Source organism: Python bivittatus, unplaced genomic scaffold, assembly GCF_059951505.1.
Source record: "Python bivittatus isolate LINGU-HERP-01145 unplaced genomic scaffold, Pbiv_v1 ctg000330_np1212, whole genome shotgun sequence".
Lineage (NCBI taxonomy): Eukaryota > Metazoa > Chordata > Lepidosauria > Squamata > Pythonidae > Python > Python bivittatus.
This window is the reverse complement of record NW_028277058.1, coordinates 8,659,398-8,895,217: the sequence shown is the minus strand read 5'-3', so window position 1 is coordinate 8,895,217 and position 235,820 is coordinate 8,659,398. Positions and strand designations below refer to the sequence as shown.

General features: G+C 37.9%; 2 protein-coding genes across 3 annotated transcripts; one reads left to right on the top strand and one right to left on the bottom strand.

Annotated features, from left to right (window-relative positions):
• Nucleotides 1–70,750: 70,750 nt before the first annotated feature.
• On the top strand, nucleotides 70,751–181,893 carry PTPRZ1 (protein tyrosine phosphatase receptor type Z1). The gene is made up of 30 exons (XM_088141682.1): nucleotides 70,751–71,036; nucleotides 99,547–99,612; nucleotides 130,681–130,860; nucleotides 132,519–132,670; nucleotides 135,375–135,470; nucleotides 135,740–135,806; nucleotides 138,206–138,363; nucleotides 139,382–139,532; nucleotides 142,235–142,419; nucleotides 143,972–144,098; nucleotides 148,763–148,806; nucleotides 149,311–152,842; nucleotides 157,228–157,357; nucleotides 160,562–160,653; nucleotides 164,303–164,388; nucleotides 166,023–166,043; nucleotides 166,176–166,272; nucleotides 166,968–167,050; nucleotides 168,981–169,115; nucleotides 169,848–169,982; nucleotides 170,160–170,323; nucleotides 170,696–170,831; nucleotides 172,214–172,360; nucleotides 173,796–173,889; nucleotides 174,651–174,724; nucleotides 176,351–176,479; nucleotides 177,025–177,174; nucleotides 179,072–179,214; nucleotides 180,495–180,630; nucleotides 181,123–181,893. Exons 1-30 carry the CDS (start codon nucleotides 70,976–70,978, stop codon nucleotides 181,261–181,263), a joined length of 6,912 nt encoding a protein of 2,303 aa, XP_087997808.1. The 5' UTR covers nucleotides 70,751–70,975; the 3' UTR covers nucleotides 181,264–181,893.
• A 141-nt stretch (nucleotides 181,894–182,034) lies between these two features.
• On the bottom strand, nucleotides 182,035–235,514 carry AASS (aminoadipate-semialdehyde synthase). Of its 2 annotated transcripts, XM_088141683.1 has the most exons (25): nucleotides 235,179–235,514; nucleotides 229,760–229,982; nucleotides 228,812–228,988; nucleotides 226,904–226,988; nucleotides 226,133–226,200; nucleotides 225,883–226,029; nucleotides 224,462–224,540; nucleotides 224,252–224,379; nucleotides 223,512–223,660; nucleotides 220,597–220,719; nucleotides 219,961–220,072; nucleotides 216,518–216,577; nucleotides 216,341–216,408; nucleotides 212,971–213,092; nucleotides 211,911–211,940; nucleotides 211,131–211,257; nucleotides 209,231–209,341; nucleotides 207,897–208,005; nucleotides 203,769–203,909; nucleotides 201,611–201,778; nucleotides 200,632–200,727; nucleotides 190,790–190,905; nucleotides 189,539–189,627; nucleotides 186,933–187,109; nucleotides 182,035–186,371 (listed from the first exon to the last, which is right to left on the bottom strand). In XM_088141683.1, the coding sequence occupies exons 2-25, from the start codon at nucleotides 229,970–229,972 to the stop codon at nucleotides 186,253–186,255; spliced, it is 2,814 nt and encodes a 937-aa protein (XP_087997809.1). In that variant the 5' UTR covers nucleotides 229,973–229,982; nucleotides 235,179–235,514; the 3' UTR covers nucleotides 182,035–186,252. The 2 variants fall into 2 exon arrangements, with proteins under 2 accessions (XP_087997809.1, XP_087997810.1); XM_088141684.1 differs by lacking the exon at nucleotides 211,911–211,940 and having other exon boundaries at nucleotides 235,179–235,513.
• Between the last annotated feature and the right edge of the window lie 306 nt (nucleotides 235,515–235,820).

Here is a 235,820-nt window from a genome sequence, read left to right as displayed (position 1 = left end):
CTAGACATGACATTGGGAGGCCCTTTTTCTGAAGTTCCTATGGATATTTTTTTAAAAAAAAATCCTCATGACTCCCCCAATTACCACCTTGCTGTTTGAGTAACCCTCCCAAACAACTGTGTTCACCACCGGGAAATCTCTCAAATGTGTATATGATATCAATGTGCTTTCTTCTGGAGGGCAGATCATAGTTTCAGTAAAATAATTTGATCAGCAAAATGGTGCTGGGAGGGTTATAAAATAATTTTACTTTCTCAGCACCCACAAGCTCAATCTACCTTCACCCCACCCTTGACACACTTATTGCTGCTATTCATTCTCCATATTTTCCCGTGTTGCTTTTGGCAAGGGAGAAGGCTGTAAAATCTGACCGGCATCTATGTTAAAGGCAAAGGGGAAAGCAAGAAGAATGATGACCTGTATTACGTAATGCATTGGACTTAAGTCTACCTATCTCCAAATTAATGAAAGCTCAGGTTCCCCACTTCAGAAAAGCCACCCAGCCATCTTTCTAGTTTCAGAACAAAAATAGCAAAATACAGATGCACAAACTCATCAGCTTGTTGTTGCTCACTTCCCATTTCTCTGTGCGATGTAATGGAACTCTATTATATTTTCATGTATTTCCATCGTGGCATTGGAAAGGCTGAAATAGCTGAAATATCTTGGCAGTCACTTTCCACAGTGGCTTGAACAATACCAAGATTTATTTCCTCCCCTGTTTCATATGGTGTCAGAATAGGAATTGATTCACTGGCCATTTGATGATAGCACTCTTCAAAAAGCAGTATAAAAAAAGGAAAGAAGTGGATTTAAAAAGATCAAAGAGAAATGTAGTGCAGTAACTCTAAAGCAGTTCATCTTAGCAGCTGAAATTGGTGCTTCCATCTGCATGCCTAAAATTCCATGATTGGGACAAAATGTAAATAGTTTAGATTTTCTACTCTTGAAAAGGATTAAATTATACATCTCAAGACTTGGTTATCTATTACTGCAAAGCAGGAATGGACCATGCAAAGTTCTGTTGCGGAGCATCGGGTTATGTATTTTTTATATTCTTGGGCTTCTACTTCAGCCCCAGTGCTGCCGCCACCACTGAGGAGTGCAGGGCTGCCAAAAGGGCAGGGATGGGGGGAGGAGATGGGCAGGTGGGGGGAGTTGAAGCACCCTTGCAGTCATAAGGGCAGGCGGGCTGCCAAGTGTCCAAATTTTGATCACATGACTATGGGGGCACTGCAACAGCCATAACTTTGGGTACTGGGTGTGAGTACCATTCATTCAGTGCTGCCATAACTTTGAACAGTCAATAAATGAATGGTCATTAAGCGAGGACTATCTGTACCTCCATATTTTAAAAAATGACAGTGGCTAGTTTGGACTTGCAGAACAGAAATCAGTTTTAGAGATACAGTATATCACACATAAAAATATGGGCAGCTCCCCCACCTTGCTGTATTTTCATAAATGAGCTACAGGTTGTTTATGGAAATACAGCAAACCAAAAACCTTTCATCAGGCTTTTGGTCTGGGGGTTTTATGCTTGCTTTTCTTTGTGGTTATCTTTTGTTTTTGATACTCATTTGGATTCAAGTATTTATTCTTATGTGGTTGTTTTGTTTGATGTTGTACTGCATCCAGAGACCTTTGAGATTAGAATGGGTTATAAGTACTGTAAAATTAAATAAATACACACACACACACAAATACATAAATAAATGAATAAAGGATACAGCAGTATCATTAATTTATCAAAAATGCATCAGAGTTGGGCTTTTTTTTAATTGCGGCTAGTTTTCTGTCATTTTTCCAACTGCTGTTCTAATAACGTCAGTTCAAGGAAGGGAGTTCTCGGCAGAATTCTGTACTAGGGTTTGAATGTAACTCTCAAAAAGCTTTTATTAGTTATCTGTCTTACACAAGAACCTATCTACAGTATTTGTCATCAAGGAAATTATGATAACCATTCTTGGACTTCAAATGATATGAATGTATCCCTCGTACTCGATTGCCTTCTTTTTACTGAACCATGGACTAAACAGGGTCTGTCTGTTTGATCTGTGATCTGCGTTACTGCTGGACTAGGAATTCACCACAGATCTACTTCCATCTCTGTTTCTATCAATAATCGTCTGAAGCTAAATGTGCATATTTTGTTTTATACAAAAGCCCAAAAAATATACTGAACTTCCCTTTTTAGTAGTCCAGAGAAGGACCTTAACACTGATTACCCTCCTACAGTAAAGAAGTTAGAATTAAAAAGAAAACAACCTATCCATGACTGAGTCTAAGATTAATTGTGTGGTTTTAGAAATACCTGATGCAGGAAAAGATAGAAGACTTCCATAGAGCTTTTTATATTTCTCCTATCATCAAATGAACTGGTACTATCTTCCTCATATCAATAAATGAATATTCAGCAGTGGTCATGTATCCTGTTTTGCTACACACAAAGAATGATAGGTGGTTCTGTTCAGTGTATGCTCAATAAGAAAAATAGCTATAGAGATCTTAGAAGGTGCTAGCCCACAAATTTCTCCCCCTGAAAAACTAGACAAAAGTAAATGTAAAGAGGGGACTCAGTGGAAGAAAAGTGGTTTTAAAAGTTTGGAAAGATGTATGGAGCAGCATTAATCTATATGGGAACTGCCATAGTCTACGATTAGACCCTCCCTTCAGTTGTCAATTTTCTAAGAGAAGCTAATATGATTTTAGAAGTCTAGCTGTGTCTACAAGAATTAATCATGCAATTTTTCAAATGTCTCAGCTTGTCTTCTTAATTATATTAAGTGTGGTGGCTTTCTGAGGTAACCAAGCTATGAGATAAGCAATGGCACCAGGTGCCAGTCAGGGTTGGTGCAGCAAAAGACAATCAGGGCTAGATAGAGTAGAAGATCAGGGTACATGGGGTCAAGGAATTATAATAGGTAGAATCAAAGATGAATATGAAATCAATTCGTTCTGTTTATCTCCCATCTGGAAAGTTTCTAAGAACACTTAAGTAATGCATTATAATTACATGTTGTCTGTTTAAATTGAGAAAATGTATCTACTTACAGGCAGATACATCTACTTACAGTTTCTGCAAGCAGTCATTCTGGCCTGGATCTCTATCACTCTTTGAACAAGGACTTTGACTCAGGATTTTCAGAAGTATAGCCTGTCAAGCCTTTGAAACAAAACTTGCCAACAAAACAAGTTTTTTTCCTCCTACTTGCTTCCCCTTTTTTTTCCTTTTTATCATGTCTTTTTTTTTAATGTACACCTAAGGGCAAGTTCTGTTCCACCACTGATACTTTAAGCCTCTTTGAGTAAGCTTGCTTGAGTATAAAACAGAGTAAAAGTACTGAAAGAAATAATAAATCAAACAAAACTCAACCTTGGAAAGATTTTCCAACCATTGTCATTCAGAGCAGATCAGTGCTTTTAAAGGGAGAGGGGAAGAGAGGCCCACATCGCCACACAAAACAATAGTTCGTATTCACAGAAGCTGTCCTTTGAACATTAAAGACAGAGTTGGAAGTGAATCTAAGATAAAAAATCAATTTGTTGGACCTATTTTTTCTTACCCAATATCTGAGCAGCATAAATCCCAAGCTGTAGCAAAGCAAAGCAAAGAGGCAAGCAGTGGTAAGTTTCTGACTGCAAAATTGGAGGAGTCATCTCCGTATTATCAATTTCTTAGACCCACAATTTTTTCTAACTCACCAAGTGAGCAATACAAAACACACAGTAGAGAGAAGTAAATCAAGACAAGTAACATTTATGTCCTGAATGCAAAGTTGTTATCCCATTATTTCTAAAGGGCATGAAACAAGAAAGGTGACAGAGCAAACTAGTCAATACAGCTGCCACTATATTATACCACATAGTGAAAAAAAGAGCTGCTGGATTGGATCATGTAGGGCTTTTCTGTCTGGCATCTATTTTGTCTCAGCTTTGGAAGCCAACTGCTATACATTTAATGCAGTCTTACCTCACTGTCTGATTACCTTCAGAAAATCATTTCAAGCAAGCGTGTTCAAGGCACACGTTCAATAGATGCAACAGAGCAGAAGGCCTTCTGAACCAACTGTAATACTACCAGGTGGACAGTGGGCAGTCTCTCACCTTTCTGCTGGCCTCTGATTAACTTGTTGGAGGGATCAGGAGGATGCGTGGTCAACAACCCCACATTTAAAAATTGCCACTAAGGATCGATAATGGCAACAAATGCATACCAGAACTGACTGCACTGCACCTCATAAATTGGTTTCATTAAATTAGTTCCCTTAAATTCAGGTGCAGTGGATGAGGCAGCCCTATTACTAATCATACATAAAGTTCAACCTCCAGTCTAGTGAGGCTTTGTACATAGACTAAGTGTGTGAGGTGGGGAGAACACACTGAGCAATATTGCTCTCTGTGTTGGGGAGCAAAACATCTTGTGTTGCTGCTGAACTGCATTTCAAAGCGGTACAGTCCTGAGAGAGACAGAAACAAAGAATAGTCAGTTAATTGATCCAACTAGTCCAGTACTATAATACTGTTTGGCAGTAGCTCTCCAAAATTTCAGGAATTAATTTTTAAAACATATGGGAGATGGAAAGATCTTAACCTAGAGCCTTCTTCATGTAAACCATGTGCTGATCAACAAACTACAGTCTCTCTGAAATATCTACCAGGTACTTTGCTGAATACAAATAGCAACTCTTGAGATATTTACTTAAAGATGTTCTGGATTTGATCAATCAATATAACACTATCCTGAACAGAATAGTCATTTGCACTATAATTATTTCCTTCTACATTAGTTTAGCTGTCCAAATAAACAACATAGCAGACATTAAATGGCAATTTTATGTTGGAGGATATTTTCCATTTTCATCACTGCTTCTAAATGTCATGAAATGATTGTCCATATCCAGTTGTAGAAGAGAAAATAACATGCCAGTCCTATGGAATGATAGCAATTTTTGAAAAATAAAGTTATCTATGAGAATGCTGCCACTGATAGATGATAATTTTACCTATTTCTTTTAAGTTCTCTCATTGACTTATATCATGGTTGCGAATATTTCTGTGGGGCCAATGAACTTAAAAAATGAATGCGTAAATCACCAGCGTAAATATTTGGTATATTTAATCACTTCTCAAATGGCTTTGAATCACTTAAATTACTTCAGCAACATTTTACTTAAGATAATACAAGATTTTTATGAAAATGTAGTATTATGTAACTCAACACAAGCAAAAATTAGCATTCCCATCATTTAAAAATGGTCAGTGGTTTTAAATTGCCTCCTTTTAAAGAATCTTGTGTAAGTTCATTCAGACTCACTATTGGGAGAGATTTTATCCCAACAATCAAAAAGTCTAGGCTACTATAAAATTAATTGTATCCTCAGGAGAATTGTTTTAATCATGAGTTCTTGCATTAGATAGCCTGTTTATTAAGAAGCAAGAAAATCAAGATTTTGATGATATAAGAACATAAAGTCTAGGACCATCTTAGTCCAGCATTTTGTTTGTTAGAGGGACCAATCAGGTGTCTCTGGGATGCTCACATGTAGGAAATGGTGGTATACCCCATTACAATCATTATTTACAGTGACTAATATATGGAGGTATGCTACCCCTAGCCTGGAGGGATCATTGTCTTAAGGGTGATAACAATCTTATTTCAAAGTCATCCAAGTTAGTGGCCATCACCATGTCTTATTGAAATGAAATCTATTAATTATGCACTGTGTATTGAAATATTTTCTATGTTCTAAATGTACTTTCACTCATGTCCTCCATAATCAGCTGCTTTCCTTCCTAAGTTGAAGTATCACTCTAGTCTTTTCTCATGGAGAAGGTGGTCAAGCCTCCTGATCATTTTGGTTGTCCTCTTCTGCTCTTTTTCCACTCTATTATAACTTTTTTCAGATGAGGCAACCAGAACTGTCTACATTATTCCAGATCTGGATATACAATAGTTTTATACAAAGGTCTTGTTGGCAATACTTTTCCTAGAGATTCCTTAACCACAGAATTTGGTTTTTTCACAGTTCTTACATGCGAATCAGCATTTTCACTGAGCTGTCTACTGTAACTCCAAAACCTTTTTCTTGGTCAGTCACAGACAGGTTAGACTGAATCAGTGTATATGTGAAGTTTGTGAGGTGGGGTAGGGGGAAGTGCCCAGATGTGCATCATTTTATATTTATTTCAAATAAATTCTGTTTGTCATTTGACCATTCACCCAATTTAAAGAGATTCTTCTGGAGCTTTTTTATTTTTCACCACCCTGAAGCTCACTGTTTATTCTTAAATCAAGATTATTTATGAGCAAATTAAAAAGTACTGCTCCCAACACAGACCCTTGAGGAACTCTACTTCTTACATCCCTCCACCAAGAAAATTAGAGTAATCACTGATTACCAACAGAGCTATACTACCAACTCCCTTACAGCTATTGCAATTAAACAAAACCAGATAACCCTTCTCCATAGGTATCCATGGGGTGGGGAGGGCAAGTGATGAAATGTGGGTTGTGGGATTACAGTGCAAACTTTGCCCCATATATACTTGCATGTTATGTCACAATGCAAGTATGAAAGAGCAGAGCTTGTACTGTGACATTACAATACACATTTCATCATTTTGGCATTGTTGTGATTTGCTAGTGCTAGTGGAAAGATTGCATTCCTTTCATTCAACCTACCTGGACAGTCAAAAGCAGAGGTATTAATAAGTTGAGGAGCCAGGCTTGGTAGAATGGGCATCACAGGATGACTTGGAGGATCAATTCAATTTCCTGCTCTGGTCGGGGCTAATCTTGTAAGGTGATGTTGTATCTCCTTATAGTATGATAGAAGACAGAGCACTAAGTTTTGTCAGAGAAAATCTTCTTCTCTGCAGGTCAGAGAGAATATTTGTACAGTAATTAGCAGAGGTGAAGGGTCTTCTGAGAAGCCTCATTTATAATAATGAAAGGATGAATCAGTCTTCATATCCTTGTAAATTTTATTTTATTTCTTACTCTTTATTTGTTCAAATGTTTATTATCTTTACTCTCCATATTGTCACGTCCTTTGGAATGCATATTCTTTTGGCAGTGGTCTATTACCATAGACCATAAATAAAGCAATAATAATATCAACAACTCAATTTTTTTCTGAACATTAAGGTCAAGAATTCATCTAGTTTTAAATCTGCTTACTCAAAACCCAATGAAATTACCCCTCCCCCATTTTATCTTGCCTGAGTTAGTAAAAGTAAATGTTGATTGATGGTTTCTTTCTGTTTCTCATTCTATAGTTCCAATCTATAATGGATAGTCTGAGCTGACCAGCTTTTAGCCAATTAGCTTCCTAAGTATCATCAGTAAATTATACACAAGGAAATTAGTGGATTGACTGATCCAAAACAAAACGCTGGCAGAGGATAAAGTAGGGTTGAGGGCAGAACATTCTATATTTTACCACTGTTCAGTGCTGTGCCATCTGGCCAAAAAGGATTCCCCTCACCTCTGAGACATCCTTTATGCTGCCTGTATTGAGTTAAAGGTGGCTTTTGATTACATATCTAAAGAGAGAAACACTGGATAAAATTAGTGGCCTCCAGTAATGGATGCTGTTTACTTTGTTTAATTATGATAATACATGAGAACACTTGCATGCAATTTAGATGTGCCATTGTCAAAGGACATATGTCCCCAATTGCCATACAAAGGAGTCAGACAAGGTGTATTTCATCACTCCTTCTTTTCAACATTTGTATTAATTCCATAATTCAGGAATTATCTAAAAAGGAGTTCCATCCTCTAATGCTGACAAATCACCCTATCTCCATCCTTCTATATGGTGATGATATAGTTATCCTTTCTACTATCCAAGTAAGCTTAAGGTGATACCGTCAAGCCTTTGCTATTAACTGTAGCAGGAAAAGCCAATCAATAACTACTCTAAACCAAAAATAGTGTTTTGCCTACTCAATTTTTTGATTCATCATCTCCAATAGTTATAACTTATGTCCTGGTCACCCTAAATTTATTTAAATCTAAAGCATTTAGTCATTCACTCTACAGTTCACAGATCTGCTCTTATAAAGATTTAAGTCCTCCACAGGTGGTCTAATCCAAATTCATGAGAGCTATTTTTCATATTCCTCAATGTGTCACCAATACTCTGTTGCACATGGAATCTGAACTAAATTCTGTTGAGGCTGACTTGAGTCTTTGCCACCTAAACCTTTAGTTAAAATTGGACTTTAAGAGATCAGTCAAAGGAAGAATCCTTGGCCTTCTTAATTACTTGAGGACAATTACATATGTTTCTTAATATTTGAAGACAATTACATAGGGATGGATGCAGATCTTAATAGTTGTGGCCTCTCTGTCCATTATTTAATTCTTTTTTGTCTTTGATTTCACCAAATTTCATCAAATTTTCCCTCCTTCCCACATAAACAGCAATATGGTAATAATAATGCATAGAGTTGCATTAGTTGCTTCAACAATCCTTCAACATATCAAGCTTACAATCATTATTTTATATCCAAAGTATTTGCACCATACATCATTATATATCAAGTAAAGTCAAATAAAATTATTTATGCCTGAGGGTAAGTTGAACATTTGGCTCAGTGAATCAGTCCTGTAAATTGAGGTTCAACAAGAAGCAACATCATGCCAACTGCTAAGCTTCAGAAGTAAAATTATTCTGACAGATATTTTCATGCCAACACACTGATTCTATCTCAAAATGTCATCATGGTATAAAAAAAGAAATTGTGATTAAAGAAAAAGACAGCCATTTTACTCTTATCTTTCAGCAGAATAAATTTACTGTCTGACAGGCAGCTTCCTTTTAGCCCGATTGAGATCCTGTGGTTAGAGACTTTTAAATTATGGCCTACAGAGAAATATGATGAACTATGTGAGAAAGTTGGAGATCTCTCTTTAATATTTGTTATTGACATATACAGACACTTTTCAGGTGTCAGTAAAAGATTCATGACCAGCCAAATCCTTCCTGAAATGGATGATACTTTCCACCCAAAATCCATCTACAAAAACCAACTAGACTGCAGTTGGATCATATTTCAAAACTGACAATCTGACAGTGTGCCTGTAAGAAGCAGGTTAGTTTAGGCAATAGAGAATAGTTTTTATCACAACATGGCACCCATGTTCAACACATTTAACTTTTACCCACTCCTGGCATATGCTTCAAGAGGTTGTGTTTCACTCTGCCTAATGATAGGGCAGAAATGACAAGATCCATAAAAAAGTCCAGAGCTTTCCCTACAGATACAGAACCAATTAATTGCAAGAAAAATGCAGTGTATTCTAAGTATCGTATAATAAGCAAAGTTGTAGATTGTAGTCTAGTTAACCCAGTCAGAGTGGCCTGGAGTAGCAGACAGGTAGTCCCTTAAATAACCAGGCTGTATGCCATGAAAGGTTTTATAGGTGATCACCAGCATCTGAATTGCACCTGGAAGCCAACTGGTAAACAGTGCAGCTCATGGAGCAGTGTGGTCACACGAGCATAACAAGGCATGCCCATCTCTAGCCGTGCTGCTGCATTTTGGACTGTAGCTTCTGAGTAGTCTTCAAGGACAGCTCCATGTAGAGTGCATTACGCTAATCCATTCATGGGGTGACTAATGCGTGAATGGCTTTCTGAAGGGCTTCCTGATCCCTGAAGAGGTGCAGCTGACACACTAGATGTACCTGTACAAAGGTGTTCCCCAATACCCTGCTCTATAGATAACTACGACTGTCTGAATCTCCCCCAGGAATGCCAGCGATGAGGGATACTTGGAACTGTACTGCAGCAGCAAGGTCTGGAAAGCTGGCAAGGAATTATATTCTCAATACATCAGGATGACAAAAGGTTGGAGAAGGCCCTTTACCTTTGGCAGTAGATACAGGTGCAAAGAATTAATTAAATTTCTCTGTAGTCTGAACAGCAAGCCATTTTGGAACCTATAGTGCAATTTGGCCTCTCTTCTGAATTCTGGACAAGTTCGCCCAGTCCAAAGGCCAAATCTGCTGGAAAATTCTGCACTTTTCTTAATAGCACTTTTATTTATTCAAAAGCTACATATATGGTACAACAAACATTCCAAAAGCATCCATCTCATTTGCCGCTTCCTTTTCAGCACTTGACCTCAATACAAACTGTGTCTCATTCCCACTCCCATTTCCCGACTGATCTGAGGTGACTAAATGCAAAGGTTCCTCCCTTTCCAAGAGGCAGAAGAGAACACCCAAGATGTCACCCAAGCAACCTGTATGGTTTTAATTCGGTATTTCCCAAGAGTTTTTTTTCTCCCTACTTCAGGGAGCAAAACCTATTAGCACTTCCCTGTTTCACTACACCCAGTTTTGGTCTTGTGTTTGTTCTGTAGCAGAAAGTAGGCAATCAGCTATCCACGGTAGATAGCCTAGAATTAACGGAAAACCACATAAGAAAGAAATGGCTGATTATTTTGTTAGCATGTTTGTGGTGCAGTTACACATGGAAGCCAGCAGTCAGTTTCTACCCTCAAACTGGGGGGAAGGAGCCGTTTATCTTTATTGGGTGTGATAGGAAGCAGTCACAGAGTAGGGTGGCTATGAGTTAGCTCTGGACTTGGTCACTGCACATGGCATGGATACAGCTGAAGATTGTAGTGGCCTAGACTGATTCTGCTGTGAGTCACAGTGTCCAGTAGGGCAGTCATTGTCTCACTGCTGCTGGATAATCCTGACCTATGTAACAGTACATATCTTCCTTCTCCATTCAACAGCATTTTGGGGAAAAGTTCCTGGTCCACCACATATCCTACTGTTGGTAGATCCTGGATGATCCTACTTATAGAAGGCTTCTCCCAAGCACTTAATAATGTCCCTAAATTGAAAATGGTCTTCATGCACATATATTTATTATGACATTCCAAATAATCTTTAGAATTGTCCCTCCATGATAAGCATCCTTCATTAGCAAACCTTTGAGCTTTCCTAAGGCCATGTTTTGGATGGCCAAGGGCTCATTTAATCTTGGGCATGGGAGAGGCTGAAGACTGCAAAGGGTGAGGGACATCTTATATATGGGGAATGCAAGATTTGGCTTTTTCAGATGTTTTAAAACTGTGATCAGCCTATGTTACGGTTTACATACAGATTCACATGTTTCTCACTTCAAAGTAGCAGAAAACAGTGTTGTCAATTTTCAGCACTGCTGGTCAGAAGGGCCTGCAAGAGCTAGAGAAAGGGAGGGGGGCATTTTTGGCCCTACAGCTGCAAGAATTTTTTTTGTAGTATCATGTGGGTAGGCTAGTTCCTTGAATCATCTTGAATGCTTTTGGTATCTGCATGAGATAATAAAGACAAACTCTTTTTTGGTGTCCTTTTTATTTTTTCCATACCAACAGAACATTGGGAAGAAATTATTTTAAAGGGTTCAGAACTGTCTATCTCTGTGTGTATCTGTCAGCAGGATAACTCTGAAAACTTACAGAACAGGAGCCCATTTGGTATGGGGAAAGAATCCTGAAAAAGAAAGATCTGGTTTGAAAATGATTTGAAGAAAGATTCCAGAAAAAAAATCCCCAGTGCACCCTCATGGGAGGGGCAGTTGGCCAGTGATGTGGAATATTATTTTATGAAGTACTACTTTTAGAGTCACTTTATGCGAGATAGGCAGCTATATAAATACGATAAATAAATTAAATAAAAATAAATATTGCCAATTTTCCATTGTAAGCCTGGTCACAAGACCCAGAGCAGAGAATTTGCAGCTCACCCTGTACTTTCCAGTGCGTACAATCCTACAAACACACACAGACAGAACTCAAGGTGAGAATAGACACACACAGGCACACACATCCAGAGTAGCAAAATTTATATGTATATCATAGTCATAGGGAGAAATGTGTGTGTGTGGGTGTGGGTGTGTGTGTAGACACACACACACACACACAAACATCGAGGCCACAGATTATTTCCATACATAAAAGGAAATGCAGGTGCTTCAGCTCATAAAATATTTGGAAAGAATTCATAAAATCATCTTTCTTCTCTTTGTTACACAGAACAATCTCATGCATGGTTCAGATTTGGAAGTAAAATCCCACCATTTTTAGTGGAGCGTATTTTTAGGAAACTGTACATACAACTGCAGTGATAATTTTGGTTTATTAATATGATCATAGTCCATCCTACATATGATACATATTCATTTTGTATTATGGAGTTAATATGCTTTTTCTCTAAGTTTGAACCATATTCAAGAAGTGGTTGAACCAGAATTATCAGTATAAATGTTGATGCATTTAAATATACATTGAATGCTAGAGGATCCACTGGAATGTTGAATTTTCATTATATGGAAATCTGTTTGTCTGACTTGGAATTATCTGGTACCTGGAATGAAATAAGAGGAGTTTACACAGAGGCAAAGCGGTAAGATTAATATGGTCTTCTGAAATCCACCATAATTTTTCAATTTTCTTCTCCTGCAAAAGAGAGTTCTATTTTTCTACTTGTATGTAGAAAAGTATGTAAGAATTTAATTCAAATTTTTCTCAGTAATGTTTTTTTAGAAATACTTTATCACAGGAGGCAGAAATGGATAGTTCTAGAGCTGTTGTCTATAACTTAGCTTTCCATCATTTGACTTCCCCATAGCTGCTCACGTTTCCCAATCTGAAAAAAAACAAAAACAAAACAGATGATTTCCTTTATGAAATCTCCTCTTGGAATTTAATTGAAGCATAAGAAGCCAGGAAAGCTGCAGAGTCCTACAGAAATGATTGCACAATGAAAGAAAGAGTCACAAGTCTTCTGGACACACCACATTGATGAAAACATGATGAAACATGCATTGTGACATCACAATGCAATCCCCAGCCTTTTGTGTCCCAGCATTAAAAATCTAAGTCACATGCTTTTCATTGTGATGTTGTGATGCACGTTGCATCCTTTGCCTTCTCTTGGCTCCCCTGGATGCCTATTGAAAGCATTTTCACACATACCTTGACCATCCTAAAAGTAAAAAAATTCAGGAATACAATGTTCCATCCATAACATTTTCCCCCAAATTCTGTTTTTCTTTGAAAGGTCTTTTGAAAGCCAATTCTCTACTATCAGCTGGGATGAGAATTTAAGGAGAATTTTTTTGTATGGTACTAGTCAAGATGTTTTTTCTCCAAAGAGACTATACCAAAATGAAGAATAACTGAAAGGCATATGGTGTCTTTTAGCTTATTGTGATAGCTGTTTTCCCCCCGTAAGGAAATGAACACACTCAGAACTAATTAACATGTCAAGCTGCATTGAGGCAAACAGTGATTCAGAATGCGGCTGCTGTTGCCGCTCAGCTCCGAGAGATTATTATTTACCATTCTTTTTATTTACATCAAGACTTTGATGCTCTTGACACTGAAGGAAGAAAGACACAGTTATTCCCCACAGAGTTTAATATAAAGGTTCTTTAGAACTCAGCTCACGGTTGTGAACAACACACAGCTACAACCATTCAAGACTAATTCAGACCTGTAAAGTTCAAGGACTGACTGCTATATTGTTCACAATATATATTATTGACAGATTATTTGGGCCTGGTTCAGACTTTACAGAAAAATTGATTTTTTACAATGTTGGGGTGAACCCCTTTTTGAAGGGCTGTACTTTAAAAAATATAATAAGACTCTGAAAATTACAGATGATGCACTTACTGACCTGATGGGTCCTACCTATCAGGTAGATTTTGTAATGTTCTGTGATTATTTATGGGTTTATTGCTTGTTGGGCAGCCTTATAAATCCATTCAATAACTAAATAAATAAAATGTCACCAGGTGTGGTGGAGCTAAAAATTCAGTCGAGGTGACAGGAGGGGGTTAAGTAGACATGAAAATAGATATGTTAAGCCTACCAGAAGAGTAACCCAACTATTTTGAATTCCATTTGTTTAACAAAAAGAAGACACACAAAATCATCCTGCTAAAACTTGATGACTTGCTGCCAGTTGGGGCAGCAAAATTGTAGAGGGCTCCAGGAGCCACAAAAAAAAATTAGGCTGCTTCACGTGACTTGTAAGCCATGGCCTGCTCACCCCTGATATTCACAGAGCCTCCATATAACAGTTACCCATGGCAGATATTGTAATGTTCCCATAGCACATCATCTTTGTCTCTATGGCATGGAAGAGGTTAGCCCAGTGTTTTTCAAATTTAGCAACTTTAAGATACGTAGACTTCAACTCCCAGAATTCCCCAACATGCTGGCTGAGGAATTCTGGGAATTGAAGTCCACACCAAGTTTGAAAAACACTGGGTTAAACTGATAATGCCCAATCTTTTATACTGTGGATTTTATTTGACAGTGTGAACTGAAATCTTGCTTTCCTCTTGTAGCAGCAATACCTGGCCATTCAGATGACTTCTGTGTTGTTTTTCTTCTTGCAAACAAGGTTTTTTTTAATGTAATCTGCAATGTTGTTACCTAGTGTCAAGATCTTAGCAGAGATCGACAGTGAAAAATAAGCCTGATTCTTGTATATACTCTATTTGTGTGTGTGTGTGTGTGTGTGTGTTTCTTTTTGTATTGTACATGAACTGCCCTTTTGACCAGCACCCAAAACCTAGCTTAGTCAAGCTAGTTTCTTCCTTGTTTACTCCATGAAGCCACCAGTACTCTTTGCTTTGAGCAAGCTCAATGATAAGGAGCTTCCTGCTCTGATCTCAGTTAGATAATTATATCCCACTGTTGCTTTCACCAGGTGCCCAATCCTTGCTAGACACTTAACGTAGCTGATCCTCACTAACATGTAACTTTCCCTTGCTGATGTCTGAACAATGCAGCTATTTCCTGATTTATTTTCCCAAAAGCGACCCCTTGGGGTGAAGGGTGAAGGGAAGAGGTTGAAGGACTATAAAACTTGGCCTACAAAGGCAGCCCATTGTGGGTGGATTTGCCATGGCTGACCTCTCCCTCTGGTCCCCACACCCACCACAGCTGATTGGGGAAGGAACTCTCCTATGTAAGTATACAGCACTGATCAATACAGCTCTGCTAATTGAGTTCATTCTGGCTTCTGCCATCCATTCTTTTTGGAATCCAGACTGCAGCTGTCTCAACTGGCAACCGTTTTGTTTTGTGGTTTTCTTTGTCTGTTGGCTAGTGGAAATAATGAATTAAAATTGCATCGAAAGCACAGTTACCCATCACGTGTCTACAATATATGCCATAAGCTTTTGTCTTGATGGCCAACTATTTAAAGTTTTTGTCCAGTCTCTGTGTTCCAAATATGTTAATTTTGAAAGCTCTTCCAATTGTATATAGGTAGTCCTTACATACTGACTGCAATTGGGACCGGCAATTCTGTCACTAAGCAACACGGTCCTAAAGTGAAACATGACGTGACTGCACCCTACTTACATAATTTTTATTAAGGGTTTTTACATAGATAAAAGACAAATATAAAAAGAAAAAGAAAAAAGAGAAAGTACAGAAAGCAAAACAGTAAAAGAAAGAGAAACAAGAGAAACAAGAATCAGAAAAAATAAGTGATTTCTGACCTTCTTTTCAGCAATTCAGCAAACAAATTCATTGTCTCTCCTTCTCTTAAGTGTTACAAAAATCCCTTTAGCCCCTTATTTAATTATTTTTCAATCGTCAAATCCAAAAATCGTCATTTTACTTTTTTTCCATTTTCAGCAAAAAGTCCATAAATGACTTTTATGCAAGTACTTATTGTTTTATCCCTGACCAAACAGTTTAGTATTGCCATTTCTGCCAGTTCTGGATGCAGTCATTAAATGAATCATCTGCAGTCATTAAGTGTGACATATGACTGTGACTTGTGACTTCCTGCCATCTTTCCCGTTGATTTTGTTTGTCAGAAGCTGGCTGCAAAGGTCACAAATGGCAATCATGTGACTGCGGGAAGCTGCAACAGCCACAACTTCGAGGACTGATTGTAAACCTAGTTTTTCAGCAGCATTGTAACTTTGTATGGTTGCTGAATGAGCACTTGGTAAGTGAGGACTACCTGTATTCAGTTATTCTATGTTATCACAGAAATAAGCTAGATAAATATGTAGATTTTTTTCATACAGATAGAAAATCTTCCATAGATTGCTGAACTATAATTCCCAATATCCTTTGCCACTGTATCTGTTTAATTTTCACATTCAGGTGGCCACAAAGAGATACAGTATACTGTTATCTTCACATGACAGATTTATCTGAAAGCACTAGGAGATTTTATATTTACAGTATTATAAATATTATTTTACTTCACTATATAAATCTTAAGAAACTGCAGAAAAACAATGCTGGAAAGTAGGGAGTTGACTACAGTAGGGTTACCATATCTGGGCTACAAAAATCTGATCCAGACAACCACTAGATGGCAGCAGAGAGTTCCATGTCTCTCTGCTGCCATCAAGTGGAGATTGGGATTTGTGTGACCTTGAAATGGTAGCCTTAGCTAAAGATGGTTCTTTATTGTGAATTTGCTGAGAGATACAACCAGTTAGTAGTATACAAGTTAGTAGTATAGAAACCATGAAAGCAAAAGTCAGAGGAGTGGGTGATTTTGAACAAGACGAGAACACACAAAATGGGCAGAAGGAGGAGGAGGAAAAATAAAAATTGAAGTGTTTGGTTCAATTAGACTGATTTTTAAGACTCTGGGTTTTATTTTTACAGAAATGAATCAAAGGAGGACACAAAAGATGGGTCAGAATGCCAGAAAGATCAAAGAACATGGTTTTATCATCAAAGGATTAATTTAATCAAGTAATATTCTAAATATTCCTTTTTAGTTCACCAACAGAATGCCCACCTACTGATGATTTTCATGACCCAGAAGCCTTTCTGTACAATGTATTCTCCTTTATCCCTCCCATGCCATTTTCTTCAAGCTGTGCATTTTTTAAAAATATGCCAAGTTACAGGCTGTCAAGCCCTCCCCCCCCCCAATTCAGGAATTCAGTAGCAGTTGTTTTCTCATGAAATAATGTGATTTGGCTTCAGACCAAGTTTTATTACAAACAGAGCGGTGGCCAAGTCAGACAACAGACCAATCTTACATGATAGTGAGAACTTTTTAATATATACACCAATTTACCACATTTCCTGCATTTTCTTCCAGCCAGTCCAAATCTAGCTTTACATTTGTCCTCTGCCCTTTGGAGGTGGCAGGATCTCTTCATTCACCACATTCCCTTCAATGGAAGTAGAGAAAATCCTGGTTTCAACCTGAGAACCATCCTTTTCTCCTTGTGCCCTGACCCTACCCTTGTTACTCCATTAGAATCTTCACAAAGCTTCCATAGACCATGGAAGTGATTTCTTGTCATAGCCCCTCATTCTCTGCTCCGCTTCAGCATTCATTTCCATCTTAAATAGGGCAGATACAGCATCTACAATCAGTCAGGAATTTCTAGTGTCTGCTGTTTGTGTATCCAGTCTTCACAGCTTCTTTCGCTCTCCCTCCATGCACACAGACACTGCTCGGAGTACTTGTTGTTATGCAGGCGTATTTATTTATCTATTTTTTATTATTTTTCAAATTTATTTTTCAAATGCCGCCCATCTCCCCCAGTGGGTGACTCTGGGTGGCCCACAATAATAATAAAAAACACAGGACTCTCCAGCCATAGACATAATCTATAAATAGTTAAAAACATATATAAAAATGGCCTAAAACCTCCTATAATTTGGCCCTAAAAGACCTGTAAGATGCTGGGGGAGGGGGGGGACAACCCCTCACCCCACCAGCCATCTCCATAGGTGCGGGCCCCCCTCTGGCCCCCAAGCCTTCTAGCAGAGCCAGGATTTGATCTCTTTCCTGAAGGCCATGAGGGAGGGGGCACACTGCACCTCAGGCGGCAAGATGTTCCATAGGGCGGGTGCTACAGCAGAAAAGGCTCTCTGCCTAGACCCCACCAATCGAAATTCCTTGACGGGTGGGGTCTGCTATCTGCCCCTTCTGCTGGACCGAGTGGGGTGGGCTGAGATGACCGGGGCGAGGCGGTTCCTCAGATAACCTGGTCCCATGCCATGAAGGGCTTTAAAGGTGATGACCAACACCTTGAATTGGACCCGGAAACAAACTGGCAACCAATGCAGCTCATGCAGCAGGGGTGTTATACGTGCCCTCCTAGGGGCATTAAGAACTGTCCGCGCCGCTGCATTCTGTACCAGCTGTAGCTTCCAGATACTCTTCAAGGGTAGCCCCATGTAGAGCGCATTACAGTAGTCCAACCCGGAGGTGACCAGGGCATGAGTGACTGTTCAGAGGCCCTCCTGATCCAGGAAGGGGCGTAACTGTCGCACAACACGAAGTCGTGCAAAGGCCCTCCTAGCCACGACTGCCACCTGCTCTTTGAGCAGGAGTCGTGAGTCCAGGAGAACCCCCAGATTACGCACCGGATCTGTCTGGGGCAGTGCAACCCCATCAAGAACCAAAGATGACAAACTCCTAGATCCTGAGGCTCCCCGTATCCACAGCCACTCCGTCTTACCAGGGTTCAGCTGAAGCCTGTTGTCCCCCATCCAGGCCCCCACAGCCTCCAGGCACCACGAGAGGGCAGTCACAGCGTCACTTAAGGCACCTGGGATGGAGATATATATTTGGGTATCATCTGCATACTGATGATACCTCACCCCATGGTGCCGGATGATCTCACCCAGCGGTTTCATGTAGATATTAAATAGGAGCGGTGAAAGTACTGACCTGTGTGGCACCCCACAAAGTAGGGGCCGGGGGCCAGACCTCTCGCTCCCTATCAACACCGATTGGGTTCGGCCTTGGAGAAAGGAGCTGAACCAGCGCAACATTGTGCCACCCAACCCCAACTCCTGCAGCCGACCCAAAAGGATACCATGGTCGATGGTATCGAAAGCCGCCGAGAGGTCAAGAAGAGCAAGGATGGATGCACTACCCCCATCCCGCTCTTGCCAGAGATCATCTAAAAGTGCGACCAATGCTGTTTCTGTCCCATAACCGGGCCTGAATCCTGACTGATAGGGGTCCAGATAATCTGTTTCCTCCAGTATCCTCAGAAGCTGCCGCGCGACCACCTTTTCTACCACCTTTCCTAAAAAGGGAAGGTGGGAGACTGGACGAAAATTGTCCAGGAGGGTGGGGTCTAGCAATGGTTTCTTGAGGAGTGGGCGGACCAAAGCCTCTTTAAAAGGCTTCGGAAACACCCCCTCCTGCAAGGATGAATTAACCACCGCCAGAACCCACCCTAAAGTCACCTCCTTGGTAGCTTTAACTAACCAGGAGGGACAAGGATCTAAGCCACAGGTGGTCGCACTGACAGCCCCAAGGATGCTGTCCACTTCCTCAGGGGCAACAGGATCAAACCGTTCCCAGATAACTGGGCAAGAACGCTCCCCGGGCAACTCCACTGGACCTACTCCACGCTTGGCTTCCAACTGAGAACGGATCTGAGCGATTTTATCCATCAGGTGTTCAGCAAATTCCTCTGCACGACCCTGCAAGTGGTCCTCCGCCCCCCCTTTTCCCAGGAGGGCCCGGGTGACCCTAAACAGGGCTGCAGGGCAACACTCTGAGGATGCAATAAGCGCAGAGAAATGCTGACATTTTGCCGCCCTTACCGCCACTAGGTAGGCCTTAACAGCAGCTCTAACCCGTGTTCGGTCTGATTCGATGGTATCTTGATGCCATCACATTTGCAGCCTCTCCAAGGGGTGTCAGAATGGGGTTTGTGGAATTAGCACTGCTATACTTGGTTTGAGGATTATATCCTGGTTGCCCCATGTAGTTATGATAGAAATGGATAGAAACAACAATATATACATTGCCCATAATAGTTAGACTGTATATTAAATAACTACAGTTAGATTTCTGAGTACTCTGCATTTGTAATGCTTAGTGGAACAGCCTATTGCTTGATTAAGGGATGGCCATTCCAGTATTAGACTTTCTAATAATGCACTACCAGTTTTCCAGCTGAGTTCACATTTAAATTACAAAATAGCTACCTAGTGTTAAATAAAGTAGGCTGAATTCTCTTAGCTGCAGCTTGAGTGGACAATCCAATAAGCCTTTTCTTTGTATATTGTTAACAGACATGTAGCATACATCCATGTAGGTCAGTGTTGTCCAAACCTGGCCACTTTAAGATGAGTGGACTTCAACTCCCAGAGCATGGCTGGCTGGGGAATTCTGGAAGTTGAAGTCCACTCATCTTAAAGTGGCCAAGTTTGGACAACACTGATGTAGGTTTACTGGAAGGCAGTGCAGCTGTCTTCATGAATAAATGGAACCTTCACAGATTTCTTATTCGTGGTTCAAGTACATGCCATAACACATTTGAGTTGAATTCAGGTAGTGTATAATGAAGTTCTGGGACGGGGTATCAGAATCAGTCAGAAGCCTTGTGCCACAAGCCCCGCCTCTGCATTTGCATGCAACATCAGGGCAGATGCAAAAGGACATGCCTTGCATCACGATACCTTATCCACCGTGACTGATTTTGAAACCTACAACCCTGCTCCCCCAGACACTGCTGGTTTTATTTATATTCGGAGTGATATGTCAAGTATGAGTTACACAACAAACCATGGTTAAAAAGACTGTGGCTTAGCACAATCCTTGAATCCAGCCTGGGCCTCTTGATAAGCTTCTACTGCAGAGTCTCTCTCCAGAGCATGTATAAGCCGTAGGTTTGTATGTATTAGCCGTATGGCTAATATGCCTGCGGCTCGTGGTCGGCTATCATCTGTTTCATCCTGCCAAGGCCAGAGGTGACTCAACAACCCAACAACCTGAAATATGGTGCAAAATACATAGCAGATTGTATCTGAAAGCATCACCTGGGCTCACTGAAGCAATGTACCCATTTTAGAAAATCTGGGCTTGCAATTCAGACCCCTTCCTCATCCCTAAGTTGTAGCACGGCATGTCAGGTATGGTGGGTTTTCATTAACACAACGTCAATTATTTATTTCAGTCGTCTCCCGTTCCTGCCATGCATAATGCACGGTTCTCTGCATCTTTAATACACTGTATAATATTTCAAAAGGCTTGCACACATCCACCAGCTTGTTTATGGGACATCGTAGAAGGTCTTAGACGGGTCCTATGCATTAGTGATTTCTGCTTTTATCCATTTGTTTCTGTCACGTTTTTCAGACCTTGGTTACTTTTGAAATAGAGGGGGGTTTTGCCATAGTTGGTGGGTAGCATTGCAATGCACTGTTTTCACTGATCATTCATTGCAGATATATGGCAAAAATACAGCGCACAATAATTCATTGTGATTTCCCAGGGCAGTTTAGCATACCCCTCTCCCTCCCGACAAGCTGCTGTATTAAAAGTAGCACAGTACACTAAACGCTCCATGATTTCACCTGGATACTTTTTAGTTTTTTCTACTATCTCTTTCAAAATATATTTCTGATATAGAAATTCTAGCAGGTACAGGGCCACAGCTAACCAGGTTGCTAGCTATCCTGGAATAAAGTCACTTCAATGCGTAATTTCTAGCTGGCATGGCCAAAGGCTAAGATTTAACACATGTAAAGGGTATCAGAATGAAGAAGACTTAATATAATAATAATATATTAATATATTAATATATAATATATATATATATATAATTTTATTTTATTATATATTATATATTATATTATATATTAATATATATATATATATATATATATATATATATATATAATATGGACTTAAACAAAATGGCCTTTTTTCTATATGTTTAGCTCGTCAGACACGAATCCAATTCAATCTCTTTACTGGCCTTTCTATCAGCATACTATTATACTAGCTAGGTCAAAAAGCACATTTTTAGGAGTACAGAACCCACTTTCTTCAGAAGCGCTTGCACATTCAAGGAGTCATTGCACCAATGGAATGCTACAAGGATTCATTACATCACTTCTTCTTCCCCACTGACCAGTCAGGCAGCACTAGGCAGGACTTAGTCACAGCAGCCAGTCATATTGTGACAGATGGAAGCCTTAGAAGTGAATCACATCATTGATGGGCTTGCTTTTTCACTGTTCCTTTTATATGGATTTTGGACAATGACTAGTGATACAAAATAGATTCGTTTGGGTAACTGACTGGGTAGAGTTTATTTTGTCCATGTTGTCCCTGACTTCATCAATTTGGAACTAATCTAATCCCTTGAAAGTCAGCTCACTGAATTAATTAGCCTCTTTTTGCTTTTTGGTGTTTCTCTTTTTGATATTTCCACTATACACTCCACCCCCGCTTGAGACAGGTAATCATGTTGTGGGAATAGGGATAACTCCTAGGCACTGTCAACTGGTGCTAATAGCTTCTATCACACAACTAGCTATGATTCTCAGATTAAGTACATTTATATTCTTTGTTTTATTCTTCAAAGTCTGTTGTATAAAAGGAACATTCTTCTGAGGCTTTGTGAGCATCCGTTATATTGCTCATGCCTTCATGCAAAAAGAAGCATTTGTAGAGGTGCCAAGAGGCATCACATTGGTTCTGCACATACATAATGTTAAGCCAAATTTGTTTTAAATTAGTCTTGCGCACAAATATAGTAATTATAGCTTCTTTGGCCAATTCCTGGTTTATTTTTTCTACAATATTTCTGAAATCTTTGCTAAAAGGACCAGCTGGCCATGGGACTTTGTCTTTATCCCTTATCAAAAAAGTCAGGAGGGCAGCTATGATTATGTGGCTGTAGCTGCCATCTTTTCTGACACACCCACACATTCACACACACACACATTGCCCCCCCCCCGCTGTGTACTCCAGCAATAAACACATTATATGGAATCTTCTTTTCATATAACTTTTTTCCAGTGAAATACAATATATACCAAGAGAAATCCTGGCTGTTCAAACGTTAGAATCTGGCCTCGATCTTGATGCACATATATATGTAAAAGAGAAGATATCAATTCTTCTTTGGTTCAATCTAATATTGGTTCAATGTGATACAGATTTACTCTTCAGCCTATTTCTAGATTTCAGATGTTGTGGGTGGTACAACATAGTGAACAGTGTAGGGAAGGAGTGCTGTATTTGGTTTGGTCAACAGCGAGAAAGGAAAAGATAATTTGAATAGAAATCCGATATTTCCGATAACTGCAGCTCTTTCCCATGGCGGTCTTCTCGCTTCTTCTTATGGCTTTACATCTTTTCTGTGTCATAAATCAAGAACAGAAATTTGTTAGAACTCATACTTGTTATACTAATCTATAGACAGCCTTTATTGCAGAGCTAAAATATTTTTTGAAATAATCCTTTATTTCACTTGAAAGAATGTCCCTGTTTTACATAATATATGGTAAATGTAAAATTGGGGAATACAGGGCATGCTGAAGAAAAAGAAAAAAGAAGGCTGGGTTTAATTTAGTCATTCTGCAGATGAACCACTGGTGTTCTGGTTTTGCCCTTTCTTTTTTCTGCTCTCAGGCTCCTAGAAGGGCCTCCTTTCTCCGTGTTGCAGGATCACTATGTTCCAATAACATGCATGTTTCGGTGACAAAGCCACAGTGCTGATCCCATAACAAGTCCCTTGTAGACGATGTATGCCGTATAGCTTCACTGGAAAGTACGATAGCCATGCAGATTCCCACATGGTATGGGGAGCCATAGGTGACATTCCTTGAGCAGTGCAGAAGCACTATAACATTTCGGCATTGGGCAAAAAAGAGAAAGCTTTTCACTTAATTAAAACGATGCATTCTCTGGCTGTCTTGCACTGGGCTGTCTTGCACAAAATATGACTCAAACGTAAAGTGCTTTCCCAGTGCATGGAAATATAGGTCGTTCTCAAAGGAGAGCCAGGCTTAAACTGTTTCCATAACTAAAGCCTTTTTGTATGCATTTGTCCGTAGTAAGTCAGACAGACTATTCGTCCTATAGCTCCACGCATGATGGAATCAAAGCCAGCCTTGCTGGTTAGAAAGTAAATGGCTTCGATTTACTCTGTGCCCGGTTTATCTATCTTGCTAGCATTATTGTAAAAGTTCTTGAGTGCATTTCTTGCTGGGTCCTCCATTAAGCAGCACTTGCTGAAGAAGAGCTGCCTGAGTCAGCTGATTTTTATGCCGTGAAAGGACAAAACATTTCTAGTTATTTTATTAGGGCTCTGGTAAAGATGGCAGCAAAGTGATACAGAAAACTCTCCTAGCTGCCATCTGGTGGCTATCTTGATTTTTTTTTTTTCACCCCAGATATATTGTTGTTTTTGTTGTTATTTTATTGCCAGGCAGGAGAGAAGCTTTTAAAAAGTTTTGTATCTCAGGCGCCGAGATACTGTGCCATGCATCCTGAATCCAGAGTGGCATTTGCTGTTGCGCCTCAGCCAACAAAATATCTTGGTCTGGCCCTGCTTGAACTAAACCTTGTCATGTTTAGTCTCATTACTTTAAATCAAGTTACTTTGAATCAAGACAAAATTATGCTTAAGGCAAAGCTTGATATAACTAGTCTAGTATTTATCACTTAATTAGTTTAATGATGCCTTGTTGTTGTTGTTGTTTAGTCGTTAAGTCGTGTCCGACTCTCCGTGACCCCATGAACCATACTGCGCCAGGCCTTCCGGTCCTTCACTGCCTCCCTGAGTTTGCTCAGTTTCATGCTCATTGCTTCAGTGATGCTATCTAACCATCTCATCCTCTGCCGTCCTCTTCTCCTTTTGCCTTCAATCTTTCCCAGCATCAGGGTCTTCTCCAAAGAGATCTCTCTTCGCATTAGGTGACCAAAGTATCTGAGCTTGAGCTTCATTATCGATCCTTCCAATGAGCAATCAGGGTTGATTTCCTTTAAGATTGACTGGTTTGACCTCCTAGCAGTCCAGGGAACTCTCAAGAGTCTTCTCCAGCACCACAGTTCAAAGGCATCAATTCTTCGGCGCTCCGCCTTCTTTATGGTCCAGCTCTCACAGCCATACATTACTACTGGAAAAACCATAGCTCTGACTATGCGGATCTTTGTCGGCAAGGTGACGTCTCTGCTTTTTAATATGCTATCTAGGCTTGCCATGGCTTTCCTCCCAAGGAGCAAGCGTCTTTTAATTTCATGGCTGCAGTCTCCGTCTGCGGTGATCTTGGAGCCCAAATAAATGAAGTCTGTTACTGCTTCCATTTCTACCCCTTCTATTTGCCAGGAATTGATGGGTCCAGATGCCATGATCTTAGTTTTTTTAATGTTGAGTTTCAAACCAGCTTTCGCACTCTCCTCTTTCACCCTCATCAAGAGGCTCTTTAGTTCTTCTTCACTTTCTGCCATTAGGGTGGTATCGTCTGCATATCTGAGGTTGTTGATGATTCTCCCTGCAATCTTAATTCCGGCTTGTGATTCTTCCAGCCTGGTATTTCTCATGATGTACTCTGCATATAGGTTATATAAGCAGGGTGACAGTATACAGCCTTGTCGTACACCTTTCCCTATTTTGAACCAATCGGTTGTTCCGTGACTGGTTCTAACTGTTGCTTCTTGGCCTGCATACAGATTTCTCAGGAGGCAGGTAAGGTGGTCTGGTACTCCCATCTCTTTAAGAATTTGCCACAGTTTGTTGTGATCCACACAATCAAAGGCTTTTGCATAGTCAATGAAGCAGAAGTAGATATTTTTCTGGAACTCTCATGCTTTCTCCATGATCCAGCGAATGTTGGCGATTTGATCTCTAGTTCCTCTGCCTCTTCGAAACCCAGCTTGTACATCCGGTAGTTCTCGGTTCATGTATTGCTGAAGCCTAGCTTGTAGGATTTTGAGCATAACTTTGCTAGCATGTGAAATGAGTGCAATTGTGCGATAGTTTGAGCATTCTTTGGCATTGCCCTTCTTTGGAATTGGAACGTAAACTGACCTTTTCCAATCCCGTGGCCACTGTTGCGTTTTCCAAACTTGCTGGCATATTGAGTGCAGCACTTTAACACCATCGTCTTTTAGTATTTTAAATAACTCAGCTGGAATACTGTCATCTCCACTAGCTTTGTTGTTAGCAATGCTTCCTAAGGCCCACTTGACTTCACTCTCTAGGATGTCTGGCTCAAGGTCAGTGATCACACCAGCGTGGACATCAGGGACATTAAGATCTTTCTTGTATAGTTCTTCTGTGTATTCTTGCCACCTCTTCTTAATCTCTTCTGCTTCTGTTAGGTCCCTGCCTTTTTTGTCCTTTATCATGCACATCTTTGCACTAAACGTTCCTTTCATATCTCCAATTTTCTTGAAGAGATCTCTAGTCTTCCCCATTCTATTGTTTTCCTCAATTTCTTTGCATTGTTCATTTAAGAAGGCTTTCTTATCTCTCCTTGCTATTCTCTGGAAATCTGCATTCAGTTGCTTATATCTTTCCCTTTCACCCTTGCTTTTCGCATTCCTTCTTTCCACAGCTATTTGTAAAGCCTCATCAGACAGCCATTTTGCTTTCTTGCATTTCTTTTTCTTTGGGATGGTTTTAGTTGCTGCCTCCTGTACAATGTTACGGACCTCCGTCCATAGTTCTTCAGGCACTCTGTCTACCAAATCTAATCCTCTAAATCTATTCATCACCTTCACTGTGTACTCACAAGGAATATGATCTAAGTCATACCTGAGTGGTCTAGTGGTTTTCCCTACATTCTTCAATTTAAGCCTAAATTTTGCAGTAAGAAGCTCATGATCTGAGCCACAGTCAGCTCCTGGTCTTGTTTTTGCTGTCTGTATAGAGCTTCTCCATCTTTGGCTGCAAAGTATGTAATCAATCTGGTTTCGGTATTGACCATCTGGTGATGTCCATGTGTAGAGTCGTCTCTTGTGTTGTTGGAAAAGAGTGTTTGCTATGACTAGCTTGTTCTCTTGACAGAACTCTATTAGCCTTTGCCCTGCTTCATTTTGTACTCCAAGGCCAAATTTGCCTGTTATTCCGATTACTCCTTGACTTCCTACTTTAGCATTCCAATCCCCTATGATGAAAAGGACATCTTTTTTTGGTACTAGTTCTAGAAGATGTTGTAGGTCTTCATAGAAGCGGTCAACCTCAGCTTCTTCAGCATCAGTGGTTGGGGCATAGACTTGGATGACTGTGATATTGAATGGTTTGCCTTGGATACGCACTGAGATCATTCTGTCGTTTTTGAGGTTGTACCCCATTACTGCCTTTCCCACTCTCTTATTGACTATGAGTGCAACTCCATTTCTTCTAAGGGTTTCTTGCCCACAGTAGTAGATATAATGGTCACCCGAATTAAATTCACCCATTCCCGTCCATTTCAGTTCGCTGATTCCCAAGATGTCGATGTTCAGTCTTGTCATCTCATGTTTGACCACATCCAGCTTGCCTTGGTTCATAGATCTTACATTCCAGGTACCTATACAATATTGTTCTTTGCAGCATCGGACCTTCTTTTCGCTTCCAGATACATCCACAGCTGAACGTCCTTTCGGCTTTGGCCCAGCCGCTTCACTCTTTCTGGAGCTACTTGGAATTGCCCTCCGCTCTTCCCCAGTAGCATATTGGACACCTTCCGACCTGAGGGGCTCATCTTCCGGCGTCATATCTTTTAGCCTTTTAACATTGTCCATGGGGTTTTCTTGGCAAGGATACTGGAGTGGGTTGCCATTTCCTTCTCCAGTGGACCACATTTTGTCAGAACTCTCTGTCATGACCTGTCCGTCTTGGGTGGCCCTGCACGGTATAGCTCATGGCTTCACTGAGTTACGCAAGCCCCTTCACCACGACAAGGCAGTGATCCATGAAGGGGTTAACGATGCCTAGAGGTATATAATTGGGTGATATATAAATATCTAAATAAATGAATCTTGGGGAGGGAAAGGTCATAATGGACATATTGACAATATAATGTTGGTGGGGCATTTTTTTTCTTTGATTTAGGAGATATTTGGCCCTGCACACACACACACACCCAACTCATTCTTTTTCCTTTTATTGATACGTTTACTAGAAAATTCATTACCTCCTTGGACAGTGGAACTATTAAAATGTTAGGGACTTTTTCAAGTTAACCCCACTGAACAACCCTCTGGAATTCCCTCTGCCTTTGCTTAAAGTCAGCTTTACTTTTAGGAAATGTGTGCAAACATTTTTACATGCCAAGCATTAAAAAAAGGCTGATCCTTAAATATCATTCCATAAAAATGCACCTATTCCACCGGAAAATCTATGACTAATCTTTACGGTAATGCTGAAATATCCAGAACATTATATGGCTGATCTGTATTGTGATAACTGCATTGTCATCTTTTCCCAGACAAAATTCTACCTCATTGTTTCAAGTACAACAGCATTAGGTTAATGTCACAAATTACAGCTGCTTTTGATAGTAAGCAAAACTTCCAGACTAATTGCTTTTTTTGTTTTCTTCTCTGAAAGGCCAATCTGTTAGCCAGTTGGATCCTTTTCCCATGCAACTTCAGTTTGGTTGAGAGTAGCAAACGGTGAAGCTGATCAATATGTGAGGATTTCTAGCATCTCCTTAAGTGTGGCAGAAAAGGAGATAAATTCAGAAAGAGAATTTGAAGCACTCACATAAGATGGTGACATATATCATATTGGAAAAAGGAGCTTGGGAAATGTTTGCATTTTTACCCACATTTCCTATTCAACTTGCATTTTGGAATTGTCTGCCACAGGAAATTCCCACTTCCTAATCCAGAGACATCCTGAAGCATGTGATGAATGAAGTCTCATCAGTATGCTCGGTGTGATCTCTACCACCTTCCTGTGGTTTAGGAAGACCTCACTATTAACAAATAAATAGTTATGTCCAAGACTCAGTCAGGAGTTTTCTTGCAAACACTCCCTGCATGACAGTTCAGATGGGAGGCACTCTTGCTTTTAAGACTTCCAAGCAAAATAAACAGAAGTGAGGATAAAGGATAGCAAAATACCCCAAAATGGGTCTACAGATGGGATAACCCGCCAAAAATAAGCAATTGTATTCAGAAACATTGAAAGGATGCTGCTAATTTAACTGTTCTTATACATTTATTTTATTTTGCAACAATTATCCAATAATTCCATGGTTTGTTCATACAAATAACTCCCTTCATCATTCTGTGATTTTAACTTCCCTTATACATTATTCCATGAGCATGAAACTGAGCAAACTCAGGGAGGCAGTGAAGGACAGGAAGGCCTGGCGCAATATGGTTCATGGGGTCACGAAGAGTCGGACACGACTTAACGACTGAACAACAACAACAACAAATACATTATTCCAAATGTTTTAACATGTGTCCTCTGTGTTGCTGGAAAGTTATGTTCAACAAAGTACTCTCAGGCCATATTTTTATATGAAAGATAGTATAATACAGGTATTAGATAACCAATGATTAAATAATGAGATTGTCTGTATAATGTTCCTTAAAGCTGTAATTTCATCATATAGCTCTGAATAATACAATTTTTACACAACATGCAAATGGAAAACCTGTATGTAATTAAAAGGGTGAACCCTATGCTTATATATGCATGCCATAATTGCCCATTTAATTTTCTATTACAAACTTTAATGTGAGATCTTTTGATAACCCAACTATTTGCAATCAGAGAAAAGGTGTGGTATGCAATCCCACAAAATTTCACAATTGTTCTTAATTTGCTTTGTACAAGGCGAACAAAGGCATTAAAGTTTGCTTCATTATGGATTCTCCTTTTCAGTTTTCAGTGTGCATCCCACGGGAAATGCTAAATCTTCTTCTGTGCTACCAATAATATTACCGTCTTTTAAAATCAGTTGAAACTGAAGTGGTGTACAAGTGAAACCAAAAGCCATGACTCCACAGCAGTAGCCATTCCATCAGGCTGAGCAAAGGAAGAGGTTATTCCATCACCTTGGTCAACGGAGTTTGACTCCTCCATTCCTCTGGCTGTAGACCAGTAGGATGGAAAGCAGGTGGAGAAAGATGTGCATCTTTTCATCCATTTCTAACAAAACAATACAATAGCAACGCAACAGCTTCCAAGTCACTGTAGGAAATCCATTAAATTAAACGTAGGTCTGAATGCATCCTAAGTAAATAAAATTAAATTTCTTCCTTCAATATGCTGCCTGGTTTGCTGTTTGCAGCAGCATTTTGCCCAGTAGTTAAGCCAAATGTATAAGACTGTAGTTTAACCAAATCAGAAATGTCTTTATATTTCTTTTCATGTTTTCTGTTCTTCTATTTTCTCTTTCTTTTTTCATCTCCTTTTTTCTTTGTCTCTTTTTCCCCTTTCCCTTTCTTTTCTTTTTCACATTTACTATATCTTTTTAAAATGCATTTCTTATATATGTAAAATCTTTTAATAAAAACTATTTAAAAAAAAAAGAGAAAGAAATTTATCTGTGACCAGGCTTTCAAGGCTGTATTTTAATAATGCTTACCATTTCAAAGCACTCTGCATATATTATCATATTATCATCCTTACAATGGTAGTATTATTATCCTCATGATTTCTTGCAGAATTCAGAGACTTTCTGTCTCAGTTTAAACCAATGTTTTATTTTTTAAGCTTCACCACACAAATACACTTAATTTTATCCATTTGTTCCAAAGACAAGTTATTTAGTTCAGCATGTTCTCTTGGGTAAATGTTTATTTGAGCATTGAAGCTTAAATTACCTCATTTTAACATTTTAAGAAGCGATTAGGCCAAAACCAATCTTACCTTGTCAAAGACAGCAGCTGTTCTTATTGCCTATTCACAAAACAAATCCACATTATGTATTGTAAAATGTAAATCTTATTTATTTTTGTTACATTGCGTTCTTACTAAAAGCATGAGCTTCAACCTGAAAAGCTTTAGCTTTAGCTTTAGCTTTAGCTTTTCATCCTCTTTTCATTTGGACTGAGTCAGAGCTAAACAATACATTACGAAAAATAATTTTCTGCTTAGGAGATGTGCCTCAGCAGTCAAACGTGTTAACTTATCTCCATGATTTTTTTCAGATGACTAATTACATCTCTTTTTTAGAAATCCCTTTATGTATTCCTATGTTATATATCTGATAAATGGAGATAAGAGACAGAGACAGAGATATGGGTTATATGCATCTGGATAAATATGCATGCTTTGTTTGCTTTACTAGGGCACAATGGTGTTGCTTTTACTATTAAAACGAGGGAAGTAACAATGCATTCTTATGGAAGTAAGCTTTATTTATTTATTTTATTTTATTTATGCATCACATTTATATAGCCACCCACCTCACACAAGGCGACTCTTTATTGAAATATTGTGCCCGTGATATACTTTGATTTCAACTAAGCTTAACTACAAAAAGCACATGCTAAAGCAAAGTAACATTTATAAAATTTAATCAGTGAATTGATGGTTGTTTCATCTTGTTATTGTCTATTACAGTTTTTAGAGAGCCAGTTTGGTGCAGCGGTTAAGGCGCCGGGCTAGAAACTGGAAGACGGTGAGTTCTAGCCTGCCTTCCAGTTTCCAGCCAGTCTGGGTGACCTTGGGCCAGTCACCCTCTCTGGCAATGGCAAACCACTTCTGAAAAACCTTGCCAAGAAAACTGCAGGGACTTTTCCAGACGGTCACCAGGAGTCAACACATTTTTTAATTATTATTTTAACATTTACTTTTGTAAACTACCTTGGGCCTTTTTGGGTTGAATGGCATATCAGCTGCAATAAATAAATACATAAATAAATTAGGCGTATTTGTCAGGAACACACTGATCTGGCAATAAGTATATTCATCCAGAAACTTTGCTCGTTAGGTGTGGTTGCTTCCTTTATAGAAGCTACTCTGTGCTCTACTGGTATATATGCCAATAGGGCCTTGATAAATTCTGCTGGTGTCATTCTTGATTAGAACCTATCACATGGTTCAACAGATTAAAAAATAATTACTTGGTGAGCATAATCTGGGTTTGTCATTTCTCCTGTGACTCAGGACCAGGATTCTAATAGCATCACAACTTTCCCTCATTAGTTTTATGACATTCATCACAACCAACATCAATTATATGCAGTTGGTAAGAATTTTGTGTCGGCCAAAGCCAACAGCAAAATACCCATTCATTGCTCTGGAGCAGGAACACACAGCTGGAATTCCACTTCTATCTTTAAAATTCTGTTTTGTGTTCAGTATTTTGATTTGTATGCATTCAACTGCAAAAGGGAAGAGGACTGTACTTTCTATAGATAGACTAGCTAACATGATGTATTGATGCTATTGCTGTTGCATAGGCATAACAGTAGCTGTACATGCACCAATGACACTGGTCCTGCTAGACATTTCATCAAGTCTAATAGAAACTCCAATCAACTTCCAACAAACTCAGTAAAGTGGAAGGTCTTATAGGATCTCTAAAGATACCCGTGCTTTTGCATTATAAGTGCATCAGAAGAAGTATTCCATAATTCCAGAAAATTCACCAAGAAAGATTTGCTCTTAGTTAAATCAGATTTGATTTCTGATATTTACAGTACTTGAAGCCGAGCTTTTCAGTCTAAAAATTTAATTGACAAATCATCAGATCACACAAAAATCCCTGGCAGAAAGGAAAGAGGAAAGGGAGAAAGAAAAAGTAGGTGCCAGAATCAGACAGAGAAAGAGAGAAGGAAACACCACATCCACTTTTTGCCTGGTTCCTCCCAAGAAGCCTATCTCTGAGTTATGTCATGCCCAAGATCTACAGTTAAAATGATCCCTTTCAGTTGGGCCCAGAAGCAAATTAGCAGCCAGCGCATCATGGTAAGATTTGGTTAAATATGTTCCCACATTCACATGGAGTTGAGTAACTTCATTTGAAGTTGGAAAGCCACATGTTGGAGCACAGTTTCTAACAGGTTGCTTGGGAAACAACCCTCAGGATCCATAAGCCAGTTGCTTCAGATCTTTCTGCTTTCCTAGTTTAAGGATCTGCCTAACGCCACTGGCGAGCACTAAAGAATTTGCATTGCATACTAATGACTGCTTTGAACATTTTTAAGTAGATTAAGACTGCTTCATCCAAATTTAGAATCCTACTTTCCCACTGAACTGGAGGAAACACTCTGTTACCATCAGGGTGATCTGAATGCTATCATCCTCGGTGCTAATACTGTAACACAGGATTCTGGGCAGTGTAGTCCAAAGCTTCCAAGGTCATCAGGGTCCATGCTTCAGCTAGCCTGCTTTTACTCCATCCCTCTTTGAACTTTTAGACTTCCTCTTCTGGACCAGCTCCAATAGAAAGTATTGATGTTCCTTGATATACTTCAAGGAACTACAATCAAATAATGAACATAATTAATTTTCTCTGAGTAAGTATATAACAATCCAATGATAATCAAATTAGGCCTATGCAAATAATGTCTGATTCAGTTCTTAATACTAATTTGGGATTTCAAGATGGCATAATTTGATTCAAGTTTGCAGTTTGAAATTCTATGGCAAGTCAGTTGGTTTGCAAGCAACTTTGAAAAATAAAATCCATAGATTATAATGGGAAAACATCAAAATGCCTGGAGTTGCTTCAGTTTGGGGCAGAATTGGATGAAAACAGTAGGGATAGTACATCCTTTATAGAGCTTTACTGGCAAGTTTCAGTTGTATATCTTAAAGGGTTTTGCCAAAATAAATGTTTGAAATGTCTCCCCATCCTGTATCCCTCCTCCTTACATGGCAGAGATGATGATGATGATGACGACAACAATGATGATTTGCTTTGGCTTCACCCTCTCTAAAAGACTCTGGGGTGATGAAAGGACAGCATGGTGGCTTTCAAATTATTTAGCAGAATGCCCATAAACAAGTTGTTGAATCAGTACAGAAAGTGTCACATTCCTTTTTAGAATGCATGCTTTTAAAAAGGGTACAGGTAGTCCTCACTTAATGACCATTCGTTTAACAACAGTTCAAAGTTACAGCGGCCTTGGAAAGGGTGCTTTTTAGCCTGTAAAGCACTTCCAACTGTCGTAAAACATCACACTCCCCCCCACATTCATGTGGCTGCATTTTGGGTGCTTGGCAACTGGTTACCAAGCACCCTGTGATCATGTGATCACCATTTGCAAAGCCAGCAGGGAAGGTTGCAAGCAGAGGGGATGGAGAGGAGCTAAAATCCTTCATGGGGCTGCAGGAACAGAGCTGAAATCTTCAGGATTTGAGCTCCGTTCCTACAGCCCCATGAAGGATTTCCTCTCTGTGCATAGAGGGGAGGGGAAACCCTTCATGGAGCCACAGGAATGGAGCTCAAATCCTGAAGATTGTAGCTCTTTCACTCCATTCACTTAATGACCCAGAAGATCGCTTAACCGCAAGCGGGAGTGCCCAGACTGTGGTTGTTCAGCAAAACAGTCATGTGGGCGTCTTACTTAATGATCTCTTCGCTCAACAATAGAGATTCCAGTCCCAATTGTGGTTATTAAATGAGGACTACCTGTATTAAGAAATAAGGTCTTACAGTTCCAGTTACTTTGGTGGACTTACAACGAGTTGTGCTTTGCTATCTTTGATCATTGGACTTTCTGGGCTGCTAAACTGCCTGTCTAGTTTGGCCCCTCCTGTGAAGGTGCCTGTCAACACTGCCAGATGGGGCAGACAGCCAAAGTGGACACTTTTTGGGGCTGAACTTAAAAAAGTAAAGACTGACTTGCCCTCAGTCATTTTGTGAAAATGTATATAACAAGGGTTTATAAGTCTAACTATGCCAGTTGGCCCCCCCAGAAATTGCTTACCCCAATCTGCCGTGTCTACTCCCAACATGACTCTGAGACAAGGATAGACTACATCAGTCCTCAGAATTAATGAGAGATGATGCTGGAAAAGAATTACTCCCCTGGGTCAAGCAAACTGGAAAAGTCCACATCATATCCCTCCTCTGCCCTGTCAGAGCAAACCAATACTTATTTTCATCTGCAAGATTGTTCTTCTGGACTAAAAGATCTACAGATAAATATTATCTCCTTCTGATGTTATTAACAAGAGCCAGAACAAATTTGGAAGAAAAAAGTCAGAAGCAAATTCTAATCATTCAAATTAATTTACAAGGAGACACATTTATATTCTTCCTTTTGTTTTCAAGTATTTCCTCTTACACATGCAAGCACTTTGAAAAAAAGAAACTTACAAGTACCATCATTTGATATATTGATACTTGGGATTGTTGCCTTAAATCTACTCAGCACGACTGAAGATATAGCTCATTCAAAGGATATTAATATCCTAGGGCTCTGTATTTCATCTAATACCATATATGCTATGGAAAAGATTGGCACAGAGCTATACTTTAAGACTGAAAGTTCAGACCTGAACTCAGTCAAATTTACTTCTGGATACACACATTTATTTAGAAAATGTATGTGCTTAGCAGCTCTGGCAGCTTGTAAGAAACAACAAACACATACATAAGCACACACACACACACATCATACCTGTATATGTGTGTGTGTGTCTATCTGTCTGTCTATCTAAATTTCAAAAGCAGAATTTTTAAATACCTATAACATTAAAGCTGAAATTCCTGAAGTTCAAATTTAGGTGACATTTCATTACATCTTTTGTATTAACTGAAACAATTGCCTGAATAAAATCATATTTAGTATGCTCTATCAATTCATGCTACAGGCCTCCTGTTTCCTGAATATTTTAACCTTGTTTAATTATGCTCTATGAATTCTGATGCATTGTACAGTTGGGCAGCCCTGTTTGTTTTTTTAAGATTTAAACAAGGGCAGGAGAAACAGGGTATTTGGAAAGTTTAACATAAAGCCAGGCAGCTGTTAAGGCACGACTTAAAGGCAGAAGTTCAGGGCCCCATTCAGAAGAATGTAGCACGGATGGCTTAACTCATTTGTGTGTAAGAGAATGACATCAAAGGGAGGGCCCTCCATAAGATTCTTAAGTCTGGGGTCTCAAATTACTGAACTGCATGTTACTTACAGAGGTAAAGCCCTTTAAATAACTCTTAGTAGGTAAGGTACCATCACTGCCTACCTTGGCATGTTTGCTGTAGAACAGTACAATTTTGAGATTTTGATTTTGAGAGGGGGGTTTGAATTATTTTTCACAGCCTGGAATTCTTCTCCATTGCTTGCAGGCATCTGTCTGGCCTTTTCTGCTGTAGTTAGTTATGCATACTTCAGTGCACTTTCTTTAATTAGCTCACACTAGGGTAGACATCTCTTCACACCCTTGGGCTACATTTAAAAGGAGAATTCTGGTCATCTATCAAAGCAATGTCTACTGAAGCACTCTTACAAAGAGGAGAGTTTGGGGGACCAATTGCTTAATTCTTCTGTGCATAGCCCAACATGGCATGGGATTCTTCACTAACCTCTGTGTTCATTCCAGGAAGCTTTTGCACAATAAAATGGGAAAATACTCTTCTGAATAATGATACTCAACTTGAAGATATTGATTTAACAGGGAATTCTTTCACAGGTACTTCTGCAAAATGTATTAAAGTACACTATACAAGATTTCTCAGTTGATTTATATAACATTATCTCATGCTATAAGTTAAAAATAAAACAGCCATATACAAAAAGAAGTCCCAGGCACCACATTTTAATTAATTTTTTTAATTCATTCTCTCTCTCTCTCTCTCTCTCTCTCTCTCTCTCGCAGCTGGGATCAGGATAATTGGAGAAGACCCTGATGTTTGGAAAAATTGAAGGCAACTGGAAAAGAAGCTGACAAGAAGGCAAGATGGCCAGATTCTATTATAGATGACAGAAGCTTGAGCTTGTAAGAATTCAAAGAAGCCATTACTGACAAAGAATCCAGACAAAATAAAGGCCCTCAAGTCATCAAGCACCTGAAAACTGAACAACAAGAAAAGTCCACCCAATAGCTTAATACATTTTTTTTTTTTTAGTTTTCTACCAAGGACCAGAGGGAAAATGCACTGCTGATGTTTGATGATTTGCTCCAGAATTCTATCTTTTCCAGGCATTGCACATTAGAGGGGAGGGCAGCCTTCATGGGTCCAGGAAGGACACAGCTTTGTTAAAGTGTTCCTGACAAGTGCTACATGCATGTCTGCAGAGCCCTATTCTTGGAAACAAATGAATCTCAAGGGGCATCCCCATTTATACCTGACCCTGGAAGAAACATGCCTTGCAACCTGTTAAAATAGTATTTTCTGCCTTATTCCAACACCATCAAGGGCAACTTCAAGGTGTGTAACACTTTTTAAGCTTTGGCATCCCTTACTTCACAGTGGCTCAGATGAGACGGAACAGAGGCAGAATGAGGACTGGCAACGGAGACAGCAAATGTCATGCCAGTGTAGTATTCTGTCAGCTCAAAGATGGGTGGACAGCACCTTAATTTAGTAATGGGGAAATTCTCTCAGATGCTAATTACCTTGCATTACCTAATTACCTAATTATCTATACTATTTAGCTCTGTTTCATACTTGCAATGCTGTATCATTACTTCATCTTAATTAATTAGATTAATGATAATCTTATCATTAGTTTGCATTTATATTTCTTAAAAGTATTATAACTGCACCTTTTTATTTTAAGGAAGTGGGAGACAGACCATTCTTTCTCACCAACAGGAGTTTTATGACATTTGCCCACCAGCTTCTGTGGCTATCCACATTTCCTATTTATTATTTATTTTCAAAAGTGCATCTCCTGGAGAACAGTGCATTACAATCAAGAAAATAAAATCAGAGTTATTTTAAAAAAATAACAAACAGTGAACATTAAATTAAATCCTTTAAGAACATCTTATTAAAATGTATCTTTAAAGCCTTTTTGAATACCATCAAGTTGGTCAGATCTTTTAGTCCAACAGAGAGTAGAAGCCGGAGATCAGGGCTGGCTCTAGTGAAGATTCAATCCTGTGTCACCACAAAATGAAGTCACAGTATCTAAAAGCAAATCTCATCAGATGATGTCAGAGGATGGAGGATCATGTAGAAGAAGGTGATTTCTGAGATAATAGAGACTCAAATCATGTAGGGCTTTAGAGGTGATAACCAGCACTTCCTATTTTGCCTGGACATCAACTGGCAGCCAGTGTAACACTTTTAGCATTAAGTGCAGTGTGGCCTTTTTCAGTTCAGTCTGGCTGTTGAATTCTAACTTATGTATCTGGACCAGCTGTAAAGGCAGCCCAATGTACTGCTCACTAAAGTAGTCAAGCCTTCCAGTACGTGTGCCACCATTTTAAGATTATTTTCTTCCAAGAAAGGATGTATTTTGGCATTTCAGCCAAAGCTAACAAAAGGTACCCCTGATCCTTGGCAGAAGCACCTCAGGACTGCATACATACACTTTCGGGGGAATGTAATCTCATTCAGAATTCATTTCCCTGCAGTTATAGATTTTACAGCAAGCACCTCCACCAATCTGGAGTCAACTTCAATGTATTATTGAAGTTGGACTAGAAGACCCCCAAGGTCCCTTCCAACCTTCCACTTCTATGATTCTTCATCCAGCCTCTTAGCACCTGCAGGCAAGCATTCAAGAATGCCCCACCTGGCAATGCTGAGAGCAATAGATTTGATGTCATCAGAATACTGATAACACCCAGCTTCATATTTTCTGATGACCTGTGATTTTATGCAGTTTTTGAAATGTGTCAGATTGAGAGAACTGTCAATCTGAAACAGATTGGAGAACTATACTGCAGAATAATTATAACACTTAGTGGGGCAACTCCAAGCAGAAATCTCCAAGTGATCCAGAATGATACGACATTTGTTAATATCAAAAACTGCTGACAGGTCACCATTTCACCATTCACCAAGTCAACTTTAAATGGGTCAAGATCATCTACTAACTCTGGGACTGCTTGCAGCATGGACTTTGAGATTAGAGAGCCCACAAAGGAAATATACTGGGAGAAATGCTAGAGGTTTTACTAGGTGATTCTGTGGACATGCCAGAAAAGTAGCAGAAGCAGAGCTTTCTGTAGACCTCCTATAGGAACCTTATTATAAGTTACTTGTGATCTGTTTTATTTCCATATTCTGTAGCTACTGTGCAAGTTTCAAAGCAAGGTGGTAAAAACATTGAGCCCCAGGGTACTATCTAATGCCAAGAAGTAGTTAGAGATTTATACATTCACACCTGCAAAAAATTCTTCCTTCCTTGTACTCATGCATAATACTTGCATGTTCTTTTAGCAGCTTTGGGCAGATTGGTGATTTGTCAAATATATGAAAAAGATGGCAATGCAGGATGAAATCTGGGTGAAAAACATGGTGTGGGACATGAATTTTCTCCCCTTTTTTAAAAAGAAAAGGACTCTCAGTCTCTGAGAGATGAGAGCCTTGTAAGGTGCCACTCATAATCTTGCTTGGCTGTGCTAGGGGCCTCTTGACAATTTGCTGAATGCAAGCAAGTACCCCTTTGTAAATGCTCTGCTTTGCACAGTAGTGTAAGGACTTCTTTGTGATCTGTAAAAAGGAAATCATTTTAACGAACAGCCTCCTCTGTTGTGAGAGATTCATTTAGACCATTATTCACAGCTCAGTGTAAAAGAAATAAGGGTATTAACGTACTTCAAGTAGGCTATGTAGGTGTAGGTGAAGATACAGGTTAAAATATAGCATCTGAATTGGGAGTTAGGAGGTGTCCTGATTTGAAGGACAACAGAAAATTAAAATGTGTCAGCAGTCACCAAAGAAACAATCTCCAGATAATTTCCTGACATTTTGCCTCCAGTTAGGTTAGGAGGACACTGAAAAATAGGTAAAAATCTTCAGTAAGATATTTTGTTGTAAATTAAACACAATAATATAATAGTGTTAAATAATGAAATGGCTTGATAAATTAAAGAGTAGTCACACAGTGTTCAGTGATAAGTCATTTGAGGAGAAAAACTGCACAAGAAAGCTACTTTGATTTGAAAAGTTACTTTGGAGAAAACAGATGTTCTACCCCAATCAACTGGCCAAATGTGTCTTTGTTATCAAAGCTACATTTTTTCCCCAGCCATGTTCTGAATGAGAAGCTTTTCATTTCAATAAGCAGGAAAAGCACTGTGCTGCTTCTCTTTAAAAGTCAGTGTTTACCAAAGCTCTTCTCAGCAATTCATCCATGTACAAATAAAAATATACAAGTAACATTTCATTGCATGGTTGAAGTTACAGCAATTCTTCTTCCTGGTAGGTTCTTAGTCCATACAACACCTTAACATTCCCTCCTTGATGAGGCCAAGAGTGTTTCATGAGGGAGGACAGTTTTCATTCAGAAGAGGAAGAGGGGCCTTCTCATTTGGCCTTCTTTAAAGCCTGTTTATTCATTAACACTGGAAAGGGTTGGGCTTTTCCACTATGGCCCCAATCGTATGGAAGGAATTGCCAGGTGGGATTCATCAAGCCTCATCACAATAGGTTTCTAAGAAATCTCTAAATTCTTATTATTCATTCAAGCCATTTCCAGAATATGTTTCATGGCCCCCTTCTAGCATCTGTTTGCAATACAGTACTGTGTGATTTTAGATGTCTATGTTTTGTTTATGGACTTGTGGCTATTAGTTGTTGGTTGGTGTTCCTGATGTTTTACTATTATTTTTATAAAAACATATGCTAAGCTGTATGGGCAGGTGTTTGGCCTTTAAAGATGGCCTATAAACTAAAAGAAACTAAAATAACGAAATAGCAAAATGAAGTGTTTGATACTGTCTTCTTGAATGTTGGGTTCCCAAATCCAAATTGGACTCAGTTTTTAAGAACACATGAGAGATGTGATCACAACATGCCATTGTGTCAAGTTTAGAAAACACATTAGCCTATTCAGGGAGGGTAAAAAATGACAGGAATTCTAGGCAGATACAGAAATATTTGGAAATCTTAGTTTCACCATCCCTACTTTAAAACTATGGTTGTCTATCTGAAATGGAGGGGCTCTGGAGCAATAGTAATGATGATGATAAATAAAATATGAAACTATGTTTTATAACATTTAACATAAATATAAGGAATTATTTTTAAACATTTATAATGAAAAACATCAGGCTAAGAATGTTTTTGTAATCATTTAGTTATGCTTGAGGAGAAGGAAAGACATATCTTTACAATAACAATTAACTAAGTAGTTAATACAACAGTTCATTCCACACAGCCATCAATTAAAAACCTGAAAAAATGCTTGGTATACCACCTACAGAAAAGCCCCCCCCCCCCCGCCACCACCACCATGATGCTATACATATTGTAGAAAAAGTACTGATGCAAACAGTACTACATAAAACAATTATAGGCAGAATGAAAAAGAAAATTGCATTCAAATAACATAATTCTTTTAAAAACACTTTAAATACTTTAAATTCTGTTTTTTCTGTTTTTTTCCCTATTACAATAAATTCTGTGTTGTTTTTTAAAATCACAAAAAGACCAGCATGGACTTTATGTGTAGATTTAACTTCAAAATATAAGCCACAATTTTAGTTTGTTTGTTTTTTTAAGGCTTAACTATTTCTCTCTTGGCTTGAGACTTGCTATAACAGAAGGTCTGCTTACTTGTTTAAGGAAAAATCTTACAACTGGCACTGGACTTGGCCAACTGTTCATCTTCTTCTTACCACAAACATCAAATACTTCTGTTGGTCTAATGGTATCTGCTTCATCTGCACTACCTCTCCAAGATCTTAGGGTGATGATCTTTATCAACTTTGCTACCTGACATTATTATAATTCAGGTCTGGTCCAAGATATATAGTAGTTTGAGGTGACACAAGATGCTCCACCTTTCCATTCCATGTAGGAAAGTTGGTGGGACTAGCACTTGAGTCATCTTTTGGTATAGATAATAGGATAATATATTCCATTGCATCTGAAAGCTAGATTGGGGAACCAGAGTAGGCTACCTGGACACTCTTCCATTCCAAGGCTTTGCTGCTGCTTCCGAACATTTAGTGTCTTTCTTTGAATAATAATAGGCCCAGCCCTCTTCTAACTGGAGATTCTAGAATTTAAAACTTGGGACCTTTCATAGGCCAGGTATGTACTGTAGACTTCTAGATGAATTCAACATTCATTTCTTTAGGATATCTCTCTGACCACCAATCTCCCTTTTTGTCCATTCTCTTTGAAGACTGGCTGGAATCCAGGCTAACACATTCAAATAACTATTACGTGTGGGTTTGGTTCTTTCTCAACAACATGAAGAGGAAATACTGTAGAAGTATATATAGGAGTCTAAATTTTAAACAGGATTGAGATTGCTCCACTTGAACTCAGATTCTGAAAATACTGGCATAATGAAATCAGTTTCAGTACCCATGACAGCCAAAATGACCTAATTTCTCAGATCGTCACTAGCCACTCAAGTCTAAATTCTCTTTTATTATTCAAGTTAATCTCTAAGGTTATGCATAAAAAATGAAACTCTACCCATATAAAATCTATGAATAATTATAAGGCTGCTTAAGAAGAAAATTAGTGACTCCATGTTTATTTGGTAGGTGTAGCTGGGAGATATTCTATGTATTCCTTTGTATTCTACCTCCATGAAGCAGTACAATATATACACATTTCAGCTGTTATGAAATGTTTTTAAACCATCTATGAGATTTTCATGCATAGGCTTGTGCAGTGATGTGCTAATCAACTACCCGTATAAACGTTCACATGTATCTTGGTGTGCCATCTTCATCTGGCATAGAAAATTGCTGAAAGTTAGATTCATCACATTCAATGTGCCAACTTCTGGTTTGGAAATTCATTTGCAGTTAGCAGTAAATGTCCAGATACAGAGGTAGAGCCTTGCAGCCTGGTGCCCACTCCCAGTTCCGTGACACCCCATCTTTTAAATAAATAAATGAGATGTCTTGGGGAGGTGGGGGCAGGAGAGAACAACACTACATTAGGAGAAAGAGATGGGAGTGGGAATGAGAACCTAGGGAGATAGAGGAAGAACCATCAATAGAGATGGGACAAAAGATGTCTTGCCTAGGCCTACTTTAACCTGACAGAATCAGTGCACAAATTTTGTAGTCTAATTAGGTTCCATATAAATGTATTATGACAAAGGTTTCTGATCAAAATTGCAAGATACTCCAAAGCTACCTTACCATCTCTATTTTAACCTTTCCCCATTTTTAAAATCCAAGTCCCCTTTTATTCCCAAAATGTTGCTATAATCTGTGCTCATAAATATTTACTACTAATATTACAAGTGACTTTAAATGTTTTAATGTCCCACATAATTGTTCAAGAGCAACTAACAGCATAATAAAGAACTTGGTTGGGTCAAATGTTTAGTTGTACTTACAGTCAAATATATTCTTGTGTGACGCATAAATGAAAGAAATTCTATGATTTGCAAACAAGCCACAGCTCTTGTAACTAGAGCACGTGGGAACTATGGCATCTTCACAATGTTTACAACTTAGACATAAACCATTTTTTAAAAAATTGAAATTTAATTTTAATTTTAATGAGTCAACACTGTTTCTTTTTGCAGTCTCACATGGAATCCTGTGAAATGGTGCAGCTATTGCAAAGAGGTGTTAAGCTCATTTTCTCATGCATTCTAAAGAGTCTCCTGCCATTTTCAAAGCATGCACAGCCTATTCCATCTGACGATGAACAGAAGAATGAAAAGAAATCTACTGCCTTTCCAGAACTAAGCACTACAGTCCAACTGTTTTCAATGAGATTCTCTTTTGCTAAAGTCAAAGGGACATTAAAACACATAATTTGGCTCCTCACCAAATGTTCTTGTTCATCATTCATTAGGAATATACAGTATTTTTTCCCTAGCTTTATGAAAATAAGATGATATTTTGAAATATTAATTGGAATGCTTTACCAGAAGGATATGCATATTCCCATTTTAATAGCTATTTGTAATAGCATTCTATATTGTTTTCAGATGTACTTTCTACTCTTCTATGCAATTCATAAACCTACTTTCTTTTACTATATTGCTTCAGTCGTAGGCATTGATTTGCAAAAAAATGTAGGTCAGGCACCATCCTTGACTCCAAATGTATTTTCAAAATCACTTCCAAGTATTGCAGGCTAAGCTATTGTATGCTGTTAAGAATTATCCCTGACTAAATAATTGTTACCAGTGTTCAGCATCTCAGATTCCAGATTGTATACCACACAATAAAATAACCACTGGAATAAGTTATATTGTATCAATACATTATATTGTCATGCAGTAGAAACTACTTTTTACTTATAATAATGGATTGCAAGTCTTAATTCCTCTCAGGTGCGTCAGAAGCCACACTTCAGCATGTGGTTATTTGTTAGAGGCTCTTAATAAAATTATAGATTTCTCTCTTATGATTTCTTTTTACACAAAAGAAACAGAGCTTACCTTGAATCCTTGCCTCCCAGCATAGATTTTTTTTTTTTTGCCACTTTGCTTTTAAACATGTCAAGGAACAGAGGCAAGAATACCTAAGGCCCCTCCACATTCAGCATTTGCATCAATCAAGGATTGATATTATGCCTTTGTATTTTCATAACACTGGCATTCCTTCTGCAGCTGAACTGGCTAACTCTGGCTCACCTACAGAACAGGAAGAAACACTACAGATAATTGTGCTATAATTTTAAGGCTGGAACTGTGAGGAGGAAGCTTCGTTGTAGGAAGACTTTCCACCTTCTAGCACCTCTTGAACCTTCAGTTCACCCCATTCCCCTACAATCAGTTATCATGTTTTTTTTAAATTTAAGGTTTCTCATCTGATGCTCTACAAACAAACTCAATAACGAACTGACTGGATACTGAGTTTTGTTCATTTCAGCTGTTCACTGGAGGGAGGACTGATTAGTTCAGGGCTAGCAGTGAGTATTGTGAGGACACCAGAAGTGAGGACACTTGCAGGGCAGCACAAAAATTCTTGTGAAAGGGGGGAGGTTAAATTGGTAGCTATATTGAACCTCTTTTTAGAGAGATCAGATCTGGACTGCAAATCTGGATAACCACTACATGACTTCAAGGAGATTTAGAAAGCTCTGTTTCTTGGCATCTAGAGGTCATCTGGATTTTTATAGCCTGGATCTGGTAGCTCTACTTTCTCTCTACTTTTAGATTGAAACTGAAGGAACGTACCAAGAACTGCTGGAAGAAGAAACAAAACAATAAGCTTCTACAGCTAAAACCAACTATTGTTAAATTTGATATTAAAGCTGAAAATGCTATTCATTTTTGTCCTATTAGATATTTTTTTTAAAAAATACCTTGTACCTTCCTCCCAGAAAGGATCTCTTAGGGTGATGAATACCAAAATCAAACATTCAGATAATAAACACTCTAAACGCTAAATCTAAAACAATAATATTGGAAGGCAAGAAAATATATCAAAGTTTAGAAATGTAGATTTAAATTGAAAATGTATTTGTAATTTTTAAGTGCCTACGGAAAGAAAAACATTTTAATTGTCTGTGAAGGGAATTTCATGTGAAGTAATTTGGAAAACAGTGAGCCACCACAGGTAGTAAATCTTAACTGGGCTTACTTCAAAATAGTCATTTTGTGCTATTCATATTTCTTTTAAAATATTTCTTTAAAATCTTTCAAAGAATTAAAAAATGGTCATGGAATCCTTACTGATCTGTATCTATTCCAGGAGGAAATACCATCTTATGCTTATCTTGAAGTGTTATGCATGCTTTACTGGAATGTCTTTCAGTTTAAGGTGACATTAAATGAACTGAAAGATCCTTTGCTAATACGGTATTTATTTTCTGAACTTTTGCAGTCCCTGAGTCAAACAAACATACATCAATCCCCTAAGATTTTAATCCCCAGAACTAATTAATTTTTATTCACCCAACATAGTGTTCTCTACATTTCCTTTTCTTGCTTGGGATGATTTATTAGATCAGAGAAACAAAGCACAAAATTAAGTCCACGTCAATCACAATGAATCTGAAGGAGTAGCAACAGTGCCTTAATGAAGTTCAAAATCCGACATTGTTTCCCTAATGAAGGAATGGGCAGAGAATGGGGCAAAGCTATGTGATAGGGAAGTAGTACACAATCTTTATTTTGGTTGTCTGGAATTGAAATTTAAGACTGAGCTTTTCCAACCTCATCCAAGGATCAGCTGGAGGATGTTATTCATTAGTAGATCACTACTCAGGACTTCCATTTCTCAGGTTTTGAGAGACTCTTCTTACAGGAATAGGAGATCACTGTTACACTTCAGTAAATTCATAGATTGTTACTTATGGAAATGAATTATTCTGGAGGGACACAAGATTAGTACATTTGAAGGGATTTTTCCATTTTATTATAATAACTTATTAATTTTTTTAAAAAGGAACAGTAAAAGCTAAAAAAAACTAATATTAAGAGAAAGAATAAGAAAGAATAGAAAATTTGAGAAAAGAGAAAATAGTAAAGATCAAAAGTGCAGAAAAGAAAAAGAAACGACAGCAACAACGAAAGAATTGACTTCCGACCTTCCTTGCAATAGATGTAAGTAACAATATATACATCAAACTCTTACTCTAAATTTAAAACATAACTTCCATTATTTCTATTAACCTACATTATTTCTTTTAAACCATATTATTTCTATCTATTTTATTAAAGGATATCTACATTTCCTTTTTTTAAAAAAAACAAAACAAAATCAGAAGATGAAGATGAAAGGTAATTTCCTTCTTCAACCTAATCACCACCCACTAAATGTAACCCTGTTCAAAGGTAGCTATAGTTGACCGTGCAGATCTTACAATGGAAGTTCTGATAACTGGGGCACTCAAAGGCTTTTCACATCCATATTTGTGGGTGTTTCAGCTTAGCTTGAAATCTGAAAGGCTGTTTGAAGTGTAGCCCACTTTTATGGCCACACCATGAGCTTACTGAAGTATTCTTGTTGAACTAAATAGGCTTTGGAGCAGCTCTCCCTTGCCAACTGAATTTTTTTGTTATTTATTGTGAGCCCTCTAACACTTCATGCCTGAGGCCTCTGGCACTGTCAACACTGAGGGCACTCACCATTATTATGCTGGTTTCCTTTCTTTATAAAATTTTTGCTCTCTGTTTGCCAACCATTGGATTGTTCTGTATAATCCATGGGTTGGCCAGCTCCAACTGGCTGTCTCTGAGAAGATCCACCAATTTTCAGTCACTAAGAAGTTTTTAAAAGAGGCTATTTTATTCTTCAGCAGGGGAAAAGAAATCCAAAATGGAAATGTGACCTGGATTTGTCAGGCAATTTGAGTTACCATGGAGTTTAAAAGACTACAATTTTACTCTTGCTTTTCATGCATTTTTTCTTCCAACAAGGCTTCTGAATGTGTCCCCAAGCTTATTAGCCTAAAAAGCTGAAGACTGATGTATTGCACTTAAATTGGTTCTGCAATTGACAGGATATTTATAAGAAAATTATAACGTATCTATATCAGTTATAATTTCAAGTCAGCATTTTTATAGAATTGCACTGTAATCTAATGCATGCATATCTGTGAGATTTATTGCCATGAACGGGCACTTATACCACCTAAGAAAAATTTAAGATACTTATCTAAGCATATAAATAAATAAATAAATAAGCAAGCAAGCAAGCAGATGCTGCAGTCTCCATTTTGTGAGGTGGTCCGTGATTTCATCAGACAGATTTGCAGGATCAAATTCAGATCTATATAGCATAGCATTATATATATTTTCAACATGCCAAAACAGAGATGGATTGTTCTAAGGACTGTGCAGGATGAGGAATATATGTATATATTTAATTTTCAGAAAAGGAAAACAAAAGAACAAAAACCCTGACTGTAGCTTTCAAAATTCATTTTCCCTGATCAATGCAATCAAGTGGAGAGTTATGTTAATCATCAGGTGCTGATTTAAAAAGTCAACAAAAAATACAACTTTAATAGGGTTTTATTTCAGAAGCTATCAAAATAAGGTTTGCTTCAAAATACAGATTTTCAGTAAAGTCAAGCCCTAGGGCAGTGTTTCTCAACCTTGGCCACTTTAAGATGCATGGACTTCAGCATGGCTGGCTGGGGAATTCTGGGAGTTGAAGTCCACGCATCTTAAAGTGGCCAAGATTGAGAAACACTGCCCTAGGGTTACAAAGTCAATGCAATCAAGTGGAGAGTTATGTTAATCATCAGTTTTAGGGCTGGCAAGCAACCTTTTCTGATGGAATTAATAACATGTCATTTCTAGTATGGTTCGTGACCATGTGAATTTTGTTTACTTTGATGACGACACTGATAAGCACCTATTGCAAGCTAGTATATGCTATCACTACTTATGTGAAAGCACCTTTAATCTTGAAAACTGAAATGCCCCCCCCAAACATTAACATTAGTAGTAGTTCTGCATATAGTTTAGATTCCATTTAGTTTGTATTATATTCTGTTGAACTAATTCAGAACTCCCAATGCATTTACAACTATATTTGCTAGATAATATCCAAAATACGTTGGAGAGTATGTACTGTAATACATGCAAACTGAGGGTTTCCACAAGAAATGAATCCTTTTGGGTGGCTGGGAAACACTCTGCATTTATGAAGAGAACACGTTGCTCTCTAAGTACAGAGTTCAATTATCTCCAAACTATAGGATCCAATAACCAAAATGCATGAAATATTAATGTACTTTGCGGTTGTTTTAAAGTTCTCAAATCAAGTTCAAGGCAGGTTTGAAAGGCAATATTAATGACTGCTATTCATCACGCTAGACACATAGTCTGTCAAATTCTTTTCTTATAATCATCCCAAATTTCAGATCCACAGCTTTCCCTATTATTTTTATTAAAGAGAGCTGTAAGTGGAGAAGCACTTACTATATTATAGCATCTGTAGCACCTTCTATAGCATCCATAGGGGCAAGAGGGGCAATGATAACACATGCCTTGTGACCCAAGGGTTGGAATGTTGTTATCATTGCTGCTTGTTATGGGCACCACAGCCTCATAGTGTCCTACATAGTGGAGAGATCTGGGAATGGGTCTTCCTATAAAGTCACTTGCCATATATGACAGACTCATCTACATGCCCTAGATTTTAGGGAGAAGAAAAGAAAAAGGTCAGGCTGTATTCCATATTTTGTACGTATAGGGTATATGGATGTTAAGGTCAAGGGGATTCTCTAAGCAACTTGGGGTTTTCCTGGATCACAGATGAAAGGACAAGTGACTCATCTTTAACAACAACAATCCTAGTCACATTGTTTCACTGGTGTATGCTTAATGAAACGGCTTTCTTATTTGTTCACTTCATGATCAAGATTGTGCTGAACTGTGTACATAATGAAATATTACACTATTTCATGATATTAAAAATGAATTATGAAATCCTACTGCAACCACTGCTTCTTTCCCTAGAAAATCCAACATAATAAAATGCAGAGGAATGATAAATGGTTCCATTTAAGCTTGCAATCCCAGACACCCATACCTATGTTCCACTGAACATAATGGGGCTTATTTTTTAAGATGATACATATCAGAATGCAATATAAATGAATGTTAGGGAAAGCCATGGAGTTTGCAAAATGGATATCTATAAATCCCTTATATCAAGTAAATGATTTAACAGAGGCAACTATGAAACTGATGATTATCTGCTGCAGGATATTATGGGGCTATGGAAGTCTGTCAAATACAGGGTGAGAATTCTTTCAGCTCCAGTAACTATAATCCTGGGATGAAGCAGTCAAGCATCACTTCCTGCTTAAGACAAATATCATTAGTCCTTAAACAAAAGTGGGGGAAAGGTCCAATGGGCTCTTGGTCCTCAGAGGTATTCGTAGCTGCCCTTGTTACCAGCCCACAGAGCTGTGAATAAATCCGTGGCACAGACAGCTGAGAAAATAAAAGCACTGAATAAAAAGAGTTTTTTTTTTTTTTTAACAGTTCCTTATTACAGCTGGTGATTTCAGCACTCGATGATCTCACAGTCTGCTGTGTGGCTGCCAGAGAGCCTGCATACAAATAGATGCTTTTGTACCCATGAACCATAGAAACCTGCATCAAATTGGCCTGCTTTCCTTAACTGAGCTGCACAAACAAAGATGAGTTTGTTGCTGATCAAGAAACAAGAGCTTTGTTTTGTAAGACTCTCTGAATGTAGTGCACTTAGCCACGGGAGAAGGTCCACAGCGTAAAATGAAGCAGAGAGAGAATGAGGAGAAAGAGAAACGAGAGGAGAATAGTGAGCGGAAACCAGGCAACAAATCAAAGTGTAGACTCTTCTTGTGGATATCAGTGTTGAAAGTCTGCTGAAACTTCTTCTCCCCCACCCTTTCCTCTTTGTGAATACTAGTCACATTTCACAAGCTGAATAAAAATGAAAAGGAAAGGGCCTTTCATTAATGGAATGCCTTTTGATTTGTAGAGCAAAACTGCGAGAGCCGATGTAGTTGCAAAGAGGATTAGATTGTCCCTTTGCTGACACTCTGAATTTTTTTCTTCTCCCTTTTGGTAACACCCATTGAGAGGGGAGGAAATTCAGTACCACTAAAGAAACTGTTGTATTTGGTTACAATAGGCAAGCTCTCTAAAGCTGAGACGGAATATGTGAGAAGAGAGCTAATAGTCATTTAAATTTAAGGTTTCATTAAGAAGACCAGCAAAAGGAGAACCACATCTGAATTCCTTTGGGATATTAAAAGGAAACTTGCAACAATCCCTATTAAAGAGTTTCATCTGCGTAGAACACAGATAAAAAGACTTATCTGCCTAAATATTTTAATCTCTCTCTCCCTTTCCCTCTTCTCTTTTTCTCTCTCAACTTGTTTCCAGTTCCTCTGGTACATTTGCATGTATATCAGACTAACACTTTCCAACATTTGATGATGTTATGGTTACTTGACCGATCTATTGATGCTGTGATATCCAGCATATGAGAAGCAACCTTGAGTAGTACTATCAGGATCCCATTCCCTTACCCAATCCTCCTGAAATTGTCAGCCAACTCTAAAAAATTAGCGAGACTGATTTTACTTATGCAGAAGTTGTGAATATTCTTCATCAAGATTTGTCATTTGTCTTTAATCACAGTTGCTCTGTAATTTCCTGTTAGTCAGACTCTACAAAAAAGGAGTTTGTATCCTTACCAATTACCCTGCAACCAAATTATCCACATTGCCAAAAGAAAGAATCCCAATATCCCAACTGCATGGCAAGATCTTCATTAGAAGAAAATAAAACCATTCTCTTTTCTGAAACAAGTCAGGGTGCAAACTACTTCAGCAGTTTCCCCCAGGCTAAGATACAATTAGACCTTATCAGATGAGGAAAGTTCTGCACTGAAGGACTAAAATAAAGCATCAGCCAAAGCTCTGATTGCTGTGTACTGGTACAACTTAATACATCGGTGAACATATACTCTCTATTTGGAGTTGGTTCAAACACTGGATTAGATAATAAAGCACAAGGATAGGCAATCCTATTGAGCTTTGAGGCAGATATTGTATGAGTTTTTGAGACTGTATCATGAGTCTTTCCCAAAATAGATACAGAGGCAGAGAGGCAAAATGGCTGCCTGAGTGCACAATGAAATTTCTAGAAAAATAACATGCCTTAAGGCATTAAGTTACCCACAGATCTAGATTATTGTTAGTATATCTAAGTAGCACAATTACGTCGTCCTTAGTCTCAAATTGCATACAGTTTCAAATGCCACTAGCAGAATTACTGAAGGTACTGCAATAGTTATAAAAGCTACACTTATGAGTGCCATGGGAGGACAAGGGAGCAAATAGTGAAACACACTATGCACAAGTACATAATTATGTAATTTGTGCAATGACATCATGACAAAAACATGTTGACATCAATTTGGTTTGTACAGGCAACACTGGCCACAGTTATAAGTAGTTTTTCCTACAAAACCTCCTTTTAAGACTTACATCATATTTTACTACAAACCTACATTTATTAAGAAAGGTGGAATTTAAATCAAATAAATAAAACAGCTATGATTCATTAATAGGAACTAAAGACACCTTGCCTCATATCATGATGGCTGCTTTCAATCTGAGTGAGATCTTGTGTGAGAAACTAGCAGCTTCGTGTTTCAGCTCAGCAGAAAAAAACACAGAACTGAGCTTTAGTTCATTCACCGTTTTGCCAATATAAGAACCATCAGTCAAGTGCACAACTAAGAGAGCTTGGGAAAAGTCATCGAAACAAGCAAGAAGGATGGCAAGTGAGGCAGTTTTAAAAGTGAAAAGGATTAGTTCAGCAGGAAACAAAAGACATGTTTTTTGGGGAGGGGGATACAGGCATGTGATATTGGTCTCTTTTTCGCTCCCTCTCCCTACCTTCTAAGCTTCAGAAAAACCTACAGCAGAACATCCAGAAGGTTCTGATGGTATAAACAACTCTTTGCAATCTGGGAAGAATCAGTAAATCTTTTCCATCCAAAAGTACTGGGACTATAACTCTGAGAATTCCCAGCTCACATGCCACTGGTTGGAATAAATTTTAGTTATATTTGAAGTTAATGCCTAGAGGTTCTTCAGAAAAGTATCCATTAAAGGTGACCTCTTTTTGAAAGGCTGACTGTCCAAGGCTGTTCTGAATTTAAAATAAAGAACCATAAGAACCAGAGCCTTCAAATTGCCCATTAATAGATGGTAACACACCTTATCAGGTCACAGTTGACATAGTTGACACACATTTTATCAGGTTACAGTCTTTCCCAGTATGGTAAGATGCAGTATATTTCTAATAAAATTAGAATAACTATTTCTAAATGTGGCATATTTTATGGAAATTGTTGTTTTTGACTGTCTGGGATTCATTCCTCCGTTGCCCCTCTCCATTTGTTTTTGCAATGCATATGTGAGACATAACACTCAGAGATCATGACAAAAACATGTATTTCATTAGAGAAGTATTTCAGTAGCACACATATCACATTCCTTCTTGGATTTACTTTTTAATATCCTCTTGCAATTGGGCCCATATTTAATCTGGGAAATTTGTTCCCTGTGGCCCTAATTTGTCCTTCATTTCTTGAAATGGTATGACACATTCTCCAGAAACAAATAAGAATTGGTCTGGTTGGATATAATCTTGGGGCTGAGTGAAAATGCATCACATGGTAATTCCTTTGCAATATCAAATCTTCCCATTGCATCTTAATCTAATACTCTAAGGCAGTGTTTCTCAACCTTGGCAGCTTGAAGATGTGTGGACTTCAACTTAAGAAAAGCTGATATTAACCAGATCAAAGAGCAATAATTTCCATGCACTTCTTCATGCAGTCTAATCAGTCCCTTGAATCATATTCAGATTTAGAATTTACTCCAATGTCACAATACTTTTCATTTGTATCAGCTTGAAATGCATTGTTCCTTTGTGTCTTGAGAAGAAAATATCATAAAAGGCTGTTTCTAACATCACTGAGGCGCTGGGTATTTAGCTCCCTTCTGAGAAATTATGAATGTCACAAACAATCTCTTTATGAACATAATAAATGGAATGAAAAAGTAGAACTTTTCCTTATCGCAGTTTACAGAGTCTCATAACATTCTGCAGTTTGCTTTTGGTTTGAGAATATCTGTTGCTTGGCAACCGAGTAACCCTTATCTTCTAAAGGTGTCATTCGGGTAAATTGTATTTCTAAATACTAGCTGTTTCTTTCTTAATATGCTACCCAGTAAACAATACCAAAAAGCCATTAATATTGAGGAGTACCTAGAGAGACTTCAAAAGCTTTGTACCATTTATTATTCATGCAACAGCCTTGATGCTTCTGCTAATGACTCATATTTTGGGCTATGGAATACATGAAAAAATATAATTGGCATATCAGTTGCCATGGGAGAAACTTCATGGGTACTGTATGATCATCTTCCTCTTTCCTCCCCACCTCACCGTGCCCACCACTCACCTAGCAGAAACTAAAATATCCTGACGTTTATACTAATTGCAGGCTCCAAGATTATTTCCTAGAAAGCTTTACAATTAGCTCAGGAAGCTATGGTTTAATCCAAGGTTCTTGACTCATTTTATCTCTATAAAATAATCAGTGGCATTTCTATCAAAGAAACTTCCCCTGGAAACAAAGCCAGAGTGCCTATTTTTTCGGTGAACAGAAGGCTGTGGGTTACAAGCTGTGCTCATTTCAGATGTGGTCATCTGGAAGTAGGAAAATGTGCTATATCACAATTGCCGGAAAGATTTAATATTTATGTTTATAAATATGTATAAGATTCAATTTGCTGTATTACACATAAGGATTTTATACACATTACTTTTTCTATTTTATTATATACACATATACTAGATACAGAGAAAAGGACCTGTTTATATTGGCAGAAGATTTAGCATTTGTTTTCTTTTGGGCAAACAAGTACTTTCAATGAAAAATAATGGATGAAGCCACAATCTTCTACATAATTACTAAGGAGGCAGTCAAACTGAAAGCAGTGACTGATTTCTGGGTAAATATGTTTTGATCAAATGCCAGTGATACATGAGCAACCTTATTTTTGACTACATTTGGGATGAATATCAGATTTCATCCAATGCTGGATGTTGAATCACTTCAAATGTTTAGTTTGTTATTGAACTGTGTATGATGAACATCTTATTGTTAAAATGTATAAGCTTTTGCTGACATTTGAAACAGAAGATGAACGAGTTAAAGATTGTATGATAAAATGGGCTAAAAATTTTGGATATAATATACAAATGGAACAATGGGAAAATATATGGATGAAAGGGTTAAAGTTTACTCTGTGTTATAATTTGAAGGAGAATTTCTATAAAACAATGTATAAATGATATTTGTCACCAGAAAGATTATCAAAAATGTACAAAGGGGTTTCAAACATACGTTGGAAATGTGAACAACAAGAAGGGATCTTTTATCATCTTTGGTGGACATGTAATAAGGCTAAAAAATCTTGGACCCAAATACATATATTAATTCAGAAGATTTTGAAGGTTAATATACAATTAAAACCAGAGACTTTCCTTTTGGGACTGATGGATAAACAATTGGAAAAAGCCCATGGACCTTTGTTTTTATATATGATAACTGCAGCTAGACTTTTATATGCTCAAAGGTGGAAAGATGATGATCGATATTACCCGCAAAGGAAGAATGGATGGTGAAGATGATGGAGTTAGCTGAGATGGCAAAATTGACAGCTTTGCTTAGAGAAAAAACATTGACTAACTTTAATGCCAATTGGAAGTCCCTTTGGGCCTTTTTGCAGGAGACAGAAAAAAATCAAATTATGATATATGGATTTGATGATTAGTTAAATTAATAGGTTATACAAAATATGTATGTTGAGATGTAGTTTTAGAATAAGAGGTTATTATATGATTTATTTATATCTGCTGTATAAGAAGTTGGAACTCTGTCCTAGAAGAGAAGAGGTACAACCTCCTAGTGTCCCCATATTCACTGGTTATAGTGGAAACTAGAGTTTAATCTCCCTCAACTTTGCAGTTCTCTGGTTAGACTACACATTATGCTAATAACATAGCATACTCCTCTTCATTTCACTGGAGGAAGCGTGTGGAATCTTAATCCAACCTGGGATTACCTCTAGTCACTTTAATTCAGAATTCTTCTTCTTCTTCCCCAGATAGAAAATTTAAAGAAATAAATGAATATTCTTTTTCTAAATTTCAAAAGAAAATGAAAGGAATCTTGAATCAAGGTGACTGGAGATTGTTTAACCATTCCTCCATCAGAATACAGTAGCTCTAGTCTTGATTAGAATTATGAGTCTTGAAAGTGGTGGCTCCAATCTGGATCAGAGTTATCAGTGGATTATGATCAGCACAGATTGGTGTCTTCCTTGCCATGTTGTCCTTAATGGGAGGCTAAAGCATATGAAAATATGACTAGCTGCTGATTTTGTGATGAGGCAATCCTGTCTGGCCTTTTGGTCCTTCTCATATTTATGCCGGACTAAAATATACAAGTTTACTTGGAAGTAAGTAAGTAATGGAAAGTAATTTACTTCCAAGTAAACATGTATTGGATGGCAGCTATAGTTGCATTTTTCAGCAATTCCTATCTGGTCTTGAGATTTCCTCCCTTTCTATATTCTTGCTTCAGAAGTCACTTATATGTTGAATAAATGTGTTTGAAATTTTCTCTGTTCTCAGCCAAATTTAATTTAATAAATCTCTATAGAGCTTCACTGTCCTAAGGGCCAAAAACTCCTTGGAATATAATATTGATTTTTTTCTCTTTATCAATTCATGTATATTAATATTTTTCTTTATCAATTTATTCCTTATTAATGTATTTCTCAAGCCTGTGAGAAAGATAAACCCTAAATAGTGCTCCTGTGTTGCTATAAGATTACATTTGGTTATCTGGCTAATATTTAGGAGAGTTTTCAAATAATAAATATGTTTCTCTATCTATAGGTGAATACTATTTGCATGATGGAAGTCAAAGATAGAAAATCAATTCCTTTGTGGTTAGACATTTGCCTGTACTACTTCCATATAATTTTGAGAAAATTAAGCATGTACAGTACCTTGATTTGATTTCAACACTGTGCTTAAATCCCACTCTTTCCAATGACTCATAGTTAGCAAACTTTATCAGAATTGCGTTAAAAAACTAATATATCTAGTCTGTAATCCAAGAATGCTACATACTTTTGGATCCTGATGCAGTCAATGTAATTAATCTTACTAATTACCTTCCTAATCCAGTGCTCATAATTAAGCATAGCACCAATGATATGCTGTAATGGGCAGAAGGAATAAACTTGAGGAACAGGGGGAAGATATGGTCATATAAAAGAAATCTGAGTCCGGGGCAGAAATGTAATTTGAGAAAATGTTTCAGACATGAACCTCCCTAGTTCTTTGGAAGGTAAAGGGAGGGAGGGGAAGAGCACATTCAGACTTGCAAGATTCTGTTACTGTAACCTTATAATTATTAGCACCACAACTCTGGTTTACTAATCTGGTCTACCTTGAAGGGCTGACATATGTTCACCAATTAAAATACTCCAATGATTTTAATGCTCATTTGCAATAGACAAATTAATAGCCCAATTGTTTACTGCTGATGAGGAAAGAGTCTCTTTGGAAGCCTTTGGAAAAACCTTACCTTTTAAGTAAGAAGGTTGGTAGAATCTATGGAGATGACCCAGGATACAAGAAAAGCAATTATTTAAATCACTGAAACAAAAGAAAAGGCTCAGATAAGTAGTACTGAACCTGAAAAGAGCAGCACAGTGACAAAAGAGCAAATGGAACACAGGAAGTAGAAATGAATTCAAATGAAATATAATATAATGAAATTAATTTTCAATTGTATAAAATTGAATATATATTCAATATATTCAATTTTATAAAAATCTATATTCATGCAGCAGGCAAGCAGGTAGATGCATTTAAAAAATAATTAATATTTCAGTAATTTCAGATATACCCTCAGAGGAGCAGGCTGTACTCTTAACTTTACAGGAAATCTATGATATTCTTGATACAATGAAACTCAGAAATTAATCTATAAGATACCTATATATTATGTCATTTTGAAAGCTGGTAAGGATCCTCCATGGTGTACAAGCTATTGTCCAATACCCTTGTTAAATGTTGATGCTAAGATTTTAACAGCTGCATTGGCAAGAGGATGTCACAAGGTATTACTAACAAAAATTCATCCTGCATAGCCTAGTTTCATGAAGTGGTGCCATGTTTCAGGCAATATAAGTCTCCGTGTTGGTATAATAGCTTTATATGCTGATTCACATGAATCTACAGTGTGAGCTTCATTGGAAGTGGAAAAAAGCTTTTTATATGGTTCAAATCAAGTTTTTGGTTCATGTGTTGCAGAAATTTAGAATTCCTGTAGAATTTACTTCTTGGATTATAATGTCTTATTTAATCTTTTTGCTGTTAATGTAATGGATTGAATCTAATAGATTCACCAGTAATTAAAATGCAGCTTAAAACTGATCATGATTGTCATGATTGTAGTTGCAGTTATACACAAATGATATTTGGAGAGGGGGATTAATGATTATCAACAATCTTTACTTAAATTTACAGAAGTTGTACAGCTGTATGGTAAACATTCTGGGTATATAATTAATTAGAGTAAGTCATATATTATGCCAACTGGTAAGAAGGTTCCTATGAATGTTGGAAAAAAGATTTTGTTTGTTGTCCAGAAGTTATAATTGCCCAGGGACAAGATTCATGACAAGAGCCAGGTTCAAATGTTCTTACATAGGTGAAAGAGGATATTAAGAGTTGGATAAGAATGCCTTTAAATCTATGGGTAAGAATTAATGCTGTAAAAATGAGCCTTGCATCACAACTGACATACTTCTTGAAAGCAACGCCTATGCTGGCTCCAAAATAGACATTATCATTTATTATTTTTAAACAGATTGATAAGTTAACGGTTAAAATGTTATGGAAAGAGCCAACACCAAGGATTTCTTTCTTAGGATGGTGATGGTTTTAATTTTCCTGATTTTAAACAATATAATTGGGCATATTTGTCAATCTCAGTTATGCATTGGACTGGAAATAATATTGATTATGTACCATTGTAGGGTCAACTTGAGAGTTATTATTTAGTACCCATGCAATCTAGCAAGTCCTGTAAATATGGTAGTAATTTGATTATTTTTACAACACTGATAGCATTTAGACATCTGGGCCAAACTGGGTAGAAAAATTAAATTTGATTTTTGTTATCATGATAAAGTGGTATCTGCAGTAATTCTTATTTGAATATGGCTGGTAATATACTTTTCTGGAAAACATGGGATCATAATGAATTACCCTGAATCAGACATTAAGTAACAATAGTTTTAAAACTTTTGAAACTCTACAAAAGAATATAATTTATCCAGATAAGCTGAATGGCAATGCATATATTTAAAATAATGTCTACATTGTTTAGCCCTAAGGCCAGTGCAGTCTTAGAAACACCAGAAGTTTTAAAGTTGTTGAAAATGGCCTTTGTGGAAACTAAACCAATTTTTAAAAATTCGAAATAAATTTGGATAATATCCAAGCAATTTAGAATAATTAATTGGGGTATCCTAGACTACCCAATCAATGACTCCAGGTTTTAAAAAATAGTAGGTATTTTTTATGATTTAAAAACTTAGTTCAGCAAATAAATTCTGCCTAGGAGAATTTAAACATTTAAAAAAGGTTGGCTCTCATTGGTTTTATGGTGAAGATGGAATAAATTTGAAGGAACTTTGGTACATATGTTATGGGCTTATCCACTTAGAATTCTGTATTGTTGTTGTTCAGTCAGTAAGTCGGGTCCGACTCTTCGTGAATTCTATATTGGTTATATGTTATTGCTATGATGAACCCGACTCTTCAAAGACAGTTAAAGGCTAAAGGTGTCAATATTTTATTAAACTATATCCCAAGTATCTGGCAATTTTCAGTTTAGGAAGAACTTTGGATATATCATGTTTGGACAGTGGCAAAAAGGATGATTATGCACTTGTGGAAGAATGTCTGTATCCCCAACTCTTGGCTTAATGAAATTTGTCAATTTTTAGCCTTTGTGTTGATGGAGAGACAAGACCAGATAATATGATTCTGTATGGTCTAGCTTCAATTCATTGTTTAAAAATTGAATCACAACATGGAGAAAATGGAAGAAAGTAATGTAATCTTAATAGTTTCATAACAATCTAACTATCTGTCTATCTATCTCTTTAAATGGATCAGAGATGCTTATAAGAACTGAAAGAATAAAAAACCCATAAAACTACATGTTCAGTACCATGGAAATAAAAATCATATGATAATCTACTTGCTTTTTCTGACAGTAAAGATAAAACTATAGTGATTTATAGTTTATTATTAGGAAAAACAACAGGAGCAGTATTATCCATGGAGGTAGAAAAGAATGAAGTTAGCTCGGCTAAAAGATCACTACAAGTCAATCTAAAATATGCTTTTGTTATAGAGAAGTGATACTTTGCAGTCTTCCTGACTATAAAACATTTCAGGTAATGAAACAGAGTTGGATTCTTCTTGAAGAGGAACTGAAAGATTGCACACTACAGTTTTAATGTCTTAATAATGCAAAATCCAATGTACTTCTGTGCAATGCTTTCAATATGTTTATTGCAATTGTAGTATCATGTATTTCTGACATGTAATGTATACATTGTTCTTTTGTCTCTTTCACACATAAAAATTAATGGTTGTAGTACAATAATAACTGTAAAAATAAACCCAGGGGGAAAAATCTTGACAAAAAATGTTTACACTAGTTAAGTTTAAAACACTCAGTTTCAATGCAGTCTCTGTACCGGTGCTGTTAAACCTTGGCAACTTTAAGATATGTGGACCTAAATAGCTGGCTGCAGAATTCTGGGAATTGAAGTCCACACATCTTAAAGTTGCCAAGGTTGAGAAACACTGCTCTATATATTTCCCTAACTCCACTGAGTTTAATGAGATGCATTCCCAAGTAAATACATATAAGGAATAGAAACTTTAATTCATCTACATACAAGGTCAAATGATAAAGGGAACATTTTTACATTTGTGATAAACAGTGTTTTTTCTTTCTTTCCTTTGCTTCTTTCCTTTCTTTGTCTTTGTTTTCCTTCTCCTTCCTAGAAACCTCCCATTTTTCTCAACAGTGGTTGCTTTATGTCTAGGAACTCCCTTTGGCGTGCATGGAATATACCCCAACAGTTTTCTCCAAAGGGCTCGGTTGAGCCAGAGTTTTTGACTAAAAGACTTGTAGAACTAGAGGATGGTCTAGTCTGCAAATAATTTCAGTAGTGGCTGAGCATCTTTGCTAACCAATGTTCTAGATTAAACAAGAATGGTAATGCCTCATCAACATTTGTAGCTGTAAATTTTTTGAACGCAGCTCAACATGGAATTCTTGATTTTTTTAAAATCCTACCCAGATTTAGAAAGTGAGTAAAAAGAAATCACTTTTTTCCCAAGCAGTTAAAGTGACTGATGAATAATCACATCCCCATGGGCCTAAAAGCAGATTTTAAATCAGATGCTAAAATTCAAGTTGGCTGAGATTGCAAAGTTCTTTTCCCTGCTGCCAATTATCTGGGGGAGCTATTTGTGAATGAGCTAGACTGGATATACAAATCAGTTCGTTATTTATCTTTATTAAAGTAGAATGTTTCCTTTTTCTTCCTTGTTTTTAGATTTTGAACTTTAAACAGCAGTTGTGTCATCTACTTCACCATGTCCTACCTAAAGGCCAATACTAACCCATCTTCACACCCTGAAGTTACTATTTGATATGGGAATGAAATTGCCATTGATGCCAACGGCAACTTCTCCTGTGCCAAAAAGCAGCTTCGGGACAAGGAGTAGGGGGAGAAGGTGGCTTATTGGAGCTGCAGTGCAGGGGTGAAATTGTCTAATATAGTAAAGTTCCCATACAGTACTGATTCCATAGATAGATAAATAGAAAGACAGACAGACCAACATACTGTAGCTACTAAAACAAACCTATATTGCCAAACCTCAGATTTCATGCAACATGTAATATACTGGACACATTTAATTAATAATTAATTACACTTAATTTTTAAGAATTCACTTGCTAGTCTACTTCCTGGGATATGTACAATCAATTGGCACTGAAGGAAAGGGAGGAGGAGGAGGAGGAGGAGGAGGAATGGTATCTAAAACAGCATGACATGAAAGTACAATTTCCTTCTAGCCTGAGGATTCAATCTTATTTCAATCTTAGTTATAGGATAGTGTTTTAATTACAGGAGACAGGCTACATAGTGCATATAGTTTTATCGAATCACTGGCTATTTTTCATCTATTGTGATGCCTAAGGTAGGCATTCCCTGTGTTTAATGGAAGGATCCACTCTGTATAAACCTATTGATCCTCTCCCAAATTAGGTGTTCAGATATGGGATGTGAAACCCTCCATTTTATTTGTTGGAATTGGAGACTAGCTTACAAAAACAATTCAGTAAGAAACCCAGCCAGAGAACAACATGAGACAGAAATATACAATTAATTCTTTAAAAAAGAATCATCTCACATTCTGATTTCTCTTCAGATCATAATGTTAACTCCTAAATTCAAAGCATTAAAACTTAAATTCAAAGCATTTTCAAATATGGCTGAAGCTTTCTCTATGTTAAAGATTGAATCCAATATTTTTAATTAAACACTGAACAACCCAAACAGAACATTGGGTCCTACTGAAACTAGTTGTGGTTGACCAGAAATTAATCCTTTCTTTAAGGATTAATCAATCCATTCCAAGCAAGAAATTATAACTTCTCCTCAACATACCACAAAATCCTTCTAATAATATGTATAACAGGTTTACTCAGAATTAAGTCTCAGTGTTGTCAATGATAATGGTGATCTATCAAGTCTGCTTATAATTACAGAAATGCATGATGCATATTTATTCAGATATAAGCTTTACTGAGGCTTGTATGAAAGAGGATATGGTCCTTTTCCAAGTCGGGTGCACTGGATTGGAGCTTTTCAAGCTTTTCATTTATTTATTTGGAAATAAATCCTTGTATATTTTTAGACTCTTAGAGTGGGAAGGAATCATAAATCCATTGAGTCCACTTAGTACAGAAATCCAGCCCAAAACAACCCTGACAGATGACTACATAATCTTAGCTAGAATACATCCAAAGGCAGATGGCTTATTACCTTTCTGGTAAATTGGTTCCTCTGTTAATCCTTCTTACCATTAGAAAGTTTTTGTTGATATGCAACTGAAATATACCTTCCTGTAGCTTAAAGCTAGTAGTTCATTAAGACAGAAGATAACTAAATGTGTGTCTTTTGCTGTGTAATAGCTCTTCAGGTGATAGATCTCGCATTCAGTCTTCACCTCTGAAGACTAAGCTAACCCAGATTTCAGTCCCTAGGATAGTATTGTCATACCAATCCTCTGATCATATTTTCTCCCTTTATCTGAACCTGATTCAATTTACAGTATCTGAATTCTTAAAGAATGGTGATCAAACCAGAAAGAGAACTCCAGTGTGGTCCATTCAGTGCAAATTAGACCAGTTGTAGGAATTCCCATGATTTAGAAACTATGTCTCTAATGACACAACCCCCAAATCAATCGTTCAGTCAATCAGTCATTCAATTTCTATTTTTAATTTTTTACCACCATAGCATCCTGCTGACTCATATCCAGCCTGTGGCTAACTATAATTCCAAGATCCTTTTCAAATGCAGGTAAATGAACTTTATACCTGTGCATTAGATTTCACTTTCTTAAGTGAAAAACTTTGCACAAACATACAGCTGAATTCAGCTTGTATAGTTTACAGGTTTCTTTTGCATACGTGATTGCAAGCATCTAGGAATAAAAAAAGCTCACATATGGCATGTTAACATACTTGCCACACAGTATAAATAAAAGAGAATACAATCTGCTGTTTGCAACACACAGTTCACCTCGCTTGCATGTGTGTGAATTGTCCAGGAGTTTTCAAGTACAGTAATTAGTCTGTGTTGAAAAGTATTTGGAACAGAATTCTGTAGTCAACAAATCAAGGAAATACATATAAAAAGTGAAGCCAGAGCAACAAATTCAGCTTGTTTGTAGTCTGGTTCGTGTATTTTTTTTTACTTTATCATGACTCTCTGGATACTGTGAATCTTTTAGAAAAGCATGTCTCAGTTCCTTCCTCCCACATAACAAATGCTACCTGGGCTCTGTTGTACTCTATTTTAACACTGTGTAACCACTAATATGCAACCTACACAATGGCAGTCCTAATTAACATTTTGCAACAGATTGCATGGATATATTGTATGTTATAAATACATGTAAAATGATATGGGCCTGTTTTTGCTGCATCTGAGGGAAAATAGATGCTGCTGAAGTACCTATTCCTATTTAAACTCTGTTCCTAATAGCTTAAAATCAAATTGTTTTATATTAGTAGGGGCATTTCCTACTTGAATAATTATTTGTGCTTGATATAAAATATTCTGACAGAAGTAACTTTTTTGAGGAAGGGATTGTTAATGCTTTGTTGCACTTTTGGCTTTAAATCTGGATGTTCACCCCGTCTGCAAATCGTTCTATTGCATCTTGAACAACTCCTCTTTGTATATCTTTTAAAAATCACATTAGATGCCTGGGGAAATCTCTTAGCTTTATTGAGTGGCACTTCATATAAAGTTTTCTCGCCTCTCTGAATCTATGCAAGCTGCAGAACTGAAATAGTGCCTTCTCCACTAAATGTTGCCTGGTTACATTACCACTTTTCATACATCCCTGATATCACTGGTCATGAGATTTATTTGGAATCACAGTTTTACTATATAATCGGTATTTGTGATATTGCTTATTTCAGAAATCCTGCAGAACAATTAATTTATTTACTGAAAACATTTGATTCTCCCAATATTACCAACAAATTCATCCCAAGTCCTTCCATCCATCCAGGAAAGCATTCCTTGTACATACAACACTTCCTATATTTGATATTATAATTGTAGTTTTTTTTTAAAAAGAGCCATTTTCATTCAAGCCCATTTCTTCTGAAGAAGCCACCTTGAGTGGATACCATATGACAACTATCTATGAGAAATGCTGACAATGCAGTCCCAGTACAGAAGCAGTCAGTTGCTTGAGTGTGATTAAATTGCTAAATACAAGTGACAGTTTCCTGGATAACTCCTGTCCTTCTAAAACACCTCCAATATGTTTTCTATTAGAATAGCTCATACGTTTATCTAAATAAAATAGAGTTACTTTATTTAAATTGTTTTCATTCTATATTTCCATATCATAGCATACTTTAGGCAGCACACAGTAAAAGAACTGCAAAAGGTATTTACAGCCAGGAGAAGTAGAAGCTTTTTAAAACAGAATGGAGAGAGGGAGGAGGACAGTGGAATATTTTACCATTTTAATACAAATTATCAATAAAAAAACTAGCAGTTCAGTTATAAAGAACATAGGTTAGGAAGAAAGTTGACTATTCTGGAAGAAGATACCTATGAATTGCTTGCCTATCTCCTTCTAGGTATACTCCTTGATGGGGGAGACATTGATAATAATGCTAATTATGAAAACTAATGAAGTTTGGTGATTATTTTGCATGTCTGGACAAACTGATACTATATGTATTTTTGGCTATAAAATCAGTATAAAGCATCTGCTATTCTTGTCCTATCCACTTCCAATATTCAGTTCTGTAGGCAGACATGGTGAAAGATAGGTAAAACCAAGAGTCTTCACAAACTGTTTTCACCTTGTCAACCCATATTCTGTTATTGTTCATAAAATCTTCCTTTCATTTTCAACTCCAAGGTAGGAGGTATGAAAAACCTGTGTTGTTTCCTTGTGTTTAAGGACTTCTGAAGGATGTATCAGGCTTTATGGACTCACTGATCAATAAAAATCAATATGTGGGATTGTATACTTTTGTGTTATCCTCTAGGAATCACTTTGCTAGGGTGAGCAGTTTTACCCAAGAGCCTTTTTTGTAGGTGTAACATCACTGTGGGTATAACATGTACTTGCCTCTTGGGGGAGAGGCGGTACATGACATGAACACAATGTAGAACACACAATATGCCACATATCAATGTATGGAGTTGAAAGTGTAAGAAAAGCAGAAGCCATGAAAGGTTACTACCTATAGCTTTGTGGGCTCCAATTATCGTTGTTTCAGCTTTTGAACAAGTCAACTATTTGTAAGCATATCTCCACATCTATACAGGAATGCAGGTATAAGAATTATAGTTCTTTCTTTTAAAAAAAGTATTTTTTTTTTTTTTACTGCAAGTTTCTTCCTCCCAGCTTGGAGGAACTCTCCTTTGAGAAAATAATTCTTTGCTAGCTCAAAGGAATTTCTTTGCATTTCCTTTTATCCTGTTCTTTTATCACAGTGTCACTCTCTTCTAAGGCACTCAAAGGAGGTGCCGATGACCCACCCACTTGTAGAAAAACAAGTTCTGTCATGCTGCCCATCCTTGTAGCTACCTTGAAACCATTCCCACCAGTAAGAATTATAATGCTGAACGATGGAATGATATTTTTATTCAGTAGCTTAAAAAAAGAAAAGCTGCAATCATCCGAAAGAACCATCATAAAAGTAGCCTGGGGAAGAAAGAGAATATTAAGAGAAAATAATGTCACAAGTAGGATGCTATATACCTTGTCAATGAATAAGTATTCATGTAGATGAACATGACTGAACATTTTTAAGGATGATGAAGTTTGGAATGAGAATATTCAGAAATCATCTTCTCTAATTCATAAAATATAAGCCTGTTACAATTTAAACCAACAGTGGGCCTGCAGTAGGTCTAATCTAAGGCCAGCCCTCTTTAAACCTTTGCATTTTCTATTCCAATTTATCAGCAGCCGGCAATTTCCTGAAACTAAGGATCAAGGAAGCACAAGGCACATATACATGCCCCCCTAACTGAAGATTTATTTATTCATTTATTTGTTTATTTGTTTATTTATTTTTCAAATTTGTCACTGCCCATCTCACTGCAGAGTGACTCCGGGTGGTTACAGTAAAAAAGACTAAATATTAATTAAAATACATTACAAAAGGTTCCTATATGATTAATAAATATCTTCCAAGTTAATATTAACTAGGAGTTATAAGACTCAGGGAGCGTCTTGAAGGAGCCTGCCACCCACAGGGTTGGTTATATCCCTTCTCACCCCACGCGAGTCAGCAGAGCCAGGTCTTCACCCCTTTCCAGAAGACTGGGAGAGTGGTAGCCCACTTCACCCCTGGGGGAAGAATGTTCCATATGGCAGAGCAACGGCAGACAAGGTGTCTTGCTAACTATTCTTAAGGACAAAGCTGCATGACATTGTGTTCTTCTCATTCCCAACCCAGAACCCAGGCTAGGCAGCTTCAGATTTTTCTGATCTTACATGGAAATAGGGTTTTCTACCTTCTCCTGGCACAAATCTTGTTATTTGTATGATGTGTGGCACTTTGGCAGTGACTATAGCAATGACTTGGCAGGGGTTGGGATCTGCCCAGCTCTGACAGGTGGCTTTGAGTTGCTGTAGACAAATCCTCTCCTCTCCTATTGCTGTCAAGTTTCTTCACAGCCAATTTAATTGGTTCAGCTGGACTGACATGATCCCAGAGGAGGGTAGCACCAACATCACTTTAAAAAGCCACAGACCACAATCTTTTTTGCAGTGATTGTGGTGCTGCTATTGCTAGAGTAGATCAGTCATTTCTACAGTAAATGACACATTAGGACCTTAAGTTCTGGTCTACCACTTGAAAAATACTTGGTTGATATACCAGGAGATAAATCAGTAGAAGGTCCTGGTCTATCATTTTCTCTAGCAATCTCCAGGACCACTCAGAGCTCATTTCTTCCCCCAGCCCCATCACTACCCTACTTCAGCAGGAGCAACTGGTAGGTGCTTTTCCTGCCAGCAGGAATTTCCCTGCTCTGAACTGTTAGGACAGCACCATTTGCAAGTCAGTCTTTGTTACTGAGACACAGAAGAGACCAGTTATGTAAGCCAAGCATATTTCTCCTGACATATTTTACGCTACCTCACAGACTAGAAAACAGCATGTTAAACCAGCTGTCTAGATGTGTCCGTAATGTCCCAAGGCCCTTACCATCAGTGCAACCAGTTTACAAGAGCTATGGATTCTTGTGCCTTAGGTGCTACCAGTTTATAATCAGTATGTCAAGCTTCATGGAAATTATATCACAGATTGATCATTGTGACCAGAATGTTGCTGAAGTCATCCATGGCAAGAAAAGAAATTGAGGGCAATTTTGAAGTGAAGCAAAAGGTTAACATTCATCCCTGCTGCTGTTGCATTGAAAATTTTCCTGGAAAGATGACATTTTTCTTTTTAAAAAGGCATCTTTTGATGCATGTAATAAATTACATTTCTGTGTAACCTATTGTTAGATCCTCAGAAGTGAACACTGATTCAATTTATAAAGTAGGGATCAAAGATGCAAGGTTAATGTTGCAAGTACGCCTAAGTACAGGCAGTCTAGGAGACAAGTTGACAGTCTCTACTGATGTTTACTAACTGCTAGAGTGGAGATTCAAGTTACTAGTTACTGAAAGCCTGCAACTGAGAGAATGGAGAATTAGAGCATTAATCACTGTAAGATATAATGTGATTAGTTAACAACCTGTCAGGTTCTCTACAGCAAAACAAATCCACCCACACACGTGCATACTCAAATGTATTATACCAAAGGTGATTTAAAATTGGCTTCCAAACCATGCTCTAAATATCCCAGTAGATGAAATTGGATAATCTTTACGATCTTGCTTGAACTTGCATATAAAAATAAAGTTACAGATAGGAACAATTGTCACCTTAGGGTGAGTATTCTTCCAGTGCATTCTCAACTTTTGTCATAAGACCAATAATAATATCTTTAGAATATGTCAGGGTACGAAAATTGACAAGATATTATAGAACAGACAAGACACAAGAGTTTTGGTCTACTGTAGTTATTGTGACTTCCTGTTTGATTAGATTTATATCCCACTTTTTGCCCAAAAGCAAAAGGGATTATACGTCACCGGAAAAAAAGATAGTGTTATGTTATTAAAAACTAGCTAAGTGTGAGATTGAACACATGACACATGAGGACATATTAATTAAAGCAGTTGGCCTGTGAAGTGTCACAACTTTTTCTTTGTAAATGAATAAATATGCTACCCTTGGAAATTTTCCTTACATATAATACCCAACCTTTACCATGGTGATAGCAATAGGTGGAGTCTCATTTTACTGAAGTAAAATCACCTATACAGTTCTGAACTGTTGGGTACTGATTATTAGAAACACTCTCACAACATCTGTTTTGATTGTTTTTCATTTTTCTTTAGACTTTGTGTTGCTTACCTCTTGTGTCCATTGTGTAAAACTAGCCCAATCTATCCTGTATGTAAGTGTAAAAGTATGGCATTTCAGCATCTGACAATGTAGGTGCTGTAGCCCACAACAGTTCATTAGGGTGCATCGTAATGGCAGAATTTCATGTCACTGAGTGCTGTGGATGGTAAATAAGAGATTTCTCTAAGAAAAAAAATCATTAATTTCTCCTAGATAGTCTATACAGGTAGTTCTCATTTAATGACCATTTGTTTAGCGCCTGTTTGAAGTTACGATGGTGCTGAAAAAAGTGACTTACAACCAGTCCTCACGTTTATGACCATCACAGTGTCCCCACAGACACTGATCACAATTCGGGTGCTTGGCAACCATCACAGTCATGACAGTCACAGAATCCCACATTCACATGATTGCCATTTGCGATCTTCCCAGCAGGCTTCTGACAAGCAAAGTCAGTGGGGAAGCTGGCAGGAGGTTGTAAGTCATGGTCATGTGATGTCTCACTTAACGACCATGGATTTGCTTAATGACCACCACTGGGACTTCCAGAACTGCCATTGTTAAGCAGAGCAATCACATGGTGTTTCGCTTAATGACAGAGTTGCTTGTTCCAATTAGGGTCATTCATCAAAGATTACCTGTATTGCATGGATTGACAACAGTGAGTTCTGGAGACAAACATGGCCTTTGCTCATCATTAACAGAGATCAAGGTAAAAGCAGTCTCTCTCAGTTGTTGGTGACTTCATGGACATATTCATGCAGTTTTCTTGGCCACAGTATAGTTCTGCTGTTTCCTAATTCCAGGACTTTTTAAACTTCCCAGTCTAGCTTACAGCCCTGCTCGTCCTCCAGCCGACCACTATCTAGGTCAAGGCCTGCTTAATTCTACAAGATCTGCCAAGGCCAACTAGGTGTTGCCTGCTTTCATAGCTCTGAACTTTAGGGAAGGCACCCCTCACTAGCACTTTCAGCTCCTATATCCATGATTAAAGTCATACCTTTAGTTAAACCAGATCTGACAATGGGGTGCGAGTTTGGGACTTCTCCAGAATTCCTCATCAGACAAGACGGTAAACACACAAAACAAAGATAAAAGAGGGGAGGGATGAAGCAGTTGCTTGTTCAAATCACAAGCTCTGCATATTGTTACAGTCTTAAGATTAATTAGGTACTGTTGGGCATGGAGAGTCAGCATTTGTTTTTTGTTTTCTTGCTATAAAACCCTTGTACCATCTTGGAAACATGTCTTCATTGCCAACGGAGTAGTTTGGGGAAAGGCAGGTTAGAATTGTATTAAAAGGGGGTGAGGGAGAACATCTGCAATGGTTCACATTTACTCCATTGTGCTACCTTATCCTACTTCACAGTAAAGTTTGGATCAGCATACGGGGAAGGCGATGGACTCCAAGGGAGCGTGCCTGCGACTACTTCACATCTTCCTTCTGTATTTTGGTGGCAACAACGGGAATAGCAAGGTAATGGAATGACCCGGTGGCTTTGTGACAATTTTGTGTGGCCCTTGATGGAGGGAACCCAGACAGGGACCACCACCAGTTCCCTTTTTCTGCCGGGAGGACGGTGGAGAAAATGGACAATCCCCCCTCCTCCATCATTTCTTTACTCCCCTTCCCCACGCGCGCACACAGCCTTTGAACAATAATCTGTATGAAAGGCTTCCTCTTCAACCCCCGGAAAACTCCCCTCTTTTTCCTCCTTGGCCTTTATTTTTGGAGGGGGGAGGGAGAGAAAGCCTGAAAAGGACACCCCAGCCCACGAGCAGCGCGCCCAACCCAGCGCTAAGGATGCTTTGGCTGCAGGATTTAAGGCGCTCGCTCTCTTTCCTCTGACTCCTCCGCCATGGGCGCGCAACCTCCCCTCCTCTCCCCTCCCACCTACCCCATCTTCACACCCCCGACTCCCCCCTCCCGCCCCAGCCCACTCCACGCCGCTCCTCCCAGCTCGTCAGCGGCCTGAGCTAGGCTGAGGCGGCTGCTCCTGCCCACCGGGAGCGCGCGCCTTGTCACGCTCGTGCTCAGGCCCGAGCATTTCTCCTGCACGCGCCGACGAGCACAGAGCCGGCGCCCGCTCCGCTCTTCTCTCGCTGAGCGCCTTTGGGCTGCGAGGAGGCTGGGGGAAGTCGCTCCGAGATGCGCTTGGCAACTCAGCGCGAGCTGGATTCTCTCGCAGGTTCTTGCTAAAGGAATTATTCCCCCCTGTATCCTTTCAGCCCGGAGCCTTTCCCCCGGTGAGAGAAAACGCGACTTACCTGGGGAATAGAGAGCACCCCGCTAGAAGGAGACTGGTTGGAGGAGAGAGGCTAACCCTCAGGACGGGTTGGAAATGCGCCTCCTTCGGCATTTGTTGCTCGCCTCCGTCCAGCTCTTCTGCCTCTGCCGAATAGGTGAGTGAGGGCTGGGCTTGCATGGCGTCGGATTCCGGCAACTTTGCCTGAGCGCCACTGTCCCATTCTCTTGCGTTACTTGTATACCGCGTCGTCGTCAAGGCTGGGAATGGTCTCCCTCTCGTCTTCTTCCGTGTCCTCCATCGCCTCCCTTCCCCACCTCCTCCGAGGCGTCTGGAACAGAACTTAAGAAATAAGGCACGCGCTTCTGGGATGCGATGGCTGGAGTGAGGAACGGACCCTTCTGACCGGTGGGCGTGGGGCCAGGACGGCGGAAGGACGGCACCTGCTCTTTTTTTCCAGCGATTGTCTTGGCCTGATATTGGGGAGGGGGCGGCAGTGTCTTTAAAAGAAGGGACATTTCTTGAAATCTGGGGTAGCTTTCTCCGTGCTTGAGCTTACCAGAGTGTAGGAAGCGTGCCTTCCCCTTTACCCGCAGATACACAGATCTGAAGAAGCTCCATTCTTGCATTCTTCCCTCTTTGCCCCATTCAGTTCGGTTGAATTGCTATGAAGCCGGCAGCGAGAGAGAGAAAGAGGAAGAGAGCAGAGGAAGTGCGTTTCAGCCCTTCTCTCTGGCAGAACGAAACACTTAGGTGAACATCTGCAAATATCACCTAAAAAAGAGAGATGGGGAATAAGAAATTGCCTACAATCTAACCCGGGTGTTGACAACAGGCATCAACCTGTCTGTACAGTGTCCTGGGTGTTACATTGTACTACATGTTCAGGCAGTTAAACACTGGATATGAAAGCTCTTTCTTTCGAAATCAATGGCTCTTACCTCCAGTGTAGTTAGAAGTGGAATGCAAGGGGACACCTTAGATGAATTGTATTACATGGATATCTCACCATTGCAAAACAGTTTATTACTAATCTACGTGCTGCTATCACTTACTTATTCAAATACTGATTTTTTTTTATGGTGCAACTTGCATAATCAAATTCAGTTGAAAGTACTCAGACAGTGCCTGTTCCTCCTCCGTAATTAATACTAGTTTATAATAGGAATCATATTACATGGTTCATTTTACAAGCGTTACATGTTGACGTACAAACACTGGATGTTTGTTTGGCTATTGCATATTATTTTATTAATATCTGCCAGACAGAAAAAGTATACTTTTTGCACTGAAAGTAATGATTTGGTGCAATAGTTTATATTCAGGTCCAGATTTACAACAAATAAACATTAATGTATATTCTTTATCCACTGGGTGAACGTCCTTTTGGTATATTAAACCTTTGTACACTGTGACAATTAGTATCGTACTTCAACTAGGCAAAGAATTTCCTTATAATGTATTATTATTTCATATATTAAACTAATTTGATTCCTATTTCAAAGCCTTAATTTGTAACTAACTGAGTTTATTAAATAGAGGCTCCAGTAGAATAAAATGAGTAATGTAATAATATTCTTAATGCTTTGGTAGTCATTATTATCTTAACTGAAATTCTTTCAATTATGGTACTAGATATGAATAGGCTCAACAAGAAATAAATGTATGTCAAAATAGGCAGGCTGGCAGAAAAATTCCAATTAAAGTCAGTAGTTCAATGTGAATAGAACACAGTTTATATATTCAAATGAGTAACATTTCTGCAGTTGTTGGACATTGATTATTTTTGTTTACATAAACTTTATGTGATAGGGCACAACTTGGATTTATGGGACCATACAAGCATTTACCTTTTCAATATCAACTCCATAAAGACACAAGATGTCTTTCTACAGTCAGTGACTGTTTTTTTCCTAAAGATTTTCAACAAGCCTATCTTGTTGAAGTGGGGTGGGAAGTGCTAATTTGACTTGAGATACAAACCAGAATGATATTGAAAAGAACAAAACTTTTTATTTATACAGAGTGTGTAATGTTGGCCATTGTCTAGTTGATTCCCTATGGATGGCACATCATTGTTTTCAGATATGAGCTGAAGGAACCATAAAAGATGATAGGTTATAGGACAAGGGTCATTTACTGTGGATTTTGTTGAGCAGACATTTTGCTTGCTAAGTTAAGAAATTGTTACCAGATATGAATACATTGATCCAATTATTATACCAATTATTAGAATTCATTTGGAAGGTTGAGGTGATTGTTATCAACTGTCATTTCCAATGTAATATATACATTTTGTATAACTATTTTATTAAGCTTTAAGAGGTTTTAATAAAAAAGACCCAATTGCATTTACTGGGTTAGATCTGTAGTAATAATAGTAGTAGTAATCATATTTTTGTTTGGCATGTACTAACCCAAACCCTGGCAGTACCATAATTTAAACTAGTTATTGGGTATGGCAACCAAAAATCAGGGTTCTTACAGTGTCATAAAGGAGCTGAAAAAAGCAGCATTTAGGAGCCCCTGACAACTTCATGATTTGTGATTGTGTAATAGACTGAAGAACCAGCCTGGTCAGATAAGGTAAGTCCCCTAAGATCTATCTGCTGCTAGTGCATATTCTGTGCATGAACTGCGATCAGTTAGGAGTCATTGCTATATAGTCTTTTAGTCTTCCATCTCCTTTTCAGGTCCTTTCACTGGGAACTCATCTCTTTTGAGAGTATGATATTTGTACTGAATGGTCAGGTGAAGAAAGGAATCCCACTGGTGTATTGACCACTATGCTGCATAATGGAAAACCTGACTGAGCTGGCTTGGGTAATCTTGAATGCGATACCGGAGACCCTCAAAGCATGGGCAGACTACACTATTCATACTGAGGCTATCTTCCTTGAGAGGAACAGCTCAGGGTTTTATGGATTTCTTGGTTTCCTCATCTTTTACCTAGACCATTTCAGAGCATACCCATGAGGCATGTCTTACCCTTAATCTCATTTCTATCAGTGGAGAGTAATCTTTATATGGCAATTCCAGAGTAGTGCCAATGCCATGGATGGCTCATTGCCAGGTGAAGGCTGATTGTTAAACTAATCCCATTGTACAGGGCAGGGTATAGCTTTGGCTGGTCCATCTCTTAAGTATGATGGATCCAACTGGAGATATCTTCTTGAACCTGGCCGGCCACCCTGTTGTAACCTGGTGTGGACAGGGAAGAATTTTTTCCCCCAAGTACTTAATATGCTTGTCCCTGCCCCATGTTGGAATCTTTGGTGCTTAATAGTATTCAGAAAGATTGCAGGTAATGGAGCCTTAGTTGGACACAACTAAAGATGAATCTGATCAGTCACAGTAGAAGCAATATAGATACAGTTCAGCAAAGTAATTAGTGTCACGAAGATGATGAGATTCACTTCAGTGAAGTGACAAGTTTGCCTGATTCATTTCAACAAAGCAATTCAGATGACTTTGAACTACTTTGGTCCAGTGTTGAGGGAGTAGGTTCCTTTTAGCCTTCTCCTGCAGTACTGGCTGAAATGCTTTTAATCTGGATACTTAGAACTGCCCAGGAATGTGCCAGTCACCCAGCCTGGAAGACCTTCACTGAGCACCACAGGAGCTGACCACATCTAACATGCACCACAGGATTGTCTGCAGCATTTCCCAGAGCTTGTATTAGTTGTTGACCAGAGGATGTAGCCCTTGGTAGCCCTGGCCAGTACACTAATATAATCTGACTACATTATGAACGCCTTCAGCAGGTATGTGTATCTGTATAAAATTGCTCAGATATGTGCTAGGTTTGATGCCATACTGAGAAGTAATATTCCTGATGGGTCTAATGCACCATCTAATATGATTTACTAGGACTGTGCACTTCAGATTCAAATCACAAAAGATTCTTTGAAGTGCACAGGAGCACAAAAGTAGCACCTGTCTGCAATTCCTTAAAGCAGCTGTGACTTTTCCCAACATTGTGCAGCTGGCCTCTGCAGCTGCCATGCATTCCTAGAAGAAAATACAGCTGCTTTAAAGACCTGCTGACATGTGCTACGTTTATGCATCTTTCTGGAATTGAATCCAAAGTGCTGTATACACTTAATGTTTCCCTGGATAAGTTTCTTCCCTTTACTAGTTACCCACTTTCCTGTTATATTAATGTGCAACCAGATGGCTTCCTACAGCCTTCCAGAAGGTTAGGAGGCTGAGTTATGGCCCACAACTCAAAAGTTGTCCATCTCTGATACAGATCCAATCCAGGTTGAGTTAAACTTTAGATCCAGTTTTGGCATGGAGACAGCCTTGATCATCCTGATAAATGATCAGTGTTGCAAAAGGAAAGTTTGATGTTCCTGGATCTCTCATTGACCATGATATCCCAGGAAGTTGGGATTCCTTCGCAAGGTTCTATCTTAATCTCTCATGTAATTTAACTATATGAATCCACTGGGAAGGATCATTGTGGATTTGGAACTAATTACCATTAGTTTGCTGATGGTTCTCAGCTGCACTCTTTTGGACTCTCTTCTGCTCTGCATGACTTTAAGCTGTAAAGAGAAGAAGCTGAGTTGAATGGAGTTCAAGATTTGGCTTGATTTTGGGATTTGGAAGATATGTCTGATCAGGAATGTGTTGCATTTCTTTTCAGGGTTTAGATTCAACACCTGGAAAATCCTGGATCCAGTATTAATGTTGGACAACCACATTACAAAGGTGGCAAGAGAGGCCTTTGATTGATAAACCAGTAGTGTATTTCTAAAGGAGAAATACTCTGTATGCATTAATAACTTCATTAGTAAGAGCAGCATAGGTGGTGACTGCTGTTTTTAGGAGATGCCACATGACAGCTGTGTTGAACCAGCTGCACTGGTTACTGGCCTCAATTCAGGAGGCCTCCTATGATGCATAAAGCCTCACACAGCTTGGGGCCAAATTACTGGAGACTCACCCATATGATACAATCTGCCCAGCACTCCAAGCCCTTCAACTTGCATGTTCTGCAGGTCCCACCACCAAGGCATTTATTAATGTTTAACTCAGCTTTGAACTGTGGGGCCACAAATATGGAATAGCTTGTTGTTGGAAGGCTGTCTCTCCTTATAATTTAAGAGGGGGCTGAAAACATTTATACTTACCAGGTGCTTTAGAGGGTTTTTACAGATTAATACTGTAGTTTTAATCATTTGTTAGGACTGAATTTTATTATATATAATGTTTTTAAGCTGTATAGAGCCAAACATGGGAGAATGCTGCATTTAATTTTTTCAGTAAATAGTATATGTTGTGTTTATTTTGTTTTATTAGGAGTACTGCAAATGATATAATGAATCATGATAATTTATTTATTTAATTTATATGCTGCCCATCAAGCACAGATTAAGCCAGAGAGTCAACAAAAATTCAATAATGATATACATGGTGTGATAGTTTTGAGGTCAGATTCAAAGGTCTTATATCTACAGACATTTGTGTAGCATGATATATTCTCCAAACTGGGGCTGCAAATCTGGGCTGCAAAAATCTGGATGTTCACTAGATGGGAACAAAAAGATACAGAGAACTCTTAATTCTTTTCTGCCATCTCATAGTTGTCTAAATTTTTGCAGCCCCAATATGGTATCCCTTCTCCAAGGTTTTAGGAAGTTCTGGATTACTTAAACATTATTTAAAAGTGTGAAGGAAATAAAAGATAGATTAAAATGGTATGTACCCACTCTGTAGAGGGACAGAAGTAGTCTCATGTTAATATTCATCCTTTGGGAGCATTCCCATCAGACAATATTATGTTATTCAAAATTTATTCAAATTTATATAGCCCCCCCCCCCCCCAGCCAAAGCAAGTCTGGGCGGCGAACAAAATCCAGAAATGGAAAACACAATATAAATAACTAGTAAACCATACAGAACACAGTCCAGTAAAGATGCAGATTATTTGCATGTATTTGTAGCAATATATAGGCTATTTTAAAAAACAATGATGAATTGATATCAATTGATCAATTGATGCTCCCTCACTTCATTCTTCAAAGTAGTTGGATAGCTTACAACAATCAATACGTTGTGCCAAAGTGTTGGTTTTGAGCCTATTTAGACCCATACACTGCAACAGGATTGAGAATAGCTTAAATAGTATTTTGGCATCCCTACATTATCTTTCTGGGCAGTGTGTTCCACTGAGAACTGTGGGATTACTGTGAAGTAATTAATTTGAGTACTGTCATCTTAGCAACTCTTGTTTCCCTCCTTTCTTCTACTTGTCATTTAAATGGTCAGTTCCCACTGTGGCTGCCTGCTTTAATTAGGAACTTCAGGGTGAAATGGTTCAGCTCTTTTGCTGACAATTTCAATTCCTCTTGAAACAGTGTGATTCAAGTTTTTTTTTTTTTTCCTGCCCAGTCCCTGGAAGTCTGACTCGGTTCCTGATCCCCAATATCACATCAAAGAGCTTTATTTTTTAAAAACTTCTTACAGTTTTTAAACTTTTCCAATATGACTCATATTTTGGTTAATGAACTCATTATCCTTATCAGCTATTTTTCTCATTAAGGCGAGGGACTGTTGGAAGATATCAGAATTTTTTTTGCATAAGAAGGCAGAAGTAAATTGGGAAAAAGACAATAAGCTTAGATTAATAAAACTGAAACATGCTATTCATCACTGTAAGAGTAATCTGTTCAAGGAAACCACTACATTGTACAATACTTATGTCTCTTTTTTTTTTCTTTTTTGAAGGTGGACATAAATCATTTTCTGTTTTACATATATTATAGACAAAATATAGTGCTATTGAAAAAAATGTGGAAAAGAAGACAGATCATTTTCACAGAATAACTGAAATACAATAATAGGATTTTTCCAGAATAATGAGATTGAAAAAGTATCCTAAGCACTTATTTGGTTTCAAATATGGCATTTCTTTCTTTAATTAATCATGAAATATCGGAGTACCCTCTATCTGTAGTTGCAGAAGATCCTAAGGACATATTAGAAGAGATGTTTTTTTCCTTTATTTCTCCTCTACTTATTTCTTTAAGCAGTGTGTTTCCTTAATTATCTTCTAGTTCTATTTCTATCATTTTTATCAAGCATTTTAATTTCTAGTTATGTTGGTTAAGACTGTAATATTTTAAATCTATAAGATGCAGTCTGAACGCCCAGGGAAGCATACAAGAATAACCATGTAAATTCAAGTTAATTTGCTAGTACTGTTGTATGAATGCATTCTCAAATCAGGAGTAATCAAATTTGGTTAAGGACTTAAGATGTTATCAGTGGAATAAAACTAATTAATACCCATAAGGGGCAACTTATGTGTTACTTATCCTTTCAAGTGATGGCAGCAAAAATGTGTGGACTGTTTTACTCTGACAGCTCTTTTAATTATAACAATTTTGATAATTTTAATGATAATAAAATGATGTTCAAATTTTTAGGTGCTCAAAATTTTCAGATATATTATATCAATGATGTTTTGTTTAGTAGGCCAATATTATAAGCTGTTTATTAGAAATGGAAAATCTTACACTGGGACATTGTAGGTTCTCTAAGATCAGCGCATGGGTGATCTTAAATATAAACAGGATTAATTAAATATAAACAGAGTTCTTGCTGGTTCATAATTGATTCTCTTAACTACTATAATGCTCAAAGAGGTAGATCTCTGTCAGAGATTCCCTGCTCTTGACAGGTTGCTGTGGGAATTCACTGCTCCTGGGGATGAGTATGATCAGTATCATTCCCATTCAAAATATTACAGTAATTTGTGAAGCTACTATTGAAACTGGAACTTCACAAAATTATGTCTATGTTTTGTATAACTGATATTGATTTTAGTGGCATTTTCTTTTTCCTCAATGTGATGCTGCTTGTTATAATCTGAAATCTTACCATGAAATATTTTCCAAAAGTAACTGGATGATGGAGCTTAATCCAGGTAAGTTCGTATTGTAATTGGTTTGTTTGCTTATACATACATATAGTGGCTATTCCAATATTTCTGGATACCTTACAAGATTATATGAAATTCTAATGCCATTTATAACATGCTAAAACCTTGTGTGTATTTTAACCAATGTGGTACCCTTCAGTTGCGTTGGAAATTCTAGGAATTGTAATTCCAAAACATCAATTTTAGAAAAGGATGGTATTTACAATACAGTCTAAGACCCTCTCAGTTACTAATCTTTCACATATTGCCTTCATTTTTGTTGTTGTATCAACTTTTATTTAATTTAAGCTTACTGTTTTAAAAAATGCATAAACAAAGGTCAACATTGGCCAGTTTTCTACACAGCAATATATTTGAAGTCCAAAAGTTTTCTAGAATGAAAACACAATCGATTGCAGTGTATCATACTGGTTAAGAGGCAGTGAGACTTAGGTGTGGTATGACTGTTGCACAAATGTAATAATATAGCCTGTGGAATTGTGCCAGCTTTGAGCCCAATGTAAATTAAGTTGTGCAACGTAATTATTTGGCTCTATTCAGGTAAACATATTAGGGGTTTCTGTGGCAGCAAGATTGCTCAGATGGATAACACTGAGGATAGGTAAGCTTTGTTAATGTGTATATTCCAGGTACTGTTCTATATTGGTGTGCAGAATTCACAAGTAGCCAAGCCTGCTTGTTAGCTGCAATATTCAGCCAATGTATGAAGTGGATTTATATTCATATGTACTTAAAGGCATACTTTAGATATCATTGAGCCTTGCAATGACAGTAATGATCACTCTGTGAAAGTTTGATAGGGATAGGCATAGCTGACAAGGGTGGCCATATTTCCCTGTCAATAACTGAACAGCCATTTTCTGGTAAACAATTTCCTTCTGTGGCATTATTGTAACTACAGGACTGCTAAGTAAAGGATGCTCTAAAACTAATAGAGTGGGGGAGGTTATTGTAGTCGCATGGGAGTAAGGATGGGGATGACTAGTTGTGCTCTAAGGCATGGAATGGGGGGTGAAGGTGGGAGGGAGTTGGGGAGGGGAGAGGGAAGGCAGTTTCACCAAGGGAGATATGATGGGAAGCTGAGGGTGGGCAGGGTAGTGGCTCAGATCTGTCCTGCCCTCTAGTATTTATCCCTGTAGCCAGGTCATCAAATCCTTGATAACCCTGGGCTCCAGCTGCTCTTACTGAATTTCAGATCAGTATAAAATAAGACCATCTTCATCCATGATCTGATTGTGGTTGAGACTACCAAACTAGTACTATCACTGAGACCTGGGTATGCCCAGGGAAGGAAGTTGCCCTCTTGAAGATATGTTCACCTGATTTTCATGTTTGGCACCATTTGCAAGGCCAGGACACAATGGGGTGGGTGGGAATTGTTATGATTTTTAGAGGCTCTACTCTGCTCTCTGTATGAGACACCTTGGTTGAAGTTGGGTTCTAGGAAGCAGCTGAATTTGTCATTGCTACACAGTGACATCCCTGCCTAAGCTACTAAATTCCATTGCCTGGTTGGCAATCAAGTCTCTGAAGCTTATAATTCTTGGTACTTTAAACTTCTCCCAGGTGACATAGAGTCTGGGACAGCCCAGGAAGTCATGTCCACCTAGGCCACCATGGACCCGGTTGAAATCATCAAGAGCCTAACACATGCCAGGGGTTGCATTTTGCCTTGGGACAGCTGTGATGTGATTTGGCAGTGTAAAATATCACCATCAATCCTTTGCCAGAATCAGAGCTGATTCTGATTGCTGATGCTGCTCCTGACCCTGCAGGAAGGTAGGAACTATTAGATTGATCCACCCAGGTGACTAATGGCCTCAGGCAACTAATGATTTCAGAGGGAGCTTAGGGTTTTTCCCAAGGCCTTGGTGGTTGCCTGGGATGGACATGTGATGAGGGTGTTGGATCAGATTGCTCCTATGCAACTTCTTGTTGTGTGTCAATCCTGAGATGCTCCTTGGTTTTCTGAGGAACGTTAGGAGGTAAAATTCCAGAATACATGTCTAGAGTGTCATTGGAGGAAGATGTAGAATGAATTTGACCAAACCTGTATTAGGGATTGCATTGTGACAATAAGGATAGCAAAACGTAATTATTTTTCCACCTTTATCACATCTGCAGGTAGACATCCAGAGACCCTATTTAAAGTGACTTTATCTTTGCTGGGGGGGTGGGGGACAGGCCATAGGAATATTTGTATGACCACTCTGAGGAACATTCTAGGCCTCTGGTAGACAAAATCACTCAGATTTGCTTGGAGTTGAACTCCAACTGAGCAGGTCCTATTGAGGTGATAGAAGCAAGTATTTTTTTTATAGTTACTTGAGCCAGTAATTCTGATGAAGTGGACAGGGTCCTCAGGTCTGTTAACCCAGTAACTTGCTAATTAGATCCATGTCCCTCCTGGTTAGTGAAGGCTGTCTGGGGGAATGATATGTGGTTGAGTCCATGTGGTAGTGTTTACTTTGCTGAGAGAAGAGTGATAACACCAGCCTTGTATGGAAAATGGTATGCCTCCTCCTCGAGAAGCCTTCACTGGACTCAACAGTCTTGGAGAAAAATTGTCCAGTGTCTGAGCTTTCTTTGTTAGGGAAGGTTGTTGAGAATATAGTTGGGTTACAGCTTCAGAGGGCCCTGGAGGATATGGATTATCTAGACTTCTTTCACTCAGGTTGCAAACTGGGACATGGCACTGATACAGCATTGGTCATGCCTGCTGATGATATCTGCTGGAGCTGGGACAGGTGTAGTGCAACTAGTGGTTTTCAACACCATTGACATATAGGTATCTTTCTGGACCACCTATAGTGATTAGAGGTGGGAGTCATGGTATTCAGTGGTTCTCTTCCTTCCTCTGTGGTCAGATCCAGTTGGTGTTGATTAGGAGGAAGGAGAGATCAAACCAGAGTCCTCTGACATGTGGATTGTCTTGGGGCTCAGTGCTCTCACCTTTCCTGTGTCAAGTCAACTCAAGTTCTTTATTTCAGTCACTGATCAGCAAACAGCTCCTGTTTAATATCTACAAGAGGCTGCTGGATGAAGTCATCAGTTTGTTTGGGGCCAGGTATCACCTTCACACATCAGTCACTCATACTTTGGTCACCTTGTGTTTGGATTATTCCAATTCACTCTTCATGAATCTGCTCTTGAATACCACGGAAGCTGCAGCTGGCCCAGACACAGAAACACAGGCAGTGATAGACATGCCATGATATGTTTATGTAACACTCTTTCTGAGTGAGCTGCACTGGTTACTAGTAGGCTTCTAGGTGCAATTCATGGTGTAGGTTGTCATCCTGTAAAGCCATTCATGGCATAGGCCTGAGGGGCTGTTTGTCCCCCATAGTTTCTGGCCATCCTACACAATCTGGCAAAGTCAGCATGCTGTGGGTCCATAGATTAAGCAGTGTCATTTGATGGAACTCAGGAAGTGAGGCTTCTTTGTTAGTACCTTTTCTAAATAGAATCTGCCCACCCTATGCTGTCTAGCTATACTACTCCATGAGAGGTCGAAGGGTTGGAATCTTAAGGCTTACTTTCTCCACGGTAGATCCTTAACTGTGGCACTGCTTGTTCTCAGAGCTCACATTAACCCCTACTCTTTTACTCTTCAGGGAATTTGCAAGAACAAACGTCTTCTACAGAGCATTTGTCGACGAAGACTATTAGCTGGAAGGCAGCAACTGAAATTTGTATTTCATTATATGACATTTTAACATTTTAATATTACAAGTTGCCTTGAGTCTGTTGAGTAGGCTGCGTAGAGATTACTGTAATAAATAAATGCATAAGTACATTTGGGCTTTAATCTTCAACCTCTGCATTTCATTGCCTTCTCTTCCTCACATCAAAGAGATTCAGTGATTCTGCAGTCTATTCAATAATGAATCTTCCCTTTTTTCAAATGAAGAAAAGCGCTGCCGGCTAAATCATATAAATCATGAACTGTATTAATCACTTTCTGGATCAGACTTTATTTACTGGTCAAGCCTTCAGCAGTTATAGATGTTCTTATAACTGAATCCCCATTCCTTGGATGATTATTCCTTATTCTAGTATAATAAAACATGTCTGACACATGACAAGCTTACTATAATTTGCTACATTATAACACAAAGTCGTGAAGTCTCAAGCTACTCCACTTGAAGTCACCTTGGTACAAATATTTTATTTCTCCAAGACTATCAGACTGTTTCTATCACCAGTGCAAAGAGGGAGCCTGTTAGGCAGTGGGACGGCTGCTACATCAACTGAATCCCAGTTCTATTTGCAGTACTCATTGCTAACCACAGACATTCAAGGCTGACACAATATTGGAGACTGGAATTAAATAAGAGCAGAATCCTTAGTAAACTGGTTTTAATACTCCACATAGTTAACTCTTCAATGGAAATCTAAACTAACTTAAATCCAAATACATTAATTAAAGTCTGAAAAATTATTATAGCTAAGTAACATTTTGTTTTGTTTATAGAAAAATGAGATAAAAACTATAAAGTTCTTGGAAGGTACTTTAGTTTTTTGGCTGTATTGACATACCATTGTTTTTTCAAATGGAATGTATTATGTAGAAATAAATGGCTCCAGATGGAGCTTAATGAATAAAGACCTGTTTCTCTGCATGTACAACCGTAGCTTGTACATTTTCTTGGCAAACCATTAGAAGTTTCAAATTTGACTCCCTTTCTTTTGTTTTAAATTCTGTATCAGCTACTTTCAGCATTCCAAGAGTGACTTGAAAGTCTTAAATTGAACTTAATAGAAATGGTTTCCTTAAGTTTTAAAGAAGGCATTGTCTGGTATGAATTATCCAGGGAATTAATGGGACAATGTAAATCAAAAGTTTGAAAACTCATTTTGAGAATCACCATGATGAAATGCATCAGACCAACTTTCCTAGAAGAGATCAGACATTTGCTAGGATGGACAGTTTTGTGTCATTCTTCCCTGTTTTCTTTCCAAAATGCACTTCACTGGTTAGGGTGCTGTTGTCTGACCTTGTTAGACAGATATCTAACTCAGATTTGTAGTTATCAATTTATCTAAGCAGAGTTTTAGGCACCCTCATTTGGTGGTGTGGGCAATACCCCAAGATTGCTGAAATCTCAAAATATTTAGTGCTCACGTAAGATTTTGGCCACTTAGTTTTTATTTGTTTTAATGTATGTAGTGTGCATGTCAGGTAAGCTAGAGCTTCCATAAGAAAGCTAGGTTACTGATGCTTGGGCTAAAGCAAGTAATGATCCCTTCCGCATTCAAAGTTTTTTACATTTTCATGTAATATACATTGACACACACATACATGTGCAGACAGCTGACATGGTCAATTTATTGGAGGAAAGAGGATACTAAATCTTTGCTCTTGGCTATAAATCTGTCAGTTATGATGGTCAGCTAAACAATCTGTAATTTTTCTTCCTGTGCAAGCATTTCCTGGGTTGGTATGTAAGTTAAATAGTGTATGTCTAGTCCCTAATAGCTACATCATCATCATCATCATCATCATCGATTTATAGGCCACCAAATCCAAAGACATTGTCACTCTGTATGCATAACACACTAGATTAGGATATATGATGCTGGTTCAATGTGTTGTGGGAATCTTAGCTATCATTTAATGCATGCTATATTATTATTATTATTATTATTATTAGCAGCAGCAGTAGTAGTAGTAGTAGTAGTAGTAGAAGATTTTTATCCCACCTTTTAAAATATATTTTGGTCAACTCAACGTGGTGAATAGAGAGTGACTGGCCCAAAGTCATCCAGCCAGCTTTCATGGCTACGGGAGACCTAGAACTCACAGTCTCCTGGTTTCTGAGCCAACTCCTTAACTACTACACTAAACTGGCCCTCATATGTACCAGAAGATCATGTTAAGTAATGATAATATTTATTTATCTTAGCATATCATGTTATGTGAATACAGTATTTGTATTTCAGAGTAACCAGGGTTTTCAGGATCATTTCCCTTATATCAAGAATTTCATGTTAAAAGAGGAACATAGCAAGTTACCACATGAAAATGCATTTAGAGTCTCTTAAGAATCTTAAAGCTTATTTTTTTGATAAATATTTCGATGTATTTTGGTCTTACTTGGGATCGACAAACATAAATTTGTCCTCTGTAAACTGCCCAGAGTCACTTTTTAACGAGATGGGCGGTGACAAATTTTATATATAAATAAAAAATATAAAATATATTCTAAATGTGTAATTTGACCAGTATAGCGATGCAGTATAGCGATGCAAAAAAAAATTCATCTGTCAAATACCTGTCCTATCCTGCACAGATAATTTTTTCCCAGAAAAAGAGATAGGAGGAATACTAAGAGATAGCACAGTGTGAGAAGGATTTCTGTCTTTTTTAAGCTGTGTGCTTTTGTGAAAATAACCATAGGTATGAAAACCCAACACTCACATTTAAATTGATGGTTGAGAACCTTTGATCAAATGCCGTATACGCTGGAGAGTTGAAGGCAATAAATAATGGCCAAAGAAGGCAACTTTGTAATATTTCTTATGTTATCTAAGGAGAACGACCTTCACAAGCTGAGGATAAGCTAGAACAGTAAATTGTTTAATTGTCACCTTTCTTCTAATTCTGATTGTTTGATTGCAGTAGTAGCCAGCAATGGTGCTCAGTCAGTTGCAACAAGAAGGCCATGCATTTAAAAATGCAACATCCTTTCACAACCTATAGCTTTGAATAGCTGTATAAAATAAAGCATTTTGGCAACAGCAGTTTAACATACAGTATCACCTTGACAAATTAAGTAGATGCTCCAATATTACTTTCTCCCCACCCCCTACCAGTCACCAGTAAGTGGGAAACAAGAGTTTTAACTTTTCACTTACTTTTATGAGACACTGCATTGGCATTTTCTGTAATGATTAGATCTTTGGCACCAGTTGGTTAGGGCAAGAGAATAAGTACTAAGCTATGCAGACATCTGAATACAGATAAAGTCAGTAGCATTCACTTACTGTAAGTGTTCAAAAAATAAATGTAGTTTAGGAGTTATTCTCTTCCCCCATTCATAGCCAGTTGGCCTGTACAAGAAAATTTGGAAGTGCTACTATTCTCAGGGATTCTGAATCAGAGTTTCTCTTTCTCTTTTTATAATTGTATTATAGGTTGTAGGATTTGCATTGTATATATCTGCCCACTGAATCTATATAGCAGAGAAATGTTCTAATGTTTTACTATGAGCCAGTATTCATCATATTCTCTAAGGAAGCTCAATTTTTCTTTCTTCAGAACATGAACGTAGCTTCTAAGAGAACCATGGGGTACAAGAAGAACTAGCCAGCCAGTCCTGGGCCAAATAAATATAGGCTGTTGTCTCAAGGAAATGATCAGTAAGCAAAAGCTCACATATCTGCAGCTCAACTTTGGCAAGATTGACTGGTTGTGGGTTGTAGGGCCCCGCTGAACCTTATATTTTTCCATCTTTTGGTGTACTACCCCAAACAAAACCAGTTTGGAATCTGGAGGTCCTTCTGGACTCAGGGTTCCTAGGTGGTAGGTGGCAGTGGTGGCCAGGAGGGTTTTTCCACAACCTTGTTTTGTGTGACAGTTGTTCCTCTTCCTGGACTAGGTGGCACTGCTCATGGTCACTCATGCTTTAGTTACCTCCTGAATGGATTACTACAATGTGCTGAACCTGGATGATTAGAAGCTACAACTGGTCCAGAAAGCAGCGCTTTGGGCTGTTATGGGTATGCCACAGTGCACCCATGTTACATCTCTGCTCCATGAGCTACATTTGCTCCTAGTGTGCTTCTGAGTAGAATTCAAGATGTTGGTTGTCACCTATAAAGCCTTCATGGCAGACAGGGCCAGGTCCCCTCAATTAAAGAGTGTCATCTAATGGGGCCTAGGAAATGGGCCTTTTTTGTCCTCTGGAACAACATACCCCTGAGATTAGATTGGCCTCAACCCTGCTGGCCTTTTGTGCAGCATTGAAGGGCTGGTTGTACATAAGTGGTCAAAAGGTTAGATGAGATGCTGTTGTGTTGCTGAATGTTTTCTGGGTTTATTCTCAATGGCCACTGTAGGTTTTTTTTTTTTAATGTTCCACTGATACTGTTTTTTCTACTGTTTTTAATGTGTTGTTAGCTACCCAGAGTCACATCTGTGGGATAGGCAGCCATATAAATTAAACAAACAAACAAACAAATGTGAAGTGAGCAGATTAGGACTAAGTATAAATGGCAAGGTTGAGAGAAGTAGAAGGCAACAAATAGACCAACTCAATGGACAAGGTGGATGGATTAGTTGTGTGCTGAGGGTAAAAAAAGAACAAAGGGAGCTGCTCTTTGCTCTAATAAACTGAAAGCATAGCACCATGAAAATGCTTTAAAAAAGAGTCAGATAGTTTATATAGAATTATCTCAAGAAGAAAAACTATGTCAGACAAGAGAATAAAAAGCCCTGTAGATAAATTTTCTTGCATTCTCATTAATATCAAGTACTGCTCATAAAGCTAAGTTGACAGCCTTACAGAAGGTAGAAATTGACTTCAAATTCCTTATAAAATAATTTTGCTAGTCTAGCCTAAGTAAATGAGTACAGCATAGTACATTAACACTATGGTAATACTGATGTATTCTGCTGTTACCTTCAGGTTTTAATGAATAAAATATTACACATATATGTTACATATGTTCAGTCTATTCTATCTGAGTTCACATGCTGTCATTCAGGATACTTGAACTTGTTGAAATTTACAGCTTTCAGTAAAAGCTTCAAGCTGAAGAGTGGAGTATGTTCCTGTGTGTCAGCAATAGGACTAACCACCCATGGGAGGAAGCATATGGTGTCCTTATCAAAGCCTACCTTATGTAACAATGGCTTTAATTTATTGTATTTCACTAAATGCTACTTATAACTGGTATGTCTCAGCTGAACATCTAAGAAACATTGACTGTACAGAAACCCAGAACAATGCATCCAGTATTCACTCAGTACAGTAGTTGCAACACCATAAACAAGAGAAAATCTGCTCCTCTATACAGTATATCAAGTCACCTTCATTTGGTGGTGGAAATTGAACTCTTATTAGTGCTGTTTTTCTGTGCACAATTACAACCCAGGATAGACCCAAACATTTGATTGTTGCATTTAAAGGAAGGCATTTTTCAAGTACAAAGCCAATATGATATAGTGAAAGTGTGGGAATGGCACTATGGATCTTCCTAGTGAAAGTGTGGGAATGGCACTAGGAAGATCCAATCCATCTACAGAGCTCCGTGGCTGACAGTGGACTAAACCTCTGCTAGCTTTCATGAGTTCTCAAAGGAAAAGCAAGATATAGGTTTACTGGTAAATAAATAAATATAGCAGTAACTCAGACACATGGCAATGTACCTGTTTATCCTATAGCCTGTTTATATTTATCCTTGTCATTTGCTATCCTGCCAGTCTAGCAGTCTGGAAGGCAGTCTCTGATCTGTTGCAATACAATCCTAGACTTGAGAAGAATAGATATCAATGCTGCAGTTACATTACTAGTTTCAAAACAGAATCAGTATTAGCCTCTGACATGCAGGAGGCTTGCAGACTTATTTTTTCAAACATATGTTTGTTGCATTTATACAGTATGCATCTCCACTTTTTCATAATTTCATGCTACACAATTCTTTTGGGTCAAGACTTCATCTTAATTTCAGCTGTCTTGATAAGCACGGGAACTTCCTGCTACAGACTAGGTTGGACAACTGTCTTGTAGTTGGGGGCTGAACTTTTAAAAATTTAACTTCCAAAGGTCACGAGCATGATCAGTGATGGCATGCTAAAACTGGATATCACCAGCTTAAGAAGCTGATTCTGTCCTTTAACTCCCCCACCCCATAGGGAGAAGGCGGATTAAAGGGAATTTAACATGATGCTTTTATCCACTGTGGGAACCATAAAAAGGGTGCTCGGGGTATATATGGCCCATGTGCCACGGGTTTTCCACTCTTGCTCTACATTGGTATATTGTTCCAAACCAATGGAATACAGTGGGTGCTGTCACAAAATGGCATCCACAGGGGGCCTTTCTGTTCACAAAATGACAACCAGGATACGTGGTTAGTTAGTCTTGAATCTATTAGAAATTAAACAGGTGAAAATGCTCACTAATGGCCCTTGGTGAATATGATCCTTACTATCCTAATTTACCTTTCTCCTTTTTTCAATGCAGGTGGACACAGGTCCAAACAAACTGGCCAACTATCAATCCCCTTTCATTTTTAAGAATGCCTGTTCAAGCCTATATAGCACACAAAGACACTGCTGTAAATTCAGATCATGACAAAGTGAAGCTTTGTGCTGAAGCGTTTTCATTTGTTGTTTGTTATTATTTATTAATTAAAGTATGTTCACATTAAAAGCAAGGCTGGGTTAGGATTAGGGCTAGGGAGCCTGGGAAGTGCCATGAAAGTCAGATCTCTCTCTGTTAGTAATCTATAGTTTGTTTCCTTTAATTTGAGACCTAATTGGTGTGTTAGAAGTATAGCTTATAGAATTTGCAATGAGTTGGTCCAAGCAACATGTAGTTCTAACACAGCCATATATTCTCAATCTTCTTTCTATATTATCAGTATGCAATTAGATTAGATAATGATTTTACCTAAGCCTGTATCTGTCCCCAAAATAACATGATATTATAAGAACTTTGGTTTCAGAAAAGGCTTGGATTTCTTGTATTTTATTTATGTAAATCCATATTCAAAATGCAATAATTGCACACTAAATAAGTAACACTTTTCAAATAAATGGGAAAAATCATTTTTTTTAAAGTTAAAATTGACCACTACATATTTTCTCATAATGAAAGGAGGGAAAGAGAGATGAGAAATTTAACTGTTATAAGCATTTTCCAGAAATGTGCAAGCTATAATAATGTGTGTCTACATCCTCTACATCAATCCAAAAGTTTCTTTGCTGCTTCTAATTAATATTAACTGAAGCCTTGAGACAACTTTGGCAGTGCATCCACTTTACCTCCATGTGAGTTTTCAATACAGATTACCTTTGAGTTAAAAAGAATATTCAGAAATAAAATTTCATGGGCAGTGCTTACCCAAGGAAGGGACAGATATAACTAAAATGAAAAAAAGAAAAGGAGGCAGAGATTGGGCAATAATGTTTTCAGTACTCATGAAAGATGTGAATCATGAAAGGTTGATGAAAATCAGCCAGTCTATGTCTGGGAGGAACATGTGACACAGAGTTAAGATAGGGCTACCAGATTAGGGCTGCTGGCATCTGGATGACCACTAGAAAGCTGCAAGGAGACAGAAAAATATAACCCTTTGCTATCATTCTAGTGGTTCTCTGTGTTTTGCCACCTTGATTTGGTAGATATAAGATAGGAACTTTTCAAAACTCTATAGATATTTATCTATATTATTTTCTAAATATAGATTTTATCTATAATTATCTAGATATTTAAATATCCATTTTTATACAGTTAGGTTATTGTTGAGCATTGTGTTTTTATCTTATTATGGAACTTTTATTGTGTTTTCTTTTGTCATTGTAAGCTACTGTGAGTTTAGAAAATTCGGCGACATGCACATTTAATAAATAAATATGGACTGTGGCTGTAAATCATGTGCATATAATGTGGTGTAAGATCCAGCATTGCATTACAACTGGAAAGCCTCAGATTCAAATTCTCTTATTGTTATTGTTGTTATTATTTCTTATATTCCATCAAATCAGCTTACAAGAACATGACAACACAATAAATGTCCACAGTCAATAACATAGTAAATAATACAATTTCATACAAAAATAAAATAAAAAAATAGATACAAGACCTACTATTAAATAAACTGGCTAATGAAACCCAGTTCCAAGTAGTGTACAGTCATCACTCCGGAGGAGGAGGGTCTTTGCTATCTCCCAGAAGGTTATCACAAAGGGGCCAGCCGGGCTTCTAAATGAGGCAGTTTCAGAGTATAGGCAATGTTGCCTCATTCAGTGTTGCCTCGTTCAACCCCTCTCATTTCATATAATACTACTAGCAGCCAATGCATGTAAGTCAAAACTAGTCCTTTGAATTGCACCAATTACCCTATTGGTAATCAACGCACAGCTTGAAAGTTAGGTGTAATATGATCATAGCAACTGGCACTAACCAATATTCAGGCCACTGCATTTTGAACCAACTATATTTTTCAAGTGGTCTTCAAAGGCAGTGGTAGGAAAGTACATTGCAGAGATTTATGGGTTCATTCTGTCTCCCTATTTATTTTATTTTATTTTATTTTATTTTTTTTAGTCTGCCCTAGGTGAATGTCTAAAATTTGTGGAGAAGGATAGAGGCCAATTCTATTTTTTTTTTAGAAGGAATCGTAGTTACTGTATGCAGAGAGACTTTTTAAGTACAGAAATGTACAGATAGTGCAAAACTATCAAGTTAGAAGGGGACAACAAAGTGGAGGGCTCCATTTTCTGTGCACACATACAACCTGCGTGGGGAAAGGATGGGGACAAGGGACAGACAAGTAAGTGCTGGCCTAGGGTGCCAGAGCTGAGGGGGTACCAACGCTGCCCTTCCTTTTGAATCACTGCATTGTAAAAATGTAAAACTTTGCATCAGCAAGAAGTGGCACCATCAGTCACTGTGGCCTAAGAGTGCCATATACCCTTGAGTCTGCCCAGGATAAGCAGCACAGGATTCAAACTCAGTATGCTATTACATGAATGAAACTAGGAGAAAAAGACATCAGAAGATAAGTACCAACTCCCAACAGCCTGAAATGACTTTCAACATTTTTGCACAGAGTTATATTAGATTTTCTTCCTCATACATTTTAAATAGAGAATTACTTCTATAATCTTCCTCAAACAGTTTGTCAGTTTGGTTTGATATGCAAACATATTCAGTTAGAGAACGGCTTCTAAGTGCAGAAATTGTGCCAACTATTTCTGTTATCATAAATCTGGTCCCTTAATTAATTCTTAACAAAAGCAATCTAAGAATCATTTTGCCTGACAACTACTTTAACAAAGCTCATGGCATGTATTAAAAGCATTCCCTTTTCATCTGGAATAAACTTTTAGATCATATAAACCTAATTATGGAGTTGACATATCTGCCTTTGAGCCCAAGGCTGGAAATTTTTTAAGGTTTGAAGTTAATTATTACTTTCTGTCACAAGCTGTTTTTCTAACCTTTGTTAAGTCAAGAGCAGATGTAACAATTCCAATCATACAGGAACAGTTTCATTGCATTAAAAAAACACTGAAAAGTATAAAAAACTTAAATATTAAGTCAGCTCATCGTGTGTGGTTTAATCTTGACTTTAAAAAATTATACTTGAGACATTATAGATGTATCTATTTGTTATGATTTCCTATTTAGACAAGATTCATTTTAACAGTGGAAGAGTCTTCCACTTTCTTATGGAATGGATGAGATCCTGTAATTTAGTAATTATATTTACAACTCTGTGCACAGTTCAAGGAAGATTCACATCTGCTTTGGATCTTGCATGAGCACAGCATCTCTCTGTTATTCATTGAAGTTGCCCAAAATTTCTAGGCTTCTATGTCAGCCTAACAAAACAGTGCTGACACTTCAACAGTAAGATTAAGTCTAATGAGAGGGTTGCTTAAAGCAGCAGCATCTGTTCTCCCTGAAGCCTGAAAAGGTTGAAATATGCACAGCCCTAATATGCATAGCCATAGATATATACATTTGCACTATTTAAATGGGACTTCTATAAGGAAAGCTGTATTTTATTTATTTACAGTTATTTTTATACCACCCACTCACAGGATTTTGGGTGATGCATAAATGAAACTGTTCATAATCTGCATTGGCTGAATGCTTCCAGACTGCATATTGTGTGTGTGTGTATTCCCACCTTTATTATTTTTATAAATAACTCAAGATGGTGAACGTACCTAATACTCCTTCCTCTTCCGCACAACAACAACCCTGTGAGGTGAGTTGAGCTGAGAGAGTGTGACTGACACAGTGTTACCCAGCTGGCCTTCATGCCTACGGTAGGACTAGAACTCACAGTCTCCTGGCTTCTTGCCTAGGGCCTTAACCACTAGACCAAACTGGCTCTTTATATTACATATTTTTAATATTGAACCTTTCCTTATGCAATCATTTTTCTCCAATGCGGTACAATAATGAGAGATCATATAGCATTACCTTTCTCTCTATAGTTAGCTAATACAATATCTCTATGTACATTTATTTATTTATTTATTTATTTATTTATTTATTTATTTATTTTATTAGATTTCTCCGCCACCCATCTCACCCACAATAGGGGACTCTGGGCGACTTACAATATGTGTGTGGTCACCATGCAGCTTTTTGTTTAAAAGAGTTAATCCAATGAATATAAAATGACACCTCCGTAAGAGTCATTAATTCTGTTACATGTTTGCCTCAATGGCCAGAATTAGACGTTCCATGCTGCATGATACTAAAACACAAATAATTTAAAAGACTCCTATTTTGTTAAAAGTTGGATAGTTAATGCAGAAATACATAGTGCAGTATATGTCTGTAAGGATTATTTCAACAATTGTACCTGGAAGTGATTATTTGACTTTTGAGTGTATATTAAATAGGTCTCTAATTCTATATATTGTTTTCTTTATGGCGGCATATATTCCAGAGAAATCTTTTTAATGACATCCTTCTGAATGTATTAAGACATTGGATAGATCCATGTATTTTATGGTAGGATATTATTTAGATTCATAAAGGTTTATCCCAAATTCTGGATTTTATTGTTTAACTCTGTAAACAATAAAATGTAATTTGGTTTTAATCTTGCACATATTAACCTTCATGAGCACAGTAGCTGTAATAGACCTGCAAAATAAATTCAGTACTGGGCAATGTTTATTTTCCATCACCATTTCTGGGACTTAGAATATGATGTAGTTGTAGTCACCAAAACAAAGAACACCACCATGCAAAAAGTACAATATAAAATATGTCCAATACAAAAAATAAAAAACAGTACAGCATTACAGCAATACAAAGGACATAAAATAAAAAAGATGTCAACATCAAATTAAATCAGGGAAGGGGCTCTGAAGCAGCTCAGTAATGAAGAGGTTTCAAAAGACCAGAAAAGAGGGTCATCTCTACAGAGAAGAAGGGTGTTCCAGTTGGAAGGAAGGAAGGAAGGAAGGAAGGAAGGAAGGAAGGAAGGAAGGAAGGAAGGAAGGAAGGAAGGAAGGAAGGAAGGAAGGAAGGAAGGAAGGAAGGAAGGATTATCCTAAATGTAATGACAAAGCTTTGTACTTCTCAGAATCCTGTAGCTAGGTTTAACTTCATGCAGACTGGCATTCAGAGGAGGGATTGCTGATATGCAGTAATGCAAGGAAATGAGGGGTTCCCTTCTCAGTATTCCTTCCAGCCATCCACACACTTCAGTTTCCCATGCTGCAATAATCAGTCAGCATTCTATAGCTATATAGTCTTTCTTCACTTTTTAGCCTTCTCTCAATGAATGTTCTATTTTTGCAAAGCTTCAGATACTGAATATACTGAAGCAATATACTGAAGCAAAGGTTCAGATACCGAATATCTTCCCTTTTATACATGAGTGCTGCTGGTTTGGCTACATAAGCTGTAAAATTTATGCTTAAACATTGGAAATAGTGGAAATAATTACCACTTCCAAGGAGGGAGGGAGGGAGAGAAAGAGAGAGAGAGAGCTCTTCTTTTATTATAGATTGGAATAAGGTTTTGTTTGGTACAAAAGAGATGAACTTTAGCTCAATCTGGCTTTGAGTCTTAAATAATGATTGCTGTATAAATGAAAACATTGTGAATTTCCATAAATGTTTGGACTGTCTATTCTTTATTAGTGTTGCCCAGATATAAATAGCCGGGCCAAAATTATTCATGCCATAATATCTTCTAAAAGAGACTTCTGTGATGAATTGTATATGAAGCTCTTTTTAAGTACTTCTAAGAATGGAAACTAAAACACTAAACTGGGCTAAAATGCCAAATGCATCTTCTTAATGAAATGATGAGGGAGTTACATTGTCTGCCACTCCATTTCTGGACACACTTCAGTGTTGCCGATTTCCTTTTTATAGATAGTTAAATCCTGTTTCATGTCATGTTCTCCATCAGGGTTCCTTCCCAGTGTGAATGTAGGTGATGCTGGACATACATTTACCTTGTTACTGAGTATCATATATAGAATTTCTTGTGGAAAGAAGTTGGACTGGCTACTTAACCTATTTTCAGCATGGCTTTCCAATTCTTCAAATATGTTGTCAAGCTTGATTTCAGTGTTCTTCTTATCCTGCTTAATATTATTGGTTGCTGTGATTTCATTGTGAATTCTTATATTTCCTCTTTGAGGGTTCAGCTTGTCCTAGTTTAAACTGAAGGGTAATTTTATAAATCCATTGACTAAAATACATACGCTCATATTTATCACATTGTATAATGTGATACAATGTGTAGCTATGAGTTTAACTTGACAGCAATTTGAATATCTTCTGGAATGCATTGGAATAGACAAGTACATATTTCATGAAGAACAAAGCTCTCAGTGGTTAGTTATTATATTATTAATATCAGAGACTTCATGCTCCTCAATACTAGTTGCTAGGGAACACAAACAGGAGGCACTATTTGTGGGCCTCTTGTAAACATTGTGTTGCGTAGTCTCAAAACAAAATACAATAGACAAACCTTTGGTCTGATTCAGCATAAATAATCTAAGTTTTAAAATCATATCAAAACCAAGCTTTTCTTCATACCTTTCAGAAAGCTAATTCTGCCAAAGTATTGGACTAAGAAATAACACAATAACAATGCTATCCAGAACTGTTAAATTTATAAAATTCTTTTCTCACATAGTAAACATGTTTGTCTTCTTTAGCTGTGTAATATATTCAGTACTATATTTGTCAGTATAGTACTGTTTTGTTCATCAGTTTTGATTTATTTAAGATGACAAAGATATTAGGAAGAAATATGTTGTATTTTAAATGTTGGAATTAGCAGCATTTGACACTTATTAACTGATGATAAATATAGATGTGTGTGTGTGTGTGTGTGTGTGTGCACACAGAATATACACTTCTGGTTTATTGAACTGTCATTTTCTTTTTCGTTAAAATCTTTATGGAAGTTTTAAGCTAGAATTTCTAACGCGCAAATTTCATGTAGTTTTGCAATTAATACTTTAAAGGGTGCTTAATAATTAATAAAAGCTACAGATAAAGAAAATGCTGGAAGGAATCCAAGAAAAGAAAGTGATGGTAGACACTCTTAATATCACTAAATACTCAGTCTTATTTATCATATTTCTGCTGTTCTCCAGCAGGCACAGTATGTTTAATGACAGTTCGGTTTATACCTCTTCTGTTATTGCATTCATGCAGGAATATTAGACACTTTGCACATACTTCATAAACTATCAGTGGATATAATATTACTTGCTCTTTTGTTTGTTTTTTTAAAAAATCTTATCCTGGAGATATGAATTAATTAGATGAATGACTCAACCTTTTGCAATAGAATTATATTTGACAGGCATTTAGCAGCATTATTTTTCCTCACTTGCCAATCATAGTTACAGATATACCAGAAAATACTGCAGCTATCTACCTCTAGAATTATTAGAATTCTGTTCAAATCAAGTTTCAACTTAGTGTTGCAGAATAATTAAGAAGGAAATAAAAAAGACAATCCCAGAGAGTAATGGGAATAATTCTGTTTTGTTGTATTTACAAAAGAGACTGTATGGAAGAAATTCATAATAAGGACCAATAACTACTGGAATGGATTACCGAGAAAGACTGTTTTGTATAAAAAAAAGGAACATAAAGTTGGCTTATTTGACCAGGGTTAAAATGGGATATGTTGTTATTCTGGGTGGTTCTTTTTGGATTTACTGATATTTTGACTGGAAAAATGTGGTATACTGGATTTGACATTTGGTGTTTAATTTTTTTACTTTATAGCTATTTTCTGTATTCTGTTAAGTGTCTAAATGCTTAGTATCTAATTGTGTGAATTTTTTTTTTTTAAAGGAGAAACTAGCTCTTTCTGTTAGGTTAAATTTTAGTCTTTTTTGTATTAGGATGCTGGGATTTTATATTTGTGAATAGTTTAGAGTTCAGATATGGAATGTTTATTTAAATGGGATATGTTGCTATTTTGGTTATCTCTAGAATTGTTGGCATTTGGAATGGGTTGTATATTGGAGTTTGCTGTTTGTTTTTTAAAGGAGGAATGGTCTCCTTGTTATGTTAAACTTTAGGTTTGGTTTGTTTATACTAGGATATTGGGACCATTTTAGGACTTTTAAATGGGGCTTTGCTTACAGCTAAGAGTCAAGTCATGGAGAGCTGAGTTTTATATTTGTTAATTAATTTTAATATTTTAGAACTCTGGATTTTTTGCTGACAATTGGATAAGGAGAAGATGTTACTTATTTGATTTCTTTATTTCTAAGAGATGGGTTACGAAATGAAGAGTTTTATATTTGTTAATTAAGAGGGATGAAGAGATTATGAAATAGTTTATACAGTACTTGTGATGAGAGTGAGAAGTCACTTTCTTAAAAGGGGGGATTTTTGCATTCCCCCCCTTTTTTTCTTTTCTTTTCTTTTATTACTTTGTATTATCTTTTAGTGTTCTTTTGAAAAACCTTAATAAAAATTATTGGAAAAAAACAATTGTGATGATATCTTTACACCTTTTCAGATTTTATAGAAGGAATATGATTTATCTAGAAAGATTGAATGGAAATAAATAGAGTTAAACTAGTATTTGTCCCAAGTGCCCTTGTATCCTCTGATGCTCCAGAGGCATTGAGTCTGTTGGATAAGACCTTTATTGAAAGTAAATGATTTATTATTGCCAAAAGTTAAAATAAATGTGGACAATATACAATACATTTTGAATGGAGGATATATTACCTAAACTTCACATTTTAAGGAATGTTAGATGTGTCAGTTATAAAATTAAACTGATTTACTTCATTAAAAAAAAATTGTTAAAAGTCTATTGGACCCCTCAAAAATGTAATACATTTGAAGAAACTTTGGTACATATATCATGGATGTGTCCACCTGTAATTCCTTATATTATCACTATGGTGAATCAGGTTCTTTGAAGGCTGTTAAAGGTTAAAGATGTTAATGTTTTGTTAAACTATTTTCCAAAAAACTTGAATCGTCAATATATGAAACTTGCACTGTTGCAAAAAAAGGTGATTATGTACTCATGGGAGAATATTTGTGTCACAGACACTAAAAATAGGCTTAACAAATTTGGTCAGCTCTCAGATTTTGGTCTAGCTTTGTGCTGAAGGAGACGCAATATGTTCAACATGCCCTGAGTTTGATCCTTGTTCAAAAATTGAATCATAATGATGACACTGAATAAAATTACATCATTTGAAAAGTCAGATATATTTTACCTTTTATCCCTTTCTTTTAATGGTCTGTTCTCAATAATGTTTAGAATTAGATACAACTTAAGTGCAGGGGTTGGAGGTGGTGGTGAGCTTTTACTGTTGTTTAGTCTTTTGGGGATTAAGAGTGATTTTCATTTATTTGGGTTGGGTATTCTTTCATTTGATTTTCTGTTACATTTTTCCTGAGGCAGTTTAGTATACATTTACTTTTCTTTCTCTTTTTCTCATTATATACCTCTATTTATGTAATAGGCTAGACTTTTTTTTTTTTAAAGTATAGAATATTTTATACAACAGTAATATAATTATATACCTATACAACTATTACAACTAAGAAGGTTTTTAAGAAATGACAATGATAATGCTTTTAAAATTTAATAACATTAAATTTAAAACATTATTAACATGCTAAATATTTCTAAGAATTGTTCAACAATATTCAGACAAGTGAAAGACCTCCAAAATTCATGTTCTGACCTTAGCAGTGTTTACTTCACAAAAATTGTTTCCATATTATAACTTCATTCAGTTAACCAACCATGAAAACAGAATCTCACGCTGGGTTATTTTTCTGGCTCACTATCTGGAATTGAACCAGACCAAGAACTTTGCTATAATGCAAAGCAGGATCTTCACCCCAAGGCTAGCCTACAGTGGAATTATGGGACAAAGGAAGGAGATGAGGAAGGGCATGAAGACACAGGCATGGATTATGGAGCTTCAAATAATCATCCCTGATACTAATAAATAATTGCTATTGGTTGTTGCATTTCTTACATTTTTGAAAAATAAGTTATTTCCCAGTACACATCTGAAAGCTGCAGTGATTTAAGGAGTAGAGACTAGAACAGTAGAAACAAGAACTGAGTTAAAGGTTTGTTATAGAATAGCACAATTTAAGTACATATTGGATAGGATGCATTCGTTATTTTTAAGGTCAAAGTAAATTTCAATGTGACATTGACTCTTGGAGAATGTATGGTTGTGTGCATGTACTTTTCTTGGCCGCAAGACAGACATGACTTGCCATGGCCTTCTTCCTCCAAGGTGTTTTTTCCACTTCCCAGTGCAGCCTATGGAGACTGTAGAGGTACCCCCTTGAAGTCTTCCATCCATTACATTTTAGCCTCCAAGCCCTAAGTCAGCCAAGTGCTGCCACTGGCACATGCAATTACATTGGGTCAGTAAAATACAGAGCAAATGCACTGAAGTTGACAGTACTTAAAATATTTCTCCCTGCTATTTAATATTAACTTTTTTATTGTTGTTGGTTTATTTTTAGAACTGATTTTTGGCTACTTTAGACAACAGCGAAAATTTCTTGAAGAGATTGACTGGTCCTATTCTGGTAAGTACATTATCTGCTACTTCACCTGGGGTGTCCACAGGGTGTGGTCAAAAACATCAAGATGGCAGCTGCAGTGGTGCGATTGAAGCATTGCTTGTTTTTTACGTGCAGCACGTAAAAACAAGCAATGCTTTGATTGCAACATCTTAACATTTTGGATACTCCTGCATTTCACAGTGCTTCCTTATTATAAGTCAGCAAATTGTTTTTTCCTGGATAAAGCAAATTTTACCTGTTGGCTGTAGTATGATCAGTTATTAAAATGAACTGTGTGCCATTTCCATTGCATGAAATGAAGTGTCAAATTGGAGCGTGCTACTGCCTAATTAAAAATATTAGAAGGTCCTATGCTGATCACTTATTCATCTATTGCATACAGCCCCTGGACAACTTTCTTACAGCTCCCAAAGCTGCCATTGACTAAAGTTTTTGATAACTGATGTCATGATGTACCATTTCAAGCACAGAACAAAAAAAGTGTAATTCCTGAAATGAGCATAGTCTTAATTTGAGAAGCAAAAAACTTCCCACCCACCATCCAAATCCAGAAAAGAATTAAAAACCCTTCTAATCACCCCAACCATTGTGTCCTGGGTGCTAATAATATTGAAAGTGTGCGGTTGGCAATCAAAAAGATGCCTAACCTGAGTTATTGCAAAGAAATGTATTAATTTTTGAACTGCATTTGGCTAGATGTTTTTCCTTAAAGGTACACTGTGGTGCCTAATATAAACCTTGGTACTTTCAGGATATTTAGGGTAATTCTGCACTGCAACCTGATTTCCCATCCTGCTCCTAGATTTTCTTAAACCAATTTAGAAATATCAATTGGATTTCAGTGGATTAGCAGTGGGCTGGTGCTCTGCGTGGTCTACAGCCACTGCAAGAGGTTATTTCCTTCCCACTGGTCCCCATGCCTTTTCTTAGATACCTTCACCACCACCACCACTACTCAATTATCTCCTCGGAGACTAATCCAGACTTTTTTCTTTTTTTCTGTTACGGTTCCATCATTACGCTAATGCTACAATAATCAGAGCAATAGGGAACAGATTGTTCTTTCATTCCTATATTTCTCTGTAGTTCCATGGAAAGTTTGTAGCAAGGAAGAAGTAATTCAGCATCATAGAAGCAAGTAGTAATGCTACTACACTGCAACTTAAAGAGGTTTTCTGGAAAAAAAAGGAAAGGGAAGGGAAGCTTTGCAGTACTGTGGGCAAGGGATGGGAAAGCAATGGAAGCATGGAAAGTCCACTGGGAGACATGAGTTGAATGAAGCATGAGCTTCTACAATTAAGGATAGTTCATTGATATAATGGGTCATTATTGGATCAACCTCAACATTATGAAAAAATAACAGCTGCCAATCACAGAGAATGAGCCTGGGACAAAATGGCTGCCCACAGCAGTGACCAACCACTGAATGGAAAGGGGTATGTCAGGCACTATAGCCAGTTGGGACTGCTACTAGAATGAAATGAATTGCTGAAGACCATCTGCTTTGATGGGCTTAAGTCAGAAAACAGCAGTTTTGAATCAAAGCTAAAATGAAAACATGAGTATGGGGTGCATTTTCAGTGATCTGGGAGTGGAAGGAGGATGACATCATTCATTCCTACACTTAGGAACTAATGACCCATACTGCTGACAGGCCAAGCAGAAAGAATGAATTTTCTTTTAGAAGGCACTTGAGACTTCACAGTGTGGTCTTGATTCTTTGCCATTGGTTGAAATCAAAACAAATTTCAATACATGTGGGATAGGCCTCATAGGGCTGTGCAAAGTATTTGAAAGAGGTGCTTCACGTTGGAAGATCCACTTTTGTATGCATTGCTTCATTGCACTACGGATAATAGATATAGTTAGTGTAGGGATTTTCCTCTGTGACTTATTTACACTCCCTCTTTTGAGACTATCTAGTGTGTTTCTAATTGATTAGACTGATCTTTTCAGAGCTGTCATCACTTGCTCCTTACTATCTTTCTCTCTGGGTAATGGAATGGAATAAAGTGGTTGTGCCTGCAGAGACATGTGGAAACATCTGGGAACAGCTTCCAGAGCAGCCACACAAATCTTGCAAAAGGTGTGGCTGCTTTAATAATTCAAAAAGAGATGCTCAATCACACTCCCATGAGTTGGAAAGTACTACTTTCAAATCCTCTGCAAAGCCCTAGTTTCTCAAGTTGAACTTTCATTATCTTGGGTACCCTGATCTACCAAGAAATTCCTACAATTCCTATTAAGTATGAAACTGAGTTACAGAGAAAGTCAGCCTAGAATGTAGTTTCATGTTCTGTAGATGTTAATCATGACCATATGTCTGGTCATAATCTTTCCTTAGTAAAATAGTCTAGTGAGGAGGCAGAGTGGACTGGATTTATCATAGTAAAATTCTACAGTCTGCTCTCCAGATTAATACCCAGTCTTCAGATGTTCATAAATTGTCTAATTTATGTACATAATTGTGCTGTTTAAAAGCTCATTCAGCAGACATTCATACAAAGTAGTAATTTGAGATTAATCAAATTGCAGCATACTTTTTTATTATTTCCTTCTGCAGATTTTTAGAAAAATACTTTTGTTTCAGTTCTTCAGTTGAACGTGCTAGTTTAATATCAGTTAGGGTTTTCCATCTTTTCATTTCTTAAGAACATCAAATTGTTTAGTGATTAGGGATAAATATTAAATATACGAGATAGTGAAATTTACATCTTCCAAGCATAGTGGTAGTACTATCCTTAGCAAAAGAAAAGAACTAGATATATGTATTTTTACCATGAATATTTATTATGTGTAAGCAATAAAATATATAGACAACTCCTTTTTACTTTTCTTCATTGTACTCAGTTATATTTATTGCCGTGCCTCTAAGACAAACTTACATTTCCTTTTTTTATTCAAAATTATAGAATCATAGAATTCTTTAGAACAAGAAGTCTGCTCGGTGCAGAAATCCAAATTAAAGCATTCCCTACAGGTGCCCATCTCCCTTGCTTTTCCTGTCAGACTGCTATTAATATTTAACTAGAAATTGCTTTCCTGCGATTTAGTGACATTATTCTGTGTCTTCTACTCTGGGACAATAGAGAATGAATCTTGACCTTTTTCTGTGTGATACCCTTTAGGATGAAGGTGTCTTCTGAGGGTGCACATACATGTCCAAAGTCCTGTGGAGGGTTTTAAAGATGCCACATATAACAAGGCAAGCCACAAACTGCACCTGTAGATTTAGTAACTCTGCTTGATATTGTGAACAAGCCATCATGATTTTTATTTTTCCTTGGAATAGGTTTTCTCCCCAAGTTCTAAGAGCTAGGAGACAGAGGTTTGGGCAGTGACTGAATAAATTGGATTTTATGAAGTGCTGATAAATAGTCTAAATTGCATTATATTAGCTAAGATATTATAGCCCAATCAATACAAGTCATGGTATCTTTTTGATGAATAAATCACAGATGGCCAGTTCTCCTGACCTGACAGTCAGCAGAGGGAACAGGATATTGTGAGAGTGAGGTGTATTCAAAGATGGAGGAAGTCATTCTCTGAGGAAATGAAAAATTTCTTTATATTAATGTGGCATATTTAATTACAAAACCTACTCAGCTGATGGTTTGCTGTTGCTTGTTTTCAGATTTAGTCCTTAAACTGAAAATAGTTCAGGGCTGTTGGATCAGCACTGTGCCAAAGTTAATACGTATAAGAATCCTAAACACCAAGTAGAAGTATTGAATTAGAGAAAGAGCATCTTTTTTTTTAACTTCATTAAATTTTAAAAAGCAGAAAGATAAAAACTAACACAAACTAATAATCAAAAAAGAGAATAGAAAAAAAGAAAGCTAGAGATAAAGAAAGAAAGCAAAAGTGCTGGAAAATAGAAATGGAGAAGAATAAAAACAGAAATAAAAACGAATGACTTCTGACTTCTTATACAGCAGATATAAATGAAACATAAAATAACCTCTTACTCTAAAACTACATCTTAACATACATGTTTTACATCGTCTGTTAATTTGTCTAATCATCAAATCCATATATCATAATTTCGTTTTTTTTTTCCTGTTTGCCGTAAAAAGTCCAAAAGGGGCTTCCAATTAGCATTAAAGTTAGTCAATATTTTTTCACTAAGCAAAGCTGTCAATTTTGCCATCTCAGCTAACTCCATCATCTTCACCATCCATTCTTCCTTTGCGGGTAATGTCGAGTCTTTCCACCTTTGAGCATATTAAAGTCTAGCTGCAGTTATCATCTATAAAAACAAAAGTCCATGAGCTGTTTTCCAATTGTTTATCCATCAGTCCCAAAAGAAATGTCTCTGGCTTTGATTGTATATTAACCTTCAAAATCTTCTGAATTAATATATGAATTTGGGTCCAAGATTTTTTAGTCTTATTACATGTCCACCAAAGATGATAAAAAGTCCCTTCTTGTTGTTCACATTTCCAATATATATTTGAAGTCCCTTTATACATTTTTGATAAACTTTACGGTGACAAATACCATTGGTACATCATTTTATAAAAATTCTTTTAGGGTGTAGATTAAGGGGAAACAGAAGGAGTGGGAGAGATAGCATTCTGGCCATTTCTCCACTACTGAGATAGCATCTTCATCGCATCACCCAGCTAATGCTGAAGTGATATAAAACCTATCCTCAATAGGTTACTTTTTGTAGGAACAGCTATGGCTACTGGTGATGCTTGATCATGCAGTGCATCTGCTAATAAGATGCTGATTCCCCTCAGAAGACAGCCACCCTTCTGACTCTGGATGCCTGGCAAGCAATAGGAGGTAAAGCATTGAAGATGTAAGGGCTCAGTATCCCAAGTCTCTTGCAAAAATATTATTATGCTTTGATTTAGATACTCTATAAAACCTGGGCTATATTGTTTGGCACACCATCCTGCAATATTCCAGGATATAAGCCTTATTGCAGGGTGCATGACAGCAGTCATTCAGAAGGGCAAGCCTGCATACTGCAAATAAAGTCATTAAGATCTGGATCCAAAGGGACAGATGACTAGACAGACAAGGTACAGAAAATTAATTTATAAGCAAGCAGAATTAGTATTGTTTTATATCATTGTTATTACTTATGAAACTTGTTAAACTATCAGTCTTAGCTTCCAGCTTCCTGGCTTTGGGGACCTTTTTGAAGCAGCATGAGATAGTCTTAACTTATGTCTTTAACTGGAACTTGTAAAAGTTCCCCTCAGATAAAGCACTCAAAATTCTACTTTATAGCTCTGAGCCATTATGGCTTTGGCACATCTCTTTCTTTTACTTTGTTGCTGAAACCAGTGACTGCCTAATATGCTAATAAATGGATTTCTTTTGTTCAGTGCCTAAATTATTAAAATGTGAATTAACTACCTCAGCAGAAAAATTCAGATAAAAGTGGCCTCTTGTGCACTGCAGTTTCTTATAGCCAGAAGCTGTAGGTTCATGCTCCTTTAGACTGAACATAGTTTTGAAATTTACCTATAGAAAAATTCTTTGTGTTCCCATATTTATATCAAGCATATATGAATGTAGCATCTCACAACCTGGTGGAAGAAAAGTGTGGCCCTGGAAATCGTGGATAAATACATTTTTTGACCAAAGACTGTAGAGTTTTGTGGAATGTGTTGGGTGCTGTGTATGAGTAGGAGAAGGGAAAGTTGATATGGCTGATGCAGAAAGTAGGTACCTCCAGGGTGGAAGACAGATTTTCTTAATGTTCCCCACATAAATTATTTTAAATATAAAAACTAGATTTTGAATCAGCAAGAATTATTCTTCCTATAAAGAAATGAGGCTCACAGATTTTATTTAGCTGATAATCATTAAATTATAATTCTTATCTTTTTACATGTCCGCTCTAATGAGGTAGAAGTTTGCAGGACTAAATATCATGGCTATTGTCTGAAGAAAAATAATGCAGGCCCAGAAGAGATTTGCTTTTTTAGTTATTTCATAGATCAACTGAACTAGTAGTGATGAGGCACCTATTTACTATATTTATCAGGGCATAATTTTTCTTATTTTGCCAGTAGCCAACTATCTCAGTGACTTACAATAGCTACTTAGTCTATTTTAATTTGTAATTAAATTAACAGAAATGTTCTGAAATGTTCCTCTTGTTTACACATTATTTTCTTATTTAGATTCAATTTGGCTAAACAAATTTGCTTATGTATGTTTTGATGATCTGTATTTTTGTTTACAGATTATTTAAGCAAAAAGAACATTTTCTTGCTAAATTGTCAGCTTGCCACTTTCTTCTGAAAATAATTGTTCAGTGAGTTCAGCAGTATATCGTATGAGCTTGATTTGACATTGTTATTTATTATTGTAACTGGCTAAAAAAACTACTTCCTTTGGCTTATAGTACTGGGGAGTAACATAATATGAATCTTGCCAGCCAGTATCTTTAGGTTGGTCTAATTTATTCTCCTTTTCATAAATTCATAGGAATTACAGACAGCTGCAGTTGATATTATCAGTTTCTCCAGCTCATTCATTTGTAACATTAGCCACGTCTCATTTTTCCATTTATATTTCCCAGTTTTCCATATGGATCTGTGATTGAATTTCCTGTGGTTGTATGAAATTTATGACAATCCATGCATATAGTTTGGTTAGCAACTATGTAGTGATTATGCATTAAAAAGGATTTCCTTCATTTGTGATATTTGATTCCCTAAACGTTCACCTGTTAATACTTGTTCAAACTGAGGTAGATTACTATAAGTGCCAGTGGATGAAAACAATATATAGTCTAATGAATAATTAGTATTTAATTATTTATTAATTCTTAATAATATGACTCAAATCTTTAGAAAAATGTTCCCTGGATTTAGAACTGGGTGTCATCAATATGCCTTTAAGGAGACTGGGGCTCTGCATTGAAGAGTAGATTGATAGATTAAATCTAGCCAGTAATCTTGAATTTTGTTCTAATAAGTTACGATTGTGTAAGAAGCCAGGATCAGGGATAAAGCAGTTTTGGATCATGTTGCAGTCTTCTTGAAGCACCAGGTTCTGATTCTATTCCTGGACCTGGCTTTTCTTCTAGATAGTTTAATGGCAATTGTAGAAAGAAGTGTATGGCATGGGTTTGGTTGTCATGCTGGTTGAAGTATTGCAACATACCACTTTGGGAAGTGTTGAGATATTTCAGTCATCTTCAGCCCAGGTGTAAGTCAACTTCTTTGGAGTTCCTGGGTCAGAATATATCAGTTTATTAGTTTGAACTGGCTACTTTTTTTGTTGTAGGCATAATGAGAAGTAGGGAGAACCAGTTTGGTGTAGTGGTTAAGGCACCAGGTTAGAAACCAGGAGACCGCGAGTTCTACTCCCACCTTAGGTACAAAGCCAGCTGGGTGACCTTGGGCCAGTCATTCTCTTTCAGTCCTAGGAAGGAAGCAATGGCAAACCACTTCTGAAATCTTGCCAAGAGAACTGCAGGGACTTGTCAGGAGTCAACATTTACTCAAAGGAGCACACACACACATAATGAAAAATACTATGATAATCCTTGGACAAGGATATTTGGAGTAGTACTTTCTTACTTCATTACTTTGAAGCTTAACTCCATTTGACAGGGCCATTAGAAGTCAACTGACTTAGAAATCAAACAAGTCTTTCTCAGTTATGGCATCCATATTGCCACTTTGATTTAACATTTGTCCTGATTTCTTTACAAAACACAATATTCCCTAGCACATCTGGAAAGCATTAAGTTGTGGACAGGTATTTTGATGAACTGAAGTTAATGCATTTTGTTGTATAAAGCCGCACATGGTACCTTCAGGATGCTCTCCTCCAAACAGAATATTTTTGCCCAGATCATTCAGCCGAAGAGGGCAAGGAAGAACCTTCTTACTAGCTGCCCTGCTGTTATGGAACAGCCTGTCCCTGGAGACCCCTTACTGGAAGACACTGAAAGTATTTTATTTCACCAGACTTGTAGAATCTGAATGGTCAGTGGGCTGACTTTTTATTCAGTTATAATAATCTGATTTTTATTCTATTTTATTTTTATTGGACTTTGATTAGGATTTGTAGAAGTTTGATGAAGTTGTTTTTATTATGTTTTCTTGGTTGTAAACTTCCTGGAAACCTGCGATATAAAAATATTTGATCTGTATAAATAATAAATAAATAATTACTTCCAGCTGTTTGGGCTTTATGGCCTTCTGCTTCTTTTTTCCCAGGCCTTTGGTTTGATTTGAAGTTTGTCTTCACTAATGGTTTGAATTATATTTTAGTGTCTATTATGTTTAGTTTTCTGTTTATTTTTTCTTACTTATCATGAATCATGCCACTGGGAGCAACTTGGGGAACCACTGTGTATAGCGGGTACTATAAGAATGATTTTGCCTGATTTAAGTTAACCTAGGCTTTTGATAAAACTTAGAGGGAGGAAATAGATGTGATACCCAACAGCAAGTGCAGTTCAGTTCATAAAAGCACCACTGGAGGAAAAAATTAATCTGCCAACCCTCACAGCTTTCCTCATAAAATTAGCAATTCCATCACAGATCTCCTACATCACATGTAATTTTCCCTCTTTAAACTACAGTGGAACCTCGGGTTACGAATGCTTCTGTTCACGAACTTTTCGGGTGATGACCAGCTCCGGCTGCAAAATTTTGCTTTGGTTCGCGAACTCCGCCTCGGGTTACGAACAGGATCCGCGGCCATTTTCCCTCCCATGACCCGGTCCATGGCCATTTTCCCGCCCGTGACACGTGGTCCGCAGCCATTTTTCCGCCCCTGACACATGGTCCGTGGCCATTTTTCCGCCCCTGACACGTGGTCCGTGGCCATTTTTCCGCCCCTGACATGTGGTCCGCAGCCATTTTCCGTCCCTGACACATGGTCCGCGGCCATTTTTCCGCCCCGACACGTGATCCGCGGCCATTTTTCAGCCCCTGACATGTGATCCGTGCCCATTTTCCACCCCTGACACGTGGTCGTAGGGAGGGGGACTCTCCCTCCAAGCAATAGCCGCCTCCCTGTCCTCCACGCCAGAACGGATTAATGGTAATTACATTGAACCTTATGGGAAAATTTGCTTCGGGTCGTGACCAATTCGGGTCGTGACCAGAGTCATGGAACGAATTAAGTTCGTAAACCGAGGTTCCACTGTATAATGATTTGATATTGTTGTATCCAAATTAAAAACCAAAAGGAATTGAATTGCTGGCAAAAGAGGCGACGTCATCCAGAATTGCATGTGACACTAAGCTTATAATTATTCTTGTGTGATTCTTTTTATAGTAGCTGTGTGGGGAAAGGGAAGAGTTTAAAATAACGATATATGGACATGGGGGTTACTTGCTGTGGTCCCAGGTTGAATTCTTCTCTGGGGCGAAGCACAAGCACAAAGGGTCAACTCAGATTTGGAGCTATTGCAAGGCATAAAACTTTCTTATTATGATACCAATCCAGTCCATGTGCCCCATCTCTGCCACTCTTAGTTTTGCTGAAAATGACAAAATGCTTATAAGATTATTATTTCTAATTTGAACTGAAGGTACAGTAAAAATATTTTATTTCATTTCTTATTGCATAGGACTAAAGTTTCAGTCCTGCATGCATTTGCATAGAGTAGGATTTATGAGCATACATGGGTAGGATCGGGTTGCTCATCAGAGGCACATTTCATCTCAGATAGTAAAGCTCTTGAAATAGCAGTTAAAGTATGTTTTCACTTGTCTGCCATTGTCAAACTTCAGGAAGAATATGCCATTTTCCATTACTATAATGAAGGCTTTGTAAGAATACTAAATCATGCAAAGCAATGGCCTTTTCTGAAATCATGCTCCCTGCAGACCAATAAGAGCAACATTTCAAAGGCTAAAAACTTATTACTGCCTTTCAAGTCAATTCTTTAAAGAGATCTGCCATATTATCACATTTCTTGAATGCCAATTTGATGTTTCATTCTGTTTCACAAAGTACGCTACTAGGGTTTACTAGATTATCTGTGACAAAATAAATTGTTTTCAGCATTGTCTTTTATTACAAAATAGCTTTTGTTCGCATGGAATATGGATTTCAGTTTGTGCTTAAATAGCATAGCAACAAAAATGTTTATTTGTCAGTGAACGCAACTGTTGGGGTGGGAAGATCTATGCCTTCAACCCTGTGAGGTTTCCAGGCTCCCTTTGCCATAAGTTGTTGTTGTTATTATTATTACTATATTAAATTTAATATAGCTGCCCACTCCAGTGGACCTGAGTGGTAAAGTTTCAGAGGAAAAGCACCCATGTGATTTATAAAATTAAGAAATCTCCTGAATGGAAGAATCCAGGAATATGAGTTGTATTGATCGAAAAGAATTGTCCTTATTTTTCACAATTTTGTTTTTTAAAGTATATTTACAAATATTGAGTATTTCCTTTGTGGATTTTATAAAACATTAAATTGAAAAATAAGTTATTTTGCTACAAAGCTCTTTAACTTGAATATTAAAAAATCTAAGTTAGAAAATGTTTAACATTAAAGCGCAGTAACTGTTAAACCTGTAATACTCCTGCAGTGAATATATTTAGATCAAAAGTTGGAACGGATCCTTTCCCAGTCCAGTCTCCTCTTCCCACTTGCTAGACTATTTTTTAAAGAAAGAATATGTCCAGATATGTCAAGTTATGCCCAGACCAAAACTGACCTGAATTTACATCGTAGGTTGGTCTGACTGTAGTTTTTTGCTAAACAGACACCATAGGAATCACCAGGAAGATTCTTGGTCAGATAATTCAAGCCATTAATTGGCTACTGCCAGGCCCCTTCATTGAGCTCAGTGGGGTGAACCTCCTTTATCTTCAGGATATTGGTAGTAAACAAAGTCAGAATATTTGCCCTGTAAATATTATAAAAGGTTAAGGTTCCTTATAAGTTTAAGTAGCTATTGTAAGCCTGTGAAGTTAGAAAAGTCTGTATATCCTAGCTTCCATAGAATAAAGTGAGTGTGCTTGGAGTAAAAGTGGACTTTGATTGTGTTTGTGGCATACTGACCAGTATATACTTAGCAGGGAATAAGTTAACTGGTAACTTAATAGTTTAGCTGTCTATATAGCTAAAATGCCGTATGTGAAAACCTCAGTTCACTAAAGCTATGATGGATGGTGAAGATCAATATCTGTAGGCCCATCTGTGATGAGCATGACGCATGGAACACTGAAATTTGGAAAATAATAGGAGTAAATTGTAAAAAGCATGAATTAATGCAATAAAAAGAGAGAGAGAAAGAGATGTAGCTTTGAAACTAAGAAAAGGGAGAGATGTAATGTTAGAATGAAGGTTTCCTGACCTTGTGGAGTAGAATTGATGAATAGATCTATGGAAATGGAGGTGTAGGTTTAATTATGAATGAAAAGGCTAAAATGTACATCACAAAATATGAATATTACTTGTATTTTGTGGATGGAATTCTTAACCTGGTGATAGTTGCATGTTATGCTCCAATGAATAAAGGAAGAATGAGAAAAGAGTTCAGGAGAAAATTGTGCAACATTCTGAATGACAGTACATGGTTTAAGATAAATCTGTTCATAATGTACAAAGCAAAAGAATGAATATAAATCTAAAAGTTTGACTGATTTGATTAAACATGAATGATTGAGCCAATTAGTTTAGGCTATCTGGATGAAAGATTCTGAACACGGGACAGATCATTTTTGGTAGCATCAAGAGTGGATGTTGGAAAAAATGGTCATGGAAAAAAAAGGAAGTGAAATAAAGTAGAGTGTAGGAAAATGATTGCATAAAGAGAAAGTAAGAGTGCTCCATGAAAAGCATTAGAACATGGATTAATCCAACAGAATGAATGGGAAGTGGACATAATGGGAAGTTATATGCAACAAACTGAAAAGAATTAGTTACAGAGTGACACAAAAGAGTCACACTAATGGGAAATATAAAAAGGGATAGTTGTTGGGATGACAAGTAAAAGAGGCTTTGGATGAGAAAAATGTGTGTAAGAAAATGATTGCTACAGAAAATAAGGATGAGAGAAACATATTCTCTAATGTACATAAAGAGAAAAGGGTAGTTGTGAAGATAGCAAGGAATAGGATGGCTGGTGTGGGTCTTCCGGGCTGTGTGGCTGTGTTCTGGAAGTTTCCTAACGTTTCACCAGCATCTGTGACCGGCATCTTCAGAAATGTTAGGAAACAAAACTTCCAGAACACGGCTACATAGCCCAGAAGACCCACACCAGCCATCGTATTCCGGCCGTGAAAGCCTTCAACAATACATAGCAAGGAATAATTAAAATTAAAAGAGGCAGAGAGGATGCAGAACACTTTTGGTGGAAAAAAATTGTTTTGAAAGTGGGTGAAGAGGCCTGAACAAGATGCTTCCAGCAGATTGAATAGAATTAAAAATAAAAGTGAATGAATGATTTGGGAGGAAACTGAAATGAGGAATATTTGAAAGAAGTAATTGAGAGATTTATACAGGAAATATATGTTGAAGAATGGAATTGAAACAAATTCAATAGGTGTTAATATAAAAAAAATGGATGACGAGGAAATTGTAAATGTTTTGAGACTGTTGAAAAAGTTGTTTTTAGACTGCAAGTGCAGATGTAATTATTAAATGTTAAATATGGGTGTGATTCTACAATGTGTTTAATGTGTACAGAGATTGTATTTATGCAGATAGCTTATAAAATGCCACTAGGATTCTGGATTTCAGTATTAATGTATCAAAGATCAAGATAGTCACATCTGACAGTGAACAATTGCAGTTTATATTTAAAAAAATAGAACAAGTAGACAAATGTATTTTGTCTAAATATAAATATATAAAATATATATTATATATATTTATATAAATATAAATATATAAAATATATTTTATTTATATAAAATATAAAATATATTTGTATATATATGATAAATAAATTTTGGTAGCATGTCTATTAAAGATGGGAAAATGGTTGGCTGTAGAATGTGACTTTATTCTGTAGAAGGTCTAACTAATAGGAGTAAATTATAAAAACCATGAATTAATGCAATAAAAAGAGAGAGAGAGAGGCAGAGATGTAGCTTTGATGTTGCAAAGAGTCGACACTGACTTGATGACATGTAATTAAAAAAAATCAGTTCGTGACCTGTTGTGAGGAATAAATGTTTATCAAAAGAAGCAAAACTAATGAGCATATAGGGCATTTGAAGAAAAGTTAAATAATTATAATGCTTGTAACATTAACATTCAAAACTGTAATATTTATTTATTTATACATTCGATTTATTCTCCACCCATCTCCCTCCAATGGGGAACTCTGGGCGGCTCACAAAGTATATAATCCTAACAGTGACTAACAATTCTTACAATTACAAATCTACAGTGCTATATATTACACTATGTGACCAGCAGGGGTCGCTAGGGGGTCATCCGGGCTTTTCCTCCTCTGTAGATCTTTCTCACCACTCGCATCGATCATCGCTCGTGCCGGTTGCATTCGGAGTTCGGCCAGCACCAGTATTTTGCTCCCCCATGCAGCGCTGCCAGTTCCTCCTGTCTAAACGGGAGTCCCCATTTATCTACTCGCCGATGGAATAGCTTTTGAACTGCTGGGTGAGCAGAGCCGGGCCCAAACCACTGGAGTGCCGGCCATTTCTGACCGGCAAACTCCAGCGCCACCACATCCCATAATATTGATAGAATATCCACTTTTTCTTTTCTTCTCTTTTATCTACATTAATACTCTAAGGCACTTACATAATAAAATAAGCATATTATATAAATATCATACTAAGCATATTCCAGGCAGTCTTCACTTAACAACTGGCCTTTAATGATGGCTCAAAGTTATGACAGCCTCTGCTTTACAAAAAGCGCTTTACAATCTGTACTCACACTTACGACCGTTGCAAATGTGGCCTCCTGCGGTCATGTGATCACGATTTGCTACCTTTTTTACATTTTTACACCACCCCACCACAGTCATTAAGTGAATTATGTGGGCAGTAAGCAAATTCCATGGTCATTAAATGAATTCCAGCAAAAAATGTCCATAGGGGAAGCTGTATTTGTTTAACGACCACGTGATTTGCTTAACAACTGTCATAAAAATGGCCATAAAATTGGGTCCAGTCATGTGGTGATTTGCTTAATGACCACCTGTTTAACAACCAATTTTCTGGTCCCCATAGTGGTCGTTAAGCAAGGACTACCTGTATATAAATATTGTATCAAAATAACATATTATTAGTTCCGAGAAATGGAGCAGTAGATGGCTTATATGGTAAGATTTAATAATATGTTAAAGAATTGAGGCAGTTCTATATTAACATTTTATAGATATACTTTTAGTTTCTACAATATCACTACTTATTCATTCTTCTAATTTTTTTTCTGATTTTATTAGCACCGCTATACTTTTGGTTGTACTTTTTCATATCTTCCAGTTATAATATTTACCAATAAATATATGTTATTTTTAAAAAAGCAAAAATAGTTGTGTTCTGCCCACTTTGTTACATGGATGAGAGGGTTGTTGCGTGTCAGGAAAGACATAACAGCTGAATGCAGAGATAATGGATACTTAAGAGCTTTGTGTGGTAAAACAAGAGATAGAGTCAAGAATGAATGTGGACTGGCCAACATAAAAGAAGTAAATTGAAGTGGCTTGATCTTATAGAAGGAATTAATGAGGACTGAACTGCAAACAAATATATGAAGGGAGAGTGAATGGCCAAGAGGAAAGGGAAGACCAAGAAAGTCATGGTTGGATGGAGATGATGAGATTCTCGACAACAACAATAAAAAAAGAGAACAAAACACAATATTGAAATGATGTGTGGATTTGGTAGAGGCACAGATGGTTTACAAAGATACAGAGAGATATATGAAAGGTGTTGGTGTAAAATAAATTTAGCTGTATTTTGTTATCGTTCGTCTTTAAATTCTTGCTGGCTGGGGAATTCTGGGAGTTGAAGTCCACTCATCTTAAAGTGGCCAAGTTTGGACAACACTGCTCTAATTAGTCTAAATTCAAGAAGATGCAAGAAGATGTTGCTATTATCTCAGAGTAATTATACAGAATATAGTGACATCTGCTTTCATAATTCTAACAAGCTGTCCATTGTCACTTTGGAGTCCAACAGCATCTCAGTCTAATGAAATAAATAATAAAATAAATAAGTAACTGTTTTGATTGGCTTGGTGCTTTACCATTGTGGATTGTTTAGTTCTTTCAAGATATTCAGTTACAAATTGTTTTATGTTGTCACAAGGAAGTCCTTTTATTCTTTTATCTTAATTTTATTTTAATCTCTCGTTATGCTTTGTTCCGTTTCATTCTCTTTTGTTTATTTCTTATATATGTAAATGTCAATTGGCAGATTTATAGTGGTTTTATTGTTTGTAATGTATTTGAGTCTGCTTTTATGTGTTGTTTTAGTGTTATAACTACTTCTGTGATCATTAGCCCTACATAAAGAAATAAAGAAATATTGTTTTATTATTTTCATTGTGTTGATTTAATTTTTGTTGTGAGCTTTCCAGAGTGGTGTTTTAAAATGAGTGGTGATATATGTGTCAGAACCTGCATCACCCAACTATTGTTGTTTTCCATTGTATTGCATTCGATGAGAGTTGGATTGATTTGTTTCTGCCACTTGTAACTAAGGGGGGGGGCTGTTAAAGGTTGTAAAGGAGTAGTAACGGGAGGTGGGAAGGAGCTTAACCATATATGGGCAATTTAGACTGGCCTGATTGCCGGCAAGGCAGCTGGGGCCCAAAGAGCCAGGAAGGAGCTCGGGTAGGAGGAGGAGGAAGGAAAGAGGTCATCACCAGGTGGAGAAGAATCGAGACGCCAGGCAACAAGGGGAGGGGGGATAAATAGAGGGAAGTTTACCCAAGGCTTTAGTTTTAGCAATGTTCTGTTTGCAAGCTACATGTACCCCTTAATAAAGTAGTATTTTTATGAACCAAGCCTGGTTGCGTGAGAATGCTTCTGAACTGGGTTGTGGACATTGTGGACTTGACAATATGTCTTATAAATAAATAAATGAATTAGAGTGGCAAGATTTCTATTCTTCTCATTATAGAATAGTTTTTGTTGAATTTTGTTTCTCTGGTATTAGTACCTTACAGTTTATTTTTATTGTATCTGCAAATACTTTAAATTAATGCATTATAACTTAGACTAAAATTAGTGAATTCTGCACTTGCCATTGGCATCAAGTATTAAAGTGGCAGGTTCTTTGATTAATGTAAGACATCAGCTATACAGTCAAAGTAGGAGTTGCTGGTGGGCCTAAATTTATATTCAGACTTCGTCTTGAATGCTCTAGATTGTGAGTAACTTTCATTAAAACAATTTACAATTATTTAAAAAATAAGTTTCAAATGTCCAAAATGTTCAAAAGTTTCAAATGTACTAAAAATAAATTTATGTCGATAACATAGTTTGTCAGGTCCATATGCAGCTAATTCTGCCCCTTCTAATAGTGAGATCTCCCTCCCCCGCTACTCTTATTTTCTTTCCCAGTTGAAAACTTTATTTTTGTCGATCCATGTGGAATTAAGATTGTTATTCTTCATTGATCTGAAGAGTTTGAGATGATAAAACTTTCTTGGTGGTTAGATGCCACCTTCCTTATGTAGAGCCTCAAATTAGTTGAACAGCTCCAATGGCATGGGGCTTCTCTTCGTTTTTCTGCCACTAGCCTCCAAGTACTCAGTAATCCCAGTGAGTTCTTCCTCTATGGAGTCTTCTCCCAGCCTCTCTGCTCTTGGACAGCTTCCTCTGTTCTACCTTCTTTGGAGGTCTCATTCCCTTGGCATTCACAGAGAGCACTTGGTGCCTTACTTGTGTGCTCTTCCTTTTCCTTGATGAGTCTTAAAAAAGAAATGTGGCATTTGAGTATTTTCATATTCTCCTCCAGCAAGGACACAAGCTTGCATTTCAAATAGGCATAATTAACATATCCTCCTTATATATCTTATAAATAAGTGAAAGAAGAGCAATTTTTAAAAAGAAAGTCATAACAAATTTATCAATGTTCATTTCATGAATAATTAATTCTCAATGCAATGAATGAATGAAATCATCAACCATATTCACTGAGAAACCTTACTGTGTTCAAAGGAGTTTACTCATTGTAACTTAACTGTTCTTCCATAGCATCAGTAATAAACCCAGCAGTAATTAATATAACATCTAAAAAAGTGAATCAGAAGTCTAATCAATCTGAGAGCTAGTTTGATGTACTGGTTATGGCATCAGGCTAGAAACTGGGAGACCATGAGTTCTAGTCCTGCCTTAGGCACAAAGCCAGCTGGGTGAACTTGAGCCAGTCACTCTCTCTCAGCTCTAAGAAGGAGGAGGCAAGGGCAAACCACTTCCGAAAAACCTTGCCAAGAAAACTGCAGGGACTTCTCCAGGCACTTCTCCAGGCACTCCAGGCAAAAATTGACTTGAAGGCGCGCACGCACACACACACACACACACACACACTGAAGCTCTGAATCAGTGCACTCATTAATAATTTGTCTGCAGTATCATCACTTTAAAAAGTAATCATTAACTCATCTCACCACAAAAGGAGTATGGACTAATGATGTATAGGTGCCCTATAAAACAGTTAGATAGATAGAGATATTTGTTCCTGTTTTTATTATATGTATTTTCTGGTTTTTGTAAACCACTTTCAATCCTAAGGAAACAGGTGATACATAAAACCATTAGTAAAATAAATAAATCAGCAATTCATACCCAATGAAGTAAACCCATGAGTTAGTTAACCATTCATCATGCTGCAACTCAGTAAATTCACTAATAACTTAATCATGGCAATATGTATGATTCCACAAATTTTAATACAGCCTTGTTGATTTGTTCTAACAAATAGTTCCTCATTCTGCCACAGGTCTCAATCACTCAACTGTTTTATTGGACCGTTGAGCAATTTAATAATAAATAAAACTGAAAACTAAAATACAGTATTGTTAATGGTTGAGCCAATAATCATCTGTTGGTCTTGCTGGAGGACTCAGTAGAACATGATGTTTTTATGTCCTTTCTTGGAGCTGCCATTAGCTGTTTTATCTGTTCTGTTAAAGATGTTCCTCTAGACACAGTTTTCTGAAAGGGCAGAATCAGGGTTAGGGTTTTTGTCCCTCCCTTTTCTTGTGAAGAAGAGCAGAGTACCTTTGAGAAAAAGGTCAACTTCAACATATTCCAGGGGTTAATAGACCATCCTTATGTTATGTGACTTGGATACGTTTTCATAATTGAAAGGAAACTTAACTGTACAGTTTGGAAATGTCAAATATGTTAGTGCATATGTAGATTAATAAAGAATTAATCCACAGGATGATAGCCAACTGGAGTCAGCCCATGACAGCTTATTACGTCTTAATCCATGTTAAAAACCAGCTGATACATTCAGCAATCTAATATATCATTTTTTAATATCCAATTTTGTTTAATTTGGATGAAATGCTAGGTTTTCATATTTGCTCCATAGTTATGAACTCTTTATTGATAAATGAAGCTATGCATTTGTGAAATAGAAAGTGTTTCAGAATGAATGAATATAGATTGCTAGCTCCTCTGAATACAGATGACAATCCCTACTAAAAAAAGCTGAGTTGTTTTTTTAAAAAAATGTCTATTTCCAATGTATATTAATTTTAACCACAGTTAGTGTGTGAAAACTCTATTGTATTGTTTGGTATTAGATAGTATTATTTCATTCTGGGTGTTTGACCATGGGTACTATTAGCAAAAGAACACTTTTGATGAGTTGCTAGACTGAAGGAATATAATTGTAAATAAATATTTAGGTACAGTTACAAATGGGGTGTGATTTACAACAAATTTCTAGTGGCAACTGTACTCAAAGCAAGTTCAATTACAGAACATATGATTAGATGCTGTACATATGTCATGGAGGAAGGTCACTTTATTGAAACAAAGATCTTTGGGTTCCAGCTTACAAAGGAAGATGAACAGAGAATAATAGAAAGGCAGATCTTTAATCAGGATTTTGAATAGTCGGGTGGGAAATTCTAGGGCTCTGATTTGCTGTCAAGATCTTGGGGCCATATAAGAAAAACTGGATAAGTTTGACTGTGAAAGGAAAGCCATGTTTATTGTTAAGAAACACTGTGCTTTCTAGAGGCAGCAGGGTGCTGGAAATAGCCATTGTTACTTGTTAGCAAGCAGAGAAGTATTGATATTAGAGGCCTATCACCCAGTTACTTTGTGCAATTTCCTTACAGTATTAAGTTTGCCTCGTCAACTTCACAGGGCTGGATCTTCCCTGCCTCTGCTCAATTTCATTCTGCCTATTTTAATGGTGAGCAATACTGCTTTCTTTTCAGGAAAAGGAAAAGATTGGGGTGGGGGCTATGTTTGGGGCAGGAATAGTTGTGTTTGGTCTGACAGGATTACGTAAAGTGGGGAACTGAACTCTGAAAATACCAACTGAACTCTGTCATATTTGCAAGGCCATGGAGAAGTGTTCTGGAAATAAATTCCCATCCTATTTCAGCCATAACAGATATTTGTTTAGTAAACATTAGGTGCTGATCCACCGAAATAGAGATGATCCAAAGTAATATCAAAAAAGACTTTTGCTGAAATTAGTGGCCTTTTCAAAAAGCAGTGCAAGCTGATGTAACAGCTCAACAAAAGGCATCAAAAATTCATATGCACAGGACTTCAAAAATTAAACACCAAAAATGCTGCTGAATTAAAAGAAGCATTTGTTCAACATTTTTAAATGGCTTTTTTCATATAATAATAATAATTTATTAAATTTGCATGTCACCCGACTTCTAGCGACTCTGGGCAGTTTACAGTTGTTGAAACATTTAAAAACAAAGAACAATACAAAAACACAAAAGCAACACAAGACAAAAGAACAGCGATGGCAAATAAATAAATAAACTCAGAGAGGAACAGAAAGGAAGAAAGGGGGAATCAATCGTCCTCTCCAAAAAACTTTCAGGATATACAAAAATGCTTTCAGGATAGGAAGAAAACTGCTTCCAGATTGTCTGGAGATAGAAAGATGCATCGCATTTGGCATGACAACTAGGCTAGCCTTCTCGTACCACAGTCCAGCCAATTCAGACAAATTGTTGGAGTAGAATCCAGATGTCATCCCAACTTTATTGCATTACTTTCAGTGGGGCAGAAATTTTGTTGCAAATTTGAACAGTTGAATACAATCTTCATCTGTCTCCAAGCAAGTCAAGTACAAATATCTGCAATTAAAGTTTAATAGGTGCAAAGGTTATGCCAAATAGCACAGAGACACAGCAAATGCCATCATAGTGTAGCACGTGAGGAATGAATACCGATGGCAATTGCCTTGGCAAACTTAGTTTATCCTTGCTTACATGAACTCATCAAAACTGGCTATTGGATATTATGATGTCATTGGGTTTCTGTGATTCCTGATTGTTCCAGATCATTTACACATTTTTAAAAAGTGCCATAAATCAGCTGAAGAGAGGAACAAAATAGAAGAGTAGAAAATACCCTTTTCTTTTCCTGCAAGCGTTTTACGTCCTCTGAAATAATAACTTTTGCACTTCATGAAAATTCAGTATTCAACTGTCTATAGTGAGATGTAGAAATTTATAGAACTAAACTTCTAATATTGCTTCCTTATACAAGAGCTCTAAAAAAATGGTATTTAATTTTCTATTGAAAGCACAATATAAGCTAATGAGTAACATAACAGAAACATGTAATCAAACTTTTGTGGCTATTTTTGAACTGGACTTCAGTTTATTAGCAGCAGTCCTCTACTCACATACCTGAGGGTAAATTCAGCACTGCATTCATTTTTTTGTGCACACACACACACACAAAGTGATCTGTTCAAAGCAATTTTGGAACCTGCCAATATATTTGGGATAACATACTTTCTACACTGCTTTACTCAGGGCATATCTTTTAAATATCATTAGTTGTAGCTGAAGTCTGATTTTATTTATTTAAATATATATAATACATAGTTGTTCTTGATCCTCTTCAGGAGAAACTTTATGTTAAATGTTATCTAAATGACTTTTCCCCTCCGTTTTTATCTACTTCTGCTTTCTTACTTTGCATATAAATACATTACTTTCCTCTGTGACTCCTGGTTCTGCAAGTTGTGCAGAATGTTAATTCACTTTATATATCTAGAAGCTCAGCTGTTTCAACAGGTGAGATAGGCAGAAATAGGACCTTTTAAAAAGTTTTTCAGTTATGATTAATGTTTGCTGCCATGTGTACCATTTGATTAATTCATCATATCCAGAAGCTTTCATGAATAGCACCTTTTGAAATTCTCTTTACCCCCCCCCCCCACACTTTCTTCTCCTTTTATCATTTCTGGATGTGAGTGACAGCAGGCAAAGATCAGCAGTTCTTTCATATGCTACAGGGCAACTGACAGATCTGCTTTTCTCTCAGTCACCACAGGAAAAGTCTTCTTATTTTGATATCTATATTAGAGACTATGCTAGGTCCTCTGCTGAGATTCAGATACATTACATATGGAGGGCTAGTGTGTGTCGCTGGGCAATATCTTCCACTTGAAAGAAGCCCTGATGGTGTTGAGCTACAACACCTAGCATGACTGGGGCTGCTGGAACTTGCAATTCAATAACATCTGGAGTGTGACAGATTATATATTAGAACGTACTTATTAAAATTAAGGGTCTTTTGTATCAGTGTACAAAGTGTTCAGTGTGGCAGCTTTCAAGTTAATACAGTAGACACGTTCTCACATGGTTCTTGTGACAATTTGTATTGAGACCTGTCAGAGGGTAGGTATGGATAGGAATGAAATCAGACACACACAGAGAGCTAACAAGTGAAGTATAGTGATGTTTATTATCAGACAGGCATAATGCAAAATTTATTTAAAATGGTTTTAGTGGAGCAAAAGGCCAACTGGGATCTGAAAGTTCAGCAAGGCTTTGTAAAGTATTTACTATAAAGGGATGAGAATGTAGTTTAGACCTGCCATATATTTTACTGAGTATAGTACATATAAACTGAGTATAGTACATATTTGACAAAGAAGATAAACATCCTGTCCACCCTTAGCTGTACTACAAATTAGTAATGAATATATAGGACATTTTAAATATCACTTTAATCCAGCAGTAATACATTAAATATAATGTTTAATTGCAATATTTCTTTATGACAGAGTCAAAAGGCTTTTGACTATATCATTTATAATATACAGATTCTGCAATTGTGTAAGTTATTTTGTTTTAGGTGATGTGCATTTTTACCCCAGAGGCTGTAGTATTTTAGACTTATGCTCACAGTTTATTAATATACATGATCATAGTAGTTTATGTTACATTTTTATTATAGAGACTCTCTGCTATGTTGGTATTTTACTTCCTTCATTTGAATTTACTCTCATGTTGTATATTTTGTAAATTTGGCTGGTCATTGACTGAATAAGTGTTACTACTACTGCAATAAGTTAAATGTATTTTAAAAATCAAGACACTGCTACAGCTACGGCCAAACCTCCTGGCATCAAGATATGTTGGGAAAACTTCCAAAATTTCCTAGTCAATTTCCAAATGAGGTGTAGATATCATGGTTCTCTGAACCTCTTTCTATGTATCCCCAAGATCCCTTTGAACCATAAATAGCAAAAACTTGTTCTGATGTGGGATTGTAGTATAAATTCCAATTCTAAAATATCCTTAACTCAGTTAAAATGGAAAAAACCATTCCAAAATGATGCACATGGAATATTACAGCCACACCCAAACATGACGTTGTTCTACAGGCTGTGAATTTTGTCTATAGAATTCTGATCTATAACCTTATTATTCGGAATCAGCTATAGCCACTGAGACTACAGTTATTTTAAAGGTCACCTGTGTATTGATATAATTCAGCAAGGAGCTTAGCTTAAATGTCACTTCCAAGCCAGCTGTTCACAGCAGTCCAAATTTTTAATTAGTGAAAAATGGTCTTCTTTTAAATTTTGAGGATTATAAAAAAGAATGATTATCAGGTTAACAGTTCTGATATTTTCTCTGGAAGGAAATCCATACAGTTAAAGAAATGGCTTAGATCTTCACTGTTTATCACAAGCTTATTCTGTCTGCCCACTATGAGCTTAATGTATGGTGTTTTTCGACTCTTCCAAGAACTCTTTGAGATATTTTAGACTTCACCCTGAAAACAGTCCTTGGTTAACAACAGTAATTGGGAGCAGGAACTCCATCACTAAGCAACGTGGTCATAAAGCATGACATCACATAACCACGCTGACTTATGATGGCAGTTCTGGCAGTTTCAGTTGCGGCTATTAGGCAAATGGTTGTTGAGCGCGACATCAAGTGATCACCATTTGCAACCTTCTGACAGCTTCCCCATTTACTTTGCTTGTTGGAAGCCAGCAGTGAAGGTCGCAAATGGTGATCACGTAACTGCAGGATGCTGCGACTGTTGTAATTGTCAGCTGGTTTCCAAAGTGCCCAAATCACGATCACATGACCGTGGGGCCACTGCAATGGCTGCAACTTCAAGGACCAGCCAAAAGTCTTCTCCTTCAGGACTATTGTAATTTCTAACAGTCACTGAACGAATGGTTGTTAACTGAGGACTACCTGTATTGACAGTTTTTCTGGGCTCTTGAAATACTGTATGTGACTTTCAGTTAACATTTTATTCATCAAGTTCAATTACAACTATCTGAAAAGCATTATTTGTGCAAAAATATATTATTATTTGGAATGCTCTCCCCTTGGTTTTGTCTGAATGTTAAGATAGAATACCATTAGTGATATTTAAGTTCAGTGATATTTTGCAAGCAAAATTATTCTCTCTCTGAAACACTTTTCACCTTGCTTTTATTTCAGAATGTTATGATAATCAACAGGTTGGTGGTTTTTCTAACTAATTTTCCTGCTTGAATACTCTGTTACGTTCTATGAGCTGGTCTATTTTTGTCCTAAAAGAGGCAGAATCATACACCGAAGCCTGCTGTGTCCTTCTAACATGTCCCATGTTCCACACTGAGAAAGCTGGCAGGCCTTCAACTCCAGAGCATGTATTTCTTAGTAAAAAGAATAAACTGGCTGCACAGCCTGTTTCCATTTTCATTTTTTCAGCAATTACTTTGTCTTGGCTTCCTTTTCCAATCATAAGACCAGCTATCATGTGGGTGAGATGAGAAAATGACATCAAACTGAACAGGTCTTTCTGGCATCAGCTAACTGCAGAGTGACCAATACAATTTTCTGGTACCAAAAATGATGCCATTGTGTCTGAGGATGAAAAACCATTTTGCTGTTGAATAAGACAGTTGGTCATGCCTTGTTTACTTCTTTCTACTATTATATTGTCCAAAATAATTTTTTTAACATGTGTTGAAGTTTATCTGAAATAAAGAAAGAGGGTACTTAGAAATATGTAACTATAATTTGTATTAGAAGTAACTAAGGGAACAAATACTTAAGTCTATGCACAACAGGACAAACCTAAGATTTTCCTGTATGTCAATCAAGCAGAAAATATGGATGGGTTCAAGGCTGAGTGGCAAACATCTAAACAGGAAAGGCATTGACTAGCAGGGAGAACTTCAAATGTGGCTATGTGTATTGCTTGTTCAAAACAAAAGGGAGGGAGAGAGACAGAAAGAAAGACTTCAGTATAGATAATGTATTGGTAAATAATATAGCTAAAGCATATAAGGGTAGCTTCTGGAATTCTTTCCAACTCTTTACAACAGCCATAGGAACATCTGTGTTTTCTTGTGTGTAACAAACGAATGTGTTGCATCTTTCTGGGGATGTATTTTTGCTCTCTCTCATGTTGCATCCGGTATTCAGGGAAGGGCTGTGTGGGCTGCATGAGTTCCAGTCTGGGTCGTATGACTGGGAGGGAGGGGGGCTTAGAATAGATAAGTCACCTGCATTCTGAGCCATTGACCAACATAGGGATCCACTGGGGAAGAACTCAGGACTTTTTTTCTTTACAGCCCCCTGCCTGATCTTGCTCATTTTCTTTTGCTGGCTTCTCCCTACTCACTATATTTGGTCCCAGTCTGTTCAGTTTTCAAAGATTTATTAAGCTGATGGACAGAATTCCAACCTCTTTTACCTAACTTCTTTCAAATATTCTGTTGCGTTGGAAGGAATAAAATCCAATATACAGTATGTGTCAGCTACAGGACTAGCATCTTAGAATCAGTTCCAATAAGCAACAGTGAAGTATAGGCAGGATATGGGACAGTACAGTGCTAAGAATATTTTCAGAGCAGGACTAAAACAATTACTGCTTGAAAATCATAGTGATTAACTGCTCTGGCAGAGAATGAGGAGATGACAGGCTATTATATATTTCTGTTCTTTGTGACAGATTATATAGAAGCCAGCAAAAATGAGAGTAATCAACAAAATGCAAATGGTACAATATTTTTGATGCAATTCTGACTGCATATTATTATTTTAAATAGGTGACACAGTTTGAAAGGTTAGATTTATAATTAAAAACTTTGTTAAAGTTTGGTAACTTTTAAGCCTATGCAGTCAGAAGTCAGACAGTTGTTTCATAGACCACCATTCTTATGTTTAGAGATGTGTAAAGTATGCACATGTGTAAAGAAGGTCCGATGCTGTAAAGAACAATATTGTATAGGTACCTGGAATGTAAGATCTATGAACCAAGGCAAGCTGGATGTGGTCAAACATGAGATGACAAGATTGAATATCGACATCTTGGGAATCAGCGAACTGAAATGGACGGGAATGGGTGAATTTAATTCGGGTGACCATTATATCTACTACTGTGGGCAAGAAACCCTTAGAAGAAATGGAGTTGCACTCATAGTCAATAAGAGAGTGGGAAAGGCAGTAATGGGGTACAACCTCAAAAACGACAGAATGATCTCAGTGCGTATCCAAGGCAAACCATTCAATATCACAGTCATCCAAGTCTATGCCCCAACCACTGATGCCGAAGAAGCTGAAGTTGACCGCTTCTATGAAGACCTACAACACCTTCTAGAACTAGCACCAAAAAAAGATGTCCTTTTCATCATAGGGGATTGGAATGCTAAAGCAGGAAGTCAAGGAGTAATCGGAATAACAGGCAAGTTTGGCCTTGGAGTACAAAATGAAGCAGGGCAAAGGCTAATAGAGTTCTGTCAAGAGAACAAGCTAGTCATAGCAAACACTCTTTTCCAACAACACAAGAGACGACTCTACACATGGACATCACCAGATGGTCAATACCGAAACCAGATTGATTATATACTTTGCAGCCAAAGATGGAGAAGCTCTATACAGACAGCAAAAACAAGACCAGGAGCTGACTGTGGCTCAGATCATGAGCTTCTTACTGCAAAATTTAGGCTTAAATTGAAGAATGTAGGGAAAACCACTAGACCACTCAGGTATGACTTAGATCATATTCCTTGTGAGTACACAGTGAAGGTGATGAATAGATTTAGAGGATTAGATTTGGTAGACAGAGTGCCTGAAGAACTATGGACGGAGGTCCGTAACATTGTACAGGAGGCAGCCACTAAAACCATCCCAAAGAAAAAGAAATGCAAGAAAGCAAAATGGCTGTCTGATGAGGCTTTACAAATAGCTGTGGAAAGAAGGAATGCGAAAAGCAAGGGTGAAAGGGAAAGATATAAGCAACTGAATGCAGATTTCCAGAGAATAGCAAGGAGAGATAAGAAGGCCTTCTTAAATGAACAATGCAAAGAAATTGAGGAAAACAATAGAATGGGGAAGACTAGAGATCTCTACAAGAAAATTGGAGATATGAAAGGAACGTTTAGTGCAAAGATGAGCATGATAAAGGACAAAAAAGGCAGGGACCTAACAGAAGCAGAAGAGATTAAGAAGAGGTGGCAAGAATACACAGAAGAACTATACAAGAAAGATCTTAATGTCCCTGATGTCCACGCTGGTGTGATCACTGACCTTGAACCAGACATCCTAGAGAGTGAAGTCAAGTGGGCCTTAGGAAGCATTGCTAACAACAAAGCTAGTGGAGATGACAGTATTCCAGCTGAGTTATTTAAAATACTAAAAGACGATGGTGTTAAAGTGCTGCACTCAATATGCCAGCAAGTTTGGAAAACGCAACAGTGGCCACGGGATTGGAAAAGGTCAGTTTATGTTCCAATTCCAAAGAAGGGCAATGCCAAAGAATGCTCAAACTATCTCACAATTGCACTCATTTCACATGCTAGCAAGGTTATGCTCAAAATCCTACAAGCTAGGCTTTAGCAATACATGAACCGAGAACTACCGGATGTACAAGCTGGGTTTCGAAGAGGCAGAGGAACTAGAGATCAAATCGCCAACATTCGCTGGATCATGGAGAAAGCACGAGAGTTCCAGAAAAATATCTACTTCTGCTTCATTGACTATGCAAAAGCCTTTGATTGTGTGGATCACAACAAACTGTGGCAAATTCTTAAAGAGATGGGAGTACCAGACCACCTTACCTGTCTCCTGATAAATCTGTATGCAGGCCAAAAAGCAACAGTTAGAACCGGTCATGGAACAACCAATTGGTTCAAAATAGGGAAAGGTGTACGACAAGGCTGTATACTGTCACCCTGCTTATTTAACCTATATGCAGAGTACATCATGAGAAATGCCAGGCTGGAAGAATCACAAGCCGGGATTAAGATTGCAGGGAGAATCATCAACAACCTCAGATATGCGGACGATACCACCCTAATGGCAGAAAGTGAAGAAGAACTAAAGAGCCTCTTGATGAGGGTGAAAGAGGAGAGTGCGAAAGCTGGCTTGAAACTCAACATTAAAAAAACTAAGATCATGGCATCTGGACCCATCAATTCCTGGCAAATAGAAGGGGTAGAAATGGAAGCAGTAACAGACTTCATTTATTTGGGCTCCAAGATCACCGCAGACGGAGACTGCAGCCATGAAATTAAAAGACGCTTGCTCCTTGGGAGGAAAGCTATGGCAAGCCTAGATAGCATATTAAAAAGCAGAGACGTCACCTTGCCGACAAAGATCCGCATAGTCAAAGCTATGGTTTTTCCAGTAGTAATGTATGGCTGTGAGAGCTGGACCATAAAGAAGGCTGAGCGCCGAAGAATTGATGCCTTTGAACTGTGGTGCTGGAGAAGACTCTTGAGAGTCCCCTGGACTGCTAGGAGGTCAAACCAGTCAATCTTAAAGGAAATCAACCCTGATTGCTCATTGGAAGGATCAATAATGAAGCTCAAGCTCAGATACTTTAGTCACCTAATGCGAAGAGAGATCTCTTTGGAGAAGACCCTGATGCTGGGAAAGATTGAAGGCAAAAGGAGAAGAAGACGGCAGAGGATGAGATGGTTAGATAGCATCACTGAAGCAATGAGCATGAAACTGAGCAAACTCAGGGAGGCAGTGAAGGACAGGAAGGCCTGGCGCAATATGGTTCATGGGGTCACGAAGAGTCGGACACGACTTAACGACTAAACATCAACAACAACAAAAGTATGCATGGGCAAGAGGAGATATTACTGTTTTCCTTGAAGTGAACTTTCTGTTACAAACACTTCCCTGGAATATTGCTCAGATCCTGCAATGATGTTAGTAGAAAATTATGGTTTGCTGAGTTTCATTGTGGAAAACCTTCTATGTCCTTCCCAAATTTTTGTTTTGCCAGATTATCAAACCTTAAGAAGAATATGATGAGTTTGGCATCATATTGTTCTGCTCCTGTTATTCTTGCCAAGGAAGTAAAATCTTGCCTTATTATTCCTGTCATGGGTGCCCAGTAGAAGCTACAATAACATCATGTCCATCATTATGACCATCATTTTGTAATCATAATGCCCATCATAATGCCCATTGTTATGTAATTATAATGATTGATGCAAATTACATAGTTTGGGTCATTTGCATAATGATATCATGACATGCAAGATGTCAATTCCTTCCTCACTCATGGATGCCCATGAATCATCTAGGTCAAGTATTGGGAGTTCAAGTTAGCCAAGCAGCTGTCCAGCATGGTATGTACAGCATAATGCTTCAGCAATGGCTAGGCTCCAAGTGAGTAGCTTTATAGGTGTTCTTGTCCCACCCTTTTGGAATTTGTGAAAAGAACCTTAATCCAGAATCTGCTTTCAGTTAGGGACATTTAGCATGCTGTCAGATAGACCTAAGCTGGTGATTCTGGGTATTGTCAAGTCATACATACTTTCTTGTGGTGTGAAAGATGGGGAAAGGGGATGAAAATAATAGTACAGGAGGAGGAGGAAAATAAAGTGACTGAAATCCTACTAGATAACCAAATCTCTCATGGAAACATAGAAGTCTTGTGAAAATTTGACATTTGCAGTATATCTAAAATGTTGAAATCATGACAGGAAACCTTGTAAAATTTCAGAGAATATGGAAATCTAGGAGGTTTGATGACCTCACATGATATGGGCATTTTAAATTTGACAGATTCCATCTGGAAGAAGGACTACAAACACCGCATTGCTTCTCTTGCACTAAAACATTTGAGATATTTATGGCCAATTAGACAGTGGATGAAATCTGGGAAAAATATATAGAAGGGCAAATTCAAGAAGAGTCACTCTTAGACAGGTCAGCTTTGCTGAAGAAGAGAATTTTTAAATCTAAGTGATTGGAGAAAAAAGATGTTATAACATTATTGGGACCAGTTGCTTTTCCAGATAGCTCTATTTTAAAATAGAAATGAGTAATGAATGAACTAGAAGTTGTGCCTAAGAAAGGTGACCAGTAGCATCTGGAACAAACTGCAATGATGCCAAAATGATGACATGGGTATTGTTGGGGTTGTGAAATGTTAATACAAAAACCATGAGGAGGAGTGAGGATTCATTCCTACCTTGTGGAGAGCCATGAGGAGAAGAAAAGGAAAATGAGGGAAACAGGAAAAAAGGTGGGCTCCAAGCCCCTCCCACACAAAGCAGCAAAGCTAGGCCGCAGCGAAGCCACCCCTTCCTTTGTGGTCGTGTGAGACAGGCTTGGTTGAAACCCCATATTTTCCAACAAGTATGTGATGTCATATGCAGCCCATGATTGCATACTTGTGTCCTGATGCCTGATTCAAATAAGTTCCAGCATTTGCATGCATCATGCACTGTATTGCTCTGTCTCCAGCCCAGCAGGTTTGGGTCACAGGTAATTTTGGATTCAGAAACAATGACCACATTAATATAAGTACATATGGCTTTATTCCAAAGCAGTATAAGAAAGTGACATAATAACATAATAACATAACAACATAACACCATAAGACAGCAACATAACATAAGACAGCAATCAGAGAATATTCAAGAATACTGAAGAACAAAACAAAAGAAACATCTCTTCTGTGGTCAAGGAATCCAGAGAGATGATGGAGGGTGGACCTCTTCAAAGCCAGCAGTTATGCAGCGCCTTCTGCCAATCAGGTCTGCACTGAAGTTCCATCTCATGGGGGTTTCCAACCAGCTTATATAGACTCCAAGCATAATTAGTCATACCTGTTCTCAAAAGCATTGTCTCACTTGATTTTGCCAGGCCAAAGAGGATAAGTTTATCTTGTCTTGTCCCTGGAATGCATCACCTACTCCTTCCAAGGATAAGACCATCCCAAAATTAAGCAGTACTGAAGATGAGAAAGATCATCCCACTCTACACAGATGTCCCTTACCAAAGACAGGACAAAACAAAGTATCAGCCTTTAGTGATTAAAATAAATCACGTGCCACCATTTGTCCCTCTTGCCTCCCTCTGTAGATACCCTTGAAACTGAACATGATTGTGCTAAAACTAAAACTTCATGTTCAAGGACAAGACTCATACTTTGATATACCAGCTTTGCACAAGTGGGGATTTGTAACCTGGCAGGACATTTGTAAATGTTATCCTAACAACTTTTCTGATATTGTCATATACTTTTGTAAAGCATGTGAATTAGAGGGGAGCTTTAATATTAATAGTCTTCTTGGACAGAGATGGACATGTCTTAGAGCATAATTTGTTGCTTTCATAAAACTAATTTGTTCCTTTCATAAAAAACTAAAAGCTGTGCATATGTTTATTTAAATTACTTACCTGATTCGTTTTGATGTTTAGGAGCCTTAAATCAAACAAGCTGGGGAAAAAAATATCCAGCATGCAATGGTGCCAAGCAGTCACCTATTAATATTGATGAAGATCTCACTCAAGTAAATGTGAACCTCAAGGAATTGAAATTCAAAGGTTGGGAAGAAGAAACTTCAGAAGACACCTTAATCTACAATACAGGGAAAACAGGTACAAAATGTATTTTCATATTTGATTTAATATTTATAGAAGTTTGTTCACATGTGAAGCAACTGCTTATAGACTATTTTTTACAGCTTCTTGGTTCATTTTCTCTCTTGTTTATCTTTTTGAAATTAAGATGCTTGCAATTATTGAGAAGACAGCTGGCAATGGCAGACAAGCATTAAATCATGAGGCCTCCAGGGACAAAAGAAACACATTAAAAAAAAATAGCCTTAAAATCACATAATTCCTATAATCCAATCCTTCCTATTTTCTGAATATAAATATATTTTCAAAATAATATGCATGCCTATTAATAAAGCCCACATTTTGCATACTGTTATATCACAAAGACGCAGCTAGTGTTTTCACAGAGCAGTTTATAAAGATGTCATTAAAGTGTATCATACTTAGTTGTAATCTTCTAATTCAAAAAGGCATCATTCTAATTACTGAGATTTTACCATATACAGATTAGTCAATCAAAATGTATTCATAAGTCACATAAATAAATGTGACTTGAAATAAACATACCAACTAACTTATTGATATTTAATCATATAGACTATTACTTTTCTAGATTTTGTTTTATGAAATCTGAAATTCTTCATATAAATTGGCTCTAATTTATTTCTCAAATTGGAAGCATTAAATTACTTAATAATACATCATTTGGAAACTGAATAGAAATTCCAAAAACTTGAGGTATGGAATAGAAATCTGTTGAATATTTACCAGCCCCATAAAGTATATTTAAACTTTTTGAAATTGAGGTATTCACTTTCTTAAATTTGATTTAATATTTAATATTAATAGATTTTCCTTCTGTAACACGTTATATCATTTATCTGCTGAAATAATGTAGTTGCAAACCAATTGTATCACCACATAATTTATTTTATTATTTTATTCCTCAGAGAATTTTTGAAGCAAACTTGACTTTTGAAAATTATATATTTGATAATAAAACTGATATGTAAAAACATTTTATTTAAACTGTATGGAATATATTAAAATTCATGTAAGCAATCTTATTTGACCTAAAATGTAAGCATTATACATTGTAGATTATTTTAGATTCATTTTTTTACTACATTATGTTAACAGGAATAGTAAACCAGGATTATGTTCTGCTTCCATGCAAACAATGGCACATGTTTTCATAGAAATGCATAGAAGAAATGCTTAATGGTAAATGGACATTTAAAGGTGGGAATTTGGAAGGCAGGGAAAGACAGCTATTAGTGACTCCTTGACTCTCATCTCCAAAGCCCCTAGAAGTCATTGTTTTAAACAGTCAGCAGTGCCACAGTGAGAGTAGAAAATAATGTTTCCTAGTGCTAATGCTAACCCTGTCTATATCTGAGATAATCTATTTCCATAATTCCCCTCCATAAAGTATAAATTATACTTAATGGGTTAAATTCAAACTATATTCTGAGCTGAAATATATGAAATATTAATATTATTATTAATAATATTAATTTAGCTCAAATCCTGTTGATTTTGGTGGCAAAAATGTAATTAATCTATTCTAGATTGCACTCATGGTATTAGATATCATTTGATTTGATAATTTTAAAATTAATGCTGATAAATTTGAAATGCAAGTTATTTCTTCTTCTTCTTAAGTATAATGAATAATAGTTGTTGTTTTTTTCCAGTGGAAATTAAGCTGAAAAATGAATACTTTGTAATTGGAGGAGGATCAGAAGCTACATTTAAAGCAAGTAGGATAACATTTCACTGGGGAAAATGTAATATATCACATGATGGATCTGAACATAGTATAGATGGACAAAAATATCCCCTTGAGGTAATGAATGCAATTAATTTTAATAACATTAGAAATACCAATATATTTGTGCACTTTCATTTGTATAGATATAATTAAATACCTGTAAATGGCACTGACTAATATGTTTACAGAAGTGCTTAATTTATCTTTACCAGGTTTTTAAAAAAGCTCATAACTCGTTTTTTTTTCTCTCTTCAGAATAGCTTTGATGGAATGGTACAATTAATTGTACTTTCTGAAATGATAACTTCAATTAGTTCCAAAGAATGGAGCTAATTTGCCATGTGTGCTATTACTAATTCTGGATCCAATTCAAGGTGCTGCTTTTAGTCTATCAAGTGGCACAGAGCAAGTTTCATCCTATTGATTGAATCCTTCTTGGGCCTTAATGTTTTCTTCTAATTCCCTTTTCCAAATGTCCAAGTAAAGCAAAATATGTGTGTTGCCTCCTTTGTTGTATGCTCTTCCCAGAGAGATATAACTGAAACCATTAAGCCAAATAAGCATGTGCTTGGGGTACTAAGGGAAGAGGGGCACCAGAGAGTCTTTTCCCCTAGGTATCATGCCCTTAACTATCATGCTTTTGAATTGTTCTTAATTTTCCTAGGGACTGTAGAAAGGTCAGCCTGGAAAATGGGGGGCAAGTTGTATCTGAGGCCTCCACCTCTGTTGAGGGAAGGATTTTCCACTTTGGCATAAATGGCCAAAATGGAAAATGGCCATATTTATGCCAAAGTGGAAAATCCTTCCCTCAATAGAGGTGGAGGCCTCAGACACAATTTGTCCCCCATTTTCCAGGCTGTCCTTTCTACAGTCCCCAAGAAAATTAAGAACAGTTCAAAAGTTCACCAGAAAGGCAACAATCAACATCCCCCTGCAGATGAGTGAGGGATTAGGAGTAAGTCGTCTACATCTCAAAGACTCTACTAATCACATCTTCTGTTGTCCCTCAATGAGCCTATCATGCTAGTAAGAAACACGGCCACCCTGGAAGACTTTTATGAGGTCCCCCTAACCAACCAGTCCCCCCTTTAGACTGAAGAAGCTGCTTGGACAAGTAGCAAAATGTCTCTACCAAAAAAGAAAAGAAGTCCAGTTGCTATGACTCAACTCCAGACTACTTTAGTAACTGTGTTATTTTTATGTTGATGTATTCTGTGTTGTATTCTATCATCTCATTGTTACTGCTTTAGAAATGTAATTTTAAAATATACCATTTATCAAAACTACGTTAATCATAGAATCATAAAGTTGGGAAAGACCTAAGAAATCATGCAACCACTTGCTCAGAGTAGGATGCACTAGATCATCTTTGACAGATGACCACCCAAACTCTGTTTGAAGACCTCTAGTGAGGGAAAACTCATCACTTCATTGGATAAGCTATTTTACTGGTTGACAGATGGTACAGTCAGGAAGTTCCTTCTGATATCGAGCATGAATCTCCATCCTTGTCCTGTTAACCGTTTGTTCTGATCTAGCTCTCTGGGCAAGAGTGAATAAGTCCCTTGATGAAAGGTTCTCAAACCTTTCAAAATAAGCCTCATAAGCATTTCAGCATTCCTTTGCAGATAAAAGAATACAAATGTGAATTTTCACTTCAGTGGAAAGAAGGCAACTTTTATGCAAGGCATTCCATCTGCTGAACTGTCAGATAGTAGAACAGGCGACCATGATCTCTCCTTTACTTCATATAGGACTGGATGGTTCCCTCCAACTCTATGAAAGCATTAAAATTGGTGGTTAACACCAATTGGTGGTTGTGCTCATAGGGTCATCAGCACATCTGATGGTAGTGAATTCCATAGTTTTGAATATCTCCACATTTTCTTTTAAGGATGACTCTCACTTCTAACATTCCTCTGTGTCCATATTTTCCATACTCTGCATGCTTTCATCTCTCTATTGTCTCCCACATTTGCTCTAAATAGAAGCCCCTGATGCTGCACACTTTCCTTGTAAGAAAAATATGCTAGCCTCCTAATAACCACGGATACCTTTTTTGGATAACCTTTTCCAGCTTTTTTTCAGATATTCCCAAAACTGTACACAATATTCAGATGTAGACAATCAATAGATTTATATATGGGCATTCCCTCATTAACCATTTTATTTTCAATTCCCTTCCTTGCCATGAGTGAGGAGTTGATCTCCCCTCTTCTCTCTAAATTTGCAGGGCATTCTGACTTATTTTACTTACATTACCTATTAGACAACAAACACAATTCTATCACCTTAAATGGTGTTAGTGTCCAAACTCTGCCCTATGATGCATCTTAACTGTTAATGGTTATACAGTGTTTTATCATGGTGTTTTCTCCTCCTCCTCCTCTGATCATAATAAACTCTAAACATATGAGAATGGAAAAATAATGATTAACTATATAAATGTGTAATAATAATAATAAACAAAAGATTCATAATGATTTAAAAGTCCATCTGTTATATTGACTGAAACCAACCTGTATGCATCACATCTATGCCTCATTGCCACCTCAGGAACTAAAGACTTCTATTCATTGACTTCTAATTATATACTCCCCAAAAACATTAGCTACTTTGAGCAATATGTTCCCAAGTTTTTGGGAACTGGAAAATTTCAAGCAGAGCATATCAGTGCTTTAGATTTCTGAAATTCCTGATATACCAGAACTAATGCATGTATATTCTTTTCACAATTCTATTAACTTTTTTTAAAAGATATATATTATTGTATTTACAGATGCAAATCTACTGTTATGATTCAAATGAATTTTCAGATGTAGACAAAGCAATTGAAGGACATGGGAAATTAAGAACTTTATCGGTTTTATTTGAGGTAATCATTGTTAATTGATTATTGATTCTTCACCTTTCAAATGTAATTGTTTCCATTTTGAGGGTAAGAGTTATGCTGAATGTATGTGTATTATTGTTAATTAATTTTGCATAAGAAGAATAGGCCTTATTTTTGGCAGAGTTTGGCAGTGTGTGTGCGCGCATGTGTAGAATATTAAAAGAAATGTAATTTTTATAATTTAAGAACTGTTAAACTAATGATAACTTGCATGATTTCTTATTGAGAAAAGTCCAATCTTTCTTTAACAGGTTGGTCTGGAAGATAATATAGATTACAATTCTATTATTGAAGGAGTGGCCAGTGTTAGTCGGTTTGGTAAGTCTGTGGTATAATATGAGAAACTATATGAATCATTATCAATTTGAAGATTCTATGCCTGATATATGAATTTTATTTATTTATTTATTTATTTATTTATTTATTTATTTATTTTTCATATAGGAACCTTTTGTAATGTATTTTTAATTAATATTTATTCTATTTTAATTAATGTTTATTCTTTTTGCTTTTACTGTAAGGCCCAGAGTCATCTGCAGGGAGATGGGTGGGGACAAATTTGAAATATAAATAAATAAATAAAATTTATGGAATCTGGATGCATGACAAAAACTTGCTCAAATCTTACAGCTGCAGAAATATAAACAGTAGGGTTGTGCATACCATCCAGAGAGACACTTTGCTTCCCAATGGAAGTGTCTTCTGAACATGCTTAGACAATGTACAGAGACCCTCAAGATGCTATACCAAATCTTCAAAAGGACATGGCTCTGTAATGCTATGAACAGCAGGTTAAAGAGGTGCTTTGCAAAGTATCTCTCCGAATGGTTTTAACAAGCCCTACTCCCTCATTATCACAGTCATAGTATTCAGTACCATTTCATATGAATGTTAAATTCATTGTTATACATATATATCAATAAATTCAATGTTAAATCAATTGTTAAAAGTTTTCTTCCAGAAAGAAACTTCATATATCATGACAAGACATGAACCTTCCTTATAAAGGCCAAGCAGCATGCTAGTGCAGGATTGGAACTCAGTTAATATTTGGGTGGGAATCCATCAGGAAAGGCCACTGTTATGAGTTAGATTGGTGATTAAAACAACAATTTAAAACAAAATCAGAAGAAGGTAATGGCAAACCATTTCCATAAAATATATATGGGAATTCACCTGGAGTCAAGTTCAACTCAGAGAAGATTTTCCTTTAGTGTACATGGCCTCTCTGCTACTTCCTCAGACTCTTTTCATCATAAGCCAACAAAAACCACATAGTGCTTCATTACCATTCAAGTCAGGGATAATGTAAATTGCACCCAAACAAGCTGAGATAATCTCCTTTATATCTGGTTTAAATATTACAAATGCAGAAAGCTACATTCAATAGAAGAACATGTATCAAGAGAATGGCTGTAGCAAGTGATTTATTTGAGAGGTCTGGGTTTTGAAATAAAGCACAGGGCAAGATAACATTTTGCTCTCAGTGAGATATCATCACGGCGTGTTGTTCAGCAACCCAAGTGAAGAATGCCCCTTAAGGCATTAAAAACCTGCCTGCCCTTCCTGAAATGGCTCCTCCTGGCATTTCCATGACAGAGAGATTTCTACTTCCATATTCTATTTGGCAAGGAAAGGCGTAGAGAAGACAACTGCACCCCATTTCTAACTAAGAAAAAACTGTGCCACTGTGATGGAAAGGGTGTGGCAGCAGTTGGCACTTTCTTCACTTCACAAGATAGATGGAAGAGTTGGTGGATTGTAGCTGCTTCTGTTGGTTATAAGAGTTCCAGTTGGAGACGGTCACAGGCTCAGAGAGGCTAGTGAAATCTGCAAATATCACTGGGGATACAGCATGGCAATTTAAAGGAGGTTTTGTTTTGTTTTGATTTATTAAATATATATATTCATCTTAAGAGTTATTCCCCTGAATTAACGAAAAAGACCATGTAGTCTAATGTTGTTTTCCAGCATCACTTAATGAGATTCTTCAGGGGAGTTCATAATTAGGACATTAAAGAAGCAACCTCCACTCTAATTTTCCCCTTGTACTGATATCTGATGGTTCTTTCTCCTCTATTTCTGTTGCTCAGACATAAAACTACACTTATTCAGGTACAGCAGGAAGATATCAGCAGGCATAAAGGGATTCCAGGGTTGGCAGAAGTATAAAAACTGAGCAACTGAATTAGAAAAGGGCATGGCTGAATGACTGGATTACAGAACATTTTAGTTCATGGCTAGTGGTCACTGATTAACAATCTATCATATATGAATTTGTGTAATGGGGTTGCTTTAATCTGGTTTCCTTTCACAGTCTTAAAGCATTCATTTTGCCTCTTAACCCTTCCATTTCTCCTCATTGGAAAAATGGGGCCCCTTCATGATAGGCTTGGGAGATTTTAAGAGATGTTAAGAGAGCCTTAGGCCCTTGCAAGATTTAAGGCACTCCTTTTACCCCTTAATCCCCCAAATTTTGGCCCTGGCATTCTAGGGCTCTGGGAGGTATACATGGGGTTTAGAGACAATGTAGACCACAGGTTGCCCGTTCCTTATTTATATTTTGATTCTGAATCACCTTGAGGAGAATTCAGTCTTGAAAAGTGGCAAAACATTCTGACCTAGACAGATCCATGCCTTCATCCAGCAGCTCCGCTTCTACTTTATGAAATTTGGATTTTAAAAAATCATCATGGGAACATCTTTGTATTTTTCAGGGAAAAAAAATGAACTGGAGCCTTTCATTTTGCTGAATCTTTTGCCAAATTCAACAGACAAATATTACACTTACAATGGATCTTTGTCAACTCCTCCATGCTCAGAAACAGTTGAATGGATTGTGTTCAAAGACACAGTTAACATTTCAGAAAACCAGGTGATTTACATATGTGTGAATGAAAGAGTTGATCCTAATTGTAAAGAAAAGTTATGTGCAGCCACTTCATCTTAAGTTATACAAAATATTTAAATATATATCGAGATCGTATCGTATGACTTTCTAAAATTTGGGCCACAGAGTGAATTTCAGAGTGAATTACTGTATTAAAAAATACACTATCAATTTTAATACTGTAAAGGTGCAGTTGGATACAGGTCAGTAGACAAATGTACATGATTACAGAGTAACAAGAGTAAGAATTTCCTCCAAAAATAAACAGTTGTCTTATTTGCATCTATACCAGCTTTAGGAAAAGCACACACTTTTCCAAACCAAAAAAATATATTTGCTTATTGGTGATTAGAATGCTATCTGAAAACTCACTTTGTGACTGCATGTACTATGTCTATGACAATGTTGACCCTATAAAAAGTATTTTGTTAAGGCTCAGAATGAACTTCAAACTTGTACAGTGTGCTACCTCATGTCTCCTCTTTCTCCCTATCTTTCATGCACTACCTTTCACATTTCTATTGTGGTTTAAAATGCCATTTTGATTTATATCTGAATCCTTTTATGGACCAAAAGAAAGACAAGATCTGGTTCTGAGTATGTTTCTTTTAAACAGTTGCTTGAAGATTAAAATGAAATCAGTATGGCATCACGGTGAAAATTCCTGCATGATACATTGCAGTTTCTTTAGAGTTAATAGTGACATAAAGAAGAGAAAAAGTCCATTGGAATGGAATGTATGGAAAGAGATTAATAATGGAGTCAGCAACCTGGATGTATTTGTCTAGAAAGATTCGATCTTTATTCTTTAAATCTTTGTCTAGAGAATTTAAAAGGAGCTAAGAGGGCTAATGCTCCTGCTGAACAAAGAGATGATATAGGAAGAATCAGGCAATATAACATTAAGAGGGATACATGTTTCTCCATTGTCTGAACGTGGCTTTTAAAAAAAAATATTCCATAATAAATTCCTTCTGTGGTTCCATTTATTGTCTTTTTCCAGCTGTCAGTGTTTTGTGACGTTCTGACCATGCAGCAGTCTGGTTATGTGATGCTGATGGACTATCTACAAAATAATTTTAGAGATCAACAACATAAGTTTTCCGGCCAAGTATTTTCATCGTATACCGGGCAGGAAGAGATTCATGAAGCAGGTACTTATCTGTTTCTTAGAATTGCAGGCTTAAGCATCATTTTCATCGCAGTGAATTGCTCTTACGGAAAACAGAATAAGAATACTGATCCTTATTCAACTGTCAATATGCAGAGAGTTGTAAGACAATTATTTCTTGTGCCAATTAGCTGTAGGGCATGGAGCAAGGAAAAAAAATAAGTGGGTAAATACATTCAATTTTGGCAAAACTTGAAAATTTGTCTAGCATGATTGATTATCATTCAGTTGAGTTTTCCAAGCTATATCAACCTACTCCTAGAGATGATCACATAAATACATGTCTCTACACCAGCTTGCCCAACCTAGGGCATTCTAGACAGGTTGGGACTGCTAATATATTTGAAAAACATCAAATTGGAAAAGGCTGCTCCTATCACCTTCACCTTGGTTAAGTGAGCTGTTACTTCCTACAGAAATAACCCCCTGTCCACAGCAAAAAGTGTAGATGCTAAAATAATTACCCACATATGGTAATGGCATCTTGCAAATGTCACCGTTTTGTATTTCCATCCTGATGTCTGAAGCAAGTATATAAGCTGTGGTATTTGCTTGATGATACCATCATGCACATTTGTCACACAACCCGCCCCACATAGATACCATGATTTATTGTATCAGTATAATTCAATTACACTACATGCAGTCTTAGCCAAAAGGCCAAAAAGCAATTAATACAACTGAATGAGGGGGCTTTGCCGCTGGATACATCAAGGGTTCAGAGTATCTGTTAAGTCTAACAAACGAATAGGTAACAAAATCTAGTAAATGATAACAAATACATTATCACTTTAGTGTTTTATTCTAAAAGAAGCTTTAAATTGGTCACACATTCAATAAGATTGTGTTATTAAGCTTCAGGTTGATAAAATGGGAAAAATACCTCTAAAATTTTTATTTTACTATGCAGGTTTAATGTTGGAAAACTATACTGAGTAGTGAGTGCCCCCTTGTGTTCAAAAGACAAATTCTGAAATAATAATAGCGGAAAAACACATTGAAAAACAACTAAGTGAAATCATTTTAATGAAAATTGATTATGTATTGATGACATCTCAGTAAATAGGTTAGGGCTTTTTTTATCTGAATTAAGGCCAATTTATATTTTCAGTTGGCTGCATTGAACTAGTTTAAATCCAATTAAAGGCAGTTTACCCTTTCTCGCCTGTGGGAAATCATTGATTTTTACTACAATACCACAGACCTTATTTTCATTGCACCCAAATAATCCTAGAATTCAGAGTAATTCCATACAGTTGGATCTAGAATGACCACTACTGTTTTTTTGAACACCAAAAACCATCCCATAGCTGAGATGTCATTCAAGATCTATCTTAAAATGAGAAGAGATTTCTAGATTAAATCTCCAAGCTTAAAAAAAAAAAGTGCGAGGAGGGCAATATCACATATTTGAGACAGAGCTCAGCATATCAGTTACTCATTTCAATCCCTTGGTTATTTTTTTTTAAACTTCACCTTTCCGGTTCCTGCAATAATATTGCAGCAATAGTACATGTTTGATTTATTTATTTACCCTATTTATTAAATACCCTATTTTTCTTTTTTAAAAGACACAAATTTAACAAGTTAAGATGTACTTCTGAAAATGGTTATATAAGTACAAGCAGTATGAAGCTGAGCCTGAAGAGTGAGGTTGCCATCTTAAAATGCTATTAGAAATTCTTTTTTTAACATCTGCAGGTAGGGGTGGGGGTGAATTCTATGTCAGATTATGTATGTTGCCTTCGAGTCAATATTGACTCCTGGTGACTACCTGGACAAGCTCCTGCAGTTTTCATGGCAAGATTTCAGAAGTGAGTTTCCATTGCCTCCTTCCTAGGGCTGAGAGAGAATGATTGGCCCAAGATCACCCAGCTGGCTTTATACCTAAAGCAGGACTAGAGCTCACAGTCCTCGGTTTCTCACCCAGTGCCTTAACCACTACACCAAACTGGCTCTCACATGTCAGAGTGGCCAGGAAGAATACTTTACTCTCTGTCCCCATCAGGTGTGCATTGTTCCAAATCTGGATCTAGTATTTTATCTGTAGATGGTTGCACAGTCATTTTTAACCAAGGGCCACATTTAGCCTTTTCATGGCTTCTGGAGTAATAAGGTGTTGCAAAAACTAAATTATATTTAATTTAAATTAATTTAATATTGTTAATATGATTACTCCCCATGTATATTCTGTAACATTAAGAATTACAACTTAGCAGTAGCTCTGGTAAGAGTTATGGAGTGCAAGCACTCAAGTCTTTTGGGGAGGAGGGCTATATAATTGCTTAATTATTCTAGATCAGCACACATTCCTCATCTAGTGTAATTAAAACTGTCAGAGTCAGCTGCCTAAAGACCATAAAGATGAGCCAGCATTTAGTTTGGTAGTATTTAATCTCTTCTTTCAGTAGTGAATGCAGGAAGATGTTTATTTATTTATTAAATGAGTATAGGCCAAACCTATTCAGCTTCATGGGGGGTTACAGAAAATAGTTAAAATATCCACATTGCAACATAACAAGAGAAAATCATAAAACATCCACAATGAGGATATGAACAATTTTTATTACACTCATCCTGTGGGTCAAACACAAGCTGTGATTTTCCTCTCTGTAGCTCTATCCTGTATTTGTTTTTCTTTAGTACATAATTACTATAACTTGTAAACAAACTTTTTTTTTTAAGTTTGCAGCTTAGAACCAGAAAATGTTCAAGCCGATCCAAAGAACTATACCAGTCTTCTTGTTACTTGGGAAAGGCCACGAGTTGTGTATGACACGATGATTGAAAAATTTGCTGTTTTTTACCAACAATTGGAAGGAGAAGACCAGACCAAGCATGAATTTCTAACTGATGGTTATCAGGACTTGGTAAATGATCACTTAAAAGGTTTTCTGTGAAGGTTTCTTGTGGGCTGAGAATAGACTCCAGTGAATTCACCATGTATGGGATTACACATATATAGTGGATCTGTATAAGCTTGTATTTTAAAGAGCTTCAGAGGGTTAACTGTTATGAAGGTTTCCTCTATCTTTATCTATGCTTGCTAAGCTGGTTTCACCTCATGCACTGCCCTATAACCATTCCCATTCACTACAGCCATTCCCCTATACTAATAAATTTCATGGATTGTGTAGATATCGTTATCCAAGAAACCCTGGTGGCTTCCAAGAATGCTGCCTCACAGATAATTGGTAGTGAGATCCTGTTGGTGAAATTGGGCTGTTGAGACTATTGCTAGTATACCAGCTTCACAGCTACACAGTAACCTTCCTATCTGCTTGAGTCTGAGAGTGGGTTAGCAGTGGAGTTTCCCAGGCTTATGGTACTAGTGGAGATTAACCATCCATTGCTGGATGTGGACCCAGAGATGGACCAGGAATTTATGGTCATCATGGCTACCATGGTTATCTCTAGCCCAACTCACAGTGGAGGTCATACGTTAGATCTGTTTTTTTTAACTCAGGGCTGGGTGACATAATCTGGAATAGAGTGATGTCAGTTTTAGTCCCTTGTCATGGACACACCTCTCCCTATTAGCCTTCGAGTTTTCTGTGACTGCACTCCACTGCAGGAAGATAGGACATATTTTATTAATCTGCCCCAGCACCTGATGGACCCTACTGGGTTTCAGAGGGAGCTTGATCTTGTCATGGGGCTCTGGTGCATGGTTCAACCAGGGCCTAAGGTGCCCAAAATGATTATGATGGCCTTGGATTGTATTATACCTGCATGAACTCTCCATGTCCATGGATCCTGTTTTCAGAGAAACTCTTGGTGATGAAGCTGCATAACAGATGCCTAGAGTGCTGCTAAAGGTAAATGAAAAGTGAACCCTCCTGAGCATGGGTAAGGGTCTTCTTAAGGATCACTTAAGAAATAATATAATTACTTTTCTGCCCTTATTGCATCTGTGGAGAACTGACCAGCAGCCCTGCTTAAGGTGGTCCAGTCCCTCCTGGGCATGGAGAGCCCAGGGGAAGATTTATAGGATTGCCCTAAGGACTATTCTAGGCATCTGCAGATAAAGTCACTCCGAATTGGACTCTAGCTGTACATACACAGTACATATATACATATACATACATACAGTATGCATGCATACATACACACATACACATGTACACATGTCTTGAATACAACCTACTAGATAGTTGTGGAACCTTTACAGAGTATGGCATCATGGCTATTCAGTAGATGCTTATTTACTTTCAGTTGCTTCAGCTGCTAATGGGCTATGGATGCATGAATGCGTTGGAATGATTAAAATTGCATATTCATTGTTATAGTACTTGAAAATCCTGTTCTTGTCCGTGGAATTTTCTGTGTCTTAGTATTTCTCCTTAATAAGAAATAAAATAAGTAACTTTATATGAAACTTGGAAAGTAATAAATATGGTTGATTAATTTATATCCTTACAGGGAGCTATTCTGAATAATCTGCTGCCCAATACGAGTTATATTCTTCAAATAGTTGCTGTCTGTGCTAATGGTCTGTATGGAAAGTACAGTGATCAAGTGATTGTTGACATGCCTTTGGATGATCCAGGTAAGTATATAGAGGTAAATGTTAGTTGAAAATCCACAGTGGTCTTTTATTTGCAAACCAGCTCAAATGCAATGGTATTTCATGCAATGGTATTTCAGTATCAATGCTTTCATCTGAAATATCTCATTTTCTCTGAGATATTTCAAAGCTGCCTTGGACGTGTTAGAACTAGAGTTATTATTTCATTTTAGGATAAAAATAATATTTGGGGGTCCACAGTAATTTCTATTATGAGCTGATCCATAAAATATGCCAAAGATTATTTATAAAAATAATAAATTAAGCCTAGATTCAGGTTCCTACTCAACCCAATTCCTGTTGGGGAAAAAATTATAAATGTTTGTGATGAAAAGAAGGTAAAATGTGACTATTTTTTGTGTATTAAGGAAAGATCTGTGAATTGGGACACAGCAATTAACAAATTCTATTCATATGATTTTGAAATTCCATTGCATGTTGCTTTTCTGAAATTAAATTTCAGTTGCAGTTGTGGTGATGGAATTCCCTTGCTTCTTAATGTTGAATTACTGAAATCAGAAGACTAACAATTAATTGCACTTATTTCAAAACTCTATTTTCACTCTTTATCTTGAAAGGCTTAATATGATTCACTTGTTTCATCTATTTCCTATTGAAACGAATATTAATCCAGTCTTGCAGCTAGTGTCTATTGTATTTTCACCAATTTCTTAAATTTTTTCAGCTTTCATGTAAAACAGTAATAGTGGTATGCACATTTGCTGGAAGGGCTGAACTTCTGGGTAAATATTCTTTGAGCAAATGTATTATGCTGACTCAGAATGGTTACAAAACCATAAATAAAGTTATCTTTAACAATATTTTTCCAGCAGCACAAATTCTCCCTTTCTTCTCACAGATTCTCTTCTTACAGCCTTTCTTCTTCCAAATCTAGTTCAGAAGGGTTGATGATCTTTCAGGATTGTACAAGAGGGCAGAAGTCCATTCATGAAACACTGTATTTGCTTCCTTGTTTGATACAAAGCTTTTTACAAACCATATTTTCAAACAGTTTTAAATGGACAGATTTCACTCTTTTTTTCATTGGAGTAGCATGAATTATATACTATATATAATAAGAGCAAATTCATTTGTTACTCTTTTTCAACAAGAACATATGGACTAATCCAACATGCATTTTCTTCCAAGCAAGGACTATAACTTTAGGAAACTACTTTGTTATAGAAAGCTCAAGGAGTTCTTTTGGTGTAGACAGACTTATGCAACAAACTCAAAGAAGCTTCTATCACATGTCAAAGTCTTACTTTTTGTCCCCTTTGGTGTCTTCTCAAATGAGACGCATCCCGATTTTTCAGCATGGCTTCTGGTTTGTGTAAATAAAGTTCACTCGCATTCATCAGTACTCAGAGGAGGCCTTGCTGTGCACCATGAGCTAATGCTCTGTTCAGTGTTGTGTTGGTGATTTAAATTGAGCAGATGATGGCAAAAGTACAAATATTTGTAAGGCCTTATCAGTGAGTATTTTTAAAAAAGAAAAGCATTTGTTTATTTAAAGCATTTATAACTGACTTTTTGGCTGGAAGGCATCCAGTGCAGGTTTTATATAATGAAAACAACAAAGTACAGTGGTACCTCTACTTACGAACTTAAACCGTTCCGTGACTCTGATCGCAAGTCGAGTTGGTCGCAAGTCGAAGTAAATTTTCCCATAAGGTTCAATGTAATTACCGTTAATCCGTTCAGGGGCAGAAAAACGGCCGCTGACCACGCAGCAGGGTGGAAAAATGGCCGCAGACCACGTGTCAGGAGCGGAAAAATGGCCGCAGACCACGTGGAATGGGCGGGAAATGGCCGCGGACCACGCGGCAGGGCGGAAAAACGGCCGCGGACCACGTGGCACAGGCAGAAAAATGGCCACAGACCACGTGGAATGGGCGGAAAATGGCCGCAGACCACGAAGCAGGGCGGAAAAACGGCCACGGACCACGTGGCACAGGCAGAAAAATGGCCACAGACCACGTGGAACGGGCAGAAAAATGGCCGCAGACCATGTGGAACAGGCGGGAAATGGCCACGGACCACGTGGCACGGGCGGAAAAATGGCCACGGACCACGTGGCACGGGCAGAAAAATGGCCGCGGACCACATGGCACGGGCAGAAAAATGGCCGCGGACCATGTGGAATGGGCGGAAAATGGCTGCGGATCCGATTCGTAAGTCGAGGCGAGTTTGTAAGTAGAGGTAATTTTTTGGGGCCGGAGCTGATCGTATCTCGAAATTTTTGTAAGTAGGGGCATTCGTAAGTAGAGGTACCACTGTATAGGATCTGAAAAGAAGTACTGCTTTTTAAAAGAGGAATAAAAATGGAAAAGATAAACAAGTTCAGGCATCAGTTCTCCATGGATATAGTTTGTATAATGAGTATCTGTAATATTGTGCTATAATAGCGACCAATGGATGAAATACAGTAGAAAAAAAGAAAATATCCAAATACACACACACACACATATGAGACTTTCAGTATTGAGAAGCCAGGGAATATCATCATTATTTTATCCATTAGCTTCTTAGTCTTCAGAACGCAAAAGGTAAGACCATTTTTCCTAAACATCTAATAAAATTCTGCATCTCTTTTTGCTTCTTTTTTTAAAAATTGTTTCTTTCTGTGCTATTTTTTTCTAAATATTTTTTCCTATACATTTATGTATCTATGTACATTTAACACCATACATAGATACGAAGTATAAGCCGTAATTCTTTTTCCCCATGATTTTATAATTTTAAACACCTTACAGAATAAATGTGGTGCAGTCTTTTTTTTTATTTTTGTGGAATTTCCAATTATACCTAAATTATTAGTTATGGGAGGTAACCAGTGGTGTGCTGGGGCCGGCTCACACCAGCTTGCAAGAGGCAATTGTTAAATTTTCTGGAATTTTGTGAGCTGGTTGAGTGCAGATTTGAGCCCCGACATCCAATGTGCCAATCAGCTCTTCTGTGGCTAGCAGTAGTACAGTGACAGCAATGGAGTTGGCAAAGCTGGTTTTTAAATGTTCACCAGGACACCAAGGCTATAACCTTGTCAAGCCTCTTCTTTTTTAAGCTTTATGATTTGAAACTGTTGATGCAAGAGACAGCATATGCCTACATGGTTTGTTTTTCTTCAGATCAAATCAAAGTACTTGATATGGTTATTGACTAGCATAAGATAAAAAAGGCCCATATCTTGAGTGGAGTAATTAAATATATTTAAATTCTGTCCTGTACTAGAGTGAAGTTTATGATACAATCTAACAATAAACCTTAAAGTTAAATAACTAGTGATAATGAACAATAGTGCAAATACATTAATAAGATCTTTGTCTTATTTTATTAGCAGTCAGTTCCCAACACCTTTTTAATGATGTCACACAACATGGCAGCCTTATATGTTAATGGATTACATTCAGATAGTAATAGCACAACCTTGTAATAAGTGGGAAAGTAAGAGTAATTCTAACATTGCTATAGAATGGCTCTAAAGATGGACAAGTTCAATAGATTCAAGATGCTGACAGTCACAAGAGCATATTGATTTTCCTGATTCTTCAGTTGACAGATATAATGTGGGAATCCATGACTGGAAATTTGACATCTTTTGTTTGCATAAACTTAGTCACAAATTTAATCTCCTGGAAAGAAGTGAGGATATTATTTGTGCTACAACATTATTCATTTTAAATATATATCTTTAAATATATTTTAAAAAATAAAGTATTTACTTCAAATGTTTTGATCCCAACTTTGAACATTCATCAAAAAAATTAAAACATAAAAAATTAAAACTGAACACTGTGAGTGAATTATGGCATGAGCAATACTAAGACTAACTTCCAAAGTTTAGTATGACCAGTTCCAAATTTAAGATATACAAATACATCTGTGGTATTAACTGTATATGGATCAAAAGATAGATACCTAGATTGCATCTTTTTGCTTCCGTGGCTAATAAGAGTTTGTATCATAGTGGAATAAATCAAGGAAATCACATAAATAACAAGGGTTAAAGCCCTCTTCTGTTAATACTTCATTGTGGTCGTGCCCTGTCCCTGACCCACCCCACTCTTAATAACTGCTAATGAGAAAAGGCTATTTGGACTTTCTGTCCTAGGAAAAACATTCTAATAATTCTGAGATGAAATCGGTTGTACATACAGAGGTGGCCATCTGCCCTATGCTGCATGAGTTCAGACTCAGGCTGGGCAGACATCTGCAGGGGCATTTTAATTTGGATTTCTGTATTGATGGTCTCAACAACATTATATGTATCTATGAGTATCTATGATTAAGGGTTATACATACAGAGTATTCATATTACTATGCATTACTGTTATATATTTATGATTCTGTGATTTCCACTGTCACATATAACTTGGTCCTTAGTCACAGAAGTTCCAATATTAAACTACAAATTAGTTTTTGAATCTTCCCTACATGTTTGTATCCTAGAAAACATTGACCAGGAATAATTGTGGTAGACATCAGAGTGTAGAAGTTATTCAGTAATTCCATTAAAACCTTTAAAAGATACTTGTAATGTGCTGATTTTTTTAAAAAAATCTTCAGCATAGGCCTTAAGCACTTAAACAATTTGTTGTCTAAGAATTTAAAATGTTAGTTTAAAAATTCATGTTTTTCTTTTATAGAAATTGAACTGTTTCCTGAATTGACTGAAACAGAAGATTATGAGGTATTGTTATTGCATTATCTTGCAAGTCATTTATACCACTGCTATTAGAAATAAAATTCTTGAGTTTAATAGAATATTCAGTAGTGAATATTTTGACATTTGAATTAAAATATTTAGCTATCACAGTCTGTAGCATTCTAAATAATATTTCAAGTTATACTAAAGTATGAAAAATGATTACAGGGTTGCAGTTCTATAACATTTGTCTAAGAGTAGGTCCCATTGAACTTAATGGAACATACTGTATATCTGAATAGACACCAGCAGGTCACGGCTATTGATCAGCTGTATGAATCAGATCTGATTTATGTCAATGAACAGATACTAAAGCATCTTCTCAAAAATAAACATTACACAAAAAACTAGAGAGAGAGCACATTACAGTACTCCATACTGTAAGCTACAGAAGTACAATTCTTTGTGATATTTCAGTTCATTTATTCAGGCATTATTTAAGAGGGCACTGACTATATTTTGTGCATGTTTGTGTTCTTGTTTTTAAAGGAGGAAGATGAAATGGAAGAGACAAGAGAAGGGTTGGATGAAGAAGCTACTGTAATTGCCAGTAGAGAGAGTGCAACAAACCAAATACAAAAAAGCGAGTTCCAATTTACCACATCTAGCTACAGTCAGGAAAGAATGGGAACAAGATCCAATGAAGATGGAACACAGAGATATCTCACAGAAGAGGAAGACTTGCGTGGGAAACCTGATCATTCCAAAACAATTTTTCATCGAACTTCTCAACCTATCACCAAAGGACTAAAGGAAGAAGAAGATAATCCTATGGAATTTCAAGCAGCAACAGCAGTTGCTCCTCCTGCAAGCAGCTCCACCAAAGGTAATGAGGAAGAGTATGCACACACTTTTTATGGCAATGAAACAACCAGAGAATCTGCTGCTGATAGTAATGAAGATGATATAGAGGTATCTGCTTTTAAGCCTGACCTAGAAACTGATGACTCTTGGGGTTCCATTCCTATTACCTCTGCTACCCGGTTAGTTACTATGGAGACATCTCAGGAAAATATCTTTAGTTCTGGAAGCCCAGACACGACCATACAGGATGATCTTTCTCAAAACTATATCAGAATTCCATCAGAAGACATATTATCTTCAAAAGCAGAAGAATCTTTCCCCAAAATATCTGCAATCAGTGAAAATGTGTGGTATCCTAATAGCACAGATAGTACTGCTGTTGCATTGGATAGCAAGAATCTTTTTAACATTAGTTCCCCTATTCCTACAACAGCACCTTATCCTCATGGTCCAGAGGTGTCACAAGATACTTCAGTTGCAGTTACAGTATTGCCACATTCTTCTACCTTTGCTTTCTCCTCTGGTGAGTTGTCATCTTACTCTGTCTCATCAAATTCTGAAGAACATGGCTCTACTTCTTCTGGAAGTGAGGTACTCTCTCAAACAACTCAAGCAGTTTATAATGGTGAGATACCACTTCAACCTTCCTACAGTAGTGAAGTGTTTCCTCTAGTCACCCCTTTATTGTCTGACACTCAGTTGCTCAACACTTTCCCTGAAGCATCAAGTAGTGATGTGACCTTGCATGCTACACCTGTATTTCCCAGTGTTGATGTGTCATTTGAATCCACCTTGTCTTCCTATGATGATGTACCTTTGCTTCCATTTTCCTCTGCTTCCTCCAGTAGTAAAATGTTTCACCATTTATATATGGTTTCTCAAACATTTCCACAAGCTGCTCCAGCTATTGAAAATGATAAAGGGTCCCTGCATGTTTCTTTGACATTGGAGGAGGGTGGCACATTAACTCAATCAAGCTTCACTCAGTTTTCTAATGTGACATCATATCAGATGGTCCATGCTGCTTCAGAGACATTGATATTTGGCCATGATAGAACTCACTTGTTATCTCAAGTTGAACCACCCAGCAATGATTTCAATGGGCATGCATTGTCTACAATGTCTGAATTTATTTATGCTTTATCTGGTAATGTGGGCTCTCCTCAAACTGTTGCTGCTTCCTATTACACCTCTGAATTTGTGCATGAGTCTGTTGGCACATTTCATCAGGGTCCATTGTTTAGCAGCTATAGCAATATGCTGGTGCCTAAGCCTTCTTCTGCAGCCTCGCAAGCTGATACTTTTCTGCGGCCTCCATGTTCTCTTTCTAGTGAAATGAATTGGTCTGAAGCTCATTCTGGTAGTGAGTCCCTTTTGCCTGACACAGATATTTGGTCGATACCTAGAGCTTCTTCGCATGTTTCTTCCAGTGAAGTAATGTGCAGCACACCTGTGTTCACAGGTGAGGTTGAGATGACTTCCCAAAATGGTGTAATGTATGGATATGACAAAGGACTGCAAATTTCTGCTTTCAGTGAAATGGCTTCTCATACTGAAAGTGAAATGACTGAACTTCCTACATCCGTTTCTAATGATGAGATTCCTAAGCAGGATACACGTTCTCAAGAAAGCCTCATTACTGTTTCTAGTGCAAAGGGAATCCTGCCAGTATCTATTGCTTTTCCTGTTACTAAGGTGTTTGATGATTATGTTAGTAAGCGCTTGGAAAATCATGTTCCTATTCAGTCTTTGCATGTTATGACTCCAGCCTTTGATGACACTTTGCTTAAGCCTGTGCTTAGTGCAAGCTCACAGCAAGCTTCCTCTACCCCTGCTTCTAGCAAAATATTGTCTTCTCCCATCCAGCAGCACTTTTACTGGGCCTCAGCTACCTTAAATAATAATTCATTGCTGCAAACGTCCTTTCAGTCCTCTGATGATGATACAGTGCATAAAACATCTGTGCCTAGTGATCCAGTACTGGTTAAAAAAGTTACGAGGGGTAATAATAGTAGTTCTGTACTTAACCAAATATTGCACCAAATGGCAACAGATTCAGCTGCAAATAAAACAGTATTGCATTCTACATCAAAACCATCTGCCGTAAATATATCCCATACTGTCGGTAAGCCTATCGGTTCACCAGAAAGTTTAACGTTTCCCCATGTAAGTGATGAATACATCTCTCCCCATTTGCGTAAGAGTGAAGACATACAACAGGTTTCTCCTTCGTTGTACAATAGCGATGTGTCGTATCCACCAACCGATTTTGAAAATAAAAGTGCCTTTCCCCTGAATGCAGTGAATACAGTGACTATTCCTGTTGTGCCAACTGATACGTTGCCAAATACAGCTACCTCTCCTAATGGTTATAGCCTTTCCAATGACTCCCCAAAGGATGAGTATCTCACTTTATCTTCAAGTGCTAAGATTGTTGATATGACAGTTTCTGTGCCTGAAATAATTTCTGATTCTATTCAGCATGCCTTTATAAATGTACCAGATATACGTAGTTCTTTTACGGCCGAGTCTCCCAGCAGCGAAGGCAGCAAAACCTTAAACCCTCTATTAATTCCCACTAAGTTGCTCCCTACAACCAGTTCTGATACCAAACCATGGTCCTCTCTCCTTTATCATGAATATGATGAGTATGATAGTGGCTTGCCTGTAAGTGGTTGTCACACATGCAATTCCAACAGAGAAACTCAGGAAGAGGTAGATGAGCCAGATGCAGACCTAAACAGTGTGAACCGTCATCAGAACATAATTAGAAAACTACATTTTCAAATGCCTGAGAAAAAGGAAGCAAAGAAAACCCTCAGTTCTTTATCAGACCGTACGATTACTGAGGAGATGGACCAGCTCAAGCAAGTATCAGCTCCAGCCATGGCTTCAAACATGAAGACAAAGAAAAACAGTGATCTGACTTTATTGGATGATTCCATTCAGACTGCTAGCAGCCCGTTACAAAAAGCATTAGAATCTAAATCTTGGGCAGTTTTTACAAGTGATGAAGAAAGTGGTTCTGGTCCAGGTGCTTCAGATAGCATAAATGATAATGAGATGTCAACAGATTTCAGTTTCTTTGACGTTAATGAACGTGACTCAGAGGGAGTAGTTGGAGCAGGTAACTCAGAATTAACTTCTGGACTGCAGCAGTCATCAGTAGAATTCGTATCTAGTGCTGACTCCACAGTATTCAACATTTCTGAGGCAGGTTAGTTGTGGGTGGGTATTCATAATTTGTATAGCTGTAGCAGCCTTCTAATTTGGTTGTAATATCTTCTTGAAGTGAATTCTGTGGGTTGTAACTTAGAGACAATATTGTGAGAAGCCCCATGTTCATTCAAAGCAATGTATTCTCTGAGCATAGGAAATGGTTATTAAGACATTTTTCAGAGATTAAAAGCAAAACATTTGCTTTCTTGTTAGCTTACATTCTAATATAATACAAAAGAAAAAACATGAAATGGGGAGGGAAGAAAATAAAGCATCAGTTATTGATTCTTAAAGCTATGAATTGATTATATAATGTTCAGTTGGACTGGCTGGTGATAAAGCAGTTCCTGGTGAGGAGGAGCTTTTGATCTCAGTTGTCTTGGCATAAAGGCTTTGCTATCCGTCCTCACTCTGAAACCGAAACAAGAAGTAAATACTTTCGCTATGTAGATATGGCCTAATTTAAAATAAACATTTAGGGAACTAAAATCAAAAATTTTATTCACATATTATAATACAATATCAAGATTATGATATCATATGATACAGATTTAAGTTAAATTTGATAAATTGAGTGTGAACAGAACACTGAGGCTATATCTGTAGAGGGCAGTATCATACAGCCCTTTATCTTCTGTGTTTAGGAAAGAATTGTGTCTTTAAGTAAGTTTGTGAGACTTCAGCCTTATATACAAGAATTTAAGCTACTATGAGATGCATTTAAGCATAGCTATAACACCAAAGGCTCTAAAGAATTCACTTTATTTTCTTTTTTTAGCTTCACTGAAACTATGTTATGGGTATGCAGCCTGGCTTTTAGATCATTACATGAAATATTCACCATGGGAACAATCCAGTAAAAAGCGAACCCATATGTCACACTGAACAGCTTTCCAATCGTATTATTAATCAGATTATTGAAATGATAATGTATATGAGGTATAGAAATGAAATCTACAAATAGGGATTTTAAATGTTAATTGAGGACATGTGTTTAATTTACTCTTGTTAACAATAAAATATGTTGTGTGCAGTTCACCCTAAGAAACGATTAAAGGTTACTTTAGAAATGTTGTATCCCATACTTCATGGGAAGCAACACTTGATTCTCTACCCCTTCCTGGCATTACAACGCTTCATTATCAATATTTCTTCCTACTCTGTTTTATTTTGCTTTCAACAGAGCGGCAGTTAAACATGAATGCTTTCTGTGAAGTGGTATTTTGCTAATGAACTAGAGCAGTGTTTCTCAGCCTTGGCCACTTGAAGATGTGTGGAGTTCGACTTCCAGAATTCCACAACGCTGGCTGGGGAATTCTGGAAGTTGAAGTCCACACATCTTCAAGTGGCCACAGTTGAGAAACACTGAACTAGAGATGCACATTAAATCTAAGTACAGGAAACAGGAGAGTTGAAGAAGCCTGAAGTGGTGTAAATGGTTTTAGAGTATACTTCATGCACACAAGAGAACATCTATCGCTTTGTGTGTTTTCAACTCTGATGGATCAAATATTAGACTTAACTATGGTTACAGACTGTGGCTGAGGAATTTTGTTTGTTTATTTATTTATTTAGCAGTTTACAATAAAACAAAATTCAAAATTCAGTAACCTTGCTATTTGACTCTAAAACAAGTGCACGAGGAAAGCTTTTTGGTCCCTAAAACACCTCATTGATGAGATGCCCCTTCATAACATTAGTCATCAGTTCCAGAAATGGTGACTATGTTTGATGCAGCAGGCCTGCTCTGATAGCCAGGGTCTTCACCCACAAGCCACTTTCAGAATGGCCAGCAGCAGCATAGCTGAGGGCGGTCCCATAAGGTGGAGCAGCAGCAACAATTTTTACCATATCTGAGCTGCACAAATCCAGACAACCACAAGATGGCAAAAAAGAGAGTTTTCTGTATCTCTTTGATGCCATCTAGAGGTCCCCCTATGCAGCACAGAACGAAGCTGGCCGCTGTGCCCACCCGCAGCCCCCCTCTCCCAGTTACTAACTCCATCCCCACTCTGCCAACCTAGGCAAATGCCTGAGTACCTCTATGAGTGTGCACTAGTCCTGCAGCAGACCATGAATGGGGTTTTTTTGGTGGCGGTGGTGGGGAGGGTAGACTGAAGATCCAGGATGGGACCCAGTCACCATTCCTGCTTTGACTGCATTTATGCCACTGATTCTAAACAAAGAGAGCTGTTATTCCAAGTGTGCAGGGTTGTACTAAATAAATGAATGCTAGCAAGGAGGATGATCCCATTAATAATATTCCTTTAGGAATAGACAGAAATGAATTTAGCAGGTTAAGATTTTTGTATTGCCTGCTTTCTATTTATGATCTTTAAATGCTGCTCATTGTTCTCCATTCACTATACAGTACTCATTATATTTGCAAGACTCCTAAATTCCCCAGCCACTTCAGTGGAGGAAACATCTCTTCCATCCTTTTACATGTTTTGATTTGTGTTCTGCACTAAAATCACATAGAAGGTCTAATCAAACTATGCAGGTCAGGTCTGTGTGATTAACACAAACTAGAAAGCAGACCATTGGAGACAGCTGCCCTGACAGAATCCTGACAGGCAATAGATAGTGTTAAATAGATTATTAAAAAGGCTGTTTAAATTTTTTGGCTGTGCATTTTGGTATACAGAATCCACAGCTTGAATACTTTATCTCTCTTCATTTCCAGTAATATAAATTCAGAAATCTGAAGAAGTTTTAAAATAACCAAATTGCTTTATTAAGATATTCTGTTCAGTTTTGTGTAGATATGTAGGACATGTTGATAGCGTAAAATAGAGCCTTATCAAGTACCTTTCAGCCTTGTTGACAAGCCTAATGTTCTTTTAGACGCTAATGCATATGTGCAGTTTTGTATGAGTAGGGGCTGCCCTTTCACTTAGGTTTTTATGAAGTTTTATGTGTACCCACCCCTTTTGCACAGCACCTACTTTTTCATGATGTTACAGTGGGTGAGGTGCATCTGCTTGCTCCAAACAGTTTCAGTGGATTCCATACAAGCTGTCCCTTTCTTTCCTTCCTTCTCCTGTGCTTCCCAGATGTGCTTAGCAGGATCACTGACCTCTTTGTAGCAGGAGAAATCCATTTGGCTAGCTATATCCATTCTGTTGATAGCTGGATATAACTCCATGGGCCATTTAACATCTTGAAGTCACTGTCAGGATCTCTTAAGTGTTATTAGCTTAGAATTTGACCTTTATTATGTTTTTTTTTTCCATTAGGACCATTTTCTCTAGTCCTATGATGCAATTTAAATATAGATTTTTCCATCGGGCTAAGCATTAACTAAAGTAGGAACTATAGAATTTGGCCAACAAAGCATTGTCTACTTGTCTTGATACAATCATCTATTTCAGATACTGGGCTTCCAAACCACAGGTTTAATATCCCTCCCACAATGCTGCCCACCTCCCTACCCCTTTATTACTACTTTCCTCATTTTCAACCAAGAGCTCAGATTCATGCATGGGTTCCACAAATGCATTTATATTATAATTGTTGGGAAATTTACGCATTTCAGGATATGTGTCTGTGTCTTCGGACTGAGTTATTACTTTGAATATACTTTATGGGGACTTAGCAGGTTTTAATTTTAGTTTCTCCTTTTACTGTTTTCATTGGAAGATGAGTAGAATAAATTAAGATATTATGGAATTATTTCTAATTACATGAAGAATAGTGCAAAAACAGATACCTACCATTTGATGCCAATATATTAATGAAGAAAAGCAGACATTTTGGTGCAAAACATTCTACAATTTCTTCCAAGTGCTCCTGGCTGAAAGGTTAAGCCTGGGTCTCTGCTGTATCATTACAGCAAAACCCTAATCTCTTATGGAATTTACCATAATGCAAGTCCAATCTTCATTGAAGAGCATATTCAAAACCTTTAATTAGAAAATACGAGTAAAGAATGAAAATGGTAAGTTAGAAACATAGTAATCACATCTTATGAGCTTTAAACTGCAGGGAAACATATATGGAATTATTTTGATCGCTTCTAGCCATAAGTAAATAAAGTAGATACCTATTCTATTATTCTGGATTGACTCAAACTTCAGTTTCGATTTTTTCACCATAAAGATGATGAATGGCAAATGGAATTCTGGACCTCAAGGGGGTTCAGTTGCTTAAGCTTGACCTCCCCTGCTTTGCTGTCTTTTCTGCCTATTTCCCTTAAACTGGTTTGCAAATGTACATGTACTCTCTGTTTGTGCGTATACACGTTCAAACACATTTTGCTCTGTGTGCTAAAGCATTGGTAGGGTAAGTGACAATAACCTAGGGCTCTGAAATCATGGCCAATTATGCGGTGTCTTTTGCCAAAGTTTAAATATAGGCTGTTTCAATTTTCTCCGACTGCAGAAGCAAGTAATAGTAGCCATCAGTTGATTATTGGACTGCCAGAACAGAAGACAGTTATACCCCTTGTGATCGTATCAGCCTTGACATTCATCTGTCTAGTGATACTTGTTGGTATTCTAATATACTGGAGGTAAGGTTTTCTTTTTTGTTGGCCTAATTTTTACTCTTGTGTTTTTGTTAATAATCTCTTCGCTTGATATTGGTAAATCCTGCTTGGATGACTTTTTAATATGGAGACAGTTCATGAATTCAGGTGAATGAATTTAATAGAAAATAATATATGAAAGTCTGAAAATTAGTTCCTTGTTTGAAGTAACCTTTCACAACATTAAACCACTGTTAAAAATATCAAGAACAATCCTAAATATGTACTGTATGAATAATGACATTGAACACATGGTGGCTTGTGCTCTTTGAAGGATAAATGGATGGTCTACTGGGTTATGTTGTCTATCCTGTGACCATTCCTTTGAACAGGTACCCATTGTTTATATTGTCATCAATGTAGAACACTGTAGAGTAATTGAACTTCCTTGAGGAGATGACTTCCCCACAACTTAAAGTCCAAGCAATACACTAGTATGAAGATGCACACATTTGATTGTCTGGGCACAAGTAATGTTTGGTTGAAGCATATTTTGGCCAATACCTAGTTGTGTTTATGGCACATTTTAGTCAATTATGTTAATATCTGTATAATGTAAAGCTGCATATGGATATGGTGATTATTAGTACTATATTTAAAATAGAGGTGCAGTGTCTTCAGTTGACATGAGAGATTGGGAACTTCATCACAAAAAAGTGTGAATTTCTAATAATAATTGGATCTCAGCTTGTACATTGTCTCAAAAACACAAATTTGTCAGATTCATATTAAAGCACAAATCAAGCAGCATTTCCAATCCTCCTTCTTTGCACATGTGAAAAGGGAAATGTGTTTGAACTGGTCATGCAAAATATTGATCTTCATAAGTGCTAGAAAGACAGCTTAGGCACTCCTTTAATTCTGCATTTGGTAAAATCACACAAAAACAGATGAGGAATACTGAAATTGCTTTATGGAGCAAGGAATTAATTACATATTGCACTTAATATATATTATATGCTAACGTCAATGCATAGTCTTAGGGGGCATTCTGATCCACCATCTTCAGCTCCTCAACATCTCCAGCTTTGCCTCATATGGGGGTTGTTTATTTGATGGGATTTTCATTTTGTACTATTAATTGTTCGCTATGTGCCTGTTAGTAAAGACTTGTGTTCTGGCCATTTCATGAGCTCTTGCAAACTTTATGGCAATGTCTAGCCAACTCATCTATGGATTCATATTGTCCTTGCTGCTTCCCATAAAAGAAGCTCCTCTCTTCAGTCTTGTTCTTGCCTCAAACTTTGAAAATAATAATAATAGTAGTAGTTTATCATTAGGCAGTAGCTGGCCAGTGGCACTTGCAGTCTCTCTCTCCACACACACACACACACACACACACACACACACACTCACATAATACATGAATATATATCCATACCCCTCTTTCTCACCTATGGCTATCAGGAGTGCGCTCCTTTTACTCTTCAGACCATTTCTCTGCTTCAGTGCCTGCAAATAATTACTCCATGGTTTTCCTGTACTTGAACCAATTTCCTGCCACTTTCCCAGAATAAGAAATCAATAGTTGTACTTGCCTTGTATTTGAGGCCATTCTTTCTAGAGCTGCTTCTGTTTTCAGATCCCTCTTTTGACACTATTTAATACTTGTGTCATGTAAGAAAAGAGGGACACCCAGTGCTGTTTCAAACAAGAGCAAAAGCTTTCCTTCTATCTTAGCACAGAAATACTGCTGAAACTGGAACTGTGTCTGCTTGGAATATTTTATTTCAACATTCTTCTTGCTTGGAATTGACCTGATTTGACTTAATAAATCTGGCTAATTAGCTGAGTATTATGCTGGCTATTTCAGATGCCTAAATTAACTATTGCTTACATGTTTTTTAAATATTATTTCATCCCCTTATATGTTAACCTACACTGCTTTCATATTAAAAAATATTAATTTATCAGGATATTTCCTTTTTCCATGGCAAAAAGTTGATTGAAGCAAAATACAGCAAAGTCTGTTAAGTCCAATGTAAGATAATTTTCTGTCTAATCTACTATATTAGTATTTAAATTAGTGGAAGGATAGTAGCTTTTAAAATAAAAAATCCAGCTAATTCATTTGTGGAATAGCCAGAAAGCAAACACAAAATGAAAAAGGAAGAGAAAAGAATTGACTGTTTGAATAATGTTGTGTTTACCAACTAAAACCAGTGGTGATTCCTTTGCAGCTGTCATTAAAAGTCATGCATTGTAAATAATATTTCTGATAAATGACCCATATAAAGTGTTATTAGTAGGCATAATTATCTAAAGATTGATTTTTTTAATTAAGGAAAAACTATATTATTTGACGCTGAAGTTGATTAGTACTGTCTTTTAATTTGCTAATAGCAGGCTCTTACCAGATGCTATTTCCATTATTATCACATCTGGAGTACTGAAAGAATATTCAAATTATGTTGTGCAACACAGTAAATGTTTTGATTCAAAACACTAACTTCCTTTATTGGTCAATGTAATGTTCTGTAATCTATAATGAATGGACTTAGATGAGGAGTGCAACAGGGCCACGATCATCTGATTAACTAACCTTTCCTCCCTGAATTTTAGCTGTTTAATTGCAAACTACTGGAAATTTTTCATCACAATGGATTACTTTTTCATTAAATCCAATGTCCCTGGAGAAAAGCGTGTCTCAGTATAATATAAAAAGGTGGTGTGAAACACAGATCCAAAACTATGCTTAGCTAGGTTATGAAAAAGACCCATTAAGTAGCAGTTGGATTTGATTGCAATAATAGTTTTATTATCACTGAAACATTGAACTTGATCACTAATAATATGTCATTCAGTGGTACACCTTTGGCACTATGACAGATGTCTGCTATATTTTCTGCATCTTTTTCAGGTAAACATTGTCTAAAAACTGTTGTGTCATCTATTATGATGTTTTGGCATGATCTAGCCAAAATTAACAACTTTAAGGTGTCATTGCATATGTCTTTTTTTCCTCTCACTTAGAAATCAAGGCATTAAACTTTGGCTGACGAATGATCTATTGTTCTTTTGAATGTACGGTATAGATGCTGACATTTAGGTCTCAGAAGATGCATGCAGATTTTTTTTTTTTCCAAGTGTTTCAGCCGTGATCTAACAAGCAAACAAACAATTGCATTTCATTTTAATACTGGGTGGAGCTGTTTTATATTTATGTGAAGTTGTTTTTGCTTTTTTTAGGAAATGCTTTCAGACTGCACACTTTTATTTAGAAGATAACACATCCCCTCGAGTGATATCCATTCCCCCAGCACCAGTCTTTCCTGTGTCAGGTATTGTGCTTAGAATTTATTTTATGAACAATGGCTAGTTTTAATAACAGTAATTATTTTATAATTTCAGTAAATAGAATTGTGATATGGCAAAGAGGCATTATATTAATGTGTTGTAGTATATAATTATGTGCTGAACAGACATCCCATTCAGCTTTTTGCACTCAGATTAAAAGGTAGAAGCGTCCAGCAGAGAAAGTAAGAAAACATCAAGATGCAGTGCTGTATGCAGAACAGAGGCTTATCTTGTCCTTTATTTGGGTATCTGATTAGGAACCTGTTCTGGAAATTCACAAGCGCTTCTGAATACACAATCATGGGCTGTTTTCCCTTTTCAGTGTAGTCATGAGTGATTCTTCGTCTTCTGCATTTTTAGATGGGGTTCCTAAAAAGGCAAATTTATTCACTGCTTGAAACTTTTGTATTTATGAAACTATACAGGAGCACAAAGCAGAGAAAATTAAACTTAAATCTATTTTATCAAACCCTGTGTCACCTTCATTGTGAACAACGTCTGCATTACATACATATATAGCAAATACATCAGCTTTAATTACCATTTAGAGAGATTAATCCAGCAATCACTTCTGAAGGGAGATAAGAATTTAGGTCTATGTGCCTTACATCTAAGAAAAAAACTGTGTAAAAAGATAAATTCCAGGACTAATTATCACACAGAGGAAGCATGGAGAAAAGGCTGGAGAAAGAGTCCTTATTAGTAAGTTTTCTAGATAAATGTGTGTGAGCTCTACTTCTAGTATTCTAACAAACTTCAATGAACAGCCAGTCAGTTTCTTACCAAGAGGTAGAATGTATCAGCTGCAAACAAGGAATATACAGGAGTTTGGGACACTGCACATTTCATAGTATATCTAGATACCTTTTCTTTCAAGTGCTACATTCTTTTAGACAATGCGCAATTCTTCTCTAAACAACAGAAAATAATATTCAAGGAGTTTTATTTTATGCTGTGTTCCCATTTTCCAACATCTGGATCTTTAGTCTCCTCTGTGTGTGTGTATGTAGATATGCATATATCTTTATCCCACTTTATGTAATTATGTAATTTCTATAACTATTACAAGTGTACTTGTTTCTTTTCCCCTATAGTATAATTTTATGCCTGTGTATTTAAAAGAAAATGAACATACAATCTTATTTGATTAGGAAATACATTTTGACAGGCTCCTTCACCAAGGTGTGAAGTTATTCTTCCACACTTATGCAGTTTTATGCAGGGTTGAACAGCTAATTTGATCTATGCATTCAAGCCTATTCAAGGAAAAAGAACAGATGGATCCTAATACAAAACAGCAAATTATTGTTAGCTGAAGCTTTAAAAAGTTATTTAACTTAAACGAGGGAACATCTGCTGACATAAATAGAAGCTCCTTATGTAGTTTTTTTTTCAATGTTTATTCATCATTTGAAATTACAAAGTATGAAGTAAGAACAACAACATACAAGGCAGCCTGTTGGTCATGTCTGAATTTTTTTAGTTTGGCATCTTATTTCTAACAATAATCACAGGATCTTTCCAAAGAACCTACAAGAAGCTCAAGAATAATCACTCAAATCCTATAAACATTTTAATCACTCAAATCCTATAAACAATCCTATAGACAAAGCTAATTAACCTTTTATTACAAAAAATGTTTAGATATCTTTTAGCCTGTTTGGCTTTAACATGCTGAGGACCTGAAGAATATATAGGTATATTATTGATGTTATGATTATTTATTTAGAAAGTGTATATGGCCACCCATCTAATATACAGACTCCAGCTGGCTAACAACAGTCAGCAAAAACAATAATCAAGGCATATATAACAAATTCACCAACACAAATCATACCTATATTGGGCTCATCTATCATCCGGCTCAATGCCTGGGGGAGAAACCAGATGATAGACGAGCCACAGCCTTTTGGAAGGCCAAGAGGGTTGGGATCCTCCAGATCTCAAGGGGAAGGTTGTCCCTTAGGGCAGGCACTGCAACAGAGAAGGCTCCTGGGTTCCTCAGGATGGAATTGTTTAATAGAAGGAACCTGGAGCGCAACGTCCCTATCAGATCTGGTGGGAAGAGAAGAATATTTTATACTTCTTCATTTTGTAAAACTTTGGATGTATGAAACCAGTGAGACTGTCAAGCTCTAGGTCTCAAGGGAACATCATTGCACAATGAGGAGCTTTGGAGTTAAAAATTGTCCAGCTTTATTTTGAGTGAGCCAGTGACTATTCTCACCAGATTTACATCTTGAATCAGTCTTATGGTTTTATTTTTTTCCTGAAACTCTGTCAGTCTTCCAGTCCTCCATAGAGTAATCCAAATTAAAATGAATGTTTGCTTAAATATTGTCATTCTCATGGCACTGGATAAAGGCTGTCGCCCCAAAATAGTACACAGTCTTAATAGGGGTAACAAAGAATATTGTAACAGTAGCAACATCATATATAATTTAGTGACATTTTCTTTCTTCTTCTTTTGTACAAAGAAACATGTAAAACTGAATTGTTCCTAATGAATAGCAGAAAAATTCTGCTAGACCTTTTTCTATAATTTTTATTCAGTTGGATTACAGAAAACGTCTTTCTTTTTTTCAATAGAGAAAGGAATTTCTGTGTAATTCTCATGGAAGGGATTTGGGATTCTTACAGCTGTTTAGTACAAGGTTTGAGTATCTTGACTTGCTATTTATGGCCTTCTTTCTTGCAACCTTCAGCCTTCCTTCACTTCCTGTCTTGCACTTCAGTTAAATCATACAGCTCATTAGGGAAAACATCATGAGGAAGCTTTCCCTAATGGGCTTTTTCAGACTGAGAAGGACAGGCATCCCCCCTGCTTCAGAGGGAGGGAGAGATGTGCACCAGAAAACCCCACCAGCACCTTTCATGCACCCAACATTAAAGGCAGCTCAAAAACATCCCATGACAATCAGAAATAACATCTACAGTAACAATAGTATATACTTTTTTTAAAAAAAAATTATGCATTTGTAATTAAGTGCAGTAGAGACATAGGATAGAAACAACAATTAAAACTATATGGTACTACAAAAATTGTAAAATCACAATACTTTGGAGTCTCTATACTAAAAGGCTCAGGACATATAATAAAATCATCCTCTGTATGTTCAAATGAATAGTTAATTTTAATTTTTTATTTTAAATATTAATGGCGTCACAGAAATCCATGAAAAGCAAATGGGGGATTAGGGTTTCTTTTTAACTTTAAGAAATCTGACTCTAAATGTAATTCTGGCTGGAGTTGATTCCAAAGAACTGGAGCCAAGTGAAAGAAGGAACTCAGCTACAATGTGGTTACTCTAGTTTGCAAGAGAACCAATCAGCCTTGGGCGAATAATCAAATGTATACCCTGCTGTGCTGATGTTTGTTTTATCCTGGAATGGTTGTGCTGGGATAAATGTGTAAATTGGGTGGCTTGGCAAGCTATTTTCTATGTTCCACTGGTGCATTTCAACAGTGGAGAGATCCATCTTCTGACTTGCTTGTGAAAGAACTCATGGAGGCTGGACTGGCTTTTATTGTTCAAAAATAATAACTTAAAAATAAATAATTATTTACATTTACATTATTTACATTTTTTTCTTCCCCATCCCTGTCCCCCCTTTTCTCAATTTACCTTTAAGATGATGTTGGAGCAATCCCAACAAAACATTTTCCAAAACATGTTGCAGATTTGCATGCCAGTAATGGGTTCACTGAAGAATTTGAGGTATGAACTATTGTTCCTTTAAAATTAAAGGCACAGTTGAAAATATTCTTAGAACATTCATAGGTGAAAAAAAAATCAGATGTTTGTGGAACCAATAGAATGTAATATGGAATGTCATTTGGATCGGTATATCCATATTTATATATGGAAAAGACATATTTAATCTCAGTCATGTTATTATGAGCATCAAGTGGATTATATACATGGCAATAACTGAGTATATAAATGGTTTTTCACCTTAAAATTTTCAGAACATAAGTTTCTGTATGAAAAGGAGAACATCTAGGCCTGTGTGGGATTAAACAACACTTTTAATTACCATAGCTGAGATCTGTAGTGACAAGGCTGCAGAAACTACACAGAATTAACTAAGAAAACAGTGTATGAGCTCTTTCTGCACTCCACATGGGGCATCTGACAGAGGAAGTTCTATTCTGACAGTTCACTGTAAATCCCCATCTCCAACTTATGACAGGAGACCCTGTTTTCCCATTTCACATCTCATAAGCATGAGACTCACTAGACCAAACCTGGGCTAACATTCACACACTTCCAATTGTACTATGCTGCTAGGCTTGACCTCAACTGAACTCTTTCATTTGACACAGGGCAATGAATTAATTGCCCTCTGTGTTAGGTGCAGTTCTCTCAAACACCCATGTTAGATTAAACCTTCTGGCCTTTCTCCTTTTTCATGGACTTCCCACTCTGCACTTGATGCTCTTGAAGCTGAGCAGTTGTTAGTTCTTGATGTAACTGGCATGTCTGACCTGAGAATTGCTGATTCTCACCTTAATTCTGAATAATAAATATGAAAATAACAATGATTGTTATTCTCTTTTGTCCTCTGTACTTATACGTGTGGTCTCTGAGTATAGAAATAGAGCAGCATTTGAATTTTTTGAGCAATATATAACAGAATAATACATTGATTTTTACCTAATTCAGGTGGCTTATAGAAAATTGTTCCACTTCTTACATTTGTGAGATTCCCAGGGTGTGTTTGGTTGCTAGTTTCACAATAACATATGTATGCATCATTGATTTTAGTAAGTCTTATGCCTAGTAAGTCATATATGAATAGTATTGATATAACATGTTGAAAACATTGAAAGTAATCCCATTAAACATATAATTTCTGTGTCTTGCATCAGTGAAATAGAATTTAACTTCATTTGCAGTTCATATATTTTACCAGTTCTGTGCATGATTGATTATTTGCATGTTTTAATCGAAAAGTTGTCATTAATATTTTTATTTGCAAAACAAGTTTGCATTTACAAGCCACTTTCTGTTGAAGACAATACCACTGAAACCAACAAACATTTGGTTTATGCACTGAAACAGCAAACCTTGATTTTCTATAATGAATGGGTGTCTTTTCACTGACTTCAATGAACATTGTATTATATCTCCAGTCAGTAAAATTATGTTTCAAACTTATTTTTTTTTACTTGCATGCTTTATATTAGAAATGCTCAGCTATGTTCAATTATCAAGGTGTATATATCTATATATGTATATCTCATAACCATAATTGCTTTCCATTGTATTTGTAATATATAAACATTTACTCATTTGTGTGCTGTGAAATTTGATTTATTTTTATTTTTTTGCATTCATTCCTTCATTAGACACTGAAAGAGTTTTATCAGGTAAGGAATTATTTCAACAAATCTTATTTTAGTAAAGACATAATTGCAAGATATGGATATTTGGTGGGGTGGGGCCATGCATGCAAATATACGTGTGTATTCAGCAGCATGTGTCTATTTTCTATTTTTCAGGAAATCCAGAGTTGCACAGTAGATCTAGGTATTACATCAGACAGTTCTAATCATCCAGACAACAAGAATAAGAATAGATACATAAATATTGTTGCATGTAAGTAATTCTACATATTATTTATTGTAAACAATAATATAGGCCAGTGTTTATCAACTTTGGCAACTTTAAGATATGTGGACTTGAACCCCCAGAATTCCCCTGGGGAATTCTGGGCGTTCAAGTCCACATATCTTAAAATTGCTAAGGTTGAGAAACACTGGTATAGATTATCCACTATACCTGTAATTATAGGTATAGTAATTATATAAGCCGTCTTGACTATTTGCTAGAAGAGGAAGCTATGGTATAAAGTAGAAAGGGATGACCATCTCATGGTTGGGGATTTCAATGAAGCTGATTTTTTATTCATAATAGTTTGGTTTAAATGATAATGTATACGTAAGTCAATATGTACAGAACAGAAAGCAGTCTCTCCCGTCTCTAATTGCCCCGAAGAACCTGTTTCTGTAAGAATAGTGTGGACTGTCTGCAGCAGGGATTGTTCAACTAAAGTTACATGGAAACTTTCACATATGCCAGAAGACTCTCTACCAAAAGCAATTAAACTCTTTTCAAGTCCTGTATATTTTTATTTTAGTTTGTTTTACCTTATGATACTGTGTCCAGTAGCCTTATGATAGTGGGTGCACTATAAATAAATTCTGATTATTTAAATTTTAGTAGTTCACTGCTAAAAGAACTAATACTCCTGTTGCTGAAACATTTTTATTTTCCCTTTCTTTCCAATGTAGATGATCATAGCAGGGTTAAACTTACCCAACTTGCAGACAAGGATGGAAAACTTACTGACTATATTAATGCCAATTATGTTGACGTAAGTGTGCATCTTCCCACTGAATGGTCCTTTTATTTTTGTTTATTTATCATTCTATGTGAGTCTTGGCCTTCGATGAACCCTGGAAAGATTTCCCCTTTTCCAGCAGTAGAAACAGTAAGAAACTGGAGAGAAGTACACCAGGTTGCTGGGGAAAGGAGAAAAGAGACACACTTGAGAGCTTAAGCCATAGTATCAATGAAATAAATTAAGAAAATTTATTCTGTAGTGAGTGTTTATGAGGGGATAGAGAGAAAAAGAGAGATCTCACATCTTTATCCCACCCTTTGTATAAGGAACGTACACTGAAAAGAGAGTATATCTGTAGTTATCTCCTTTTCTTCTCCACAATCTTGTAAGTTAAGCTTAAAAGTATATCCTAAGATGCCATTAAGTACATATGTGTTGATACAGTGGCATCTGCAAAAACTGCAGTGACACCAAAATGACATTCAGAATGAAGTCATCACACAAATGCTGTTGTTGCATATTTTCATCCCAATGCCTGATGCATGTATGTGACTCATGGTGTTTGTGTGAAGATACCATTATTTCCCAGCCATTGCAGCATTAGTGAGTAGATGTTAGGCTGATCTCTTTTACCAACAACAATTGAGGAAGGTGTGCAACCACTGTAGCACAGGGCCCCACAGTGATACAAAGATCTATAGTATCAAATGCTGCTGAAAGGTCCAAAAAGATCAGGTAGGACACATTGCTCCGTCCAAGTCCAGAGCAACCCATGCCATTTCCATTGCATGCTTGACCTGAATCCAGACGGAAAAGGAGTCAGATAATTTGCTTCCTCTAGGGATGACTCTGCACCACTGTCTCAACAGTCTACCCTGAAAAGGGAAGGTTGGAGACTGGGTCATAGTCACTCAAAACAGCTAGGTCCAGGGAGGGCTTCTTGAGAAGGGAGCACACACACCCCTCCCTCAAAGAAGCATTGGCCACCTTCTGGATCATTACACCCCTCTGGAAATCTGAGGGCAAAATAAACAAGGCATCTGGAAAACAACCTATTGAGGCAATAGAAGTACAAACATCTCTCTTATTGTCCATTTGTGGGTTCAAACATGAGCTTATATTCATGTTCAGTCAGATTTGCTTTTCATCTTCACTTCATTTCCTGGAGGAGCTCAGTAAATAAGGAACTCTCTGGTATGGCCAACAGAGAGAGAACACTCAGGATAAATCATGTCAACATCCTGGCTGCCCCCCAATCCCAGGGGTCCACCAGCTGCTCAACAAAACTGTCTACTATATAAGCATTCCTTATACACATAATCTCAAAGTGGTGGGTGTAGACAGCCTTATACATTTTAAATAATTTCTTCATTATTAGCTCCAGATTAGCATTTGATTATCAAGAGCTCTTTGATGAACTAAGTCAAACCTCCCTATGCCCAGAATTAGTAGCTTTAAAGGTCCCAGTTACCCACAAGATGAGCTGCAAAAAGATGGATTTAACTCTTTCTAAATGAAGGATAAACCTATACAACTGTAGGTCTATCTGTCCTGTTTAAAAGAAGTTGCATACAGTATCGGTGAAGTTTTCCTCATGGGTCAAGTAACAGTTGGTTAAGCAAATGGAACAGATTTACATAGCATACTGGTCTCTCACATATCCATTCACGTTTTTCCTTTTGGAAAAAATGTAAAAGGATGGGAGATCCAATCATGGGTCTTGTGAATTTGTTCAGTTCAGCCTGAAAGACTGACAAATCCATGCTAAGCAATATTTTACATGTCATCTTCCAATATAACCTCAGTCCAGGATAAAAAGGTGTCATCTTTATTTCTCATTATCATTCCATCAAAAATGAATATGCTTCTATTTCTAGAGGATTGCCTGAAGACTGTCATTTTGTAAAAAGAAGTCATGTGTCACTGTCCTAAAGTGTCTTCTTTTCTTTGTTTCATGCAGGGCTACAACAGACCAAAAGCTTATATTGCAGCTCAGGGGCCTTTAAAATCAACAGCAGAAGATTTCTGGAGGATGATATGGGAACATAATGTAGAAGTCATTGTAATGATAACCAACCTTGTTGAGAAAGGACGGGTATAAACCTCTTAGTTAATATTCTTTAGCTCTATATGTTGCGTGAACCTCTCAATGGAGCTCATCAATTGAATGTTTTCTCATGATAAACTCATTGAACAAAGCAGCCTCATTTTAAATAATTACATATAGGTTTGAAGTACAAAAACTCAATTGAAAATGAGCTGTAACAGCGGAAGAGCTAATACTAGTATGGAACAATCATTTGTTCCATTAATATGAGTTATTAGAAAACCTGAGCTGTTCAGAATTCAATTGAGAAGGGAACATTTTTATTTTTTTTCCTCTCTGCTCATAATAAAATCCTCTCTCTAGCTTTCAAAGTTGATAACTGCATTTTCAGGAAACCTCAGGGCAAAGATCTAGCTTTGATGTTAGTATTATCTGTATTACTAAATTCCATAATTCTACAAAATTAATGAAAACATTGAAGAAAGTTCAAAAGAAATTTGAACCCTTGGCTGAACTAATCTAAGTTTAGTATTATTCATTTCAAATGTGATTGGACTTTTCCTTGTCTAGCACTCCATACACTCAACTCAAATAAAATATTTTAAAATTCCCAATTTTGGGGAAAATAGCAGCCTTCACAGACACTTTATAAAGGGAAATTATTGTGTGGTCACTTAGCAGCACAGATAGTCAAATGCACAAGCCCAGAGAGTTTGCTAGTTAAAATAGTACTTTACAGCTTCTTTTGCATATTAACATTGTATATTTCTTGGCTGCCAGAGAAAATGTGACCAGTACTGGCCTGCTGATGGTAGTGAAGAATATGGAAACTTTCTAGTGACACAAAAGAGCATTCATGTTCTTGCCTATTACACTGTGAGGAATTTCACCATCAGGAACACCAAAGTGAAAAAGGTAGATATGCCAATTAGGTGTTGATTATGCTTCAATTTTGTTGGGATATGCTGGTTTCGTTTTGTATTGTATTGCATCATACTCATTTTGTACATTAACAGAGTCATAAATTGTCAGCCTTATAAATCTATAAAATAAGTATAAATATTGTGATTTAATTTTTATTCTATGTTATAGGGATCCCAAAAAGGAAGGTCAAGTGGTCGATTAGTTTCTCAGTATCATTATACTCAGTGGCCTGACATGGGTGTTCCTGAATACACGTTGCCAGTGCTGACGTTTGTTCGAAAAGCATCGTATGCTAAACGGCACGCTGTAGGCCCCGTGGTGGTTCATTGCAGGTCTGTGGTTTTCAGCTCTTATTTATTAGATGTATATCCCACTTTTCCCATTTTAATTATTCAGAAAAGCTTGGAAAAACAAAGACTCATATCCCCGGGTCTTTGGGAAGCCATATTTTCTTAATGTTTCCAATTCATGTGAACTTTAGTCTGCTGCATAACTGGGCTTTCCCATTTATTTTAAGCGCATTTTAGGTGTTACTTTAACAAAGCAGACTTTGAACCATAAAGTGTAGAGTTATTTTCAGCTATTTGTATAGCGTCAAACCCCTTCTTCTGTGGGTGGCTATTTTTGTGAAAGTAGAGGTCTGGATAGTTGTATTATGCTTTTTCACAGATTTAGATATATTCATAAATTTTAATGTTTAACAGTGCTGGTGTTGGAAGGACAGGCACATACATAGTATTAGACAGTATGCTTCAGCAAATTCATCATGAAGGGACTGTCAACATATTTGGATTCTTGAAGCATATACGAACACAAAGGAATTATTTGGTGCAGACAGAGGTAAGAAAAAGGTTTGCCTTGAATTTTAGTGTCCATGTTGTATCATGAAAACTCACAAAAGTTAACTTTTTAATGGATTTTAACATGAGACAAATAAAAATACTCTACTGTTCCAGTACCAATATAAACCCATTACAAAATGGCTGCCTTACCCCACAAAAAACAGGAGACGTTCTATCCAAAAGTTGATTCATTCTGAAAAGGAGATAATCTTTTCAGTGCAGGTGTTAGGGAAATGTGTTAAATAAATTAATAAAAATCTGTTCAGGCGCAGAAAATTGGCACATTTTACATTCAGTGGCATGCACGAGGTGTGATCACAGAAGTGGAGATGGTAGCCACAATGGTGCTATTGAAACTCCACCCATTTTTTATATTCTGATCACACCACTGAGACCACCATCTTGACTTTTTTACCATACCCTCTTGGCACCACGTTGGAATATTGGAACACATTGGAATGTTGACTTGGAACAGGAAGGTGGTTGAACTGGAAAAGAGCAAACTTGGCTGTGTATCTCTGGAAGTCCCAAATGAAAATCTGAATGCACTGGAGCAGGATTTTAAAAGCTGTTGTAAGAGGAATATAGAAAGTGCCTAAGCCCTTTAGGTATTTAAAATCAATATCAGCACCTTAATTGTTGCTCTGCAACTATAATAATTAGAAGAAATCCTGAATGTACTTACATGGAAGGTGGCGACAGTATCAGGGTCAGCAAACTCATCTCTCTTTGCCCATTATGTTACTATTATAGTGTTTCCATATCACACCTTACTTTTTGTGAGATCTTTTTATAAACTTTTCTGATCTGGATCTAAAATGGCAAACTAGAAATCTGTCATGCAGATCAGTTCTGGAATGGGTTTAAAATACAGCACTGTCCAAAATTTTCTTGTGTATATGTATATGTATATGTGTGTGTGTGTGTATGTGTGTGATAAAATAATATAGTAATTATTAATGCTATGAATGGTATACCTTCCTTTCTTATTTGTTTTTACTCTCACCCTAGAGATCTGTAGGTGTTTTGACTGGGCCTCATATTAAAAACCCCAGGATCTAAGGGAAACTCAACAGTAGAGCATATAGTACTTAAATCCAAACATAGGGGACTACCTATGCATGACAAGTTCCAACAAAAATGAAACCGATGTATAATGCCTCCTAGTGAATATAATCATAGTAATACAGTAATTTCTATAATTGTTGTAACTGTAGAAAATACGTTTCTGACTTTGGAATAAAATGTGTATAATCTTTAGATGGATCTATTCTGTTTTGCTGAGTAACTCGTAGTAGAACATAGCCTCAGGTTGACTGACACTGAACACGATATAGAATCATGCTATAACCAGGACTACTTCTTCATGTTGTAACCCAGGAACAGTACATCTTCATTCATGATGCACTTGTGGAAGCCATATTAAGCAAAGAAACAGAAGTACCTGAAAGTCACATTCATGCCTATGTGAATTCACTCCTGATCCCAGGACCGATGGGAAAGACAAGATTAGAGAAACAGTTCAAGGTGAGCTGGTTTGGATTTCAAGGAATCAGGCAAAATTGGAAACTCTGCCTCAACAACTGTGCTGCAGTACTGCCATCGTGAAGCATGCAAGTTTTTTCCTCTACCTACCTGCCAATTTTGTTTCATGCCTTCTGCAATCTAATATATTAAGGAAAAATAAAGCTAAACTAAGCTCACACTACTTGTCAGCAATAGAGACATACTCTAGGCTTTTGCTGCTTAGCATTTTAACTCATTGAAATCATAACCCTGTGACTGTAGGTTTCCAGGGACTGCAGATTAGGGGGCAAATGACAAAATGTGTGTTGTGACTTCATTACACAATTTATATGACTTACGCAGATGTGTATGGCATGGAGATGCAAGAAGAAACCTCCAGGGTTTGCATTGTGACATCATAATACAGGTTTTGTCATTGTTCCATTTTTGCAGTTTATCCCAGATGCCTAGCAGGAATAAAATGTAATTTGTTTTTTCTCCCTGATGCTTGGATCACTTAGGATCTTTGAGGGAAATGAAAAATATATCTTTGAAGTGAAAAAGAATAATAATAAAATGGATACCTGTAACAATGAGCATACTTGGCAGTAAGCATTACTAATCTTTATGGACACATCATGTCCCAGATGCTGATATACAGTAAAACCAGTTGACTTCAACCCGCATCAAACTGCTTTGAACGACTTTTGAATCTGAAACCATCCAGTCCCCCATGGCTGCACCACTAATTACAAAGCCTCTGTCAGTAGTGCTTTGGAATTCCACCATTATCCTATCCTACTTTTTCATGACTGAATGTGTAGTATAACTTGAAATTTAGAAAAATTATAGAGGGCTGGACAGAACCTTTTATATGGTCCTCTGTTTGTGTATATTCTGGTATTTGGGGAGGTGAATGTACAGTATGTCAGTGGATTTTGTGCAGAAGTCTTGCAATCATGTTGAAGGCAATAGACCTCTGCTACTCTCAGATAAGGGGATAAAGGAAACCAGGTTGATAATTAACTAGAGTGACATTTAGTACATTATGATACACTTCCATAAACAGAGCATGATGTTAGCTGAAATACTTTCCAGGGGAACCTCCCATTGATTGATTGATTGATTGATTGATTGATTGATTGATTGGAGAACTGGAATAATTAAGTTAATTCCATAATTAATTAATAATGCGTAACAGACTGCATTATCAGTGAGGAATGGTCCACTTCAGAGTGCCTCAGTTATGAATCCACCAAGTTCTCTTGGCTATATCCCATCTCCAGTGTGACCAACCAGTGAGAGTTGGAATCATTGATCAGTATAATGTATATGGTTTTGTCCTAAATTTGAATGTGTGCTCCCATGCATTGTCCACCTAAAGCAATCCTTGATAATTATTATTAATACTTTTATTTATTTATTTATTTATTTATTTATTTATTTATTTATTCAGCTTCTGAACCAATCTAATATACAACAGTGTGATTATTCTACTGCACTGAAACAGTGTAACAGAGAAAAGAACAGGACTTCATCCATAATTCCTGGTAGGTTTGTCGGGAAAAAACCACCTTAAATTCATTGAATATAACCACAGAATTAATACAGTGATTTTCTTATAGTTGTTATTGATATCCCAGATGTACATCATGATAAAGGAAGTTTAGGGAGAACAAACCTGCTATTTTGTGGTTTCTCATTTTAATATCTGTGACCAATTCTGAAGTTAGATATACAGTATACTAAAAATTGTGGTACTTACTGATTTACATTAACTTTTGGTGTTTCATTATATAAACTTACACAGATATGATTCAGAATGAATCAGATGGATGCAGCTCAAAGTAACAATGCATTTGTGAGGGTCTCTGTACATTTCAGATGATGTCACCCAAACCATCCCAAACCCTCTCTTTTCTGGAGTTTTATAGTTCATGCACTTTCAGTAGAAAGAAATGGAATTTATCTCCCAAATTACAAGCCCTTTCATACATTACTAAGGGGGGAGGAGCAGATTTTCCATAATTTCATCTGAAGGGATAAATTGTATGGATCCAATGTACCTCATCATTTGCTTAGATGGAAGGGTGGAAGAAAGGAAGGATCCATTCTGTTCTTCTGGATCTCACGAAGTCAAGCTTCTCAATGAAAGAAATACATTGGATACAGCTACGGATATGTGGTTCCTGCGTTAACAGCAGGTGCTCCTCCTGTTTCCTTGATTTGGAGAATTGTAGAATCTATCTCAGAAGAATGGTTGGTGTTTGGCACCCCAAGCCCCCAATAAGTTCTTATCTTTGTTTTACAGTGGAAAGATCTAGAGTTGGGATTTCATCATTGTCTGGTGAGGGCACAGATTACATTAATGCTTCCTATATTATGGTGAGTTACCTTGTAAACCACACTGTAATTTGAATTGATCTACACACTGGTGCCAGCTTTCTGAGAATCTTCCCTGGGGTCAGTCACGGCCTGTGAGTTTGACCAAGCAAGGCAGCAGCAAGTCCGGGAAGGCAAGAAGAACACTAAGAGCTGCAGTTATCTTCCATGAATTAAGTGCCATTCATAGGTTGTACCAACTGGCTTAAATACATATGTATTCAAGTAAAGTATATAAGGCCCAGCACTGTATTACACAATGTCTAGCTTTGATATCATGGCACAGTTTTTTTCAAGTTGAAGAGTTATTCAGAAATCCATGCTAGTACTTCAGGTTAGGAAAGACAAACTATTTATAGCTGGAGATGGCACTTTAATATTTATTTGTAGCTTTTTAATCCACTCCAACCCCAGGATGGAGCAACTGCAGCTTCAAGCAATGTCCTCCCCTTCCCCACTTCCCCCCATCTCTGATTACAGACTGTAAGAACATGGACTGCAGGCTCATACGAAAGGCACCACCTTTGGGAACCTTAATTCACCCATTTTGTATCTTTTTGAGGGAAGACAAAGCTAAATTAACTGTACCACTGAAATTCCATGGTGTAACCTGAGGATGTTCTATTGCCTCAGTAGAAAAAGAGGAAGAAAGATAAAGACAAATCCAGAAAAAGAAAGAGTAAACGATACCACAAAAACATACTCTGTTATATATAGGGAATCATTCAGACTAATTTTTAAACACATGGATCTTGACCAACCCAGTTTTGTCATTTCTGCCATCTTTTCTCTTTTTTGTTGTTCCCTTGTTTTTAAATGTTCTTAACAGGCTATAAAATGAAGAGGGGGAAAAGGAGTAAAACCCTATACTGAATTATCTAGAAGAGAAAAAAAAAGGAGTGAAAAAAACCCCCTAGAAAATAGAGGGGGGGATTAAAAACCTATAAGCAACTAAAAAATGTTAAAACCACAAAAACAATATCACAAATTATTTATCATTCTAAATGAATGTATACAAATATCCAATATAAAGTACATACTATATCTACAGAGAGCGCTATTAAAATTATGCAGCATCAACATTTTTAGATCCGTTTTGAACAATGAATTAAACTCAGACCATCCAGATCATAGTGTAGATATTATTACACTGCTGCAGTTGTTTTTGCCAAGAGATGAGTAATTTACCAGGTCTTTCACTTTACTCCCAATATCTTTGTTTTATATGATTCAATTAATATTCTGTTTCAAGTGCATAAAGGTAATTAACCTCCCGTTTAGCTCTCATAAAAGCTTTACATATAATTCTGGTGCAGATCATCTTGCATATGTACTCAAAAATAACTTACTTTTAGACAAAAATTAACATATTCACTGTCAAAGAAATGAAAATGATTGAATATTCTTCCTTACCAATATAATCATTAAAAAACCCAAAACCCTGTAGTTACAAAGCAGGCAGGAAAAGAGTTGAACAAGAAGCCCTCTTAAGTTTTTCTGAAGTAGTTTGAGGTCTATGCACTGGCATATACCTACATTATGCTACTAAGAAACAGCACAATCCTATTAAAGGAAGCACACTTCTTATAAGAAATAGGCTGTCCTTAATTTAATTTGTGTTCTTTACAGGGTTATTATCAAAGTAATGAATTCATTATTACCCAGCATCCTCTGCTACATACTATCAAGGATTTCTGGAGAATGATATGGGATCACAATGCTCAGATAATTGTTATGCTTCCTGATAGTCAGAATATGGTAAGATTAAATATGTTGCTTCATATCAGTATTTTTATTACTTACTAGAATTGTTAATCACGAAACAGAATCTCATTTTTTTACTGATTAGTGAACTTGATGTTAAAAATAAGAAAATGATATAAAAATCTACTTTTCTCATTACTAGTATCTTAATGAGGACATGGGAAAATAGTCTCTTAAATGCAATAGGAATAATAAAATAAAATACATTAAATGAAGGAATTCTGGAAAGATAATATCTTTGCACCATAAGAATAGTGGTAAGAAATTGTTCCCTGGCAAGTACTGTAATGATAACAGTGTTTAAAAGTGGTATTTATGCTTTAAAAGGCACTGAATGGTTAACTGTTTGCTAAAAGAAACCAGGACAATGCCTCTGATATATACTTTAAAAATCTTGACTGTACTCATAAAGTTTAAATTCATCATGATTACTGACCTATTTTAGACTGTGTAGTTAAATTAAGTCACAGTTTGATAAAATAACTATTACTTTTGTTCTTAGCAAATCTGAAGGGTTTTTTTTTTTCTTTTTCTTTTAGCAGGCAGAAGATGAATTTGTCTACTGGCCAAACAAAGAAGATCCTATAAATTGTGAGAGTTTTAAAGTCAGCCTGATTTCAGAAGAGCACAAGTGTTTATCAAATGAAGAGAAGCTCATAATCCAGGATTTCATTTTAGAAGCTACCCAAGTATACTTACTCTCCTATTATATAATAGAGTATTGTTATCATTTGAACTAAAACACAACTCAGATGATTGTTTTACTTTTATGGGGGGAACTACAATAGCTTGGTTTCTACCCCGGTTTTCATTATATTTTTGTAATTCCAAAGTGTCAGAATTAAATATGCCATAGTAAGACATAAAGTAAAGCATGAATAGAATTACTCTTTCTTTAGTTGGAATATTCTTATAGTGTTTATTCTTAACAACCATTATTCAAAAATAGAATTTTAAGGACTTTTATACATATTCCTAAATTTGAATTACTGATCTATAAAGAGAAAAGGATTAAAATTAAAATCTTCATGGAAATTATTTCTAAACTAATATATATGAATATACAGTTCTATGAAAAAGTATTTATGCCCTTTTGGAGGTTCTCTGAATGTTACCAGAGCTTCACGTGGGTCTTGCTGATATGCAAAGAAGTCTGAGTGAATAAGTCACATTGGTGCTTATTTCATTTACTTCATAAATTGTCATCCAACATGTAATGTGCGAGTATGAAAAAGTAATTGTCTCCTTTGATTAAGTGTCTGGTTGTACCACCTTTAGTTGGAGTAACTGCAACCATATGCTTCCGATAATTAGTTATTAGTCCTTTACATACCCATATAGGAACTTTGGCCATTCCTCCATGTCAAGCTGTTTCAGCTTAATAACATTTGAAAGTTTTCTAGTGTGAGCTGCTCATTTCAGGATCTGTCAAAATACTTGTATAGGGATTAGGTTTTGACTTGACCTGACTATTCCAAGCCATTGCTGATTTTTTTTTTCATCTGTTCTCTTGTAAACCTGTTTGCATGTTTGGGATCATTTCTCTTGCTTCTTAACCCATTTGTGCTTGAGCTTCTTAAGTTAATTGTTCATGTCCTGATTTTCTCATGTAGAATTCTCTGACGCAAAGCAGAATTTATGGTTCCTTAAATGATGACAAATTTTCCAGTTCCTGAGACAGCAAAACAACCCCAAACCATGACAGTACTACTTCCATGCTTGATAGATGGTATGAGAGTCTTGCTGTTAAATGCAGCATTTGGCTTCCACCAGGGTAGACCAAATGTGGTCATGTTTGACTCATGTCTCCATAGAACATTCCTCCATAGATATACTTTTTAGTAATTGGGATAAGCAATCATCTTAGTGAGCGATAGGTTTTACTTTACTTACTTCCTTGGAATCCCATTTTTACCCAATGCTGTTCTGATGGTAAATCATGAACGCTGACTTCAGGCAAAGTGAAAAAGGGTTGCATTTCCCTTGATGTTGTTCTCAGTTTCTTTGTAACTTTCTGGACAACTTTATATTGCACTTTTTTATTCATTTTAACAGGATGGCCACCCTTAGGAAGATTTACTGTTTTCTCAGAACTTCTCCATTTTAAGATTATGTCTCTGACTGTGGATCAGCAGAACCCCAGAGTTTTAGAAATAGTTTCATAACCTTTTCCAGACTGAAAGGCAGCAATGACTTTTTTTTACCCAGGCCTTCAGAAATTTAATTTGAGAGGCATATGATTTGCCTCTAGATTCTGTGTGATGAGACCTTCACTTGGATGAGCTGAAATTTATATTGGACGGAGTTGGCCCAAATCAGTCCTGTTTGTTTAAAGGGGTATTCACACGTGACCCTAATTTGATTGATTAAACTAGGGAACATCAATATCAGTAATTTTGACACATTTAGTGGCAGAGATATGTCACCATTCAGAAAATCTTAAAGGGGGCAAGTACTTTTTCAAAAAACTATGTGTAAATTGCAAGCCAACTATGTTTTTCCAATTATATTATTCACAAGACAGAAATAAGGGCACCTGTTAAATGTGAATCAATTAAATGTGCTGATTTTTTTTTAATCTTTGAGGATGATTACGTTCTTGAAGTGAGGCACTTTCAGTGTCCAAAATGGCCAAATCCAGATAGCCCTATTAGTAAAACATTTGAACTTATAAGCATCATAAAAGAAGAAACTTCCAACAGAGATGGCCCTATGATTGTGCATGATGAGTAAGTATTAATGCAATTTCAGTAGTTGCTAAATTGATATCTCTATGTATGTTTCATATAGCATCTGTGATTTATAAAATTCATATTTGTAGAAAGCAACAAGACCCAAATTTTTCTTCCACTTAAAAATTGCCAGTATTCAGCATCTCTTAACCATGTCTTCTTGACTCATCTCCAAACTATTCTGTGCATCAATATATTGCATCTGTGGGGACTGTCCATGAAGTAAAACAGTTTAAAGTGGGCATGGAAAAGAATTAGCAACACTTTAATAGAATAAGAAAATCACTGTAAGTAAAAGATCATGCAAAAGTGATGACTAATAATTTCTTACTATTCAGTCATTGCAATGTCAAGAAAAAATTAAACACGAATATATAGCTGCTGTCCTCTGTAGTTTAAGACAATGAAAAAGTATTTACATAGGCCACTGCTGTATTTGCACATTTAAAACTGCTGCATGAATGTAAAACTACTAAAAAAGATAATAAAATAAGCAGTGGCACAGAAATGTAACTATCATTTCAACTCAAAAGGAATTAATTTTCAGGGGGGCCCGCACCTGTGGAGATGGCTGGTGGGGTGATGGGTTTGTCCCCCCCCCCCCCCAGCATCTTGCAGGTTTTTAGGGCTAAAAATTATAGGAGGTTTTTAGGGCATTTTTAATATATGTTTTTTAATTATTTATAGATTTTATCCATGGTTGGAGGGACTTGTGTTTTTTCCTTTTTTATTATTGTGAGCCGCCCAGAGTCACCCGTTGGGGGAAATGGGCGGCATACAAGTTCGATAATAAATAAATAAAAAAATAGACCCAAGAAATACATATAGAGGAATGATTTTGATTAATAGTAAAAAGAAAAAAATAAAGCTGATAGAATAGCAAGCATAGAGTTTTTGGAGCAGAAGGCAAGAGACTTAGTGGATTGGAATGAGCCAGTTGGTAAGCTGTCCAAAAGTAGTATATGCATATAGCATTTGTTATTGTTACTTTTCATACTGTACCACATAAGAATATAACAATATTAATCAAGCAGGTCAAGTTGTAACTGAGCCTGCTCTTAAATAAGGGAATGTGAGCCCTTTAATATCTTATTTAGTGGATCTGCCTATCTAATGGTGAGTAAAACCAGAAGGTTAGTCATAAATCACATTTGCTTGATTCTCTGCCCCTTGCAGGAAATCCTAAATGGAATTTTTATTAACCAGTTTGTGTATTTTCTCAAAATGTAGAACATGTCCTTTTTCTACATGTGTGTATATATATTTTCTTTCATAAGGCATGGAGGAGTGACAGCGGGTACCTTCTGTGCATTAACAACACTTATGCATCAGCTAGAAAATGAAAATTGTGTGGATGTTTATCATGTAGCTAAGATGATCAATTTGATGAGACCTGGAGTTTTCACAGATATTGTAAGTAGGCAAGGATTATTCTGCATGATGAAATTGCATTCTTTTATGTGGTGAAATTGCATTTCCAAAGAGATAAAATCACATGTTAAATAGTTAAAATAGCTGGCCTGGTATTGCTTCAAATTAGCAATGATTAATTTGCTGAACATGGATGTACTTGATGTGTACATCAAGTGTTGCTTTTGAGTTTTTGAGTTTTGCTAGGAACAGCTACTATTTTGAGTATGTCTCTTTTACATTTCCTCCCTACCATCACCCATATTTTCCATTCTAACCAATATGCACTATTCTATGCCCCGGGAAATGCTCTCCTTCCTGTGACCGATTGATGGACAAATGGTGTCTCTTTCAAAATCTCCTGAGCATGCCATTGCTTGTTTCTTGTCACCTGCTGGCTGAATGTGCTATTAGTGATTTTCGTGATCCGTACAAGCAAGCCACACTAATGTCCCATCATTTTCTACCCCCCCCCCCCCCAAACAATCTTTTTAGGACCATTACCAGTTTCTGTACAAAACTATCCTCAGTCTTGTTAGTTCAAGGCAGGAAGAAAATCCTTCAATATCCATCGACAGTAATGGCTCAGCTTTACCAGACGGCAGTGCGGCAGAGAGCTTGGAATCATTAGTTTGACTTCAATCAAAATATGACAGAGCGATTACCCAGAGCTGGAAATATTTCCTTTTTTACAAGGGGCAGGGTGAATGGAGGGATGTCCAGCTATTAGATAATCTTTTTTTTAATTTCATTTGAGTTGAATAAACATTTCTTGCAAATGCATTAACAATGTGTGCCTTTTTGAAAAAAAAAACTCGTAATGCATTTTGTTACGTTTGAACTAATTTTACTGAACTTTATGGTTTCTAAGAATGATATTGTAGTCTTTTACAGTATTAGTTTTTAATTTTTGTGGCTACATTTTCACTCAAATTTTATCATAATTATAGATGCTGAAGTTTGCAGCAACACATGTTTTAGTATCCAATTCCCTTACTGTTATTTATAGCACTCCTAATACCATTTGTTAGAAATTTAACTTTTAATATGGTAGAATGTAAATATATTCCCTGTAATATTCAACATTTTAAGATTTTGGTAGGCATTTAGTAGAGCTGATACTTACTGTAAATATTTCTAGAGTGGATTCCATGGACCAAATTTATATTTATAATTGTAGATTTTTATATTTTACTACAAAGTCAGTTTTCTAGTTCTGTGTAATTGCATTGTTAAAAATGATGTAGTTCACATTACCTGTTCTTAATTTTAGTAGCTTCTGATATATTGTCATGCATCCTAAATGAGTAACTCTATCTCTGCATGTAATTTTAACTTTTGTGGAAAATTGAAATATACTTGTTTTGAAATATGAAGTTTCTATGAAAATAACGTCTGTACTCAGCATTGTTTCAACGGTTTTATTCCATGGCATTGCAAAAATAAGTATCAGTATTTCAGCTTGTATTGAACACTTGGCAAAAATAAAATCTGCCTCAAGCCTCTTAAAGACCCCCATTGCACCTTCAGAGATGCCTTTTCATTTTTCAACAGCAAAATATTGGCAAGGCAGGACAACATTCAGAGACGTGGAGGCTTACATATTTAGGATTCAATTTGGCACCCAACCGCTCCAAAGTGCTACTATGTTTTAAGGACACTGGCCACAGTGACATCTATGGCAGGGCCCTTCCCTATAGGAGCCAAATAGGATGTTTTCCCTCTGTGTTATTCAACAGGAAAGCTTACTGTTATTCGTTTTTTGTTTTTTTGGGGGGGGTGTTATGCTCTCCTTGTTGCTTTTATTTTTGTATTATTTGTAAGGTGCTTAGAACCTTTTGGGAACTGAGTGGCATATAAATTGTAGAAATAACTGTATCTGAGATACAAGCTATCCTAACAAAAGATAGATAGATAGATAGATAGATAGATAGATAGATAGATAGATAGATAGATAGATAGATAGATAGATAGATAGATAGATAGATAGATAATTTCCCCTACATACCTCCTTTCCTAAATGTCAGTCCATCCACTATACAGTTTGCAAGTTTTCCAGTATTTCACTGATATTAATCAACCAAATTTCTTGATTTTAACTTGGTACCTTGTGCATATATTCTTGTCATGGTTGAACCAGAAACCAAAAACCTTACAAAATCAGGCAATATGCTAAATGAGTGCATCCTTAGCTGTAAAAGAGGCCAGGGCTATGGATATCCAAGCTTATCCATTAAGATTCATTTTGACATTTTATAATACTGCAGCAACTTCACCAATTGTCATTAATTGCGAAAACATTTTCAATTCATGATCCATAGAAGGTCTTCCTGTCATGCGAACAAGCCATCCTGCGGATAACTGTAACTTTTCTTTTTCACCAAACCTGACTGATTTCAGAAGCTAAGGAGAGTTAGTTGCAGTTAATACTTTAAAACATCCTGGAAGAATTCAGTGGCAAAACCATTTCTATAAATTGTTAATAAAACTACATGAATGCAGTCACCAGAAATTGAGATCTCCCAGAGAAGCATTCCCTATAAAACAGGGCCTTATGCCTAAGAGAATTCAAAATATTTCTGCATGTGCATCTAATGCCTCTTTGTAGTAACTGTACATAAACTATACAGTTACTACAAAAATGCAATGTGAACACTCTCAAATATGTGAAGAATTTCTCACACAGCTTTGATCTAATAAAGATGCTTATGAACTTTATTTTACACTTAATTTTACACTTTTATTTTGTTTGGCAGGATAGCAAAAGCACCAGGTTCTTTAAACCCAACATAACATATTACCTCTTCACTTTACCCTCTGCAAGAAAATAATTTTTAAAAACAATACCAAATTACAAAACAGTCTCTCACAAACACACTTCTCAGTGATTCTGGATTTAGTTAGACAATTTCTTGTCCCTTTCCGATCCTGTAAACTGACAACCATATAAAACTAAAGCTTCCATTACGATAATCCTTTTATTTGGGGAGGAGAATAGAGGTCTGAATCAAAATTTCAAGTAATCCAGAGATGATTCAGACCTTCAAAGCCCACACAGCCGTCTGTCCAAGAATCAGGAAGGCTAGTCCCATCCCAGGCTGTATGTTTAAAAGGGCAGGTTTGAAAGGTGTTTTCCTCTGCAGTTCACCTTCATTTAAAAGGGTTGTACCTTTTTCCCTGACTGAAATCTAAACATGTACATCATTCCTTCTGAAACTCTACTAATACATTTATTCCTTACTTCCTAGTTTCCTTATTCTCCCACTTCTCCCCATTGCACACTCTTGCATGCATGATCCGTAGTAATAGGCAGTAATACAGCTTGATGATTTAAAGTTTTTTGGATTTATTTTGGTACAGGGGCTTTTACGTTAAGGAGATTGTACAAACTGAGGCATGTTGTTATCAAATCAGGTGGCAAATTGTTTTGGCTAGCAGCCCTCAGAATTCTTTCTGCAAAATTTGCTAAGTGTAAATGAAAGTCTCACTACAGTTCTAGTGAATTTCTTTTACTCAATCACTTTTCCTTACTTCTCAGTGACCACAACAGGCAGAGAAAAAACACTGGACATTGTGTTAAAAAACTAAACAGTTTCAGATTAGAAATCGTGTTCTGTTAACATCAGCAAGAATGGAAATTAGGGATATTAATGCTGTAATCCTATAGATGCTTAAAGCCTCTATGAGACACAATCCTATAGACACATTCTATTGCTTGGCTACAGTGGAACTTACTTCTTAGTAAATGTGCATAGGATTGTGTTGTTACCACAGTATTAAAAATTGCTCTGACCTAGAACATCAAAATATCTGGGCCCAATATCTAAATTCAGTATTTGCAGATTTAACTAATTCCAAAAATACTAAGAAAAGAGCCACAAAGAGAACTCATTGTACCTTGGAATTAAAACTGCTGGGGAGTTTGGCATTAATTTAGCTACCTGAGTGTACAGCAATGTTTAGCTGCAATTTCAGCACAGACTCCACATTCTTCTTCCACATCACACTCAGTTTTCATCCATGCTTCCAAATGAATTCTCCCGTGTTTTTTTCCTCCCTGGGATTAAAAAAAAAATAAAAGACCTTTCTTCATTCCAGAAAGGTCTTGGCTGCCCCCTCTATCCAGCATCTCCCACTTAAGAGAGAGTTCCTATTATTTGTGTGATACTGATCTGAAAGTCTGTTACAGAACAAGATCACTCCAGATTTTCTTATATACAAGACATCTACCAAATACATTGTTTCCTCTCCAATCCTGAAACAAGTAAAGACCTTACAAGGGACTGCAGAAGACCACTCTATCTCCAAGAGAACGTATATAAATACACTAATTGGCAACTGCCCATAACACTTCAATATTTCGATGTTGCCCAATAGATACAACATATTTTCAAACAATATAACATTTGGCAAATGTGAAGCAAAGTAGTTTTTTTCCTCCACAATACCATTTTTAATGCTATTGTAATTTAATGTATATTAAGTGTCTAGAATAATCATATTCTCAATATATAGAAAAATGCCACTGATTAACTTCTAGAAATTAAAAGTGCAATTGAAAAATAGTTTTCCCTTTGGCTATAACACCACTTCTCCATTACAGCTGTATCAATTTCTATGATTTTCAAAGAATTGCTTGTACAGTCTAAGAATTTGGGGAGCTACAGTCCCAGCACCACTGGAGGGTAACCAGGTTAGGAAAGGCCAGCCTATTGCACATTAAAGTCTCCTTTGGAGTAGGTCTTCAGAGTTCCAGGCAGAGATCTTTTCCAGTTCTGTAATCCAGAGCCTTTAACTGGAAATGCCTAGACTGAGCTAGCAACTCAGTAAAATTCTCAACAACATTACTGAAGTTTTAAGAGAGGCCAAACTACTTTTGACTCCATTGTTATCAGCAAGGAATAAGTGTAGATGCTTATCAAGCATGGATGGATCAAATCACAAAGTGACTGCAAAATTGGCTTATGGAGAACCAAGTTACCCCATAATCATTCTTAGAAGACCAATGATATAACAAAACTTCATAACATAACCATATCTGGGTGAAATGGGAGCTTTTCAAAATCAATAGTTTGGGCACTTAGGTCACAAATCTCCTTCATATCTAATTAATGAAAGAGAAAATCATTCTAAATTTAGAATCCCATTCTGTTCTGCACATTTTAAAGAGGAATACGGTATTGGAAAATAGTATAACGTTCACCACATGCAGCAACTTTGCAGCATTTAGGAACCAATTAAAATTACTTTGGCACTGCCTGAAAAGCCCTGCCTTCAGTATAAGAATTCTGTATTTCTAAAGAGAAATGCCATGCCATACTATGACAAATACTTGGGATAAGTATACAAACAGCACAGCCTACTCAGAAGTCATTGAAACTGGCCTCCAAATAAGCCTAGTTAGGACTGCAGCCTTCAATGAACACAATTCAGTAGGATAATTTCATGTGAAAGGCTTAACCAAAGGCTGGAGGTTCTCAAATGCTGTTGCACTTCTATTCATTTTAATGGATTCAGCACAGAAGACTTCTCAATTGAAGGTGTCCATGGCAGATTTTCAAGCTTCAATTTGTGCATACTTAAAACTCAGTGGATGGGTGGTTGAGGGGAAACATGAAGTCCGCTTTATTGCTTGATAACACTCTGGGTTGTGTATGTAATGCCTTCGGCTTGAACATGCTTAAGGATTGGTCCATATATATCCTTTGTCAATGGGACAATCATACCTTTGGTGTTAATTTCCCCTGAAATATAAAGTAAGAAATGTAATTTTCTATCTGAACAGATTTTAGAGAGGCATAACAGCATAATGTTTCTATAACATTTATTTTAAGGAAGTGTAGATACTCATTTAATAAAAAATATATTGGCACTCTACTTGCAGTTAAAGTTTATGTCTTTACTTAATCCTAAACACTACCTCAAGCATATTAATTTCAAGTAAACAATTCATTTCCGTTTACACAGAGAAAGAAAAAGAAAAAGAGATCCATCACATAAAATGTTGGGGAACTTACTAGGAATATGAGGATAGGATCATTATGGGAAGTTACTCCACATATATTCCTAGAAGGCAGAGGAACAGAACTTCTTATCTTAATGAAATCTCACTGAGTGTAATTGGAGCCCTTTAAAATAAGTAGTTGGGCATTAAGGCTTAACTTACTACATATATAGTATATCACACTGACAAGTATAAGTAAGTAAGTTATGCTTTTTCAGGAGGTGTTTTATAACAATTACCTGAAGCAATCACTTTACATTCAAAGACTCCTCAGTCAAAAGACAGAAAGAAAGATACATACCCTCGAGAACCATCTTTGCTGCAATAGCAGTAGGGTACCCCACAGTTTTTGCCATTGCAGAATACCCTTTATCATCTCCATACACCACAAGATTGATATATTTATCTTCCAAATGACCAGAGGGATGCCTAATTCCTATTTCATTCCTCATAACTATCATATCTCGCTCTCCAAAACCTAAACAAAAGGAAAACATTTAAAAAATTGACAAGTTGTCCGCTTAAAAGTGAACTGCAAAACTATTTCAGGAATAGCACAACTTAATACATTCTGCTTGGTAATTTTTACTAATGTCATATTGAGCAATAATTGTATAACCTCAGTAATTATCTGTTCATTCGTGGATAATTTTTTTTTTTGAAAACACACCTTTGTTTTAAATAAAATAAAAGGATTATAATAAAAAAATAAAACAAGCACAGAGCACTGTTTATGTACCTTTTACAAGAGGTAAAGGAATATATATCTCTATCTATCTGTGTGTTGTTGCTAAGTAAAGTTTTAACTGTAAAAAAAAAAAATTACTTATCAAACTCAATTATCACTAACTTTGTAATAAAATTAAAATGCATAAAAAACTGAGCACAATTTAACTTGAATCCAAATCATACTGAAGATTCACTTTTCTATTGAAAAGGGCCATGTGATAGCGATTTGCGACCTTCCCTGACAGATTCCAACAAGCAAAGTCAATGGGGAAGCTGGCAGGAAGTTGCAAGTTGTGATCATGTGAGGTCCTCGCTTAATGACCTGCATGGTCCTCGCTTAATGACCGCATCTGGGACTGTCAGAACTGTTGCTAAGTGCCGTGGTCTCATGATTTTTCAACTTATGACCACAATTGCTTAACAATGGATTTTCCAGTCCTAATTAGCATTGTTAAGCGAGGGCTACCTGTACTATATCGTTTCAATGGTATAACACCTCAATGCTCAGCTGCTCCCTGGACATTAGTTAGGATAGGTTGGATGAATCCAACTGGTAGTTAGGTATTTCCTTAGATGAGGTTATACTTCTTTTTATAATTGCTGACAAATCTATCTTATGCTTTTCATCAGAAAATGCTACCAGAGATGCTTTCATAAAACCAACAACAAAAACTTGCATATCATTTTATCACTCTTAGCTGGCATCAACATATTGCCTCATATTTTGTAAAGTTTAGAGAGAAAAGAAGCTGTTATCTCAGCACAGTCAGCAATGAAGGCTCTGCTTTTTCTTGTCTTACCCTCTAATGTAGCCTAATGGAACTGCACTTAAAGGATGAGGGAGAGGAGCTGACCAGAACAGCTACTTGCCTCTCCTCACAACCATGTATGAGGGGTAAGGGACAAGGGACAAAATCTGTGCCATATCATGACACAAACCCTAACTCATACAAGTGCATCAGTTGTTGGAGATCACATGTGTAACAGCAGGGGTTGCACTGTATCGCCACATATGCATGTGCCATCATTTCTCCATCATCAGGACTAGCTGCAGGTGTCTAAGTTCACTATTGACACAGAGGACTCTTCTTTATCTTTGCAGATTCATAATGACTCAATACACAATAGTAGTTCAAGGTGTACTCTTCTGTGATTTATTTCCAAATAGTTACTTTAAACCATCTTGTCTAGCTATCTTGTCCATTCCACAGAAGAAGAAGAGAAAGTATCTGCCCATCTTTTTCATCCAAAGTCACACTAAAATCATCAGAATGAATTTATTTCAAACTGATTTCAGGAACAACAGAGCCCTATTGACATATGAAGACAATTGCACAGTGTCAGAACCTCACAATCAATTAACCAGCATCATAGCTAGCTTGCTCAGTTCTTCCATAGTAGTAGGGGGGGGGGGCTAGGTGAATAGCGGTTAGAGCAGATGGCCTGTTATCTAGTGCTCAAGAATGCCAAGGTCATGCCGGCGTGAGAGGAGGAGAAGGCACCAGAAAGACCGAACAGGGGAAGCGGGGGCAAGGAACAAGGGACTAAGAGACCGTTGGCACATGCAGGCTTTTCAGTTCCAGCAATCTCTACCCTGGCTGTATGTTAACTCTCAATAAACTGATTTTCTTTTGGACTTGCTGAGTTCCAGAGAAGGTTTCTTTTTATTGGGGTTGGAAGCTGCAGTTCCTGACACACAGTCTAACGCAGACGCTCTCCAACTCTTCTGTCATCCCTGGGTTGAAGAGATGCCCTGGATGTGGTGGCATTACTCCATGCAACTGGGAGCTTTACTTGCACAAGGTAGCAAAACATGCTTGATTACAGTTTATCTTTAGAGCTGCTCCACCAACAGGGGAACTTTGGGGAGAAGGGAGAGAGTTACTCCACACTTTCATATATATTCTCTTCCATGTTTCAGCAGGATTATTCATTCCTGGGACTAAAACCAGTGCCTTACTTAGGCTAACTGGTGTTCAAAACTAAAATGCAAACAGTCGATAGATTAAACCAATATCATTACTAATCTGAGGAGTGGGGTCTGTAGAAGAATGTCAAAAGGAAACAGGAACTGATTGTTCTCAAACTTTGCCCAAATGAAACAAACCAGGTGTGCCAGCAGTAAAACCTGCTACAGTATCAGAAAATACAGCTATGGGGGGAAAGCATGTCACCTACCATAAGAGAGCTTGGCTTCCATGTGCTTGGCCAGTGCATTCACTATACTATGTGCTGTTGGAACAGGTTCATCTCCAAGTAATCCCAACCTGAAAGGCAGGTAAAAACAGGTAATGCCAAGAACAGTAATAAGACATGGAATTCAAGCTCAGAGCTTGAACCACCTAAAGGAGAATCAGTGCGGTACAGTTTGATCAACAGGTGTAAAGGACAGAAGGTAAAGTACCTGAACTGTCCTTTTCTTCTAGCCGTGTCTGAACAAGTATTATTATTACTGCTACCCTGAAAATTAGGTTTTCATGTTCACATGTAGGCTATGTAACCTGAACTTACATGAATTTCTGGGACAATTTACTTATTAAATATTCACACCCTAAAGAATCAAACTGGGAAAACAAGCCTGAAAATCTATACCCTAAGTACACGCAAAAGGTTGACAAAGATGTATGAATTACACTTCCTGTATATGACTCACAGAGAAGCAAAATCATGATGCCAAGTCTCTCCCCAAACTCTATGAGTTCACTCCATATATTTATGAAGCATGCACAAATTTCGCATTGTGATGTAAGCAATGGATGAAAAGCTGTACAAAAGCATCTCTCTCAAGGGTTTCAGGTTGCTACCATGCTTTTATTCTCCTTGTGTACATTTGCTATATAGATAAGGGACTCTATAAACAAATACTAGAAATAAGATTATGTAGCAGGGAAATTCTTAGTTTTTCCTTTCCTTAGGGGGCAATTCACTACCCTAATGATCAACGTAAAGTCTGGGAGTGCTTTTGTGCTTTGGTACTATGGTTTTCCTGGGGGAGACAGACTTTTCTGCTGTCATACATTTTTGTGACCTTCAATATGACAACTGTAATGCATTATTGAGGTATTCAGCATGGTATTCAGAATCAGAATATGACCGATACTTTCAGATCTGCATTCATTTTTTGCTCTCTCTATAATTAGTCTCATTAATAAATTTACTTTTTTTTCTAAAATTATTACACTATTCTTATTTGCATTTGAGGGCTGGCAGCTAAAAAAGCAGTAAATTAACCTCTACCAGTCATCTTGCAAACAAATCCAAGTACTGATTTATTCACTGAGCCAAACCTTTCCAGCCAAACCTTTCATCCTGATGCACATTTTAAAGAAAAACAGTGTAGCAGCCCAGCGTATCAAATACCTGAATACTAGAACTGGGGGGGGAAAAAGTGGGGGGGAGACATACGCAATCCTAGCATTTCTACCATACCATTCCACTGCTTCCAACTGTTTTTCATTCCCATTCAGGTGGTTGTAGACGGCCTGTCGGAGTTCATCATATTTGACAGAGGGCTGAAGTCCAAGTAACTTACACATTAACTCTTTCTAAATACAAAAAGTTTAAGAAAAATGATTGAAATTCTGAAAGCCAAGGCACCGAGGGCTTAAGAAAATTGCATGAGATAAGGGGAAAAAAAAAATACAGGGAAAAATACATTTCAGAAATCTTCAGTTAATTACAGTTCAGAAATTCCTCAAGACTACCACGGCTGGACACAGATAAAAGGGTACTGATGATGATGAGGAGGAGGAGGATGAGGATGATGAGGATGATGATGAATTAAATTTATATCCCACCTGACTCCCAGTGACTCTTAAATAGATATATGTATTGGCCATCAATAGAGCATTTCATAACCATATTTTGTAATTGTATTTTTCTAATGGTTTCAATTAGCTGCTAGTTCATGCAGTAGTGAAAACAGTTTAGCTTGCAAATGATGTGCCATAATGTCCATCCTAAAAGCCTTTTTACAAGAAGTACAGTTCTAAGGATAATTTTAAATGCAACACTTATATGTGGGCTCTGTGTATATACCTTCCATTTACTTTCCCTTTGGCTTGTTTTATACTATGGGCAGGAAACAAATGAACTCATAAACAAGGAGTTCTTCTCCATCCCTGGCATGGAAGTTTAAAATTGTATTGTCATCGTCATTGAAAGATTTAATGGCTGGCTCAAAATTAAGATATATAAGGCTGACAGACACCTTTATTGGCCTCAGCACAAGAATCGTTTTATAGAAAAGAAACAGCAGGCAAAGAAAAATGGTTAACATATCGAGGAAATACAGGAAAATGGAGCGCTTAAGATGAAATCAAGAGAGCAAGTGACTGTAGAAGGTTTACTTTTTAATGGTTTTCATATGCACAACTAAGGGAGAGGTTTAATATGGATAAAAACCTACCAGGCATAGAACAACATGCATCAGAATTTGAAAGGGAACTATGTACAAATGATGAACATGTAATTGCTAAAATGTCTAAATTACTGTTGAGATTTGAAATGGAGGATGAACAAGTTAAAGAGCGCATGATAAAATGGGCTAAGAATTTTGATTACAATGGCAAAGGATGTGGTTAAAAGGACTGAAATTTACAGTGCCGTATAATTTAAGAGAGAATTTTTATAAAATGATGACCATTGGTATATGTCACCAGAGAGATTATCTAAGATGTATAAAGTACCTCTAATTGTTGTTGGAAAGGTCAAGAGCATGAAGGGACAGTTTACCATGCATGGTGGACTTGTGAAAAAGTGAAAAAATACTGGATACAAATACATATGATGATGCAAAGAATTTTAAAAATTACTATTCAGTTGAAACCAGAACTTTTCTTACTAGGACTTAAGGATAGCCAACTAGAAAAGACTCATGGAATACTGGTTTTATATATGGTAATTGCAGCAAGGCTATTATACAGTTGCAAGAAAAAGTATGTGAACCTTTTGGAATTTCATGGTGTTCTGCATTAATTTGTCATAAAATGTGATCTGACCGTCATCTAAGTCAACAGTATTGACAAATATAATGCGCCTAAAATAATAACACAAAAACAATTCTGATCCTTCATGTCTTTATTGAGAACAACCATAAAAACCTCATAGTGCTAGTGGAAAAAGTATGTGAACCCTTGAGTTGACCTCAAAAAAGCTAACTGGAGTCAGGTGTTAGCATACCTGCCTGGAGTCTTGTTAAGAAAATGAGTTTGGAGGTGTGGACTAGAGCTACGTTGACTGATAAAAACCACTCAGACTTTTTGAGTTTGCTCCGCACAAGAAGAATACGCTTATGTAAGCCATGCCTCGCCAAAAAGAGCTTTCAGAGGATCTACGATCAAGAATTGTTGATTTACATAAAGCTGGAAAGGGTTACAAAGTGATTTCAAAGACCTTAGAAATTCACCAGTCTACAGTTAGGCAAACGATCTACAAATGGAGACACTTTGGGACTGTGGCTACTCTACCAAGAAGTGGGCGCCCAGTCAAAATGACCCCAAGAGCACAACGAAGACTCATCAATGAGGTAAAGAAACAACCCCGAGTGACAGCGAAAGATTTGAAGGCATCATTGGAACTGGCTAACATCTGTGTTCATGAGTCTACAGTACATAAAACATTGAACAAGCAGGGTGTCTATGGCAAGACACCACGAAGGAAGCCACTGTTTACTACAAAGTGTAAGGTTTGCCCCGTTTGACAGGGAAACTCCCGTGACACGTGTGGTTCACAAAAGAGGTTTACTCATGCGTAACATAGCAGTCACAAGCAAAGCCAGGACTGGTTTGGTACAATTGCATCACTTGTTATATTCCCCCCTTCCCGCGCTTTTTCTGCCCCGCGATCGCGTTACCGCTGCGGATTATCGGCCCCCCAATAATCCCTCTTAATTGTCCATGATGGCAGGTTCGGTCAGGGTCCATTGTCCTTGATTGACAGTCCCCCCCGGCTTGGGTTGGTCCCCCCCCGTTACGTGCAAGCCCGAGGGTTCTGCGTTGTGCAGCGCTCTTGTTTCACTGCCTGCGGCCCCGTTCATTGTTGGCTCGCGCCATTATCAGTGTAGAGTTAAAACTTCCGCTGTGGTTTTCCTGTTTGGCTGGGCGCAGGTGGCCCATTAATTAGCGGCGCTTTCAGTTCCTCTTTCCCTCGCTAGCTGCCGCCGGTGGAGTTCACGTGGTGTGGCTGAGAGCTTCCCCGAAGCCCCGTGCTGACCGAACCTGACATACCGCCCCCCTGAAAACATATCCCCCCTGACTTTATTTCGGTTTCCCGGGGTATTTGTTGTAAAAGCCCTAGGTCCGGCGCTCTTATGTGGGTTTTGCTTATCCATTCGCTGTGGGACTTGGGAAAATGTTTCCATTGCACTAGGAGCTGGACCTGCCCCTTGTGCCTCCTGGCGTCCAGTATCTGGTTGATCTCGAAATGCTGCTCCCCACCGACCATGATGGGTGGTGGCACCCCCTCTGCCTTGTGCCAGGCATTCCCCGGCTGGTGCAGCTTTAGCAGGCTACAGTGGAACACCGGGTGGATCTTCCCGAGGCTTTTCGGGAGCGTCAGCCTGATGGTTACGGGGTTGATGACCTCTGCAATGGGGAACGGTCCCACAAATCTCGGGCTGAGTTTCTTCGATGTCTGGTGTGTCTTTAGGTTTTTGGTTGACAAATACACCTGGTCCCCCACTTTCCACTGCCCCTCGGGGAGTCTCTTGCGGTCCGCGTGTTTTTTTTAGTCGGCTTTGGCTTTTTGCAATGCAGCGTGCGCCGCTCGCTGGGTGGCGTCGATTTGGGCGAACCAGGCGTCCAAGGAGTTGATTTGGGACTCCGGCTGAGGCAACTCCGGCATGGGGACAAAGTCTCTCCCGGTGGCTACTTTGAATGGAGAAAAGCTGGTACTTTTGTGGACGGCGTTATTGTATGCTACTTCCGCGAATGGCAGTAGCTCCACCCAATCGTCCTGTTGGTGTCCCACGTAGCAGCGCAGGTACTGTTCGAGCCCCCCCGTTCAGGCGTTCCGTGGCTCCGTCCGTCTGCGGGTGCGCCGTGGAGGAAAGGGCTTGCTTCGTCCCCACTCGCTTCAGGAACCCCCTCCAGAACCGCGCTATGAAGTTGCCGCCCCGATCGCTGATGACCCGTCGGGGCGCGCCGGGTAGCTGGTAAACATGCTGCACGAACAGCCTCGCCAACCTCTCCGCCGTGGGGACTCGCCAGCACGCTACAAAGTGCGCTTGTTTGGAGAATAAGTCTGTAACCACCCAAATGGCGGTCTTCCCCTTACTCTCCGGGAGCTCTACTATGAAGTCCATGGCGATCTCTTGCCATGGGCCGTCGGGGTCCGCTACCGACTGGAGTAACCCCCTAGGCTTGCCTTTAGCCCCTTTCGCCGTCGCGCACACCGGGCAATCCCCCGAGTATGCCTCCACGTCCTTCCGGAGCGTTGGCCACCAGAACTGTCACCGGATTAAGTGGAGCGTCTTCACGAAGCCGTGGTGCCCCGCGTTCCGGCTGTCGTGGGCTCTTTCCATGACCCCGCGTCGGCACCCCTCGGGTACGTACAACTTCCCTTCGTGCCACCACAAACCCTCTTGGCTGGTTAGCACTTCTCGGTTTTGCTTGAGCCAAGCGTCCCGTTCCGCCGCCTCCACAAACCCTTGCTTTACCTCGGTCGCTGCATCCCGTCGCTCCCCCTTGGTCTGGCTCCGGGTCACCGCCTTTGCAGCCAGCCTGCTGGCAGGGATGATGGAGTCCATGATCTCCTCTCGTAGGCTGGCGTGCTGGGGCATGCCAGACAACCCGTCTGCTAGGAAGTTGCGTTTCCCGGGTATGTGTTTTAGGGTGAACCTGAACCTCCCGAAGTATTGGGACCACCGCGCCTGTTTGGGGGATAGCTTACACGGGGCCTTCAGGGCCTCGAGGTTCTTGTGGTCCGTCCACACCTCGAATGGTTCAGCTGCCCCCTCCAATAGATGCCTCCACGTGGCTAGCGCCCACTTGACCGCGTACTCCTCTTTCTCCCACACCATCCACCTCCTCTCTGTCTCCGTGAATTTGCGGGAGGCGTAGGCGCATGGGTGGATGGCCCCCTCCAGGCTGGGCTGGAGCAGGACCGCCCCCGTTGCCACGTCTGACGCGTCTACTTGTATGATAAACCGCCGATCTGGGTCGGGATGGTGCAGGATCGGCTCCACTGTGAACCGCCGTTTTAGCTCCTCAAATGCCCCCTGGCATTCTGCAGTCCACGAGAGTGCCATGCTGGGCTTGGAGGGTTTTCCACTGCCCTTGGTTTTTAGTAAGTCTGTCAGGGGAAGGGCGATTTGGGCGAAGTTCGGGATGAACTGTCTGTAGAAGTTCGCAAACCCCAAGAAGCTTTGAAGTTGCCTCCGGGTTCGCGGCACTTCCCAGCCCAGAACATCTTTTACTTTCGCCGGGTCCATCTTAATTCCCCGACTGGATATCCGGTAGCCAAGGTAGTCCAGCTGCTCCCGATGAAACTCGCATTTTGATAGCTTCGCGTACAGCTGCGCCTTCAGCAGTCTCTGGAGCACCGTGCGCACCAGGCTCACATGCTCCGCCAGGGTTTCGGTGTAGATGAGGATGTCGTCCAGGTAGACCAGGACGCCCCGGTAGAGTAGGTCATGCAGCACCTCGTTTATTAGCTGCATAAACACCCCCAGAGCCCCTTTTAATCCAAACGGCATCACGGAAAATTGGTAGCTTCTGAGCGGCATGTTGAACACCGTCTTCCACTCATCTTTTGCGCGGATCCTGACCCTAAAGTAAGCTTCGCGCAAGTCCAGTTTTGTGAACACCCTCCCCTTGGATAGGTGCGACATTAGGTCCTTCATCAGGGGGAGGGGGTATTTGTATTCGGTGCTGATTGCGTTCAGCCCCCGGTAGTCCATGCACATCCGGAGCGAGCCATCCTTCTTCTCCCGGAATAGTACCGGGGCCGCTAATGGTGACTTCGCGGGTTGGATGAATCCCCGCGCTAGGTTCTTGTCTATGAACTCCCGCAGAGCCCCCATCTCCCTCATTGACAGGGAGTACATTTTCAGTTTAGGCAGCTTTGCCCCTGGCTCTAGCTCGATGGCGCAGTCACTGGGTCGGTGTGGAGGGAGCTGGTCGGACTCCTTCTCCCCAAACGCCTCCGCCAGGTCTCGATATTGCCTCGGGATTCTGCCGCTCGTCGTGGGTTCCCCGGACTCTGGCCCTAGTTTTGCAGTTGTTCCGCCAATCGCCGCTGCCTTCCCACGCCTCGGGATCGTTGCGAGTCTCCGGGTCTCCGGTGCTGCTGTTGCTGCTGTCGCCGCCCAGGTCTCGGGCTTCGTCTTCTCTCGTCTCGCCTCCCTGTGCCTCGGATCCTCCACTTGCCCGTCTGTGGTTGTGGTTGCACCCGTCGCCACGGACCAGTCCCGCCTGCTCTCGCGCTCCGCCGGCCTCTCGACCCCGAATCGCACCGCCTCCACCATCCAGTCAACCCATGGGTTCCGTCGCCGCAGCCACGCCAAGCTGAGTACCACCGCGTAGTCGGCCACCGGGACCACCACAAATCTTATTTCTTCCTGGTGACTCCCGATCATCATCTGGACCGGCTCAGTGTAATACTGAGCTGGCCCCCCCCCGCCAGCGAGCTGTCTAGCTGGCTGAATGCAATGGGTTCCCGGAGGCACCTCAGCTGTAGTCCGAGTCCCGAGACCACAGCTGGGTGCATCAAGCAGTGGGTGCAGCCTGAATCCAGCAGCGCCCACAGCTGTGCCTCCCCTCCAGATCTCACCCCCCGGATGTGTATCCTCACCCGGAACGGAGGGCAGTCCTCATCCCCGATTGGGTCCGCGTGCCTCGGTTCCCCTGCTCGCACTGGGACGCCGTTCAGTGCGAGCGCGCCTCGTTTCCCGCCAGCTCCGAGTCCTCTCCGGAGGACGCCGTCTCCGGGGTCAACCACCCCATCTGTCCTCTTTCGGACACCGCCGCCACTGCACTCTTCCGCGGTCGGTCGCCGGCCCTTTTCCCGGTAGGACGCGGGGGCTTGACTTCGGGCCGTGGTGAGGCTCCTTCCTGCTCTGTCGGGCACTGCGCCGCTCGGTGGCCTCTGCCTCCGCACCGGAAACACAGGTTCGGGGTTTTGGTTACCTCTCGCCCCCCGGTGGACTGCTGCCGACTGCTCCGCCTTTCCTCTGGGGGTCTCTCCCTCGGCCGGTCCCTCGTCTGGTCCCGTCGCCTCGCGCTTTGTTGAATCTGCCGCCACGCCGATTCCACCGTTCCGGCCAGCCAGATCCAATCTTTCACTGTGGACGGGTCATCCCGCCCCAGCGCCCACTCCAGGATCTCCGGATTGAGCCCCCTCTTAAAATACTTCACCCTCAGGGACTCCGGCCAGTCTGTGAGCTTCTCTACTAACCTCCGGAACTCCTGGGCGTACTCCGATACTGACTTGTCCCGCTGTCTGAACTGAAGGATGTCGTCCTCAGCCCGCTTGGCGCTCAATGTGTCCTCGAATCTGTCCCGGAGCGCCTGCATGAAGTCCGGGAAACTCCGCAGTTCCGCCGTGTTGGCGTCGTACAGTCCGATCACCCAGCTAGCCGCTTGGCCGTCTAACAGCTCGGCTATGTAGGATACTCTATCCTCGTCCCTAGCGAATAGGTGACCACCCCTCTGCATGAAACCCCTGACATGCGTCAAGAAGTGCGGCAGCTGTTCAGGGTCCCCTGAGAACTTCCCGGTGATGCCTCGAAGTCTCAGGGCGTCCGCCGCCCGTCGGTCCACCGACCGGGGCGTCGTGGGCGGTGCCAGCTGGGGTGCCGGGCTGCCACCCCTGTTGCTCGTGCCATCGCTCACCGCCAATGGCCCCGCTCTCCGTAGCAAGGTCTGGAGCATCGCCTCCACGGCGTCTAGGCACCGCTCGATCCTCTCCTCTAGTCGGGCGAGCTTCTCATCCCGCTCGCGGTTCCAGGCCCCCGAACCCCGGGTCATCGTGACCCCTGAGCTGTCTGGCCCTTGGTTCACGCACATCGACCACCTCTCCGTTGGAGGGTCCCCGGCCCTGGCCGCTGTCCCGTCGCTCCCAGGTGGCTCTGACCGTCCCTCCTCGAGTCCGGGTTCCTCGTGCTCCAGCTGACCCACGGATTCCTCGTCGCTGGTCATGCCTGTATTAGAAAGGGAAACGCTCCTTGGTGGCACCGGGTAGCGCTAACGGTGAGTCCTGGCTTTATGTAAGGTTTGCCCCGTTCGACAGAGAAACTCCCGTGACACGTGTGGTTCACAAAAGAGGTTTACTCATGCATAACGTAGCAGTCACAAGCAAAGCCAGGACTGGTTTGGTACAATTGCATCACTTGTTATATTCCCCCCTTCCCGCGCTTTTTCCGCCCCGCGATCGCGTTACCACTGCGGATTATCGGCCCCCCAATAATCCCTCTTAATTGTCCATGATGGCAGGTTCAGTCAGGGTCCATTGTCCTTGATTGACAGTCCCCCCCCGGTTTGGGTTGGTCCCCCCCGTTATGTGCAAGCCTGAGGGTTCTGCGTTGCGCGGCGCTCTTGTTTCACTGCCTGCGGCCCCGTTCATTGTTGGCTCATGCCATTATCAGTGTAGAGTTAAAACTTCCGCTGTGGTTTTCCTGTTTGGCTGGGCGCAGGTGGCCCATTAATTAGCGGCGCTTTCAGTTCCTCTTTCCCTCGCTAGCTGCCGCCGGTGGAGTTCGCGTGGTGTGGCTGAGAGCTTCCCCGAAGCCCCGTGCTGACCAAACCTGACACAAAGAACATTGCTGCACACCTGAAGTTTGCGAAAGAGCACATTGACACTCCACAGCGGTATTGGCAAAATGTTTTGGGGACTGATGAAACAAAGATTGAACTAGTTGGAAAGAACACGCAGCATTACATCTGGTGTAAAAAGGGCGCTGTATATCATCATGAAAACATAATCCAAACTGTAAAGTATGGTGGAAGAAGCATCATGATTTGGGCCTGCTTTGCTGCATCAGGGCCTGGCCAGCTTGCAGTCATTGAGGGGAAGATGAATTCCCAAGTGTATCAAAAAATTCTTCAGGATAATGTGAGAATCTCTGTACGTCAGCTGAAACTCTGTAGAAGTTGCGTGATGCAACAGGACAATGACCCAAACACCAGAGCAAGTCCACAACAGAATGGCTTCAGAAAAACAAAATCTGCCTTTTGGAGTGGCCAAGTCAGAGCCCAGACCTCAACCCAATAGAGATGCTATGGAATGACTTGAAAAGAGCCATACACATGAGACGTCCAAAGAATATGACAGAGCTAAAGCAGTTCTGCTAGGAAGAATGGGCTAAAATCCCTCCTGAATGATGTGCAGGTCTGATCCACAGCTACAGGAAGCACCTGGTTGAGGTTATTGCTGCCAAGGGAGGGGGGGTCAATCAGTTATTGATTCCAAGGGTTGACTTACTTTTTCCACTAGCATTTTGAATGTTGAATGAGTGTGTTCAATAAAGACATGAAGGATCAGAATTGTTTTTGTGTTATTATTTTAGGCACATTATATTTGTCAATACTGTTGACTTAGATGATGGTCAGATCACATTTTATGACAAATTAATGCAGAACACCTTGAAATTCCAAAAGGTTCACATACTTTTTCTTGCAACTGTATGTACAAAGATGGAAAAATATAGAAATACCCACAATGGAAGAGTAGATCATGAAGATGGCAGAACTTGCAGAAATGGCTAAACTGACTTGTTTGACTAGGAAAGGAGCAAAAACTACTTTTATAAAAGACTGGAAACCCTTTATGGACTTTTTGCTGAAAATGAATAAAAATGAACTGGTGATCTCTAGATTTACTGATTTAAAAGGTCTCTATTTAAGAAGAAAGGAAATATATAATTTGGGAGGGGGAAAACAGTATTAATTATATCTTTAACTGCTACAAAGAAGATTGGAAGTCATTTCTTCAAATATATCTTTTTTCTTTATCTATACTGTCGTTAATTTTTCTTCTTTCTTTCCTATTTTTTCTATATCTTTTTCTCTTTCCTATATTCTTTTTTATTTTTATGTAGCTTTTAACTTTGTAAAAAAAGTTTTTTTCAATAAAAATTGTTTTATTTTTATTTATAAAAGGCTGGCAGCACCAATGTTCTCTCAAGAGAAAATGATTTTACAGGCTTGCTCTTATTTACAGTATATTTTAAACTATTAAATTTTGTAAATTTGCGAAGTTTACAGTAACGAATTGATTATCACACCAAGCTCAGCTCTATTTGTTTCGTTTGGAACCAATATGGGAGTACTTACCCATTTTATAGAAGGTGTAGTCTCACTAAGCACAGGGCATGGTTCTGGATTTATTAGTCCCAGTTTCACAAAACCTTCTATAGTTTTACAATAACCCTGGAAAAACAAATGGAAAGGGATTAGGAAATGACACAAACCTTCAGACTTGCTAATCTAATAAGCAAGAAAGTATCTCATGACAAGATTGGAAATCCACTAGCATGGCTTTTCAGCTATTCCTGCAAGCTATTGGTCAGAAATCTGAAGTCCTTGCACTCATGTACAATTGATCAATGGTTGTATCATTCTGCATTGTTTGGCATTTACATCATAAAATCTAGTATGACAGGGAATATTATCTAAATAAATAAAATACAGCTTTGTTTTTCCAAATCACTCATCAATCAAGCCTATTACTGCTTATATCAATTAGCCATTGTTCTGCAAAATGTTAAGCAAATTTCCCTTTGAATTTTGTTACAAGGGAGTTTGGTCTTAAAAATATTAAACAACTGAACTCAAATTCATGCAAAGCATGCCATGTTTCCCTGGGCTGTGACCCACTGCAGCGAGCGTTTGATAGAAATATTTTAAACACAAAGCACAGAAGCTGCAACTCCCATATTCTCTCATTTAAACTTTCAAAGCCTCACTTTATATACAAAGCAGGGGCTATGACAGACATGCCTCCTGTTCCAGAACTAAAAAGCAAAGACCAATTAACTAATATTTTAATCAGTATCAACATACCTTCAATTCTCTGACATAGGTATGCAGTACAAACCACAATGATGCAAAAACAATGAAGTGTGCATTGTGACATCACAACACAAAAGCCAAGCCTTTCACACTTATGTACCAATATCCCATGCAAATACATAAGTCATGTGGTTTGAGTCATGTCACACATTTTGCATTCGCCCCCCCTTTTGCTTCCTCCTATGGATGCCCATCCTCTTTCAATGATCAGTCACACTTCTACAACACCAAATGTACCTACCCTGTATCTTAAAGTTCCTCGTAAGAGAGTGTGAGCTGACTGAATACCATAAGGCTCAGCATATTTTGTACTGTCCCTGTTTGGAAAACCTTCCAAATTTAATCCTGGGAAAAAATCCATGACAGTAACAGAATCAAGCAAAGCTCCTCCGGCTGGAATATTAATAATCTAAGGATTATGAAAAATAACAATCATGTAAGCGTACTATGTTTGAGGACAGGGCTCTCCAAAATTTTAAGTTCCTCCTTAAAAGTGCCTATCTCCCACAAGTGTGAAGGCCGAGGATCTCTTCAAATCTTATTCATGGCCACTTCCTTTCAGATCCCTGCTCTTTCACAAGACCTTGAATGTGCTACATTATACACATAACCTACATTCCCTTAACAGTAACCTTCTTAAGACAAACTTTGACACTGCTTCAAATCTTACTGATTCAGGCCCTAAAAGCATAGGCTACTGATAATATAATCTCACGTTTAAGTCTTTTGAGCTAACAGAAGTTATTATTACTATACCAAACTGTTTGTTCTTCTTCAAATTTGTCTCAAGGGATATGGATGAATTCAAAGCAGAATGAGTGGAAGGGGGAATCTATTCAGAATTAGAGAAAGTGGATGCTCCCTTTCCTGGCTGGTAGCTGACAAATGTTCTTCTTTTCTTTAAAACAGTCTCCATGCTAATTCTCCACTGCCTTCTTTCTTGTTAAGAATGATCACCTGACTACGTAACAGTTAGGTGACCACTGTATGGTTGGGTGATTATTCTAACAAGGAGGAACTTTGCTTAGAAATCTTCCTGCTTTTATACCTGCAAAAAACCACAGTGAAAAAAAAAACTTTCACAGAAAATGGATTCCTGAAAATTCTAGCACCCAATTTAGTCAGACAGTATTTACGTAGTGAAAACTTCTTAACACTTGTAAAATGTTTAGAATCTAGTGGATTCTAAAGGACCACCCACTCATGAGATAGAGTGAACATTCTGCTCAGGTAACGGAACAGAAAACATGATGAATTGGGTCCAACTTTTTTATTCTACTGCCTGATCAGAGTATCCACTCTGTCTCATGAATGGGCAGTCCTTTAGAATCCTCATTTCAGTTACTGCACATCCTAGCACAAACAACATCTAACCTCAGACTACAGTAAATGAATGGACCTACTTTTTGGAGACTGGTGGTGCTAAGAGCAATCACTGAATAAAAGACAGATTTACTAGTATAGACTTTCATGGCCAGTATCTGTTGGGCAGTGTTGGGTTTTAGGGTTTAGTGACCCTGGTTTATTCAACAGATTTCCTGACATTTTTCTGGCAACTCAGAGGCAAGAGGAAGATGCCAGCTGAAGATGCCAGTTGAAGATGCCAGCCACAGTAGAATTAAAGGAATAGTAGAAGCCATAATATCCTACTCCCTGAACTTTAGTTAGACCAGAACTCAGAATTACAGCCTAAAAGAGAAAGTAGATACAGTCAAACTCGTAATGATAATGATTTTGGTTACTGGTTCAATATATATCTTGGGTAAATGCATTAGCCAGTCTAGTTAATACAAGAGGTGATTGATAGCTAAGGCTACATTTCCTTTAGCCATGGATGACGTGGGAAAGACAAATTTACTTTGAAAAGGGGTAGTAATAAGAAAATAGCTATTCCTGGATTGGCTCAATTATATCTGTCCCAGCCTAATTTAAACTGAAAATGTTTGTTTATTTGTTTATTTATATTTCAAACAAAGAGTGACTGAGTGTTTTTCCATACAACAAAAATAATTATTAATTAAATACAATTAAAATACAATAAAAAACCATGTTCATACATAATTTATAAATGTAAAATTAAAAACTGACATTGTTTACTTCAAAAGAATTTTTAAAACTCCTCAACAAGATCTAGCTATAACCCATATTTTCATTTTAACATATATATGTATATACATGAAAGCCAGTTTGGTATAGTGGTTAAAAGCACCAAGCTAGAAACCAGGAGTTCTGGTCCTGCCTTAGGTATGAAGCCATCTTTGGGCCAGTCACTTTCTCTCAGTGCCAGGAGAAAGGCAGTGGCAAATCACTTGTGAAAATTTTACCATAAAGGGCATGGACTTGAAGGCACTCCACACACACACACAAATGTATATACTTCAAGAGAGAGATTACGTCACCTCTCCATCTTTTAAATATGTTGCCGGTTGAACTGTGTTCAGTAGGACTCCCTGTGGACTCCAGCTAAATTTATATCTCAGGGGATTGTCAGAATATTCAGGAGCAGGCAAGCCTCCACAGAAGGAAGTGTAGGATATCACCTGAAGTTGATTAAAATAAAGAACTCAATTTAAATTCAATTAATTTATGGGTATCCAACAGACATTCCTGAATTTATTTAACATAACCTAACTCTACATTCCCCTTCATGGATCACTGCCTTGTCGTGGCGAAGGGGCTTGCGTAACTCAGTGAAGCCATGAGCTATACCGTGCAGGGCCACCCAAGATGGACAGGTCATGACAGAGAGTTCTGACAAAATGTGGTCCACTGGAGAAGGAAATGGCAACCCACTCCAGTATCCTTGCCAAGAAAACCCCATGGACAATGTTAAAAGGCTAAAAGATATGATGCCAGAAGATGAGCCCCTCAGGTCGGAAGGTGTCCAATATGCTACTGGGGAAGAGCGGAGGGCAATTCCAAGTAGCTCCAGAAAGAGTGAAGCGGCTGGGCCAAAGCCGAAAGGACGTTCAGCTGTGGATGTATCTGGAAGCGAAAAGAAGGTCCAATGCTGTAAAGAACAATATTGTATAGGTACCTGGAATGTAAGTTCTATGAACCAAGGCAAGCTGGATGTGGTCAAACATGAGATGACAAGATTGAACATCGACATCTTGGGAATCAGTGAATTGAAATGGATGGGAATGGGTGAATTTAATTCGGGTGACCATTATATCTACTACTGTGGGCAAGAAACCCTTAGAAGAAATGGAGTTGCACTCATAGTCAATAAGAGAGTGGGAAAGGCAGTAATGGGGTACAACCTCAAAAACGACAGAATGATCTCAGTGCGTATCCAAGGCAAACCATTCAATATCACAGTCATCCAAGTCTATGCCCCAACCACTGATGCCGAAGAAGCTGAAGTTGACCGCTTCTATGAAGACCTACAACACCTTCTAGAACTAGCACCAAAAAAAGATGTCCTTTTCATCATAGGGGATTGGAATGCTAAAGCAGGAAGTCAAGGAGTAATTGGAATAACAGGCAAGTTTGGCCTTGGAGTATGAAATGAAGCAGGGCAAAGGCTAATAGAGTTCTGTCAAGAGAACAAGCTAGTCATAGCAAACACTCTTTTCCAACAACACAAGAGACGACTCTACACATGGACATCACCAGATGGTCAATACTGAAACCAGATTGATTATATACTTTGCAGCCAAAGATGGAGAAGCTCTATACAGACAGCAAAAACAAGACCAGGAGCTGACTGTGGCTCAGATCATGAGCTTCTTACTGCAAAATTTAGGCTTAAATTGAAGAATGTAGGGAAAACCACTAGACCACTCAGGTATGACTTAGATCATATTCCTTGTGAGTACACAGTGAAGGTGATGAATAGATTTAGAGGATTAGATTTGGTAGACAGAGTGCCTGAAGAACTATGGACGGAGGTCTGTAACATTGTACAGGAGGCAGCAACTAAAACCATCCCAAAGAAAAAGAAATGCAAGAAAGCAAAATGGCTGTCTGATGAGGCTTTACAAATAGCTGTGGAAAGAAGGAATGCGAAAAGCAAGGGTGAAAGGGAAAGATATAAGCAATTGAATGCAGATTTCCAGAGAATAGCAAGGAGAGATAAGAAGGCCTTCTTAAATGAACAATGCAAAGAAATTGAGGAAAACAATAGAATGGGGAAGACTAGAGATCTCTACAAGAAAATTGGAGATATGAAAGGAACGTTTAGGGCAAAGATGGGCATGATAAAGGACAAAAAAGGCAGGGACCTAACAGAAGCAGAAGAGATTAAGAAGAGGTGGCAAGAATACACAGAAGAACTATACAAGAAAGATCTTAATGTCCCTGATGTCCACCCTGGTGTGATCACTGACCTTGAGCCAGACATCCTAGAGAGTGAAGTCAAGTGGGCCTTAGGAAGCATTGCTAACAACAAAGCTAGCGGAGATGACAGTATTCCAGCTGAGTTATTTAAAATACTAAAAGACGATGGTGTTAAAGTGCTGCACTCAATATGCCAGCAAGTTTGGAAAACGCAACAGTGGCCACGGGATTGGAAAAGGTCAGTTTATGTTCCAATTCCAAAGAAGGGCAATGCCAAAGAATGCTCAAACTATCACACAATTGCACTCATTTCACATGCTAGCAAGGTTATGCTCAAAATCCTACAAGCTAGGCTTCAGCAATACATGAACTGAGAACTACCGGATGTACAAGCTGGGTTTCGAAGAGGCAGAGGAACTAGAGATCAAATCGCCAACATTCGCTGGATCATGGAGAAAGCATGAGAGTTCCAGAAAAATATCTACTTCTGCTTCATTGACTATGCAAAAGCCTTTGATTGTGTGGATCACAACAAACTGTGGCAAATTCTTAAAGAGATGGGAGTACCAGACCACCTTACCTGTCTCCTGATAAATCTGTATGCAGGCCAAAAAGCAACAGTTAGAACCGGTCATGGAACAACCAATTGGTTCAAAATAGGGAAAGGTGTACGACAAGGCTGTATACTGTCACCCTGCTTATTTAACCTATATGCAGAGTACATCATGAGAAATGCCAGGCTGGAAGAATCACAAGCCGGAATTAAGATTGCAGGGAGAATCATCAACAACCTCAGATATGCGGACAATACCACCCTAATGGCAGAAAGTGAAGAAGAACTAAAGAGCCTCTTGATGAGGGTGAAAGAGGAGAGTGCGAAAGCTGGCTTGAAACTCAACATTAAAAAACTAAGATCATGGCATCTGGACCCATCAATTCCTGGCAAATAGAAGGGGTAGAAATGGAAGCAGTAACAGACTTCATTTATTTGGGCTCCAAGATCACTGCAGACAGAGACTGCAGCCATGAAATTAAAAGACGCTTCCTCCTTGGGAGGAAAGCTATGGCAAGCCTAGATAGCATATTAAAAAGCAGAGACGTCACCTTGCCGACAAAGATCCACATAGTCAAAGCTATGGTTTTTCCAGTAGTAATGTATGGCTGTGAGAGCTGGACCATCAAGAATTGATGCCTTTGAACTGTGGTGCTGGAGAAGACTCTTGAGAGTCCCCTGGACTGCTAGGAGGTCAAATCAGTCAATCTTAAAGGAAATCAACCCTGATTGCTCATTGGAAGGATCGATAATGAAGCTCAAGCTCAGATACTTTAGTCACCTAATGCAAAGAGAGATCTCTTTGGAGAAGACCCTAATGCTGGGAAAGATTGAAGGCAAAAGGAAAAGAGGACGGCAGAGGATGAGATGGTTAGATAGCATCACTGAAGCAATGAGCATGAAACTGAGCAAACTCAGGGAGGCAGTGAAGGACAGGAAGGCCTGGCGCAATATGGTTCATGGGGTCACGAAGAGTCGGACACGACTTAACGACTAAACAACAACAACTCTACATTACTGATTCCCTTAATCCATATTTTGCCATATGTCTACAGAAGGACATCTAAGACATTTGTACAGTTTTTTCTTTAGAAATTCATTCATTTAACTTCTATAACATCTAGTAAAAAAAAAACAACCCACTAAAATTTAATTTAGGATCATCTATTCATATAAAGCCTACACATGCTAAGCACAAACCAATTCATAAGTACTAATCCCAAAGTGGGTTCCTATACCTGCCTATGAACTTCAGAAAAAGGAATGGGTAGACGTACTACCCATTGGGTAGATGTACTACACAGCCCTCTCAAAATGATGGGATTTATAGAAATTACAGCTGCTGCACATTGTTGGTTTCCATGGGACTTAATCATGATTGACCTCAGATGAATCCTCAGTGTATAGATTGTGCTCAGGTGAAATTCAAAATTTAAAAGATTCATAGGAATTTGTCTTTTCCATTTTGTCCCTGCTTGTGATAAAATCTGATGCTTTACAGAAAAAGCAAAGAGATTTGGGGAAAAGGAAAACTCTAGATTTTTTTCTAGCCATAATGGGCCTTAATTAAGATTCCATAATAGAAATGAGGAGGAGGAGGAGGAGGAGGAGGAGGAGGAGGAGGAGGATAAAAACAAAACTGGGGGATAAGGAGCATGGGACATGTCTTGGATCCTTTTTTAGTTGAGCTTACCGTAGCCCCCACTTCTTTTGCTTTGTCAATACATTCCATTGCCAGCATATGATCAAGACCAGGATCCAAACCCATTTCGCTGATAATGGTAATGCCAGCTGCCTCTGCACTACAATATAAGAAAGACTATCAGGTGAAAGGCAATGGCAAGGTATCTTTACAGACTATCCCACCGCTGATTAAACTCAGCAGCTCCCAAACCATCCCCTAGCACGGTGTTTTTAACCTTGGCAACTTTAAGAATCAGTTTTTTGTGAGATGGACAGCCATACAATTTAATAGATAGATAGATGATAGATAGTTAGATAAGACGTGTGGACTTCAACATCCAGAAGTGAAACCCATCCTGGCTGGGGAATTCTGGGAGTTGAAGTCCACACATCTTAAAGTTGCCAAGGTTGAAAAACACCGCTCTAGCAGATGAAGCCACTTCCAATTAATTCTAGTTCAAGTTGATTTCAAACATCTCTGCAGTAAGTTGAATGGACCATATTTGTTCACCTCAGTGACTAGGCTGGACTGGTATAAATGTACTCTCCACACTTAAGCAATTATCTGGAAAACTCAGTTTTTAAGCTTAGCTGACTTTCCTTAAAACAGGGGTAAACAACCTCCAACTCCAGGGTCATATGTGGTCTTTGAACCAACCAACCTACCTACCTACCTACCTTCCTTCTTTCCTTCCTTCCCTCCCTCCCTCAGTGTCTCTCCCTATTATAATTGCCAAAAGTCACTGGCATGGGTTTCCACCATTTTGAGGTGGGAAAATAAAAAAAAACCTATACCACATGCCCTAAACTATGTTTAATAGCTTAAAAAACAAAGCAAAAACTTGGGGGTGAGTGGCTGGGAAGTCCGGCATATATGTACATGACATCATCCTGCCTGCTTTGTTTCATCCTCTCAAAAATAGCTAAGTGTGGCCCTTGACCTTCAAAAGGCTCTTTATATTTCTTAAGTGATATAATCCAGCAGTGGTTTGCAAAGGATTTTGAAGAAAAAAAAAAACCATGAATCTAGCTATCAATTATTGCTGGAGGCAATGACACCTGAAGGGGAGGTGAAGACAGGCCAGACTGTTGTCAGCAGCATTGCAGAATTGTGACACAAACCTTGCCCCATCTGTATATATGTCACAAGGTGGGGGCAAAGCTTGTGTTGTGACATAGCAACACTGGGTTTTGATATTCTGACTAAAATGGCAAATTTCTGTGGCTGGAGGTGATCACATTTATGGGTAAGTAATGGTACCTGTCTTAATATATATTCAGCTTCAAGAGAGATGTTGAGAGATCTGCTGAGGATGCTAAGTGCTCAAACGTGATGGGTCATACCTTTCCTGTAGTTCTTTCATTTCAGGCGTCAGGTAACTCGCGGTCACCAAATTCACTCTGCTGTCAATGCATTTCTTAGCAACCAAAGGATGGAATGAATATGGTAACAAACTAAAAAGAGAGGGGAAAAGTGAGAGCAAGGTCAGATACTAGAAAATGTCAATTCTTTTCTACACTGTCAAAACAGGCAGAAAACCCAGTCCAGTGTTGTCTTATTTCTCAAGAGAAAGCCATAATTACTGATTTCTATAAAATCAGTTTAATTAGAAATATAATTCCCTGGCTTTTAGAATAATGTTACAATGCAAAAAGAAAAATAACTTTTTCCCCAGCCACCCTTACATCCACAAATAGTATTCAGTATCAAGGTTTAAGAAGGAATTCTTTGTCAGGTTTTTTTAAAATACTTGTTCTGAAAAATGGACTAGAATGTTTGAATTACTCTAACTTATTTCTCAAACATAATTAAGCAGCATTTTTTCCACAACATATAGAAATTACTAAATGGGATTTTGAGAGGGCTAGTGCACATGCTACATATGTAATTGACCAGGTTTAAACCCTGGAATGTCCTCCCGAAATTTTTCAGGTAGAGGACCTATATCTTTTCCTCTTTCTGCTCAATGATTATGGGAAATCTTTAGTTATCAGTACCAACTCAGATGGACCAATATTTGATTAAATATAAGGTAATTACATATGTATGTATGTATGTATGTATGTATGTATGTATATTTCTTGTTATGTGAGCCTTCTATTGTATATACGTACATGGACACATATACACATACAAACACACACTTCTTTAGTTCCACACAGTACACTGAAGCCAGAATTATGAACTTGTTAAGTCACTATGATGAGTTTCAGTGTTAGATTTGAGCTTGGATAAACTGGATTTAAGATCAAACTGTTAGCAGAATCTGATATAATGTATGTGCAATGGGATTATGAGTTATGCATGAGATGCCTCTGCTTTTGTATTTATGAGGTCTCTTTTTAATTGTATCTTTGTTGTTTTTATATTGGTTTTACTGTTAGTCAGTCACCCAGAGTTATTTGGTTAAGATAGGCAGCCATATACATTTTTTAAATAAATAAATTAAATGAATTAATTAATAAGAGCAGTGAGTGAACCTGGGCCCATTACCACCCCCCTCCTTCTCTTCCACAGTTGTTTTAAGAATAAAACTAGGAAGGAAGGAAGGAAGGAAGGAAGGAAGGAAGGAAGGAAGGAAGGAAGGAAGGAAGGAAGGAAGGAAGGAAGGAAGGAAGGAAGGAAGGAAGGAAGGAAGGAAGGTAGGTAGGTATCATTTTTTCTCCAACTGGTACTCTTCCAGATGATGGTCTACCATCAAACTCAAATATAGAAAGCACCAAGTTAGGGAAAACTAGTATATATATAATCCTGAGCTTTTTGGCAGAAATACAGAAAAAAAATTTAAAAGTCCCACCCCCCTGAACCAGAGACTATACTGTATGTTTTATATAGCCTGGAGAACATTCTTAGTCAAAAAAAAAAAACAACCCAAGTTTTAAACAATAATAGAAAAGGCAATGTCTACAGGACCAAAGACAAATGTATTATCAGATAACCTTTTGTAAATTTCACTCTATTTCATCACAGTATACTTATGAGAGAGGAAATGTATACATGTACACAGTTCAATTCAATTATTTGTATGACCACTTTAGCATTATAATGATTCATTTTTACTGTTTAATACCGTAATGCTATCTATTCTGTCCTTGGGTCCATATTTTGGATGTAAGCACCTAAAATGTTTCAATAAATAAAATCCCAACCTGCGTGACCACTAGGAATCAGATGCTTAAATGATCAAGCCTTATCCTAGAACAGTTCATTTGCGCTTTCTGAATTTGATGATCAAACACTGACCTAATAACAAGATTATGTTTCTTCACCAATGATGATAACCTCTCATCCTCTGTGATGTCCGTAATGATGGGAACAACATTATTGTATTTCTTGGACAACTGCTCAAGTTGAATCTTCATGACAGAGACTATTGGAAAGTAAGAATAACAGATGAAAAAGACTGGCTCACAGAACATTTTTTAACTTCTATGTCATCTTTGATTTTTGTACGCTGCCCCTCAAAACCAGATCCTGAACCATAGCTTAGCATTAGCAGGATGAGATCAGGAAAACCTTGCTTTCATGCACTTCTCCTCCACTGAAACAACTTCAGAAACTTTCACATCCTTTTGAGATTAGGCATAGCTTGCTGAACCAACCAGAAAACAAGGGGTTCATCTGTGAGATATAAAGCCCAACTGGTAAAATAAACCAATAATGGGAAATCTCTAGTCCCTTAACCATCACAAGTTGGCAAAATTATTTTCCTTAAGCAATACAATAGGTGTAATAAACTTCCATGGTTTGCTGTGGTGTCTGAATGCAGCCATTAGGGGACAGCATTTTAAGATGAAAGGAGAACGAGGCATCAAAAGGAAATGGATTAGAGGAATAAAACTTCAACAAACAAGAAGGCTTACTGCTGACAAATATTATCTGTGGAATCAGTGATCAAAAAGTGAATTTTCTCTAAAACCATGTTGTGGTACACAGTGACAAGAATAGAAGGAGGAGTTCTGATAAATATTTTCCACAGCGATGCAGCTAAAACTAAGCTAATCCATGCAGGCAAAGCAGTACCTGTTCTAGGACAAAGGTTCAACGAAGAAACTGTTTGGGGGGGAAAGAAATCAAGAGTATCAACAAATGAAAAAAATGAAATGATGGCTTAGTCATTCTAAGCCATTCAGGTCAACTACTCCCACACTCTCCACCAGGCAGAGAATTAAAGTGGGTGATACAGTAGGCAGCCAGGTGCATTTTAATTCAACTTGCTAGCAAGTGCCATAAGGCTCTGAACCTTTGATTAAATAAACAAAGCAAAAACAAAACAAAAACCCTACACTGTTAAAATTGGATGGAGGGATCTTGAGAACATAACTAAACAAAATTTCAAAAACTAAAGAATAATCACAATAAGAACAGCTAGCCCAAGATACCACACAAAAGTCTATACTCATTTTAAAAAAAATGCAGAGATGCTAATGCAAGTATTGGAAAAGTTAATTCCAAAGGAACACAACATATTTCAGGGAGAAACTCTGGCAGCACATTATGAATATGAATTCGTAGAGGTATATTGTGTTAATTTCCATCTTAGGTAAGTATCTCAGATAGTTTATTTTTTATTTATAAACTTTTATAAACCTCAATCACAGAGGCAGCTCTAGGGAGTTTCCATATTTGGATTAAAAAGCCACAACATAATAATAAAAACGGGACATTGGGGAAGAACAAAGCAAAAATAACAGTCAAGGCAAAATACGCACACATGAAGACTTGGAGGTATAAAGAATCCCAAGGTACTGACTCACAGGCTTGCCTTCGGCTTTTACCCAGTTCTTGATGGGATTCAAAAATTAATGAGTGGGATACAAAGTAGTTGTTTTCATAAAATTTCATGTCAAAAAGATGTGTTTTCATCGCAGGATCTTTCTGTGAGAGTGATGCCCTTCTGCAAGTAGAATCTTTACTATGTTTATTCCACCCAATAGCTATACCCTAGTCAATAACAAACAGAAGGAACAATAACACCATACTTCAAAAGATACTTTAAGTGAGAAATATTTATAAATACAAAGCAGTTCTCCTCTGGTTTCAACAATGCTGAGATTTTAGGGTTATAGCCTTACTTACAAACCTGCTGTTATTTCAACATTGGGGTCTCTTGTAAGATATTCTATTACAGGCCCAGAAACATATCCAGATCCAAGTATCAAAACCTTTTTTTTCTTATCCATGGTCAGGGATTGCATATATTCCCTACAATATATACAATTAAAATGCATATCAGTAAAATAGGCATGAAAACGGTTAATGTGCTATAAATCAGCTTTGAAAACTTTAGATTACTAAAACTGTATTACTTCCTTCAGATCTCATTTAACTGCAGCCCATATGAAAATATTTTCAATATCACATTTCCATTTGATAATGAAAAATGATCAGCTTAACAGTGTCCAATATTATGCCTCCATCCCATACTGTCTCTAGCAATGGCTTTACACTTCCAAGAATACAGTGAAATCAATATATACTTCTTTTTTCTGCTGAAATCATAATATCAACACATATTATTAAATACAGCCCAAGAGATTATATCTAATACTCTACTGATCAGTGAGACTTGTTTAAATATTAAAAAGGCATAAGAGTCCTTTAACTAGCCAGTTGCAATCCATTCACAAAACTAGGAATGATGTAGTTCAAGACCTATAAACAGACAAAAGTTCAACAGGGTTTAATTCCATAATTTTAAAGCCCCAATGAAATCTTTGAATCCTTAATAAAGAGGATACAGTATGTAAGATTATTCCTGCCAATTACTGCATGTCCCAGTTAAAAGGACAATATCCTCACAGAGCAAGTATCTTGTTTCTATTCAGTATAAACCGTGCCATCTCTCTCCTCTTTTAAAGCAAAATTTCCTCTACCGACATCATTTTCCCTACTTACATTGAAGTTGAGAAGATCAATTAAAATGATAGACAACTGTATTGCAACACAGATAAGATTTCATGCAAGCCAAAACTTTGCAAAACGTTCCATCTTTCAGACATCCTTTTAACTATTCAGCAGTCATAATTAATCACAGTGATATGGGATAAAATCTCTTCAATTATCCCTCCCCAGTGTAACTGCACAGCAGTGATGGAGTTTGATTTTTATCTGCTATGTGCAAAAATGGATGACCTCCACCTCTTCCATATCCAGGTCAGGTTATAAAATTAGTATGGGTTTGCTTAACTGATTGTGCTCTAAACTGTAAAATCCTTTGTTTAAATAACAAAGCCTCCAAACATCAGCACAACTATCTGATGCTATAAGGGTTTTAAAAGAAGTTAAGAGTTTGACACAATGCAAAAACAAAAAATATGTTTAAGAAATGTGATACATTATTAGGAATGCTCCTTCGCATGCCCTTGTATCTCCAAACTTGTTTCTTGGTTCAGGCAACTGAAAGAGCTGCAAATGAGAAATGGTTGTGCTAAATAAAAGCTTAATAAATGCATTTAGAGGCAGCTAATTTAAATTAAGTGGTAGCTAGTGGCAGCACCTATCTGACCTTGGCTGATTTCAAAAAAGCTAAGCAAGACCAGACCTGGTTAACACTTGGATGGGAGACTACTAGGAAGTAGTAGGGCTATAAACTGGACCAAGAAGTCTAGAAAAAGATCTGGGAAGAATGCAGTGGCAAACCATTTTACATACATCTGCCAAGAAAATAACATGTATGTGTCAAGTCCAATTTGAGAGACTTTACTCTTTATTAACTTAAGCAGATGAAACACCATAAGGGTACAATAACTTGGCAAATAAAAGAGTTTTGACCTATGTCAGAGGGTGGGGAAATGGGATGGAACTTTCCAGACACTCATACACAGTTCTTCTCTGCTTTAGCTTAATAAACTATATATATATACAGTTCTATACAATTTCAACTGAGTTTTTATATTGCCTTATTTGTTTCACTCAATCACTCTCTTCCTCTCTCACTCATGCAGCTTCTTCCTGTGTTTTTACTTCTGGGCTTGCTTTTATCCTAGGGAGGAGAACAGGAAGAGGAGAAAAGTAGCTTCTTTTCTCCAGACCTTAGTCCAGCTGTCCTTGCTAACCTCTGATCTGTCCTTCCCAAAACACAGACCTTTCCACCAGCCAGTCGCTCAACAGATCACTCTTTCAGCTCCTGCTTGCCACTGCTGGGTCTCCAACTGCAGATTGCTCCTGCTTTGTACACATGGTATCACCAGTCCAAGCCATGCAAAAACAACTCCAGGAATGCTCAACACACTCCTCCTCCATCACTTAATGCTTCTGCCCATGTATATGTTCACAGCTACAAGGCAGGTGTTTTACCTAGGGATGAAACTTCTCAGTGTCTATGTGACATTGAGCCTGGGTTTTGTCCACAGAATAAAACCTTTAGCCTTGAGACCAATGCATCATCCAAAGTCCACCAGGGCAACTCATCTTGCCACAACCCAAAACTTACAAAGACTATAATGGCAGCATCAAGTGCATCTCCTGAGGCCCGGAGTGTACAACTAAAGCCCTAGGGCTGCACAGGATTGGCGGAAGACTTTTCAAAAGGCCTCCAAGTGGAGCGTAACCTTAAAAATGCTGCACAGCCCTGCTCTAGAAGCTCCTGTAATCAATGCAAGACCAGAGGCTATCTCCCCTTGTGCAATGTAGAAATCTGTCCCTGGGAGGAACACCCAGAGAAATGTTCTAACAGAAAATCTTAAACACATTGCCATAGAGAAACAGAACCATTTAAGTGATTAAAACAAGGCCTGAAAACCATCACTTGCAACCCCTAGAACCTTCTCTGTCCACAGTTGCTAAAATTGGGTGGCATGTTTTTTCTGTGAGATGGGAAGCACACAGGAATAAAGTCTAAGTCTTAAAAGAGGATTGACACACATTTTAAAACAAAGAAGATCCAAAATCCCTCCAAAAACCCAAGAGGGAAAAGATGAAAATGTCCAGCCACTTTGCATCATTACTTCTCCTACTGTGATCCTTGGTGTCTCACTAAAAGTGCAGGCTTTGAACTTCAAAGAATTTCCAACCTTTGCATTAAATGTAAGAACCAGCATCTTGGCTTCAGAAGCCAACAGGCAACCAGGGTAACTCTTTCAGAATTAATGTTATATAATTCCACTTTATTATACCAACTGAATTCTGCACTAAACTGAAATGCCTATGTCACCTTCAAATGAATCCTTCTATACAACACATTTCAGCATTTCAGCTGATCAGATCCAAATGTAATCTTTGGGCTTTTTTCAGAGAATCAGCAATATGGAATCATTAGTTCTGTTACTAGAAGGAATGGTCCATATTTGCTTCTTTTGTTTCTGCATGATCTTACATAGCCACAAGCTTGTAATTTCCATGTTAACTTCATCTCATAAAACAAAACATTCATGTTAGCACTCATACATAGATCCAATAATTTTACACTTGAGATGAATATATTTTGGACGGGAAAAAAAATTGTGTATTACCTGTTCTCCCTCAGTTTCTGGATATATTTATACTTATCAGTCAGTGAACCATTGGATGTAATCACTGCCTAGAAAAGTATATGAAAGACATCATTATTTTCCTTACAGCTGACCTTGGTATGCCAGATTTCTTTTTTAAAGTGTGTGGAAGAAAGACAATTGGTTTATAAGACTTACATCTCTAACTACAGGTGAATAATTCTGGCTTTCCAGGGGCTCTGAAGCATCAGAGAGGAGCTGTGGAGAGCAAGGTTTTCTGTCAGAGCATTTGCTTTCACATACACACACATCTTCAGATATGTAATTATCTTGGACAGGTAACAAAACCTTGGAAAACTTTCATTAAAAACATAGGAACTGTCAAGACAGAAACTCAAATGAAAACGTTGCTTGTGTGGTAGCCACGTTATTTTGAAGATGAGAAATTGTCAAGGACCTTAATTGGCAATTAAGTCTTTTCTAGGCTTAACTCCTCCACATTGTAGCTTAATATTAACACCACTGAGGTGAGAAGGATACAAGCACAACAGATTTTTATACCACAGACCATATTATAAATACACAAGTTTCTAAAAGGGAAATCAAGAACCAGGTCCAACTTTTTATCAGGAGGATGACTGGTTTGTGACATACTACAAAAGCTGGAAGGCAGGAAGTGTGAGTCAACAATAGAAGAATGACAAAATATAAACGAAAAAGCAAGTCTAGGACACATATCTTTTTGTACTTTCCCTGATAAAAACAGGCTTTATCCAGAAGACATGAAACAAAAGAACTGTAATTGTTAGAAATTAATCTAAAAAGCTATTCTTTCTGCTCTTCAGTAAGATTTGGAAAGGAAATAAATTTAACAGAGAGACATTTTCATATCACATCATCAAAAAAGAAATGATTCAGGAAGCTAAAAGCAACCAGGCTAATGACTGGATTTTATGGAGGCACTATCTAAAATAGGGATAGGCAACCTGATGCCTGTCAAATGTTTAGGATGTCAGCTCCAGCAGAATAACCAAGAAGAAGGGACTGTGAAAATTGCAATCTACTATATTTGAATAACTCCTTACAGCAAGGAATAACTTGCATTGGAAGTTCAATAAAATACTTTTCATGTGCTATGTAGGCACTTCAAGTCCATTTCTAACCAACAGAATAATTTAACCTTATTTGGGGTTATCCCAAATTCAGTCAGTGGTGTCTCCATTTTAAAAAGTGTTCAGGGTCCAAAATGATTAAAATGTGATCTTTAACATATATTTATCTTTAATAGCTATTTTTGAACCATCCTATCCTCAGAAAAGGCAATTGTGCCACTATTTATTTGGCCCATTGTCACACAGTTAGTGATCAAAGATATGGAACTGCAGCCTAGTATCTAGAAAACCACAGCTATAGTCACTTCCCTCCCAAGATACAACAAATGAACAAAATCTGGTTAACTATAGTTGCCAGAAGCATCCACAGGATTGGAGGCTTTCATCAAATGACAAAGGCTCTGTTGCACCATTTTGACATAAGTTCCACCACTTTCATACATGGCTGTGACATCACAGAGCATATACCAAAAGGGTGGAGCTTGTATAACAGCAGGGTGCTGCTTTCTTCATATGCTTTCTCCTGACCCCTTTTGTGGATGCTTCTGACAGTTGCCATTCCTGGAGGAAACACCCAGGAAGTTCAGTTACTGCATTTTGAGCAGATTTTATAAGGCAAAAACAAAAAACCAGAAAGGACTTTATGGGAGGGCTGCTGATAAGCAGCCAATGAGACATGGACCTCTGTGCCTATATTGTACTAAGGTTAGCTCTGACTATTTACACCAGTGTTTCTCAACCTTGGCAACTCTAAGATGTGTAGACTTTAACTCCCCATGCTGGCTGGGGAATTGTAGGAGTTGAAGTCCACACATCTTAGAGTTGCCAAGGTTGAGAAACACTGATTTATACTAATGTTTCAGCCCAGTCTGTAACTATCTAGCAGCTATAAACAAATAAACAAACAAAATGTTAATTTATTGGCAGGATACATAGATTTTAAAAGTTGTGTAGGCAATTCTGAGCAATCTGCCAAAAGTGGGCAACAAAACATTTCAGAAAACAAATCAGTCCACACAGTAAGAATACTGTGGAATCTGCCACTATTATTTCAAATTAGAGTTTAACTTTTTAAATAGTTGCTGCCTATATCTTCTATTTAATGACTTAACAGTACTATCCATGGATATACATTCTGGTGTTTACAGGATTGCAGCTCTATTCAATAATATATATTGTTGGGAAAACATACCATTGTCTCACATAAAAAGCCATTTTCAAAAAGTAAATGTTACTTGTTAAAATGAAACATTTAGCAGAAAGTAGCTAACATACAGTAATTGAAAACAGGGCACCACTCTACAAATTATAACTATATCAAACCAAGCACAGAGCAAAATTAGTGTAAAATTCCTAACAACTAGTTATGAGGAAGACTGGTTTAACACTATCACATTCTTACCACAAACATGCACAAGAGGTTTACTCCCATTAAGCTAATTTGTTTTGGTACTTCTGGTCTGCTAGCTGCACCACAGTGTGTGTGTAACAACCACTAATACTCCTATCAATCATTTATTCCTCTCCATTCCATTAAAACATCACTCTACATTCTTCATGACTTCAGAGTAAATTTTAGGACAATGATGGGGGGAGGGGGGCAAGAAAGTGGCTTGCTTCTCTATCTTTCATAGAAAAAAGGTGCAAAAGTTAGCAGTTGAAGTTTTTCAAAGCAAGGAAATAAACTTCAGGATACCTTGACAATCAGATATTATGTTGGGGTCAAAGGCATAGCTAAAGGGCAATTGAAAAATGGTCAAACCTCCTTCAAAACCTAATAGTTAAAAATGCAATAACCACCACCAAAAATCTCAACTGATGGGGCAATCTACAAATACTGTAAAAGAAAATAAACTCTGTTAAAGTTCATGATACATCTAATCCTATAACCTGCTCACCAGTTAAAGAGAATTATTACTTCACCTAACTCTACCCAAAATATATTTTCAGTGCAAATTAAAGTTGCATTAAGTTTTGTAATCTTCAGCTGTAAAAGTTTCAGTGTTGGAGGTTGGCAGGAAAAAACCCCTACTGTCTAGTTTTTCACTGATTTTATCATAACTGTTCACAGCCATCTTTTCCCCAATCTAGTGATGTCCATTTTGCACTTTAAATATCGTGAATGTAATGATGTCATGATACCACATAGCCATTCAGATATTATCAGTTGCAATTTTAAAAAACGCTTCACTAGCCACCTTTTGAAGAACTGCCCAGATTAGCACAGATGAAACACATCCAGAAAACAGCCATCATTATTTAAGCAGGAAAACAACTTTAATGAAACAGCTCCTATATGATATATATGTTCAATCATCTGCATTTTCTATCCCCAGAAGATGAGTCACTCTTGAGCAATGTGAGCAAGGGAAGAAAGAAAAGCTGTCCAACAATAACTGAAAAGACTAAACCTAAAAATTTAACAAAGATTAAAAAAAAGAGTTCCTAGAAATCATTTCAGGAAAGCCTGTTAAGTTTTACAGCAGATTTCTTTTATTTAGAATAGACCAGAAGAAGCATCCTACTTACCATTTCTTCAATATAGGGGAAGAGCATGTCTCCAAAACATTCTGTTGACTCTATAGGAAGCTGAGCTGGTAGGTTATCAATGGAACACATCAAAATCCCAGATCCCTCCACACTGGAAGAGAGAGACATATCATTCCACGTAATGAATAGCTACCACTTAGCATAAAAGGATGAAAGAATGGAGGTGGGGGGAGAGTGAAGAACTGTCTCCTAAGACTGAGGAGACCACCTGAGGACCATCAGATAGAGTCTAGGGAATGCTGGGGAGGGTGACTTATTTCCCAAATCTGGCTTGGATCTTAAAATAAGTTTGCTTAAGGAAGTATACAGAGTAAAAATTTCACATCGCCTCCAAACAGTCTCTTGTTAATTTTTTGCACACTGTTTAAAAAAACTCCTGACCTTCCAGAGTGGTTTGGGTGGGTGGGGGGGTCATTTATAAATGACTGCCAAGAAAGGGATGGGTAGACAGGAAACTTTTATTTACAGAAGTTCCTTAAACTAAATTATTTTGGAATTATGTGCTTGATTACATTCATCCTAGTTAAGTAAAGGATTCCAAAACCCCTATTAAAAAAAAACCCTTGAATCTTCAATTCAAAAGCAAGCCAGTACAAGTTTAAAAGACTTTCTTACCTGTCATGAATAATATGCTGGTCAGCATCATACATACAAAATGGACTATCAATTGTTGTACATTCTGTCATAAATTCTATAGATCCTTCAGTGTCTGCTGAGATGTCACATATTGCAACAAGTCTAGAAGAGTTGATTAAAACAAACAAAATAATAATCCATAAACAAAAGATGTCATCCCCAAAAATAACTGAATGAAATATGTCAATTAAGTATAGAATTAAGTGACAAACTTGCTATCTTCATGAATTGAGAACTGTAAATTTTTGAATACATGTAAGAACTTCTAACTATGTTCTACATTGAAGAGTGACCCAAGTTAGAAATAACCCTAGAGCTCCCTTTCTTTGTGTCTGTGTGTGTGTGTGTGTGTGTGTGTGTGTGTGTGTTCAACATTTATTTAGTGATGTTGATGTAACTACATTCATCTAGGCAAGATTTGTCATTAACCATAAAAAATAATAAAATTAGAAACATGACAATGTATTACCATTCACAGCGTACAATTTTATTAAAAGGGAATCAAAGCAGTGGGGAAGAATACAAACACAATGCTAGTCACAAAGGTGAAGTTTAGACAAAAACAGTACAAATATTTTGTCCTATTTATTTTGGTTATTTGTTTAAAATCAAGACTGCAGAAAATGGCATGCCTAAAATTAATAAAATAATAGTACACTAACCATACAGGTCATATAAGGTAGAGGTAGATAAGCTGTTGCCATCCAGATATTTTGGACACATTTTTACCAGCACCAACCACCATGGGTAATGACAAGAGACTGCATAAATCCAAACTATCTGAGAGTCACCAGGTTACCTACACCAGATATAAGACTGCAGTTGAATCGATAGGGATACCTAGAACTCAGTAGAGAAAGATGGATTATTATAGCAATAACAAAACAGTGCCAGGGTTGGCACCAACTTATCCAATCCTGTCTTCAGCACAGAATTATTCAATACAAATGTAATTCCAGGATCCTTTCCAGAAAACCCTGACAATTGGGATTAAACATATCCCTTTCTTGAGTTGATATATTCTAATCAAATTCAAATGGTTGGTCTATAAATCTTGACATCATCCGAGAACAGTTCTATGTGTAAGGGTTTTAAAATCTTCAGGGTGGCAAGAAAGGCCTCAATGTTATCTATCAGCAGGCAAAGATATTTTCATCCAAACTAATCTGCAGTTTTTAAACTGTCTTGCTTGCTGTAACAGGTTTTAAATGATAGTTGGCCTTTATTTCTTTGTTACTGGCATACCATTTAATGTTCTTATTATAATTTGGGCAAAGCTATTTTATTACTATTTGTCTTTAATGTGCAGTAAACCAGTAAATAAATAGATAAGTTAATTGTCACCTACCCTGTACTCTAATTGCCAGCCTGGCCAGCATGGCTAATAATGAATGATGAAGATAGTAGCTGAAGCCCATCTGGCAGGTGCCAAATTGTGGAAGGCTCTTCTGGGTATACTAGGGCCAGACCTTCTTTAAAAATTAGATTTCTGACATATAAGAAGGATGCAAAGCATGCTCCACTTCTCACAGATATCAAACCAAACCATTTGGCCATCTGTACCACAGTTAGGTACCATTGCAAGCAGTGATCAAAAAGTTAAATAGCAGAGGCCAAGCACGTCACACTGAATAGACAAGACAAGAAGCTCTCATGATAGGTGCAATTATATTTCCGGATTCTTATGCACTGCTAAGTGAAATGACATGAATTATTAGCAGTACAGGATATAAGATAAGTGCAGATGACCTTTGCAATTTTGGATGCTCTACTCTAAACTCTACAAAAAGAAGAAAAATTTATTCTTCCTCCACATTTTAAATAGAACACAGTACAAAGGAGGACCTTCTGCATCTTAAACAACTGTGTATAAAATAGAGTATACCTGCTAAAATTATTCTCCTACAAAACTGTTAAGAGCAGGGATGTGCAACAGGAGAGTCCAGTAACATAACATTTTATTTATCACTTAGAATGGACATATCTGAATATTCATACAAGTTTATATTATTATTAGAGTGTCCTAGCTTATTAGGAAATTTAAGAGATAACTTGATGGTTCTTCATATTTTTCTAGTGCAGTTAGCTGTCACCAGTGGAAATCTGACACTCAATCCAGCTAGTCCTTGGCAGCTTGGCCTAAGCAAAGCTGTGCAGTAGCACAGTCGCAAAAGGCAGTTATGGCCCATAAATTTAAATTGAATTCAATTCAACAGTTCCCACCAGTTCAGTCCAATTGAGAACCTATTCAGAGAGACACAACTTGGCAAAACAAGTTTTGCTTGGATTGAGAAATCAATTGTAAGAACTGGTCCTAAAGATCTGATCTAAAAGCAGGATGCATGCATTGGGGAAGAAGTTCAGTTCTTGATTTTTATATATTAGTTCATTCTGTCAGTCATGTTTTTATCATTAGAGAGAGTGATAAGATTAACATATATGCTGATTCAACTACTGACTATATGGAACTTACTACCATGCAGGCAACTATGTGACTGCGTCTGAAGGATCGGCTCCAGGTCTATTTCTCCATTCATGGAGGTAACTGGAATCTAGCAAAGGCTTCCCAATTGGAAAAGGGAATTAGGTAGCAGTTTTCTCCAATCTTTCCTTGGTACTGGAGGAAGGGGCTAAAAAAGCAATTTTTTTCCAACCATCATCTCTCCTGCATCCTATAGTACCTCCTCTCACGTTTTTTCAGAAGATCAGGGCATCTTCTGGAGTAATGTGTAAAGTGGCAGAAGGAAGGGGGGATTAAAGCGCACTGCCTTTCCAGCTTCTTCTTCTGGTACCAGTCAAGCTCCACAGACTTTAAGTCTGGCTCCAACCCCATCCATCCCATTGTGACACTGTGCTTGTTGTTTCCAGGCCATGTCCCAGTCAAAACATCTTACTTGTGTGGCAATTCAGGACAGCCTTCTGTAGCAGCAGGAGAAGGCTGGAGAGGAGTCAAAAGCTTTTGTGCATCCTGCCTGCTTAGCAAGCGTGGAGTATTCGCCTCCCAGTAGATTCCATTTATCACGCAAGTAGCATAGGGTGCAATCTGTAAATGAAACCATATTTTTCTTATCCCCTATGATGTCAATAACATGAGTCAAATTAATTACCTGAAATGGCTGTCTCCAATCAACTGAATGCCTCACATTTATTTTGACATCAAAAGCATCTAGATGTGGGTGCAGAACAGGCCGCCTGATAACAGATGGTCAAGATGGTCCTCCTTTTACAATGCTGAATGCTTGGGGAGAGATCATGCCACTATGATTCCCACCTCCAGAAAAAAATTATATTTTCTCTGTCCCACCAAACAGGAGCCTTATGTGTACTTGATTTGGTGGTAATTGGGGGAGAATTTTAGTGACCGCAACCTGGTTACTTCTGAAGCTGACACTTTTAAGCTTTGAGGACCACATGCAAAGTATGGGCTTTCCCTAAGTGGAGCTAGATAATCAGCAGCTTGAAGAACCAAAAAGAAAAAAAATGTTGTGCACATAGGATACATTGCCAAGAACTGCTAGCATTAGCATGCATTTCAGACAAGTGTTTGATAACTAGACAGCAAATGCTCACAATATATGGTGCATTTCAAAGAACAAGAAGCTCCTAAACTGGAAAAATTAGAGATCATACTTACATCTGTGTTAAACCGTGATGTATAGAGTTCTGGATGCTTGTCATATTCAACTGGATCATATACCCCATCACTTTTCCTTATAAGATGCTGGTGTCGACTTAGTACTGTTCCGTATACTTTTCTAAGGTCTGTGAGGCAATACTCAATAAATCAGAGAGCAATAATAGATACTGCAAATTTCTAGTGAACATATAATTGATTTAGCAATACCTCCAGTTCTAGAGACCTCCTTCAATTCGTGGGGCTCCACAAACTCACAAGGCAGAGCGTTAAACATTTCCTGGGCACCCTGCAGATAAAGGTATGACCAGGACTTTAGAAATAATGCAAAGCAACAGGGAATAATACTTATATTAAGGACCTTTGTGTACTGTACTTTATAGAGCCAGTATGGTGGATAATGATGTGATACTCAGATTGGCCAAAGGGAAATGGAATTCAGTTCCTACATGACTTTAGATCACCATTCCCTCCCTCATAATCCTTGCCCCCATTTCTTGCTCCCTGTAGGCCCTACTACTGAGGTCAAAAGGTCATGTAAGGTAGAGAGTGCAGAGAGGAACACCAAGCCACAAGTGGGAGTTTGTTTCTCCATGCTGCTTCAAACTCTGACTCTCAGGGTCAAAACATCTGCTTTCCATGCAAAAGGTCCCTGGTTCAGCCCTAGCATTCCTATCGGGAGGTCTGAGAAAGCCTCTAAAATCCTGGTGATTCTGCCAATGAGGATAGACAATACTGACCCAGATGCCCCCAGAGCTGATAAAGGCAGGGTGGGTAACATTTTGCACCCAGAAAGGAGCTGCCTTTTCTTTCTTTTTTTTTTAATCCTGTTGCCTTCCAATGACTTCTGGGATATAGTCAGCTTCATTGCGACTAAACATTTTTAGCCCATTTTCATTTACCTTAGTAAAAAGGAGGTAGGTAAGGAGAAAAACATGTGTGTAGAGTCTTATGGCAGCTTAATACAGCTATTTTGCCCTTACTTTCTTTTTACAAATCATTAAAAAAACATGCTGGCTAAAACTAACTTTAAAAATTAAATTTAATATTGGATTCAGATCCTACCTTTCTGACTATTTCAACAGTTTTCAAACTTTTTCAAGCCATAGAAGCTGTGAGTTTGTTAGTTTTAAAAAAATCTGGAACCCTTAATCAAGAAGCAAGCTCTAGTAATAGAAAATTGGCTTTGTTTGACAGAGAGAGAGAGAGAGAGAGAGAGAGAGAGAGAGAGAGAGATTTTGCACTTAGTCTTTCGCATTACTCCATCAAGTTCTCATGAACTGTGGTTTCACAGAAAACAGAGTGAAAACCTCAGGTGTATTTGACAATCAAGACAGCTTACAACAGTAAGAGAGATTTAGTGCCAAGAGAGATGTTCCTGGGGCCAAAAAAAAAAAAGGGTAGGAACAAGGCATCACATGAGGACCATGAGTTTCCCACTCTGATATAAGGCCAGTGCCAGTGTTCTACCTGCCACCTGGAGTAATCACATTATTGGAATTCTTATAAGGTGGATAGGTATGTACGTACTTCCAAAACTACATAATAGCCTGAGTTAGATACAGAGAATTAATAGCTTATGGTTTCAGTGAGAAAATGTATTGATGTGGCATATTTCAAGTGTGTCTTACCTTAGAGACATTACCAGTACCTGTAAACACAAATGTGAGGGGCCCAATAGATTTTGGCATCAAGCCTAGGGAAATTTCATAGCCAGCATCCCGAACTGCTTGAACAGCCTGGCTGCTATTTCTATAATTATGAGCCATACCAATATGCTGAAACAAAAAGATAGGACACTGTTGTCAGTAGCACTTTCAGAAAGGTTAATAAAATGCCTATAATCCAACATTTGGCCGGCAATTGGGTACATGGCCTTACCATGAATGGAGTATGATGTCCCAAAGCAAGAAAACGTAATCCCATTCCATGTAAAATATTGATCATACCTGGATTAGAATTGCAATATATAGAGAGAGAGAGTTATTAATCATATGATGCAATCATATTGCCAAAACAAGTAACTAAATTGAAGCACAGAATGGAATTGCAATAGCTTATGTATCAAAATTAGAACTCTGTACAAAATCCTTTCCAACACAGGTCAGTCCAGAAGTTTAGAACTACAAGTCCCTTCAGACCTTTATCAAGTAAATTATTAGGAATGAAGGGAGCTGTAGCCTGGTGTTTGAAGGATTCCCATTTGAGAAAGTTGTTATCTGTTCTTATCTAGAAATGAGCCGGGCTGAGATCCTACATGCAAATGCAATCTCCAATTCAAATAAATACTGGAGAAGATAATCTATTCCTTATCCCACTGACTAGATAATGTCGATCATCCACCTCTGCATTGTGGGGTTTTTTTGGGGGGGGGGTTTGTTTTAATGGGAAGAGGCTGGATGAGTAGCTACCGGACAGACCACTATCCCCCAAAATGAAACTGAGTTATACAAATAGCCTGACTTGTGATAAGGTAGAATCTGACAGCCTAAGAGTGACATTCCATTGCACAAACTTAAGATGTTCTAAATGAATGAGCTACAACTGAGCAAAACAGAAGTATCACTTTATCTACACTACCACTTCATAGATACTCCAAATATTCTTCTTGAAAAATAGTAAGTGCACAATATTAATATTCACTCCAGATACCTGCAACTCCAGCCCACTTTCCAAAGGCTACAACTCGCACTCCTCTGTGATCCACCATTTTCTCATAATCTATCAATCGAATATTCTGAAAACATAAAGCAGAGAGTGTGTGTCATATACTCCATACCGAAAGTTCCTTTTCACAGCATTCTCCACCGTCCAAATATATACATTCAACGTAAGTGAATACTGATTCAGTTTTTATTTCAATTTTTGGGCACCTTGCAAATTCTGTGCATATATCACTGGAATAAATGGGTTTGAAGCAAGTGCCAAAGATTAAGTGCTCCAGCCAGTCTTAGTACCTTTCATCTCAGAAGCGGTAGCACAAGAGAAATGTGTCTTTATAAATTCTTTGTTTTGCCCCCAATCTGAATACAGTTCAAAATATTATGCATGCTTTAAAAAACCATTAATCTGAACTAAAAATCAGCTTTGTCCAAAGAGGGTATTTCTTAGTATTGGTGACCATTTTCTTTCAGTGCAACCTTGATTTTCTAACTTGCATTTGACTTATCTTATCCCTCTCTTCCTCAACTTGAATTTCTCCATATAATCTGAAATACAATTTCTATCAATCCCAATCCTTTGCCAAACTTAATACAGGTAGTCCTCGGTTAATGACCACAATAGGGACTGGAGAATTCATCATTAAGTGGGGTAGTCGTTAAGTGAGGCATCACGTGGCCACACGGTTTTATGACATTTTTGTCATGGTCGTTAAGCAAATCACCACAGCCACAGTGTATCATGTGGTTCCTTGCAGTGAGACTTTTATATGTGCATGTGGCAAGACTTTTATATGCGCAAAAATGGGAGGACTTACAAATACCTACAGCTGAAGAATGGATATTGAAATTAATGGAATTGGTGGAGATGGCGAAACTGACTACTTATGTATTATTGAACTAGATTGATTTTAGGAATTTTCTTGAATATTAGATTAAAAACTATTTTTATTATGTAAACTTTTAGATATTAGAGTAAGAGGTGAATATATTTTACATTTATGCAAATGTAACATTATGCAAATGTACAGGTATCCTTGTACCAAGGAAACTTGGAAGCTACTCTTTCTTTTCTATGCCTTTTTTTTTCTTTTTCTTGATTTTTCTGTATTTTAACTTTTTTTGAAAACATAATAAAATTTATATTTTTTAAAAAAAGTGTATCATGTGGTTCTCCATTGATTTTGCTTGCTGGAAGCCAGCTGGAAAGGTCACAAATGGCGATCATGTGACCCCAGGATGTTGCAACTGTGGTTGCCAAGCACCCAGATCATGATCATGTAACCCCAGGGACGCTGCGACAGTTAAGTGCAAGGACTGGCCATAAGTAGCTTTTTTTAGTGCAATTGTAACTTCAAACGGTCATTAAATGAATGGTCGTTAAGCAAAGACTACCTGTAATTAATCATTTACTGTGTGAAACGTGTGGAGACCCAGGAGAAAACCTGTTTTACATCACTCCTATTTAGCATTTAAAGGACATCCAGTCATTTAGTGACATCACTGGAAAGGGTACAAACCAAAATGTTCCAACCCATTTTGGGGGGAAGAGACAGAAGGATATGGACAGGAACAGAAGGCAAATCCAATTAAAGCTAAACACCTTTTAATCCCAATGTGTAGGTAAATCAAGTGTCTGGTGCGTGTCTACTCAGATGTAAGCTACACTGAGGGCAATATTGCCTACTTAGATTAATGTAGCCTGAAAATGCATAACAGCAGATTCAGAGTGTGTGTATTTTTCTCCTTCTTTTTGCCTTTAAAACTCCTAACACACATTATAGATATTTGTCATATTATGGAAAGCTAACTGCATGCTTTACAAGTATTCTCACACTGCTTCCTTTGCATTTCATAATGGTATTATCATAACAATAGTTCTCAGTAATTGCAATATTACCTTGCTTAGGATCTCATCCAGCAAGGACATATTTGCCTCTTGAGCTTTGATAGTATGGGAGAAGAATGCATAGTTCTTGTTGGGAATTAGCTTATCTTCTGGAGGCCTCTTCACACCCACAATAAGGCAAGCCTGGGAAATATCTTCTTGTATAATGCCTCCAGCTTTAATATAGTCCTGCCAATGGATCATTAAAAGGTTACTGACACAGACAAGATGAACAAAAGCAGAAAACTCTTGAGATACAATTTCTAGATGCTATTCTGAATGAGTATAATTTATATCTATACTGGCCATGGGAGATGTCCAGCTCTTCAGATTTGATTTTGAAGAGGTGTTTTAGAACACATGCAAGTGCGAGCAGAGTGCCTGTCTCCCACTCATTAAAGCAGCCACATCTGTTTACAGGATCACATAGCTACAGCAGAAGCCTCCCCATGGACTGCTTATGCAGTCCTGCAGAAAAATATTTTTGATTTTCAGTTAGAGCCACACTCATCTGCCCAGAGCAGAACTGCAGTATAATTATTTTCACATTAAAAGAGGCTAGAAGCTTCTGAACAACAGATTCCTCGATGTGAACTTCATCCTTCTTCACCTCTGCTGCTCTTGCCTATCTCTGATGCCTCTCATCATTCTTTTAGCACATTTCTTCTTTTGATTTTTGCTTTTGATGTAAGCCTGGTTGATTCTACTGACTTCTTAGGTGTCTTTTTCCAAAGTCTCTGCCTATTCTGTCTCTCTTTTCCTGAAAGCCTCCAGCTGCCTTACCCCTGTGTAAGGGCATTTCAGCCAATCCATGCCAGAATTTCATTAGCCTTCCACAAAAGTTCTCTATATAGTATAAGTAGCTTTCTTGTCCATTCAATTTGCCTGTGCATTACATGAAGTTTTCTTTCTTTCTATTCAGAAGAACAAAACAGAATAGTACCCCCCCCCCAAACATACCTTTTCATGAATGGCTCTGCGATTAGATGGTTGCACCAGAACTTTGTACCCCAAGTTGGTCAACATCTTGACATGGCGTGGTGCTAGAGGGGCTCTTCTTTCCCAGGCATTAACATCCTCCCTCCTGATTGCCAGGACAGACTTATGATAATGCTGCCATCTTGAAAGGTGTCTCTCAAACTGACCCCCCGTGTGTTTGAATGCTTGCAGCATGATTGAAAACCTGACCACAGCAAAGATGCAGTAACAAACAAATACAGCATGAAAATACTTCTGAAGCAGCCTTTTAGTGTAACAAGAGAAAAAGAAGTCTCTTGACTCCTTAGAAATCTGCTGTAAAATTTAGGCAGCAGGCAGCAAATAAGCCATAATTGCACATTGCCATTATTATTACTACTACTACTATTACCATGCTAATAGTCAAGCACTCTCAGCCCATTAGTACTGTTCAAATGGACCTTCTTTACTAAACAAGAACATAATGGAACCTTGCAGGTAACATATTAAAAAAAAATAGCAATGCCTTAAATATATACATGTAATTGCAGAATTCCAAAAAGCAAAGGCTCTCCAAGAAGAACTCAATAAACTGATTTAAACCAACCAATCCTAACCTTCCCGAGAAACTCTGGAATTCACATTGTTCCTGAATAAAAGTTTCTACCAGCCACATTGGTCAGTCATAACAATCCACAATTCCAATTCTTGCTATACTTTGGACCACAATCCATTTTTTTTTTTTTTTTTTTTGGTGCCTTCAAGTCAGTTTTTTTTTTTTACTCCTAGTGACTATCTGGACTAGCCTCTGCTGTTTTCTTGGGAAGATTTTTCAGAAGTGGTTTGCCATTGCCTCTTTCCTAGGGCTGAGAAAGATTGACTGGCCCAAGGTCACCCAGCTGGTTTTGTGCTTAAGGTGGGACTAGAACTCACCATCTCCTGGTTTCCAGTCTGGCGCCTTAACCATCACACCAGACTGGTACAAACACCAAACAATCCAACTTTACATTTCTTTTAAATATTTATATTATCCTTTCAGAAATAATAGCATTTAACATAAAATACTATTCTCAATGAAATAATATACAATACAAATACAAATACTTTAATGACCAAGTATAAAATATACACAAGGAATTTGTCTTCGGTGACGAACAGCAAGATCAACAGTGCGTTTGGATAGCAACAAAAAATTAATAAACAGTAACAATAACACTGTCCAATAAAATAACTTTTCCAAATATTTTTCCCAAATATATTTCAATATATATTTATAAGGAAAAAGAATCAGACCTCACCTAACATTTTTTTAAAGGCCTGGGTGAAACAGCAAGTCCAATGGCTTAGTTTATTGGAAAGATACACAAACTGGAACCCAGTGAAACTCCCCAGGGTAGGAATGTTTCTAAATTCCATCATAGAATGTTCTCCACACCTGTTATTTGCATTGTGTTTGACATCAGAAGTGCCTGGAGAAGACCACTATGTTCATAAGTAGGTTCACAAGAAAAAAGGTGGCATTTCTGGTATCCGGGTCTAATCTCGCTACCTGAAGTCACTCTGGGCTTTACAGCAATAACCAGAACTTTCAACTGTGCTCAGAAAAACATAGGTCAGCTTCTGAACCAGTATGATAAAATCAAGTTCCAGTTAATATCCTAGCCATAGTACTCTGCAATTTTTGGAACAGTTCTTTAAAGTTAGCCTCCTACAAAATGCATCTTAACATTATTTTTTCAAAAGTTGCTAAATAATCCTGGCTAAAGTTTAACCAGGAAGGATTGCAGCTGACTCCCAAATTTAGCTAGTGAAACTGGTTTCACTGAAGGATCCCCAGAAGGAAAGCAGTATCAATTAGCACTCTAGCAACTCAAGATCCTATATCCTTCATGATAATTAAAGATTTATCTTAAATTGTTAGCAGCCCAACATTAGGTCATACCCCTTGGATGCAATGTCTTCAACAAACCAGGAAGATGATAATCCTTTACACTGTTCCCTCACCAACAAAAGGGAAGACCGTCCTATGAAATCACTATATTTTTGACAGAATATAGCTTTCTGCACATTTGTCCATTCAGCATTGCAGGCATCACGGCTTTTTAAATAGCTTTTTTAATTCCTTTACCAATACAGATTTTGACTGAATAAGTGATTGTGAACATAAATGTGCCCAAAAAAGAAATCTATGTAAAACAAATCAGAAACGCTTAGGAGATGCTTTAGTGGGCAAAAGCAGAACTAGAGTTAGCATATATTAATTCCACACATTGAGTTCATCTGAAAAATAGACACGATAATAAGTTGTGAAAATGGGGTTTCAGGAATTTATGTCAAATTGCACATTGATTTATGCAGGGGTGGAGTTGATATGATGGTTTCTAAATGTATTCCGACTACAATTTCCAAAATTCTTAGTCTGTGCTGTGCTCTGCCCAAGTACAGAGATCCGTTTTTCAAACACCTGAAACTTTGTGAAACAGAAGGTGGCAAAGGCCTGTTCTCTGCTACTCTAGGGGAAAAGATATAATCTACAGAACAATAGGTTTTTGTTGATTAGATGTAACCTCTAATGAAACCAAGAGAAAGAACAAGGATGAGTGAAAAAACAGTTTTACTTCTTGCTCTTGAGAGTTTTCAGCCCCACTGCCCCCAATTTCAACCACCCCCTACACTGAGCAAGGAGTTATATTCAGTGATTTACAAGACCACTGCAACTTTGAGATTTATACATGTGCTCGCATGCATGCGTATAGTAACATGAAGTCTTAGCCTTAATGTAACATTCCACAAATAAATTTGTAATGGTTTGCAGCTGATTTTAAATATTGTAGCAAAGATACTCCTACTGTACTTCCATCCCAATATTGTTTCAGTTTAGTTGTCACTTTTAGAACCAATATACAGTTATATAACAACTTAACTATTACAGTTACCAAAATGAGTAACATGGAATAAGAAGACACATATACTTGTGGATTGTTAACTGGCTAAAATATAGGAAAGTGAGAATAAATGGATACTATTCATGTTTGAAAAATATGCAAACAGAGATTCTCTTGGAGGAGCAGTGAGTTGGCCAAATTTACTAATATTTGCAAGTTGTTAATTATACTAAAAGCAAAAACAGATTATAATGAGCTCCAAAAGGTTCAGTCCAAATTGATTATCAAAATAGCAAATGAATTAAATGGAAGCAAGTGTGAAGTCATACTCATTCACATTTTAAAAAAAAATCTAAAGTTTAGATACACATTAATAAGATCTAAGCAGACACTGGTGGATTAGAAGAGCTATTTTGGAGTTATAATGGGTAGCTTAAAGAAAATATCAACCCAGTGTATGGCTGCTGAAAGGGAATCATTCAGAAGGGAACTGAGAATAAAAGAGGCAATACAGGAATGTCCTTATGTGACTCTATGATGACTTCACATGTTTATCGTTGTGATCTCCACATCTGAAAAAGGATATTCTAGTGCAGCAGTTCTCAAAGTGTGGTCTGGGGGACTCCTGGGGTCCCCTACAAGGAAAGCCTACCCCTTTGGGGGCTTTTTAGCTTGCAGCAAAACCAGAGAAGAAGAAACATAAGGATTTATAAAATCATCACGGTATGAGAAATGCAGACAGAAAGAAGTTTTTCTCCCTTTCTCCCAATGTCCAAAGAAATTAAATATGGGAAATTCAGGATGGAATCATTTGGCGAGCTGTATAATATTCTGTAAAATACATAAATATACTTATGAATGGGTTTATTGATGTAACACCATCAGATATGCTGATGGCCACCAATTAAGTTGTCTTTTAAAAGGGTCTAGGAAAATTCATACAGCATCAATCTACTAAGGACAATTCGTCTTGGGTTATTTATTTTTCTATACTGCCTCTCATGGAAGTGAACAAATACTAGAATACTCTGAATTTAAAAGACCAACATAATAAAATTAAAGTCAATAATACAATTACAGCTAATATAAATAGGCATTCAACACACTTATTTACTGTCTTTGAGATCACAGGCAGCATATATTGAATAATAACTGCTAAGAAATGGCAACGGAAAATCACTGTCTTCTCACTGTTTCTGAGCTGAGCTACTGGCCTGATCTTTACACTCTGGAAACAGGAAATTATTATCTGATGCAGAAGCAATCCAAGAAAAGTTGCAAAAGTAGTATTTAATAACATAGCCAAACTTTTAATCTAAGCAAGAACAAGAAAACATGACTAATCTGGAAGCCAATTCACACTGTATAATGTTGGATGGGGGTGGGGGGGGATGACTTCAAAACTTTGTACTCTTTTAAACAATTAATCCTGTTAAAAGAGATCTGTGTGTGAATGTGCACCTTCAAGTTATTCTGGACTCCTGGTGCCTACATGGATAAATCCATGCAATTTCTTTGGCAGCAGCTTCAGAAGTGGTTTGCCACTGCCTTCTTCCTCCCAAAGCTGAGAGGAGGGAGTGGCCCAAAGTCACCCAGCTGACTTTGTGCCTAAGGCAGGACTAGAACTCAGTCTCCTGGTTTCTACCCCAATGCCTGGATCCCCTACTTCAAACTGCCTCTCAAAAGAGATTACTATGCCATATTAAAACAAACATGAAGATACAGGTTGCATTTGGAAGTCTCTAAATCAATTGCAAAAGCTTCAACTGTCCCAAGACAACTGGAACATTCAGTACTTCAGCACTCCATGAGTTTCTTTAGCAAGACTGATCTAGAAGCCCAGAACTTCTTAAACTTTCTATTTCGCTGTACAGTCCGGGGGTTAAAAAAACTTGAGAGACGCCAGCTTTCTCTCACTTTCTCCCCGTCCTCTATTTCTAGCTCTGAACGCCTGAGGAATGTTTTATGGTGCGAGAAACGAAACGTTTTTATTTTGCTCCTCTGGGGCATATCCAGTATTTTTCCACCAGGCTTCGCGTAAGGAATAACCCCCAATGTGGGAGACTCTACATGTACTGGAACCATAATTCCCGAATGCCGGTTGGCAATGTACCCAAAAGATTTGGAGGCGCTCCATTTGGAACAGGCAAGCGAACTCTATTCCCAACCCCACCGGTTAAAGGGAAATGGGAAAGAGAGAAGGAAGGAGCTAATGGGCTACCAAGCTCCCATGATATGCCAGGAACAGTAACAACGACAAGTTCAGACGAGACGCAGGTTGAGACTAGAAACCGGAGGAGGAGGAGGACTCGCTGCCACCTCCCACCTGGCAAGCCGCTCCCACTGCTCATGCGCTCCCCGCGAGGCCTACTGCAGGGGGACTCAGGACCGGGCGGACGAGCGGGTTCTGCAAAAGCAGCAGCATGTGCGCGCCGGGACTTGGGAGACTCCTAGGCCCGACTCGCCCAACCCATCCTCTGGCACTCAGGAGTGGCGAGGCGCCGTTTCCCCCGTCCAGCCGGCGCGGAATCGCTTACCTTAATGGCAGAGCTCTCTTCCAGAGAGAGGTCGACTTACGCCACGGCGAGCAGCCGCCAGACCCCGTCCAGCAACGCTATTTACAGAACGGGGGCGGCGGGGACAGCGAACGAGCGAACGCGCGAGAGATGCCTCCCTCCCCGGCAGCCAATCCCGCGCCGCTTCATGGGTACAAGCCTTCCCCTTCCGTCAGGCGCGGCGGCCCGGCTGAGCCTTCGCTTCCCCTTTGCCCCGCGCGCACGCCGCCTTGAGTGCCCTGCGCATCCCCCGGGGCGTCGCGGTGCTTCATCCAGAGAAGTTGCAAGCCCAGAAGGCAGCCTAGGGGCCCCTTAAACTTTTCCGGGCTATTGCGCATGGCTGGGCCATCGTCTGTTGCATTAAAAGAAGAAGAAAAAAGGGAGGGTGGGACCGCGCGCGCACATCTGGATTTTAGTTTCAAAAATAGGTGATTTCTCCATCCTCGCAAACTGGGAGACTTCTGGGCGCAGCGCCAGCCAACTCACCTGATAGGATTCAGTTTGCGTATCTGCGGTCTGTTTCCCGTTAGAGGCCTTTAACCCCACTGATGACTGAAGTCCTTTCCCACAGCCTTGGGACAGCACAAAACTATCCTGGCAAGAAATCCGTGACCAGGGCCGAGC

What these genes read in the sequence shown, in the direction of transcription:
- AASS (XM_088141683.1), bottom strand. Translation starts at nt 229,972, where the DNA reads ATGCTGCAAGCATTCAAACACACGGGGGGTCAGTTTGAGAGACACCTT. An exon ending in GACATCATACTCCATTCATG is followed by an intron (nt 226,030 to 226,132) that starts GTAAGGCCATGT and finishes TTTTTGTTTCAG; the next exon opens with CATATTGGTATGGCTCATAA. An exon ending in GGAGGTCTCTAGAACTGGAG is followed by an intron (nt 224,380 to 224,461) that starts GTATTGCTAAAT and finishes ATTGCCTCACAG; the next exon opens with ACCTTAGAAAAGTATACGGA.
- PTPRZ1 (XM_088141682.1), top strand. Translation starts at nt 70,976, where the DNA reads ATGCGCCTCCTTCGGCATTTGTTGCTCGCCTCCGTCCAGCTCTTCTGC. An exon ending in TTAATGCCAATTATGTTGAC is followed by an intron (nt 167,051 to 168,980) that starts GTAAGTGTGCAT and finishes TGTTTCATGCAG; the next exon opens with GGCTACAACAGACCAAAAGC. An exon ending in TCATTTTAGAAGCTACCCAA is followed by an intron (nt 177,175 to 179,071) that starts GTATACTTACTC and finishes TTAATCTTTGAG; the next exon opens with GATGATTACGTTCTTGAAGT.